General features: G+C 40.3%; 3 protein-coding genes, 3 long non-coding RNA genes, 1 other non-coding gene and 2 pseudogenes across 24 annotated transcripts in view; 6 read left to right on the forward strand and 3 right to left on the reverse strand.

Moving 5' to 3' along the window:
* Positions 1-4,576, forward strand: part of DNAH9 (dynein axonemal heavy chain 9) — a 374,175-nt gene extending 369,599 nt beyond the window's left edge. For both annotated transcript variants that reach the window (XM_005582917.5, XM_065532787.2), the window contains one exon: positions 4,097-4,576. In XM_005582917.5, the coding sequence (XP_005582974.3) occupies positions 4,097-4,324 (228 nt within the window). In that variant the 3' untranslated portion in view covers positions 4,325-4,576. The remainder of the gene's footprint in view (positions 1-4,096) is intronic.
* Positions 1-28,381, reverse strand: part of ZNF18 (zinc finger protein 18) — a 53,114-nt gene extending 24,733 nt beyond the window's left edge. The window contains exons 1-7 of one of the 9 annotated variants that reach the window (XM_074018602.1): positions 28,308-28,381; positions 22,565-23,033; positions 21,070-21,259; positions 20,581-20,669; positions 14,426-14,510; positions 13,610-13,720; positions 7,010-8,321 (exon numbers count right to left, since the gene is read on the reverse strand). In XM_074018602.1, coding sequence (XP_073874703.1) covers positions 7,534-8,321; positions 13,610-13,720; positions 14,426-14,510; positions 20,581-20,669; positions 21,070-21,259; positions 22,565-22,951 — 1,650 coding nt within the window. In that variant the 5' untranslated portion in view covers positions 22,952-23,033; positions 28,308-28,381 and the 3' untranslated portion in view covers positions 7,010-7,533. Of the gene's footprint in view, positions 1-7,009; positions 8,322-13,609; positions 13,721-14,425; positions 14,511-20,580; positions 20,670-21,069; positions 21,260-22,564; positions 23,034-25,006; positions 27,570-28,307 lie in introns of those variants that run through there. The other 8 variants (XM_005582916.4, XM_005582913.4, XM_074018604.1 and 5 more) reach the window with 8 other exon arrangements.
* Positions 27,700-39,196, forward strand: LOC135967945 (uncharacterized). Of its 2 annotated transcripts, none has more exons than XR_010582284.1 (2): positions 27,700-27,790; positions 38,264-39,196. It is a non-coding gene; the product is annotated as an uncharacterized lncRNA (long non-coding RNA). The 2 variants fall into 2 exon arrangements; XR_012425294.1 differs by having other exon boundaries at positions 27,700-27,786.
* A 4,141-nt stretch (positions 39,197-43,337) lies between these two features.
* Positions 43,338-56,551, forward strand: LOC135967947 (uncharacterized). The gene is made up of 4 exons (XR_010582286.2): positions 43,338-43,511; positions 43,603-43,744; positions 44,912-45,034; positions 55,281-56,551. It is a non-coding gene; the product is annotated as an uncharacterized lncRNA (long non-coding RNA).
* Positions 56,552-58,327: 1,776 nt separating this feature from the next.
* MAP2K4 (mitogen-activated protein kinase kinase 4) lies at positions 58,328-179,077 on the forward strand. Of its 8 annotated transcripts, XM_005582927.5 has the most exons (12): positions 58,328-58,502; positions 69,701-69,733; positions 91,950-92,052; positions 118,100-118,274; positions 131,714-131,833; positions 144,175-144,294; positions 146,762-146,813; positions 149,638-149,765; positions 162,096-162,173; positions 165,942-166,090; positions 175,198-175,243; positions 176,494-179,077. In XM_005582927.5, the coding sequence occupies exons 1-12, from the start codon at positions 58,388-58,390 to the stop codon at positions 176,605-176,607; spliced, it is 1,233 nt and encodes a 410-aa protein (XP_005582984.1). In that variant the 5' UTR covers positions 58,328-58,387; the 3' UTR covers positions 176,608-179,077. The 8 variants fall into 8 exon arrangements, with proteins under 8 accessions (XP_005582984.1, XP_005582985.1, XP_073874714.1 ...); XM_005582928.5 differs by lacking the exon at positions 69,701-69,733; XM_074018613.1 differs by lacking the exons at positions 69,701-69,733; positions 118,100-118,274.
* On the reverse strand, positions 73,913-74,052 carry LOC123569628 (U11 spliceosomal RNA). Its single transcript, XR_006693443.1, has one exon. It is a non-coding gene; the product is annotated as a U11 spliceosomal RNA (small nuclear RNA).
* Positions 113,795-113,872, reverse strand: LOC123569675 (small nucleolar RNA U3; annotated as a pseudogene).
* On the forward strand, positions 152,256-156,872 carry LOC102124653 (dynein light chain Tctex-type 1 pseudogene; annotated as a pseudogene).
* A 2,066-nt stretch (positions 179,078-181,143) lies between the features above and the next one.
* Positions 181,144-197,178, forward strand: LOC141408756 (uncharacterized). Its single transcript, XR_012425295.1, has 3 exons — positions 181,144-181,248; positions 192,135-192,251; positions 197,076-197,178. It is a non-coding gene; the product is annotated as an uncharacterized lncRNA (long non-coding RNA).
* Positions 197,179-288,358: the final 91,180 nt, after the last annotated feature.

Below are 288,358 nucleotides of genomic sequence, written 5' to 3' on the forward strand. Positions count from 1 at the left end.
GTGGACATGCTCAAGAGAGTTGAGAAGGCTGTACACTGTAGCTAACCTTGAGGTTCTAGGAAAACAGGGGAGTTAAATCTAAGTTAAATTGCCTGGCTAAGCATTGAAGGTGTGCTCCAACACTTGCACACAGCCACTCAGCCAAGACTTTGTGACTTACTGCTTCCGGGCATTTAAGAAAATCTATCCAATTATTTGGTGACCTCTAAGCTAATAGGGCAGGCCACTTCAGTTGCCATACTTGACAAAGAATATAGACTTTACAGAATCAGTTCCGAAAAGTCACTAAACAAACCCTGAAGAGAGAGAGAATATGATTTGCAGAGTGGCCACATTATTTAAAATGTCCAAGTTTTCAACAAAACAAATTATGACATACAAAGAAACAAAAATGAATGGCCCATACACAAGGAAGAAAGCAATCAACACAAAGTATTCCTGAGGGGGATCAAATACTGGACTTGCTAGACAAATACTTTAAATCGGCTATTTTAAATATGTTCCAATAACCAAAAGAAACCATGTCTAAATAACTGAAGAAAATTGTGTCAACAATGTATTACTGAATAGAGAATACAGAGAGGAAAATTGTATGTTTTTAAAAGAATAAAGTAGAAACTCTGGAGTTGAAAAATATAATACCCAAAATGAAAACTCAATAGAGGAATTCAATAGCAGAATTGAATAGGCAGAAAAATCAGCAAATTTAGAATCAGGTGAATTGAAATTATCCAGTTAGAAGAAAAAAAATGAGAAAATGAAGTGTCTCAGAGACGTGTGGGACACCATCAAGCATACTAACATATGCACAATGACAGTTTAGAAAGGAAAGGAGAGATAAAGGGCCAGAAAGACTATCTGAAGAGATAATGACCCAAAACTGTCCACATTGGAAGAAAAACATTAATTTACATGTCCAAGAAGCTCAGTGAAATTCAAGTAGAACAAACTCTGAGATCCATACCGAGACATATTATAGTCAAATTGGTAAAAGATAAAGACAAGGAGAAAATCTTAAAAGCAACAAAAGTGGCTCATCACTTACAAGGGGTTCTCAGTGAGAGTAATAGCTGACTGCTCATCAGAAACCATGAAAGAGAAGGCAGTAGGATGGCATAGTCAAAATGCTGAAAGAAAAAGACTATCTGCCAAGAATCCTACCTGCAGCAAAACTCTCTTTCAAAAGTGAAGAAAGTTAGATATTCTCAGATTTTTTAAGAAGACAGAGAGAGAAAGAATTCATCACTAGTAAACCAGCCTTATAGGAAATACTAAAGGGAGTCCTTCAGGCAGAAAGGAGAGGACACTAGACAGAAACTCAAGTCCACACAAAGATAGAGAATATGGATAAAGGCAATTACATATGTAAGTATAAAAGATAGTATAAATGCATAATTTGTAATTTTTATTTCTCTTCTATCTAATTTAAAGGACAACTGCATAAGGAAATAATTATAAATCTGTGTTGATATATAGAAATGTATAAAGATGTAATGTAAATGATGAAAACAGCCCAAAGGAGGGAGACGAGACGGAGCTATACAAGATTAGTTTTTGTATACCATTGAAAGTAAGCTGGAATTAGGCCAGGCACAGTGGCTCAGGCGTGTAATCCAAGCACTTTGGGAGGATGAGGTGGTTGGATCACTTGAGGTCAGGAGTTCGAGACCAGCGTGACCAACATGGCAAAGTTAGCCAAGCATGGTGGCACCCACCTGTAGTCTCAGCTACTGGGGAGGCTGAGGCAGAATTGCTTGAACTCAGGAGGCAGAGGTTGCAGTGAGCCGAGATCATGCCATTGCACTCCAGCCTGAGCAACAGAGTGAGACTCCATCTCAAAAAAAAAAAAAGTAAGCTGGAATTAATCTGAAATAGATTGTTATGTACATTAGAATTGTTTGTTTGTTTGTTTTTTTAAGACTGGGTGATTTGCTTTGCCACCCAGGCTAGAGTGCAGTGGCATGAACAGGGCTCACTGCACCTCAACTTCCTGGGCTCAAGCAATCCTCTTGCCTCAGCTCCCAAGTAGCTGGGACTACAGGCATGTGCCACCATGCCTGGCTAACTTTTTTGAATTTTAGTAGAGATGAGTTTTCCCTATGTTGCCCAGGCTGGTCTCCAACTCCTGAGCTCAAGAGATCTTCCTGCCTTGGCCTCCCAGGGTGCTGAGATTACAGGTGTAAGGCACCATACCCAGCCTTGGAATGGTAATTGTAATCCCCAAGGCAATTACTAATAATTTAAAAAATAGTAAACAAGGGAAATTAAAATGATACACTAGCGTATGTCTATTAATACAAGAGAAGACAATAATGGAGAACTAGAGAAATAAAAAAGACATAGACATATGGAAAACAAATAGCAGATTCTACTTAATCAGTGATTACATTAAATGTGAATGGATTAAGCACTACCATTTTAAAAAGGCAGAGATTAGCTAAATGAATTTTAAAAAATAAACCACGAAACCCATCATGATCCAATTATATCATTTCCACAAAAGACACATTTTGGATTGGAAGATACCAATAGGTTAAAAGTAAACAGATGGAAACAGATATGCCATGAAAACAGTAACCAAAAGGCAGCTGAGAGGCTATACTATATCAGACAAAATGGCCTTTATAAGATACAAATTGTTACCGAAAAATAAATAGGATAGAAATTATAGAGAAAAAAAGGACATTTTATGAGAATAAAAAGATCAACCCATCAAGAAGATACAATTGTAAATATGGAGGCACCTAACAAAAGAGCCCCCAAAAAATACAAAACAGAAACTGGCAGAATTAAAGGAAGAAATAAACAATTCAACCATAATAATTGGAGCTGTCAATACCTCCTGCTAATGTGACTGCTAATGATTATAGAGTTTCTTTTTGGGGAGATGAAAATGTTTTAGAATTAGACAGTGATCATGATTATACAACTTTGTCAACATACCGAAAACCAATAAATTATACACTTTAAAAGGATTGGTTTTACAGTATGTGGGAAAAAGAAGAGGTTCTACCTCTGTTCCTTATCCTTGCCATAAACATTCATCTCTGTGGGGCAAGGAGGTCCCCATTGTTTACCTTAATTCTGTTACTCACCATCCCTTACCTCATCAGCCTCTAAAAGAAGTGAAGAGGTACATCCTTCCCTTTAAATAAATTTAACACAAATAAACCAGATTTTGTCCATGGCATAAAGGCCTCAGAGTCACATGGACACAAAGAATCTGTGAAACACTCTGAATCAGCATTTCCCAGAGTACGTTCCATAAAGCACTAGTGCCATGGGAAATGAACAGGTTGCAAAGAGAAAGGTTCTGTGGTCAAATAAGTTTGGGAAACATCAGGTTAAATAAACTGTTTTCTTTATTCCTAGGACTTCTTGTCTTCAGTGTGGTAGTGTATGTTGTAAAATGTCAAGTCCAGAGTATGGTAAGCACCACTTCCCAAATTTATTTGACCAAGGGAGACTTTGGCTCCGCAGAACATTTCTCGGGACTAGTAGGAAAAATTGCTCTGTACAGCTGTATTGAAATAGCTCAGAAAATCATACGGAGGCCTCATCTGGAAAGCTACAGAAGAGTCAGGTCCACATTACACGAGTAAAGATAGAATGTAGCTCTCTCTACTCTAGAGGATAGAGGAGGTTGCATATGAAACAGAAAAGAAACAGAAACAGGACATAACAAAAGCCTTAAAAGCTAAAGCATTTGCTGGCAGAAACTGTGTCTTAGTCATCTTTAAATCCCCAGCACCTAGCCTGACATCTGACAAATATACACATTCGATATGCTTGTGAAATGAATTAATGGAAAAACAAACTAGGGGAGAATCAAGCTCCAAAGGGATTCATTTGTATATGATAAATAATAGCTTTTGGAACTCTGCTTCACCTGATTTAGGCTGAGAAAAATAGAAACGTGTTTCTCCGTATCAGATGCATTCCATCACAGGCTGCTGAGAAAACCTGGAAGGGGGCAGGCATAAAGGCAGCCATGCCAACCCAGTCTTTCCTCCCTTGGATCTGCTGACAAGAGCAAGGCTGGTTGGCTGGGCTCTGGGTCTGATCTCAGGTGTCTCTTCTCATGTTTTATCCTCAGGCTGGGATCATTACAGAGGCAAAGCTGAAGGATCTGACGCCCCCTATGCCTGTGATGTTCATCAAGGCCATTCCTGCAGATAAGCAGGACTGCCGCAGTGTCTATTCCTGTCCTGTGTACAAGACCAGTCAGCGGGGACCCACCTACGTGTGGACTTTCAACCTGAAGACTAAGGAAAACCCATCCAAGTGGGTTCTGGCTGGAGTAGCCTTGCTTCTCCAGATTTAGCTTCCTGCAGAGCCACCGAGAAAATAAAAAGGCTGGGCTTGGAGGCTGCCCAGAGGGACAGGTGGGTAAAGGGTGACCACAGACACTTAGAAAGATAAGAAACCATGAGCACTCACAATTCTGTAGAATTCCTCTAGGGAACTTGGAGAGGTGTGCCTAAAGTGAGGTTGAGCTGGAGGAATATGGGCCCAGGAACCAAAGGAGGATAATTTCATGATGCTAAACCTTTCTTAATAAAATGATTTACTCTTCCACTGTGTCTGGCCTAGGATTTGAGAGCTGCTGAGTCATAAATGATCATGTAGCAACCAAGAGAAATAAGCCACAAACACCTGGGCCCTGACCTTATTACACAACACTCTCCCAGGTGCTCTTTTTCCAGGCCACCCCACGCAGTCCTTGACCAGTGGTACTGGCATCACCCATGAACCAGAATCTCCATTTTAACAATCTCTCTGGAAAATCTGTACGCACACTATAGTTTGAGAATCACTACCCTGGGGCAGGGGTCACCAAAATTTTTCCATAAAGAGCCAGTTCGTGAATACTTTACGATTTACCATGCCTCTGTTTGAACTTTGCAACTTTGCCATGGTAGCCCAACAGCAACCATAAACGATGAGTAAATGAAGGGGTGTGATTGCATTCTAACAAACTTTATTTACAAAAACAAGCAATGGGCCATATTTTGCTGATCCCTGCTGTAGAGGATAAGGGATGTGTACACTGATTATTTATCCTTCATTAATTCATGCATCCACTCAATACATTTTAATCTAACACCTACTATTTGTTGTGGATACAGTGTGAACAAGCAAACAGGAAGTATCTCCATCATCCTTTAGATCATTTAAGAGGAAGCCAAGAAGAAACATTTATTCTAAAGCCTTTTTTTTTTATTTTCCAGATGGAGTCTCGCTCTGTCACCCAGGCTGGAGTGGCACTGGCGCGATCTCAGCTCACTGCAACCTCTGCCTCCCGGGTTCAAGCGATTCTCCTGCCTCAGCCTCCTGACTAGCTGGGATTACAGGCGCCCGCCACCACGCCTGGCTAATTTTTATATTTTTAGTAGAAATGGGGTTCCACCATGTTAGTCAGGCTGATCTCGAACTCCTGACCTCAGGTGATCCGCCCCTCAGCCTCCCAAAGTGCTGGGATTACAGGCGTGAGCCACCGCGCCTGGACATTCTAAAGCTTTACCTCTGTGGAACAAATTTTCACTGGAAGTCCAATGGGTTCCACAGTTTTGATGAGTTTTAAAAAGCTCTATGAGGCAGCTTGTTTGGTAAGAAAAGTATGGGAGGACCCAGTACTCCTTCTGTGACGATTCCCCCTAACCTTGCAGAAACTTAATGTTTTGATTACTGTTTTGAACAGTGGTTCTTAAACTTCAACAGGCATCAGAATCCCCTGGAGGGCTTGTTAAAACAGAGATTGCTGGAACCCACCCTTCAGTATTTCTGAATCAGTAAGTTTAAACAAACTGCCAATGCTGTGGGTCTGGAGGCCACAGTTTGAGAACTGAGGATTTAAAACCTCAAATCCCACCATGCTATAAATCTCTGCTATACAGAATATGGACTCTAATGCTAATTCCTCTATGATTTTCCTGCTTGCTTCCTTGCGGTTCCTGCACCCCCTAAGTGGGGCCTTCTCATCTTCATGATACAAGGGAGTTAATAAATTTTACTCCTGGAAGCCCGGAACTCCAGCTTGGGTGTTGTCCTCCTCTCCCATCAACAAGTAATGCACTTGCAGTTTCCTGACTATAGGCTAATCTGTTTTCAGAGAGATAACTCTGTCCACATTAGCATCATCCTTCCTGAGCCTCACTCATAGTAGTATAGTAAGATCAGGCAGGCCGGACATGGTGGCTCACGTCTGTAATCCCAGCACTTTGGGAGGCCGAGATGGGCAGATCGCAAGGTCAGGAGATCGAGACCATCCTGGCCAACATGGTAAAACCCCGTCTCTACTAATACAAAAATTAGCTGGGTTTGGTGGTGCGTGCCTGTAATCCCAGCTACTCGGGAGGCTGAAGCAGAAGAATTGCTTGAACCAGGGAGTCAGAGGTTGCAGTGAGCCGAGATCGCACCACTGTACCACTGCCCTCCAGCCTGGCAACAGAGCAAGACTCTGTCTTCAAAAAAAAAAAATTCAGGCAAAAAGAAGGAAGTGGAAGATGGTGGGAGGGGGAAGTCTCATTATACAAGCAGGACACTTTGAGGCATGTAACTTGTGGCGACAAGGACAATTGGACAGTTTAGATACATGTGTTAATAAACCGCTAGACAGTATTATAAACTAGATCAATACTATTGATTTCTTCCTAACACTCACAGACAAAATGAGATTAAAACAAAGGTAATTTTAAAGCATAGAACACACTTTGGCAAAAATGATAGCCCATGTGAGATGCCAGGAGGAAGAGAGGTGGCTTGAGGCAAGAGATCAAGTGGAAGGTTGGCTCAGAAAGAGGACACGAAAAACAAACTTAGCTGAGACAAGCCCTGGCCAAGCTCTCATCATCTGAACATCAGCCTAGGACTTTCCTATTACTGTTCTGCTACATCATGAACTGGATAGGTTTATAGGGGCTGACTTTGGAGCTCAACTGCCTAGGGTCTTCTATGAAATCATGTGCTTTGAAATACAGTCAAACACACAGTGAACACTTCAAACAAGTAAGATAGAAAGTGACTCTAAGTTTATTTCAAACAAGGAACGCTTGAAGTGAGTTTTTTGCCCCGATGACAAAGAACGCACGTGAGCTCACTGGCCCTCTATGCTTCTCCTCTTCTCCCCTTCTGGAACAGAAGACCTGCTCTAGAACCCATTGTAAGGGGCTCATCTGAGGTTCTTCCCATAAGCAGTGACTACAGCTAATCCCATTAAATGCTTCCCAGAAAGCACTTCTAAAACTGGATCTCCAGTTTAGACTTTTTCCCCAGTGGGTCCAAAGGAAGGATGAGTGGAAACATGAAGACTATTCTTTCTCCCGAGGCAGAATCAAGAATTTAAGCCATTGTGAAATCCAATCCAAGATATCCTCCAAGTCCAAAGCCATGTCCAGATTCTCGCCTCTCCAATCCATGAAAAGAGGAGATGAACAGAGGTATCCTCTCCGAGACACAGTTCCTCTTGATGGAGCTGAGTATATTTTTAACGGGCTGGGAGACAGAAATGGGGAAAGAGGGTTTGGTTATTGGCTACTTAAAGGGCTTCTTTCCTAAGTGGGATCTTTGATGTTTGTCAAAGCTCGACCTCCAGCTGAAACTCTTCCCACAGTGCGAACATTTATAAGGCTTCTCTCCTGTGTGAACCCTCTGATGTCTATTGAAGTTTGATCTCTGAATGAAACTTTTCTCACAGATGGGACATTTATAGGGTTTCTCGCCCGTGTGGATTTTCTCATGGTGGCGCAATCCTGAGAAGTCACTAAAGCCTTTCCCACAGTAATCACATTTACAGGGCTTCTCTCCTGTGTGAGTTCTCTGATGCTTCACAAAGTCTGAACTCCGCAGAAAGGCTTTTTTGCAGATGGTGCACTGAAAGTATGTCTCTCCGTTGTGAGTTCTTTGGTGAAAAACAAGCTGAGAATTCCTATAAAAGGTCTTCCCACACTCCCTGCAGGTGGGGAGCTTCTGGGCCATGGGGGCCCTTGGCTGCCCCTTCTGGGAGGTCTCTCTCTTCTCCTCAAGCCACATAGTGGACATTTCTCCTGAATGAGGATTAGGCAAATGCTGACCTAGTTGTTTCTCAGAAATCCTTTCTGGAGGAGAGAGCTGCTCCCCTGTTCCCTCATCCTGAATGTTTTGCAAAGCCTCAGGGAGATTCTCTCCTTCTCCAAAGCATCCTGGCTCATCCTCACTGAAGAAGCCCCTCAAGGAAGCCTGAGAAGGAACCTCTCCTGAGGCTTGACAGGAAGCATGCAGGAGCTCCTGGTCCCTGTGATTCTCCAAGTTTAGGTTCTCCTTGTCATTCTCTTGTCTGTCTCCTAAAAGAAGAAAGAAGATTTGAAATGGTTCAAGTGCTGTGCCCTGTTTACTAACTCAATGTCAAAGAGAAGGTCATCATAAAACATTCATTTTTTTTTTTTTTTTTTGAGATGGAGTCTCGCTCTGTCACCCAGGCTGGAGTGCAGTGGTGCGATCTCGGCTCACTGCAAACTCCGTCTCCTGGGTTCATGCCATTCTCCTGCCTCAGCCTCCCGAGTAGCTGGGACTACAGGCACCTACTACCACGCCCGGCTAATTTTTTGTATTTTTAGTAGAGACGGGGTTTCACCGTGTTAGCCAGGATGGTGTTGATCTCCTGACCTCATGATCCACATGCCTCGGCCTCCCAAAGTGCTGGGATTACAGGTGTGAGCCACCGCGCTTGGCCTCTTTTTTTTTTTTTAAGGGCATTAGTAAGTGAGGAAGAAAACTACCATATGCCTGAATGCTCAAACTCACTTCCCCTGTCCTGGGTTCAAGGCTAAATGGTTCGGCTCTGGAGCTGAGGATTTTTAAACGACACAGGAGCGCTCATAAAGTGATCACTCCATAAATAAAGCCACATGTATTTCTTAAGGTCCAGGAAAGGTCCAGTATTATAGGCAACTACTGCTTTTAAAATGATTTTTATCTGATTATGTATAAAAGATAAATATGGTAACTTAAAAATAAAACTCGGGAGAGAAATATATACAGAAGAAAACCAAATCCGCCTCAATCTTACCACCCAGAGATGACAACTATGAGTATACATTTCCTTTCAGTCTTTTTAATTTAATCTATATGTATGTAGGTATATGCTATTTTCTGACATAATTTGTGTCATATTGTACCTATCGTTCCATATCCAGCTATGTAGTATTTAATTGTGAATGGTGGCATTAATCAATGTAATATGGAGTCTCCCTCTCCCATTCATAAGACGCCCAGAATTTGTGAAATGCACGTGTCATTTTACCACAGTTGCAGTGCAGCAAGGTTGTACTATAAAAGTGAATCCCTTGATCTGTGCTTGAATCTAGTATTTACATGTGCTTTATTAAATCACACTAGCAACTGGAAGTTTGTTTTTCTCACCATAACTTGGGTTTTTGGTTATACTACTTAATGATGCATATAGAAAATTTTTATTTTGATGGTAGGATTTTCAACTTTTATACATGATTTTAACTATATAGATCTAAAGATGCCATTTACCTTTCTCTTTCTAAAGATCTCTAACTAAAGATCTTTCTAAAGATCTCTTTCTCTTTCTAAAGATCTCTAACTAAAGATCTAAACATGCCATTTACCTTTCTCTTTCATACATTAGTGTCTTTTCAATTGTCTGCCAGGGATCTAGGCATCTTCTAGAGAGCTAGATCTGAACTTGTGAAGTCAAAAAGCCTTAGAATGTCCCTGAATCTAAAAATAAAATAAAATAAAATAAAAGCCTTAGAATATATTCCTCTCCAATGGCAAAGGTACTTTCTCTTGTCTTTAAAAAAGCCTTTATAAATATCATTTTAAAGAGGTGAGTAATGGCCCATCAAGAAGATGCCATAATAAACACATAATTTGTTCCCCTACCATGAAAATCTAATTTGCTTATTGTGTTTTTGCTACAATAAATAATGCTGTGATCAGCATTTTTCTTCATAAGTTTTTGCCCACATTTCTCATCAATACCTCAAAGGAATTTCTCAAAGTGGAATTACTGTGTCAACAGGCATAAATAGTAAGGCTGTTGACACCTACTGGTAACCCAACTTGCAGAACAACTCTGCCATCCTCTCATATGTGAAATTGGGCAGAGGGGGAAGTAGGTATTCAATACTTAAATATTGAATATTTTTAAACATGCCATTTAGACGGATGAAAAATGGTTTTTCATTGTTTTAAATTTTAATTCTTAAGTTATGAAAGGATGAATCTTTATCACATTCATGAGCTATTTTTCTTTTTTTTTTTTTTTTTTTTTGAGACAGAGTCTCGCTCTGTCACCCAGGCTGGAGTGCAGTGGCCGGATCTCAGCTCACTGCAAGCTCCGCCTCCCGGGTTCACGCCATTCTCCTGCCTCAGCCTCCCGAGTAGCTGGGACTACAGGCGCCTGCCACCTCGCCCGGCTAAGTTTTTGTATTTTTAGTAGAGACGGGGTTTCACTGTGTTAGCCAGGATGGTCTCGATCTCCTGACCTCGTGATCCGCCCGTCTCGGCCTCCCAAAGTGCTGGGATTACAGGCTTGAGCCACCGCGCCCGGCCGAGCTATTTTTCATACTCGAAGACTACTGCCCATATTTTACTGGGAAAGTACATTTTTTCGTATCAACTTTAACTCTTTCTATATTAACAAAAATAAGCATTTATCTGTCATGTTCATGAAAACTGTTTCTTGTTGTTGTTGTTTTTTTGAGATGGAGTTTTGCTTTGTCACCCAGGCTGGAGTGCAGTGGCGTGATCTCGGCTCACGGCAACCTCTGCCTCCCAGGCTCCAGCAATTCTCTTGCCTCAGCCTCCTAAGTAGCTGGGATTACAGGTGCCCACCACCATGCCCGGCTAATTTTTGTAGTGTAGTTAGATGGGGTTTCACCATGTCGGCTAGGCTGGTCTCAAACTCCTGACCTCAAATGATCCGCCTGCCTCAGCCTCCCAAAGTGCTGGGATTACAGGCATGAGCCACCGCGCTGGCCTGATCATGCTAAATTCTTATACAGACCAGCATCTCTTTCTATGCTCCCTTTTCTGTTCCATTGATCTGTGCATCTACTTTTATATCAGCATCACACTATTTTAATGATTTTTACCTTTATAATACAAGACTTAATATTTTCAGATCTAGCATTCATGAAACATTCTTCTTTCAAAACTTTTTTTAAAACTATTCTTGCATGTTATATTTTTCCAGATAACTACTTTAAAAACTTTAATCCTTTGGATTTTGATTAGAAGGGGAAGTAGATGACTTTTTGAGACTGCCCCCTGCTGGCCTGTTTTGACTAGGAGCTGTTCTTCCATACGGTCAACTATAACAGCATATTCACTCTCGACATTGATTTTTGCCCCTGATCTGAGTCCAGATCTGGTAAACTAGCACACTGTTGTATTTTTCAAACCAGGCCTTTCCCATCTGGTTACTGTGACTTCCACAATTATTCCAGGTCTCTTCCCCAGACAGCCGGACTCCCGCACTGACTTCCTGCAGACTTCTTTCCTCCAAGTGTTCCCTTCCTATCTGTTCTACACGTTGCTGCCAGATTCATCGTCCTAAACCTCTTTCCACATATCCTTCGTTTTTTTTTTTTTTTTTTTGAGACGAAGTTTCATTCTTGTTGCCCAGGCTGGAGTGCAATGGTGTGGTCTCGGCTCACTGCAACCTCCGCCTCTCAGGTTCAAGCGAATTCTCCTGCCTCAGCCTCCCAAGTAGCTGGTATTACAGGTGCCCACCACCATGCCCAGCTATAAATATATATACACACACACACATACACACACACACACATATATATGTATATATATATTGCATTTTTAGTAGAGACAGGAACCTATAATAGTTTTTTGTTTTTTTTTTTTGTTGTTTTTTTTGCCTATCAAGGCGGGATGACCCTTATAGACTCCTCACATCTAGTTACAGGCAGTATCTAATGGGACCATGTCAGCAGAGGTGGGATGAGGGAAAAACAAACAAACAAAATGAGTAGGAATATAGTGAGCTATATATCGCAAATAAGATCAGACTACTAGGAGCTATATGGGAAATCTCTGTAGCTTCCATTCAATTCTACTATGAACCCAAAACTGCCCTAAAAAATAGTCTATAAAAAAAATCCTACTGCGACAACCTCCAAAGCAATATTTTCAACCTTCTCTAACTACAACCCACAATAAATTCTACGGACTAAACTGTGATCCCCCAAAATTCTTATATTGAAGCCCTAGCCCCTAATATGATGGTATTTGGAGGTGGGGCCTGGGGCCTCTGGGAAGGATTAGGTCTAGATGAGGTTCTAAGGGTGGAGTCCTCATGATGGGATTAGTTTCCTGTCTCCCCTTCTCCCTCTCTCTCACCTCCCCCTCTCCCAGTCTCTCCCTGCCTCTCCCTGTCTCCTCTCCCCAACCCCCCTCTCTGCTCTGTGATGACACAGCAAGAAAAGCGAGGTCAGCAAACCATGCTAGCACCCTGATCTTGGACTTCCCAGCCTCCAGAAATGTGAGAAATAAATGTTCGTTGTTTAAGCAACTTTATCTATGGTATCTTGTTACAGCAGCCCAAGATAAGGCAGTAATCAATATATTTATATTGAAACACAGTACACACACACATATTTTAAACAAGTATTTCCTGAAATATTACCCACCCCTACATCTGATATTTCCTCTTCAATCTTATTGTTTGTTTTTTTTGTTTTTTTTTTTTTAACGCTGGTTGTAACTCTACCATATGATTTCACAACTCACTAACTGGTTATGCAATGCAGTTTGAAAAATACTGTTCCAGAAGAAATCCTTGTGAAATAGCGTGATAAATATGTTGCATAAAATTAAAATCAAATATCTCAGCTAATGATCGCTCTCTCTGTGGTATACTAGCAAAAGAAAATAATTAATTAGATGCCACTGGGGAGAAAGAATGGCTTGCCCTACCATTCCCATCCTTGGTCCTCTTCTTCCTCTAAGGTGCTGGGATTTACTGTGTATGTAAGTGTGTGTATGTGTGGGGAGGGGGGGAGGTTTCACAGCTAGGTTTTACATCACTTCAGTGTTTTAGAAAAAGTGTAGAAAGCAAAGAATGACTGCCATTTTACAAGAGAACAAGTTCAGATTTCTTCTTCCCTAGTCTTAAATAAATTATTTATATGAAGTATTTGTTGATGTTGCTGTTTTAAAAATGTGAGGTGCACAGGGATTAGATAAAACTTTTTCCTGTTTGTTTTATGTCTAGATACTCTAACTTCTTGCTAGGCTGCTACATAATCCTTTTCAATGAAATTCTACTCTATTTGTATTGGTCTCAATTTGTGTGAATCTTAATTCTTTCTGAGAAAAAAAGCTAAAACAACAGAAAAGATTAAAGGCAACAGGTCTGATGTGTGGTCTTCCTTCCATGGTTAAATGTGTGTCAGCAGCCCTATAGCCAGAGATAAATAGACTCAATCTCAATAGTCGAATCAAACCAATCAGATCATGGCTACTTACAACCAACGTAATAGAATATTCCATCTCCCCCGACCTCCTTCACCATCTCCCCAGTCACCTCCAATTTCATGAGAGGCAGTCAGAAATGATTCCAGACCAATGAACGATTACTCACCTATGCAGGTGGGTCTTGGGACCTTCTCATTGACATGAAGGTACAGTCCTGCCAGCTCTTCCCCATATTCTATTGAATTAGTCAGGTCAGGTTTGGAATGGGAAATGCCTGCTATAGAGAGAAAGATGTATGGTGGGCCTGGATGAATGGGGAAGACTGGGAGCTGAAGCTGTGTCTTTCAAAGGAGTACCCTACGCATTAGAGACAATATGAAGGCTCTGGACGCTTGCAGAAATTCACCTTAGAACAGCGTGTGGAGCTTGTAAGACACCAGTACTCACAGGATGACCTTGACTGATGGTAAAGGCCACGAAAACAAGAGTCTAAGGAGGTGGACAGAAAGGTCTGTAGACTACCTGGCAGGCTGGTGTGAGCATCATGACTGGGATCCCACCAATGGTTGGCTGACAAGTGTGGCTTAGTAGAAAAGAGCGTGGACTCAGAGTCAGCCACAACTAAAGTTCCGTCATGACTCAGCCCACTTATGAGTTACGTGGCAGTGGGTAAGTGTTTGATCTGACACTCACTTTCATCAGGTTTAAAATGAGAATACCATCATCAATTTCATAGATTAAAGAAGTTACTCCGTGCAATGTACCCACAAACAGTTCCTGGCACACTGAATACTTTCAATACAAGGAAGTTCTTACTGTAATTCTGCTATCTCCAACTTGCCCCAGTTCCCAACTGTGTCCCTAATGATTTCCTTCACCTGGCAATTTTACGTTCAGCAGACGTCTCTATGAGTGCATGGAAAATGCCTCACAGTTTTCCAGTCCTTCCACCTCCTTCCATCAGGCTAACCCACGCCCTCACCTCCTGAGACCATTTTCCCATAGGTCTCCAGCATGAGATCCCAGTATTGCTCCTTTTGAGTGGAATCCAGGTGTCTCCACTGTTCCTGGGGAAAAAAAAAAATACAATACCATGACTCCAATGAAGGTGTTTGAACCTGCCTTCCCGGCCTAAAGGAAAGCTGAGAAGAAAGAAACGTGCCATAGGATCATGGCCATCCCAAGACCTGAGAAATCCCAGCAGAGTGGTTCAAGGGACAAAGAGGCCAAAGGGAAAACAACAGTCCCTATATCAGTGTTTCTTTCCTTGGTGAGAAAACATCCAGGCTTTACATTCTGCACTTTTTCAGCTGAATTATTTAAAAGTGGAGAATATAGAGGGCAGGAGCCTTTTCCATACTATTTTTTTTTTTTTTTTAGATGGAATCTTGTTCTGTCGCCCAGGCTGGAGCGCAGTGGAGCGATCTCTGCTCACTGCAACCTCCACCTTCCAGGTTCAAGTGATTCTCTGCCTCAGCTTCCCGAGTAAGCTGGGACTACAGGCACATGCCACCACGCCTGGCTAATTTTTGTATTTTTAATACAGAGGGGGTTTCACTGTCAGGATGGATGGTCTCAATCTCCTGACCTCGTGATCCGCCTGCCTTGGCCTCCTAAAGTGCTGGGATTACAGGTGTGAGCCACCTCGCCCGGCTGGTACTATTTGTTTGTTTGTTTGTTTGTTTTTTAACTCAAGTGCTTGTACTAGAGGTCTTTGAAGAGAAATAGCCTGATAGTCCCACTATTTAATTAAAATCAGGAAATTCAAAAAGTAAAAGAAAGAAGTTAAAAAGGAATCTGTTGGAAAAGCAAGTGCAAATCAGTAAAATGTAGTTAGAGTCAACTGCATTGTAAGCTTTACCCTGAAACAAAGATTGGTATATTCAGAGAAGAGAGAGAGGTTATAACCATACTTGAAATCTCTTATAGTTCTGCATTTAGAGTCTAACATTAAATCAGTTTTCTTGCCAGATAGTGGAAAACTGGTGGGTTCTCTGGAGCAAGCTGTCCCTCCACAATCTCCAAAAGAAGCCCTGCTTTTCCTATGAAACGACAGACTGGAGACTCAAAACTGGGAATACCATACAGTTAGGGTCTGCTTTCGTGAATTCAAATTTCAGTCTTCCACCAAGAAGCTGACTATTACAAACTCAGACTGTATAGCAGAGGGATTAGCAACCCATTTTTTTTGGAGTCAGACATACTGAGTTTTAAGTCCCAACCTTGCCACTTTCTAGCTGTGTGACCTTGAGCAAGTTACTTAACCTTCCAGAGTTTCAGGCCTCACCTAATGATGGCACTGAACTCACAAAAGTGTTGGGAGGTTTGAGATAAATAATGCAAGTGTCACCTAATTTCATAGCACACTGTACTTTTTTTTATTCACAGCATTTATCTGTTTATTAAATATTTATGTGTTTGTACATATGTATATGCACACATGTAAGTATTTGATTAACTGCTGCCTCTACTAGCAACGTAAGCTCCATGAGGAAAGGACTCTGTCCTACTCTTATACCTTCCCAGGTCCCAAGAGCCTGCCCAAAACAGAAGAGCCACTCGATATATGTTGCTGAGGTGAAACAGAGCCCTTAGCAAATAGGTCCTCAGTAGATCATATATATTATTACTATGACATGCAGTCTCCCAGAATCACCCAAAGGGTCTGCAGAGAGAATTAATGGATTCTGCACACTTTCAGAAACCCCAAAGTTGATAGACATGAATAGCCAGGCTTCAGGGAACAGAAATGAGGAGAGGAATTACAAAGTCATCCTCCTACTGTATACAATATACTATTCGGGGAAGGCACTCTCTGATATGGTTTGGCTCTGTGTCCCCACCCAAATCTCATCTTGTAGCTCCCATAATTCCCATGTATTTTGAGAGGGACCTGGTGGGAGATAACTGAATCAGGTGGGCGGTTCTTTCCTGTGCTGTTCTCGTGATAGTGAATAACATAACATCTCATGGCTTTAAAAACCGGAGTTTGCCTGCACGCGCTCTCTCTTTGCCTGCCACCATCCTCGAAAGATGTGACTTGCTCCTCCTTGCCTTCCACCATGATTGTGAGGCCTCCCCAGCCATATGGAATTGTAAGTCCAATTAAACCTCTTTCTTTTGTAAATTGCCCAGTCTCAGGTATGTCTTTATCAGCAGTGTGAAAACGGACTAATACATTCTCAGTCCTAAGTCAAGTCTGCCCCCAGCACATCAAAGAGAAGTGGAAATGGCTCAAGGAGAAAGGAGATACCAAAAAGTGTTTAATTAGCAGGTGCTAAGCCAAACAAACAAACGAAAGAGGGTTTGGACTTTTTTGGGTGGGAAGGAGATAGGAAGCTGAAAAGTGACCTCAATATACCTAATTACATAGTCAACTATTAACTATCACCACATTTTTCATGTGAATTTAAATTTAAAATTTTTTTAATGTTTAAAGTATAAACAGCTAGCAGCTTATTCTGTTAATTTCCTGTGAATGCAGCTATTTTAACAACCTCCTGAAAATAATCACTTGAGCAAACACTTGAGCTGAATACAGGAATTCTCAGTCTTTGTAGTCAGAACACAGGGACCCTGGCTTCAGTGCCAGCAGAGGAAAGGACGTACATGCCAAGCACAGTAGCATCTGCCTGGCTGCCTGGCTTGCTGACACAGGATCTACTCCATGAACACAGTAACGACCAAGAAGAGGACAAGGCAGAAAAGGATACAGCCACCAAAACCCCCAGGGGTCAAAGTCAGCTCATTCAAAAACCAGAGAAGTTGCTTCAGGAGCACTGACAGGGTACCTCCAGCTTAAAGACACAGATTTACACAAGGAACTGCCAAGAAGCTGGGTGCATTCGAATAAAATCTCCTACTGAAGAGGCAAGACACCAATGGCAGCCAGCTTGCCTTTTTCTCATATTTAGAAGAGACGTAAAAACCTAACTTTCTCTCCTGAAAGACAGAAGTGTGGGATTTGATGGGAAAACTCTCTCTATTTTTGTGTGGAACTGGCACCATCTTGTGGGTTTATAAGATATTACAACTGACTTGCACTGAGTTACTTACACGCTGTTCCTTTCCTTTAAGTTTGAAAACAGAGGAAGGTGAGTAAATGCATTGCTGGAGTACTATGTAAGGTTCCAACTGAGTCATGGTTTCTACTAATGAAATAACTACTGTGTACTGGGAGTAATACCATATCATCATTCTGGCATTATTTATGAAGTTCCTCACTTGAGATTAGAGGGAGTGATTAATTTAAAAATTCCTTTTACTTCCAAAGGATTTCATTAAATATCAAAGTCTTCCTGATGCAAATAACTGCTGTTAGTTTGGAGGGGATATTCAGATTGGGTAGGGATGAATTTTGTTCGTTTAACTTAAATGGTTGCTAACTAGTTATCTTCTGAAGGTAGGGAAATACAGACACATGTATATGTAAATACAGTTGTAAAACACAAATTGGTGCTGATGAGCATTTTAAATCTTCTGACTTTAAGTTATTCAGAACAGGTGAGAATACTCTGTACATACTGCAGAAACAATAATCCTCCAAGCCTGGTTGACATATTCCACAGAACACCCAAATCTTTCTCACCAAGCAATGTCTTGCTTCACAATTTGGTTTCTGGACACCTTGAAAGCAGGCAGGAGGGTGCATTTGGTTCACTAAAAAGATATGTCTCTCCCCTGCCACCTCCCCATCCACATTCCCCCAGAGTAAACTATGAAACGGATATTCTCTAGTTTTTGTATCTCTGAGCCTGGAGAGCCGAAGCTCAGACCCTGGTCTGAAACACAGCATTAAGCACCACCTCCTGCAGTCTCTATTTTCATCTCCGCTCTACAGTAGACTGCAAGGCAAGTCCCAGGAGGAGTTCCCTCGATGTTGTAAATGATGTTTTAATGAAGGTATATAGGCTCGTGAAAAAAAAATATTTTTACAAAATTCAACTTTTCAAAATTGTTAACTACATATCAACATAAATCTGTCCCAGCGACTTCTATGTACAGCGAAAATGAAGTATTAGGAATTGCTGAATGTACCTTCTGCCTGAAACAACTAAAAATGGGACAAAATGTGTGAAACAATCGTTTTCAGACACTGCACATTACCCAAGCACAGCAGAACAAGATCCCTGGAAGTGGGAAAACAAATTCAGTGAGCGCTAGTTATCCAAACGTACTGCCTAGACAGAGGATCCAGGCAGCAGCACAGGAAGGGAAACCCAGGCTGAGCCAGGCAGCCTCCCTGAGTTGAGCAGAAGGAGCTCAGAGTCTGGAAATGCCAAGGTGCTTAGAATGGACAGGGCAGAGAAATCAGAGGAGGAAGCTGCACAAAGAGAAAGCTCCAGAGATCTACAGAGCGTACCCCCAAAGTCTGGGAAATAACCACCCAAAAGAATCAGAGGGAACAATCCCCTGAGTTCACACAGTGCTGGAAACAGTTTGTACTCCCACCAGGCAGAGTGGAAAACCTGGTATATGAAGGGGCATCAGATTACTCAGAATACTCAGAAGGGAAGTGCCTTAGCATGGAAAAAATAATACTAGACTAAATGTTTCTCTGGTGCCATATAACCAACCAACCGTGTTCAAATAACTGCATCCCATAGCAAAGTTCAAGAACATTTACAGTAATACAAAAATATACAGCACCCCACCAATGCCTGATACCCAATCAAAGATTACCAGGCATGGGCAACATAGTAAGACACAAAAAAATTTAAAAATTAGCCAAGCATTGTGGCACATGTCTGTAGTTCTAGCTACTCAGGAGGCTGAGGCAGGAGGATGGCTTGAGCCCAGGACGTCAAGGCTGCAGTAAGCTATGACCACACCACTGCACTCCAACGTGGGTGAAAAAGTAAAACCCTGTCTCAAAACAAACAAACAAACAAAAAAGACAAAGATTACCAGGCACACACAGAAGCAGGAAAACACATCTCATAATGAGAATAATCATTTGATCAAAACTGGCCCAGACCCCAATACAGGTAGTAATCAGTAGGTAAGGATATGAATACAAATACAACTATATTCCACATGTTCAAGAAGCTAGAGAAAAAAGTGAACACATTAAGTATAGACATGAAAGATATAATAAAGCCCAAAATCAAACTTCTAGATGTGAAACATTCATCCAAAATGAAAAATATACTGGAAGAGATTAACAGCAAATTAGATGCTGTAAGAAGAAAAGACTAACGAACTTGAAGACATAAAAATAGAAACCGTCCTAAATGAAACACCAAGACTTCAAAAACAGAATGAAAAATATGCTGGATGAGATTAACAGCAGATCAGATACTATAAAAGAAAAGATTAACGAACTTGAAGACATATAGAAATTGTCCAAAATAAAACACCAAGACTTCAAAAACAGAAAAAAAATCAGTAAGCTTGGGACAACTTGAAGAGCTCTGATAATTATCATTATACACATTCCACAGGTATTATTTCCGAAGTCCTTAAAGGAGAGGAGAAATAAGCGAGACAGAAAAAAAAATGCTTTAGAAATAATGGCCAAAAATTTTCCAAGTTTAGTGAAAACCATACACCCACAGATCTAAGAAGCTCAATGAATCCCAATTATATGAAATGTGAAAATGACTCTAAGGCACATCAAAATCAAATTGTTTCAAAAAATGAGAATACATGGGCAGATCATGAGGTCAGGAGATCGAGACCATCCTGGCTAACACGGTGAAACCCCAGCTCTACTAAAAATACAAAAAAATAAATAAATTAGCCAGGCGCAGTAGCAGGCGCCTATAGTCCCAACTACTCGGGAGGCTGAGGCAGGAGAACAGTGTGAACCTGGGAGGCGGAACTTGCAGTGAGTCGTGATTGCGCCACTGCACTCCAGCCTGGGCGACAGAGCAAGACTCTGTCTCAAAAAAAAAAAAAAAAAAAAGAATATACGGAAATAAGCAAATATATATACACTATATGTATAAGAACAAAGATAAGAGTACATTTGGCATGATTCTATTTTTATAAAACTCTAGGAAAAGTAAACTAACATATGGTGACAGAGAGCACATCAGAGGTTTCCTCAGGGTGGGGAATGGGGTGAAGAGGCAGGAGGAAGAGATTATAGAAGGTAAAAAGTTTCCTTTTCACCGTTTTTGTACCTCAGCTCACCTGCGGTGCTGCTGGGAGCAGTGAGGCTCCGAGGTCCTGGTCTCTGATCAGCCTTTCCTCTGGTCGGGCAGGCTGGGAGGCAGCCAGGGCTGAAGTAAGGAGAGGAAGTTTTCGGAATCTGGATGTCTGCCTTAACCACTCCCCAGAGGGCACAGATAACAATCTTCACAAATCAGAACAATACCTGTACTGTCATCTATATTACAAGACTTCTGTTTATCTCTCTGACAAACTCCAACTCCCTCCAACCTTCCAGTCTCACCCGTATTTTCCCCCACCTCCTTCCTCAGAGCCAAAATCCAAACGGTCTGGCCCAGTCATAAAGCAGTTTAAAACAGACGTTGACTGTCCAAGCAAGAGCGGTTTATTTAGGTCTAACCTGTTGGCAAACCTCTCAGGGATACCCCAATCTGAGCAGCAACTCACTTAGGCCTACTAATCCCAATCCCAAAATCTCCCCAAGAGACCACCACACAGCACCATCCTCACCTAGTTCTGCTTCCGTGTCAGATTCCTCTTTCACGATGTGGCTCAGAAGCTCCCCAGGCCCTACCGAAGAATTCTCAAGTCCCAATTCCTGAGGCACCACTTCAAGATGGGGCTCCACTTCCCCCACTTGGCAGCTTGGAGATTCCATCTTCTCTGATAAGATGTCCTGTCCTAGAACCTGGATACTGATCTAGAGACCATATATTAGTAATTACTGAAGAATCCAGAGTAAGGATCTCTAAAAGATACAAAGCTTACCCTCTGCAATAGATCATAAGACAATTTCTAAGGATGTGGAGAAAGAGAAAACCAGCTTTTATTTCTAGTCCAGCAGGAACCAGGGTAAGAAATGTCCCAAAAAGACACCAAAAGCTGAGGCCTGCACCAGGCATGGGAGACCTTGGAGACACGCCACTAAGGTGCCTCTACGGGATATGCCCCACCAATGAAAACTCCGGCAACTTTTGAATAACTTCTCAAACGTTCTAAAGGTGGAATATGCTGGGAGACTTTACCCTCAATCCTCGACAGCTAAAAAGTGTTGAGAGTCAGGGTGTTAGAATTAGGTGAGGTTGAGGGAACCTAGCTGTGGTATAACAAGAAATACAAAGTTAGTCTTTGTCCCCTAAAGCCCTGGTAATTTCCTGAGTGACAGAGGTGGAGGAAGAGCCTTTGTCATTCATAACGAGCCCTTCTCAACCACACCAGAGTTTATGCTAGGCTTCTAGATAGCTTCAGGGCGGGGGGCTGGTTGCCAGAGGAACCAACCTTAAGATTAAAAGGTTGGAACTTTCAGTCTCTCCCCACCCCCCCACTCTCCCCACCCCCCCCCACTCTCCCCACCCCCCCCACTCTCCCCACCCTCCCCACCCCCCCACCCCCCGCTTCTGAGGAGGGGAGGGCAGCTGGAGATACTCAATCACCAATGCAAATGACTACGTCAAGTGTGCCAAAGCAGTGAAGCCTCCATAAAAATCTCTAAACGATGGGGTTCAGGAAGCTTCCAGGTTGGTGACCTCAGGGAGGTACTGGTAACTAACTTAGCATGCCAGGAGAGGCAATGGAAGCTCCATGCCCTTTCCCCCACACCTTGCTCTACGCAGCTCTTCTCTCTGGCTGTTAGTGAGTTGTATCCTTTATAGTAAGTCAGTAACAGGAAGTAAAATCCTTCCCTGAGTTCTGTAAGTCATTCTAACTAAGTATGGAACTTGAAGAGAAGATTGTGGGAATCTAGAATTTATAGCCAATTTGTCAGAAGTTCAGGTGGCCCCTGGGACCTGTGACTGGCATCTGAGAATAGGAGCAGTCTTGGATTGGGCCCTGAACCTCCAGAGTTAGCTTCAGAACCGAACTGCAGGACACGCTACTGGTGTTAGAGAATCAGAGAAGTGAAAAGTCCCACCCATTTGGTGTCGTAAGAAAAAAGACCACACACCTGATAGGACCAGAGAGGAGCCCTGTGTTTCACTCGCCAATCATAATACCCTCTGCTTACCCATTGCCACAGTCTCTGCGGGTCCCCCTTCAAGCTCTCCACAAGGGTCACTGCCTCTTCTCCACTTCCTGGACACTGTTTCCGCACCCACATCTGGATCTCCCCGGGCAGGATGGTCAGAAACTGCTCCAACATGAGGATCTCCAGGATCTGCTCTTTGGTGTGAACCTCTGGCTGCAGCCACTGGAAACAGAGCTTCCGAAGCTGCTTCAGGGTCTCATGAGGCCCAGACATCACCTGGTAACGGAACTGCCTGAAAAGCTGGCGCGCGGTCTCAGGGCTGGAGAGTTCCTCTTGAAGGGCAGCATCTGATTCCGAGAACTGGGAGCCCTCAGCCTTCGCCAGTGACGGCAGCAGGCCTAGGGCCTGCCCCAAGTCAACGGGCATTGTCCAGCCTGGCAAGTCCTCTTAAGTAAAGTGCCTCTGAAGCGGAATTGTCTCCGGAAAGAACTAGGTCTTCACCAGGACACTAAAAAGGGAATGAGATTGAGTGCTATACAGAGGAGGGGGACACATTTTCAGAAAGAACAAATTCATATGCCCTACCCGAGAAGCCTTGGGGTCAACTATGGAGGTTTTGAAATTGTTCAATGGATACACGATTCTATTATGAAAGATTATACACTTGAAGCCACAAAACAAACTACTGATACCGTATCTTTTCCCTGCCCATTTTATAATGTTCTCTCTTGGTCCTCAAATGTCCAGACAAAATGAAGAATAAAATGCACCATATGAAGCATTTTCACTATAGGTTTCCAGGTAAACGGCTCTTCTACAAAACACTTCTACGTCTTCATCTCTATATCTGCATACTAAAAAATAAAGCTGGAAAAAGATATTAATGCCCTAGGAATAAAAGCTAATGCCTAGATGCTTCTGTAATAAATAGGAGGTTAAAGAAAACAAATTAAGTCTTCCCAAAAAGGTGTAATGAAATTTCCAAGACACGTCTTTTGAGTGCCATATTGAAATAGGTCTATTTGAGAATTTATGGAAAAAACCAGTGTCATAACTGACACTTCCAATCTTGGGGTTAAAGAGGGTTAAGAAGGCCGGGTGTGGTGGCTCACGCCTATACTCCCAGCACTTTGGGAGGCCGAGGTGGGCAGATCATGAGGTCAGGAGATTGAGACCATCCTGGTCAACATGGTGAAACCCAGTCTCTACTAAAAAAAAATACAAAAAATTAGCTGGGCATGGTGGTCGGTGCCTGTAGTCTCAGCCACGCAGGAGGCTGAGACAGAAGAATGGCGTGAACCCAGGAGGCGGAGCTTGCAGTGAGCCAAGATTGCACCACTACACTCCAGCCTGGGTGACAGAGAGAGACTCTGTCTCAAAAAAAAAAAAAAGAGGGTTGAGAAGACTACCTTGAGAATACTCCTATGGTGTTGACATAGATAACCACTATTTTATGTGAATGCTATTGAAATTTAGAAGATCACAACTAAGACAGTAGAAAGAGAAATATTAAATGGCAAATAATATTAAGTTATTTTAAAAAGGATCATCCACTATTTCTAGTTAACTTTCTTGCAAGTAATCATAATATGGGATTCTTGGGTAAATCTTTAAATGTTATGAAGAATTTGGTGGTCATCATTTCTCCGTAAGACTAATTACAGCAATTAAAAAAAAAATGCCCCATCACTTGAGGATCTGGCTTAATCAGAGATCAGTGCAATACTCTAGCTTTTTGTAGCTGCTTATTTCTTAAGGTGTGGAAAACAATGTCTTCATCCTTACCGTTTCACCAAAATAATTTATCCGACATTGGAAAATCATTTAAAAACTAAAAAAGAAAAACCAATCTTTTCAAAGTCCCAAGAAAGGAAAGAGCGAGGTCAAAAGAATTGCAGTTGACCTTTGAATAATGCAGGAGATAGGGGTGCCAACCCCCACACAGCAGAAAATCCATATCATTTCTGATTCCCCAAAAGCTGGGCCGCCTATTGACTGATGCCTTAAATAGTTGATTAACATACATTTTGCATGTTACTGTATTTTTGTAAAAAATTAAGTTAGAGAAAATATTATTAAGAAAATTATAACGAAGAGGCCGGGTGTGGTGGCTCACGCCTGTAATCCCAGCACTTTGGGAGGCTGAGGCGGGCGGATCACGAGGTCAGGAGATCGAGACCATCCTGGTCAACACGGTGAAACCCCGTCTCTACTTAAAAAAAAATACAAAAAATTAGCCGGGCGTGGTGGCCAGCGCCTGTAGTCCCAGCTACTTGGGAGGCTGAGGCAGGAGAATGGCGTGAACCCAGGAGGCGGAGCTTGCAGTGAGCTGAGATCGCACCACTGCACTCCAGCCTGGGTGACAGAGTGAGACTCTGTCTCAACAAAAAAAAATAAATAAATAAATAAAGAAAATTATAAGGAAGAGAAACTACATTTCCTATTCACTAAGTGGAAGTGAATCACCATAAAGGTCGTCACCTTCATCAGCTTCACACTGAGTAGCCTGAAGAAGACAAGGAACAGGAGGAGGAGAAGGAAGGTTGGTCTTGTGGTCTCAGGAGTCACAGAGGCCGACGAAAATCCTTGTATAAATGAACCCTTGCAGTTCAACCCTGTGTTGTTTAATTAAGAGTCAACCGTAATCCAATACCAAATGTTTTTTATGTGGTCCTCATTAAATTTATTTTTCACTTAAAAGGAAACCCAGGACCGGGCGCAGTGGCTCACGCCTGTAATCCCAGCGCTTTGGGAGTCCAAGGTGGGTGGATCACTTGAGGTCAGGAGTTCGAGACCAGCCTGACCAACATGGCGAAACCCCGTCTCTATGAAAAATACAAAAATTAGCTGGGCATGGTGGTGCACGCCTGTAATCCCAGCTACGAGGGAGGCTGATTGAGGCAGGAGAATTGCTTAAACCCAGGGATGGATGTTGCAGTGAGCCAAGATCACACCACTGCACTCCAGCCTGGGCCACATAGCGAGACTCCGTCTCAAAAAAAAAAAAAGAAACCCAGGCCAGGCACGGTGGCTCACGCCTGCAATCCCAGCACTCTGGAAGGCCGAGGCAGAGGATCATCTGTGGTCAGAGTTCGAGACCAGCCTGGCCAACATGGTAAAACCCCATCTCTACTAAAAATACAAAAATTAGTCGGGCATGGTGGTGTGCACCTGTAATCCCAGCTACTCAGGAGGCTAAGGCAGGAGAACAGCCTGAACCTGGGAGGCGGAAATTGCAGTAAGTCAAGATCATACCACTGCACTCCAGCCTGGGCTACAGAATGAGACTCCGTCTCAAAAAAAAAAGTCAGTAAAGACAAAAAATCTGAACACTATCAACCGACTTGCTCTAATTGACATTTTCAAAACACTAGACCCAAGAACTGCAGAGTATACATTCATTACAAGCGCAAAAAGAGTATTCATCCAGACTGCATGCATAATTTCAAATGACTGGTATCTTAAAGTTAGCTCTAAAAATATTACACAAAGCGGTATTGCTAAAAAGCCATTAAAGCAATACCAAAAAACACTCAAAAACCCCATATCTGATAGAAAAGGAACACAAGAGAAACAAAAACCAGAAAGGTCAATGGAAAACTTTTATAGAGTTTCCTGGGTTCGAATATATTCTCTGATCATAGTGCAATTCAATGAGATATCAATAACTAGAAAATCCCAATTTACGTAAATTATTAAATAAAGCTCTTAACCCATAGTCAAAGAAAAAAATCACAAAGGAAATTAAAATGTTTTCATACTGAGTGACAATGAAAACTGCCTATCAAACCACCTGGAAAGCAGCTAAAGGATTGCTCAGAGGTAAACCTACAGTTTCAAGTAAAAGCTTAAAAAATGAATAAATATATTTTTTAAAATCCCTTGCTTTGTAAATCCAACCTATTTGGCTCAAGTGTTTCAAATAACAAGTGGCAAAATTTTACACAGCAAGATACCGACCTGTAAACTTACTCCAATTTATCTGTTTCCTAAATTAAGATAGCAGTTTAGATAATATTTAAGAGAAATGACATTTTGGAAAAACTTTAAGTACTTAAATCTTGTGTTAGTAATATTATACTCCCAGGTAGTGTTGTAAGAAAAATGTCTCGATTATTCAACATTAAATTACTTTACAGAGTATTAAAATACTTTAATAGAGAGTTTATATTCCAATGACCTCATGAAGAACTGACCCCATTAGTTATGAAAAAAATTACGGTTATCTGTCATACCTGTTATTAAACCTTTAACAAACAGAATGAATTTTTAAATGTGCATTCTAGGCATAATATACACACGTAGTTACATACATGGTTACATATACAAGTAACCATTTGTTAAGCACCTACTACGTATCGGCTCATTATCAGGCTCGGCTCATGTATTTCTAATTCTCACAATTACCCTGGTGTATAGATCAGGAACCTCTGAGGCTCACAAGTGGCAGCCAGATTAAAACCCAGGAAGCTCTAAAGCCTTTGCTTTGGGGAGAACTGCCAACGCCTGGTGATTTGTGGGGGCGTTTTCTGGTTGTCACAAGCAGCTAGGGGAACTGGTATTTAGTGTTCGAGGCCAGGTCAGCGCTGCTCATCGGATACGTATTCTCCACCATGCGCCCCCCCAAAGAGAGGGAGAGACTCCAGGCATCATCCCATCGGGTTTCCTCTTCCCGAGACTCATTTTCAGCCCTTAGGGGAAGATGGCGGGGAGGAGCCCGTTTTCGGTCCCAGTGCAGAGACCCTCCGGTCCCGCGGGGCGCACAGGCACAGGAACGCATAGCCGGGACGGGGTTCACACATCCCCCCGCACCCAGGGTCCACTCCCAGCCATGGCTGCCCCGGCCCCGCACTCGCCACGTCCCCCGCGCGCTCCCAGACGCATGGGCGCGGGAGCCCGCTGGCCCCTCCGAAGCTCCGGGGGGCCCAGCTGAGTCAGGTGCGGACGCAGATAACGCCAGGCCTGACCCCGAGCGGCCGGAGGCCGGGACCGCCCCGCACGCGCGCTCACCTCGGCCCGCGGCGCCGGCTCCGGGCGCACTTCCGGGAGCTGGGCGGCTGCGCGCGCCTCAGGCGGTAGGCGAGCGACGTGCGGCACCGGGCGGAGCTAGGGGCGGGGCGGGGCTGATACCGAAGTTCCTATTGGCCGTCGGGGACGCCCCGCCCCTCTCTGGCGCCGCGGCCCCAGAGCCTCCGCCGAAACTGCAGTGCGGTTCCCGAGTCAACGCCACCCTCGGTTCCTTTCGTCACTCACTAGTCACTGTTCGTGAGTTCCTTCACTTCTCACCCGTCATTTATTGCGCGCCTATTCTGTGCCAGGCACTCGGCCAAGCACTGCGAGGCCTTCAAAGATCATTTCTTTGTCCTGCCAGTCCCCACACCCAAAGCTGCAACGCTCTGCCAGTATCCCTGATTCTTAACCGGCGCCTTTCTGCTTTCCGTTCTTGCCTCACTTGGCCTCCCTGAGACATTTGATTTGCCCTGACCTTCCTCCTCTGTCTTGATTCTCCCACTCTCACCAGCTCTGCATCGCCTGGGTCCTCTCCCACTTCTCCCCATTCGGTTGGGGCTAGTCCAATGTAGTGCCATCCTCTTTCCACCTACGTCTCTCTCTCAACAAATGTCATCCCTGACTCTTCCCTTCTCCTTCCCTTTCCCACACGCCGACAATGGCTGAATCCTCTGATTTTACCTCATTGTCTCTCAGACACCTCGCCCTCTCTTCTCACTACCCCTCCCTCGGCTCAGTTCCACACCATTTGTAATGGCCAAAGCTTTCTTACCCTTTCCCCAGCGTCCAGTGTTGCTGGTTTCCAGGCCATCCTGTGCTGGGCCACCACAGTCATCTTGTGATACTAAGTTGCATTAATAGAAGTATCATGTCAAAGTTTGGGTGTTCTATCTTGGGCAACTGGCAAAGAGGAGAGTATTCAAAAAAAAAAAGAGCTGCCATGTTCCCCAATAATCTATGGAAATAAAATTAATAATAAATAAATAAAAATTTTAGGCCGGGCGCGGTGGCTCAAGCCTGTAATCCCAGCACTTTGGGAGGCCGAGACGGGCGGATCACCAGGTCAGGAGATCAACACCATCCTGGCTAACACGGTGAAACCCCGTCTCTACTAAAAAATACAAAAAACTAGCCGGGCAAAGTGGCGGGCGCCTGTAGTCCCAGCTACTTGGGAGGCTGAGGCAGGAGAATGGCGTGTACCCGGGAGGCGGAGCTTGCAGTGAGCTGAGATCCGGCCACTGCACTCCAGCCTGGGCGACAGAGCATGACTCCGTCTCAAAAAAAAAAAAAAAAAAAAAAAAAAAAAATTTTAAAAGGAGCTGTCATTATCATAACGTGTCCTATACCTGTCCCATGTTTACAAGAATTAAAGATATCTCCTCCGGAGGAATAAAGCTTGATGCGGGGAAGGGATTACATCTTCATGTACCTGAAAAACTGACCAGTGGAAAAGGGATTCGACATGTTCTCTTTTTTTTTTTTTTTTTTTTTTTTTTGAGACGGAGTCTCACTCTGTCGCCCAGGCTGGAGTGCAGTGGCCGGATCTCAGCTCACTGCAAGCTCTGTCTCCCAGGTTTATGCCATTCTCCTGCCTCAGCCTCCCGAGTAGCTGGGACTACAGGCGCCCGCCACCTCGCCCGGCTAGTTTTTTTGTATTTTGTAGTAGAGACGGGGTTTCACCGTGTTAGCCAGGATGGTCTCGATCTTCTGACCTCGTGATCCGCCCGTCTCGGCCTCCCAAAGTGCTGGGATTACAGGCTTGAGCCACCGCGCCCGGCCCGACATGTTCTCTTAAGTCCCAGGGTCTGAACAAGTTCCTGTGTGTGAAACTGTTTCAGCCTGACATAGGTGGAAGTTTCTAGTCTTTTTTTTTTTTTTTTTTTTTTTTTTTTTTGGTACAGACGGGGTTTCACCATGTTGACCAGGCTGATCTCGAAATCCTGACCCCAGGTGATCCACCCACCTCGGCCTCCCAAAGTGCTGCGATGACAGGCATGAGCCATGGCACCTAGCTGGAAGTTTCTAACATTCATGTGATTGATGGTGCTGCTTTGAGTTCCTGAGGACAGCATGGCTAACAATTTACCAGGCACATTTAGAGGGACACCTTCCTTGGGTGTGGCTTCCAACATCAATGTGCTCTGCTTCTAAGAAAGTCAAGAGACAAGGTGGTTTGAAGGGGAAGATTATATGAGTTTTATCTTCAATGTGTTCGCTTTTAGCTGATCAACACCCAAGGAAGATAACAAGAATTCAAAACCATTAATTGAGTCCTGACTCCTTTGTGAAACTGATGGAAGCTAAAACGTTTCCCAAGAAAAATGCACATACACATCTACAACACTTTGCCCTCAAATTCAGGGAGCTAACACAGCCTTGAAACCCATCCTTGGAACCCACAAACCTCAGGTTGAGAACTCTAATCCTAGTAGATGGTTCCTGATATGAAAATGACACTTTGAAGTTTAATAATTTCTTTATAAACTGGCACCTTAGGAAAAGGCATAAACACTTCTTTCGAAACAGGCTGAACCACCAAAAGGTTTTTTAAAATAGGGAGATATCTACCTCAGCTTAGGAAATAATGAAAAGGTGTCATCTATTTCTATTATTCACTCACTCATTCAATAAATATTTACCAGATGATGTGCCCAGCACTCTTCCAATAGCTATCTAGGCAAGAATGAACTAAACACACGAAGTCCCAGCCCTCCCAGGACTTATATTTTGTAGGGTGAGCTGGACAACAAATAAATACACAAGTAGTAATTATAGGTGTTGTGAAGAAAATTACATTGGGGTAAGGAGGAGAGGTAGTGTTAGACATGGAGTGCAAGTTATATAGGATGGTCAGGGAAGGACTAACAGATAAAACAGCCTTGAATCCAGACCTGAAGTTAATTAAGAAGGAAGTCTTGCGTGTATCTGTGGGAACCTGCAGGCAGAGGAAATTGCAAACGTTTTTATTGTTGTTGTTTGAGACAGAATCTCGCTCTGTTGCCCAATGCAGTGCGAGAATCTCGGCTCACTGCAACCTCCACCTCCAGATTTAAGTGATTCTCCTGCCTCAGCCTCCTGAGTAGCTGGGATTGCAGGTGTATGCCACCATGCCCGGCTACTTTTTGTATTTTTAGTAGAGACGAGGTTTCATCACGTTGGCCAGGCTGGTCTCTAATTCCTGACCTCAGGTGATCCACCTGCCTCAGTCTCCCAAAGTGCTGGGATTACAGGTGTGAGCCACCACGCCCACTCATACATGTTTAAGCCCTGAGACAATGAGTGACAATAAAGAGAAGAGGTATAAAGACCAAGCCCTGGACCACACCAACATAGAGGGTCAGGGTAATAAGAAAAATCTATCAAAGGAGAAAGAGACTGAGGAGCCACTGAGGTAGAAGGAAAACAGAGAGTGGTATCCGGGAAACCAACTACATAAAGTGTTCAAAGAAAGAGAGAATCGCCGGGCACGGTGGCTCATGCCTGTAATCCCAGCACTTTGGGAGGCCGAGGCAGGCGGATCACCTGAGGTCTGGAGTTCGAGACCAGCCTGACCAACATGGAGAAACCCCATCTCTACTGAAAATACAAAATTAGCTGGGCGTGGAGGTGCACACCTATAATATATAAACTGGCACCTTAGGAAAAGGCATAGACACATAATCGCTTGAGCCTGGGAGGGAGAGGTTGCAGTGAGCCTAGATCACACCATTGCACTCTAAGCCTGGGCAACAAGAGCGAAACTCTGTCAGAAAGAAAGAAAGGAAGAAAGAAAGAATCATCAACTAATCAAATGCCATGATCAAATGTAAAATGAGTATTAAGAATTGACTATTTGTTGGAGCAACAGAATAAAATCACTGGTGACCTTGACTAAGAGTGGTTGGAAGTAGAGAAATCCTGAATGGAACAAGTTCAATAAGGAACAGGAAGAGAAGAATTAGAGCAGCAAATATAGACAAGTCATTCAAGAAGTTTTGCTATAAAAAGAAATAGCAAAATGAGACAAATTAGGAGATCTTACAGCATGCTTACACACTGATTAGAATGATCCAGTAGGGAGGAAAAATTTGTATGGAAGGGGAGAAAAAGTGACAATTACTGAAAAATGTTCTTGAGTAGAAATTGATTTTTTAATTACAAGGCTTCTGGGCACTCGCATAATCTAGGCCACATGGAACGCCCACAGAAAACAATCTCCACTGAAGAGGAGCTTAAAGTCAAAAGTTACAAGCCACACCAAAAGCAATTCCTCATACAGAGAAAATGGGGAATGGAGAGGGGTTGATCAAAGGGTACAAAAGTTCCAGTTAAACAAGAGGAGTAAGTTTAGCAATGTATTGCACAGTGTGGTAAACGTAGTTAATAATAATGTATACTTCAGGCTGGGCATGGTGGCTCACGCCTGTAATCCCAACACTTTGGGAGGCCGAGGCAGGCGGATCACAAGGTCAGGAGATCAAGACCATCCTGGCGAACATGGTGAAACCCCGTCTCTACTAAAAATACAAAAAAATTAGCCAGCATGGTAGTGGGTGCCTGTAGTCCCAGCTACGCCGGAGACTGAGGCAGGAGAATGGCATGAACCTGGGAGGCGGAGCTTGCAGTGAGCTGAGATTGCGCCATTGCACTCCAGCCTGGGGGACAGAGAGAGACTCCGTCTCACAACAACAATCAAAAAAAAAACAATAATGTATACTTCAAAATCACGAAAAGAATAGATTTTAAATGTTCTCACCATAAAAAATAAGTAGGTGAGGTGATGAATACGTTAATTAACTTGATTTAAACTTTTACAATGTATACCTACATCAAAACATCACATTATACCCCATAAATATATACAATTATTATTCATCAATTAAAACTAAAACTAAATTTTAAAACACTATTATAAATGACAATCACTACTTACTAAAATAATGAAAGCACGTGCACTCCAAAATTCAGAGATAATAGAGCAATCTGAAAGATATTTTAAAATAAAAATTCTGAGTTGTTCAAAGAGGTTAAAAAAAAGTAAAAGCTGTAGACCAAAAGAACCATGTGGGGAAAAAAAGAAGAAAGAAAGAAAGGATGAAAGATGGAAGGCAGAAAACAAAATAAAACTGCAGGATCAAGTCTATTTCTTACAGACTAAAAGATACTAACTTTTTGGCTGGGCACAGTGGCTCACGCCTATAATCCCAGCACTTTGGGGGCCGAGGTGGGTGGATCATGAGGTCAAGAGATCGAGACCATCCTGGCCAACATGGTGAAACCCCGTTCTCTACTGAAAACACAAAAATTACCTGGGCGTGGTGGTGTGTGCCTGTAGTCCCAGCTACTCAGGAGGCTGAGGCAGGAGAATTGCTTGAACCCGGGAGGCGGAGGTTGTAGTGAGCTGAGATCGCGCCATTGCACTCCAGCCTGGCGACAGCAAGACTCTGTCTCAAAAAAAAAAAAAAAAGATATTAACTTTTTTAATTAGGGGAAAAAATAGTCTAACATTGATAAGAGTCAGACATGGCAAATATCTTTGTTCCCATTGTAGAGATAAAAAAAAAATTTGAGATCCAGAGTGTGTAAATGCCTACTTGAAAGCTGCAGACATTGTTACTGAGGCTGAATTTAAACTCTGCTTTTTCTGACTACAGATCCCATGCTCTGCCCTCTCTCTGCTGCATTTGTCCCTGGATAAAGTAGGGCTCACAGGACAAGCTGTTCAAAGAAATTGTATAAGGTTTGGGCAAACTATCCTGGGAGATACTGTGAGAACTTGAAATAAATATATGGACGAAGTTAAATTGCATGAGATTGTTGTGAGCCGGATCAGCTATTTCAACAAACATTCTCTGGAACCGAGGAGCAGAAAGATTTGGATTGACTCAAGGTGAAAGGAAGCTGGGTATCAGTGGAGCGTATCAGTGTAAGCCGTGTGGAAATGGCTGACCACATGGACAAGGAAGGGAAGGGAGACCAGAACAGAAACCACTCCCCACACCCTCCCTTTGCTGTCAAGATGTAATTTGTATCCTGTTGACTTCAATATAGCAAAGAGTGATTTCATGGCAGAAGGAACCTGAACTGTCTTTTAAGGACTATTGAGAGAACAGAGAATTAAACAAGATGGTAATTGCTTTTCTCTGGTTAGGAGAAATAGTAACACATGTCACGTTTTATGTGGGATGTCTTGGAGGAGATCTTGAAGATGTTCAAGAAGCCAGGTGCAGTGGCTCACGCCTATAATCCCAGCACTTTAGGAGGCCGAGGCGGGTGGATCACAAGGTCAGGTGTTCAAGACCAGCCTGGCCAACAGTGAAACTCCATCTCTACTAAAAATACAAAAAATTAGCCAGGCATGGTGGCGGGTGCCTGTAATCCCAGCTACTCAGGAGGCTGAGGCAGGAGAATCACTTGAACCTGGGAAGGCAGAGGTTGCAGTGAGCCAAGACTGTGCCACTCCACCCCAGCCCAGGTGACAGCATGAGACTCCGTCTCCAAAAAAAAAAAAAATAATAATAATAATAATAATAATAATAAAACTATTCAAGAAGGTTCAGGTGGGGCTGGGAAATGACTTCCTATAGTGCCTACAAGTGACACACAGGGCCACAAACCTGGATTGAGTCCTGGAGTGTATACCTTAAAAAAATATATGGTGGATAAATCCTGATGCGTCTCTCACCAAATGAAATTTTTTCCTGAAGCCATAAAATGTCTTTAGATAAGGTATTCTCTATCTGAGACTTCAGGATTTCAATGACTAACTCCCCTGTATGCAAGTGTTTGCAGGTATGGGCATTTTTCTCAGATGGAATTAAATTTAAAAAGTCATTACATACTTAGGCAGACCCCTTTGAACTTTTAAATCCATGGGCCTGGAGACGTGATAAAGAAGTTAAGCCTCACTGGTATTGAATACAATGGACTGGCCAGCTCCTTGGTTTGCTCGTACGTTGAACAGGCTTCAGTCAGGATATAGAAGGTGCCATAAGGGAACATAAGGAGGCCCACGCCATGCAGCAGTTAAAAGTGAGGTCCTAGGCCGAGTGCGGTGACTCACACCTGTAATCCCAGCACTTTGGGAGGTGGAGGCCGGCGGATCACGAGGTCAAGAGATCAAGACCATTCTGGCCAACATGGTGAAAACCCATCTCTCCTAAAAGTACAAAAAAAATTAGCTGGGCGTGGTGGCGCTCACCTGTAGTCCCAGCTACTCAGGAGGCTGAGGCAGGAGAATTGCTTGAACCTGGGAGGCGGAGGTTGCAGTGAGCCGAGATCGCACCACTGCACTCCAGGCTGGCAACATACCAAGACTCAGTCTCAAAAAAAAAAAAAAAAAAAAAAAGTGAGGTCCTGGGCCAGGTGCAGTGGCTCACACCTGTAATTCCAGCACTCTGGGAGGCCGAGGCAGGCGGATCACAAGGTCAGGAGTTTGAGACCAGCCTGACCAACATGGTGAAACCCCGTCTCTACTAAAAATGGAAAAATTAGCTGGGTGCAGTGGCACACGCCTCTAATCCCAGCTACTTGGGAGGCTGAGGCAGGAGAATCGCTTGAACCCGGGAGATGGAGGTTGCAGTGAGCCGAGATTGCACCACTGCACTCCAGCCTGGGCGACAGAGCGAGACTCTGTCTCAAAAAAGAAAAAAGTGAGGTCCTTACATTGTCACTTATTCAACATATTGAGACATATTCAAGTTAATATGTGCAGGAATCAGTGGATTTATGGATTATATTACCTAGTTTTAACTAAATTAACCCTAGCAAAAGGAATCCTAGTTTTAAGTTTCTTGCAAAATAATCTCAATTTGAAGAGAACAGTAATAATGCAGGCACATGTAAACAGCAACAAAACAGCATAGCTACACTTCTAACTTGAGTCTTTTTGCAGATACGTTGGAAAGTAATGATAATGCCAATGAATCAGATCTAACCAAAGTCAGGCAAAATAATTTCAAATATTAAGAAATCTATTAGAAATGTGCATTTATGGCTGGGCACGGTGACTCGAGCCTGTAATCCCAGTACTTTGGGAGGCTAAGGCGGGCAGATCACCCGAGGTTGGGAGTTTGAGACCAGCCTGACCAACATGGAGAAACCCCGTCTCTACTAAAAATACAAAAATTAGCCGGGTGTGGTGGCACATGCCTATAATCCCAGCTACTTGGGAGGCTGAGGCAGGAGAATCACTTGAACCCGGGAGATGGAGGTTGCAGTGAGCCGAGATCGTGCCATTACACTGTAGCCTGGGCAACAAGAGCAAAACTCCGTCTCAAAAAAAAAAAAAAAGTGCTTTATATCTGTATCACTATACTGAATGGCACCTTAACAAGATGTATATTTATGTGTATGTATTTACACTGAGTGTGTAAATTAGATTTGAAATGTTTAAATATATATTTATACTTACACTAAGTATAAATATGTGTGTCTATATATTTGTACCCATATATAAGTATATATAAATATATATGCATGTATGTGTGATGTATGTATATTTATGCAGGTTATGGATACAGAATTTATATATATACCGATTATATATACAGATAATAAGTATACACAGGTACTAATATATGCATATATATTACACATATAGAACATGAAGAAAATTTAACAAAGCTTAAAGTCATATTCTATCAAGTACTTTATGAAACTTCATCAAATCAAATGAAAACTGGTGGCCTCTTTGGAGGTTCTGATATATGAAAATCAATACACAAAATATTCCATATAAAAAGTTTTGTGCGGCCGGACGTGGTGGCTCACGCCTGTAATCCCAGCACTTTGGGAGGCCAAGGCGGGCGGATCACAAGGTCAGGAGATCGAGACCATCCTGGCTAACACGGTGAAACCCGTCTCTACTAAAAATACAAAAAATTAGCCGGTCGCGGTGGTGGGCACCTGTAGTCCAGCTACTTAGGAGGCTGAGGTAGGAGAATGGTGTGAACCTGGGAGGCGGAGCTTTCAGCGAGCCGAGATTGCGCCACTGCACTCCAGCCTGGGGCACAGAGGGAGACTCCGTCTCAAAAAAAAAAAAAAGTGTTGTGCTTTTCACTTTAAGCCCCGTGGTAAAAATTATGAAAATGCAATGTCTCTTCCAATTAGTTTGTAAGAGCTACTGACTCACATCAGAGACTACGGAAATTAGTAGCCACATTTCATCAAAATTTTTTGCTTAATTAGCAGATGGCATCGAAAAACAAATATCATTTTTAGTATCTGCTGCCAATGATGTACTTTATCCATTTGGAGGTTTGAGAGGTTTCTTTTTTCACTTTTGACAACCATTATAACTAAGTGTCAAAAACAAACTGAATTTAGAACCCAACTTTAAAACTCTCTGTATCACAGAGTATTAAAGATTTGCTCAAATAATGAGGTGTATTATATTTTTGGTGAGAACTTTATTGAATAAATAAGATGTATATTTTAAAATATTATTTTTCCATTTTTACCATAGCCTTTTTAACTTTCAGTTTTGAATATGTTCTATAATGTACAACATGTAGGCAAAATAATACATGTATATATTATTTATGAATAAATTCATACACAAACAGGGGATACATAGTCTCAAAATACTTTTACTAGAAAACAACGATTGATCAAAAAAGTGTAGATCTCCCTGTTCTAGATCTGGGAGCTTCTTAAACTGGGCTACAGATCAGACTCACCTGGAGGGCATGTTAATTCCACATTATTTTGACTTCTTTCCTGAATCAGATTATCTGAGAGGCAGAGTCTGGAAATATGATTTTTTAACAACTTCCAAAGTGCTGTTTTTGGCACTGATTGTGAGTGGCATTCAAATCCGTGTTCATAAATAATTGTCTATTAAATCAAACTTCAGGACACAAACAGATGTTAGTTGCCAAAACTTATGTGGGCAGGAAGGATGATAATACAGGGAGTAATACAATTAACTGGCAATCAAGATGGCTTTGGAAGAAGTTAAAATAGAACAAGGTTTCCGGGCTGATTTTTATCCAGGAATTCCTAACATAGATATCCCCAATATAATAATATATTATAGCCATCTTTATGCATCTCAATCCTCTTATTAGTAAAATGAGACATAACAATGCCACTCAATGCTCAGGACTGTTAAGAGAATTAAATGAGACAATATATGTAAAATATCTAGAACAGTGCCTTGGCACACAGCAAAATCTAGCTGTTATTGAGATATCATAATTTGTATGTATCATCTGTTTTAGGATAGGTGATTCCTAGAAAGAATAGTAATAAAAAAATTATTAGAAGTGAGCATAAATTAACTGGGCACGGTGGTGCATACCTGTGGACCCTGCTACTTGGGAGGCTGAGGTGGGAGGGTCACTTAAGCCTCAGAGGTTGAGGCCACAGTGAGCCATGATCTCACCACCACACTCCAGCCTAGGGGCCAAAGCTCAAAAAAAAAAAGAACTGAGCAAAAATATTACCACACCGGTTTTTTTTTTTTTTTGCCACAGTGTTTCAACAGCATCCAGATATCCCAGAAGAAAGAAGCTGTAATTATCAAACATAAAAGTCTCAACTAAATGAACTTAATTATGTAAATTGTAAGACATTCTGTAATAACGTAATAAATATCATATTTTTATCTCAAAATTAAAACCCAAAGGAATTACGTAACTGTGGCCTCATAGAGATACCTAACGACCACATGAATGTGGTTTTCTCTGTTATGTCAATGTTTACTGTTTTATTTTATTTTGTTTTGTTTTGTTTCTGTCCTTTTAGAGTCCTGTCTGTACCTCTGAGCTTAATCTCTGTTCTGGTAAGATGTCAAGATTCTGGCCTCCTCCACCAAGAAGCGGGCCAGGGTTTCAGCCACAGAGCTTCACCACCAAATGTTGAGACATCATCTCCCAGTGAAGACTCTCTCTATGTTGATTTCCCTTTTGAGCTTCAGTTCCTGCCAGGAAAAGAGTGGCAGCCTTCAGATGCAGATTTGGGAAGGTTCTGAAGTCTTTAGGCTTCTTTATCTCATTAGCCAGGGATCCTTTAAAACTTAGGGCGTTCTATACAGGTAACAATCTTAGAGGGATTGTGGAAGAGGCCTCGTGTCCCCTTAAACCTTCCACCCACCCAGAATTCTTCAGTCCTCCGAAATGTCTCACTTTGACCCCTTGTTAGCTGAATTCTGATTTTTGTACAGTCACTTGATGCTGCCCGTGGCCTCCTTCACTTTCAAATGCCTGACTCGTTGCTGGACTGATGGCCCTGCTGACTTTGGACAGTCAGACTTTGCCCTTGCTGGGTCTGTGACATCTATCTCACCTTGAAAGCCAGGACTCCTGAAAATCCCATCAGTACTGAGCTGTGGGAAGCCTCATCTGTCCCTGCCGCCTGCTGCTGGGGATGGCTAGACGCCTGCCCACGTTGAGATTTTCTCTGCACTCGGTTTTTCAGACTGAACCTTTCTTCCTCTGACAGAAGCTTCCAGGAGCATGTGGTGGCTCCTGAAGTTCTCATGGATCAATTTTAAAAAAGCAAGCTTTTTCTTCCCCTGGAGAAACAGCAAGATTGGTGACTCGTCTGTCACTGCTAATGAGCACAAAGGGTCTGAACACTGGGGAACGCAGAGAGAGAAGATGATTGGAATTAACCAGACACCAGGGTTGAAGAAAAAAATCCTGAATGTAGTGGTGCTCAGAGAACAGAAAGAATAAAGTTAATCAGCAGCAGTGCTCTGCTGTAGAAAGTCTTGAGGAGAGCCACTGCAGAGTGCCTCCGGTTGCCCGTGGAGATATGAAGAAGCAGCAGCATGTAGCCAAAGGCACCAAACAGAAACCCCATCTTGGAAGGGGCTGGTTACCAGGAATTAAGCAAGGAATGCATTCATTTAAGCTTACAGAGTTCTATCCAAGGTCAGTTCTCTTCTCTGAGGCCGATATGGACCCTTCCAACCAGGAATTGGAAACTAGCAGCATGTATTTTCTTTTTCTTTTTTTGAGACGGAGTCCCTCTCTGTGGCCCAGGCTGGAGTGCAGGGACCTGATCTCAGCTCACTGCAAGCTCCGCTTCCCGGGTTTACGCCATTCTCCTGCCTCAGCCTCCCGAGTAGCTGAGACTACAGGCGCCCGCCACCTCACCCGGCTAGTTTTTTGTATTTTTCAGTAGAGACGGGGTTTCACCGTGTTAGCCAGGATGGTCTCGAGCTCCTGACCTCGCGATCTGCCCGTCTCGGCCTCCCAAAGTGCTGGGATTACAGGCTTGAGCCACTGTACTCCGCCAAAGCACGTATTTTCTTTGGCAAGCACAATTTAAAAAATTTACTTGAACTGGAATGCCTTTTAGTCATGCATACAATTTGCAGTGGGTCATAAGTCTGACCATCCATTATTATTACTATTATTATTATTCAGAGATGGAAGGGTCTAGCTATATTGCCCAGGCTGGGCTTGAATTCCTGGGCTCAAGGGATCCTTATGCCTCATCCTGCCAAGTAGCTAGGACTACACGCTCAAGCCACCATGGCCAACTTTGACCATCCCTTTAGATCATATGTCTTTAACATACTTACAGTACCATCTGGACCCTGAAGGCATTTGAGCAAGACTGCACTCAAATATTCTCCAGAAGGCAGAGGAGTTAAGGTTAATGATGCTCACCTCGGAGTCTGAGTTGTAGAGTCTACTGGGGATGCCTGAAGCCTTTGCTGGTCAGAGGGCCTAGGAGCTGACTATCGCAGATTGGGCGGGGTGCTGCCCTTGCTAAATCCCTTATCCCACAGTTCACTTGATACTTATTACCAGTCTGTGGCCTCCACCAGATGGTAGGCGTCTAGGAACTGTTGTTCCCCCCAAGATCCTTATTATTCAGGGAACTCCCAAAAGAGAAATACGAAGGAATTTGGTCAAGGTCAACAGATAAGAATTTAGTCTAAGGCCGGGCATGGTGGCTCACACCTGTAATCCCAGCACTTTGGGAGGCTGAGGCGGGTGGATCTCGAGGTCAGGAGATCGAGACCATCCTGGCTAACATGGTGAAATCCCGTCTCTACTAAAAAATACAAACAATTAGCCGGGCGTGGTGGCGGGTGCCTGTAGTCCCAGCTACTCGGGAGGCTGAGGCAGGAGAATGGTGTGAACCCGGGAACCAGAGCTTGCAGTGAGCCGAGATTGCGCCACAGCACTCCGGCCTGGGCGACAGAGCAAGACTCTGTCTCAAAAGATAAAAATTAAAAAAAAAAAAAATTTAGTCTAGGTCGTAACTATATCCCAAGAACCAAAATTTAGATACCATGGTCCAAAATTCAGAGCATAGCATTTACAGTTGTGACACCCCTGGCCAATTCCTGTCTTATGGGCACAAGCTATACAGATATCAGCCAGTGTTCACTGGAGGAAATGAAGGGAAGAAAGGAACTCAAATATCAAGCCTGTCTGGGAGAAGGAGGCAAGTTTTTAGGGTTATACTCACTTATAAACTGGGATCTCGCCTTTTTTCCAGTGAAGAATCCACTGAATTATCTTAACTTTCCTTCACATACCTGAAAACAGATATATTCGAGGAGACATGGGTTGGTGTAGACAATGTTTTTTTGGTTTTGTTTTTTTTCCCCCATCCTTTTATCCCTACGCGGCTACTTCTAAAACTGCCTGCTTCACTCGGGGTTCCAGGAGGACAGCCTTGGGTTCAGGGCAGCCACGTTCTTTTTCTTCCAAATTGTATCATTTGGACCTCTAGAAAACAGGGTCCTCTGGTCCTCCATGATCAATTTCCACCCATCTCTGTGCCATTCATTCCCGAGCTTTTATTTCTTTCTTTTTTTTTTCTTTTTCTTCTTTCGAGACAGAGTCTTGCTCTGTCACCCAGGCTGGAGTGCAGTGGCATGATCTTGGCTCATTGTAACCTCTGCCTCCCAGATTCAAGCAATTCTCTTGCCTCAGCCTCTCGAGTAGCTGAGATTACAGGCTATGCTCGGCTAATTTTTGTATTCCTAGTGGAGACAAGGTTTCACCATGTTGGCCAGGCTGATGTCGAACTCCTGACCTTAGGTGATCCACCCGCCTTGGCCTCCCAAAGTGCTGGGAGTACAGGCGTGAGCCACTGCGCCCGACCATTCCTGAGCTTTTTTTTCTTTTTCTCTTTTTTTTTTTTTTGAGACGGAGTCTCACTCTGTCGCCCAGTCTGGAGTGCAGTGGCACGATCTCCGCTCACTGCAAGCTCCGCGGCCTCCTGAGTTCATGCCATTCTCCTGCCTCAGCCTCCCGAGAAGCTGGGACTACAGGCGCCCGCCACTGCGCTCGGCTAATTTTTTTTTTTGTATTTAAGTAGAGACGGGGTTTCACCGTGTTAGCCAGGATGGTCTGGATCTCCTGACCTCGTGATCCACCTGCCTCGGCCTCCCAAAGTGCTGGGATTACATGCGTGAGCCAGCGCGCCCAGCCTCCTGAGCTTTTAAATCATGCCTCCTTGCTCCTGCCTGCCTAAGACGTAAAAGAAACAACAAATACCCTAACTTCGCTTCTTGAAAAACCACTTAAAATACACCAAATGATCTATTAACATATATTCCTAGAATTCCAACAGATAGATTTGTGAGATGGTAGAAAAAGTGCCTAAAATATGGCTTATCTATGTAGTATTAGGAGACGGTAGTTTAGAAAAGATTACAGGAACATCACCTTTTCCTTGACTGCACATGTGGCTTGGATTTAACAGACCAAAACAGGGGTGAAAGCTTTATTGTCTTGCCTGTCGAGAATAGACAGTCGGAATAGATAGTCAGAACATCAATAGATAGTCAGAATAGACAGTAATGGAAAGGATAGTTTCACAAGACTTTATTCTCAGGCTTAATTACAAGCAATAAAAACTTATAAGTTAAAAAAAAAAAGGTACTATCAATGAATTTCACTATATAAATATAGTATGAAATGTTTACTAAATGAACAGGATTTTTCATTTATGTATCTTGTAATTCTTCGCTCTTCTAATTGAATCTGAGCCAAGAATAGAAACTCAGTACATTTATTTTCTGGTGCCTTAAAGAGAAAAAAGGAAAAGTTTTGTGTAAGTAAAACAGAATGTATTTATAAGAACAGACTGCTTTTCTTTAAAACAGCTTCCAAAAAATTTGTTTCTGAATCTTTTTTTTTTTCTTTTGTTTTTTTTTTAGATGGAGTCTTGCTTTGTTGCCAGGCTGGAGTACAGTGGCACAATCTTGGCTCACTGAAACCTCCGTCTCTCGGATTCAAGCAATTCTCCTGCCTCAGCCTCCTGAGTAGCTGAGACTATAGGCGCCCGCCACCACGCCCAGCTAGTTTTTTTGTATTTTTAGTAGAGATGGGGTTTTAGCATGTTGGCCAGGATGATCTTGATTTCTTGACCTCATGATCCGCCTGCCTCGACCTCCCAAATGCTTGGATTACAGGCGTGAGCTACTGCGCCTGGCCGGTCTTTGATTTTTTAAACACTTATTATGCCATGAATTCATAGGGAATAGGTTCCAGTAGCCCAGGCTTCTTCCCATTGGTTCTCACAGTGTGCTTCTCTGGGTAGATAGAGCAGGCTGGCACTTCAGTTGAACCCAGGTACTTTTCTCTTTGTCTTCTTTATTTTTCTGATAATTTTTCTTCACTCGTTTCAGGAAGCTATCTTGGCTCTTCATGTGCTTCATGTGCTCAATAGGCACATTAATTCTCTTGGCAAGAATCTTGCCCTTAACTTGTTTGTTTACAACAATGCCAACAGCGTGCTGGGGGACACTGTATACTCTTCCAGTTTCACCATGGTACACTTGAGGGGCATTCCTTGTTGAACAGTACCCATTCCCTTGATGTCTACCATATCGCCTTTCTTTTAGATTCGCATGTCCATGGCCAAAGGAACAACTCCACATTTTCTAAAAGGCCTGGAGAACACACGTCGGGTGCTTCTCCTCTTTCCCTTTGTGTTCATCATTTTGGTGAATTACTGGAAGATGGCGGTTCCCCTGAATCATATTTTTAATGAAACTTTAAAAGAATATAAATGTATGGTAATAAATATTTTCTGTTTCATGTTTATTTAACAACAAAAGAAAGGACATTCATCATTCCTGATTTAGTTACTTTTTTTTTTTTTTTGAGACGGAGTCTCATTCTGTCGCCCAGGCTGGAGTGCATTGGTGTGATCTCAGCTCATTGCAAGCTCTGACTCCCGGGTTCAAGTGATTCTCCTGCCTCAGCCTCCCAAGTAGCTGGGACTACAGACGTCCACCACCACACCCAGGTAATTTTTGTGTTTTTAGTAGAGACGGAGTTTCACCATGTTGGCCAGGATGGTCTCGATCTCCTGACCTCATGATCCGCCTGCCTTGGCCTCCCAAAGTGCTGGGATTACAGGTGTGAGCCACCATGCCCAGCCAAATGTTCTTAATTATTTTATTTTTTTGAGACGGAGTCTAGTTCTGTCACCCAGGCTGGAGTGCAGTGGCACGATCTCGGCTCACTGCCACCTCTGCCTCCCGGGTTCAAGTGATTCTCCTGCCTCAGCCTCCTGAGTAGCTGCAATTACCAGCATGCACCACCACATCCAGCTAATTTTTGTATTTTTAGTAGAGACAGGATTTCACCACATTGGCCAGGGTGGTCTCAAACTCCTGACCTCGTGATCTGCCCACCTCGGCCTCCCAAAGTGCTGGGATTACAAGCATGAGCCACCGCGCCTGGCAGTTACATCTTAATTCATTAATTTTCTTTAGGAATTATGTTCATGACATTTACAGTCCATACACTACCAAGGAATATATAACGTAAAGTGTCTCTCTCAATCCTGTCCACCAATCACCCAATTTCTCTCTCTTGAGACAACCAACATTTTCATTATTTTAAGTATCTTTCCAAATAAATTTACAAGTAACTAAATATTACATATATATTTCTCCTTCTTTAATACAAATAGTAGCAAACCATGGTGTTCTTCATCTGGCTTTTTAAAAATGTAACAATATATATTGACAGTCATCCCATACCACTACAAGAAGAGCTTCCTCTTCTTACAGCTGCGTAGTATTCTCTCCATGTTTATTTAATTGTCCACTAAAGGACATTTAAGTTGATTCTAATATTTTGCTATAAAAATACTATATTCAATAACCTTGGACATATATCATTTTGCAAACATGTGGGAATATCTGTAGGAATACATGTCTAGAAGCATAATTTCTGGGTTAAAGGGTATATACATTTTTAATTTTGATAGCCATTGTTAACTTGCCCCCCATTGAGCTGTGCCAATGTTCATTCCCACCAGCTATGTAGAAGAATGCCAGTTGCCCACACTTTCATCAACATACTGTGTTATTAAACTTTATCTGCTAGATAACTGAGCAATTATATCTCAATGTGGTTTTAATTTACATCTTTTTTTTCTTTCTTTCTTTCTTTTTTTTTTTAGACAAATCTTCTTCTGTGGCCCAGACTGGAGTGCAATGGCATGATCGCAGCTCTTTGCAGCCTTGAGGTCTCGGGCTTAAGTGATCCTCCTGCCTTGGTCTCCCAAAGTGTTAGGATTATAGGCGTGAGTTACCGTGCCTGCCCACATCTTTGCATTTTTAAAGAGACATTTATATTCCTTCTCTGTGAGCCACTTGTTAATTTTCTCAGCCCAATTTTCTATTAGGTTGTTGTACTTTTTCACGTTGATTTGTAGGATTTTTTTTTTTTTTTTTTTTTGAAACAGAGTCTTGCTCTGTCACCAGATTGGTGTGCAGTGGCGCGATCTCGGCTCACTGCAACCTCCCCGCCTCCTGGGTTCAAGTGATTCTCCTGCCTCAGTCCCCCGAGTAGCTGGGACTACAGGCATGTGCCACCGTGCCCGGCTAATTTTTGTGTTTTTAGTAGAGACGGAGTTTCACCGAGTTAGCTGGGATGGTCTCATCTCCTTACATCGTGATCTGCCCACCTCAGCCTCCCAAAGTGCTAGGATTACAGGCGTGAGCCACTGTGCCTGGCCAATTTATAGGAAATTTTTATTAGTGAAGTTAATCCTTTATCCATGTTATAAATTGAAACATATTTTCCCAGTTAGCAGTTTGTCTTTTGACTTTGCTTATTGTGTTTTTTGCCAAGAGAAATTTTTTAGAAATTTCATCTTTTGACTTGTGTCATTCTTAGAAATGATGGACTCATCTCATATCTTAATGATTTCTTATTTTTTCTTTAATACTAAGATTTTTGATCCATTTGGAACTCCTCTAGATTTAAAGTTTGAGCTATGGATTCAAGTTCACTTTTTAGCAAATGTCTACCTTTATTTGAGATCTCACCTTTAATTGTGCTATATTCTCAAAACTATTTGAATCTATTTCTAGTCTTCCTAATTAGTTTTGTCACTCTGTCCATTCATGTGCCAGTTCCACAATTCCACAAAGTTTTAATCATTGTAGATTTAAAATATTTTACTATCCGGCAGAGCTAGATCCCCTTCTCTTCTTTCAGATTTCTTTTTCTTTTTCTTTTTTTTTTTTATCATTTTGTCTTATTATTCCCTATGAAATTTATAATCAGCTAGTCCGTATTTTTTTCAAACTAAGAATGGGAAATCTTTATCCTATAAATTGTGACTAATCCATAAAAGAAGTAATTGTAAGTCATATAAAAAGTAAAAAGCAACTTTGTTTAGGTTTTATAGATAATAACAACATGTTCAAATTCATTCTCTTGAATTAAAGAAGTGACTTGATAAAATTTTACTTAGTAAATATAACAATTTTAGAAAATATATTTCAGATCCATTTTAAGGGTCAACACGTTGAAATTGGGCAATCTTGTCCCAGGAGACATTTGCCAAACTCTGAAGACATTTTTGACGGTCTTGGGTAGGGAGGAGATATTGGTGTTCTTGGCATCTACTGAGTAGGAGCGTAGGATCCTGCTAAGTACCCTCCAATGCATAAGACCCACTCCCCAGACAACTGATCTGGTACAAAAATGTTAACAGTGCGGATGTTGAGAAACCACGATTTAGAGAGAGCAGCAGCAGGATAGTGTTGGTTTGTTGTTTTTGTTTTAACTACAAAGGAGACAAAGATGGAGATGATCTATGAGAAAGAAAAGGTGAGCAAAGGATATAGCAGTGGTAAAGTTCTAGTTCTTTATTGGTAGTATGGTTTGATTTTGTGTCCCCACCTAAATCTCAGGTCAAATTGTAATCCCCACATGTGGAGGGAGGGACCTGGGGGAGGTGACTGGATCATGGGAGTGGTTTCCCTGTGCTGTTCTTATGATAGTGAGTGAGTTCTCACCAGATCTGATGGTTTTATAAATTGTAGTTTTTTTCTGCGCTGACACACACTCACTCTTGCCTGCCACCATGTAAGACACGTCTTTGCTTCTCCTTCACCTTCTGCCCTGATTGTAAGTTTCCTGAGGCCTTCCCAGCCATGTAGAACTGTGAGTTAATTAAACCTCTTTCCTTTCTAAATCACCCAGTCTGGGGCAGTTCTCTATAGCAGCGTGAGAATGGACTAAAACAATGGTATTAGAATGTACCTATGTTTTGTGAGCTACAGGAAGCAGCCTGCCCATTTTTGGCTAAGAAGCAAAACAGAGTCAGGGAGACAATGATTTTGAATGAATGAGTTGAGTTTAGTTAAAGATGATCTTTCTTTGCCCTACTAGGAGCTTGTATCTGAGATACTCATATGTTAGAAAAGTCAGCAGAAAAAAGGTATTTTAAAAATTTTATATTTGGGCCGGGCGCGGTGGCTCAAGCCTGTAATCCCAGCACTTTGGGAGGCCGAGACGGGCGGATCACGAGGTCAGGAGATCGAGACCATCCTGGCTAATATGGTGAAACCCCGTCTCTACTAAAAATACAAAAAACTAGCCGGGCGAGGTGGTGGGCGCCTGTAGTACCAGCTACTTGGGAGGCTGAGGCAGGAGAATGGCGTAAACCCGGGAGGCGGAGCTTGCAGTGAGCTGAGATCCGGCCACTGCACTCCAGCCTGGGCGACAAAGCGAGACTCCGTCTCAAAAAAAAAAAAAAAAAAAAAAAAATTTTATATTTGTCTTTTTTTTTTTTTTTTGAGGCGGAGTTTCACTCTTGTTGCCCAGGCTGGAGTGCAATGGCACGATCTCGGCTCACTGCAACCTCCGCCTCCCAGGTTCAAGCAATTCTCCTGCCTCAGCCTCCCTAGTAGCTGGGATTATAGGCATGTGCCATCAGGCCCAGCTAATTTTGTATTTTTAGTAGAGATGGGGTTTCTCCATGTTGGTCAGGCTGGTCTTGAACTCCCTACCTTAGGCGATCCACCCACCTCGGCCTCCCAAAGTGCTGGGATTACAGGCGTGAGCCACTGCGCCTGGCTTGTCATTTTTATAAGTAAAATATTATATATATATATATATAAAATTATTGCTTCAATGTGTAATACTGGAATTATGTATGAGACTTGCAATCGTAGGTTTATAAGACATTTGTATTTATCCTTTATTCTTTTTTAAATATTGCATTGTGAGTACTGCTTATTAGTATTGTATTACAGGTTTGCATATCCTTTAGATATCAAAATAGTTAAAAGTTTTTCTGTCATTAATGTATTACAAACAAAAGTAAAGTGTTCCTGTAGTATTAATGGGGTATAATTTTCACAGCTATATTCAGAGTTAACAAAGCTCTTAGCATCTTAACATAAAGTAAGTTACATTTTTCCTGTGTCTCTACTTTGTCTTTTTGTAAAATGTAATTTAGGTTTTTTCATTCTTATGAGATTTCTCTCCTGCTCAATTACATTTCTGTGCTGGGTATTCTTTATTTTGCTATTAATTCAAATGTCAGGTAACTTGATTCTTTTCAACATTCTAAAAATGGAGAATTTCCTACGTGTCTAACAATAATTTTTCAGTTATTCTATATTGCTGATAAAGTGCTTCATCAACTACGGACAGAATTTAGTTGCAGATATCTGATGTTTAGAGTAAGCCCACGAACCTGTATGGAACAATTTGGAAAAGAGTAAGGCTTTCTTGAGCTTCGATTGGTTGAATTTGATGTGCTGGGACCAAAAGTGACTGACAGATGGTCACAAGAGTTCATGCTGTGGTAACTCCTCTTGAAATGAACATACGTTTCATTTTTAGTTTATAAAAAATACAATGTCTGCCAATGTCCTATTCATTGGATATCATAGATGAAATGCCTCAAAACATAACATTGTTCACTAGGGTGGCTTCAATAGAAAGGCCAGAGAATAACAAGTGTTGGTGAAATTGCAGAGAAATTGAAATCCTCATACTCTTAGTGGGAATCTAAAATGATGCAGCAACTTTAAAAAGTCTAGCAGTTCCTCAAATGGTTAAACATAGAGGTACCATAAGACTCATCAGTTTCACTCCTACATGGAGTGGAAGATACACAAGAGATCTGAAAATACACATCCACGGGAAAACTTGTACAAATGCTCATTGCAGCATTATCCATAATAGCCAAAAAGTGGAAGTGACCCAAAATGTCCATCAATAGACAAATGGATAAACAAAATGTGATATATCCATACAATATAATCTTATCCAGTCATAAAAAGGAACGAAACACTGATACATGGTACAACATGGATGAACGTTAAAAGCATTATGGTAAGTGAAAGAAGTTAGATACGTATTGTGTGACCACACACTGTATGATTCCCTTTCTATGAAATGTCCATAATTAGCAAATATATAGAGATAGAAAGTAGATTCGTGGTTGCTTAAGGCTAGGGGTCGGGCCAGTTGGAGTCCAATGGGGAGCAACTGCAAAGGGTATAAAGTTTCCTTTGGGGATGATAAAAGTGTCCTAAATTTGATTGTTGTGATGGTTGCATAACTGTGAATGTACAAAAACCACTGAATTATACACTATAAGTAGGTGAATTATATGGTATATGAATTATAGCTTAATAAAACTTAAAAAAAAACAGTGAAACAAAACAGTATTATTAAATTCAAACCCGATATTGTTACCTACTCTCGAAAGCAAAACCAAACCCACAATGCCCTCCCCCAAGTAATCATTAAATTCTACAATCTTGGGTTAGCCAGAGATGCCTGTTGTGGTCTCACATTAGACCACATTTGACACATGCCTTTGCACCGTGAGGCCCTTCCCTGGTTATGCCCTAGGTGATTCCTTTCTTTTAGATACATTTCATTATTTTTATCAGAACCTACCCAGTAAGATTGTATTAGTTGGACAAATTCAGACTTAGTTGTTAGAAGTTATAGTACTTGGTTTGTTATTTTGTTCTAGGGAGTAATACAATTTAGCAAAATGTTTAACTTCTGTGTGACATTTTTCGTTTTGTCATGCTTTTTTTTTTTTTTTTTTTGAGACAGAGTCTCGCTCTGTCGCCCAGGCTGGAGTGCAGTGGCCGGATCTCAGCTCACTGCAAGCTCTGCCTCCCGGGTTCACACCATTCTCCTGCCTCAGCCTCCCGAGTAGCTGGGACTACAGGCGCCCACCATCTTGCCCGGGTAGTTTTTTGTATTTTTTAGTAGAGACGGGGTTTCACCGTGTTAGCCAGGGTGGTCTCAAACTCCTGACCTCGTGATCCGCCCATCTTGGCCTCCCAAAGTGCTAGGATTACAGGCTTGAGCCACAACGCCCGGCCTGTCGTGCTTTTTATATTCCCTAATATTTTATTATAAAAAATTTCAGACATATAGTGGAAAAAATTGTAGTTAATAGCAGTCTATCCACCACCTAGATGTCACCATTAACATTTTATTAAGCTTGTTTTAGCATATCTCTATCCATCTTTCTATCCCTCTATCCTAACATTCAACCATTTTTTCAAAGTAAATTGCAGATATCAGCATTATATCCTCTTAAATACTGCAGGACTCCTATAATTAGCTAGAGTTTTATATTTGTATTTCTTTTTTTTTTTTTTGAGACAGAGTCTTGCTCTGTCACTCAGGCTGGAGTGCGATCTCCGCTCACTGCAACCCCCGGCTCCCGGGTTCAAGCGATTCTCTTGATACTCAGTCTCCTTAGTAGCCAGGACTACAGGCATGTGCCACCATGCCCGGCTAATTTTTGTATCTTTAGTAGAGACAGGGTTTCGCCATGTTGGCCAGGCTGGTCTGAAACACCTGGCCTCAAGTAATCTGCCCACCATGGCCTCCCAAAGTGCTGGGATTACAGGCGTATACCACCACACCCAGCCTGATATTTGTTTATGGGTTTTTCTTTTGATGTAAAATTTACATACAATGAAATGCACAAATCTTTAGCATATATTTGCTGCATTTTGACAGGTGCTTACCGTTGTGTGACCCAAACTCTTATCAAGGTATAGAATATGGCCATTACCCCAGAAAGTTCCGTTTTCCCCTTACCAGTTAATCTCCAAGCTTCCTTCCCTCTATTTTAGTTTGTTTCTTTTTATTTTTTTAAAATTATTTATTATTAGTTAATTAATTTATTTATATATTTATTTTTTGAGATAGAATCTCCCTTTGTCTCCCAGGCTGGAGTGCAGTGGCACGATCTTGGCTCACTGCAACCTCTGACTCCTGGGTTCAAGTGATTCTCCTGCCTCAGCCTCTTGAGTCACTGGGATTACAGGCATGCGCCACCATGTCTGGCTAATTTTTGTCTTTTTAGTAGAGATGGGGTTTTGCCATGTTGCCCAGCTTGGTTTCGAACTCCTGACCTCAGGTGATCTGCCCGCCTTGACCTCCCAAAGTGCTAGAATCACAGGCGTGAGCCACCGTGCCCAGTCCTTTTTTTTTCCCCCCCGCAGTGAGGTTATAGCAATGGAATACAGAATACGTGGACAGGTTGTGGGTGTAGTTCTTGCAGAATAGAATCCCATACTTTCGTAATATGTTCGTATTTGGTGAGACCATGGTATTCACTAGCATAAATGGTAGCATAGTATTCACTTTTGGTAATGCCTTAGAGTGAGATATTTACATTCTTTCACTCATATAAATAATGTTGTCATGAACATTTGCTCATAAATCTTTATTCTGCATGATTATTAATAGTCAAAATTAGTAATATTGGCCAGGCGCGGTGGCTCACGCCCGTAATTCTGGCACTTTGGGAGACCAAGGTGGGTGGATCACTAGAGGCCAGGAGTTCAAGACAAGCCTGGGCAACATGATGAAACTCCATCTCTACTAAAATTACAAAAAATTAGCTGGGCATGGTGATGTGTGCCTGTAGTGCCATCTGCTTGGGACGCTAAGCCATGAGAATAACTTGAACCCGGAGGTGGAGGGTGTAGTGAGCTGAGATTATGCCACTGTACTCCAGCCTGGGTAACAGAGCGAGACTCTGTCTCAAAAAAAAAAAAAAAAAAAAAATAGTAATATATTCTTTTATCTGAACCAGATGAAACTTTGGTTCTTTCATGGTGTGAACTGGTTAAAGTTTCTCACAGGCCCTGTATTTCCAATTAAATGCAATGCTCGAATGACATTCAGAAACCTGCACAGCTTGCAGCTCTCTGCCTGAAGAGGCAACATCCATCACTGGGTGGCCTGGTCCTGAGCCCTTGGCAATTTGAGGGTGGGCGTTTTGCTCAAAGACAATTGCTGAGGCTATATGGAATATCTGGTGACTGTTCTATCCAAATAGAGGTGTCTGACCTTGTTTCTTTCCCAGAGGCTGAAATTGGGGTCCTAAGGTGAAATCCAGTTGTAAATTATTTTTTCTTTATTAGGAATGTGAAGTGTCAAATGTATTCTTGAGGCAGGTGTGGTGGCTCACCCCTTAATCCCAGCACTTTGGGAGGCTGAGGCAGGCGGATCACCTAAAGTCGGGAGTTTGAGACCAACCTGACCAATATGGTGAAACCCCATCTCTACTAAAAATACAAAATTAACCGGGCGTGGTGGCGCATGCCTGTAATCCCAGCTACTTGGGAAGCTGAGGTAGGAGAATCACTTGCACCCAGGAGGCGGAGGTTGCAGTGAGCGGAGATCATGTCATTGTACTCCAGCCTGGGCAACAAGAGCGAAACTCCATCTCAAAAAAAAAAAAAGAATGTATTTTTAATTTAACCATTGACATATGTATCAAAAAGAACAAGCAAGCTAGATTTCTCAACAAAGGTTCTCTAAGCAAGGAATACACAGACATTACTCTTTCTCTGCAGCCTCTTTCAGGATGGGGCACTTTGATATTGCCATACATTCCTCTTAACAATCACCTTAATTTGTTATTTTCATCTACTCTAGTGGGAAGATAAAATCACTACATGGCAGAGCCAGGAGTTGCAGGCACATTTGGGGATTCCTTTAAGGATAACTTGTAAATTTGCTGTTTATTCATATGTGTTGCTTAAATGCCTTCTTGTCTCCCCAATGATTATGCCAGCTACCACTATAATTACTAAAAAGGTTAACTTTTTTAAGCAATTTATTTTTCTGAACTGTGTATTAGTTTGCTAGGGATGTCATAGCAAAGTACCAAGAGAACCAATAAACAACAGAAATGTATTTTCTCACACTTATGGAAGCTGGAAGTACAAGGTGTAGGCAGAGTTGGTGTCTTTTGAGGACGCTCTCTGTGGCTTGTAGACAATCATCTTCTCCTCGCTCTGTGTGTCTGCATCCTAATCTCTTTATAAAGACACCAGTCATATTGGATTAGGTTCCACTCATATAACCTCATTTTACTTTGAGGACCCTATTTCCAAATATAGTCACATTCTGAGATGCTGGGGGTAAGGATACTCCAACATGTAAATTTGGAGAGGGAGCAGAATACAATTTAGTCCATAAGAAATCATAAAACACAAATATGTAAGAGAAATGTGAGCATAAGAAAAAGTTAAAAAGCTCATACATAGCTTCCTCAGTTGGAACAAATCAAAGTGCATTCTTGTTTTTGTCATATGCAGATCTACTTATTGGCTCTTACCTTACTGGTTAACAATACCAACAGCAATGCAAGTATATGTCAGTTTTATCACAAATTCAGAATTAGGTATTATTAGATAAAAAATAGGATTAGTTATATATTTATTGTATTTCTTTTTAAATTCAATTTCCCAATTTCCCTTAATGAATTTGCTAGGTTGAATGTTTTCTCATATATATATATATATATATATATATTATTTTTCCCTATTTCTTAATCCATCTTTTCTAATCATTGGCAACCTGTGTTGATGTTCTGAAAGAAGTATTTTATCATTTATTATACATATGTGTATATAGATATACATTTTATTTTATTTTATTTTATTTTATTTTATTTTATTTTTTTAGAGACAGAGTCTTGCTCTGTCACCCAGGCTGGAGTACAGTGGCACAATCTCGGTTCACTGCAACCTCTGCCTCCCAGGTTCAAGTGATTCTCCTGCCTCAGCCTCCTCCAGTAGCTGGGATTATAGGTGCCCGCCACCACGTCTGGGTAATATTTTTTTTTTCCTGTATTTTTAGTAGAGACAGGGTTTCACTGTGTTGGCCAGGCTGGTCTTGAACTCCTGACCTCAAGTGATCCACTCGCCTTGGCCTCCCAAAGTGCTGGGATTACAAGCTTGAGCCAACACCCCCAGCCTTCTTTTATATTTGTTATTTACAATATTGGATGTGTGTGTGTGTGTGTGTGTGTGTGTGTGTGTTTAAATTAATTTTCTAGTAGTTGCCTAATCTGCAGTGTTGCTTCTAGGATTTCTATTAAAAGAATATATATTAAATTCGTATTAAAGGCCAGTCACAGTGGCTCACACCTGCAATCCTAGCACTTTAGGAGGCTGAGGTGGGTAGATCCCTTGAGGCCAGGAGTTTGAGCCCAGTTTGTGTAGCATGGTGAGATCCCGTCTCTATAAAAATTACAAAAATTAGTTGGGCATGGTACATGCCTGTAGTTTCAGCTTTTCAGGAGGTTGAGGTGGAAGAATCGCTTGAGTCCTGGAGATCTCAGCTGTAGTGAGCTGTGACAGTGCCACTGCACTCTAGCCTGTGTGACAGAGTAAGACTCTGTCTCGAAAATAATAAATAAATAAATATGTATAATTAGAAAAGAGGGCTTATAGCACATTATACGAGACTGTAAATATATCAACTGTGCACATTGAAGACTGGAAGTAAGATTTTCATGGTGTGTTTTTTTTGTTTGTTTTTTGTTTTTTTGAGACAGAGTCTTCCTCTGTTGCCCAGGCTGGAGTGCAGTGGCACGATCTTGGCTCACTGCAGCCTCCACTTCCTGGGTTCAAGCAATTCTCCTGCCTCATCCTCCTGAGTAGTTGGGACTATAGGCATGCGCCACCACGCCCAGCTAATTTTTGTATTTTTTAGTAGAGCCAGGGTTTCACCATGTTGGCCAGGATGGTCTTGATCTCCGACCTCGTGATCCGCCCACCTTGGCCTCCCAAAGTCATAATGCTTATGGGAATGGTAAGACTAAAGTCCCCCAAGCCATTTCTTGGCACCATTCCAGTCCCCAAGGAAGCTGAAAACAGAACTGAGATGTACACACAAGTGACATGTAGATAAGGGAAATTGGAACCCTACTGGCAAGTACTGCAATAAAGGATGAGAAAATTGCTCCAGTAGAACTGGTTGGTATTTGATCATCCTGAATCTAGAGACTGGTGATGACAGGATACTACATTTGAGACATTTGCCAGATGACTATGGGGCTGTTGAAGTCTTCTCCCTGTATGCCAAAGTGGCCAAGCCAAAGGAAATATAAAACTGTTTTCCTGCTGGGGGTATGGAGGAGGCTCCCTATTTTCCTTCATGCATCTTTTCTAATCATTGGCAAGTTGTGTTGATGTTTTGAAAGAAGTATTTTATTTGATTTTTTATACTTATGTCTGCAGGTACTAAAATATAAACTCTAAAGAAAATAAACTTCCTGGATCCCTTCCTTACACCTTATACAAAAATTAACTCAAGATGGATTAAAGACTTAAATGTAAGACCTAAAACCATAAATACCCTAGAAGAAAATCTAGGCAATACCATTGAGGACATAGGCATGGGCAAAGACTTCATGACTAAAACCCCAAAAGCAATGGCAACAAAAACCAAAATAGACAAATGGGATCTAATTAAACTGAAGAGCTTCTGCACAGCAAAAGAAACTATCATCAGAGTGAACAGGCGACCTATAGAATGGGAGAAAAAAATTGCAATTTATCCATCTGACAAAGGGCTAATATCCAGAATCTACAAGGAACTTAAACAAATTTACAAGACACAAACAACCCCATCAAAAAGTGGGCTAAGGATATGAACAGACACTTCTCAAAAGAAGACATTTATGCAGCCAACAGACATATGAAAAAATGCTCATCATTACTGGCCATCAGAGAAATGCAAATCAAAACCACAATGAGATACCATCTCATGCCAGTTAGAATGGTGATCATTAAGAAGTCAGGAAACAACAGATGCTGGCGAGGATGTGGAGAAATAGGAACACTTTTACACTGTTGGTGGGATTGTAAACTAGTTCAACCATTGTGGAAGACAGTGTGGCAATTCCTCAAGGATCTAGAACTAGAAATACCATTTGACCCAGCGATCCCATTACTGGGTGTATACACCCAAAGGATTATAAATCATTCTACTACAAACACACATGCACACGTATGTTTATTGTGGCACTGTTCACAATAGCAAAGAGTTGGAACCAACCCAAATGCTCATCAATGGTAGACTGGATAAAGAAAATATGGCACAGATACACCATGGAATACTATGCAGCCATAAAAAAGGATGAGTTCATGTCCTTTGCAGGGACATGGATGAAGCTGGAAACCATCATTCTCAGCAAACTAACACAAGAACAGAAAACCAAACAATGCACATCCTCACTGATAAGTGGGAGCTGAACAATGAGAACACATGGACACAGGGAGGGGAATATCACACACTGGGGCCTGTGGCAGGGTGGGGGGCTAGGGGAGGGATAGCATTAGGAGAAATACCTAATGTAGATGATGGGTTGATGGGTGCAGCAAACCACCATGGCACGTGTATACCTATGTAACAAACCTGCACATTCTGCACATGTACCCCAGAACTTAAAGTATAATTAAAAAAAAAAAAAGAATAAAGCTACTTTTCAACCTGTGCCTTAAAAAAAGAGAATGCTAGACCCCTTACAGCTTCTCAATTTCTTTGTCATTTATTGTTTCTCTTCCCATCTGCACCATGCAGAAGATGTAGACAGAATATTTAGCCTGCAATCAGCAATATTTTTTTTTTTTTTTGAGACAGGATCTTACTCTGTGACCCAAGCTGGAGTGCGGTGGTGCTATCACAGCTCACACAGCTCACTGCAACCTTGACCTCCACAGGCTCAGGTGGTCCACCTCTGCCTCCTGAGTAGCTGTTGGCCAGGCTGGTGTTGAATTATTAGGCTCTATTGGTCTGCCCGACTCTACCTCCCAGAGTGTTACAGGTGTGAGCCACCATGCGTGACCTGAGCTGAACAACTGGATGGGAATTTTTCTTTTTGGGTTCTTACAAGATTTCCTCTTCAAGGGCCTCACAATTAAGATGCCCCAGGAGCAACAAGAGCTGGGTGGGCTACTGATTTCCACATGAGGATCTGACCATATTTATAAGATCTGGACTTGAAGATACTGGGTAGTCAGCGAGGCCCATGGAGGAGAATTCTGGCAGGCTCTCCACTTAAGTACACCTACCTGCTCTCACCTTCAATTTGTCTTTAATGCCTCTCCACTTGATGTTTATGACTAGTCACTTTTAGGAGCTGAGCATTCAAGATGATGGATGAAGTTGGGTTTAGAACAAGAAGGCAGGGCTATTTTGACCCAGGACACATTTCCAACATGCTGTGAGGAACTCCCAGCATCAAATAAGGTCTGGGTGGAAGAAGTTTTGGGAAAGAAGTTAGGTGTAGATCACACGATGCTTCTAAATGGGAGAAAATGTCCAGCTCCATGGCTTACATTCTTTGGGATGCAGGATAACTGGCTATTCCATTTTAGGCAAGGCTGCCTGGCTAGAAACCCATGTCTTACCATTTCAAGTACATTGTGGTGGGCTCACAAATCCTAACCTCATAGAGAACTTTCTCTTCTTTTAGCTACTGTCTTCCTAAAAATAAAAGTCTCTGTGCAAAGCAGTGGAAGAAACCTCATATTGTTTTTTGGGGTTGTCATTTTATGTAACTTACAATAATGACTATGGCTAGTCTTATACAAGATGTAAAGGATTTGGGGGAGGGAATCCAGTGTGCATTTAGGAGAAGATGGTGATGTAGATAGCATATTTCAGGAGGCTGGGGAGTGTTGAGTACTTAAAGATATGCTTCTCAAGTTTAACGGGCGGTATTATTAAAATGTAGCCTCTAGTTCAGTAGTTTTGGGATGGGTCCATGGATAGCACTTTGGCTAGTTCCCCTTAGGACTCCCCTTTTCCCTCAGAGAAGTGTAGAGGGTTGGGGTATTGGGCTTAAGAGGAGCTCCAGACTGTAACCATAGCTATAGGTAACTCCCCTCTGGAAGTGATGTGTTAGCGACTGGAGAAGAAAGGGATCCCTGGGATCCTTTTCAACTTTACTATTCTGATTTGGGGTTCTGAGATTCCAAGAAAGGGGACTTTTAGGAGTCACAGACTTCCATGGGAATGATAAAAGCTGTGTACCTTCTTTCCCCACAAATGCAGGCCCACCTTTAATTCCGCAAACCACTTTAGGCCCCGCGGGCCCGCAGCCCTGGTGCAAGACAGCTGTCTGCTTCACAGGTCGGGCACCCTTAGCGGGATGGTTCTGCAGCTCAGCATCTGGAGCCGGCCCCGCGTCGGGCTCGGGCGGGGGCGTGTCAGGAGGCGTGTCCTGGGCGTGTCGGAGGCGGGGCCAAGGCGGGAGCAAGCCGCGCCCCTCGGCCGTGCTAGAGGCCGAGCTTGCTGCATTGCAGCCGCCGCGGCGCCGCTCGGCTCCTCACTCCCAACAATGGCGGCTCCGAGCCCGAGCGGCGGCGGCGGCTCCGGGGGCGGCAGCGGCAGCGGCACCCCGGGCCCCGTAGGGTCCCCGGCGCCGGGCCACCCGGCCGTCAGCAGCATGCAGGGTAAGGAACGCGGCCGCGCCGAGACCCCGGCCCCCTAGCGCGGCAACCCGCGTCGTCGCGGCCTGCCCCAGCGGACGCCCCCGGACCCGGCTGAGGAAGCCACGGCAGCCGCCGGCTTCTCCCTCTCTCCCTCCCCGGCTTCCCGCCCCGCTCCCTGCCGCCTCCGGCCCGGCTTGGATCCGGGCTCCGGTCCGCATAGGCCCCGGCCGCGGCCTCTGCCTGCGCTTGGCCCCTGGGCCCTACCGGGCTCCCCGCCGGCCCCCGGGGCCCACCTGGTCCGGGACCGCCCCCGCGGCCACCCCCATCGCCCCCGCCGCTTACCTGGCGCCCGCCCGGCCCCCGTTTCCGGGAACGCGCCGGCTCGGGGCTGCGGCAGGGCGGGAGGGGCGTCGGGCCTGCCTCCTGGTCCCTGACGCCGCTCAGGTAGGCGGTGGAGACAGCGGCCCCGGCCGGCGCCCCTCGGCCCCGCCGCCGCAGTGGGCCCCGCTCAGGGCCATCTTGGCTGTAGCCGGGTACAGCTGGAGCCGGACCACCGAGCTGACCTCGGGCTCCGCGGGCCTCTTGGAACCTGCGTTTTCAAACTTTTGCAGGGTTTCTGTGCGCTGGAGGGGATGGGGGTGGGGGGCGGGTTGCCCAGGCCTGTGCCACCTGTAAGGTAGGTAGGTAGGCTGCCATTGGCCTGGGAGAGGCATTTTGTTCCAGGCCAGGGATTTCTGTGTTAGCATTGCATGCAGGAAGAAAAAAAAAAAAAAAAAAAAAGACTGAATTCGGTTTAAATGGAGAGATGCAGGAAATAGACAGGGGTCAAAGGGATACTGTAGTGTCTGGACATTTGAGGCAGCTCTGCTAATTAATGGCTTTCCCCAGTGGGAATGCTTATTAGCTCTGTATGGCTCTTGACAGGGGGTGTTTTGAAAATACCAGGCTCGAGCCTGTTAGGGACCATTTCCTTAAATTTACTGGGGAATTTTGAGTAGTAATGCTATTTTTAAAACAGGGAATCTCAGAAATCTCTTGACAACTTTAGCAAACTGCTTGTGTTGAATTATTAACAGATTAAGGGTCGGGGTACCCTTGGTAGTCATTGTGACCATGGTTACTTTTTTATTCCATTCTTCTTAAAGGGCTTCTTGTCTTTAGTTAGGTTCAGCAGACATTTATTGAATATTTCATGTTTATAGAGCATGCCGTATTTCAGGAAGAAGAGACAGGATTTTATTTATCTTTACATCCCTGTCACCCTCCCCATGAAATAATTTTAATGTACATAAAAACTAGTGATAGATATATAGACAGGATGATGTCAGAGCTTAGAGGACACTTTCTGTGCAGGCCCTAAGATCATTCATTCAAATTGAATTAGTTATTGGAAGTCCACTGTGTTGCACAGCACATTATACTGATGAAGTATAAGACTGACTTCCTGACTGTACAGCTTTAGAATCTAGGTGGTGGGGGGCGGAAATGAAATGGCAGAATGACAATTTAGAATTGTATTTCTTGTTCCAGATGGGTGACTTATAAAGCTTATGAAAACAAGGTGGTTTGTTTGTTTTATTGGTGGGGAGGCTGACAGTTTGAAATAGCTGGATACTTTTTTTTTTGGTTCAAAAAATATTTATTGAGCATCTGCGTAAAACGCTCATGCTGAGTTTATAGAGAATTGAACAGTCTCTAACTGTCCTCATGGAGGTATCCCCCTGTGAAGATGGGGGAGGGAAGGTTATTTAGCTCAACTTGAAAAATTACTAGTTGGGAAAGTAATAAAGGTAACAAGCTGGGTTTTGTGATAGAAAATAATAGAGGGCAGTCTGCTTGATGAGATGGTCAGAGAAGGCTTGTCTGGAAAGCCTAACTCTCTTTTACCTGAAGAGGGTTCTAGGCAAAGGGAACAGTGTGTATGAAGGTTCGAAAGCAGGGAAGAGCTTGGAGTGTTCTAGGAACTCTTAAGTCAGTGGTTAGGACTTTTTTCTGATGCTCTCCGTTCTCCTCAGCCCTTGTATGTTGATACCCAGTTAACTAAACTTTCTAATAAGCAGAACCCATTTTAGAAGGAAAAAGGACCTAAGACCTCTCTTTGAATTATTGCCGAATTTTCTTTCTTTCTTTTTTTTAATCAATATTGTGTCTAGTCTTGATTGATTCAGGAATGTGTTGTATCTTGTTCTTGAAACTCCTTTCATTAGTCAGAGTGAAGCGCTTGACATTCTCAGGATGTTGTCTAGTACAGTCTGAGTTATAAAGCTTGAACTTAAGCAGCAATTTAGGATCTTTATTTTTGGTTTGTTTTGTTCTGCTAAGAGTCACACCTCCCATACTATACTTCATCTACCAAGGATCTGCTTTCCATCAGACTTCACAGAGTGGGCCTTAGAAGATGTTTGATGTACTCCCTTCTCCCCCAATCTAGTTATACTTGCCACTCAAAAAACTTCCTTCCTGGGTGTTGTTAATGACCATGCTCTTTGGAACAGCAGGATTCAGTTGTGGGACATAAGGAATGTTTCATGCAGTAGACCTTGGCCATCCTCTTACGTGGTAAGCACTGTGGTGGGCACTGGATAACCTTGAATACTTTTTCATGGCTTCATGTTTGTGGCCCAAGAGTGGTCCAGGCTGGGCAGTATTGTTTTCTTAATGTACTGCTTAAGAACCAGAACTCTGGAGTCCTGGGTTTGAATCTCTTGGCCAGGATTTAGGTATGCGTGTTGTGACCAGAGGCAATGAACTTAGCCTTCTGAAGCCTCAGTTTCTCACTTGGAAAGTAGGAATAATGCTTACCTCCCCGGTGGCTTTGAGAATGCATGTAAGCCTGGGACCTGGCATGTAGTAAGGATGCAATACACATTAGCCATCATTGTTAGTAGCGACAATATTGTTATGGTCTCATTAATGTTCCCTTTTATTATTGGTAAATGAGTCCCTAACCTCTCATTATTTACTACACAATTTCTTCAGCTTCATATTACTAGGTCCTGCTGTTCTCTCTAGCCTGTTGATTTCCCCACTTTTTGTTATCGATCTGTCCTGTCAGAGTATCCTAGATGAGATTTTGTTCTACTTCAAACTCCAGATCTTTTTTTTTCTGGATCGGAGGACTCCCAAATGAATTACAATGTGAACGATATGAAAGAGAAGTCTAGCTATCAATTTGCTCTGCTCATTTTTTTCTTAGGGGTTGGGTAGATGGTTGGAATGGGATATATAGTGAATTTGACTTTATAACAGTAATCAACAGACCTAGCTTTAGTTGCAAGTTTATACTAACAGTTGTGGCTTCTAATCTGGCCATTTGTACCACACTGTCCCTTAGGTAATAGGGAATAACTGCTAATTTTGTTATTACTCAATAGATTTGAGTGTTTTCACTCATTCTGACTCATTTTTTTTTTTTTTTCATGTTCATTCACAAACACACCCAACCTTTATAAGTTGAGTGGTTCTTATGCTTTGGTTCTTTGATGACTAAAGCTAACAAAATGTAGATCTGTTTGCCAAGTTAGGTAAGTGGTTTTATAAAAGTGTATTTGGCATTAGGATGAGTTTGCATTTGAGAGAGGAAACAATGCTCAAATGAACTACTCTGAGAAATGTTTTTTTTCTTAATGTTTCATCAATGATTTGTGAATGTAGATAGATTTAATAGGAAAATTTCTTGCATATTAGGGCTTCATTCTGTGGAAAAGTATGATTCTTTAGTCAACCTAAAATATGGAATTGACTTGTAACATTCAAGAACCTTCCTAGCCATGGCTTGGACTTTCTCTTGTGGCAAATCTAAAGCCTTGTGACTTCAGCTGGGTTAGTGTGAATCCTGTAAAGAGAAGATCCCGTTACACCAGGTCATTAATCTTAGAGATGTGTAGCAAATAGTACTAGATAGTATCGTGGTTGGCATGTTAGAGAATAGCATATTCTGATTAATAAAGCTTGCCAGTTAGTTGAGAATTCAACAGCTTCTATAATGAAATTGCACAGGCAGGATGATTCCTTTTCCAGTAGTAGCTGTAGCAGCTAGCGTTCTCATAGCATGTAGTAATGTTTAAGAAACAGAAGGATGTTGAAGTGGAAAGAGCACTGGTCTTAGACCCAGAAAACTATGGTGAAGGTAACTGCTCTGATGTTTACAAATACTGTGATTTTAGGGAAATTACCTAACTTTTCTGAACTCTCTGTTTAGAAATTTCTCATCTGTTAAAATAGGGAGAATGCCTAACCTGTAGGGCCATTTTAAGAATCACATTCTTAATGCACATGAAAGTGGTTTGAAAATTATAAAATATAAGTATATGCGGATTGTTATTAGACAGTATTTGCCTGCTGTAGTTACTAGTCACTTAAAATGTAATAGATTTCAAGATCTCTTAGCTGAGAAATGTCAGTTTTCAATAGATGTTTTCTTACAATGGTTAGAATAGAATCTATAATTCATTAGGAAAAACACTGAGCCATTTGTAAAATCCTTGTTATGAGAAATAGTTACAAAGTATATGTTGTAGGTGCCTCTGATTCTCTTAAAGTGCTGATCTAGGCAGTTTTTTTTCTTCCTCTTCTTAGGTCTTAATATAGGTATATAACAGAAAACTTAGGGACCAGTCCAGTCCTTAGCTACTTACTCTTAGCTGAGCATTTTTATATATCAATTTAAGTAAAAAGATGATAGCTTGATTCTGCTTTAGAAAACACACCCAGTACTTGAAAATGTAATGAAGTATATCTGTTAAGAAAAAGTTTAGGAAGATTTAAAATCAATGTAGTTATTTCTCCTAATAATATTTGAACATAAAATGTATATGAAATGTCCTGCTTTTGATTTTGTCTATTTTTACCAATTATTCTGGTTTCCGAAAACCATGGGAGACCTTTATCTTTAATTTTAAAGAACTGAATTGTGCAGTGAGGAGTTTAAAACCCCAGAACTGCTTGCCTTTCCCAGTGTGTTGCATAACATTTCTTTCACTATTTAACATAACCTCATACAAGTCCACTTCAGCAAATTAATCCCCACTCAAAGCACAGATTGCATTTCTTTTTATGTTCCCTTAAAAATTAGAGCAACCCTAGTATTAAAGTAAAAAAGTGGAGAAACATTTCACCTCACTTTTAGAATGCATATTTTTTCACGTTTTCCTCTAAAATACCTTACTAGCGTAAATGTGTGCTGAAACTTAAGATGGGATATTAGTTAACCCTGTATTTTGAGTTGTTTTCTTTTTTCGTAAATTTTTCTTCTTTCACTAATTTGAGAAGCTGGATTGATGTGAGCCCACAGAGTTTCCTTATTTTTAGGGGTCTGGATATCATAATCCTAACTCCATTCTACGTAATCCAGGTCAGTCTCCTTTGTAGTTTCTAGGAGATGGAGATAGCTCCAATGATACAACCTGAGGAACTTTAATTGAGGCTTAAAAAAGAAAGGGAAACTAACAGTTAACAACTCTCTTTTCACTGTTCTTACCTAATTTGATGCTCACAACCACCCTTTAAAGGTAAGTGGGCACAGTCCCTTTCATAGTTTAGGGGGTAGACATTTATTTGTTCTGGTGGAGGTGGGTTTTAACCACCTGCGTGACTGGTAGCCTTTGCTCCTCTTACTGCTGTACGGCATGGTTCTCTGAGCCTCTTGAAGTCATTTCGGCCATTCAGGTCTGAAGGAAGAATCTTTGCCAGAAATGAGGCAGATTCAGGAATAGAAGAGAGAGATTATTTTAGGTTTCAGTCAGGGGGTGGAAGCTCCAAGCAACCAGCCACCTTTTGAGATGATTTTGGAGCCTTGGTGCTCCAAGAATGGTGCACTTTATGTTACAATGTTCTAAACTTGCTGGAGGGTTTACAGTGGCATTTTGATTCTGGAGACATTTCGATTGGGAATCTCCAAGTAAGTAGAAGACTTTTTAATTACAGGAAACCAGTGCAGATTTGAAAGGTAATACAATCCTTTTAACACTATATATAAAAGGAACTCATTTGGCATAACATTTAACAAATGTTGCCATTCTGGCTAAATTTGTAATCTGGGCAAATTACTATTTTTGCTAGTGGATGTGGGTTAGCTTCTAGCTGTTTCCTCCCAACTCCAGAAAATCTTCAGGTATCTCTTCACACGCTCGGTAAGGTTGGGAGTTTAACGTGTACTTACATTATTAGAAAGTATTCAAGTCATAAGATTGGCCTTGCTTGTAGCTGCACAGTGAAAAGGAGATGATTAGCCAGTGGTTTACCCAACTCAAGGTGGGCCTTTTGAATGAAGAAAACAGTTACATCATATGCAGCTTGGTTCTTTAAGAACAACACATTATTCTCCACCACGGAGAAAGAGGATTAAAATGGACATCACAGCAGCTTTTTCAAGCTATATTGTATTTCATCTTACCCAAAATTGCTCAAACATTGAAAAACGAGGAATCAAGAAAAGTGTTGCCAGACGTATATATCTGAACACACACACCAAATTGTTCAAACGTTTAAAAAAAGAGGAATCAAGCAAAGTGTTACCAGGCATATATATCTGAGATATCTATATGTCAGATGTATATCTATCTGACATGCCTATGTCTATTTATTGCCTGACTTTGCTAAAGAAATCAGTGACATTAAGGAGCTCCCCTGATGATTTTGGCAGTTTCCCTGGTATCTAGTTATGTGCCTGTCGTGGGGAAGCATCCATCTTTTTGGGGTTGTTAGAGTCCTCAGGATGCCAGGCTGTGCCTAGGAAGGGTTGTGGCAGAGGTGTAGAGTGTGGGGTGGGGATCCCCAGGGCTGTTGGGAGTCCTTCCCTTTTAATTCTCTCAAGATGACTGTGAATGAAAGGAGAAAGACTGGTTTTGTATAGGTTAAGCTGGTCTGGTGAGCCCCAAAAGATAGGGAAGGTGCCATAATCATTGCTCCCATGAGGGAGAGAACAGGAATAACAGCGCCTATGATAATAACCTGCTTTAGTCCAGGCTTTTGGTTGGACTTTTTAGATTTATTTTCCCATTTAATCATCACAAAGCTCTTTTGGGTATTATTTTATTTTTCACAAATGAGGAAATTGAGGCTCATATAAGTTAGATACTTGCCCGAAGGAGCATAATTGTAAGTTACTGCCTCAGTATACTGTGCTTCATTAAACAGGCTTGAGAAGGTAATGTGGCATTTAGTTTTGTGGCCAAAGAATAAATAAGGTGGTCATTGCCCAAAAGGAGAGAAAGAGCTGGCATTATGAGGAGGACAAGATCTTGAATTTAAGAAGTGTGGAAGGGATTTGATTAGTATTTTATCAACTCCTGACTGGTGGATAATTCTAACAACCTGGAATTGCCAACCTAGGGTGGCTCCCTTTTGATAAAGTTTCAGAAAGTTGAGGTAAGGAAATCTAAAAGAAATAAACCAGCAGGAAATAAATCTTGGGGAACTTGCTCTGAGTACAGAGAAAATACAAATTTAGGGTAGGTTTAGATAATGCCTTAGATGTTAGAGCCATAGTGATTTACTATGGGTAGCTGCGGTTTAAGGCATATGCCAGAATTTTGAGGTTGGAAGTTTGAAGGTGTCAGACAACTAGACCCTTCATGCATGTGACAGAGGAAAGACTTTGTAGCATGGTCTATGGGCATGACTCAGTAAGACAGCTCTGATTTTCTTTACTTTAGTGTGGGTTCATATTGTAGTTCATAATGCACGTTCAGCAGTACAAAAATCCAGAATATCCAGGGAATCAGAAGCAGCTCCTGAGGAGATAGGAAACCACTTATGTCCTGCCCCACCCCCTCTCTGATTTATATCATCAACCTAGAGGAATGGGAATGGAGATAGCTGCAAAACCCTGTGATGGCCAAATGGCCATTACACAAGCAAAATTAGATTTAGGCACACTGTTTTCAAACCCTTGAGATAATGTTATTTATTTTAAAATGACACAACTAGGGCTCAAGTGAAATGACTTCAGTTTCACAGTTGGAACTAGAACTCTGCTCTCCTAACATGCTCCATTTTGTTTTTTACTTTATCAAATACTGTTTGCTTTTTGTCTTTATAAACCCTTACACATCCTAAACAGCCTCTTACCTCACTGTATGTGGTAAGAACAGTAAATTGCAGGTTTCAAGTTACGGCCACATAAAATATCTTAAATTGAGGTAAGAGGGTGAGAATGAGGGGCAAATGTGGGAATGAGGGTAGGAGAGACCTACAGAGAAAAAACCCCCATGGAGCTTTATTTCTCATATAGGCTTACTAGCATTCTGTCCTATGCATTTTGATACTGATTCATCAATGTGAAGAATTTAAATTCTTAAATAAATATTATTCTTTATATTTATTCTAAGGTTTAATGAAACTTGCCTGGGGCCAGGAAAAATGAAAAAGACTCAAATTTACCCCTACTTGCAATGGGGAAAATATAAATGGAGGATCATGTCAAATTAAGCCCCAGGGTACAGATGGTTCACCCAGATATAAAAAAGTGAGGCACACAAGACTTTTAAAATGTAGCCAATTACTATCAACAAGTTCAATTGATTATCTAGTACTTCCAGAGATAGGACTTAAAGTAAGTGAATAGGAAGTCAGAATTTTGGAGACAAGGGAGACTTCAAAAATTAAACATATTGGCCAGGTGAGATGGCTCATGCCTATTATCCCATCACTTTGGGAGGCCGAGGCAGGAGGATTGTTTGAGACTAGCCTGGGCAACATGTTCGGACTCCATCTCTACAAAAAAAACACAAAAAACAAAAAAACCCAAAAATTAGCCAGACATAGTGGCTTGTACCTGGTGAGATGAGAGGATTGCTTGAACCCAGGAGTTTGAGGCTGCAGTGAGCTGTGATCATGCCACTGCGCTCCAGCATGGGCGACAATAAGACCCTGTCTCTTAAAAAAAAAAAAAAATTGAACATATGTGAGTGAGTACTAATGAATATTATAGCATAACTAAGAACTTGCATTTTGTAAAGTTGAGGATATTGGAAGTTTTCCTCACTTTTCCTTCCCACCATCTTTCTCTTGTACAAGATTGTTGCTTGTCCCCTTTGCTCATCCTTACCCTTTTGAGTATGAGCTGGCGGAGCTATTTGGTACTTTCCCAAATCTGTACTGTAAGCACTAACTTTCTGACTTTTGCAGGTCTTAGACGTTTAGACAGACTAAAAAAGCTTCTTACCTAATTTAATTGATAATGTTAAGAAAGTTATAGAATTGCTAAAGAAAAGGTGAGCCAGTGTGTTCCGGTTAATTTAGCCCTTGCTTGTCAGCGGACTCTGGGCTAGTTACCAAGTATTTTCTTAGTGAGAAATAATGCGGAGAGATGGATGTTTGGATGAGACCCCAGAATTTGTTCACCTGGTCACTTCATAATTAGATACAAAGAACAAGTCTATACTTATGCCTTGAACATTTTAATCCCCTTTCCACCTCCTTTGTAGCTACTTACATAGATTCTGCACTGGTGAGAGAACTTCAGGTTTTGAGAGTTTTTTAGCACTTAAACTGGGGCTTAGCTTCTAATGTGTTAGAGCAGTCATTGGTGATGTTCTGTCATTCTCAGTCACATATACCTTAACATTTTTAATATGCACTTATTAAGCAATGTAACTTTCTTTTTTACACAACCTTACATACAGATCCAATTGATTTCTTTATCATATACCTTACAAATTTGTTTTCTTGCTCCTTTCACCATCCGTTTTACTATTTTGTTCACCTCTTATCTCACCTTTTCACCTCTTTCTTTTTGCTACCTAGTAAGGTATTTTACTTTAAAGTTGTTTGTTTCCCCAGCCTCCTCTCCCGTTGTAGTAGAAGGTGAGTTTTACCTTCCCTTTTCCAATGGGATGCGGGGAAGACTTGCCTGCTACTTCCAGAGGACCCTTTTCTTCCTGAATGTACTCAGTTCATTTTGCGTGGTAGGAGGCCAGCGGCTTTTAGTTACTTAGGCTTATAAGACCCATACATCTCTGTTTTTCTTTGTGAATTCTGTTCCCACTGCACGTTTGGTGGGGCAGCATATTGACCTTCAGTGGTAGAGAGACCGGGGTCAGACCTTCTAGGTTTGCCCTAGTACTTCTTTCCCACGAAGTCTCCATTCTCACTTCTTCCTGCATTGTTGTTTGTGTGATAAGGTAGTCAACAGTGGATTACTTTGGTGGTGCACCAAAGATACTTTCATGTCAAAGTGGCTACATTAGCATTTTTCAGTTTTTGTACTTTATAGATGGTATCTTCTTAGAATCCTAAGAATTTTGATAACTGGATAGGAAAGACTACTTAACTATCCTTCCTTCAGTCCTGGCTCTTTTTTCTGTATGTTTTGATTGAATTTGTTTAAACACAAAGTTATTGTGAGTTTACTTCCTTCATTTTGTTCCCCAAAACAGTAATAAACACAAGCATAGATAGACCACTAACAAAACCAGATATCCACTCACTAAACTAGGGGTGAAAGAATATTTTATGAAGGCTTTTGTTTTAAATGGCTTATTTTACTGGGTGCCTCTTATTAAAAATTATATCTGTATACAATGTGTGCATAAGGTGTAACCAGATCCAACTGGATTTGAAAAATGTGTTTAGGTTTCTAAGGGGAATTCACAGGTTTTCTTCTTATAACTTCTAAAGTATTCGGCTTTCTCATTCCTAGGGACACTATCTTTTTTTCAGGCCTGTTTTAGAAGAATCTCAACCCCTCTTCAGCAGTTCATTGTCTTATTGTTTGAAATTAGCTAATTTACTAGGAAATGTTTTATGTGTGTAAGTTTCACAATTTATGAAGTGCTGAAACTTTTGAATCATAGATGGTAATTAATCATGGGTAACTCTAAATCAGTAATTTAAGTTAGTTAAGTAACTCACATTCTGTATTTGTAGGTTGAAAACATTTAAAAAATGGACAGAACTATCTTAAAGGTTACTGTTAACTTCTAAGGGCTTATATTATTGTTCTTTTTATTAAATATATGTGAAAAATAAAGATTAAGACTGCAACACAATTTAAACTTGATTTCAGTTTCATGGAATATATTACATCTACATCTGACAGAACTAAAGTTTTTAAAGAAAGCTCATGTGTTATTGTTGTCTCTGGTGGGGGTAATGTGATTTGACCTGTTCTTGAATTCGTTTTATTCGAAATTTAATATAAAAATGCAATGTCATGTTCCAATTTTGGTTTGTTTGATTTACAGTAAATGAACTGGAACTTATCTTTTTTACTTTAGGCTTTCAGATAAACTTCTGTGAAAAGGCACAAAGTAAGCTACAAATTTTATGATATTATGCTATTTTTTTTTTTCATATTCATCTTGGTATTGGGAATGTGTCCACTATTGTTTCAGCTAACTAGCCTTGGCAATTTTACATTCAAAGAGCTTCCATTTTTCATTCTTCCAAATATTAAAAAAAATTATATTCTTGATTGTAAATTGTACTTTTTTCACTTGAAATTGAAATAGCAAAATATGTATGAGTATTTAGATGTATATAATATGGAAATATGTATTTAGGTATAGAAAAGTATATATAGGTATTCAGATTTAACCCTAATTTAAATTACAAATCAAAGAGAATTCACTTTTAAGATCGTGGTACAGAAAGTATAGAGCTATTTTCAGAGATCTTATGCTTTAAAATTGAATTATTATAAACCATACATTGAATATATTTGTAATTTTTTTCTTTAAAACAAAACAGTGTTTTTCTGTTGCTTCCCTCACCATCCTTATTCTGTATTAGGACACTAGTCTTCATATAATACAAAATAGACTTTCTATATTAAAAAAAGTTATAAACCTTGCATTTTATTTTATTTCATTGAGACAGGGTCCCACTCTGTTGTCCAGGCTGGAGTGCAGTGATGCAGTCATAGCTCACTGCAGCCTTGACCTCCCTCAAGCGATCCTCCTGTCTCAGCCTCCTGAGTAACGGGGACTACAGTGCATGCCACCATGCCTGACTGACTTTAAACTTTTTTGTAGAGACAGGGTCCCGCTTTGTTGCCTAGGCTAGTTTTGAACTCCTGGGCTCAAGAGATCCTCCTTTCTTGGCCTCTCAAAATGCCAAGATTACCGGTGTGAGCCACTGCACCTGGCCAAAAAGAAAAAGCATTTAAGCTTAAATGTCATCTGTATAAAGTGCAGTTAAAAAAATCTCATCTCAAGGAGACTGCTCTCCAGTTAACATAAAAATATACCAAAATGTGATATAGGTAGTTTTGTCTTCTGCTTATTTATTCATGAACTGGAGAAGAATGATGCTTTGATATGTATCATTCTTGAGTAAATTGATTCAAAGGCAAAAAAAATTAACCTGGAAAAAACTTTTCTATGTTTAAAATTTTTTTGGAATGAGAATGTATAGTTTCCACTGGTTGATCGTTATGATGCCTTTGAAATGTAGTTAGCAAAAATTTATTTCTTGAATGGTTCACCCACAGTATAACTGTAGAGATCAAGCAGTTAGACCCTAGGATAAAAGTTTTTTTAATTGGTTCGTTACTGTTACTCCTCTCTTGCCTTAAATAACGGACTAAAAATAATATATGATTTCCTGCTCATAGTGAACCTTTATATATGATACATATCTATATGTAATGAAGTTACAACTTCTATTTTATGTTTTTAATTTTGACATGTTCACTGTGATAATTTTTAGCTTTGACTTTTAAAAATGTCTACTTAATATTTAGCCAGACAGTGTTTAGCTTTTATTTGTATTTTAACCTAAAATCTAATTAATGAAAAAGACTATCTTGTATTTTTGTTCATTTTGGAAACAGGGTCTCACTGTGTTTCCCAAGTTGGAGCCCAGCCTCGAATTCCTGGGTTCAAGTGATTTTCCCACCTCAGCCTCCCAAGCAGCTGGAACTACAACTGTATGCCACCACAGCCAGCTCATTTAAATTTTTTTTTTGTAGCAATGGAATCTTGCTATGTTGCCCAGGCTGGTCTCGAACTCCTGGCTTTAAGCAGTTGCACTTCGGCCTTCCATAGTGCTGAGATTACAGGCATGAGCTACCACACCTGGCCTGACTTTTTAAAAATTTTAAGTTGTATTCACATTATTGTTCTTTTATTTAAATTAGTGCTATTGTAGATATAAAACAAGAGAAACATTGATTATAGTAAGATTGTATATACAGTGTTTATCAGTAGCTTTGTATGTGGATTACAAATGCCTTTGAATGTTCTAAATGGCTCTGTTTTTGTCGTTATAGAAATGATAGGTTTGCGGTTCGGCCTGCTTTGATACATATGGAAGAATTTAACAATGGAGGCTTGGGACAGCGAAACCTATTAGAACTTAATTATGTGGTGGAGGGGCATATGTATTCCCACTTTGATTATTCACCTTGATTGCCCTCACCGTCTCTTTATACTGTGGCTGCTTTCTCCTCGCTTTTCACATCTCTCTTTTTATTTCTGCCTCTTCCCGTTGGAAGGCTCCTCTTTATTTTCCAGCTTTTGGGATTCAACACAGTTACTTATATACATTCATTCACAAATCACATATTAGACACCTAGAAACCATACAGTAAGCGAGATTCTTGGTACAGAAATGAATACAGTACAGGAATAGGCCCCTGGCCTTAGCAAACTCATAGTGTAGTGGACTAGATTACATAAGGGTTCAACCCCTGATGTTACATACTAATTGATTTTTAGCTGGAACCAGGGTGAGGATGGTGCAGCAGTGGATCTGTCCTGGGCACCTTTGATCCTGCTGTTATCTCATGAGAGAGAATGAGCATAAAGGGTGCTGAGAGTCTTATGATAACTGCTTTCTTGATTGAACACCATGTCTTAGGGATCCAGCAATGGGCCTACCCTACTTTGGAGTTAAGCAGATGTGTCTGTGCTGGCTCAGACCTCAGTGAAAGACTCAAGGGAATGGGAGTGCACACGTCAGGGAGGGGAGCTGGAGACTTGATAGAGATGGCCAGCCCTAAGTTGACAGTGTGTGTTTTTGTACTATCAGTACCTATATTTTAGTATAAGTTCTCAGTTGCTTACATATATTAACACTTCTAAATCTGGTCCTGTGATTTGCATGACTTAAAAAATTAGAAGTGCAAATCTGTAATTTTTGCAGACAATCTGCTGGTTTGCTCTGGAATACAGACATTAAAATGAGTAAAAGTGGTCACTCATTTCTTTAAAATTGGGCTTGGGCTGGGCACGGTGGCTCATGCCTGTAATCCCAGCACTTTGGGAGGCCACAGCAGGCAGATCACCTAAGGTTGGGAGTTCAAGACCAGCCTGACCAACATGGAGAAACCCCGCCTCTACTAAAAATACAAAATTAGCTGGGCGAGGTGACACATGCCTGTAATCCCAGCTACTTGGGAGTCTGAGGCAGGAGAATCGCTTGAACCTGGGAGGCAGAGGTTGCAATGAACTGAGATCGTGCCATGGCACTCCAGCCTGGTCAACAAAAGCGAAACTCTGTCTCAAAATAAATAAATAACTCCATCTCAAAAAAAGAAAATACAAATGAAAGTGAAGACTTGAAATCATCAAAGGACTGATTTCTCCACTGTTGGGCACACTGTATTTCTGGAATCTCCACTTTTATTCTAAGGATATTTCAGAATTGTCAGATAAACTTATGTTTAATTTATTAAAAGGAACTATATGTCATACAGTAGTTGTAGGAAGGTATGGGGCAAAAAGCACAAAATTAGATATTCAAGTCTGATAAGTCTTGAGTACTGGCTTCTTCAAATGCTCAAATCTCTCACAAATAAAAAAGATTTATTGTAAGATGATTCTGATGACTAATGGAAGCTCTGAAGGATTAATTTTTTTCATTGTTTGACTTCACGTAGTTTTTGCTCTTTATATTGCTACTTCACTCTCTTTTAATCACTTTATTACAGTTGCCTGTTACAAGTCAGTGGAGTTTTATTGGAGATGTGTGTGTATGCATTTACATGCACAAATAGAGATTACATATTTAATTTGGGAAACAGATTTCTATAGAAATTCAATAAAAATTCACTCTGCTCCTCACAGTCTTCCTTTTATAGATTATGGTTTATGCTTTTATCTACTCTTCAGTTTATTTTCTAAATATATGTTTATTTTAGATAAAATAAACTTCAAGTTATATTTATTTAAGACCATAGTGTCATGTTTTCTTTAATATTGTTGGATCATTGAATTTTTCTGAAGTCTGAATGTAAGAATACTTTAGGGCAAAAAATATTTTTCCATTCGTAAATGTAGAGTTATAAATGTAGAGGTCATGTCTTAGAAGGTTGATAAATTTATCAGTTATTTGAAGATAATGTTTTTGTACATGTAAAGGTATTTATATAACTTATGACCATAGCTCACTGACTTTAATGAGCTAACCTGTGAACACAGTTGTTTAGAATATGACTTACTTGCTTTATAAAACCAGTTTTTCATTTTTTTTTTTTGAGGAGGGATGAGGATTTGCCTGAAAACATTTTTTTTCACAAGCTACCCAACTACCAAAAAATCGTTCTTCCAAAACCTCCTGATGTTGATTCCTCGTGAAGAGCAACTGAGTTGCCCAACGTGTGCCACTCATGACAGAAGCCCCCTTTTTTAGAAACATAGTTTTTGAGAAGTGCTTTTGTGAATTGAATTTACCTTAGTGTTGTCAGCATTCTAATTTTTTTTTTTCAGATGAGAATTGTGACTCATTAAGGATCCTTGGGCATAGGGATTTTCCCCAGAAAGTGCCTAACCGAATTGTGTGCTAATCAGATTGATAGTAGCTAGGTGTTTGGCAAATACTCTTTTAATAATTTATTTTTCACCCAAAGGTACTTTCAGCTCTTTATCTATCACCATCCTCCCCGCTACCCTCTTTTTTTTTTTTTTTTTTTAACTGTAGTATATTATCAGTTCATGGCTGAAGAGTTCTGGAGCTCCAAGTATTTTGGGTAGCGTTAAGTTTCTGTAGCTTCGCCTTTTACATTTTTGGTGGCCTTAAAAACTTTGTGCTTTTAAAAAATTGTTTAACTTGGAAGTGTTTGCATAGCAACAGGATGTTTATTTAGAAGATTAGATGCTCCAGAGCTATTGTTCTGGATGCCACGAATTGAAATTAGAGTACAGGTGGTGGTGGGTTTTAGTGGCACTGCACATCAGTATATTTGGAGGAAAAAAAGGAGGCATCCTGGAGACTGATTTAAAAGTATCCCTAATTGTTTCTTAAATTGGTAATAATAAAAAGGAAACCATAAAGAGGAAGAAGGATGTTTTGTGAATCTTCCAAGAAATTTGGGAAAGATACAAAGTTTACTGACCCGTTAAGAAGTGTCTGTAAATGATGATGTTTTGACTTTATTGGAGTGGAATAGAGGAAGACAGGAAAAGTAAGGAGTGGAGGGAAGGTTAAGTTTTTCTGCATTTAAAACTAAGAACTTACAAAATTCAGCTGGTTAATTTTCTAATTCCTCATTTTATGTAGCAAAAATCTGCAGCCAGTGACAAAAATTATATCATTTGGAAATTATTAAATTCAACTGAATTTGTTAGCAATCCTAAGAAACAAAATGTCATTTACTGCTCTTGGAGGTTTATACCGTTTATATAAGTTTATATATATATATATAGATAATGAAGTTAGTTGAAAAATGAGACTTTTGTAGGATTAGCCATAAGCCAGACTAACATCTAATATTCATTACTATATATTGTGGGGACCATGATAAATTGTCAATGGGAAGTCCATCTGCTTGGAAAAAAAAGTTTTTATACTAGTTAAAGCCCAGGAACTGTAGAAGTGATACATTCCAGAGTCAGGATTCACCTATTCCTCTCATACTTTATGCTTATACCTTATACTATTCTAAAGGGAATGTTGCTTAGTTGTCTTTGACGTTGGAAATGGTGGGAACTTGAATTTGTCCTGAAAATGCTTTTTGTTGCTAGGAGAAGGAAGGTTTCTAACAGCTATTGCACCTTAAAATAATTTGGGGATGCTTAATGTGTGACATTTTTGATAAGAAAATAATTAAATAGTGACTTTCCCACATTGCAGAAAGTTTTCATTTATATGCCACTTGAACTTTACTACTAGCAACAAAGGGATGTTGACAAAACTTTCAGAATTGAACAGATATGGAGTAGAAATCATATGGAAAGTTTCCAGAGAGTATTCCCAACTGAATCCAGTTAAAGTGGTTTTCAGTTTAGCTCATACATTTAGGGTGATGGTTTTCAGATAAGGTGTAGTAAATATTTGGATTACCACTACATGGTTTTATGAGTTCCGAATCTAGGCAAAAATGTCCAGTTAATAAGATGCACTAAGAAAAACTTGTGACTTCATCTTGTTGTTCATTTTCTCTAGGTAGAAATGCCAAATGAATGTTAATCAGAAAGGAAAATCAAGTGCATACAAACATATTCACTCCCTTTTAGAGAAGCTCTTTTAAGGATAAGGAAAGAGAGGCACAAATGTAACAGTTAACAAATCTGTATCTGTATATGTCTTCAATAGATGGATAAAGATATTACCAATGATAGGAAGCACTGGGATCCTTAAAGATAAATTAAATCTAGAGCCTGCTCTGAAGAAGTGTATGTTCTTTGAGAGATTGAGCATGTATAGGGGCTGTGTGGTAGAAATAATAACTCTGAATGTGTGTCAAACCCTGCTCTAAGCACTTTATGTTAACTCCTTTAATTCTCACGACAACCTTATGAAATAGGTATCATAGTTAGTATAGATGAGGAAACTGAAGCACAGAGAGGTTAAATAAAATTTCCAAAGTCTTACAGCTAATAAGGGGCAGAACTGTATGACCTTTGTCTGGTCACAGTTTACACGTTGTAAACCTTAGTGTTTTACTAATTCTTGAAAGCAGTTGGCACTTACAGGAATGATTTTCTAAATCAAACGGCTTTTGAGGAGTCTTCATTTGCACTAGGTTATGAGATCTGGACCTACCGTTTATATCTTGGTCAGCCGTTTATAAGGCTTATTAAGGTTATCCAGTAGGCCTTACTGAACATTAAAGTAGAAAGATTTGTGTTGCTATGAAGTTAGGAACACCGGATCTGCCACTAGGGAAAAAATGTTTGGCGAAAACCTAAAACTCTGCTGGCCTAGAGAGATAAAAGGAATAAATTGCTCCAGGATTCTCAAATGACTTATGTGCCTGGGTACAGCTGAAGAAGATTAGTAGGAAGGAGACCTGTGAAGTTAGTGGACAAGGTGGCACAGCCGTGAACTCTGTGAGGACACACTGCGTACAGACTGTCGTAAGGACAAACTGACACTTTTAGCAAAATTTTTATGCATCCTCACCCCACTTTCTTTTTGGCAGGGTTAGAAGAAAAAACATTTAATTTTTGAAAACTTTTAATAGTAGAAAATTTCAAACATATACAAAAATAGAGTAGTATAATGAATGCCCATGTACCCATTATATAGCATTAACAATTACCAACGTATAACCAATCTTATTCTTCCTCCCTCCAGCTATCTCTACTGAAATACTTTAAAGCAAATTCTGATTATCATTATTTTATCCATATAAATGTGTTACATGTGTTCTAAGCGATAAGGACTCTTAAGTACATAACCTTGATACAATTATCTTAAATGAACAAAACAATATTACTAGATAGTTACTGAATGTTCACATGTCCCCAAAAACTTTGTTACTGCTTTATTTACAGTTAATTTGTTCTAGTTGAGACCTCAGCAAGGTCTGTGCACACATTGTGTTTGGTTGATATGTCTCTTGAGTTTCTTTAAGTCTATGGTATTTCCCTCTTCTCTCTTTTCCTTACCATTTATTCATTGAAAAAATTGGTTAATTTTTGTAGCATTTTATACATTTCAAATTTGGCTGATTGCATCCTTTTAGTGTTTAACATGTTCCTTCATGCCCTGTTATTTACCTTTAATTGGTAGTTACAGAAACTTGTTCAGATTTTTGGCAAGAACACTTACTTCATAGGCGGTGCTGTGCGCTTCCTGTTGTATCACATCAGGAGGCATATGATTTCTTGTTGGAGCTCTTGTTAAGATAAACCAGTGGGCTTAGGTGCTGCCAGTGTGATCCATATAGTGTAAAGTTCTCCGTCAGCCTTTCTTCTGGTAGTTTTGGCCCATTAACCTTGTCTACATTAATTATTTTCTTAGGAATAGGTTAACTGTCATTTTCAGACATTTGTGGGCTTTGCAGATAGTAGTTGTATCCAGCCAAAAAAAGACAAAATTGTGTTTAGGGCATACCACTGAAAGCAAATTGTAGTTAAGCCTTGATCATCTCTGACTTAACTGTGCCAGTAGTGAAGGATATGAAAGTATATTTATATGCACACATATGATATACAAGTATGTATTGGGATGCTCTGTATTTGGATAGAATGAATACTGGAGACCTGTCCTTTATACCCTGAAACATGAGTTGACCCATTCATTAGGGCTCATTAATCTTTGCAGACAATCAAAAGACATGTCAAGTAATAAGATGTTCTCTGGTGAAGTTGAAGAGCCAGTGGTTAGGCAAGACTAGTCCCACCAAATGAAGATCAATCCCACATCAGAGTCCAGCTTTTAAAATTTGTGTTCAGTGCTTAGAATGCTCAGACCCTTCAGGGCATTGCCTTCCCAATCCTTGGGGATCAGATTGAGTCATCAGAAGCCAGTTTTGTGAGGATTAGAAGAGGATAGGATTTCTCATCCAAGATTGAATAATAAAAATCTGATGACCTACTTGTGTTTTAATTAGTAATTACCTTTTAATGACCAGTATATTGTTGTCCAGTGGTGTCATTCACCCTTTAGCGGTAATACTTTCTTAACCAGCTTTCCTTTTTTCCTACTCCTGTTCCTTCATGTAACTTCAACTAAATTATTAAAGTCTCTCTCATAATGTTCTACAACTAATTTGCTCTTTTGATTTTCTTTTTGGGTCTTTGTAAGGAACAAATTAGAAACATTTCAGTCGAGATTCTCTCATGTACTATATACACATGAAGTAGATAGAATGCAACATATCTTCTTTGAATTCCATTCATGCTCTTAATTATTCTTAATTTAGTCCAGCCTTTTAAAACTTTCAATTTGTAGAATACATTTATGGGCAGCAAATAGTTTTTTATTGTATCCACTAGGAAATAAAAGTGTCATTCACATGTTAATGTTTTTGAAATTGGGAGTTACTTAATGAGGGTCAAAAGAAGCCATTCGGATGGGAAGAGGAGCATAACATTGCTGATTATTACAGTATTACCTTTGTGTGGAAGATGCCTGCTCATTTTCTACCTCTGTTATTTGCTTTTGTAGTGACATAGTTGGATTTTGATTTAAATTTGACTGTGAATTGTTACCTAACATTTCTTAAAAATGATTATATAGTGTAATGCAGCACTGAAATGGAAAGTTGGTGGAGTATACAAAAGATCGCCACATGTCTTCTTATGACTCATGGCAGTTAAAAATGCCACATATCTTTTTCAAAGCCAGAAGATGTCTGACTAATTTTTGTGTCATCAAGTTCTATTGTTAGCATTTTTTCTACTAAAAGCTTCTGGTAACTTTTTCAGAGAACCTGCATAACATCCAGTTATACATATTTTGATTAATGAGGAAAAAAAAGAAACAACAGATTGGACCCATCAGGAAATACGGATAAAACACCCTATTGTGTCTCTTAGTGAAACTGTTTGTCCTCAAGATGTTAAATCAAACATTTGAGCTTCGATTCCTTATTTATTGAAGAAATATTTGAGTTCCTATTAAATGACAGGTGCTGTTACGAGAACTGAGTTGTCAGACTCATTAGAATGTTCTATCAGATTTCCAACGGTCGGAAGTCATGCAGATGGAGGCTGGGCATGGTGGCTCATGCCTGTAATCTTAGCACTTTGGGATGCTGAGGCGGATGGATCACCTCAGGTCAGGAGTTTGAGAGCAGCCTGGCCAACATGGCGAAACCCCGTCTCTACTAAAAATACAAAAATTAGCTGGGTGTGGTGGCGGGCACTGATAGTCCCAGCTACTTGGGAGGCTGAGGCAGGAGAATTACTTGAACCCAGGAGGTGGAGGTTGCAGTGAGCCGAGATTGTGCCATTACACTCCAGCCTGGTTAACAACAACGAAACTCTGTCTCAAAAAAAAAAAAAAAAAAAAAAACCAGAAAAAAAAAAAAGTGCCCTGTAGTGGTAACAGGTTATTTGAAGCCTCTCTAAATGGTCTTAATTAAATTAAAATATAAACAAAATTATGTATATGACTTAATTATTCTTTTGCCTTTCTGGATTCCTAAGGACACATCATGGTGAAAAACAGTTACTACAGGTAAAGTAGTGGTATGAATTGTTTGCTTTGAGGATAAAGTAATTGGTCAGTTGGACAAGGTAGTCAGGCGTGTCCTGGAGGGTGGAGAGAAGTCAGCTTGGAATAAAAAATTCACTGAACCTGGGAAACATGGTGAAACCTCTTCTCTACAAAAAATACAAAGATTAGCTAGGCATGGTGGCCTGTAATCCCAGCTACCCAGGAGGCTGCGGTGGGAGTGTCACTTAAGCTCGAGAGGTGAAAGCCGCAGTGAGACATGATCATGCCGCTGCACTCCAGCCTGGGCAACAGAGTGAGACCTTCTGTCAGAAAACAAACAAACAAACAAACAACTGTGATTCTCTATGGAGTGGAAAGGAAGGAAGGTAGACTCTCTAACTTTCCTGAGCGAGGAGGATGTGGACATACATGCTCTTTCTTTGCTTTTAGAGGATGTTCTTGAAGTCAGGAGTCTGCTAGGTATTTGAAGGACATCTGGCTTGATAATCCTTGATAATATTTTCACATCAGTTTGTAAATCAACTATTGATATATGATGGAGAAAAACATATTCATAAACCATATCTTGCCACTTTATCTCTAATTCACTTGGAATTTGTTTTACTTGTTTTTAGGCTTGTTTATGTATTTGGATAGTTATAAAAACCAATTACCAATATTAATGGAAATAAGGAAATTTTTATTTTATATTTTCAGTATTGACACCTTGGGGTGTTTCTGACACCAAGCAATTCTCCAGTTCTCTGACAACAATCATGTATCCAACAATTGAATTCATTTCTGACACTATTTACCTGGAGTTAGCATCAGATCTCACAAGTTGAAGGACTCAGTGCTTCGAGATTATCCTCACTTAGGAGGCTAGTCACAAGTGGGGTGTTCAGGATACTCATACTCCTGCTTGGATGACTACAGATTTGGGGATTCCCATTATCAAACTTGACCACACCCCCCATCAAGTTTGATAATTTGCTAGAATGTCTTACAGAACTCAGGAAAGAACTTTATTACTGTTACCGGCTTATGATAAAGGTTTGAAGAGCCAAATGGAAGAGATAGGACCTTGTATAGGTCAAGGTATTGGGAGTGAGGGGACAGGGAAATAGCACAGAGGTTCTGTGACCTTTGTGGGCACACTGTCCTTGATTCATTTACCAATCTGGAAGCTCCCCAAACCCTATTGTTAGGGGTTTTTATGGAGGTTTTATTAGGTAGGCATGATTGATTGTATCATTGGCCATTGGTGATTGAACTCAGTCTCTAGTCCTTTTCTCCTTCCTGGGGGTGTGTGTATGGGGGCGTGGCAGCTGAAAGTTTTAACAGGCTACTCGGTTGTTTTTTTCTGGTGACCAGCCCCTATCCTGAAGTTATATAGGGGCCTTCGGAGAATTACCAGACACTTGCACAAACTCGGGTATGGCTGAAAGGGCCACATTTTTGGTAACAAAAGACACTCCTGTGTCACTCAGGAAATTCTAAGGGTTTTAGAATCTCTGTGCCCCAAACCTGAGACAAAGGCAAAATACAATTATATTTTTCATTATACTACAGGTACTTCTGTAGCAAAACTGCCTTGCACACAATTGGCCCACAGCTTTGAATCTATCTGGGAAAAAGAGTGGTAACCCAATAATATGTTGTCTACTGATGGCTGGTTTTTGTGTTGTGAAAAGGATGAACATGTTTTGTTTCCTTGGAGCAAATGGGTACTTACGCTAGGAAGTTGTCTTCATCTTATAGCTTTCTTTATTCTAATCTACTTGCTAATGAAATTCATATAGAATTGAAGTGCAGAAGAGTTAATTACTTAGACTTATGACCAGTCTGACTTTCTTGTATAGTTAATAACATTATTACTTACAATATTATAAACTTGCCAAGAAGGAGAACTCATCTGATTGTTTTGATGTAAGGAAAAAACTCAAACTTTTTTCCTCTGCTTTCACACCATACAACAACAATCAACATAGAAGACTCTGTGACCAAATGTGGGGGATTTTCCCCCACCAGCAAATATGCAATCACTTCTGCAGCAGATACCAGCTGGGTGTCCTCCAGTTCAGTTCTCACACTGTTTACCTGGAGATAGTGTCAGATCCCACAGGTTGAGGGCCCAGTCCCGCAAGACTGCCCCCACTTCAGATACCAGTTGTTAAGTCTGGGCCTTCAGAACTTCTGACCGTCCAGCTCCCAGTTAGGGTTCCCATAACCCTCCTTTGGGGTTAATTAATTTGCTGGTCTTTCTGAAGCTGCTAGGTGCTGCCAGTCATCAGTCAACTCATTAGCATCCAAAAAATACATCACCTTGGAAATTCCAAGAATTTAAGCAGTTGTGTGTCAGGAAATGGGGACAAAACCAAAAATATGTATTTCTCAATACCACATTTGGTAGCTCCTCGATTTGTGTGCTGTTGTGAGTACTTACCTGTCAGCTGAAATATGGATCCCCTTAGCCCTGTGGCCACTCACTAGAGCTCTGTGTCATTGTCCTTGAGTCAAGAACAACCTTATATTTCTTTCATTGTGTTGTACACATTTTTTTTTTTCATATGCACATATAAAAAAGGTTTGGAAGCACTGATTGGAAAAATGTTGACGTTATAGTTATAAAATATGGTTAATGTTTTTATTTCACTTACGGGTGGTGAAAAGTCGTTAAAATAGGGTGGTGATAGGCTGTTGTGGCATTTACCAAGCAGGAAAAGTAAATGTGATGTGAGACCTGTGGGCACTTGGTTCCTTGCTAGGGTTGAAGCAAGCTGTTCTTCAAAGAGTATCTGATATGTGCCTCTGTCTGTACAGTGAGGTCAGACTAGAAGCCACTTTGTGGGCTCTGGGATATAGATGGAAACCAGAACAAGCCTTATGACTTTTCTTGGCATAGCTTTCATAAGTTTGCATATTATATTCCTTGTTCCATTAGTAAGATCGCTACCAAAAAAATAAGCATCAGTTATGTGGATGGTTTTCCAGAAATCCGAGTATCTTGTTCTTGGTACATTGTGAAGCAGTAACTTGAAACTGGGGTGCTCATGAGGAGCTTAGTTAGAATATTGAGTTTGATTAGGAGACAGAGGTTATCAAAGTGGCCTGTGTATTACGAAGTAAGAGACCACTGTTGACTGCTGTACATAGAAAATTTTGTTGGGGTTGATCAGTTTGGGTTTGTGTCTCACTTGTCTTCATGGGATTTCTGTTGATATATTCACAAGTTCGAGGCTTAAAAACACAAATGCCCTTTGGATTTGCCAGAGTTTTAGGCATCCCATGGATTTAAAAATGGTCTGAGCACCTGGATAAAATGCTGAGTACCTTTACTGACTCTTGATATGCTACAAATGTTTCCTCTTCCTGGCTAGAACTCTCAGCACATGTATAGCAATAGTGCTTCTATGTGAATGGAATCAGTGCGGGTATATAGCAGATTAGGCTGTTCTTATTAAGGACTGTGAAGGATGATGGTATAAGAGAACTCTTTAAATGAGCTAGGGACAAATTAAGGATTCAGAGAACTATTAATACATTCTCTTCTCCCTTGAACCAAAGGTGGAGATAACTGGCTGCCTCCTTTTGGGTATCCGTTTGGAACCTTCTCAGAGTGGTTGTGTAATTGTGGAATTCCAACTCTTAGGCTCCCATGAAGTCTACCTGCAAAATCATTGGAACATGGAGTTGGGGTTTAGGGGTTATTTTGGATAAGCTTTTTATATTTTGTTGGTGATTAAAATGTTAAATTTAGCAGCAATTTAAACTACAGTAGGGCCTTCTTGGATTAGTGGCTCCCTGGGTAATTTTTATGGGGTTGTACTAATCATGACTTGGCCAGAGAGATTTTCAGTTTAGCGTGTGGAATTATATATTTGCTTGTTGGTAGTAGACATCTGGCTCAGAGTCTGATAGAAAGTGATACTGTTATTGGCTTTAAGTGATAGCTCAAAGGTGTGGCTGGCTGTAGAATCCCGTAGTGATGGCACTGTGCTTAACTCTTGTGAAATAACGGAGATCAGAGAGGGACTATTACAATCAATGGCGTTGGTGGTTAGCTGAATCAGAGAATGGATGAATCAGTTGTGAGTTTCTGTTAATAGGTTTAAAAGGAATATAGGGTGTTTTGGGAGCTTCATTCCATGAAGCTTCATAAACCCCTTATTTTATTATAACTGAAATGAGTTAAATTTTTCTTTTCCTTGTTAGATAAACAGCTTGAAAGTGAGTTCAGGCTTTTAAGCCTTCAAACTCTCCCTGAAGACCTTTGTTAACCAAACAAGGATCCCATAGTAAGAGGTATTCTACAAGTAGAATGCTGCTTTTGCCTTTGTCTAGTGTTCTAAGAATCTGATAGGAGCTGTTAAGCCTTTTGTTGTCAAAGCAGTACCCTTTCAGGAACTGATAGAGGAATAACATAATCCTTGGTATTCTGGGTTAAATTTTTTTTTTTTCTACCCAAGAAAAGGACTATGAATCTTTTGCCAGAGGCCAGAAATGCTGAGGGTGAATTACTTTGTTTTTTTCCTTGGCAGCAGAGCCTCTGAGGCCCCAGCCTGTCGGATGAGGAAAATGTTGAATATTTAGGCAGCATGGCTGTTAGTAATCTACTTTTACCCTAGTTTAGGACTCGGCCATCGTAAACGTAGACAACTATCATAATTGATAATAAAGCTGGAATTGATACCTAGCTGACTCTGTTACGCATGGTAATGTCTTTACTCCTCACAGTGCCCCTCTGGGTATCCCATTTGGCAGGTATGGCACTGAGGCAGAGAGGTGAAGTCATTTGCCCAAGAGATATTATATAGCTAGTAAGTAGCAGAGTTGAGCTTCAAAACTAGAGCGATTGGCACTGCTAGTCTATATGGCTTTTTCTGGTTTCTAATTTAGTACAATTAGGAAGGATCCTGGTTTAGGATAGGAATAGGATTTTTATGGGAAAGTGGTTTTAAACAAATCTACAAAGAAAGCTGAATTCTTTGTTGCTAATATATTTTGTTGGTTTAAACGCTATCAAACATTTTCCAGTTTTCTTCTCTAATAATTTCTCAATTAGGTTTTAATATGTACTTATAACTAATATCATAGTAGTTTCTACTTTTCATGTCTACTGTTTGCCAACTGTTGTAGCATATTTAAGGTATATTGATCCTTATCACAACAGTACTGCCAAGTAGGGAATTGTTTTTATCCTGGTTTCACAGATGTGTAGTTTACTAGACCACAGAAATATTCCTGTTTTTATTTTTATTAGTGTTTCAGTGTTACTAGTATTTTCAGTGGTGATCATTTGACATCTAGCAAAAGAACTTTCTTCCCTATTCCTACCCTTTAACCTCCTTGTACTACATTTCTTTTCCTTTTTTTTTTTTTTTTGTTTTGTGATAGGATCTCACTATATTGCCCAGGCTGCTTTTGAACTCATGGGCTCAAACAATCCTTTTGCTTTGGCCTCCCAAAATGCTGGGATTATAGGTGTGAGTCACCATGTCTGGCCTCACATTGCTTTTTAATTTTTTGGCAGAATGCCCAATGAAACAGTCTTCGTGGAGGGGTCAGCTGCCTTATCTATTGTTCACCTCCACTGCCTGGCATAGTAACTTGTTTGTAATTGTGGTATTTCTGTACTTGTTGTTGTGTAAAGTATTATATTGGGCTTTCTAAAAATCCATTTTACACACAAAACTATAAAATGTGCTGAAAGTTGCTGTGGGGATATTTACTTGATTTCTTAAATAAACTCAGAACCATCTAGTTTCCAAAATGCTTAGCTGTGTGGATGCGTAACAGTGCTTTAAAGATGAGAGTTCAAAGTTCTGAGTGAGATTTTATGAGTGTTTTAGTAATTGCTCACTCTTAGGTATCAAGGGTTGCCGGCAGGGAGATAGGGGCAATATAATATTAGCTGATAGCAACTCACTTAATATGTGGATATATGGAATACCTGATATTGCGAGTGTAACATCTCTTTTTCTTTCTTTCTCTCTATTTATTTATTTATTTAGATGCAGTTTCACTCTTGTCACCCAGGCTGGAGTGCGATGGCACGATCTGGGCTCTCTGCAACCTCCGCCTCCTGGGTTCAAGTGATTACTACTGCCTCAGCCTCCCGAGTAGCTGGGATTACAGGCATCTGCCACCGCTCCCAGCTAATTTTTGTATTTTTAGTAGAGATGGGGTTTCACCATGTTGGCTTGGCTGGTCTTGAACTCCTGAGCTCAGGTGATCCACCCGCCTCAGCCTCCCAAAGTGCTGGGACTACAGGCATGAGCCACCGCGCCTGACCTAACATGTCTTTTTCTTTTGAGCTTATGAAATGTTAGGTCTCTCATTACCGTAGTAATTTAGGGAGAAAAGAGAAATGAAAGTAAGTTTTTTTCTACCACTTTATTTCTTCATTTCTGAAATTGTTTGACTCTAAAGTTGCACAGTTGGAATTGTGTGTTACTCATTTCACAACCAGTGACTACAGATAATTAAAAAATTATTCCAGGTAATCTTTCTGTTTTGAAAATGAGATAGTGACAGAGAGAGCCAAGGAAGAAATGAGAATTTAAATGACAGCTCCCCTCTCTGCGATGTGATATTCTGAATACTTGCAGGTCAAATACCAATATTCTTAAAGGTATTCTGTGAATGACTTGTGCACTGCAGTTCCAGTTTCCTCTTTTTGGTGTGGTTGGTTCGAGGGAATATCCTGTGGTATCAGTGGGTGTTCCCTAAAAGGGATTGATTCATTGTTGCTTTTTGATTATTCCTTCCTGGCTCCTTTCGCATGTGAGTAGTTGGCTTAAAAGAGCAACTATTTAATTTTTATGATTCTTTTCATTAGTTGAGTGCTGGTTCTGTCTCACCTGAGCTCGCTTATATGTATTTAGTAGGTCTGTTAGGATGACTGGGACTGCTGGGCCTTTTGTTCCACATGGTCTTTCATCAAAGAGAATAGACTGAGCTGCTTCACATTTAAACTCAGGGTAGCTTTCCAGGAGGGTGAAAGTGGAAGCTGCAAGGCCTCATAAAGGGCTTAGATTTGGAAGTCATACAGTATTCCTTCTGCTATAATATTGTGGTTACATCAAGCCCCAGGGCCAGCCCAGATTCAAAAGGTAGAGAAATAGACTTTACCTGTTTATGGAAGGAGGAGCAAGGTCCCTTTGCAGATGGGTATGGACTCAGGGAGCTGTGATTCCTTGGTGGTTATTTTTGTGACAATCTACCAAATAACCCACAGTGAACTCATCACTGCATCTAAAAAGCTATACTCTAGAGGCAGCTATTGTAGGTCCTTCAATGATCTTCATTACCATGAACAATAAAGTACTTTGCTATTACTACAACAGATATTAAACAAGGGCTCTCGAATATGGTGATATCAGTGGTGTTGAAGATATGTGGATTGGCTAAAATGTTGTAGAGATGGTCTCCATTCTTACAGGCTGGGCGGGAGGATTCGAGTGATTCTAGTTCTCTGATTCTGACCATACAGGTAACAGAATCTTGCTTTCCTATGATATAATGAAACAAAACAAGCCCATTAGATGAGGGATGGGGGAGCAGTGAAATGTTGGTAAGAAAAACAATCTACTAATATTTGTAATTTAATAAATATTTGTTGAACTGCTATTTTGTCTGAGGTACTGTTATAGGTGATTTGCAGAGTTCAAAGATAAATCAAGGTAGTTAAAATTTTAAAGCAGAAAATTGTTTACAATTTGATGGAAACAGACTTGAGGATGAGAGAGGATGAGCCCATTGTAAACAGTGTTTCTCCCTGAGGGACAGACTGATGTTTTTGGAAACTAAATAATGCTGATTGTTAGTAAAGGAGCTGACACCAACACCTTTTGCTGTTCTGTAAAAGGTGAAGGAGAGATGCTTTTGGTAACCTAGATTGCAGAGATTCCATAGATTTTGTATTGAGTAGTGAACTCTCAACTGCCCCGTTGGGGTTTTTGGCCAAGATCTAACCAAACTATGCTCAGCTTAGCTGGTTGTGGAAAGCAATGTTAAAAAGGGTTGTACTGCTTGAGAAGTTGGTGGAGGGAGAATGTTTAGGGCTCTTTATCATCTTGTTTTTAAAGCTAAATAAACCTAGAAAGTGTCTTCCCTCCAACTTCAATATTGTGTGAGTCAGTGAGTTGCTCACAGTTAGACAAGGGATATTCCTAGGCCTCAGTGAGTGTGGATACACTTGACCAAATCCCTTTCTTCAGGATTACAGTTCTTAATATTCTGGATGATTCCGTGTTTGGGAGTGCTTTTCTCATGAGAAGTTTGAGGAAGACACTGTGTGCAGATGCTGTGGAAAGCTTGTTTGAATGGTGCTGGCTGTTCTCTTAAGGCAGAGTTTTGAAACCAGAATTTCAAGGATGATTCTGACAGATTGTTCCCTTCAGCCTTGAAGTGACTGAGTGGGGACAGGACTGCTCAATGCCTAGGCCAGCCTCTGGGCCAGCTGCAGTTCTAATTTTCCCAGCATGTTGAACAAATGTTCTTATTTTCCAAACAAGCCATGGCATGAAAAAAGGTAGGCAGTATTGCTTTGAGGGGTAGAACAGTGCCTTGGAAGTGTGATGAGGACAGGTACTGTTTTCCTAAGTCAGGATCCTTGTTTGCAAACAACAAAGATTTACTCCAGCCAATAATCATATAGACTTAAGTTGTCTGAGGCTATCCATGTCAACTTTATTCCCAAATCAATAAACATTTGAAAGTGTTTCTGTATCAGGCACAGATCTAAGGTTTAAGGTATACAGAGAATCCTTCGCAGGAAACCCCTTCTGTATAGATATTTTAGGATGTTTGATGCCTCATTTCTTTCCTGCTATTGTCAAAGGGACGATGTTTATCTGTATTGACTGGTTAGAAATTGATTTATGACAGTCCCACCAAAGGGGTTATTATAATCACAAATTCATAATGTTTTTGATCAGTTATTTTAAACCCTGTTGTACAGATATTTCAATCTTTGTTAGCATCTAAAAATCTTCACAGGTCCTTTATAGTATCACTTCCCTCCTTTCTCCCTGTGAAAGTTGTTTCAGGTTTTTGAAAAAAAAATTCATATTAATGTCCTATTTGCTTGTAATTTTTTGTCATTGAAAGTATCTGAATACATGGTGACAGATTGCCTTTCAGTTTGATTTTTTTGAGGGACCCTTGAAGTAAAGGAGAGAAGGACCCCGCCCCAGTAGAGGCTCTGGTACTTAGAGAAAGTGAGTGGGAGAGAAGATGCCTCCAGATAGCCAGAAATAGCTTCTCCTGAGTATTGTAAAAGCTATTTTTCTACTTTCCTTGAATCTCACCATCGGTTGACATTTTGGGGCCTTCCTTTTCCTCCTCAAAACTGCCTTAGTAGTTTATCTTAAACTGACTAGTATTTGAAGAGTTGGGGTACACAGATGAGACCCAGCGCTGTAGCTGGATCATGTGCCAGTCTCCTTGGCACTTGTTTTAGGCTCTGAGTGATCTTTGCTTGGAAAGCCTTCGAAACTTGCAGAATTATTTAGTGTATTTTGTTAGTAAATGATCAGAATAGAAATTTGGACTTTTTCAAGATAATTGCAGATGTCTCTGAAGTGCAGAATGTGTTTAAATCTAATTTATGTAACTTAAACCACGTTCTGTTAATCATGGTGTACATTTATGAAGTTAATGGCCTTTAAAGCTTTCAATTTAGTTTTTATTTCAATGTGAATGCAATGCTGAAGAAGAATCTCTGTGTATTCAGTATAAATATTTATGTTCAAGAAAACAGCTGAAGTTTTAATTGTTGTAATATATTTTATTGTTTATCTGGTAAGGTTAGCTACTATTCTGTCAAATTGGGCTTTTGAAGAAAGGACCAAGTTTTGTTTTTCTTTCGATAGTTTTCACAATAGTTCTTTGTTCTGTCCTTGTCTTGTATTTTGTCTGAGTCTTATTTTAGTTTTTCTTCACATGGAGATAATGGATGTTGTGCCAGATGGTTTCAAACACAAACTACATGACATATGCTCAGTTTTTGATTTGAGGAGTTTGTAAAGGTTGAGTTTCTTCAAATTATGATAGCAAAGTTCCTTAACTTAATCTTTTCTGTAAACAATTTGCCATATTAAGGTAATTCACAGGTTCAGGTTCCAGAGATTAGGGGCTTAGTATCTTTGGGGACCACCATTCAGCCTACTACAGTCTGCTTTCTGGGCCCCAAATATTCATATCCTTCCCATGCGCAAAATACATTGACCCTACCCCAGCGCCTCCAAAATTTTGACTCATTACAGTATTAACTCAAATGTAAATCTCACCTAAATATTATCAGCTCAAAAATCCTGAGTCCCTTTACCAAAATCATTTAAATCAGGCATGGGTAAAACTGAGTATTACCCAGGGCAAATTCCATTTGGTTTCAAGACCTGGGAGTAATCCTCTGTATTTAAATATTTTCTAAAGAAAAGTTTTCAAGAAGTAAAACAGCATATTTACCAAAAATACCTTTTGTTGTGTATTGTTGAACCTCTCACAGAAAGTTTTTCTACCAGCAATATATCTTAATAGTGATTGTTTTGCCTAGCCATTCTGATCATCATGTTATCATTATGTATATAGAATATAAAACCTTCAAACTTTGCCATTTTCACATGAACAAAAGCTTAAAATGTTTTTGGTGTTAGTGCCTTTTTATATTTTTTCTCTTAATTTGTCTTTACTGCTCATATTCTTATCACTTTTTTTCTGTTTTTCTTGGTTTGTATGATGTCTTTGTATAATTTAGAGCTACTTATTTTTGTATTGTCAGAATTTTCCCAAGGTTTAATTTTTTTAGTTTTGTTTTTTTTGGTAATATACTGAGGGTTTCATTTTGTTTTTAAATACAGTCATATCTGCTGTTTTTCCCAGCGTACCCTTTGCACATGTTGTTTAAATGTCCTTCCTCTACATTATGTGGAAAAGTCATCCTGTACTATCCTTATTTCTGCAAATGGATGTGTCTGGTCTTCACGGGAATTCACATGATCTGGTAGAAAGGAGGCTCATCTTTGAAAGCTCATCTAGGAGCCGTGGCAAGGTGCTCTGTACTCTTGTCTCTTTGCCATCTTCTCCATCCAGTGTGGCTCTGTCAGATTTTCAGATCTCACGTTTACAGTTTGAACCCTCTACTAAATCCTCATCCACTGAGGTCAGAAAGTGTTTGGATTGCAGAGATGTTTTTTGAGTAGTTAGTTAACTGTATAATAAACTCTAGAGAGTGAGTGCAGGAAAAAGTGTCCCTAAGGTGAATGTGAAACCAAGATATGCTGCAAATGCTTAAAAAATTCAATTCTGTTACAAAGTATCCTTATAAGTCCTAAAGAAATGATTCTGTAAGACTTACTGATACAGAAAGAAATGTCAGTGAATAAAGCATTTTACAAAGTAGTTTCATGGTCTGATTTTAACTGTAGTGAAAAAATACATGTCCGTATCTATGTATAGAAAAAATCTGCAACAGAAAGTAAACTGATTATTTTGAGGTACTTGGATTGATAAGTTTATGTAAAATTTTAACCCTATGTATTGTATAGATGTATATGTAACATTTTTAATATATTTGATCTTTTTTTGCATTTTCTGCTCTTCTACAATGGTGGTTTTACTTGGGTAGTAAAAAACGTTGGTACCTCTTCCCTTCCTACCCCAAGGAAACAGCTTCGCGGAAATAATTATTTAGAATACTTGTGTTACTAACTTGAAGTTTACTCTACCATGATGTTTTTAGCAATTTTTCAGATTCTTCACTCTGTTAACAGTTTATATTAATTAAAATGAGGGAAAATGATGTTTATTAAACTGAGGGCGTTAAGTATAACACTGGATAGATGGTAATATTTTTAGAATTTTTCAGTATATCTGCTGAGATCATTGATTTTTATAGTAGTATTTTCATTTGCAAAAGTATTAACTTCCCTGAATAATGGAAACTTGAAGTGATAAGCATTCTATCTATTGTATCATACCTAGTGAATGATTTGTAGTTAGTAACAACTTTAGATTATTTTATTTTTTCTTAGTTCTGAGAAATTCCTCATTGCCTTTCAAAATATTGTCCTATATTAACTGTTTGTTAAAGCAAGTTCTCTTGCCTTTTGGTGTGACTTTCTTATGCCCTCAGAATAGTACCTGTTTTGTAGTACTTGAAACTTTTACTTTTTATTTGTTATTTCTCAGGTAAACGCAAAGCACTGAAGTTGAATTTTGCAAATCCACCTTTCAAATCTACAGCAAGGTTTACTCTGAATCCCAATCCTACAGGAGTTCAAAACCCACACATGTGAGTATTCTTGGTAATCAAATAAAAGGCTCAACTCAAGCAAATATTTTAAAGTTATTGTATTTTATGAATTTTTCCAATTATGAGATGTCAGTGTAATTTCTCTGACTAAACTCTCTGGGAATATTGTTTATTCTTTTCCTTCTGGAGTTCCAGTTAAATTGCAGGTTGCATTTAGGAAATTTAACTGTCTTCTGTCCAACTGTACAAATCTTCACCACTTAGTGACAAAATAGAGCCCCATCTTAATAAGCTAGATTCCTGCAAGATTTCCATGTCATAGTAAATTGAAAGAATTGTGTACATGTGAGTTACAGATATCAGTGGTTATTTGATTTACTGGATTTTTAAATTAAGCAATAGAAATAATATTGTAGCATCTTAGTGAAAATATTATTAGAGCATCTTAGTTAATATAAAACAGTACCTTCAGAACAGTATTTTACATTAGCCTTCAGTTGAATCTAAGTGATGTGAAATATTAAAAAATCTCTTCTTATTTCCCATCCTAACCTATCATGAAAATGAAGGCCAGTGACTGTACTTTTATAACCATGTCCATAAAAATAATTTTGAGCCAGTTTCGATATTGAGAACTATAAAGCAAGTGGTGTAAGGTATGACTAAAAAGCTGACAGATACATTATTTAAAAAAAAATAATAATTTCTCAACAATTTGCATCTAGACCTTATTAAGCTTAAAATACTTTTATTCTTCCCAAAGAGGCACTTCTATTGCTATTTTCTCTTCTTTCAGAATTTGGTATGCATTGTATTTACAAACAGTAACAAATAGGTAGAAGGTAGTGTCTTGCAAAAGAGATGCTTAAAATATTTTAAAAACAGCAATGTCTAGAAGGGAGTGGGGTATGGTATGTATATGTATACTTATACTTTCACTTGTAGCCTTAGAGGGAATGAAAGATATTTTAAATGAGAAGTGTAGTAACAATTTATTTTTCTCAATTATCTATCAATTTTATTAGATTAGTGTTCATAATTTTATACTTCTTGTTAGAGCTCAGCCTAGAGTCCCACCCTTTTTATCTTCTCTGAAACATCAAGTAGGGGCTCTCATGAGGAAGGAAACTTAGTATTTATTAATTAGTCAGAATTTCAGCAGCAAGGAAACAATTCTTAAAAGAACCTCCTTCCTTATTTCTTAGAATTTGTTGTGAAAGCTAGTACAAAACTAATTATTTAACGTAGCTCATTTCTGTTACCGTAGTTACTAGCTGAACCATATGTTTGAAGTCTAAGAAGGAAAGGATGTAGCAGTAATCACCAAACTTACCAGATCTTTCTTTTTCCAAAGCCTTTTTGGACAAGGAGAAAGACAACCTGACTTAAATTAGAACTGGAAAAACATTCATCTATTTGTACTGTCTTCCCTCTGGAGTCTCTTTATGTATGTGGAATTCATGGAGCAAAATTTTTTAAGCAATAGTAAACACAGGGTGGAAAAAAACTTTCTTCCAAAGTTGAGTTCAGGTTTTATTTTTTGTTTTGTTCTTAACTAATGTTTTATAATAAACCTATAGCCAGCTAGGTTTCTCATCCTTTGTTTCTTCTCAGCAAGTATTTAAAGTTTGAAAGGACATGGTGATAGGTATTTTTACCTTATGGTAGAATCTTTAGAGCTTGATTCTGGTAAAAATTTGAGACCCAGACTTTGTTGGAAGTTTTTTATTGTACAGGTCAATTGTTCTGGGTTAGGAATAGGTAACTGCTAGCGTTGTTACTGGTCAGAGATAACAGTTTTATTACTTAGAACAGCATTATCTCCTCTACCTTCCCAGCCCCTTCCAAAAGGTATCCTTTTGTACTGTTCCTCTGAGTTGTTTGCCATCAGCACTAAAAGCCATTGTTAGTTTCTGTTTAGGATGAGTACTTGCAGTTAGAAAAACATAACTTGTAGTTTGTGGGAGTTTTGAAGTAAGATATCTCTTACCATTTATATGTTTTTTTCTCCTAAAATTTCCTTGAACTTTAATAATTACGGATGTGAATATAAAACTTGTTCACGAATTTAGGAAAAGATAAGATGAAATAAGCAACCTAATGAAGTTAAGATATGTCACAGGATCTGGTTTCAGATCTCCTTGGCATTTGATATCTCCTGGATTGCAGGATCCTTTGCAAGATTTAAAAAAAAAAATTGTAAGACAGTGTTCTTTTTTTCTGAGAACCAACAGTTCAAATAAAATTCCAAGAAGTGACAATTGGCTGTGGTAATTTTAGTAAGGCATAAGGTAATATGGAGTGAATGTCAGATTAAAGTGCACGAGGGGAAATCATTTTAGATACCTGCGTGATGAAATGTTTCCCAGAAGAACAAGATTTTACTGCATTTTGAAAGCCAGGCAGGGAAGGTTAAGTCAAGACAAGAGACAGTGGCATTCTGGTGAGCGCATGTGTACAAGAGAAGTTTTGTGAACCATGTGTAGATGTGTTTAATTGTAGCAGAGATGTTATTTATAGATTACCTATTTTTCTCTCTCACTGAAAGCTTTTAGCATGTTTTCTTTATTCTTGATATTCTATAATTATATGAGGATAAGCCTCAAATTGCATCATCTTCCCATGTATCAGATTAACCCTTTTAAAGATTCATGTATCTCTTTTTCTGGGAAAATTGCTGCTGCTTTCCTTTTGGTACATTCCTTCATGTTTTTCCTATCACCTTCTCCTGAAACTTGTGTTACTAGGATGCTGGACTGTCTGTATCCCCTGTATCTTAGACTTTAAAAAAATGTGTTCCGTCTCATTGTTTTCTTACTCTGTATCCTGGGAGATTTTCTTTATTTTCCATCCCCTCTATGGAATCTTGGCAATCAGTTTTTTTCCAAGAGTTGATTGTGGCATTTTCTTAGGATTCTATTCTTAATTTATGGATGCAAAATAGGGAATTAAAAAATTCTTTTCTGTTGTTTGAATTATCAATTTCCTCAAGGGTCAGTTTTTCTGACCCTTTTCTTTCTCATTAGTTTTTTTTCACATCTTATAATTTTTTTTTTTTCATGTCTTGTTCTTGATTGTTTCTTGAATGGGAGCTTTGGTTATGGATCATCACCTGGTGGGCTTGGCTTTACTTTTCTGTGAGTATTTTGAGAGCTAGCTCTTAGGCCAGGAATATTACCAATGCTAGAATTAGTAGAGCCAACATTCACCTTAGGAAGCCTGGTTCTCTCCAGATATGTTTGTTTTCTTTGAAAACATGTCCCCTTTTTATTTTAGGGGAAGAGTAAAGAGGAAAAGTGGAACTGACTAGATTTTCTAGTGTTTTTTTGTTTGTTTGTTTGTTTGTTTTTTAAGTGGCAGAGTCTCACTATATTGCCCAGGCTGGTCTTGAACTCCTAGACTCAAGGGATCCTCCCTCCTCAGCCTCCCAAAGTGCCTGGCCTAGACCTTCCTTACAGAAAGAAGTTTAATTAACTCCGGTTTCTAGGCCTTCATTTCTTCTGACCATGAATTCTCTCTGATCCAGGGTTCTATTGGGACCATGATTTATCTCTCATATTCATTGCATGTCTGCCTCCTACCATCTGTTACAGGTTATAGTTTTTTCTCTCTGTTTATTTTTAAACCTTTTATTATGGAAAATTGCAAAAGTAAAAGTAAAGTGGTAGATGAATCTGTCTTTACTGTCAATCAGCTTTAACAGCTTCAGCAGTTAGTAGCATGGCCATTGTTGTTTTATCTTTTCCTCCAACCCCTTAGTTTTAACCAAATCTCAGATGTTATGAAATCTATAAATATTTTAGTATGCATTTATAAAAGATAAGAGCTGCTTTTTAAAGACATAATCATAGTACCATTGCTACATCTAGAAGAATAAATAATTCTTTAATATCATCAAATAAGCAGATGACCTCATTAGTTTTTTTATTTTTAATAGTTTGAAGTAAGGTCTATACAAGGTCCTGCATTCTATGCAGTTAACTGATCAGTCTTTTAAACTAGAGTTCCTTCTCTTGAAATCAATTAGTTTTTCTTTGTGATACATTTTTATCTACTCTCAGGCATTCGGAAATTTAATTCTTTTAATTTGTTTATTGCTTATTTCCTTAAAAAAAGGATTTTGGGGGGGGGGTTCTTGGAGGATGAGGAGACAACCTGAACAGGAAACCTTGATTTTTAATTATCATTGATTAAAATTATAAATATTTCTGACAGAAAATGCATATTATAATAGAGACTCTTGTACCCACTAACATTTTGCCCCTTGGCTTTTAAAATGAAAGATTAAACTGGATAGCCAAAGAGTACGAAGAAAGAGCAAAGGAAAAATGTGTGGCTACCTTTTAAATTTTCATCAGGTTTGGATTCTACTAGACACTATAAGTCTTTTTGATACTCTAGGGATATTCTTATAAATGTGGCCGACTTGTGTCAAAATCATGTTGTGTATATGAATTTGACAAACAGAAGTAGATATTCTGGTAAACATTCTGTGTTTTCATGATGGTGAGTTATGGTTGAGTGCTCTCAGTGTACTGAATCATTTAGAATGTATTCAGTACAATTGTTATTCTGAAAGAACAGCCCTTTTATCTTCATAACATATCACAATTGTCAAGAAGAAACACTAGCTTAAAAGTTAACACTGGAAATAAATAGTGATGAATGCAGATAACATTTTGGGGCTTAAGCGTTTTGGAACCACACGTTTTAAGTTTAAAGGGTTCTCTTTAGACCAAAAGGATCTCTAGGATCTCCCTTATCTTTGTTTACTGCATTGGAACAGACACTTAGTTGTGCTATAGAACATCTAGGAGTAGTTTAAAGAGGTTTCAAAGTCCCTAGTTAATAACTAATATTCCTCATATTTCTTGATGAGCCTTCTCAGTAGAACTTTATCTTAAAACTTAGTATTTCTTCTTCTGTTGGTTAAATTGTGAGAACTTTGTCTTTTAAACGTTGCTGTCTTAGAATTAATGATGAGGCCGGGCACAGTTGCTCACACCTGCAATCCCAACACTTTGGGAGGCCGAGGCAGGAGGATTGCTTGAGCCCAGAAGTTCGAGACCAGGCTGGGCAACATGGCGAAACCCCATTTCTACAAAAATAGAAAAAATTAGCCATGTGTGATGGCATGCACCTATGGTCCCCCCAGCTACTTGGGAGGCTGAAGTGGGAGGGTCAGTTGAGCCCTGGAGGTTGAGGCTACAGTGTGCCACTGCACTCCAGCCTGTGTAGGAGTAGAGACTCTGTCTCTATTAAAAAATACAATAAAAATTTGTTTTTTAAAAGAAATAGCAATGGGTAGAAATTTAGGAGTCTGGATTTCTATCCTTGCATTGTCGTTATCTTTGTGACCTTGACTTTATCACTTAATTCTGATCTCAATTTAGGCATTGAATTAGAATAGCGGCATACACTATTTTATGTAATGAATTGGGAGGGGAGAGAATTAAACCAGCTTTGCACTACTTTCTTTAAATAAAGTCTCATCTACAAGACTGATAGGCTAAAAAGATAAAGGAGGACCTTCTCTGACTGACGTGTTTGTGAGGTGGGAGAGAGCTTGTAGCGTTGTCTGCCTTCATTCTCCAGAATAGTCCCAGGACATCTCTGGTGAATTTCTAAGTGTGAATACCTCTAATCTACATGAATTTGGAAGGTTTTTTCTATCTCTGAAATTTTTGAAGCAATCATGATACTATGAAATCTCTACATTTCTGTGGTGGAACACTTTTACAAAATAGCAGTAATGGTAGAAGTATTTATGGGTGTGTATTAGTAGATGCTGTTTAATCTCAAATGTGTTAAATACTATGACGTGTGTGTGTGCATGTGTGTGTGTGTGTGTGTGACTGGTTTGGCGCTACTGCTGCGAATCTTTTTTCTTACTGTAGTAAATACACATAAAGTAAAAATTTTTGTCTTAACCATTTTAAGTATACAGTTCGTTGGGATTAATTACGTTCACATTGTTGTGCATTTGTCACCATCATCCATCTCTAGAACTCTTTCCTCTTCTCCAGTTGAACTTCTGTACCCGTTAAGCAGTAAGTCCTTATTCTCCTTCCTCCCAGCCCTGGCACCCACCATTCTACTTTCTGTCTCTGTGAATCTAACTGCTTTTTAGGTACCTCTTATAAGTGGAATCATAACAATATTTATTTTGTGTCTAGCTAATCTCATTCAAAATAATGTCTTCAAGTTTCATTCATATTGCAGAATGTATCTTTCTCCACCCTTTTTAAGGGTGAATAATTATTATTTTATAGTTATGTGTATGCAGCATTTTGTTTAGCCATTTATCTGTTGTTGGACATTTGGGTTGTTTCTACCTTTTGGCTCTAGTAAATAATGATGCTGTGTTTGGGATAATCTTTAAAGCTTAGATCATTGTACTTCTTAAAGTTACGGTTTAGGGATATTCAATCTTATCTTTAGTCCCACATTGTACCTCAGCGTACCTGAAGCTGTGGTACATTTCCGTAAGTCAGCAATTCACTGGAGAAGTGATTCTCTACAGAGGTAGCAGTGGTAATAGAAGTTGGTAGAACTGATTCTCTTTGTGGGCCCTTTCCCCCTTGAGATTCACATTCCGTTCAAGCTGGATGTTTATAGCTGAGGTGGTGGATGCTAATTCTGGAATATATATTTGCATAGATTAATGATACATGCTGTTGACTTGTGTGCTTTTGGTATTATAAATTGTCTTTGTTCTTGAATCAGAGACCGAGGCAGACATTAGAAGATAGCCCTGGGTTTTTAACCAACAGTACTTCCAAGTGCTGTTCCTTGAAGATATAGCTGACTTCTTAGCTGTTGATGAGTGTTCCAACCATTTCTAATCAGGCAGTCATACGTTTTTGAGTTCTGATTTCAATCAGAATATTGTAAGACCTTTTGCCTTTATAGTATGTATATTTCTGGAAACTTTTATCTATTATTAAGGAAATTTTCTATATAAAGGTAACTTTTTTTCAGTGTTTTTTTTTTTTTTTAATCTACAACTGAGTAACAGTATGATTATATTATTGTTCTTGAGCAAATTTGTTTTCCCCAGAGTTAATAACCGCCTCATTTATGGTTCACTGTGAATCTTCTCTGAACGTAATTAAATACATCAGTTGATCACTCAGTTCTTCCCCTCTCCTCCCCCACCTTTTTTTTTTGAGTTAGCTATCTAGCCATACTCTTGCTTTAATCTGGAGTAGTTAAACTTGAGGCCTGCTTCACAGGGCTGTTGCCATTGTTTTGTGAATGCCTGATTCTGATTCTCTGTTTCTGGGATTTTATCTTTTTGTTTTATTTTTCGCGTTCCCACTCTCATTTTGGTAGAGTGTATATTCTAAGTCTTCCTGAGATAATAATTCTTTCTTAGTAGTTTTTAACTATTTCTTAAGCTTTTTGGTGTTTGTGTGCCTGAATATGCCTTTGTCTTTTTTCAGACAGGGTCTTGTTCTGTTTCCCTGGCTGGAGTAAATGGTGCTATCATAGCTTGCTGCAGTCTTGAACAACTGGACTCAAGTGATTCTCCTACCTTAGCCTCCTGAGTAACTGGCACTACAGGCATGTGCCACCATGCCTGGCTCATTTTCGAATTATTTTGTAGAGGACGGGGTCTTGCTATGTTGCCCAGGATGGTCTCGAACTCAAGCTGTCTTCCTTCCTCGGCCTCCCAGAATGCTGGAATTACAGGCATGAACCACTGCTTGGCCTTGAAAATGTCTTTAAATAAATAACCCTCATAATAGATTAGCAGTTTTATTGGGTATAGAATTCTGGGGTAGAAATTTTTTTCCAGAATTGTGTTTGTATTTTGACAGTGTTTTCTGTTTTCCATGGTTACTTTGAAACATTAGATGTGACTTTGATTCAAGAACCTTTGTATGTAACCTCTTTTTTCTTTTGTGATTTATTGTGGGGCTTTTTCTTTTTCCCCAGTGTCTGAAATCTTGATATATTTGCATTCTTCCCCCCGTACACCTCCCCTGTTCCCTTTTCCCAGTCTTCTCCCTCCTTCCCCTCCTCCCCTTACCTTTCTTTTTCCTTGTAGTTTGCTCTCAGTGGACTCTTTCAATCTAGAAACCACTCTTTCATTCTGGGAAAGACAATTTATTATTCTTTTATTCATCTGGGATGTGTGTTCTTCTTACATTGCTATATCGATTCAGTGAAATCCCATCAGACTTTTAAAATATGTATAATGTGACATTTTGATTCTAAAATATGTATGAAAATGGAAAGGACCTAGCCAAAAACAATTTTGTAAAACAGTAAGTTGGAGGACTTAAAACAACCTGATTTCAAGGTTGACTGTAACACAGTCAGCCTACAAGTACAACCTACAAGCTGCAGTAATTAAGGCTTGGTGGAAGGATATTGAGGATAAACAAATAGATCAATGGAATGTAATAGAAAGTCCAGTAGACAAACACACATGTATAGTCAATTTATTTTTGACTTTGATGCTTGTACAGTTCAATGGGAAAAAAAGATAGGCTTTTCATGGTGATGGAACAAACTGGAAAAAGGTTTGAAAAGATAAATCTTAATTTCTACTTCACACCATATGCAAAAATTACCTCAAGATGATTTATTGACCTAAAAGTAAAAGCAAAAACTCTATAAAGCTTCTAAAAGAAAACATGCAAAATATGTTTATTGTCTGGCATGGGCAAAAATTTCTTTGATAGGACAAAGAAACTACTAAAAAATAATAAATTGGATTGTATCGAAATTAAAAATTTCTGCTCATCAAAAGTTTTTAAAGAAAATAAACAGGCAAGGCTAGGCGCGGTGGCTCATGCCTGTAATCCTAGCACTTTGGGAGGCCGAGGTGGGCAGGTCACTTGAGGTCAGGAGTTCAAGACCAGCCTGACCAAAATGCTAAAACCCCATGTCTACTAAAATACAAAATTAGCTGGGCGTGGTATTGCATGGCTGTAACCCCAGCTACTTGGGAGGCTGAGGCGAGAGAATTGCTTGAACCTGGGAGACGGAGGTTGCAGTGAGCAGAGATCGCACCACTGCACTCTATCCTGGGTGACAAGAGCAAAATTCTGTCGAGGCGGGCGGCGGGGAGCAAGGAGGAGGAGAGGGGTAGGGGGAGGGAGAGAGAGAAGAAAACATTCACAATGTATATATATCTGATAAAGGACTTTTGTATGTATAATGAACTACAACTCAAAACAAGCCAGTTTACTTTTTTGTTTTTGAGACAGAATCTCTGTCACCAAAGCTGGAGTGCATCATAGCTTACTGCAACCTTGAACTTCTGGGTTCCAGCGATCCTCCTGCCTCAGCCTCCAGAGTAGCTGGGACTACAGGCACATTCCATCACGCCTGACTCATTTAAAAAATTTTTTTTGTAGAGGTGGGATCTTGCTATGTTGCACAGGCTGGTTTTGAACTCTCCTTAAGTGATCCCCCTGCCTCGGCCTCCCAGAGTGCTAGGACTACTGGCATTGAACCACTGGGCCAGCCCAAACAACCCATTTTAAAAAAATGGTTTAAAGACTCTGATAGACAGTTTACAAAGAAGGTATTGGAATGGATAAGTATGTGAGAAACAGCCGTAAGAACATTAGTAATAAGAGAAGTGCAGACTGAAATAAAAAGGTAATACCACTACACCTCCACCCGAAGGGCTAGAATTTAAAAGACCAGGCAATATCTTGGCAAATATGTGGTGTAAGCAGAATTTTCCTGTATTGTTGAGGAAACAGAAAATGGTACAGCCACGTTAGAAAACTCTTTGCTAGGTTTTTAATAAAATAAATCAGCACCTGCCTCCTGACCCAGCAGTCCTACTTGTTGTTATTTGCCTAAGATGAAAACACTCTCAGAAAGATTTGTAAGTGAATGTTCATGGAAAGTTTATTCGGAATACCCTCCAAATTAGAAAGAACCCAGAGTGTTCAATAATGGAAGAACGAAGAAACAAATTGTGGTATATTATTTAATAAAATACTCTTCCTCAGTAAAGTGGAGAAAATACTGATACCTGCAACCATATTGATGAATCCCTGAAAATGCTAAGCAGAAGAAGCCAGACACAAAAGAGAACATACTGATTCTATCTCTGTGAAATCGAGAGAGGCAGGACTGATCTCTGGTGATTGAAATCAGATCAGTGTTTGCCTCTGGAGGAGATTGACAAGAATGGCACCAGGGAACCAGGGAATTTTCTGGGGTGATGGAATGCTCTATATCTTGCTATATTTTGTGAAATAGAAAGGTGCCTGCATTGGCAAAACTCATTGAGCCACATATGCTTATGTTTTGTGCATCTCACTATATGTAAATGATGCCTCAATTTAAAAAGCAATCCAGAACAATAACAATAATATATATACATATATTATTATTATTATTATTGGGTTTTTTTTGAGACGGAGTCTCGCTCTGTCACCCAGGCTGGAGTGCAATGGTGCGATCTCGGCTCACTGCAACCTCCGCCTACTGGGTTGAAGTGATTCTCCTGCCTCAGCCTCCCAAGTAGCTGGGATTACAGGCCCATACCACTGTGCCTGGCTAGTTTTTTGTATTTTTAGTAGAGACAAGGTTTCGCCATTTTGGCCAGGCTGGTCCTCAGGTGATCCGCCTACCTCAGCCTCCCACAGTGCTGAGATTGCAGGCATAAGCCACTGGGCCTGGCCTAATTTTTGTATTTTTAGTAGAAACGGGGTTTTGCCATGTTGGCCAGGCTTGTCTCACACTCTTGACCTCAGGTGATCTGTCTGACTCGCCTCCCACAGTCTGGGATTACAGGCTTGAGCCGCCGTGCCCAGCCAGTAACAATAAAAATTATATTGATAGTTTTTTTAGTCTCTCTGAACAGTATTTGTGGTTTTCTGTCCTTGTTCTCAAAGCACCTATACATTTCAACAATTTAGATGACCTGATACATATGTGAACACTGTGTTTTTATTGAATTCAGCTTTCATGCCTGTGGAACAATATTGTGATCAATTTTATTTCTGCCCATGTGGTTTCCCTTTTCATGATGTTTGGAAGAACCCTTCTCAAAAATTCAAAAGAGTGAAATTTTTAAGAAGGTTATCAAGTTTCTTTTGAGGATTAATCTAGAGTATCTGTTGCACCACATCAGGTATAGTGTACCCCTAAGTAGCTAGAGTTCCCTAAAATGTGTGGGGACATGTTTTCAGTGTGCTTTAAAAATAACATTTCTTTCTTTTTTTAATACAGAAAAAGTATAAAGAAGAAAGCCAAAATGGCCCATTATCTTATCATCCAGGTAGTTCATGTTACCCTTTAAAAAATCAGTAGTACCTGCTTCTGGTAAGATAATTCAGTTGGTGCAGAAAGTTATAAAACAAAAAATAAGCTTCGTGCCCTTAATATTTATTTCCAAAGATAACCCTATTAAATGTAAAATGCCTTGCACAAAAGCTTATTATATGTCAGAATACATAATAATTTATATAGATCCTTAAAGAATATTTACACACAATAGCAGCTTTTTTCTGCACTTTTTTGTAGCTTGAGTTTTTATTGACTTAATAACTTAGTACGTCTTGAAAATATTTCTGAATTAACCCATACCCTTTTCCTCCTCCTCCTCTTCTTCTTCTTCTTTTTTGTTTTTTGATATTTTCTCACTCTTGCCCAGGCTGGAGTGCTGTGGTGCGATCTCAGCTCCCCGCAACCTCCACCTCCCAGGTTCAACTGATTCTTGTGCCTCAGCCTCCCAAGAAGCTGGGTTATAGGCATGCACTACCACACCTGGCTAATTTTTGTATTTTTTGGTAAAGATGGGGTTTCACCATGTTGGCCAGGCTGGTCTTGAACTCCTGGCCTCAAGTGATCCACCCGCCTCGGCCTCCTGAAGTGCTGGGATTACAGGGGTGAGCCACTGTGCCCCACGCACATATCCTATTCTTAGTTGTATAGTATTCATTTCATTGTATAGGTGTATTATGTTTCCTTATTGATAGCTATTTAGATTATTTTCATTGTTTAATTAAAAACAGTGTTTTAGAGGACAACTTTGTGCTGGTGAAATGTACTTTTAAAAATTAACCAATGTTTACTTCTTTATAGATTGGTAATTTTCAGCCCTTGTCATAGGAGAGACTGGAAGTAGCTGTGTCTTCTCAACCTTGTTACTATTGAGATATTAGATTGGAAAATTCTTTGTTGTGGGAGGCCATCGTCCTGTGCATGGTAGGATGTTTAGTTTAGTGGCGTCCCACTAGATGTCAGTAACACAAGCTCCCTACTAGCTGTGACAGCCAAAATGTCTGCAGACGTTACCAAATGAACCTTGGGGTGCAAATTTGCTTCTTCTTAGGGCCACTGGTACAGAGAGCACTGCGGGTTTACACAGATGAACCTTTTTCCTGACTGAGGAGCTGCAGAAGTCGGATATAAGAGGTGTATTCCTTGGGGTTTGAGTAGATGCCAGAAAAGGGGAATTGGAGAATGGCTGTAGGGATATCTCATAGAGTCCAGGGAGAACATCAAAGCTTTGGGAGCAAGTCATAGTTGCCAGAAACCAAAGCAATCCAGTACGTGTTCTTTCATACATTTAGCAAATGTTTGTTGAATGTCTGCCTTCTGCTAGTTACTATGGTGTGGGCATAGGTATTTCATGTTGAAAAAAGAGATGTGATTGTTACTTCATGAAGCTTGAGATTTAGAGGTAGACAAAGATGTGTGTATGTGTGTGTGTATAAAATTATAATCACCTACATGCTATTAAAGAAAGAGAACCAGGTGCTAATGAGAGAATGAAATATGGGCCTAATTTAGAAGGAGGGTGGTGAAAATGTAGTCAGTGAAGGCTTCTAAACCTGAGTGAATTTTACTAGATTTGGGGGAGGGATTGATGAGTGTTCCAAGTGGAAGGAATAGCATGTATTTGAAATTACCAAGGTGGGAAATATTCAACTTGTCATGGAATGGAAGGAATGGCAGTTCACATGAAAGATGACTGAATGAGAAAGGAAAAACAAATTTAGATTAAAGTTGTAGAGACAGTTAGATATGGAGAGATGGGCCACATAATATAGGGCCTTGTAGATAAAGAACTGGATGACATCCAGAGTGTAGTGGGGAGCTATAAGCAGTTGAGTGATTTACAATCTAAACTGATTATTTACAGTCTAATTATTCTGGCTGCTGTGTGGCATATGTATTGAAAGGAGGTAAGAATATAGTTAGGGAGACCTGATAAAGCTGTGGTAATATAGCTAAAGCATAATAGTCATCTATTATGACTTTAATAATATTAAATTGATGACAGTTGAGGTAGAGAGAGACTGTGAAGAAATTTTGGAAGTAATTAATAAATATTGGTGATAATTTATAGATGGTGACAAGGAGGAAGGTGTTCATAGTGACTTGTAGAATTCTGGCTTGAATTAATGGGTTCAGCTGCGATTACTGTGATGGAGACTACTGGGTATGGAGCATCCATAAATGGGGGTCATAGGGCAAGATTGAGTTTTAGATATACTAAGTTTGAGATACGTGTGACATATTTTATTAGTGATATCAAAACATATATATATATATAGTGTGTGTGTATATATGTATGTGTATGTGTACATGTGTGTCTGTGCTTATGTGCATGTATCACATACTGTGGTGTTGAAAATATGAGTCTGGTGCCAGAGGTGAGGTTGTAGATTGGAGAAAAAAAGTTGAGAATTGCTGGCATATAGATGAAAGGGTTGCCTAGGAATAGAGAGTGAGAATGTATTTTGATGAGAAAATTGGGTCCAGGGCTGAGCCCCAAGAAAATGTAACATTTAGAGGTTGGATAGAAGAGGAGGGACAGGCAAAAATTAAAAGATGCTTGATAATTAGGAAGCAAACTGGTAGTATGTGATGTTATAGAAATCTAGCATTGTTTCAGAGTGCAGTTGGGAAGGAATTATGGTTGGCTATGTCTAATGTTCTGAGAATGCTAGTAAAGCTACCCTCTTGGCAAAAGCTCCCGAGTTATACTTTAAACTACTCTTAATTTCTTACATACTTGGGAAGAGGTTTTAGCTGCCACTGGAAATTGGAGCCTAAACAGGGAAAGGATCTCATGAAAACATGTAGCCTATAGATTTAGGGCAGTTTTGCTTACCTTTTCTTGAAGAAGCATAGCCCAGAAAAACTGTTCTAAGAGTAAACTTTGAGTACAACTGACACAAGATCAGCTCTTAGGAAACAGTCAATAGCAGCGTGATGCAAACATGAATGTTTGTCTTGTTCTCTGTAATGTTACTCTTTTCCGTGGTGATAAAACATTTCTTTGTATTTTATAAATCAGTACTACTTCAAAATACTGCAGACTTATCTAATTTGTCTAATACATTCTGTTCACTAAATATGAATATCAGAATTTGAAATTTTCTATTTACAGTGTTTGAGCCATTCTTCTGGACATTTCATTTTTCAGTTCTTCCTTTTGCCTCATCTTAGATCACAGCAAAGATACTCATTTGTTAGTAGTGCCAGGAAGCAGGCAGTTTCCATGGTAACTGACAGACCGAGTTTACTGTGGAAATTTCCGGAATTAACAGAGCTGCATTGCAGAAGGATGCATAAAGCAGTATTCATCTAGAGATCGTAACAGTACGGACACAGAAGAACAGTTGCAGTGGTGTGCAGGGTATGTCTTACCTTTATTTTCCCGTCTAAGGAAGATTAGTCATATATATGTGTGTGTGTGTGTGTATATATATATATATGCTGAGGAGACAGTAAAACAGCTTGGGGCATTTTAGTATATGCTGGCTTGATAGAGTCAAAGTTGCTTAGGAAAAAGAAGGAAGAAATGATTTGGGAAAGAAGGTATATTTGATAGCATTGGGAAGAAATCAAGATCAGATGATTGAGGGAGAAGAATGTGATAGTGAAATAAGAGGAGAAAACATACTTAAAACTAATTAAATAATAAAAGGTTCTTACAGATAGCGGTTCTAGGCACAAGAAGATATTTATTTATTGAAGGAAAATAGTAGACATTGTCAAGTTTGAGAAATCAAGTTCTCGTGTCCAGGAAGAAGAAATCTGTTAAGATAATTACCTATTACTTGCTGAAAGATAGGTAGATATGAGAGATGTCCAAGATATTAAACAAGGAGGTTTGCTGACATCTTAGTGTACTTACCTCAGTGATGAGAGAATCCTAGGAGGGTTTCTGCCCCTAATTCCACTCCCTGTTGATTGGTGGGGGATTTTCAAGAAAAATTCTGAAATGTATCTTGAGATTAAATTCTGGAAACAAAACTATAGGATTTGGGCAGATAATTGAAGGTGCCTGTCATACAGAGCATAATTATAAATTTGAAAGAGAAAAAGGATATAGAAAATATGATTTAGATTATTTGCATGATAGGTGCAATTTAGGTTGCTAGATATCATTTGGTATCATTTATATCATGTAGTCAGCAAACTACAGCTCATGAACTGAATCCATCCTGTTTGCTTGTATTTGTAAGTAAAGTTTTATTGGAACATAGCCACACCCATCCCCGCAAAGCCTAAAATATTTGCTATCTGGTTCTTTACAGAAAAAGTTTGTAACTCGTGATTTAGATGGTGTACTGGATTTTTCAAGGCTTCTGTGAGATTACCACAAACTTGGTGGCTTAAAACAACAGAAATTTATTCTCTCACAGTTCTAGAGGCCAGAAATCTGAAGGTGTTGGCAGGGCCATGCTTCTCCTGAAGGTTCTAGGGGAGGATCCTTCCTTTCTTTCAGCTTCTGGTACTGCTGCTCTTCTTTGGCTTGTGGCAGCGTAACCATAATCTCTATCGCCTTCTTCCCCAGTGTCTGTCTTGTGTATCTCTATCTTCTCCTTTTCTTTGTTTGGTCTCTTATAAGAACAGTTACTTTATTTAGTGCCCACCTAATCCAGAATCTCTTTTTTGAGATCCTTAATTTCATCTGTAAAGATAGGTTACTTTCTGAGATTCTGGATGGACATATCTTTTGTGTGTGTGTGTGCAGATGGTATTGAAGAACTGGGTTTTGGCTTAAGTCACATTGTATATTAGGGATAGCCAGTTCTTAGTGTTTCCTTTGACCTGCTGGAGAAGATATTAAACCAGGTTTCAAAGGCAAGGTGATAGAGGCATAGTTGAATCATAGAAGATAGCTTTTGTGACACAAACATAACCAGTAGAGTAAAGGGAGTACTAGAAAAGTCACAGGAGAAAGACGACTAAAATATTCTCAGAAAGCTGATGAAGACCAGTGCCTGATGCTTCATATCGTTCTCTTCTTGTCTCTTCATATTTTTCTCCACTTAACTCCCACCTCCAAAAAAACAACAACATGAATTTGAAATTTTAATGAAAAATAGTTGGCACGAAAACAAAAATCACAGTTTTGAGGGATGGCTCATGGCTAAATTATGGCACTGGGAAATATATATATGATTCAAAAGAAATAGACTTAATAAGCAAGTAGAGGAGTGGCAGTGTAGAAAGTATACACCAATGTAAAGACCAGTGAACCTGAGACTTGGCTGTTGTTGAGAGCCTTCTTGTCATTGTGGGAGTATACAAACTGTTGGCCTAGGCAGGAGAGAAGGTCTGTGATATTTTTCCTCTTCTCATATGGGCATATTTGTAAACCATAATAACAGTGGTAGATATCTATCTTTGCATTCCCTGGAAGTCTCATTTACGATATTTGAGTATATTCTGAAATGTTTAAAAAGTGATGAATTCACATGGTGAAGAATCAAATAGTAGGCAAGGGATTCCAGTGTAGGTGCTGGAGCTGCAGAGAAAAGCCACCTAATATTGCCTATATTCTCACCTGCACACTTTGAAATGAAACTTCTGATACAGACTTTATGGAGATGATCATCAGAAGAATTAAACAAATGGTTAAGCCAAATTAGGGTTCACTAAGAGTAAGTAAGCAGTACCAAACTAGCCTAATATACTTTTTTGAGAGTGTTACTAGGACTGTAGAGCAGGAGTTTGGCAGAGACTAGGTGTATCTTGATTTCAACCTTCATGGGCACAGAGGAGGAAGACGAAGCCCAATACAGTATTTTCAGGAAGTTTCTTAGAAGGACAAGAGTGAAGTCCGCGTTTTCTTTCTAATCAAATTCTGTTAGTCTGTGACCATGTATATTCTGAACACCAAATTGGAAGCCATGGGAATGAAAGTTTTTCTTTTCTTCCTTTAGCAAAACATTTGAATTGTCTGCCTAAATAGCTTCATAGAAAGACGCAAATTCCCTTGAATCCAACTACAACTAGACTTTAACTCTTAATTTTTCTGTTAGTATCATGAGTATATGATAACAATATCATAAGGAACTAGAATAAAATCAGGTGTAAAGCATAGATTGGGATTAAATTAAGCTGGTTGATCATAGTTCACATGTACAGGCTAAAATTTAAGCAGTATAAGGTACTCATGAATACCCTAGATTTCAAGTCTTTGTATGATGTAAAATGAATGTGTCTATATATAGAATTTATTTCTATAAAATTGTTTTCCTTTTCTCGTTGACATGTTTAGGTAAGTGTCTCAAAAATAATAAAAGTAAGCTTGAGGATGTTTAATAAGTAGGTGTTCAAAACACAACTCACATAGTAATAGTACTAAGAATTAGCTAACAGATCACAAATGAAAAGTCGTGAGACTCTTGGTTTTTAATTTGCTTTAAGAACTAAATTTCTGACTTTGTAAAAGCAATTTGAGGTTTGTAGTGCAAAATGATATATGAGTAGCAGTGTCCTGCTAAAATATTTGTTAAGAAACATAGATGAAAATATGAAACACTGAAAATTAAGATAACTTAACTCCCTATAGGATCTAATAATGGATTCTAATAGTAACACAGCCAGAATAAGGAAAATTTTTACCTAGGGTTTCTTTTATAGCAGAGGCTTCATCCCTTTTCATGTTTATTTCTTCTCCTGCCCATACTAGTAACTACCAGAAAAAAACTGGGGAGGGATGGGAAGAGGGAGGAGAAATGGATGCTGACGAATTCTTATCTGGGAAGTGTGGTCATTATGAGTAAAGTGTTCTAGGTAGAAGTAGAGAAGGATTGTAGTAACAGTATAGTGCTGCTGTGCTGCCCAGTATAGACTTAAGGATTGTATTTTTCTGTTGCTGTTGTCGGTTCAGAATACAGTATTAGAGACCAAGGAAGTTGGAGAGAGGAGAATTTACCATGGGAGCAATGAGTGCTCTAATTCGTAATATACTAGATCTAGATATCTCAAATCTGCCTTTGAACCATAGGCATGTAATGGGCAAATCCCTATCAGACAAGTAGAGTGCAGCCCAAAGATAATCTTCTTTTTCTTTCTCTCCTTCTCTCAACAGTTTTATCGAGGTATAATTGGCATAGAATAAACTGTATATATTTAAAGCATGTCATTTGCTAGGTTTTGACATATGTGTACATCTGTGATGCCATCACCATAGTCAAGTTAACATATCCATCATTCCCAGAATTTCTTCCTTCTCGTTGTAGTGGGTTTTTTTGTTTTTGTTTTTTGTTTGTTTTTTGAGATGGAGTCTCACATTGTCGCCTGGGCTGAGTCTCACATTGTCGCCTGTGCAGTGGTGTGATCTTGGCTCACTGGGAACCTCCGCCTCCTGGATTCAGGAGATTCTTCTGCCTCAGCCTCCCGAGTAGCTGGGATTACAGGTGCCCACCACCACGCCCAGCTAATTTTTGGTATTTTTAGTAGAGACAGGGTTTCACCATGTTGGCCAAGCTGGTCTCAAACTTCTGACCTCGTGATTCGCCCACCTCGGCCTCCCAAAGTGCGGGGACTACAGGTATAAGCCATTGCGCCTGGCCTCTTGTTACAGTTTTTATGTTTAGACATTTGATTTGGTTATTCTTTCTCTCTTCCACGTCTATATTTAACATACTCTATCCATCCTTTAGTTTTTTAATATATGGAACGTAGTAAATGTTTCATTGTCTTTATTAATTCTAGTATTTTTGTCATTTCTGGGTCAGTTTCAATTGATTGATGTTTTCCTCTTCATTACGGGTCATGTTTTTCTGCTGTTTTGTTTACTGTGGTCATTTTAGGTTGCGTGCTGGAGATTATTGTGTGATGGCTGTTTTTGTATTTTCATGAATGTTTTTGAGTTTTGTTCTTTGGTTAAGTTACTTGGAGATACTTTGATCCTTTCAGGTCTTGCTTTTTAGCTTTCGCAGATGAGACTACTCTAGAGGTAATTTTGCCTCACTAGTAAGGTAAAATCCTTCTAACTACTGTGTTGGATTCCAATCAGGAAGTTTTCCACTCCAATGGTTAAGAATAGGAACTGCCTTGTATGAGCCTGGGTATGATTCCCTCTTAATCCTTTTAGGTGGCTGCTTCTTCAGGCTTGTATACGTTCCTCACAATCATCCACTGATCAAGGAGGGCCCTCTGCATATCTGTGGGGTTCTCTTTCTGTGTAGCTCTCTCTTATCCTGTACTCTGCCATGTGAACTCTGGCTACATTGGTCTCCCTAGATTCCCAGATCCTTGTCCTCAACACAAGGGCACTGCCAGGATCTGCCTAGATCCCCCTCCCTGTATCACAGTTGGTGAACTCTTTAGGCAGTAAGCTGGGGACAATTGTAGGGCTCATCTTACATATTTCCTGTCTTTCAGTGTCTGCTGCCCTTTGTTTCCTGATGATTTCCAGTGTCTTCCAGATTGCCTGTACATTCTGTTTTTTTCAGTTGTTTTAGGTATGAGGGTAAGTCTGTCTCCTGATACTTCATAGTAGGACAAGTGAAGGTGCCACATTGACTCTCACTGTGAGACGGAAACAGGAATTGTGGAACTAGGGAATAATATCTTGAAGACTTTGAGAAAGAGCATCTCCAAACAAGATATCTTGCAGGATTCAAAATAGTTTCTTACAATAGTGACTGACATTCTTAATACAGTGAAAGAAGTCATGGCGTTTATAAAAATGGATTGGAAAAATCTCAAGGAGAAAACAGACTGGATGGATAGGCAGCAAGATTATAGAAAAGGGACAGATAAGGGAAAGACATAGCTAGGGACCTGAAAAGCACTGGTAGAGTGAAATCCCTTTTGATGCAGTTGTGAATATAAATGATACTACACGACAGCAAAAGAATTTGAAGGCAGTCATTGATTTGAAAGCATACCAATTACTGAATTTCTTAAAAATACAAATTCATAAACACAAGGGAAGGTAAACCACAAACTGGGAAAATATTTGCAATGCAGGACAAGGGTTGATGGTGTTAATAGGTAAGGAACTTGTTAGTAGAAGCAGCGATAACAAAACAAACACCTGGGCTAGGAGGGCTCAGGGGTGCTATCTTAGTCAGTTAATCATCAGAAAAAAAGACACGTTTGTTCACCAGATAGCATAAGAATGTTCAACTCTAGCAGTTGAAAAGAATGATCTAACTCTAACACTTTTCAAATTGGCCTGAGGAAAAAGGTGCTGTCGACTAAGTACAGTGGGCACCTTTTGGCTGATAGTACTCCTAAATCAGTGCAGGCTTGGTACGCAGCCATTCCAGTAGTGATACCAATTATTTAATGACTGTGTTAAAATGTGTTAAGTGAAATCTGTGAGCAGTAGGTATAATACGCTATTTTTGCAACCTATTCCCATAGTATAGAAAGATACAAAGTAATATGTACTAAATTGTGAATATTGGTTTTTTTCTGGATTATTATTGATTTTTCCATTTTCCTTTTTATCTTCTACCTTTGTAGCTTTAGGAGGGATTTTAGATTCGGTAATCCGGTTGGAAAAAGCAGTTCAAGTTCTGGTCCTGCTGCTGAATTTGCACAGCAAACACACTGCATCTAATAGAGGGTAGGGGTGAAGGTAGACGACGTGGCTAGAGCTGTCCTAATAACCGTACTTGACTGGCCACTGTATTTCTTTAAAAAAGCAAGGCTACCTGCCTATTTACGAAGTCCCAGGCAGCTTTATTAGACATTGTATAGAAATACAGCTTTTCTCAGTGTCCAGTCTGATTGATGTTCTGGGACATTATGTCACAGTTCTTTGTGTGTTTGTGTGTTTTTTTAATCTGTAGGATTTCAGAAATTTCAGACTAGTAAATTAGTCTGGGTCAATGAAAGGACAACTAAAAAACAATAATTTTAATTCAGTATTAAATTTAGGTTAACAGATACATTTGTCATTTCTAGCCAGAAGATAACAATCAGGAAGGATTTCAGTGCAAATATGTAGGCTTAAAAAAATTAGTTTTCAGATTTTAATCTAACAAGATAAATCTGATATCAAAATATAATTTCTGTACATTGAATTGTACTTTTAATAAGGCCTGTATTATATGAATTCATGCCCTATATTAAGTATTCTATCTATAATCTTGCATGTTTTGAAAAAGTTAGGACCATTCATATTTCACTTCTTTTGAATGTCTGTGACATCTGTGGCAGTTTTTCCGGGTGTATGTGTGTGTGTTTTCTCTAGAACGTGGAACTGCTAAGTCTCTGGGAACCAAGAATTATTAGATGTGGAATAGTAAGGCTCTGAAATCAGGGACACCAGAGTTAAGAATTTTTTTTGTGTGTGTATTTTTTCTGTGTGTGTATTTTGTGTGTGTGTATCTTAATCAGATTGTATTGCCTTATTCATGTGTTTTTTGCGGGGTACTGTGGTATGGACTAGAGAACTTGTAGTGACTCATGAAGAAACCTTGGAATGACACATGAAGGATGATAGGAAAGTCATTCTGAGGCAGGATGCTTTACTGAATTGTTTTCAACCAGGGTATCAGACATCAGGAATGAGTTCAGGAGAATGAAAACGTGTTAGGTGCTCTACAGGTTCAGAGACACTTCTCCAGTAATGAACTCTAGAAATGACCCCTGAAAGTATAGTCTTAAGATTCTATTCAAGGAAATACTTTTGGCCTGTTGTCTAGAACTGCTCTGTGGATTTGGAGACAGTTAGCATCATTGGCCCCCAGCCACTAAATGCTAATTGCACTTCCCTTTGATTGTGATGACCAAACTGCTGCTGATGCTGGAGGTGTCCGGGCACTACCTTCTTTGAGAGTCATTGGGAAATAAAATAATGCTAGGGGCTGTATTAATTAAAAGTAAGTTTGTTTGCATCTAAACAACAACCAGGATAGGAACAAATAGTGGCTTAAACCAGATAATTTATTTCCCTTTTCCATAGAAAAGTCTGGAGATAGGAAGGCTAGGGTTGGTGTAGTGGCTTCATTGTTATTGGAGTCAGTGCTGTTTTCTGCTCCATCATTCTCAGGACATTATTTCACTTCTGCAGGGCATTGAGGGTGGCTGGAGCTCTAGTCATTACCTACATTCCAGGCAACAGCAAGGAGGTTGGAGGAAAAGAACAAGAGTCTTTTTTCCAACTGAGTTAGCTCCTTTTAAGTACTGTGTTCCTATTTTCCACCTCTAACTGCAAGGAATGTTGGTGACTTAGCTCGGGCTGCAAAATACCACACACTAGGTGGCTTAAACAACATAATTTATTTCTCACAATTCTGAAGACTGGAGAGTCCAAGATTAAGGTGCTGGCAAGGTAGGTTTTAACCTGAGGCTTCCTCCCTTGGTTTACAGGTGGCCACCTCTCACTGTGAGCTCAGATGACCTTTTGCACATGTGAGAAGAGAGTGAACTCTGTGGTCTCTCTTCTTGTAAGGACACTAATCCCAGTAGATTAGGGCCCCACCCTTCATTAACCTTCATTGAACCTTCATTATCTTCTTATAGGCCCTGTCTTCAGTACAGTCACGTTTGGGGTTAGGGCCTTAACATGTTGATTTTGAGAGGGAACACAGTTCAGTTGATAGTAGTTGGGAAATGTAGCCTTTTAGCTGGGTGCATTGCTGCCCCAAGTAAACGAGGATCTTGTTAGGGAGGATGAAGAGGAGAATGGATGTTGGGTGACAGCTGATAGTTACTGCCACAGTGGCTGTTGTCTGAGTTTTCCAGGTTGGTAATGAGAACCTTGGGGTTGGAATCCTATGAAGTGTTCATTGGAGGCAGGTAAGGGTGATCTGTATAAAATAATGCACAGAAAATTATGAAGGGAAAGATGAGGGATTTTAGGAATTATCTTTATTTTGGGGAGTATATAGTAGGTGTATATATTTATGGGAGTACATGAGATGTTTTGGTACAGGCATGCAATGTGTAATAATCGCATCATGGGAAATTGGGTATTCATCCCCTCATGCACTTATCCTTTGTGTTACAAACAATCCAATTGTACTAGGAATTATTTTTGATAAAATATAGTCCCCATTCTCAAGAAAGTGATATCCCAAGGAAAAGTCAGGGAACTTTTTTTTTTTCTTTAAGAGTATAATTGTAGGGAAATATTTATCAGCAAATAAGGGCAACTTTGCATCTTTATTGGTTTCTATTTTTCACCAATCTTCTCATGGGGTGTGTTTTCTACTGTTTATGTTCTTTCTTTCCTAGGCCGCTTACATAGTTTAGGACAGAAATTGATTGACTGCAGAGTTTAATGGTAAGGTTCTGGTCTGGTTCCTGTGTCTAGTCACTCCAGTACTGTATCTGCGTATAGCCCTTCTGTGGAAGCCATTGTGGTTGTACCAACTGTTAAAACAATTGCTGTGAAATGGACTCAGTTTTACTGGAAAGATTGCTAGCCCAGTATAAAGATGAATGTATGAACATGGCTTGCTGATGTCATAACCGTGGCATGTTTTTCTGTGTTTTTACAGCACTTTTTCTTTGTAAATGAGAAACTTGGAACTCTGGGTAGGAATCACATTCTCCTCTTTTAACAGCTTTACTGAGATATAATTCACGTTCTGCAGTTCACACATTTAAAGTGTATAGTTCAGTTGCATTTAGTATGTTTACAGAATTGTGCATCTGGTACCTTATTCAATTTTTGGATATTAGCCCAAGTAGATACCCTGTATCACTTAGCTTTCAACCTGTTCATTTTCAAAAAGAAAAAAAGGGACTTTATCCAGGAACTATACAAAAAAACTACAGTGAGCTAAACTAATTAGTCGAGATATTCCATAAATACTAAAATTTGATCTTTAAAGTAATAGAGATAATATTGTAACCATTTTCATTCTGTAATTTCTGTATAGTAATGAAGTATCTTTCATTTCAGTTCTCAAGAATGCTAGCATAAGTATTATATAGCGGTGTAGTCATGAAAGTCATAGTACATCATCTTTACCATATTCTCTTGGTTAGAGGCAAGTCACAGGTCCCACTCACACTCAAAGAGAAGTACCTACACAAAAATATGAACACTAAGAAGGTGGGGATCATGGGGGCTTCCTGGAGCCTGTCTGCCACAGCCCCTCAATTAGCGAACACTTTATAAAATTTTGCTTCCGATTTACAAGTAATCTTAATTAACTTTTTTCCAGCTTCCCTCAGGGGTAGATTGGTGCTGTATATTTCACCAGTAATTAAACTATGCCATTGAGATAGTGTTTATTTGCCAAAGGTTATAGAACAGTAATCATTATACATGGAACTTCTTCATGTTAGAACTTTTTTCAGGCTTAATCGTCTACTTCATGAAAAAGATTACCAAGAAAAGTTTCCTATTTTTGCCTAGACCTGAGTTCCATCCTAAAAGATCAGTTCCGGCTTCATCTTCACCTAAATGGTCACTTATGCTACTGATTTCCAGGCTTCTTGTGACTCTGGATGCTAGAGTATCAAATAATATGGGTGAAAGGATTTTGAACTGAAAAGCACTTGAATGAATGAAAGCTGGTGTTATCACCTAGGATGATTTGAAAGTCTGTTACTTGGAACACTGATATAGTAAATTGTTATTTAGACCAAGTGTATGAATCTTTGAAGTGTAACTTTGAACCTTAATATTAGAACATACGATTATTCTCGGGGTGGGGGTAGATTTTAAAGTTCTAAGTTTTTGGGGAACCTTAAAAGTTGCTACAGAAAACCATTCTACTGATTGGAGAAAACATTCCTAAATTTTGCAAGAAGAAAAATAAATGACCAAGCACATAAACTTTTCCTGTTGGTTTCATAGGATCAGAGTTAAAAAGAAATCTTGATCATTTTGTATGAAACTGAAAAATGTAGTTGATATTTAATGAATTGTTTTCATTGTGTGTGTGGTTGATAGTTTGTTCCTACACATTGGGTTTGGGGGGTGTGTGTGTGTGAGAGAGAGAGAGAGCAAGAGAGAGAAACAGATTGGTTTTACATTTTTCATTGGATTTACTTTTTTATAAAGCATGGTTAGAAATTAATACTTTGATCTCCAGGTTGAGATTTTGGAGATGATTTTTTATTTAATGGAAATATGTAATGAGTGAGCTCTTTTGTCTATGAGCCACTTATTTTTTATCCCATTGCTTTATCGAACCAGGGCTGAAAATTTCAATTTCGAATAGCACATGGCAATTTTCCTCTTAGAGCCAGCTAGCTGTTCAGTTGACTGTTCTCCCACCTCAGCATGGTATTAACAAGAACGGGACAGTATACTAAGGCACTATTTCCCAAACATTACTGGAATCATCTGGGGGTCTTTAAAAATACTGTTTTCTGACTCCTGTCCCTGGATAATTCAGATTTAATTGCTATGGGATGATACCTGGGCATTGAGATTTTTAAAATCTCCCCCAGGTGATTGTAAGGTACAGCCAACTTTGGGAATAGTTGTACTAACTGAAGATCGAGGCACTGGAATAACTAATGTTGGGTAAGATAGGATAAGAACTGTTTCTCAATGACGTTCGCAGCTCTTGGGATTCTCACTTGATGATGCTCTTTGGATAAATCCTTATCCAAGTTTGAATAAGATCTTATATTTAGAAATGAAAACTGATCCACAGAATTAATAAATGGGAATTGTTTAAGTCTTCTTGGGAATTTGTTTTTATGAATCCCATTGAAGCTATGTCTATTGACTACCTAAATCTAGATCATTCTTAATCCAGTGTGTAAAAAACCAGGATGACACAAACGAAAAACTTCAAAAACCTGGAGGTCAGACTATTTTAGTAATTTAGAAAACATTTTTCCCACACATTAATCAGTACTAAAAGAAAAAAGTTAAAACCTATTTAAAATGTGGAAAAATTGCTTCCCAATATTTTAACAGAGAGAGACTGAGAACACACAGCATTGAGTCATCAGGAAAACTGAAGATCTCCCCTGAACAACACTGGGATTTCACTGCAGAGGACTTGAAAGACCTTGGAGAAATTGGACGAGGAGCTTATGGTTCTGTCAACAAAATGGTCCACAAACCAAGTGGGCAAATAATGGCAGTTAAAGTAGGTGATGCCATGATTATTTTTGGTACTTTAATCCATTAGGTGAAATTTCATGGTGCAGTAATACCACTGTTGTTGTGTTCCTACTTTTGTGGTAAATGTGGGTGTTTAAAAACTTGTTTCTCCAACTCCTTTGAGGGTGTTCTGTGTAGAGGTTTCTTACTGGTGGCACATTTTCTATCTCTTTGGAAACATGAGTGTATGAAGTGTGCATGTTGATTGCATTTTGGCATGATGCATTAACATGTTTTAAACTTCAGGCCCTTCTACTGCCAAGGTGAGTTCAGGCTGGGCGGCTGCACCCCTGGGAGCAGGGCAGTGCTGCACTGAGCCAGGCGGGAGCTGGAAGAAGACGCAGCACACTGGGTTGGGCAAGGTGCGGGGCTAGGGCTAACAGCAGTCTTACTGAAGGTTTCCTGGAAACCACGCACATGCTGTTGCCACTAACCTCAACCTTACTCGGTCCTGACCGGCTCGGCTTCTGTTTGTTTATTTCATCTCTACTCAGTACTGCCCTGTTCCCTGGTTTTAAAGTTGTACTGAAATGCATACCTTGTGATAATGTTGTCACATTTTGTCCTGATTGTGAGTGTCGTGCCACTTAATATGTTCATTAAAAAGAAAAAAATGGCCAGAAAAGGAAATTTGATCCATAGACTATACCTGGCAAGCTTAGGCTGGTACCTGTAATGAATTGGTGGTTTCCATTTGACTCCTAGTGGTTTCATGTAATTGTAACTTATTCTTTTGTTTGTTTAGATGTTTAACAAATCTTTGCTGTATGTAAGATAGTTCAGGAAAATCAGCAAGAGCGGGAACAACTTGCAAAAACAAAGGAAAAAAAACCTAGCTGTGGCCATACCCTCTCTGAGCTTAAAATTCCTATGGGAACAAAAATGTTTCAGTTTACAAGAATTGAGAATGGATTTGCATATAGTCCAAGCTAATCATCTTCCTATTAGTGTCCTATTTTGAGAGTTTGTCAGAGTGGTTGATAAGAGTCCTTAGTTTTTTCTTGACATTTGAGAATGAATTTATATTAAAATAAAATGCTTTCTGTGTAGAAGTCTGTTGTGAGCCAAACCTTACTGTAACTATTTTAGTATCCTTCATTGTTGAGCATTTCTTTTTACTGGGTCATATGAAAGTAATGTTAAATTAGTGGTGGGGAAAATTTTTATGATTCTCTCTATGGGTTCTTAACATTGTTTTTGGCTGTATTTTTAAAATGTGGTGAGAACTATAGACTTTTCGTAGGCAGATGTATATATATACAACATTTTACATACAAACCACAGACCTCTGAAGATGCACAGGTGAAGAACTCTGCATTATGTGTTAAAATAAAATGTTTTCTTGGAATATGCAGTGATTTCCGTATTCCTGTCTTGTGCCACTGCAGTATAAGTGGAAAGAATCATTTTATTTAGACTCCTGGATGAGTGTTGTATTGTCCTTTTGTGCTACCTGTGTGTGACATCCAGTTTTAGTTGGCTGGATCTTAAGGGAAAGGTTTCCTATATAGTTAAAGTTGTAAACTTTTCTTTCAGGTACTAGGGAAAGTAATTTAAACAAATTATTTCCTGCTTTTTACAGTTTGTGTTATGTGTGCTTCAACTTTGCTGATGAACATTATAAACTGTTTTAGTAATACGGATTGATTTTAGCCATTGTTAAAGAGGTCATAAAGGTAAAAAGAAGGTACTTCATTTTGACATTTAAAAGTTTTTCTCACTGATTAATTTGATAATATTTTGGGTTGTATAATGCTTACTCAAGTTTTGTAGGAATTCAAGAATGAAAATAGGAAATTGTTGTCCATCATTTGTAATTTTACCTTATCAGTGGCTACTGTGACAGCTTCAGTTGGGATGCTATTAAAAATCCCAGCTGTACAGGAAGAACTTTCAAGGCAGTCATGAGACCTACAAACTGGTTGCTGTCACATGTATACCCACCACATGGTACTACCTAGCTTTGTTTACCATCTCAAATTCTTGAACACGCGTAGCAGTTGGGGATGGGAGAGGATGGCAATACAACACATCAATTAACATATAGATGAGGAGTACCTTTGGATTCCGTGACTTTATTAATACCGAAAGAATAAATGTTTTTGCATTAATATGCATTAAAATTTGATACCAGTTGATGACTGATGTATGCCATCTCTGAATTAAAGAATATATTTATTGTTGGTTTCTTCAAAGAATAGTCTTTGATCACACTTGAGAGAGTTCATTCATTCCTCACTTAGGTACATTGACTGGATTGACAGGCACAAATATACAGAATCAGTATATGATTAAGGAGGAGTTTGATTTGAGACTTTACAGTTGAAGGAACCATGAGACAGTGGTTCACACAGCTGAGAGCTTTCCATTGCTGTTGGTGAAATGAGAAACACACTTGAAGTAACTGTGCTAACATCTTAATATGCACTTTGAGAATAAAGAAGGATTGCTTTATTAGATGCTTTATTAGATGTTAAACTGCAGTATTAGATGTTTACTTTCAGTATCTATAGAAAAGTGAACTGTGATATTAGCTTGATTTTTTTCTTTGTATTATTCCTCATTTTTGGTTTTGAGGAAATCCTCCCCCAAATTTATTTTGCCATATGTAAGAAGTATTTGAAAAAGGTGACTTCTTAGTAACCAGAAATAATTACCCCAAAGACTTAATCTAAAAATCAGTTATGATATAATCAGATTTAGTGAGGTAACATTGTAAGAGTTATACTTAAAACATGTTTTTGATCTTTGGTTTGAGGACAGCCTCCCAGGCTATCAGTGAGTTCCTGCATTAGGACCTAAGATGTGAACATTTTTTATCCATTAGTTTTAATTGCACATGCTTGGGGAAAGGGTCTGCTCTCCTGTGAGTGGGTGTAATTTGTATAGTTGTGCCTGAGTGACTAGTCTTAGGGCTGCCTAGGGCAAAGCCATTGTTGCCTCTGGGGTTTCTTAAAGCTCAGGAGGACAACCTTCAACTCTTACCAGGGATTTACTTCTGACTGTGATCAATATCCTTTACAAATAATATTTATTTAGTGTCCTGTTTTGCACAGTGGTGGGGTAACCACTGAATGAAAACATTATACGTGAATAGTCACTGTCCTCTACATAAAGTAGGTGTTTGCTCCTGGCAGGGTTAAATGTAGCGGGATAAAGCCCAGAGTTCAGACCAAATGTTTGAAGAGGCAATTAGGATTAGGTTTCTGAGCTAGGGTTAGAGAAATTCAGATCTGGGAGAAACACCTAGCATCACTGATCAGAATCAGGATCCCACAGAAAATCTAGGGACACAGGAGAAAAGAGAAAGAGTAAATGAAATGTCACAGCTTAGACCATGGGCTTACAAGCTCAGATGGCTGACAGAGGGAAGAATGATTGTAGGCCTCCGATACCTGACAGTATGTTCTCCACCTGACTCTGCCTGCAGTGTAAAAAATCCTGCATGCCTGGAGTTCCAGCTTCCCTGCTGTTTTCTAGCAGACTCATGTCCAGATTGACTTCTTGAAGGTATGCATGCCCTTTTCATGTTTGTAGAATATGTGTGAAAACCCAAAGGAATGTGGAAAAGTAAGAATGAAAATGAGAGGGAATATAAGGACTGAAGTTCCTGTCACTAAAGATGATGGCAGGCAATGGAATCTGAATTGTTGTGTGAAGGGTTAATACTGTAATAAAGCTGTCATCTCATTGAAGAACTGAATAATATTGAGCAGGTAGGTGGGAATAAGAATGTGTCATGTTAAATTTGTCATTGTGGATCATTATGATGACTTTTCAGTCTTCTGCTTGAGAAATTACCTGGATTAATCAAGAAAAACAGATCTGTTGTTTGAGGGTAGGTGCATAGGCCAGACTAAGTTAGCAATGTGACCTGGTATGCAAGAGTTTCAAGTGTTTTCTTTCTGTTGGAGATCTGCCTAACTTGTCTTGTTCTTTTGAACCTCAACTCTACCCTTTCAACTCTGCTGTTTCATTGATGTGAGTCTTGCTGATCCTGGCCTGTTAACCTCATTTTGATTCCTGCAATCCTGCCTCTCCTTGGTATTTGGATTTTGGCTTTAGTGTCCTTGACCTGGAATTGAGACCCAGCCTAATCCTGATGCTTAATAGTAAGGATGAGAGCCCTCTGCTGACAGTATCAGCAGCCCACAGCTCAGCTGTTCTCTGAGCAGAATGGAACTTTAATTTGCTGGTTGGGTAGGCCTCCCTGGTGTAGATAATACGGCGAGTATGGGAAGTCAGGTATCAGAAAAGTATGGCTTGGCTTGTTTTCCTGCCACTGGAGAGACCATGCCACTTCTGTCAAAAGTTCCATTACCAAATGATTTCAGTGGGGATTATGATGATGAATAATGATTTGAGGAGGTTCATTTTAGTGTTTAAACACTGGTCTTGCATGTTCTGAAAGCACTAGAATGATGCTGGGATGGCCTTCAGTTGGAAAAGTTCCTTTTTGATGGCATAGAGTGCTTTGTTAGGCCATTTTATTCACTTCCAAAGGGCCGCAGTGATCATATTTGATTATCCAAATCACCTGTGGGATGCAGATGCCATGGCTCTTTTGTTTAGAATTGAGACTGTAGTCTAATATGTTGTCGTTTGGTCAGATCGTGTGACTTGACTAAGGCATCTGTGATTGACTGAGCTGTATTCTTTTATGCTTCCTAATATTGCTTAAAAGCTATGGTGGTCATATGAAAAGTGTAAGCAGAGCATTTCCAGGAGGAGGCACATTCAAGAGATGTGGCAGGGCTGTCCTCTTCGCAGCCTTGATTTTGAACTCAGGTTGCTTATTCCCAGTATACATGTATGTTTGTTTTGCTGTCACTCCAAGTTAGTGCTTTTCAGACTGTCAGTTTGTTGAACTAACAGAATTGTATGTGCAACCCAAGAAATAAATCAGTACTGTTTGGGGTTATGTGAGGGTGGGAAGTGGAGACTCTACCTATAGTCATATTGGAAGCCCTTGGGGCACCTGCTCCGAGGAATTAATAGGGGTACAATTAAGACAGTTTGGAAACGGTTGCTCTAGGTGAATTTTAGTCAATCATTATGTGTTTTTGAACATTCTAGAGATCTGGTTTCTGAAACTTTCTACCATTACTTGGTTAACCTGAATGAATTTTGACATTGGACTAAATCCCAGCTTATTTGGTTATCTGGAGAAAAACCTGGTTTTTGTTTGTTTGTTTTGTTTTGTTTTGTTTTGTTTTTGAGACACAGTTTCACTCCATCGCCCAGGCTGGAGTACAGTGGCACAATCTTGGCTCACTGCAACCTCCGCCTCCCGTGTTCAAGCGATTCTCCTGCCTCAGCCTCCCAAGTAGCTGGGACTAAAGGCATGTGCCACCACACCCGGCCAATTTTTGTATTATTAGTAGAGGTGGGGTTTCGCCATGTTGGCTAGGCCGATCTCAAACTCCTGACCTCAGGTGATCTGCCGGCCCCAGCCTCCCAAAGTGCTGGGGATTACAGGCGAGAACCACCATGCCCAGCCAACAACCTGTATTACCATACCTCACTCTGCATGGGTGTCATTTGAACCAGTATTTGATACATTTCCTGCATATTTTCTATCATTCTTTGTCATCTTATGACCATGCCTCTGAAATTTGTTGAATATATCAGATTTCTACTGTTACCTCACTTTATTGTCATAAGTACTGAAGTGATGGTCTGTCATTTATGGTCTTTAGACCCTTAACAATTTCAGTGCTAAGATTGACATTGTTTCTTTAAATGTGGATGACGTAGTTAGGAAGAAGATGATACCACTCTTACCAAGGCATGTCAAACTTGTCCATTAACTTGGTCCTCAGGGCAGCTCTTCCCATAATGTAATATAACACATGCTTTTGGAACTTATCTCTCAGGTGCTCTGATAATACGTAGCAGAAGGTAAGGTAAAAAAAATTAAGTGGATCTCAGTATCCCCAGTGAGAAGAACGGGGCATTACTATTAATTAATTAATGAGGCTGAGATACAACTGAGAGTTTATTAAATTGATTTTAAAAGATTTGAGTGATTTTGCAATTAAGAATTAGCATTGTTTCTTCTGCCCTTAGTAAAACCATATGTGCTTTCATAATTGAAAACAGTTGACTTAACAGACACTTATTTTTTCACAGGAAAGCAAGATTTACATCTGTGATCAGCATTCCAGATATCTTGCTTGCTTCTTTTACTGTTTGTTTTGGTTAATGTTGCCATCTGCTTTGACCTTATTAATGATGACTTTGTGAGAAATCATGGCCATTTTCGTGTGTGATCTATTTAGAAGACTCTGGCTGATAAGGAGGAACTCGTACCACAAATAAGGAAAATAAGAATACCCAAGATTTTCTGCAGCCCAGAGGAAGGTGATAGGATATTGAGGTGCTGCTATGGTTTCTAGGATTTTCCAGTTTTGGTTTCTAGGATTTTCCAACTTTGTATTACAATGGAATTCTGGACATTTTTGCTGGGAAAGCAGCAGATTTGTAGGGATCAGAATAGTAGGGACACTGTAGGAGTGTGATCCTTGCTCTCCTATCCTCTACATCACTGACTTCGGTTGATCTGATGTCAATCATTGACTAGCAGTGGACTCCCCTTCACATTTTATTTATAGACGGTAACCTTAAGAGGGATCTTTAGCAAGGATTACTTAATGAACAATTGAAGGATATGTTTATGGCATAGCAGTATTGGTGTTTGTAGATCACAGAAACTGGATGCATTTTCAAAATATTACCACAGCTGTATTAAGATAATCTTTGTTCTTTTCTTCTTTTGATTTTTAATGCTGAACCTTTGCTATATCACTCTTCATTTTCTATGGAGAGGAGGTCCCATGTGTTGTGTTTGCTCATGTACTAGTTCCAGGATTTCTGCATGGGGGATAAAATACTTACTGATGTCTGCCTGGTACGAAAAGTAGACAACTGTCATAGGGAGCTTTCGATTTGCTTCTTGTCTTGGCTGTGGTGGTTTTAGCCATCATATAATTCGACAGGACAACAACTGGCAATTACTTGACATAAGGAATACAGGTTTTTTTTTTTTTGTTTTTGTTTTTGTTTGAGACGGAGTCTTGCTCTGTCACCCAGGCTGGAGTGCAGTGGCGCAATCTTGGCTTACTGCAAGCTCCATTTCCTGGGTTCATGCCATTTTCCTCCCTCATTCTTCCCAGCAGCTGGGACTGCAGTCACACGCTGCCACACCTGGCTAACTTTTTTGTATTTTTAGTAGAGACAAGGTTTCACCGTGTTAGCCAGGATGGTCTCGATCTCCTGACCTCCTGATCTGCCCACCTTGGCCTCTCAAAGTGCTGGGATTACAAGCGTGAGCCCCTGTGCCCGGCCCGGAATAGAGATTCTTTTGGTAACCTTAGATGACAGTAGGTGCTTTTGTAGGGGAACAAGCCCCCTGCACTGAAGTATGGGCTTTAGCTAACCTAGTTATAGCAGATTCCACGTAGATTGCTGAAGAGTAAATACCTTCTGGTATTCTGATTTTGGTTGGTGGTGAATTGAAAATGATGCTTTCCCTTGCTAATGGCCAAATTACTAGTAGCTTGCACTATTTTATCTTGTGTCGATTTGTTTTAATTGATCCCTGGAATAATCTCTAAAGCCCTATACTGTGTTCTTGTAATGATTGAATTCATCACCTTGCTGAGTTTCATTGTGTCTGAGTCCTAATTTCTGATCCAGGAACTCACCTGTTTTTTACTTTGGACTACTCTACCCATTCCTAACTTCTCTAAGCAGCTACAGGTGTACCTGTGCAGCAGGGAGATCTGTCTCCTGCTCTGCTCTTACTGTCTTTTTATACTGCCCTCTGGGACCCTCAGCTGAGCCATACAAACACCTGACAAGAATTTGTCATGTGAGAATTTAGAGATCTGCCAGGACTGATGGTCATTCCTTTCCACGTCAATTTTCCCATTTCTTATGCCCCTCACAGCTCATTCCTCCATGCGTTGTCTCCATTTCAAAACAAAACAAAAATAGCATCAGTTAGAATTGGTAGCCATTTTGTAAATTTATTTGATTATGATGCTGTTTTCAAGTGTCTGTGGCACCACTGCTTTCTAAAGTTGTTTTCTGGACTCCTCAGTTCTTGATTCCTTACATGTTTGCTGATGATTCATATCCTTTTCGCCTAGAATGTTCAGATCCTAGGAACTGACACCTGTCATGTCCTCTGTGGAACTTCTGTTTTAATGAAGTGCATATATGACTTGTCATCCAATCGATTTTTACTCTTGAGTCTTTTGAGTATATAATGACTTATTTTCCCTTTCTCCATGTAGGAATGGGATCAGGTAACCCAGAGTGCCTCTTCACACACATTGTTCAAGAGATAGCATTTGTTTTCTGTCTAACAGCTTTCTTTCTCTAGCTTGACTTGGCAGGAAGAAAAACTGGGTTGATCTGGAAGAATCAGTAGTTGTCACATCAGGACACAGGCAGTCACAGAATGGGTCATTTCAAGGCAGGCCCTGGTGCTTTGGGATAAGGTGTGTGTGCCTGATTTCTCTAGTAACTGAGATATCTTTGAGCACCCTAACATGGAGATGTAAGGGCTAACTCTGAATCAGGGTGACTGGCAAGGACCACTATCAGAATCAGCCAGGTATTTATTGAGCATCTAGGCACAATGCTACTTGTTGACCTGCTTCTTAGGACCTACAACATGAGCCTTTATTTTGCCTCGTCTGCAACTCCACCCTTAGCCATTGCGTTGTCAGCCTGCCCTCCTTTGCCACATTTGAGTCTTCCTAACCTTACCTCTTAATAGCGATCACTTCATCATCGTGCTCTTTCCCACTATCTCTTCTCCCGGTCTCTTCCCACCCATGAAAACAAATTTAGAAAATGAAGGGAAACAAACAAAAAGTCACCATTTTGATGGGATTGAGGCATAATATCTGAGTAAGAAGGGAATCAATTAGTTTTCCTTGACAGTATCTACTGCCTGTTTCTCTCCATCCTCTTGTTGTTTCTTTTTCTTTGCTCTTCCACTCCAGTCCTTAAGTGAGTTTAGTTTTATTAGTTCCTCTAGTCCCTTTTCATTATAACAATGTGTCATAGTCTGCTTTAAAGTTTTTCATACTTACCGATGTTTTACTGCTAGTCATTCATGCCTGATGAGCACCAACAAATCATATGTGAGAGATGGATTTGGTAGGGTTTGGATACAAGGCTGGAGAATTGTGTCAGTGTGAAGAGAGAGCTTCCCTGGAGATCTCAGTATAAAGTTAGAGGACACCTGGAACAGCACCACTTTTACATAGTTCTTCAGTATCAGTAAAAGGTTATTTATATTTTAAATTCAAGTTGTTAAAAATGGAGGCATTCCACATGAGGCTAAATATTATTCAAGATTTTGATCAATAGATGTTATAAGCTGTCAACATTTAAATATACGAGTGACTTCTAGGTGCCATGTTGCACCAAAAGAAGGAAAGCAACCTTTCAACAACTGGGAATTTGGGACATTTCTATATGATTGGGACTGTTCACCAAGTGGATGTTGCTGTGTTTTGCGATGAGGTGGAGTAGAGGGCAAGGGGATCATTTGTAACTGAAAATTTTTAGCTTGTCCTGTGGGACTTGTTAACTTTCGATTACTGCAGCCTAATCCATACAGAACTCCCAGCAACTAAATCTGTGGCTGATCCAACCAATGGCATGAGTTGGACTGGCAGTTATAGAAAAATTATGTTCTTTGAAATTTTTTTTTTAATTGGACAAGAACCCCATGCATAACGTTAATAGTCTTAACGCCAGATAACTGGGAATGTAATCTTTCCCTGTGTCTCTAAGTGATTCTCAATTGGAGTCGATGTTGGCATTTCTGATGTGTATCTACCTGCTGTTTTTACTGGCATTTACCTGCTTTACTGGGCTTATACTCAACCTTGAATACAGATTTGGACACCAGTTAAAAAAATTAACTTCAAATTTATAAATTTCTTTACTGTAGAAAACTACTTATATATGTAGAGTAGTAATTTTTGTTTTGATTTTCAATGTTTTCTTTATGTTATATTCCAAATAAAGTAAAACTTGAAATAATCTGAAAATACTTCTTATTATTGGGAAAGAGATGTGGATTTTTTTTCAAGAAACACAATTTAATTTGTCCTGGGGGCATGTAATAACTTAATGCTAAGTTAGTAAAGTTGTGTTCAGTAAAAGAGCTCAGTAACCCCATAATGAAAAAGAATGATTTTGAAAATAATATAAAAAACTTAATGTTCTTGAGTTGATTTTCTTAAGTATTGTATGGTTTCCTGTAGTTTTCATTCTACTTTTTACTGGCAGGGAAAAAAGGTTTGCTGAGCTCAAGTAAACAGCCTTATCTAACTTTTAAATTTATATAAATAAATGAAATTTTCCTGTTACTCAAGGTTTTTTAATCAATGGTTGTTGCTTCTGAACATTATGATTATGAGAATTTCAAGTCATATAGTTGGTGTCACCTTTGTACTTCCATTTTTCTGTGCTCTTAGGGACAGCTTTATAAAGGGAAGAGAAGTTTGTTCTTATTGATGTGTTCAATTTTTAGGTAGTTATGCTCCTTTAATGTTAGAAGATCCTGGACTCATTTGATTCAAATGTAGAAGTCTTTCCCGTAGATATAGTTCTGATGGTCGGTTAGAAAAACTTTCTTGGTAGTAGCTTTAGTCTCTAAGTATGCTCTGATTTGAATCGCTGATTGTCATTATGTCTTCTGCTTGAATTATTTATTGCATTATTAAAATCACTAATTTGAAGTTACTGCTATTAGAGGCATGTGTTTGCAGTTAATCCCCTTTTGGGGTCCTTTAGGCCTTTTGAAATAGTTTATTGCTCACATGGTAAATGCTACAGTTCAACCCTAAAACATTAGTATAATTAAGAGTTAGCTGTTATTGCTCAATTCCAAACAATTCAGATGCAATACCAGCAGCTACTTTTCTACCCACTGTCAGATACTTAGACAAAATGTTCAGAGAGTGTGGGGAGGTGCTGATCTATTGAAAAGCACGATCAACTTCATGTTATACTAGTAGGCCATTCAGCTGCTCTATGTTCTATTTTGTACTAGAAGTGACATTAAAGAATATTTACAGTTGAATAGATTTTCCTGCCAGTGATCTCAAAGGTTAGAGCTGTGCTGGGAACTCTCTACATTCTGGTTAATAACAGTTCTGTCAGAGATTGTCTCAGTGTTAGGTATCAGTAAGATGTTGGAACTTCAGTTAGGCCTTTACATCATGTAATCCATATATCCTTTCTGTAGTAACAGTAGGGTTTTTGGACACTGACTTGCTCCCTAAAGTCAGCTCTTGATGATAACTATTGAGGTTTTGACTGTAATATGCTTTCTAATTGAAATATAAATATTTGTACAAATGTATATTTAGCATACCACACAACCAGTTTTGCAAAACAAAAAATAAACTAGTAAAGAAGATACCTTTTAAAATAGTAGTTTATGTGTATTAGTGTATTTCCATTTGCCAATATATTCATACTAGTAAAAATAGAAAAAAATACATTTGTTAACACCTTTTAATAGTGAGAATTAGGTAGAAATCTTCCCCAACCAAAGGGTTATTTGATTTTTCTTCCCTACTTGTCTCTAATTAACAACTCTTCGTCTATTTTAAATTTAGATATATAGGATAATTAAGATTCTTTTATAAATAATTTCTTGAATTAGCATTTTCACAGCTACACTTTTAGAGTTATTTTTTAAAAAACAGATATAAAGGTAAAATATTTACAAAAATTATTACATCATGCTTTGTACAAATACAGATCACATCTATTTTGACTTTTAAAAAATATCCTTTCTGAGCAAACGTGCTGAAGTAGATTTAAAAGTAAGATTAATAATCCATAAACTATGAAAATAATCAAAATGAGAAGGGAAACTTTCCTTAACATTAATAGAATTAGTCTTATTTTGTTTCTATTTTTCATTCTTACTTTAGTCCTTGTTTATCTGAGTATTGATATTTAATATAAAAGTTGTAGATAAATCTTTGTATATAACATAGATGACAGTTAATAAATTTTATTTGCTTATGAAATACTGTAGCTAGCAAGCTGTAAATTTTAAGTAGCAAAATTAAATTTGTTTGGAATATATGGAATTCCTCAAAAATGAAACTGAGAGAACCTACTTCTGTTCCTTAAACAACTGCTTATTCTCATGTCACATGAAATACATCTTTTGTATCTCTTTGTGCCTCTGGCTTTTCTGTAAAACGGGCTCAAGAATTTAATTGACTGCCTTCATCCCTTTCAAGAACATTGACAGATACCTCGAAGTCTTTGGAAGACAAAATGCCACCTTGTGTATTTTTTGATACTAACTTGCCTTGTAAGTAAATACTATGTATTGTACACAGTGGCGTGGTGTGACATTGTGAACTTTTTTATGAGAACAGAAGTTGTTTGCATGCTTTGATGTTAATCTATAATTTTATTATTAATTTTTTATAATTTCTGAACATGATTCTTTCCTCTCTCTCCATTGCAGTGGGAACTGTCCCTCCCAACACCTCTGTGTTCTATACTGTTCCTGAATAAGAGGTGGGAGGTGGGGTACTTAATGTTTTCTGGCAGTCTCTTAGAAATGTGCAAAGAAATTGTTGTGCTGCTTGGTTAGGAATATATCCCTGGTCTGCAGTAGATGGAGGAGCGCTTTATCAGCTTAGGAATAGACAAAAAGAGCCCTCTGTTTCCTCATTTTTAGGTTTTCTTCCACAGGTTTATGCTGCCCTGCATGCTGACTCGTGGGTTGGAGAGTCAGGTAGAACTTTTTGTTTTTAATGTATAGAAAGTGCAGTTAAAGGACAGAGTCCCAGTCTAGGATTTTGGAGACCTGGATTCTTGTCTGTGCACTACTCCTATACTGGTATTCACTTTATCCAGTTCTGGACTATTTCCCATCTTTATGAATGAGGACACTGTGGTATGGGGATGCTAGTGAGTGAAGAGGGATGTTCTTGCATTGAATGCCTAGATTCCATACAATTTTGAAACGGTGATTAAAAGTATGTATAAAGCTACGTATAATTATTCATATGAAGCTGTTACAACTCATTATCATTTTCTTTATATTTGCGTATGGGGGTTAATTTTTACTGCCTAAGAACTTCGTTGCATAACTCCCAACATTGTTAGTAAATGCTCATGGTTAAATTGCCCTGTCTCCTTTAAAGGATTTCTGAGTGCTGTTTGTTAAACTTTCTGTGATAAAAGTAATTCTTGTGAAGTGTAAGGAAAGATGGTAATTTTCATATCTGGTATTTGTGAAGCTTGCTTGGTAATTCTTAGTCTCATGGTAGAGGTTTTTCTCTACCATGAGACTAAAAATTATTGTTTTTTTGACAAAAGTATTTTGGTTTTTTGACGTCTTTTGTCATTCTTTTCCAGAGAATTCGGTCAACAGTGGATGAAAAAGAACAAAAACAACTTCTTATGGATTTGGATGTAGTAATGCGGAGTAGTGATTGCCCATACATCGTTCAGTTTTATGGTGCACTCTTCAGAGAGGTAGGAATAAATTGGGTTTTAGCTGACTAATGAATATCTAATTGGGACAAATGAAGATGGCAGGATTTGATTCTATTCTTAAATGCAATATATTAGTAACAAGTTAATATCTCAGTATCTTAGTATGTAACCATGATAACGTACATATTAACTTCTGACTGTTTTTGGGGTGGTGGGTAAGGGGTGAATCGCATACGTGTGTGTGTGTGTGTGTTTGTGTGTGTATTTTAGTATTTGTGGCTGTCATTTGTAAATCTCATACAAATATTTTATGTTCTTTAAGAACCTGAAAAATCAGCTGACTTCTAAATATCAGCGCTTTTGCTACAGTTTTAGATTTTCATTGGGCCTTGAGCAATGCCCCCCCGCCCAACTTTATATTTTACCTTTTATTCATCTGTCATCAAGTGTATATCTGCATTTAATATAAACACTTATGTGTCCCTGCCCATAATCCTGAAGTATACCCATCAGACATGGAAATGAACAATTACAATGTAAATTATTTTTTTCTAATTCTTTTATCCAGATTTTTGTGTAGAAACTAAAGCTCTTAATTTCTTGGTCTCATAATCCTGTTTCCTCTGGTTATTTTGTGTCCCAACTTGGGTTATCATTTCTGCTTCCAGCTCTCAATCCACTTACTCATTTCCAGTCATCCAGCTGCCTAAAATGTGGAAGTGAGTTTGGGCTAGGAGTAGAACTGGAGCTGTAAATGAAGCAATACATTATGGTGTCCTAGACTGCCATCAAAAATTGTGATACTTAGTAGGACTTGAACTGAACTGCTAAGCATTTCAAATACTGTTTTAAAAAAGTACCTTTCTCATTTTGCAAATGTTAGTATGAATAGCTGGGTTGTTATAAACTGGTAAGAAAAACCCTACTCTCTTTTTGGGATCGGATTATAGAGTGTATCCTTGGGGTTTGTATTGTTACTGGCTTTAAAATTAATATATATTTTTGAAACAGGGCTGAATGTAGCACTGAATAGAAATATATGAAATCTTACAATTGGAAAAGATGTTAGAGGTTAGTTAATTCTAAACCTAATTCTGAAATTTTTATTTGTTTTTCTGTACTCTTACTAGGTAACTAGTAACAACACATTCTACTTCATGAGAGATTCCCATTTCTTTGTTGAATCACTAATTGTTAGTTCTAGATTCATGTAGTTTCTTTCTATTCCTGTCTTTTTACTTTTTAATGATGAGAATATTCATTTTTATGACCAGATATACTGAATTTATTAATTTTCTTCCATCATTTCACATCAGATTCCATTACATCAGTATACAGTCATGTATTCATGTGCATGACTATAACTTGGACCTAAATATTATGTAATGTTATTCTAAATGTTTGGAACTTTCTTCATGTTGCACAAGAATCTTACCATCTCCTCCTCCCTTTATTCCCAAGCTGTGAACTTTTCTTCACAATCATTGAATCATCACACCATATGCAGAACAATAATTAATTAGGGACTAAATTAGATATTCTCTCCTAACTAGATTCTGTGGTTTTTTCAGTGCTGTATTCATTTTCACTATAGACTTTCCCCAGCTCTACCTGAACCCTAAATCACCTCCATAGTGCTGGAATATACCAATTTATTTCACTCGTTCATTTATTTAATCATTCAAGTACCATTTACATACCTAGCCTCGGGCTAGATAGTGTGGGAGTCTGACTATATGAAAAGAAAGCCGAGTAAGTCATATTCGTGATTGACAAAGGTGTGGAAACAAAGCACAGAAGCTTGGAGTAGTGTCTGAGCAATATTCTAATGGTTTTGTTATCATGGATAGCTGAGTCACATTTGGTTTTATGTCTCAGAAGAGTTGAAGGGAGTTGACATATGCAGCTGTAAACACTAACATCTGTTGAATGCTTTGTAGTTTTCACATATATTTTCTTCCCAATAATCTTCGGGATTTGGTGGTATTATCCCCTTTTTTCAGATAGGAAAATGAAATCTAGTGTATTTGACAAAAGTTACACAGCCAACAAGTGGCAGAGATGGGATTCCAGAGACAGAAATCTCGCTGTTCCTTCTATTTTATTACAAGTGGTCCAGAGATGAAGAGATATATATAGATATAGATGCTTTTTAAATAAGATTTTTGATATGATAAGATGCGTGATAAGTTGAAGGCTTAGGAATTACACAGTTAAGCTGTACAAAGACCCGGAATGCCTAAGTAGATGAAACATGAACTTTCCCCCCAAATTAGAATGCAATCTGTAATAGGTACTTTCTGAATAATAAAAGATTAAGTTTCAAGAAAGCAGAAAGTAACAACTTTTACAATAGTATATTTTACAATAAAAATATAGTTTTTCAATAGTTTTACAATAAAAGTGTAGTTTTACAAGAAAAGGGTTACTTTTATTATTTACCTTTAAATAGTGAATAGTAGAAGTGTATTTCCCCAAGTTACAAAGGTTAAAAATATTAAAATGGTCAGGCACGGTGGCTTAAGCCTGTAATCCCAGCACTTTGGGAGGCCAAGGTCGGTGGATCACGAAGCCAGGAGCCCGAGACCAGCCTGGCCAATATGGTGACACCCTGTCTCTATTAAAAATACAAAAATTAGCCAGGCGTGGTGGTGCATGCCTGTAGTCCCAGCTACTCGGGAGGCTGAGGCAGAAGAATCACTTGAACCTGGGAGGTGGAGGTTGCAGTGAGCCAAGATCTCGCCACTGCACTCCAGTCTGGGCAAGAGAGCGAGACTCCATCTCAAAAAAAAAAAATAATATATATATATACACACACACACACACATATATATAAAAGAGATTTAATAAGAGTTTAAAGAAACATTTTTCTTTTGCAGTTGATGAGTTACATGTATCTTTTTTGGTGACATGACCTTCAGTTCCAATAATAGACAAAAAAAAATCTGAGTTCATGAAAGGAAATAGTAGAAATGAATGTATGTAGTCAGGACTTTTTACCTTACCTTACTAGCACTGTGAGAGAGACAGTGCTTTCGATTCCTGTTACTGTGAGACACTCTCCAGGGATTTCATTTCGCCTAACTTATACAACCACTGGACTTCAGCTCTTGGTTTGGTTCAGTCAGCCATCCATCGAGGAGCTTATGAGATGTTCCTTTTCTCATTCTTGCAGCAACTATTTATTTATTTTAATTTAAATGTTATTTAAATTTAAGGGATACAAGTGCAGTTTTTTTATATGGATATATTGAGCAGTGGTACAGTTTGGGTTTTTAGTGTATCTGTCACGCAAACAATGTAAATTGTGCCCATCAAGTAATTTTCGATCATCCACCCTTTTCAACTCCTCCCTCCCTTCTGTGTCTCCAAGGTCTCCAGTTCCGTATTCTGTCCATGCGTGCACATGATTTAGCTCCCATTTATAAGCGAGAACATGTGGTATTTGTCTTTCTGTTTCTAGGTGGTTTCACTAAAAATGGCCTCCAGTGTATCCGTGTTGCCACAAAAAAAAAAAAACAAAAACAAACCATGATTTCATTCTTTTTTTAATGGCTGTCAGTATTCTATTGTGTATGTATGTCACATTTTAAGGACATTTAGGTTGATTGCATGACTTTGCTATTTTACATAGTACTGCAATAAGCATACCAGTGCAGATATCTTTTCGATATAATGATTTATTTTTCTTTGGGTAGATACCCAGTAGTAGGATTGCTGGATCAAATGGTAGTTCCACTGTTTAGAGATTAATCTTGCTGTTGGGTAATATTGAGCTTCTGAAAGTTCCGTCACTTATTCAGAGCAGTGAATAATACTTAATACTGAAGTTGGTAATTCTGTGTTGCCATTGTCTTCAACCATGCATAGTTCTTTCTAGGATGGAACCAAACTCAAAAAAAAGTCCAAAGTACAGCTTGGATTTGGTTTAGATAAGTTATTAGGTCACTCAATTGCACATGTTCCTAAGAGTCATTTTCAGGCTTTGTAGGTAGGTGGAAAAAAGAGCTTGATATTAATTGAATAATGGAAGTAACTGCTAGCCTATATTTTACAAAAAAGACCTAGCATTTATCTTAACAGTGCTGAAACCTAGTATCACTTAAAAATTTTTCTGATGCATAAAATTTGAGAATTTCATAGCAGGTAAACTCTTAAAACATCTTTTGAGGTTGGGCAATAAATTCTAGTGCAGAAAGCACTGTTCTTGAGTAACTTCTAAATGTAGAAGTTCATCAGATTATAGAAGGCAGTGATGCTGGCTAAAGCGAGTTATCTCCCCCTTTTTTATCCTTACTTCAACCCCTCTTCTCCTTTCCCTCTTCTTTCTCCTTGCAAGTTTTAAATGCAGCTTATGGAGGTAAAATTGACATCTGATAAACTTCCCATATGTAAAGTGTACAGTTTGATATGTTTGAACAAACATATACGCCTGTAGAATTATCACCAAAATCAAGGTAATGAATGTACCCATCACTCACAAGTTTCCTTATACCACGTAGGTAATGCCTGCCACCTCTCTGCTGTCCCCATCCTCAGATAACCACTGACCTGCTTTATGCCTTTATAGATTAATTTGTATTTTCTAGATTTTTACATAAATGGGATCTGACAGTATGTACTTCTCTTTTTCAGTTTGTCGTCTTTCATTCAATATAATTATCTTGCATTTATCAGTAGTTTATTTCTTTTTATTGCCGAGTACTATATGTAATGTTCCATTATGCAGACATATCAGTTTGTTACTCATTTACCTGTTGATGGCCTTTTGGATTGTTTTCAGTTTTTGTCTATTACAAATAAAGTTGCTTTGAGCATTTATGTACAATTGTTTGTATAGACATAAGCTTTTATTTTCCTGGGGTAATTACATGGGGGTGGAATGGCTGGATCATATTGCAGGTGTATGTTTAACTTTTTAAAAAATGGACAAACTTTTTTCTTTCTTTTTTTTTTTTTTTTTTTTTGAGACGGAGTCTCGCTCTGTCACCCAGGCTGGAGTGCAGTGGCCGGGTCTCAGCTCACTGCAAGCTCCGCCTCCCGGGTTCACGCCATTCTCCTGCCTCAGCCTCCCGAGTAGCTGGGACTACAGGCGCCTGCCACCTCACCCGGCTAAGTTTTTTTTGTATTTTTAGTAGAGACGGGGTTTCACTGTGTTAGCCAGGATGGTCTCGATCTCCTGACCTTGTGATCCGCCCGTCTCGGCCTCCCAAAGTGCTGGGATTACAGGCTTGAACCACCGCGCCCGGCCTGGACAAACTTTTTTCTAAGGTAGTTGTACCATTTTATGCTTCCATCAGTAGTTTTTGAGAGTTCTGTTTCTTCCATGTCTTTTCCGTCACTTAGTATGATCTGTCGTGTTAATCTTTAGCCATTCTAGTAAATGTATGGTGTAATCTCTTTGTATTTTTAATTTGCATGTTTCTGATGACTAACAGTGTTGAATGTCTTTTCATGTGCTTATTTACCAACTGTATATCTTCTTTGATGAAGATCCTGTTAAAACCTGTTGTACATTTTTATTTAAATTGGGGTTTTTTGTTATTCAGTTTTGGGAGGTTTTTAAAAATATATTTTGAATACAAGTTTATTATCAGACCTATGATTTGCAGATACTGCCTCCTGTCTGTGCTTATCTTTTTATATATATATATATTCTTAACAGTGTTTTTGGAGAGCAAAAGTTTTTAATGTGGGCCATTAAAATTTTTGATATGGGCCAATTTTTAAATTTATCTATTGTACTTTTTATGTTGTATGTAAGAGCTCTTGTCTAACTCAAGCTCACTTAAGATTATTTCTTATGTTTTCTCCTAGCAGTTTTATAGTTTTAGGTATCACATTTATGCTTACCCATTTGGAGTTAGTTTTTATATATATCGAGAGTTATATAGTGATGAGGTTTTTTTTGCATGTGGATATCCTTTGCACCTTTATCAGATATCAGTTGTCCATATAGATGTGGGTCTATTTCTGGACTGCTCTGTTCTGTTGATCTGTTGTTTGTCTGTCTTTGCACTAATCTCACATGGCCTTCGACTACTCCAGCTTTGTAGAAAGTCTTCAGATTTGAGAGTGTTGGTCCTTAAACTTTGTTCTTTGAAAAGTTGTTTCAGCTCTTTCATATCCTTTCTATTTTCATGTGGATTTTAGAATCTTCTTGTCGATTTCTACCAAAAAAGACCTGAAAAAAACCAGCAAAAAAAAAAAAAAAACCACCCGCTGGGATTTTTGATTGGGATTTTGCTAAATTTGTAGGTCTACTGGGGGAGCATTGATATCTTAACAATATTAAGTCTATTGACCCTTTTCTGTGGCATCTCACTTTATTATTTTACATCTTCTTTAATTTTTCTCAGCAATATTTTATGGTTTTTACTGTATGTCTTTCATCTTTTTACTAGAGTTGCCTTTAAGTGTTTATTTGTAATGCTGTAATATATATTCTTAATTTTCTCTTGTGACTAATATGCACAAATATCGTTTGATTTTTTATATTGATCTTGTGTGCAACAGCCTTGCGAAACTCAAATTCCAGTTGCTTTTTTAGCTCCCTTCAGATTTACTACATAGATCATCATTTTGTCTGTGAATAGAGAGTTACTTCTTTCTTCCCCAGTTAGTTCCTTTATTTATTTTTGTCTTGCCTCATTGCACTGGCTAGAACCTTCAGTATGCTGTTGAATAGGTACGGTGAGAGTAGACATCCTTGTGTTTTTTTCTGATCCTAGAGAGAAAGCATTCATATTTTCATCATTAAATATGATATTAGCTGTGGGGTTTTCATAATTTTTTTTTAAATCAAGTTAAAGAAGTCTCCTTTTACTCATAGTATGCTGAGAGATTTTGTCAGGAATGGATGTTAGACTTTTGTCAGATTCTTTTTCCAGATCCTTGAGATGTTTTTGAGATGTATGGTTTGTTGGTTGTTTTAATAATGGTAAGTTATATGGATTGATTTCTGATATTAAGCATAGCTTTTATTTCTGGGAGAAATTCAGTTGGCGTTATGACGTATTCTCTTTTTTATCTGTCATTGGATTCAATTTGCTAAATTACTAACATTTCGCTAATTTGCTAAAATTCATTTAAAATTTTTATATCTGTGAGAGACATTGATGTATAGTTTTCCTATTTTTGTCTGACTTGTATCAGTGTAATGCTAGCCTCGTAGAATGAGTTGGGAAATATTTCCTCTTCCTGAGTTTTTTGGGAGAATTTATATCTAATTGGTATTTTTTTTTTTTGTAAATATTTGATGGAATTTACCAGTGAAGCCACTTGAACTTAGCAATGTCTTTGTGAGAATATTTTTGACTGAATATCCAGTTTCTTTCAAAGATAGAGTTATATTCAAGTTACATATTTCTTGTTGAGTGATCTTTGGTATTTGTTTCTTTGAAGAAATTTATCCCTTTCATCTAAATTATCAAATTTATTGGAATAAAATTATTCATAATATTTCTTTTTTATTATTTTAATATTGGTAGAGTCTGTAGTGTGTTACTTCTGTCTTCCCTGTCCCTCCCTCCCTGCCACTTGTTTCTGATACCGATAATTTATGTCTTCTTTTTTTCTTCCCAATTAGTCCAGCTAGAGGTTTATCAATTTTATTGACCATCTCGATGAACCAGCTAGCTCTCAGTTAAATGATTTTCTTTTCTTATCTTTTTTTTTTAAAGTCAAGGTCTTGCTCTGTGGCCCAGGCTGGAGTGGTGCAGTGGCCTCATCCTAGCTCAACCCAACCTTGAACTCCTGGGCTCAAGGGATCTTCCCACATCAGTCTCCTGAGTAGCTAGGACTACAGGCATGCACTACCACCACCCTGCTAATTAATTTTTTTTTTTTTTTTTTTTGTGGAGGTGGGGTCTCACTTTGTTGATCAGGCTAGACTCAAACTCCTGGCCTCAAGCCTTTCTCCCACCTTGGCCCCCTAAAGCACTGGAATTACAGGCATGAACCATTGCGTCCAGCCTCAGTTACATGATTTTCTCTATTGCTTTTCTATTACTATTATTATTTTTTGATGGGGGGATTCATTCTGATTGTGGTTTCTTACTTTCTTTTACTTATTTTTGCTTGATTTCCTTTTTTTTTCTTTGTTTGTTAAGGTGGTCCATGTTCTTTTTAAACTGTGAAATATTTTAAACATAGACTAAATTACAGAGGAGGAATAGCTACCCAAATCCTATATTGGCATATTTATTCTTTATAAGTCTTTAAATATTATAAATGCACTTAAAGCCCTCATCACATTTCCCTTTCCAAATCTCATCACTACTCTGAGTGTTTCCTTTAACTTGCTTGTTGGTTTAGGTCATCCATATGGGCATTTTCCCCTACATTTTACATAATATTGCTTTCTGTATTTTCACAGTTTAAGTAAATGGAATGCTAAATGCATTCTCTATTATACATTTTATTCAACAGTTTTATTCAACATAGTTTTCAAGATTTATGTAAATATAGATTCATAATATATAGATTTAATTTATTTTATGTAGTATTCTAATGATTAAATACACCCTATTTTGTTTTATTTTTAGAAATAATCCTAACATAGATTGCTTCTAATTTTTTACAATTATAAACAGCACAAAAATGAAGAATTGTTTTGCATGTCTCCTTGACAACTTAGGTTACAGATTATTCAGCGTATGTCCCTGGAAATACAATTGCTAAATTTAATGATACCCATATCTCCAGCTGGAGTACTGACTTACATTTCCACCAAAGTTTCTGTATTGAGAATTGTATTTGGTATCAGTCATTCCTGACTGTTAGTAGCTTATGGTTTCAGTTGTTATGGTTACCTCTTGGTCCACGTTGGCTCCTAGAGTTCAGCTATCTAGAGTTCAGCTATCATGTCCACACGAAGGGGGAAAAAAAAGGGAAGAACGAAAAGGATTTTCCTGGAGTCATGAACCAATGATTTTGTGTTGATACCTCTGTGGCTGCCTTTCTTTACATTTAAAGACCAGGAAATGTAGATTTTAGCTAGGTATATTGTGCAGAGGAAAGGGGGAATGTTTATTGAGTATGCCATCAGCATTTACTGTCACAGATCTTTTACCTGGTCTGTACTAACATTTGATAATAAACGTTTAATTTTTGGCAGTTTGAAGTGGTATCTCACTTTTAAAATTGCATTTCCTTGATTGGTGAGGTTCAGAATTTTTTACATATATTTAGGCTTTTTTTTTTTTAATTGCCTTTGATATAATTCTACTAAGTTTTATCTTTCCCTAATTAATTTAGCATAACTGTTTATTATTCAGGATACTGGTCTTTTGTTTCTTTACATCCAAATAGATGCTTTTGTCTCTCATTTTTAAACTTTTGGTATGTTCTCCTTGTTTATACAGAAGTATTCATTATAATGGGGTTAAATTTAACAGGTCTTATCCTTTGTGATTTGTTGTTTTTATGTGTGTTCTTGAGAAAAATTTTTTTCCGACATAAAAGTCATGGAGAACTCTTAGAAAAAAAAAACTTTTGCTTTTTTGCAAAATCCATTTGGGAGTTTTTGTATATATATTTGTGAATGATTTGATGTCAGAATTTAATTTTTTTCTATATGGAAGGTAAGTTGTCCCAGCGGCATTCATTGAATAATACATTCTTTTACTATGATTTGCTTTAACTTTTGTCATATATCAGATTTCTGTATGTGCATGAACTTTTGCATCTGTTTCTTTGGTATATTTACCTTTTATTTCTGACTGCTTCATAAAAAGTCTTTGTGTAGTAGGTCAGTATCTCTTCTTTAAAATTATCTTAGTTATTCTTGGCTCTACTTTAATATAAGCTTTAGGGTCAGTTTGTTCAGGTCCTTGAAAATTTTGATTAGAATTTAACTGAATTCTTAGATTAATTTGGGAGAATTTGACATGCTTCTCATCTTGAGTCTTCACATTTGTAATCATGGTCTGCCACTCCATTTGTTCAGGTTGTTGTTATGTCCTTTAGTAACATTTTATATTTGTTTTCATAAAGGTTCTGCCTATTTTATTAGATATATTTCCTGGTGACTTAGTTTATATTTTTATTGAGAATGATATCTTTTTAAATTTATTTTCTAATTAGTTATTATTGGTATATGTTATTGGTTATAAATGAATCTTTAGGAACCCTTATGTTACCTTAGTAGTTGAGTTTTTCATCATTCTCTAGCTTTTTTCCCCCAATAAACCCACATTTATTAACTTCTGCATTTCAGACCTGTGGTCATCCTGTTTTCTGCTTGAGCATGACAGTTCATGCTGCTGTCACTACTTTTTCAGACAGCTCAGGGCATTTCATTTTTTAAATTCAGCTCATTACCATTGTCTTGTTCTCTGTATGACCAAAAGGAACTGTCAGAGAGGTAAGAAGGTTACATTAGGTTATGTTCCTTAGAAATCACAAAGAGGTCTCTCTCTCGAGCTCATTGCTCTTTTCTGTCCCCACTTCTCACCTTTATTCTCCCACTCCCATGCCCATCTTTCTCTTTTGTTTGCCCGTATTTCCCTTCCTTCTCCCTTCCATTTGGTAACTATAGTTTTTACCACCTGCCAGGCACTTTAGTTTGTGCTTTGCATATGTTAACTCATTTGCCCTTTATCACAGTCCACTGAGGATGGTGGGGCAGTCTCATTTCATAGATGAGGACGTGAGGAGACCCACGCTTATAAAAGTAGAAAGTAGGAGAGCTTGGATAATGTCAGGCGTTTCAGACTCCTAATGTCATTTTTTTTATTGTTGTTGTTGTTTTCACTTTGCTGTATTATTGAGGTTCGTTCTTTCTACTGTTTTATAAGTGGATGAGGTAAATGTGCTGTATGTCTCTAATAAAAATTTTTAGTAAACCTACTTAGATAGTGTCTCTAAAATAAAGCTATGTCTATTTTGGGTGGAGGGTGTTACTTGATCTTTCACGATAGCCATTCTCACAGGTCTCTCTAAAGAAAAAGAGGTTTACAGAGAAGAAAGACTTAAATGCAGAAATAATCAGTAAAAGTTTACTATGTCCAATATGCTTTACAAAAACATATTATGTATAGCCATGTAGCTAGCTATGTGAATGTTCTAGAAAGTGGTCCTGTTGTAAGAGTGCATTGTAAACATTGATAAAAGAAAAACATTAGGGACACTGGATTCTATTCATGGGTAAGTGTATTATTCTGGGCAAGTAATTTTACTTTTAACAGGCATTAATCTCCTATATAATCCAAGGATAGAATTGATTATATAATCATTATATATTTGAAGGATACGAGATTAGTGGGTAGAAAATCTTTGCTGTATTTATAAATAAGCAACAACATACAGAACTGTTTAAGGTAATTTTTAAAAATCATTTTGATAGTATTTTCATTTTTGTAAGGTACTTTGTAGTTCTTGTTCATCTGTGTGTCCTGTACTTTTATTATAATCATAGTATCTGCTTTTATTTTTTATTTTTTCATGACTCACGCATCTCTCTCATGAACTGTATTCATTTTCAGAAATATTGATTTTAGATAATCTCTTTAATGTTGTAGTATTCCCTTTTGTGAGATAGTTCATCGATTTCTAGTTTTGTTTTTTCTTAGTGTAATTTATGGAGCATTTGTTTCAGTTACATTCCCAGACATAGGATGATTCTGTAAAATGGTATCAACACAGTTATTTCTGTTTTATTGTCAAATTGCTGTCAAATTGGTTTAAAACAATCTATAATGCAAGAAATGTTTGAATGATTCAGTTTAATTATAGCCGGCATCCAGTCATTTAACAAGTATTTATTGAGTCTTTGCTCTGGCAGAGGTTACATTCTAGTGGGGAATATATATGACAAACATAATAAATAAGTAAATTACACTTTACATTAGAGCATGATGATGACTTTACAGAACAGAGCAGGATGGGGGAGTGGCTGGTGGGATGACTTGCGCTTTACATTACTTAAAGTAGGCCTTGCTGAGAAGGTGGCATTTGAACAGGGTCTTGAGGCATGGGATTTACTTTATGTATTTTTGTCTTTTGTGGCTAATTTAAGAAGTTTATGTAGTCTCTTAAGATTACTGTCATCTATTTTCATTGTTAGTAAGAATGAATGGTTTTCTACATATTTCCTATTTTTTTTTCTATTTTGGCAAAATTTGAAATTTTTATAAAAGCACAGAAGTTTTCTGTGTAAGCCTGTCCCTGTCCATACAATTAAAGAGTGGGGAAAATTGGCTTTAACTACATTGTTTGTATTTAAATCTGTTGAAGGCTTTAATAAGAAAACAAATATTATTACTAGTTTGAGATTTGAAATAAGAATAAGATTGCTCCTTTCTTAATATTTACATTTTAAGTAAAGGCAAGGTGATATTTAAGATATGTAAGAATAACAGATATTTGTTATTTTATAGGGTGACTGTTGGATCTGTATGGAACTCATGTCTACCTCGTTTGATAAGTTTTACAAATATGTATATAGTGTATTAGATGATGTTATTCCAGAAGAAATTTTAGGCAAAATCACTTTAGCAGTAAGTACCTAGTCTTTAAATTATTCCTTGTGTATATAGTTATATAGAGATGCTGCTGGAGTTTTGAATACACATATTTGAATGTCACTCACAGTACCTTCCTGAAAATAATTCATAGTGAATAACCAGAGACAAAGTTACTTCTGTGGGGTAGTTAGCACAATAGTAATCATAATGGTCTCGATAAATACTGCCAATGTTCTTTCCCTTTGAATCTCAATGAATCATAACAGACTGTTCTGTAAATAAAACTAGAAAAAGCAATTTTCTGTTCATTTTTTCCTGTTGCTTTAACTATTTTTAAATAGGCTATATTAGCACAGTTATCCCGAAATTAATCAGAATCACAGCCGTCTCCTTGAAGCCCCATAATTGAAGCCCTTGGACAAAGTATGTTTACTATGATTTAAGATTTTGGTTATTCAGTCTAAACTATCTAAAATTTTGACTAGCAGTTTCAGGGACCAGTGTTACTACTAAATTTGGTTAATTCACTTTCACCAGAGGACCAAAAAAGAAAATAGGTACTTTTTTACATATGTGTTTATAGTTTTGAAAGTAAATTGGTTGATCACTTTGTTTCTTGCTCTGAATCTTTAACTCGGCAAATGTATGTACATTTTTTTCCTAAAGGAAAAAGATAATTTACTTTCATAGAGCAAAATTCATAAGATTCTTAGAAACTCCTGAGAATCTGAGCTAATGGCATGTTTTAGGTTAGTTGATATATAAACTAAATCATACAGGAAGTTGTAAAATAGATACTTCGGTTGCATGTAATTTCCCAGCTCTTCCTTACCTGCATACTATCCCTCCAATGTAGTTCACCAAGATATATATACCCTTTCAAATAATTTCATAAAAAGATTTTATGAAAATCATTTTATTTTTAAATTTTATGAAAATAATTGTATTAAATGAAGCTAACTTAGACTAGAAACTTATTCATTATTTAGCTGGGTATATGAAATTTTACAATGATTAGTTTAGCCATCTCTCTCTAATATATTCAACCAGTGTTATCTTGAAACTTGTTACTATTCGTAATAATTATAATAATAGAAAAATGACAATAGCTAATGGTTATTAAATGCTTATTTGCATCAAACTGTTTGTGACATTTAATCTTCATAGCAACTCTCTGTGGTAAATAGTGTTACCCCATCTTTATGGATGATAATCTGAAGCATAGACAGATGAAATAATTAATGTGCTTTGAAGTGTATGCAGTTAGAAGTGGCAAATGATTTAAATCCAGGCAGCCTGATCCCAGAACCCTGCTCTTAACCACTCTATGACAGGATGACCATGAAATTAGAAAACAGAAAATTATTTTATATATTGCAATATAAAGAATATATACCATAGAAAATGATTTATTCCATATTTGCGTTAGTCAAGACTTGGTGATCATTTTATATATACTAAGCACACATGTAAAATTATTTTGTGTTTAGTCTTTTCTTGCTAATTAATAAACCAGCAAACACACAAGCATAGCTATTCACAACAAATTTATGTGTTCTACATTTCTCGTACCTAGCAGCTTGACATCAGCAAAGACTTAATCTTACAGCAAATGGTTGGCCTGTTGTTTAGTTCTCCTTTAGTTTGAGGTTGTGTCTCTCTTCCTTCCCTTCCTGAATAAATGTGTAATATTCTGATCATGATCAGTGACCAGGCAACAGGATAAATTCCCACAGTGGTGAACAGAGTTACGCTAGCTCTTCAAAAATCACCTTGAAGGCTTAGCACCCAATGAGGGTGGATAATTGTGAGGAACTGAGAATTTAGAAAACTTTTTATGTACTATTGGACTTAGAAATTGAAATCGATTTTGCTGCAAGTTATTACTCTTAGTTGAAATGGAACCAACTCAGTGATCGTTGTTGTCCTGTTTTTATTTTTGAACATGTTAGAGGCCAGGCACAATGGTTCATGCCTGTAATCCCAGTAGTTTGAGAGGCTGAGGCAGAAGGATTGCTTGAGCCCAGGAATTTGAGATCAGCCTGGGCAACATAGCTAGAACCCTGTCTCTACTAAAAATTTAAAAAGTTAGCCAGGCATGCATCTGTAGTCCCAGCTACTTGGGAGGCAGTGGTGGGAGCGAGACCCAGTCTCAAAACAAAAAGGAAAAAAAAATACAAGGAAATTTTAGGTTGGAGATACAAAAAAAGATAAAATTTTAAATGAATTATTAAATTATAAGTCTAAGTTACTGGGTGGGTTGGTTGGTTGGTTGGTTGGTTGGTTTGTTTTAGCCATCAGGGAACAGCATATAAAGACAACTAAGCTTTTAGATCTGAAATTATTCAGTATCTTTGGATAACAAGAAATGACAGAATATTGAAATATTAAGCTTAAAGTGTATGCAAAGGACTACATGGGATATTACTTGTTTTCAACTATTATGCTGTTTGAATAAAAAGAAACAAGGTGCTTATTTCATCTCTTCTTTTCTCCCTAGACTGTGAAAGCACTAAACCACTTAAAAGAAAACTTGAAAATTATTCATAGAGGTGGGTATGGATTGGTATTTGCTTAATAGAAATTAACTTTTTTCTCTTAATTGATGAACAGTTACTGAAAATTACAGTGTCACTGTATAAACTTTCCTAAAATATTCATATTTTTAGCAAAAAATGATTTATGTACTCTAAAGCTCATATTATTACTATTTTTTTCTTTAGGATTCAATAAATTTCAGTCTGTCTTAGTATGTTGGACTTAGAAACTAAAATAGATTTTGCTGCACATTGTTATTACTATTAGTTGAAAAATAATTATGCATTTGCCTGATAGATAATTAATGTTTTTCTGCATACAAATAGGGCATCGAAGTGGTCCTGTGGACATTCAGAGAAGAATCTGAGGGATAGTACTGTCAAGCATTTTAAAGGCACGCTATCCCTGTCTGTTGTTTCTTCTTCACATTAGAGGATGTTTCTAAATTGAGACAAATCTTTTAATTGGTATTATAAGTTGAAATTTCTCTAAAGCATGTTGTATTTGTGTAAACAGTGATCTTGCCCTTATTAGATGCATATTCAAATGAAACATTTGATGTAGTTGAAGGCCAAACCTAGAAAAGTAGTAACCCTGTGGGAATCCCGAATTTAATCCAGCAAATAGATGAAATGCTTGCTTTTCTTATTACCGTGCTAGACTCAGGGTAGTGAGGTGCTGGCTTTGAGGAAACACACTGGGTCAGTACCCCTCAGCAAATTTGTAATGGAAAAACCTAAGACAGTACGTGGCAGTGTGTGATTTAGCCTGACAGTAAATAGGAAGAAAAGTAAAAGGTCAAAATCAAGAGAAGTGAAAAATTTCTAATTCTGGGAGACAATTTCTGGTGGTTAAAGAAATTAGTAATTGGGCCATTTTTTTAAGTTATTTTGTTTGTGGTTGACACTAGACCACTGAAATTAGTGAACCTTGAACATCAGTATATTTTATTTAATTTTGTTTGGCTTAATGCTTGTTAGAAATAATATCATTTTTTCTTTTGGCCTAAAATTATGTAGAGTTAGGTCCCTAGACAAAATTCTTTGTTTCTCTTGTAGTTGTTCTTCTTGTCTTGATTTTTTTCCCTTCTTCGTTAGCTGTGTTTTATAATTGTGAGAGTAGCACCTTTGAGACATTTGTTAGTTACCTTAGGGATACTTAGTGACCGCAGTAAAGCACCAAGGTACTGCCTGGGAAGTAGTTGAATAAAATAAAAAATCTTCAGAAGTAACTTTTGTTTTTCTCTTACTAAATAAAGTGATGAGTTTATAGCTGTCTTTTATCAGTTAGGATCAGTTAGCTTTTTTGTTGGAGTCAGTGCTTTTGATTACAAGTAATAGAAAATTCTGATAACTCTCGTTAAACTTCAAGGAAATTCATTATCTGTCATAATAAATCCAAAGATGGGGTGGCTGAAAGCACAATATGACTAGGGGTCATGCTTGTTCTTTTTGCTTCTGTCCTCCTTCATGTGTTAACTCTGTCCTCAGGGTAGTAACAACTAGAGCAGTTCCCACTGTCGTGTCTAGATGTGACTGCCTCTTGAAGAAGAGGTGCTCTCATGCTGTGCAGCTTTGTGGGGAATATGGAAACTTTTCCCACATCTCTTCATACCTTTTCTTGGCTCATTCACTAGAAGTGCCTCATGCCCTTAAACCAGCTACTATCAAGAAGCATGAGACTACCCTTATAAAACTTATACCAGCCAACAGCCAGGATTTGGAGGTGTGGCTGTTGATAAGAAGAGATACCTCAATAAAACACAGGTTCTGTTAGAAGATATGGATGGGGCTGGGCGTGGTGGCTCACACCTGTAATCCCAGCACTTTGGAGACCAAGGCAACTGGATGACTTGAGGTCAGAAGTTTGAGACCAGCCTAGCCAACATGGTGAAGCCTCATCTCTACTAAAAATACAAAAATTAGCCGTATCTGGTGGCGCATACCTGTAATCCCAGCTACTCAGGAGGCTGAAATAGGAGAATTGATAGAACTTGGGAGGCGGAGGTTGCAGTGAGTGGGGATTGCGCCACTGCACTCCAGCCTGGGTAAAAAAGAGTGAGACTGTCTCAAAAAAAAGGAAAAGAAAGTATGGATGGTTAGGAATGGATTTTTGATAGGCCCACAGCTGTTTCAATCATGGTAAGAGATCTTTACTGAATTTTTTTGTGGATCACCTTCTGAGTCACATTTAGATGTTTTCTGCATCCTATATTTTAAAACCTTATTTTTTATTCATTGAGCCAGGGTAGTGACAAGGACGTGGATGAAGGACTGAGCTATGGATAGAGAATTAGTTGGCACATACTGGTAGTGACTTGATTGTCAGTGAGAAAGGGATTTGACATTCCTTATATTTTGACTGTTATGCAATGAATCTGAACTAAATAAATGAATTTTTAAGCCTTTTGAAAACAATCTAATGCCTAAATTTCTTGTGAAATTTTTTTTGATATTCAGTTTTTAAGCACTGGCATTCAGAAAATTGTTTTCCTTTCTCATTTTCAATAGAAGAAAACCATTGTTTTTTCTGTGTTTTACAAATATGAAGATGTTAAGAGAAAAATCAATCCCTGTCTATATCTTATAGATTAATAAGATGTTTGTGAAATGACTTTTGCTGTTACATTTACACAATTATAGTTATTAAAGCTACTTGTTTAAAACATGAGTAATTATTGTATGTGATAAATGAAGATGCTTTACTTCTTATATATCTGAATTTAAGGACTTGACCACTTACGTTGTCTAAGGTTTTTCAATATTTTTGCTTAAAGTGAGGCCTTATGTAACCTAGGAAGAAGCTAATTGTATACTGAATGATATCTATGTCTTGCAGATATCAAACCTTCCAATATTCTTCTGGACAGAAGTGGAAATATTAAACTCTGTGACTTCGGCATCAGTGGACAGCTTGTGGACTCTATTGCCAAGACAAGAGATGCTGGCTGTAGGCCATACATGGCAGTAAGTGTTAAGTCCAGGCCTTCTTGTTTGATAGTCATTGCACAGAGAACCTATGTTCTTTTGTGCTGACCATTAGTCATGCGATTTTACCATGAAACTGCTAGAATATTTCCCTTACCCTTAGGCCCATGCTCAGGTCCTAGCATCTCCATGAAACTTTGCTAAATTATCCCAGTCAGCTCCTGTTTTCACTGTCTTGCTTTATTTCTCTTATTTGGCATTTAGCAGTTGTGGTCTTCTGATTATTGTTTGTTCATTATATTCAATTCAACTCATTAAGCAGATGGTAACTTCTCAGAAAGTTCCTACTATCCCTTAGTGAGACAAATGGGAAGCCTTGGGTTCATAGCAGAATTCACTATGTATTACAGAGTCTGAAGCTGTATGTTTTGAATATTGTCAGTCCCTGTTTTACGGGTAGATGAAGCACACCAACAAATGCAGAAGTCGAGGCCTTCAGTATTTTGCAACCTGGAGCCTCTTTTTCTGCAAAGAGACAGATGTACACTATCCATCCATAGATATCACACTCATCTTACCCCAGTATATTTGCATACAGTGTTCCTACAGCCTTTATTTTGATCTATATTTGAATAAGAATTTAGTGTCTGTGTTTCAGACATTTCCCGAGGTGTTGATGTCTTTCTTTAATGTTGCCATGGTTCTTTGGGGACAAATGTGACACAAGCCAGGCGCGGTGGCTCACACCTGTCATCTCAGCACTTTGGGAGGCCCAGGCAGGAGGATCACAAGGTCAGGAGATCGAGACCATCCTGGCTAACATGGTGAAACCCTGTCTCTACTAAACATACAAAACAAAATTAGCCAGGCATGGTGATGGGCGCCTGTAGTCCCAGCTACTCGGGAGGCTGAGGCAGGAGAATGGCGTAAACCCACAGGGCAGAGCTTGCAGTGAACCGATATTGCGCCTCTGCACTCCAGCCTGGGTGACAGAACGAGACTCCATCTCAACAACAACAACAACAACAACAAAAAATGCGACACATAAGGTTTTATGGTTGTTTCTTGAGGCCTTCCTGCCAGCAGCATTTCTTTCCATCTTTGTAGACTCTTTTCAACTAAAGATAAGCTTATAATTGAATAAAATTTTTCTTTTTCTTTGTTTCCTCCTTGATATATATGTTTTCAAACCTAGTGCTATAAATAATAAAAAAGTAAGAGTCACAGGCTAGATATCATAGGTGTTCTATATTGTTTGTGATATATTGTTTGTGAATAGATAGGCTTAGTGCTACTACAAATTTCAACTTACTGCATTTTTCAGTCCTCTTGGTTTTGTTATATCTTCCCATATCACTTTTTCTTCAGATGAACATGTAAAAGGAGTGTGTGTGTGTGTGTGTGTGTGTGTGGGTAGACACCTAACCTGTGTGGTAAGACCTTCTTTTAAACTTTCGGTTTTGTGGATGTTGACTGGCTGGGCAGATTTCTTGACTCAGTTTGGAAGATCATTTGTTATCGTGATAACTAGGGACAAATGGCATAATAGTTTCAAAGGCAGGAAATAAAAATAATTAGACATGGAGCATTGGGAAATGTGATTTACATATTTATTAAGGATACCCTGAGAATGAACTGAAATTGTTATCTACAGTTTTAGGGCTTGTCTCAATACTAACAGTGACTAAATGTTTTTGTTGTGTGACACTAAGAATTATATTTGATGGAAGCAGGCTTTGAAAACGCAATTGAAGCCCAGATAAAGTAGAATACTTTGAATTCAGCTTTTAAAGAAAGACACAGACTTTCTTTAAAACAGACTTTCTTCATTCTTGTGCAGAGATATGCTTTGCAGGCCCAGGAGATGTAAGACTTCTGTTTTCCTGCTGACCTTCATCTGTGGAACACAAAGGCTGATAAACTCTTCGCCTCTAATCTTTACTGGACCAAACGAAATTCTTCTGTCCATTCTCATCTTTTAAAGCCTATTTAGATAGACAAGAACTTAATGTTAATTTTAAAAGCCTTCAAGTGGTTTAACTTTTCTTCAAATATTGACAAAACATGTTGGAGGTATATCATTTTATTTGAGATTTATAATTGTCTTTAGTCTACAGGACTTAGGATTACTCATTGGATTGTGCAACATAAAAAAATAAATAAAATGTAGAGTTTACACATAAATTTTCCCATAAATGGATTTCCTGTAAACATTTTCCCAACTCCATGCCCTCATATAGGTACACAGTCTTATGTTGCTTAACCATGGGAATATGTTCTGAGAAGTGTGTCGTTAGGCGATTTTGTTGTGCAAAATCATAGAGTGTACATACACAAACCTAGATGGTATAGCCTACTACACACATAGGCTATATGGTATAGCCTATTGCTTCTAGTCTGCAAGCCTATACAGCATGTTACTCTACTAAATACTGAAGGTAGTTATAGCACAACAGTAACTATTTGTGTATCTAAATATAGAAAAGATAGGTCAAAATATGGCAAAAAGGAGGTAGAGGCAACACTCCAGAGGAAAGATGGAAGACTACCAGGCTGCCGAGGAGACTGCTTTTGTCGTTGATGAGTTGAGCAGATTGTAAAAGAGGCTATAGAAAGCGCAATTGGTGGTAACGCTTATCAACACAGCAAAGTGAATCAGTGGACCACAAATGTAGTAGAACAAACTTCAAGCCAACTCACCAAGCTGGGAAAACCACTGAAATATGTTGTGACCTGTGTAATTATGCAAAAGAACGCAGCTGGATTACACACGGCAAGTTCCTGCTTCTGGGACAGCTCTGCTGACAGGAGCTGCACCATGCGATGGGAGAATAAAACCATGTACTGCATCGTCAGTGCCTTTGAACTGGGTATTGGACCTCCTAGTCCAGCCTGTGACCTTCCTCCGGTAGTTCATCTTCTAACACCAGCTATGAATTCAGTGAACTCTTTTCCATTCTTTTTAATTCTGTTTTGTGGCACTCTCAAAATGTAGAGAAAAAAACAAATGACTGCACTGTTACATGAACTGTGCACTAAACTCAGATGAGCATCCCTGTAGGTCACCTGCAGCCTGCGTTGCCACTTGTCACTCTGAATATTTCTTTTCAAAGGTGCTAAAATCTGAAATCTTCTAGTGTGAAACTTGCTATCCTCTCTGAAATGATTCAAATACACTGATTTTCCATACTTTATACTTTTGTTAGAATAAATTATTCAAATCTAAAAAAATATGATATGAAGAATAAATAATGGTTCACTGAGAGAAGGCACTTTTCATGAATGGAGCTTACAGGACTAGAAGTTGCTCTGGATGAGTCAGTCAGTGAGTGGTAAGTGAATTTGCAGGCCTAGGACACTACTGTAGACTTTATAAACACTGTACACTTAGGCTACACATTTATAAAACATTTTTTCTTCAGTAATAAGTTAACCTGAGTGTACTGTAACTTTTTTACTTTATATACTTTTCAATTAACATTTTTAAAACTTTTTTTGTATTAACACTTAGCTTAAAACACACACTTACAGCCATACAAAAATATTTTCTTTCTTTATATCTTTATTCCATAAGGCTATTCTGTTCACTTATTTTTTCTTTTTAAACTTTTTTGTTAAAAACTAAGACATCATTCTAGGCCTATAGATGGGCAGGATCGTTAATATCATTGTCTTCTACATCCACATCTTGCCCCACTGGAAGGTCCTCGGGGGCAGTAACATGCAGGGAGCTGTCATCTCCTTTGTTACCAATGCCTTCTTCATAATACCTCCTTGAAAGACCTGCCAGAGGCTGTTTGATAGTTAACTTTTTTTTTAATAAGTAGAAGGACATCAAGTATAGTGTACTGTGCATAATTGTATGTGCTATACTTTTAAATGACTAGCAGTGCAATAGGTTTGTGTAAAACAGCATCACCACAAGCGTGAGTAATGTGTCGCTGTATGTTATGAGGGCTATGGTGTCATTAGGAGATAGGAATTTTTCAGCTCCATTATAACCTTATGGGACAACCTTTGTATATGTGGTCTGTCGTTGACCAAAATGTTGTTTTGCAGCACGAGACAATTTCTGTATGTGGGTATGGATGTGCCAAACCACCTGAAAGTAAGTTATGTCATGCATTTTATTCTAAACACTTCAGTGCATATCTCCCAAGAAAAAGACCATTCTTCTACATAACCACAATATCTTTACCACACCTAAAAAAACAAACAAGAATGTCATCTTTGAGTATCCCCATTCCAAAAATTCAAAACCCAAAATGCTCCACAATATGAAATGTTACCAGCACCAGTATGACCCAAGTTGAAAATTCAGCTGACCTTATGCGATGGGTCACATTCAAAATGCAGGTGCACCACACCTTGTTTATTCAGTGTTCCCAAGGTATAAAAGACCCTTGTACCTGCTTTAGCTGCAATATATCTTTTCCACACATGCCCAGATTTTCCCCACATAAGCATGCCTACAAAGGGTAATAAAATGGCATGTATGCAGGTCAGATGTGCTAATGACAGATTCCACACTATACCCCACATGGGGTCAAGACCTACCTGCATTACTCATTGTATATTTTTTGTTTGTTTGCTCAGTTTTTGCTCAGTAGCTTAAAGATAATGTTGAAAATGTCAAAGAGGCCTGCAGATACCCCTAGAAAGACAGCAGTTTGTTAAAGGGGAAGTGTTTATTTTTATAGCACAGAAAGTCAAGCTGTTAGAGAAATTGGACAATGGTGTAAGTGCGAAATGTCTTACAGTAAAGTGCGGTGTTGGTATGACCACCATATATGACCTGAAGAAACAGAAGGAGAAACTACTGAAGTTCTGTGCTGAAAGTGATAAACAAAAGTTACCGACAAATAGAAAAACACCACCTATAGCTGAAAATGAAGATCTTGATAATGAATTGAAAGAATGAATCTGTCAGACTTGCAGGGAACACATGCCACTTGATAGTATGCTCATCATGAAATGAGCATCTACCATGATGAACTGAAAACTGAAGGGAACCGTGAAGATTCAACAGGCTGGTTACAGAAATTTAAGAAAAAACATAGCATTCACTTTTTAAAGATTTCTGGTGATAAAGCATCTGCCGATCATGAAGCAGTGGAGAACTTCATTGATGAGTTCGCCTGGGATAGTGATGATGAAAATTCAACATCAGAACAGGTATAATGCTGAGGAAATACCACTGTTTTGGCATGATTGCCCCAGAAAGACACTACAGCTGTTGAGACAGCCCCTGCAGGATTTAAGGATGCCAAGGGCAGAAAAACTGTAACGGGATGTGTTAATGCAGTAGGCACGTATAGGTATAAATCTGTAGGAGGCAGAAGCTTGCATCCTTCCTGTTTGCAAGAAGTGAATGTCTTACCAGTGCATTATTATGCTAATCAAAAGGCCTGGATCACTCGGGATACCTTTTCTGATTGGTTTCATAAATGTTTTGTACCGGTGCCTTATGCTTATTGCAGGGAAGCTGGACTCAAAGAAGACTGAAAGATTTTGTTATCCATTGACAACTGTTCTCCTTATACTGCAACCGAAATTCTCATAAAAAACAATGTTTATGCCATGTACTTTCACCCAAATGTGACTTCATTAATTCAGCCGTGTGACCAGGATGTCCTTATATCAGTGAAGGGTAAATATAAAAACACTTTCTTGAACATCATGCTAGCAGCAGTGAACAGAGGTGTGGGTGTGGGAGGTTTGCAGAAGGCATTTAGCATGAAGGATGTCTCTCATGCTGTTGCCAGGACTTGGCCATCAGTGACGTAAGACGCAGTTGTGCATGCTTGGCATAACCTTTGGCCTGTGACTATTCAGTGGTGGTGGTGGTGATGATGATGATGATGAAGAAGAAGAACAAGGTAGTGACTTGGGATGGATTCCATATATTAAAGTGAGAAAAAAATGATATCTGACCTCCTTTTATATGCAAAAAATACATCTTTCGAGTCTGTCAGTAAACTGAAAGAAGTGGATATCAAGGTAATATTTTTATTACCAAATAATGAAGCTTCAGTTTTTCATTTATTGACCAATGATGAAATAGCTGAAATGGTTCTGAGTCAAGTGATCATGAAGATGACGTTAACACCGAGGAAGAAATGCCCATAGAAAGAGCACACATTCTGCATATCAAAAGAAACTGTCAACAGAGTAAACGGACAACCTACAGAGTGGAAGGAAATACATACAAACTATGCATCTCACAAAGTTCCAATATCCCGCATCTATAATGAACTTAAATTTATAAGAAAGAAAACAACCTCATTAAAAAGTGAGTGAAGGACACGAACAGACACTTTTCAAAAGAAGACATGCATGCATCCAACAAGCATATGAAAAACACAATGTCACTGATCATTAGAGAAATGCAAATCAAAACCACAATGAGACATGTCTCACACCAGTCAGAATGGCTGTTAAAAAAAAGTCGAAACAGCAGATGCTGGTGAGGTTATGGAGAAAAGCGAGTACTTATATACTGTTGGTGGAAATGTAAATTAATTAAACCATTGTGGAAAACAGTGTGGTGATTCCTCAAAAAGCTAAAAACAGAATTGTCATTCAACCCAGCGGTTCCATTACTGAAATTGGGTATTTAACAAAAGGAATAGAAGTCATTCTGTCATAAAGACACACACACACATATGTTCATTGCAGTGCTATTCACAATAGCAAAGACATGGAATCAACCTAAATGCCCATCAGTGGAAGACTGGATAAAGAAAATGTGGTACATATATACTGTGGAATACTCTGCAGCCATAAAAAAGAATGAGAGCATGTCCTTTGTGGTAACATGGATGGAGCTGTAGGCGATCCATTAATATCTAAGGATACTTAGCAAACTAATGCAGGAATAGAACCAAATACCACATGTTCTCACTCGTAAGTGGGAGCTAAATGATGAGAACACATGGACACAAAGAGCAGCAAAACAGACAGTGGGGCCTACTTGAGTGTGGGAGGTGGGAGAGGATCAGAAAAAATAACTGTTGGGTACTAGGCTTAGTAACTGGGTGACCAAATAATCTGTACAACAAACCCCTGTGGCATGAGTTTACCTGTATAACAAACCTGCATGTGTAATCCTGGGCCTAAAATAAAAATTAAAAAAGAATAAAAATTAGGCCGGGTGCGGTGGTGCATGCTTGTAATCCCAGCACTTTGGGAAGCCAAGGTAGGTGGATCACTTGAAGCCAGGAATTCAAGACCAGCCTGGCCAACATGTGAAACCCCATCACTACTAAAAACACAAAAATTAGCCAGGCACAGTGGCACACGCCTGTAATCCCAGCTACTCAGGAGGCTGAGGCATGAGAATTGCTCAAAGCTGGGAGGCAGAAGTTGCAGTGAGCTGAGATTGTGCCACTACACTCCAGCCTGGGCAACAGAGCAAGATTTTATCTCAAAAAACATATATAAATAAAAAGGAAAGAAACTAAAAACTAAAAATAAAAATAAATGGAAACAAGCTCCCTCATCCACCCCTCCCAAAAAAATGCTCTTGATGAAAATGTGTAATGGGCTTTATTAAAGGATTAGAGCAGTATGCATTCATAACACAACAGGAAATCGTGTCAGTTTATAAAGTTGAAGAGAGACTTCTAAGACAAAAACCATTGTTAATGTGTTAGATGACTTGGGAGGAAACATTTACAAAGCCATCTAGCAGAATGCCTCCTCATTACTAAAGGACCTACTTCTGGCCCCTCAGATGCCTCTGATGTTTCTTCTCACCTAAAAAAAAAAAATAAAATACAGTGTCCAGTAGCCTTTTAATCAAAACACAGCATCGTCGTTGGAGGCCGAAAGCCTGCGGCTGTTTGTTGTTGCTGCTGTTTAACAGCTGACGCGGGTATTCTGGCTATGCTGCTGTGCTGCTTAGTTCCCCAGAACTCATTGTTTTTCACTGTATTAATGATACATCGTATTTTTTCCTGTTAAGTATTTATGTATGAACAAGTGTAACATAATGATTTCCTATTAATAGCATGTAAATTCCGAGTCCAGAATGATGGTGATGCCCAGCAACCACAGATTGTCTACCTGGGTGGCTGAGATAGTGACACTTTTGCTTTTTGGTGGTTCAGTGTACACAAACTTTGTTTCATGCACAAATTTATTTAAAATACAGTATAAAATTACCTCCGGGCTATATATATAGGTGTATATGAAAGATAAATTTCACATTTAGACTTGGATCCCATCCCCAAGATATTATGTACATGCAAATATTCCAGCATTTGAAAAAATCCGAAATCGAAACACTCAGGTTCCAGGCATTTTGGATGAGGATTTTGGATGAGGAATACTCATTCCATATTATCTAATACATAGTTCATACTCAGATTTCCCATATGTCAAAAAACTATTTTTTAGCTGTCAATCCAGGGTCACGTTAAGATTCCACATTGATTTTAGTTGTTACATTCTTTATTTTAATATATACTGAGCTTGATCATTCTTTTTGTTTTCTGTGACATTGGTGGTTTTGGAAGTGTTTTCAGAAAGTCTCGCATTCTTATAATATCTGATTGTTCCCTCATGATTAGATTCAGACTACAACTATTTTTAGACATGCATTCTTCATGTAAGAGGAGTGCTTTTTATTGCATAACATTGCAAAGCACATAATGGTTACTATTTGTAATGTTTACAGACATGCCTTTTTTTAAAGCAGTTAAAACAGTTGCAGAATAGAAACTGGTATGTTCCTCTATTCGTTTAGGTCTTCTTGCCATCTCTCAGCAATGTTTAGTAGTTTTCAGTGTGCAGCTTTTGAAGGCCTTTTACATTTATTTCTAAGGAATTCATGGTTTGTGATACTGTGAAAGGAAAATAAAAACTTGGGACCCCGATTTACTATGCCAAAACAAAAAATTCAGCTGAAAGCTGAGTGATGTAAAAAAAAAAAACTGCCTTTCTTTTTGTTCTTAAGCAGATAGCTACAGATAAAGTGTTAAATATCTCCACAGGTAGTTACTCTGTTCACCTTATCTTATTTAAGTGCTGACTTACTAAGGATGAGAGAAATACATAATCGACTATTCCCGTCCTTGCTCCTTTTCTCTTGCAACATACGGATTCAGTAATGTGACTACACCCTCCCTCTTCCCCCTGCTGCCTGCTTTTCCCCTTTAAATATTGAAGCCCTCAAAATCATATTTGGAGAAAGGCACAAACTTCCCTCTCAGGCATGTCCATTGTCCTTGGCAAAATAAACTTTTAAATTGGTTGAGACCTGTGTCCGATTTCTTTTTGCCTTAGAATACTGTTATTGGGAATGGAATTAAAAATATTTTCCAATATGTTGCTATTATTATATAGAAATACAGCTGCTTTGCGTGTGTTAACATTGGATCCTGTGACCTTGCTAGTTTAGTTTTACTATTAGTTTCAGTAGGAATTTTCCGTATCTGTGAATAAAGGTAATGCTTGTTTTCCCCCTTGCCTTTCTCTACTGCCTGGGTCCTCCAATATAATGCTGAATAGTAATAATGATAGTTAACATATTTGCCTTACGCCTAATATTAATTAAAAAGAAAGTGTTCTATGTTTCACCAGTAAGTATGATGTTAACTCTTGCTTATTTTAGATGCCCTTTATGGAAATGAAGATGTTTTCTTCTCTTAGTATGTTGTTACTCCTGTTGTTATTAGTGGGTTTTAAATTTTGTCAGATGCTGATTCTACATTTATTGAGATGATCACATTATTTTCCTCCATTCTATAAATAATGGTGCGTTGCATTGATTTTCAAGTATTAAGCTAGTATCGTATTCTTGAGATAAACTCTACTTGGTTATGATACATTACCTGTTTGTATGTTGCTGGATTAGATTTGCTCCTATTTTGTTACTTTTGTGTCTTTGTGTACAAGGGCTATTATCTTGTAATGACTTCGTCAGGTTTTCAAAAATGGTTATGCTGGCCTCATGAAATGAGTTGGGAAGCATACCCTCTCTCACTTTTTTGAAAAAAAATTTTGTGTAAGACTAGTGTTACTTCTCGCATATTTGAAAAGAGTTCATCAGTGAGCCCATCTGGGTGTGGACTTTTCTTTCTGGGCAGGTTTTTAATAACATTCATTAAGTAACATGGTTTAAAGGTTATTCACACTTTGATATTCTTTTTGGTAGGTTTTCATTTTCACAAAATACTTCTATTTCATCTATTTCTGTAAGAACAGTAGTAATGTCCCCTCTTTCATTCTGATTTTAGTAACTGGAATCTTTTTCTGTGGGTCAGTCTAGCCAAAGTTGTGTCAATTTTATTGATCTTTCCAAAGTACTGTTTTGGTTTTCTTGACTTTTCTCTATTGTTTTTCATTCCTGTTTTACTTGTCTTCACTTTACTTTTTCTTACATTCTTCCTCCTGCTTGCTTTGGCTTTCATTTGTTCTTTTGTTCTAATTCTTTAAGCTATAAAGTAGCTTTGATTTGAGATGTCTTCTCTTCTAATGTATTCATTTTACATTATAAATTTTCTTCTGAGCACTACTTCTGCTATATCCCACAAATTTTGATAAGTTGTAGTTTCATTTTCATTTACTTCAATTTTTTAACTATTTCTTGAGACTTTTTTGATTCATATGTCATTTAGAGGTGTGTTGTTAAGTCTCCAAATATTTGAGGACTTCGCAGATATCTTCCTGCTACTGATTTCTAATTTATTTTTTTTGTGATCTGAGAACATGCCTTGCATGCTTTCCATCTTTTAAAACAAGGTATGTTTTATGCTCCAGAATGTGGTCAGGATTAAGGAATGTTCCATACTAGTTTGGGGAAAATGTTAATTTTGATGTTGTTGGTTGTAGTATTTTTTCTCTTTGTTGAATATCTGGGATTTTAATGTGTACCTTATCAGGCAAATACATATATGTACAACAAAAAAAGTAAATAGCTTACAGTCAATTGTATGCAGCACAGTACTCATGCTCAAAGCAATATACAGAAGTCTTTAAAGTAGTTGGTGCTCACAGGCAGAGAATGTAATACAGTCAACTGTTATGCTTCTGTGGACATTTCTTTCAATAGCAGTTACTCTCAGACTTGGCGAAGGATCCATTGTCAACTCTGTGCCACCGAGACCTTCTCTCTCTCTTCCCTGTCCCTGACACATCATTTAGATGGTCCCTAATTTCAAGGAAATGTAAAGCTGTTCCTTTCACAGAAATTACTAAAAATGATTTCTACTGGACATATGATAGGATAATATATTACTGTCTTGGTAGTGGTTTAATTTGGCTACAAATGACTAACAGACAAATATCTTTACACATATGTGTAGTGATAAATTTAGCTTTATTGTGAAGTATGGGTGGAATAATTGTGATAAATTTAGCTCTTGTTTTGCTTTTGTGTCTCAAATATATTGTGGTATGGCCTCATCCACTGAACAAAGTCTTTTTTTTTTTTTTTTTTTTTATACTTTAAGTTCCAGGGTACATGTGCACAACGTGCAGGTTTGTTACATATGTATACATGTGCCATGTTGGTGTGCTGAACCCATTAACTTGTCATTTACATTAGGTATATCTCCTAATGCTATCCCTCCGCCCTCCCCGCTCCCCACAATAGGCCCCCATGTGCTATGTTCCCCTTCCTGTGTCCAAGTGATCTCATTGCTGAACAAAGTCTTTCAAAAATCAAAGACAGTCTTTTTTGTTTGTTTGTCACTCATTGCCACAAATGTGACCTTGTAATTCTTTTTTTTTTTACATTTTTTTTATTTTTTAATTTTTTTTTTTGAGACGGAGCCTCACTCTGTCGTCTAGGCTGGAGTGCAGTGGCGTGATATCAGCTCACTGCAAGCTCCACCTCCTGGGTTCACGCCATTCTCCTTCCTCAGCCTCCCTAGTAGCTGGGACTACAGGCGCCCGCCACCACCCCCGGCTAGTTTTTTGTATTTTTGGTAGAGACGGGGTTTCACCATGTTAGCCAGGATGGTCTCGATCTCCTGACCTCATGATCCGCCTGCCTTGGCCTCCCAAAGTGCTGGGATTACAGGTGCGAGCCACTGCACCTGGCGACCTTGTAATTGTTTATGTTTTCAAGTTTTCTTCCTTTCTCTCCCTCTTCCCTCAGCTTCAGCTTTGTAAATGCCTTTGAGTCTTTGGGGGGAATAGTTAAATGAATTGCTTGGTGTTCTCTTTATGGAAGTAGCCGTTAAGTTTTTTGTTGCTGTTTTTATGATAATGATGACTTCCTATTACTTCCAGTCTGACCCTAGACATGGATTTCTCTAGGAATATACTGGCATTTTGGCTATCTACCCAGCTGTTGCTTCCATTTGCTTATTCCTTGAGAGTAAGGCAATTAATAACTTAACGCTTGTCTTTATGTTCCAGCCTGAAAGAATAGACCCAAGCGCATCACGACAAGGATATGATGTCCGCTCTGATGTCTGGAGTTTGGGGATCACATTGGTATGTTTATGCTGATTCAACCTTGCCACAGTAGTGTAACAATAAGAAATTTAGAAGTGAAAGAAAACTTAATGAGACTTCCCCCCCCTCATTAAGAACTATAATCACAGATACTATGATTTTAAGTTGCTGGAAAAAAAGTATGTATTTATTTACCTTAAAAATCAAATCAGACTTGATTATTTCCCTTGAAGTTATGTGAAGTGTCTAGAGCCCTTTAATGTTTTAGCTGGATCTCTTGGCCACAGATAATAGGAGTCAACTATTATCTGCAACTGCACTAAGAATTGGAAAAGGAGAAGCCAGCTTACCTGCAGTCAATTCTTTGATGAAGGCACATCGGCTTCTCCCTTTTCAGGCAAGGTGTAGTATGTCCAGTAGTACTGTATATAGTGCGTATATTATACATATTTTTGTATGTAGAAAATAGTTTTACTTGGAATTTTCTATTCACTGAATAGAAAAATTACAAGTGAATGAGCTGAAAGTAATTCAGTTTTTGAGGGACAGTATATTAGTCCATTCTCACACTACTGTAAAGAATTACATGAGACTGGGTAATTTATGAAGAAGAGAGATTTAATTGCCTCACAGCTACGCAGGTCATACAGGAGCAGGGGAGAGAGAAAGCGAAGGGAAAGGTGCCAGACGCTTTTAAACAACCAGGTCTCATGAGAACTCTATCATGAGACAGCACTAGGGGGATTGTGCATTAGAAACCACCCTCATGACCCAGTCACCTCCCACCAGGCCGCTCCTTCAACACGTAGGGATTACAATTCGACATGAAATTTGGGTGGGGACACAGAGCCAAACCATACCAGACAAGAACTACCTAGGTGATAATTCTAAATGAAAGTTCTACCTTAGAACAACACTGAGAAAGACTAATAAGAAAACTACTTAATTTGCAACAAGCAAACGCAATTATATAAACTCTTCCTTCTTACCTATGGACTCTATTGAAATTTTGGTTTCATTTAAAATATCTGTATCAGTTCAGGCTGCTCTAACCAAATGCTGACCTTTGGGCTATAATCTTATCAAGAACAGAAATTTCTCACAGTTTCGGAGGCTGGGAAGTCCAAGATCAAGGCACTGACAGATTTGGTGGCTAGTGAGGGCTTGCTTCCTGATTCATAAAAAGCCATCTTCTTGTTGTGGTCTCACATGGTAGAAGGGACAAGAGAGCTGTCTGGGGTCTTTCTAACAAGGGCACTGATTAGATTCATGAGGATTCCACCCTCGTGACCCCATCACTTCCCAAAGATCCACCACCAAATACCATCGCATTAGGGATTAGGCTTCAACATAGGAATTCGTTGGGGGGTGGGGACACACACACATTCAGTCTCTAGCAGTATCTTTGCTCATTTCCTTTTTACCAAATTTTGTTTTGAAGTCTTAGGTTTGTTTTCTTGTGCTTGCTGTTCTACGAGGACTTGCTGGGTTTTTCTGATTTGGGGTAGCTTCTTTAGCTGCTTCTACATTGAAGGTGAATTTTGTATCCCTAGATGAGGCTGTCCTCTAGGTAGGCAGGCCAATCCTATTCTTTCATTTTCTCCAATTTTCAGTTTTTACTACCTAAGACTCTGTAGCCCAGAAATACACAGGTTCAGAGCAATGAGCTTTTTTTGTAGCTTATTAAATAATCTTCACGTGTTCATTGGTGTTAGATGTTTCTAGGATCTTCTCTGTCATCAGAAACACTTACCCTTGTTAGTTATTCTTGATGAATCATATTGCCAGGCCTAGAGAATTTTTTGTATAGAGAGTTGAAGGCTGACAGCTCACTTCTGCAGAGGACTTTGTTTACTTTACTTTGTGACCAAATATAGGAAATACCTTCTGGAATCTTTTCGCATTGTGAAGCCAACCAGCTAAAGAAGAGATTCTTCTTTAGACAGGAGAGAACATGGATCTTGGGCATCTTTTAGGTTTGGCAGCTGGTCCCAAAGACTGCAGCAAGGCCTAGAGCTTCCAGCTGAGGCAACTATTTGCATATACAGGATATTTACAATTCAGAAATACTTATCTATGACTAAACAATTACGTTTTAAAAGCAAGTATGTACTTTCTTACAGAAAGAAAATTTTGTTTTGTGAAAGGTTTTAACAAAATTTTTTAGCAAGTTTAAGTACTTTTAGCTAAACCTTGTTGTTTGAAAGGTATTCTGTACTTACAGTTGGTTCATAATTTATTTTTCATAAGGATAATCTTATAAAAATTATGAAATGTATGAAATTAATTTCTAAGATCCTAAGTCCTTTATTTTATGATATGCAGCCAATTTTTCTTTCTATTATTAAAACACAGGAAGGAATCTAATGAAGTTATTCCTAATTCTGTGAATAACCAGGAAGGTTTACATCTTGAAAAGCATTTATACTTTTAACAAAAAGAAACCTCAGCTGAAGGAATACATTTTTCTGTGTGTATGCATGAATGCCTGCTTACTTTTGTGCACACATGTGTGTAATTAGAAACAACAGTGGCTGACAGAGGCATCTTGTAGGAAGGAAGCGGAATCAGTGTTCTGAGAGTTCTCTCTCTTCCTGTATGCCATCTTCCTCTGTAATATGTTTGGAGCCTCATCCTCATGTGTCAGTCCCCTGTCAGTGCATGTAAAATGGGATTCATTATGCGATGGTGCAGATTTAGATACGTTTCTTGGAAAAAAACAAAATTTGTAGTGTTTTTTTTTTTTGTTTTGTTTTGTTTTTGAGGCAGAGTCTCGCTCTGTCACCCAGACTGGAGTGCAGTGGCATGATCTCGGCTCACTGCAGGCTCCGCCTCCCAGGTTCATGCCATTTTCCTGTCTCAGTGTCCAGAGTAGCTGGGACTACAGGCGCCCGCCACCACGCCCGGCTAATTTTTTTTTTTTTGTATTTTTTAGTAGAGATGGGGTTTCACTGTGTTAGCCAGGATGATCTCGATCTCCTGACCTCGTGATCCACCCGCCTTGGCCTCCCAAAGTGGTGGGATTACAGGCATGAGCCACCGCGCCCAGCCTAATTTGTAGGTTTTCATTGTTTTTCAGAGCAGAAAGGGAGATAGATGAGAATATGATTCACTGGTTATTAGAGAATATTTTTGACCCTTGATGGGATTGGGACATACGTAAGACTCTTCAGATCTCTTCTGGTGTGGCTTAGAAGTACTGTCCAGAGCCCTTTACTGGGGCTTCAGGGTGCAGGGTTTGACCCTGACTTGATTTCTTCACTACTTGTAAAATTTGGTTATGGTTGAAATTGCAGTAGTTACAGAACAGCTGTAGAGCAGGATTTGCACATTGTTTCCTCCAAGCTCAGATTGGGCTTTTGTTTGTTGGATGTTCTTTTGCCTTAAAAAAGAATCTAACCACTATTCTGGACCAAGACCTTCCTCTAAGATGGCTAAAAGTTGTGTATATTCTATACTAAAATAGTTCTAAAACCAGTCTTCCAGACTTTCTCACAAAGAAGTCAGACCCAGAGGCCGCCCTGGAGCATGCATTGTAGGGACATTGTCTAGGCTTAAGTTTTGTGTTCCTGTGTATTCCAAGTCCTTGAATTTGGTTAATTCAGAATTCTCTATATGATCTTGATTTCTAAATATAACTTCTACTTAGCCTTTATGATTCTAAAGATTCCTCCCCAGACTAACCTGTGTTTAATTCAAGGTTTTACAAGAGTATTGCTTGTAGTTTAGATTTTTTCGTGGCCATTCCAATGGAGAGTAGTAAATAATGCCTGGTGTATTTTGCTCTTTCCTCTTTGTTCTCTTTAGTATGAGTTGGCCACAGGCCGATTTCCTTATCCAAAGTGGAATAGTGTATTTGATCAACTAACACAAGTCGTGAAAGGAGATCCTCCGCAGCTGAGTAATTCTGAGGAAAGGGAATTCTCCCCAAGTTTCATCAACTTTGTCAACTTGTGGTGAGTACCTGGTTTATGAATGGTCGAACATGCATGGTGAGAATAGTGAGATTTACTTGGTCTTAGCAGCACATGGAGGAAGGGGACCCTTGGTCACATCACCGTGCTTTTTAAGCTGGGACTCTGGATCACTGTGGCTGTATGGAAGGTTACAGCTAGCTGGGAGAGGCATCACCTTCTTATTCTGCTACTCAGGTATTGGTGAAAAACAGCCATGAGTGGTGGAGAAGCTGCTGTCTCCAGACTTCCAGTACCCTGGTACAAGAAATACCAGGTTAAACTTCTAGGTGAGACTGATCATCTTACTCTAATGTGGTTCTCACAATGCAGTTGCACCAAAATCACCTGGAAGCATTTACTGAATCAAGACCTTGCCAGATCAGACTTTCAGGGTTGGATCTGTGTTCTGACATAACATAGAAAACAGTTGGGTTTATGTAGTACGGTCACATCCACATGCAAAGTGTAGTTGGTAGAACTATATATCTTTGCTCTCTGAAACCTTACTCCAAGGAAGGTGTGAACCCCACACCTGTTGTTGTTTGTCCACCTTTCTAATAGTTTGTTGTGTATTTGTGTATATGCAGCACCTAAGAATAAACATAGGCATATATGGAAGAAATACAATCATGCTTTATACTGTTTCAGTCTCTATTTTAAATAAAATATTTCTGTGTTATCATTTGAATATTTTGACATTTATTTTGTTTATCCAACATGATTTAAATGTAAGACATGGTATGAACAAAAAGCCTCAGAGCATTTTGTGTATCTTCTGTTTATTCCTGAAAATACCTTTTTGTTTCTCATAATTTTTTCCTGCCAAGAATGCTATTTCTCTCTACTCATTTTAGGTCTTATAGACTTATATTAGGGAACATTGCCCTCCTCTGTATGAAAAATTTAAAAATATTTGTTTGACTATAGCTTTTAAGTCTCTTTCATCTTCTGTAACCAAATTCTACTTTTGTGTTGATTTTTCAGAGGGGAGAGGAATACTTCAAGATTTTCTAGGTAGAAGAAGGACATAAAGATGACTCAAATTGGCTGCTTCCTCCTTTTAAAACACAATCCTTTATTAATTTGCACACAATATGGATAGTTTATAATTGCATAAATGTGATCATTTTATGTATTTCATTTTTATGAAATATTTGCTTAAAAGGATCTGTATAAGTCTTAGAGTATAATATCTAAAATGATCACCTGTGAGCCTTCCATCATGGTTGCTTTCTTTTTAATTCCTTGATATCTTTATTGGTTTTGTTCTGTATGTATTGGTACTTGTACATGTTTATTTCTGTTTCCCTTGATGCCATAGTAGAGTGACAGTTTTAGACATTAGAGTCTCATTGTTTTCCCTGAGTAGGTTCATAGTTCCATGTCATTGCAAATCGTTAACGTCTACATTGAAGGATACTTATGTTTATAATATGCTCATATTAGCTCTCCGTATTTGTCCATTCTTTCTGTCACTCTTTGTCTTGGACATTGCCTGTAATCTCTGACCTGGATCATTCAGATTTCTCATAATCCAATATTGCCTTATTCCAAATTATTCCCCTTTTTATTAGAGTTGAATTTTTTATGATGTATATCTGATCATGTTACTTCTCTGTCTAAAGTATGCATTCTTAACAGGGTGATATTGACCCTAAGGAGGCAAAAATTGATTTTGGAGAAATGAAAATCTTGGATTGTATAATGGTTTTTAGTCCTGCAAAGGGCCATAGAATATAAACAGATATCACTATATCTGTCGTATTTAAATTTCATGATGGGGAGGATAAGTAATGAAAAAAAAATTGAGAAATATTATTCTAGAAACTTCATCTTATCCTTAAAATTAATTAATTTAGGCTTTCAGAACCCATAATGATCTGGACTTAGTTTATTGCTCTGGCCACATTTCTTTTTTTTTTTCTGAGATGGAGTCTCACTCAATTACCCAGGTTGGAGTGTAATGACGTGGTCTCCGCTTACTGCAGCCTCCACCTCCTGGGTTCAAATGATTCTCCTGCCTCAGTCTCCTGAGTACTGCTGGGATTACAGGCACCTGCCACCGCACCCGGCTAATTTTTTGTATTATTGTTACTATTTTTTTTTAGTAGAGACGGTTTTCACCGTGTTGGCCAGGCTGGTCTCGAACTTCTGACCTCGTGATCCGCCCACCTTGACCTCCCAGAGCGCTGGCATTACAGACATGAGCCACTGCACCTGGCTCGCTGTGGCCAGATTTCTTATGACTTCCCTCTTCTTGAATGGTTTTTGCCAAACTGAATTTCTTCAGTTATGTAAATTAAAAGCACATAGAGGATAATATGGGAGAATATTTTCATTACATTTGGGTAAAGGTTTCTGAAACAGAACGTAGAGAAAGATTGATAAAATTGGATTTCATTAAAATTAGGAACTTCCATTGATTAAAAAGACAGCGCTGAATGACATGCCAAGCCACACATTAGGAGTTATTTTTCATACCTATATTCAACAAAGGACTTACACAGAATATGTAAAGAATACTTAAAAATGTAGAACACTTATGAAAAATAACAACCAAAAATAACAAAATACTTGAAAGGCACTTAAAATATTCAAGAGGCCAGTAAACATATTCAGTGTGCTGCCTTCATTCTGCATTATTAGTAATCAGGGGAAATGCAGGTCAAAACTACAATGAAATACCACTATAATCACCAGAATGACCACAGTTTAAAATACTGACAGTAGCAAGTATTGATGAGGATCTGAAGCAACTGAAAGTCTCATACATAACTTGCAGGAGTATAAATTAGTACAGTTCCCGTGAAAAACAAGCAGTAATCCAGTATAGCTGATCTAATATGGTTGATGTATACACCATGGTTCAGCAATTCAGGTTCTAACTATATACCCAACAAAAGTGTGGACATAAATACACTAAAAGACATATATAAGAATGTCCAGAAAAGCAGATTTATAACCTACTATTGGAAACTCTTTGTACGGTAGAACAGATAATAAGTTGTAGCATTATGTATACAGCGGTATATGGCATCGAGAAGATAGAACCGTTGCTTCACTCAGCAACTTCAGTAAATCTCACGACTGATGTTGAGTGAAAGAAGTAAGACAGAAAGCAGCATGTATGGTTCTATTTCTATATGAAAGTTAAAAGCAAACAATATAAGGTATTGGAAGTCAGAATATTGTTACTTTTATTTTAGTTCTGCACTTAGGAGTTGTGTTTTCTGTGTGTCTGCTTCAATTAAAAGTTTTCCTAAGATAAAAAAAAAGGGTAAGACTTATGGTTCAAAAGGAAGACCTTGCCGGCTGAGGTGTCTGAGCCCCCGGCATTAGGAAATGGTTGACTCATGGGTTGATAAAAAGAATTTACAGACAATAGTATAGGTTTGAAAAAGGAAAGTTTATTAGAAAGAAAGCATGCTGCAGAAGAGTGCAGCGGGGCACTGAGCATGCCACAGTGGATTTTTCCTTAGGGGTATTTATGGACCTTAAAGCTTGAGGGTAATTTAGACCATATTATCCATGTAGGTCACAATAAATGATTACATTTGTAGTAATTTTTTCCTTAAAGTTAGCAAGTGTTGCACAGTGAATTTCAACATGGCATTCTGAAGATGTATAGAAATTCTAGTTACTTATAAAGTTTTTTTGGGGAAAAAAATCTGAAACCAATGCCTGCTTTAGATAATAGGGAAGTCTAATTACTTTTTGGTTTTTTTTGTTTTTGTTTTTCATATGGAATCTCGCTCTGTCGCCTAGGTGGGAGTACAGTGGCGCGATCTCAGCTCACTGCAACCTCCACCTCACAGGTTCAAGCTATTCTCCTGCCTCAGCCTCCCAAGTAGCTGGGACTACAGGCACATGCCACCATGCCTGGCTAATTTTTGTATGTTTAATAGAGATGGGGTTTCACCACATTGGCCAGGCTGGTCTTGAACTGCTGACCTCAAGTAATCCACCTGCCTCGGCCTCCCAAAGTCCTGGGATTACAGGCATGAGCCATTGCGCCAGGCTGGGAAGTCTAATTCTAATTTTCCCCAAATGAGGAATTCTGCCTCCAGATTGCCTGTTTGATAGTCATTGGGTGGTTTTTGCTCCCTTCTAAATTCCTCAGATAAGGAGTTTTTGTCTCTGGGGCCTGTTCAATGGTCAACAAGTGATTTTGCTCTCCTCAGATCTCAGCCCACATTTTAAACTGTGACCCAGATTGGAGTGCAGTGGCATGATCGCAGCTTACTGCAACCTCAACTTCCCAGGCTCAGGCGATCCTCCAGTCTCAGCCCCCCAAGTAGCTGGGACTACAGCAGTGTGCCACTATACCTGGCTAATTTCTTTTTTTTTTTTTTTTTTTTTGTGAGACAGAGTCTTGCTCTTGTTGCCCAGGCTGGAGTGCAATGGCACAATCTCGGCTCACCGCAACCTCCACCTCCCGGTTTCAAGCGATTCTCCTGCCTTAGCCTCCAAGTAGCTGAATTACAGGCATGCATCACCACACCTGGCTAATTTTGTATTTTTACTAGAGTTGGGGTTTCTCCATGTTGGTCAGGTTGGTCAGCTCCCGACCTCAGGTGATCCGCCCGCCTCAGCCTCCCAAAGTGCTGGGATTATAGGTGTGAGCCACTGCACCTGGCCCACCTGGCTAATTTCTTAAAACAAATTTTGTAGATACTGTATTTCACTGTATTACCGGGTTGGTCTTAAACTCCTAGGCTTACGCGATCCTCCTGCCTCGGCCTCCTGGAGTATTGGGATTACAGGCATGAGTCACTGTACCTGGCCTGGATAAGCATTTTAAAGTGCCATTTATTTATTTAGGACAGAGTCTGGCTCCATTGCCCAGGCTGGAGTGTAGTGGCGTGATCTTGGCTCACTGCAGCCTTCACCTCCTGGGTTCAAGAGATTGTCCTGCCTCAGCCTCCTGAGTAACTGGGACTACAGGCACGTACCACCACGCCCAGCTAATTTTTGTATTTTTAGTACAGACAGGGTTTCGCCATGTTGGCCAGGCTAGTCTTGAACTCCTGACCTCAGGTGATCCGCCTGCCTCAGCCTCCCAAAGTTCTGGCATTACAGGGATGAACCACCGTGCCCCACCTAAAGTCCCTTATAAAATGTAAAAGAGTTGGTGAGGAATCCATGGAGCTCTGAAATTGACTGAAATTCAGGGAGGGAAATTATGGGAGAGAAGGAAGAGTCAAAGTAAATTATGATAACCCAAGCAAATGTAGATTTGCTGTCTAAATTCATATTGTATATGGTAAAAATACTTAGAGAATTTAATTTTAAGAAAAATTACTTTTCAAAGTCCCTGGTTGGAAAGATACACTCCTCTTGCCCCCAGTTGATGGGCAGAAGCAAAAGCAAATCATTCAGCCTAGGACTAAATGATTCCGAAAAATAAAGTTAAGTGGAATATGTAGTCCACAAAAAAATTTCAACACTCACAAAAGAAATGAGAATCAGAAACAATGGATAGTAGGAATAGATCTGCAGAGACTTCAAATATTGGAATGAAAGGAAACAAAAAATATATAAGTGTAAAGAAAAACAAAGAGACAGCTGAGAAATATAAGCAGGGAACACATTTATAAAGAACCAAATAGAACTTCTAGAAATAAAAAGCATAAATTAAAACAATAGCTGGATTCAACAGATTAGATATCGTTGAAGAGAGATTAATGAGCTAGAAGACAGAGCTGAAGCTCTCCCAGTAGAACTTTTTGAGGTGATGGAAATGGCCTATATTCTGCTCTGTCTAGTGTGGTAGCTGCTAGCATTTGAAATGTGGCTAATGTAACTAAGGAAATACATACTTTATTAGAATTAATTTTGCTAATGGCTACCTTATTAGTCTAAGGGGAGCTAATATAATTATTGATAACAGATGATTAATGTCAGCTGTAATTTAGAAACAGAAGACAGTCAATGTTAATAGTTTAAGATTTCCACCCAAATAGCATCATAGGTTTATACACTGACATAATTTTCTGCTCCAGTAGATGAAATAGAAAAACACAAAACCAGAAAGGTATGGCAGCTTTACAAAGAAGGCAAATATCTGTGTGGGTGAAAAATGCAACAAAAATACTTACAAAATGCTGTGTAGATCTGAAGCCATGGGCTTGCTGTATTCCAGGTCATTTTTCATTCTGGAAAATGAAAAAAATGATTTCAGTTACTTCCTGGGCCACAGCTTTAAGCAAGCTATGGTACTGCACAACAACAAGGCTTTAGATACCGATTTTGCAACCAGAGGACTGGAACTGTAATTATCCTAATACCAACATAGGAGTGGAACTTGAAAGGTCCATTATAGGACCCTGTTCAATACTGGTGGCCCTGTGAAATAGAGGCAACTGTAAAACTGCTCTATATGTGTATCCCTAGCTCCCAGTTCAGTTCATAGTGATCAGTAGGGCACTCAGACATTTGTTGAACAAATGTATGGATATGCGTGGAGGGTAAGCATGTTACTTCAAAATGAGTCTGCAAATCAAAATTCCTAAATACTGAAGGGTAATGCTAAGAAAGCATTTAACAAAATGGAACAGAAACTTACTTTAAGTTGAAATAGATATCTGAAATTGTCTGAAATATGCTGTAAAAGAAAATCAGTATATTTAGGTTGCTCAAGGAAATAAGGGTATAAATTCAATTAAAACTGAGGAAGAAACAAATGAAGCAGTTGGAAATAGAAGCATTGGAAATGGAAAAATTATAGCTGTTGATATGAAAGACACAACAGACTTGATGTACTCTAGACTGGAAATAATCGAAGGCAAAATTAGAGAAATAGAAAATGGAGCTGAGAAGTTCCCCCAGCATGACACAGATTATATGAAAAGCAGTAAAGAATCGGAATAGAATACCAAGTAAGAGGTTCTAAGATGCATGTAATGGAAATAGAGAAGGCAACTCTGAAAGTGGAGAAGCAATATTTACAGAGATCATAGGGGAAAGAAAACATTTGAAAACTGATTTAGTATAGGGTTTCAGATTGAAAATGAAGTCTGTTTATCATGTAGGATAAACAAAGGTAAAAGCTTAAAGGTAAATTTAAATATAAATTTAAAAGGTAAATTTTAATTGATATTGTGCAATTTTGCTTCAATGCATAAATGATGAAAAAGGTATAAACAAAGGTATAAGGTACATAAACTTATACCTTTGTTTCTCATCATTTAGGCATTGAAGCAAAATTATCAAACAATATCAGGAAGAGAAAACAGATTATCTGTTAAGGATTGATAGAACTGACAGCAGATTTGTTCCCAGCCACAATAGTTGCAGGAAAAAGTGGAGTCACAGCACCAGAGTGCTGAGGGAAAATAATTGTCAACCTGGTCCTAAAGTTTTATACTCAGGCACTCAAATATTCACAATAAGGAAGAAATACAGACATTTTTAGGAATGGGAAGACTGTGAGCTTACAATTCATAGACTGTTTTGATCCTTGAATGGTGTGGAGGTTAGGGATGCTGACCGCCTCTTCAGTCAAAAATCTGCATATAACTTTTGATTACCCCAAAACTTGACTACTAACAAATAGCCTACTGTCAACCAGAAGCCTTGCTGATAACATAGTCAATTAACGTAACGTTTTGTATATGTATTATATACTGCATTGTTACAATGAAGTAAGCTAGAGAAAAGAAAATATTATTAAGAAAATCATAAGGAAGAGAAAATACATTATTCAGTAAGTGAAAGTGGATCGTCATAAAGATCTTCATCTTTGTCTTCACATTGAATAGACTGAGGAGGAGGAGGAGTTGGTCTTGCTATCTCGGGTGGCAGAGGCAGAAGAAAAATCCACATATAAGTGGATTTGTACAGTTCAAATCTGTGTTGCTCAAGGGCCAGCTGTACTTGGCCAAGAAGAAGAGTTAACCCAGAAGAAGGATGTCACGAGTTGGATACCTGGAAAGCAGGCTTTTGAGACAGAGATAAGAGTGTAGGACGTTGACTAGGTAGTGATCTTGGGATCAACACTAGCAATGAGAAGGAAACAAGATTGAGCAGAAGAAGCTGAGTTGCAGCGCCGTGTCAGTGAAAGCCTCAGGCAACTCTGGGAATCTGTGAAGCTGGGAGGGCCTTTAGTATTGATCCACCTTGGAATGAGGACCTTGGATTTTTATACACTTTTGTGGCTCAGTCATTAGAGACGGACTGTCCCAGGTGGGCTAAGGTGGCTCTCTTTAGCTGTGGTAATTCTGAAGAGGCCGATAGTAAAGGGTTGTCAGCTGGTAGCATGCCCCACAGTGGAAGAATAAGTCCTTCCTCCTCAAAGAGGGAATCTACATAGTACATTGCAGTATCCATTACAGAAAGTGGGATATGGAAAACAGCAATGAGTTTAGAAAGAGGTGAACTATGTTACCCATATTCATGTTTGATAGTAAAATACTGAGGTTGGAAGGGAATGGTGATTAAGATACGGGCCAAGATAGATGAAGTAAATATAAACAAAATGAAAATACTTTTGGCAGCTTTAATTAGGCAAGGTAGAATTTAAGGAGACAAGGAGAAAATGTCAACAGGGCAGAGATTTGTATATACTGATGTAGTCTTTAGTGAAGTTATATTGTTTTAGACTTTTGGACCAAAGAACATATTGAGATACAGAGTATAAACTTTTTAAAACTTAAGGATAAATTGATAAAAATGTATATGTAATTTATCTCCCAGAATTACTTGATTGCTGGTTTCTCTTGGGTAGTCTCTGCATAAATACCTGTCTACTTTTTTATTTACATTTAGAAAAGCATATATGTACACAAATAATTTTATACTTGTACAACATTTATATATTTAACTAGTGTTGTGTAGCTATGCTATAATTTAGTCAATTTTCAAGAATTAGTATTTTTCTAATTTTTAACTAATCATCCTACACTGACTATCCTAGAGATAAATCTTCAGATTATAGACTGTCACAATTTTTTGTATGTGCTTTACTGTGTTTAGCAGGCTGTCTGCATTGTTACTTTGGATCTGAAGGAAAGAACTATTTCATTCTTTGTAATATTTCATCTGTGAAAAGAAAAATACTTAGGCAAATGAATCTACATTTTAATAATGTTATTTTTCTGTTATTTTAGCCTTACGAAGGATGAATCCAAAAGGCCAAAGTATAAAGAGCTTCTGGTGAGTGTGGGACTGTGGGGATTGTAGGTACATCCTCACACCGGAACTCTCTTAACGTGCTGGTTCACTAAGCAAGCAGTGGGCCTCTCTGTCATAAACAAACATCTCAACTTTATTGAGTTTTTTTTGTTAATGTTTTTAAACAAATATTTGGAAAGAGAAAATTTGTAGTTATAATTTTTCTACTAATACTAGCTAAATTCTCATGGAAAATTTTGGTCTTAACATGTTATAAAAATTACCCCCAGAGAATTCTGACTTTCACTTTAAGAAGCCATTTTCCATTGCATAGTCTATGTGATGCAGCCATAAGAAAAAAATTAGTGAAAAGTTTGTGTTTATTCTGGCCTTATAAAAACTCACACAAATTTACATCATACGGCCTATTCCCATTTCTTTGAAAGTTCTCATTCATCCCATGGAACTTGGGTGTTTTAAGCAGTCTGCTGGGTGTGGCATTGGTAGGGCAGTAGAGAAAGTATTGTGATCTAATAATGTGGGAATATTTTAAGAGAAGATCCATTTGTTTGTCACATTTAACTACTAGCTCTCCAAGGATGTTGTGACAAACTTACGATATTGCAGTCCATCAATGACTGTAAAAACATCCAGTCAGCATACTTAGGCTATAAAAGAAAACTGTTGATAGAGATGGAGTTTAAAAGGTGAAGCAGATGCTGGGGCCCTGGCTCTGGAGAGTACAGGGAAGAAGCTCCTGGGGCAAATTTTTCTTAGGCCTCTTTTGGTCAAAAGGATTACAACCTTTTTGTTAAAAGGTCAAAAGAAGAGGTCAAAAGGATCGCGACCTTTTTGTAAAAAGGTCCTCCTGTTGTATATGGGGGAAATGGAGGTTGAGATTTATACTGGTGTCCCAAGAGGAATAGCGACTGGTATTTACGTCTTAGCTCTTAGATGGTGTGGTGGAGACTCCAGCTATGTTTTGTGCTGAGCAACAACTTAGCTGTCTCCCTCAACAAACACTCCGTGGTACACAGATAAGTTTCCAGACCTCGTTGCCAAGGTGGCACCTTCAAATCATTACCACGTATCCTCTCCAGGCCTGCCCACGCCCATTAGCATATCTGCATGGAATAAAGGCTGTACTCACCTCTCTGAACTTGTGGTGTTGCAGTATTTCACAGCTGTGTGTGGTTGGGAGCCTGGAGTTCTGTGTTCTATAGAAATTGGAAAATGTTCAGTTTGGGCTGTCATACAAACTTTTGACTTTTTTGTTTACAATTTTCTTACAGAAACATCCCTTTATTTTGATGTATGAAGAACGTGCCGTTGAGGTCGCATGCTATGTTTGTAAAATCCTGGATCAAATGCCAGCTACTCCCAGCTCTCCCATGTATGTCGATTGATATCGCTGCTACATCAGACTCTAGAAAAAAGGGCTGAGAGGAAGCAAGACGTAAAGAATTTTCATCCCGTATCACAGTGTTTTTATTGCTCGCCCAGACACCATGTGCAATAAGATTGGTGTTCGTTTCCATCATGTCTGTATACTCCTGTCACCTAGAACGTGCATCCTTGTAATACCTGACTGATCACACGGTGTGAGTGCTGGTCAGAGAGACCTCATCCTGCTCTTTTGTGATGAACATATTCATGAAATGTGGAAGTCAGTACGATCAAGTCGTTGACTGTGATTAGATCACATCTTAAATTCATTTCTAGACTCAAAACCTGGAGATGCAGCTACTGGAATGGTGTTTTGTCAGACGTCCAAATCCTGGAAGGACACGGTGATGGATGTACTATGTCTGAACTTAGAAACTCGGGCTTGAGTGAGAAGAGCTTGCACAGCCAACGAGACACATTGCCTTCTGGAGCTGGGAGACAAAGGAGGAATTTACTTTCTTCACCAAGTGCAATAGATTTACTGATGTGATATTCTGTTGCTTTACAGTTACAGTTGATGTTTGGGGATCGATGTGCTCAGCCAAATTTCCTGTTTGAAATATCATGTTAAATTAGAATGAATTTATCTTTACCAAAAACCATGTTGCGTTCAAAGAGGTGAACATTAAAATATTGAGACAGGACAGAATGTGTTTTCTCCTTTACCAGTCCTACTTTTCATCGGGAAGACTCAGGAGTCTGCCACTTGTCAAAGAAGGTGCTGATCCTAAGAATTTTTCATTCTCAGAATTCGGTGTGCTGCCAACTTGATGTTCCACCTGCCACAAACCACCAGGACTGAAAGAAGAAAACAGTACAGAAGGCAAAGTTTACAGATGTTTTTAATTGTAGTATTTTATCTGGAACAACTTGTAGCAGCTATATATTTCCCCTTGGTCCCAAGCCTGATACTTTAGCCATCATAACTCACTCACAGGGAGAAGTAGCTAGTAGCAATGTGCCTTGATTGATTAGATAAAGATTTCTAGTAGGCAGCAAAAGACCAAATCTCAGTTGTTTGCTTCTTGCCATCACTGGTCCAGGTCTTCAGTTTCTGAATCTCTTTCCCTTCCCCTGTGGTCTATTGTCGCTATGTGACTTTCGCTTAATCCAATATTTTGCCTTTTTTCTATATCAAAAAACCTTTACAGTTAGCAGGGATGTTCCTTACCGAGGATTTTTAGCCCCAAATCTCTCATATGCGCTGGTGTTTAAAAGGCTAAGAATAGTGGGGCCCAGCCGATGTGGTAGGTGATAAAGAGGCATCTTTTCTAGAGACACGTTGGACCAGATGAGGATCTGAAATGGCAGCCTTTACCTTCATCACCTGCTAGAACCTCTCCTAGTCCGCCACCATTTCTTGGCATTGGAATTCTACTGGAAAAAAATACAAAAAGCAAAACAAAATCCTCAGCACTGTTACAAGAGGCCATTTAAGTATCTTGTGCTTCTTCACTTACCCATTAGCCAGGTTCTCATTAGGTTTTGCTTGGGCGTCCCTGGCACTGAACCTTAGGCTTTGTATGACAGTGAAGCAGCACGGTGAGTGGTTCAGGCACACTGGAATATAAAACAGCCATGGCCTGAGATGCAGGTTGATGCCGTTATAGAACCAAATCGTGGCAGGTATTGCCGTGTCTCCTCTCAGAGTGACAGTCATAAATGCTATCAAACAATAAAGGGAGAATGGTGCTGTTTAAAGTCACATCCCTGTAAATTGCAGAATTCGAAAGTGATTATCTCTTTGATCTACTTGCCTCATTTCCCTATCTTCTCCCCCACGGTGTCCTAAACTTTAGACTTCCCACTGTTCTGAAAAGAGACGTTGCTTGATGTCTCCCTTCGACCACAGCAAGCCATCATCCTCCATTGCTCCCGGGAACTCAAAAGGAATCTGTTTCTCTGCTGTCAACTTCCGGTCTGGCTCAGCATAGGGTCACTTTGCCGTTGTGCAAATGGAGATAAAAGCAATTCTGACTGTCCAGGAGCTAATCTGACCGTTCTCTTGTGTGGATGTCCACATAAAAAGGCAATTTTAGTGTATTAATCATAGATTATTATGAACTATAAACTTAAGGGCAAGGAGTTTATTACAATGTATCTTTATTAAAACAAAAGGGTGTATAGTGTTCACAAACTGTGAAAATAGTGTAAGAACTGTACATTGTGAGCTCTGGTTATTTTTCTCTTGTACCATAGAAAAATGTATAAAAATTATCAAAAAGCTAATGTGCAGGGATATTGCCTTATTTGTCTGTAAAAAATGGAGCTCAGTAACATAACTGCTTCTTGGAGCTTTGGAATATTTTATCCTGTATTCTTGTTTGAATTCCTCCTCTATTTAAGATATATACATGGAATCGAAGTGTTTATGTAATAGTTCTATCCTTTTGCCTGCAGGTCAGTTGTAATAAATCTAGGATGTGATGATGACTTTGTAATTTGATTTTCTGAAATCAGACCCTGAGAGGGGAAAATCAAGTAAATTACATTAAATTATCTGTGCAATTCACACCGGGGAAAATGACCTCCTTTTGGAAGTGTTTTATGGCTGCTTTCTTTTTCTTTTTCCTTCCCATGGCTACCCTTTTTGCTTATCCTTCTTGAAACCACAGATGTATCTGTTAAGCACAGCTTTGCTTGAACAGGCATCACAGTCTCTTGAGTTTCTTTGTTGTCCTGACCTGCCCCAGCTTTCTTAATGCTAAAGGAAGTGGGTACAGTTCTTCAACCTGTGTCATGGTGGAGAGGTACAACTTGGAAGGCTATCTGGGCCCCGCGTATGGTTTCCAGTCATGCCCTTGGCTCTTGGTGCTACAGCTGCCAGGTGAGCATTAGATGTCAGGTTACTTACTGGGTTGGAATCACTCACTGTTACCTTAGAAGGGTAGGGAAGATTGTGGGTAAAAGACCTCTGGGAGGTCAAACCTGGGATGTTTATGGATGAGAGGACAATGGAAGTGAACAAAAAACCATGGGAGCCTGGAAACTGTTGGAGAAAAGCACTTAGCAGCTCCAGCACTGTATGTATCTGCTGTACTCTACCTCCTACCAGTGACTGATCGGATAACAGATTCATTGATAATACGGTGATTCAGCACCTTACCCATGTGCCTGCTCCGAACGGAATCTGAGATACTATTACAGAGCCAGATGTGGTATCAAACATTCCCCTGAGAGGGGTGTGAAAGCAGGAATTCTGGCCCCTCCAGCTAAGCCTCAGCTGCTAAGGGAAAGGGTACTCACTGGGTTTCAACACTGGCATGAGAGAGAGACTACACACTCCCGTGTTTCATAGGACACTGCCTTGTATTTGTTCATCTCATTTGATTCCAAATGCAGCCCACTAAAATCAAATGGCTGTATCCCCTTTTAGATGTAAGAAAACCAAGGTCCGGAGAAGTGAAGTTCTGGCCCAAATAACAGTAGGGAGCAGAGCTGAGCTTCAGGTTCAAGGCCATAACACGTACACCAAGAAGTTACGTTAATTTAAAAACACTGCTATTAAAGAAGTGGTGTGGAGTTGAGAAGTAGAAGAATGCATATAGTTGGGAACACTGTGTTCATAAACCTGACCAGGGCCTGCTTTGTTGTTTTGGAAACGAGTTGAAGGCAGAGGTTCTGGGGGCCACAGTGGGGTTACGTACAAAGTGATCCATACATAGGCAGCTGTGTAAATTACCTTTGAATTAACTAGAGGAACTCTAGGTTGTAATTCTTAAGTGCAACACCTGAGAATTCAGTGTCATGGACTGAACGTCTCCCTTAGCATGAGAATCACTGAGAATGAGTAAAGCGCCCTTTCGTTTATTTATTTATTTTTTATTTTTTGAGACAGAGTTTCGCTCTTGTTGCCCAGGCTGGAATGCAATGGCACGATCTTGGCTCTGCAACCTCTGCCTCCCGGGTTCAAGCAATTCTGCCTCAGCCTCCTGAGTAGTTGGGATTACAGGTGCCCACCACCACGCCCGGCTAATTTTTTTTTTCTTTTTTTTCTTTTTTTTTTTGAGATGGAGTCCCGCTCTTGTTGCCCAGGCTGGAGTGCAATGGCATAATTTCAGCACACTGCAACCTCCGCCTCCCAGGTTCAAGCAATTCTCCTGCCTCAGCCTCCCAAGTAGCTGGGATTATAGGCACCTGCCACTACACCAAGCTAATTTTTTTTTTTTTTTGTATTTTTAGTAGAGATGTGGTTTCACCATGTCGGCCAGGCTGGTCTCGAACTCCTGACCTCAGGCGATTCACCTGCCTCGCCCTCCCAAAGTGCTGGGATTACAAAGAGCCAGCATGCTCAGCCTCCCTTTAATTGATTTGATCCAACTGTCTTAGCTGCAGGAGAATAGAGAAAGGACACATAAGGTCTTAAAAGTACCCTTGGGACACTGGTTACTTGTCGTGGCAGTGTGTAGTGATTATGTATCTCCATCTCTTGTGCAGGGCTATATGCACCAGTCACATCCATTGCACCTGGACTTACTGCTTGGGACGTGAGGGACAGATAATCTAAAGGCTTGGTCTTAACTTTACTGGCTTGGTTTCAAATACCTCATTAAGTGGTTGAGAGAAAATGTAATCAGCAGTCATAACTCTTAGGATGAACGGTAAGAACCACGTCATTGAAAATGGACACTAGACAACATCATATAAGGAACACCTGTAGAATGGGAAACAGCTTGTCCTCTGGTAATTTAGTACAGACTGAAGTTATCTTTATTTCTTGTTTCTTCCTATCCGATACGTGAATATCCAGAAATTCTCATCTCAAACCTTGAAATCGTAAGGATAGTGGTTCAGTATCTGCCTTTGATAACATTCTGTTTTGTTTTTCTGATATGCCAAAGTGTATTTATACGTCTTAAATGTAAAATGTAGTCCTGCTAGTTAAAACTTGTTAACCCGTATAGCATATAGTCACAATTCAGTAATTGTTATGCATAACGAATTGAGTTTCTGTCTGCATTTGAAATTTCTATCTACATATGCATTTTGCTAAAGAATAGTGTATTAAGACTTCCAGTTCTTCCTAATTCTTACACAGATTTAATGTGAACACCACTCTTTAAGGTAGATAGGGAGGGTATTTTGTTGCTTCAGTTCTACACATGGGTTAACAGTACTAAATAATTAAGTAATTTGCCTAAGGTATCATCAACAGGGTATATAGAGCTCAGGTCTCTTGATGGCTTATTAGGATTCTTTTTTTGTGTGTGACAGGGTCTTGCTCTGTTGCCCAGGCTGGAGTACAGTGGCACGATCTTGGCTCACTGCAGCCTCCGCCTCCCAGGTTCAAGCAATTCTTCTGCCTTAGCCTCCTAAGTAGCTGGGATTACAGGCACCTACCACCATTCTTGGCTAATTTTTTGTATTTTTAGTAGAGATGGGGTTTCACCATGTTGGCCAGGCTGGTCTCGAACTCCTGGCCTCACATGATCCATTTGCCTTGGCCTCCCAAAGTGCTGGGATTACAGGCATGAGCCACCACACCTGGCTTGTTAGGATTTTTATGAAACTGTGCTTCCTGTTTGACAACGATGAATTACAAGGTTTAAAAGCAAAAGCTTGTTACTTACATATGACTCCCGCCTGCTACATTCTAACCCCTGGAACCATTTTCCTTTGGAAAATTGCCTTTAGCACATGATTAGAAGCAACATTACATGATCGTCTGCTCACTTTTAATCCTAAATGGTATTTCACAGTTTCTTACTTAGTTCCTAAGACTTGATCTCAACCCACTTTTGTCTGTTTGTAGAAAGTAAATTCATCTTCAAATCACGAACAGTAGTTTCATTCAGAAGCAGAAAATGTTAAGAACTCGTTAGGATCGGTTTTTGTTCCTGAAGGTGTCAGGGCCTTTCTTTAAAACATGCTTTCTGATAAGTCCTTTCTCTTTCACCTTCCACTTCTAATTAGGGACCAAGTTCTTTGATTATGTTTCTTAATTTTCTCTAGTTCCTTTTGTTCCTGTTTCCATTGACACTGTATTCATTCGTCACCTCTGGTTTTGCTCCCTTCAGACCCTTCCCCACTTCTGTCCTTAGCCTTTCTTATTTCTCTAATCATGTTCTTCTGTTTAAATTCCTTAATGAATCCCTGGAATACGCAAAATGAAGGCCAAACTCATGGTTTTAGATGTAGTGTTATTTAGTCCTGAACACATAGATAGGACGTATTATCTTCATCTTAAAGATGAGGAAATGGGTTCACTGTGATTGGTAACTTGCCCACTATTTCACAGCCAAGGAGGAATCTAGAAGGATCAAGAATAGGGCATGATAATCAATGAGTGGATAAATAAATTGTGGTGTATATATACCGTGGAATACTACTCAGTCATAAAAAGGAATGAAGTAATGGCATTTGCAGCAACCTGGATAGAATTGGAGACCATTATTCTAAGTGAAGTAACTCAGGAATGGAAAACCAAACATCATATGTTCTCACTCATAAGTGAGAACTAGGCTATGAGGATGCAAAGACATAAGAATGATACAATGGACTTTGGGGACTTGGAGGAAAGGGGAAAGGTTGGGAGAAGGGTGAGGGATAAAAGACTATACACCGGGTACAGTGTACACTGCTTGGGTGATGGGTGCACCAGAATCTCACAGATCACCACTAAAGTACTCATGTAACCAAACACCACCTGTTCCCCAAAAACCTATTGAAATAAAAAATAATAATCTAAAATAATTTCTGTTAAATTTGAAAAAAACAATAGGGCATGAGTCTGAAAAGGTAGACAGTCATACTCATATAGGAAATGGTGCGTTGTGCCAATAATGTTGAACTTTATCTCTTAATTGCTTGTGAGCCATATGGGATTTTAAGCAAGGAGATTGTTTGATCTGATTTGTATTTTAGACAATTCATTTCAGTGACTATGTAGCCTAAAATGGAAGTGGGGAGACTTGGACACGAATTAGAAAACTTGTAATATTTTAGGCAAAAAATGTAAAACGTTAAGAGAGGTAAAGTGGTAGAATTGGGAATGGAGAAGAGAGAATTTTACGAGATACTTTATTGGTTCCCAATCAAAAGTGTGGGGTAAAGAAGCCTGGAATAATTTTTTCTGGTTTGAGTGGTTTAGGTTGTTTTATACCATTTGTTGCACCGTTCATAACCTTTCATGGTTTACCAAATCTGCTTTACTCTTTTATGCCTTCTAGTTGCATAAGCTGGTTCCTTTTGTCGGGGATTCTCTTTTTCTTTCTTTTTCTTTTTTTTTTTTTAACTTGCCTTTTGAAAGCACCTACTCATCTTTTAAGACCTTAGGTTAAATGTCAGACACTTTAGGAACCCTTTCCCAAGTCTATTCTTTGAGCTCTAGAGAACAGAATATGTGTTTCTACATATATTTATGTTACATTTGATCCTGTTGAGTTATGGTCATTCATACATTTTCTTACTTGGTGTTAATTTGAAGCCAGTCTTAGTCATATGTAAGATCCAGTCCTCTAGTCAGCCTAGGCTGTCATATTATGATACTGATTTTCTGTTAGAAAGGCCACATACACCTGATTTTATCACACTTGTTGAAGATGGTATTTTATTCTATTTAGCTTAGATGATTTTCCCCTAGAATGCAAAATAAATTGGATTAATGTATCCATGGCATACTTCTGTTAAATGCAAAGTGAATGTGACTTGTAATTGGGGCTATCCTACCACACAGTCAAAGGTTAGCAATCAAATTTTAGGTATTGTATAAACAAAAGTAGTCAATTATCAGTAGCCATTAAGAAAGTACTAGTGTGTTCCATTTCTGACAGAATGCTAGGTTATATAGCATTAATTATACTCCCAATTGGAGTAACTACATTGGCAATTACAAAATAAAAATATTTATTTTTAAATGCTTTTCTGAGCTGGCACAAAAATAAGGAATCTGTCAAGCTCCCACATAAATAGAAGCAGGGACTCTGAATTCCAACCTGCTTTTTTCTAGAAATCCATTTCCAAATCATGAAGAGTTGCTTCAGTTGAGGACAGAAAAAAGTGTTAAGAATTTGCTAGGATCAACTTTTGTGTCTGAAGATGTCAGGGCCTTTCTGTGAAACTTGCCTAACCAAGTGCCGATAAGTAGGTCTTTCATGCTGAAAGTTTCTTCTGAACCCTGGGAACCTTAAGCTTTGGGGGATATCTAACAGGAAATCCTCCAATTAAGCTGAGACCCCAAAGGGCTCCATACAAAGTGTAAAATAGGAAAATAAATGAATATGCCAATCTGTTGGAGATGAATTGAAACATCTTTGCCTTCATCTTGGCACACGTTGGAGGAAATTTCCAAGAATCCATAACCATATGATGAAAGGTAGGGGTTCAGTTTTATTCTTCTGAATATGGCTAGCCAGTTATCCCAGCACCATGTATTGAATAGGAAGTCCTTTCCCCGTTGCTTATTTTTGTTGACTTCCTTGAATATCAGATGGCTGTAGGTGTGTGGCTTTATTTCTGGGTTCTCTATTCTTTCTCATTTACCCTGTATTTTATACTGAGAGTTTTAAAGTGCTATTCCTGAGTTTAAGTCTTGAATCCATTTGGAATTGATTTTTGTAGACGGTGTGTGGTAGGAATTCAATTTCAATTTTTTCCACGTAATAATCATTTTTTCCAGTTCGATTTGTTAAACAATCAACCTCTCCTTTTCATATTGATCATGCATTCCATATTTATCATATGAAAATATTCCTAACATACATGCTTGTTTAGGCTTTCAGTTTTATTCCATTGGCCAATTTATTCATCCCAGAACAAATACCACACTGTCTTTATTACGGCTTCATAATAAATCCTCATATCTGATCCCCTCTCTCTGCTCTTCTTAACAGGTATCTTGGTTATTCTTGACCCCATTTTCCTCTATATGTATTTTAAAAATAGCTTTATTGAACTCTAATCCACATACCACATAATTCAGCCATTTAATGTGTACAATTTAATAGTTTTTAGTATATTCAAAGATATGTACCACCATTGCTACAGTCAATTTTAGAATGTTTTAATTACCTCAAAAAAGCCTCATACTCTGACAAACTCTCTCTGACTCTAACCTTTCCCCGTCCTAAGTAACCACTAATCTACATTCCCTTTGTAGATTTCCCTGCTCTGGACTTTCACACAAATGGGATTAGATAATATGTGGACTTTTATGGTTGGCTTCTTAATGGATTTTCAGAGTTCATGTAAGGACCATATATTAGTACTTCATTTCTTTTTATGACTACATAATATTCCATTGTATGAATATGCATATGACTAAATAATATTCCATTATATGAATATTCCACATTTTTATCCATTTATTTGTTACTGAACATTTGTGGTGTTGTTTCTACCTTTTGGCTATTATGAATAATGCTGCTATGAATATTCATGTGCGAATTTCAGTGTGGACATATGTTTTCATTTCTTACGAATATTCCTAGGAGTGGATCTTCTGGGCCTTATGTTAACACTATGTGCAACCATGTGAGGAGCTGGCAGACTGTTTTCTAAAGCAGTTGTACCATTTCACATTCTCACTAGCAGTATATGAGGATTTGGGTTTCTTTACTTCTGTTGTTCTCCCTAAGAGTTTCATAGTGTAAAACTATAAAGAGCAAAACTCTTACACTTATTTACTTGACTCATTTTGAGTTACCTTTATATTTGATGTAAAATAAAAGACCAACTTCATTCTTTTGTATGTGGCTATCCAGTTGTTCCTTCTCCACTGAACAGTCTTCGTACTTTTGCTGACAATCGGTAGGCCATAGATGTATGAATTTATTTCTGGACTCTCAAGTTTACTCTACTTGTTGATATATTAGTCCTTGTACTAGTACCACATTGTCTTGATTATCATTGTTTTGCAGTAGGTTTTGAAATTGGGAAGTATTAAGGGAGGAGACCACCCCTCATATTATCTTATGCCCAATTTCTGCCTCTAAAGAAAGAAAAAGTAAAAACTAAAAGGCAGAAATCAAATCCACAAGTAGACAGCCTGGTGCCACACCCTGGGCCTGGTAGTTAAAGATCGACCCCTGACCTAATTGCTTATGTTATCTATAGATTACAGGCATTGTATAGAAAAGCACTGTGAAAATCCCTATCCTGTTTTGTTCTGATCTAATTACTGGTGTATACAGCCCCCAGTCACGTACCCCCTGCTTGCTCAACTGATCATGACCCTCTCACGTGCACCCCCTTAGAGTTGAGAGCCCTTAAAAGGGACAGGAATTGCTCCGGGAGCTCAGCTCTTGAGACAGAAGTCTTGCCGATGCCCCCGGCTGAATAAATCCCTTCCTTTTTTAACTCGGTGTCTGAGGATTTTTGTCTGTGGCTCGTCCTGCTATGGTATGAGTCATCCTCCTTTGTTCTTTTTCAGGATTATTTAGTGTATTAGTTCATCTTATGTTGCTATAAAGAGATACTTGAGGCTGGGTAATTTAGAAAGAAAAGAGAATTGGCAGTAAGTGGAGTAAACTTGAGAGTCCAGAAATAAATTCATACATCTATGGCCTACCGATTGTCAGCAAAAGTACCAAGACTGTTCAGTGGGGAAGGAACAACTGGATAGCCACATACAAATAGAATAGAATAGAATAGAATAGAATAGAATAGAATAGAATAGAAATTGGCTCAAGTTTCTGCAAGCTGAACATAAAGGAAGCACAGTGCCAACATCTGCTTCTAGTGAGGCTTTAAGAAGCTTATAATCCTGGCAGAAGGTAACAGGGAGCAGGGAGCCAGCATGTTCCATGGCAAGAGGAGAGCAAGAAGCAAAGGGGGAAGGTCCCAGACTTTTAAAAATAGCCAGATCTCATGTGAACTCAGAGCAAGATCTCACTTATCACAAAGAAGATGGTGCCATACCATTCATGAGGAATCCACCCCCATTATCCAATACCACCCACTAGGCCCCACCTCCAACATTAGAGATCACATTTCAACATGAAGTTTGCAGGAGGCACACATCCAAATCATGTAATTTTTCCTCCGCTCCCCCTAAATCTCATACCCTTTTCACATTGGAAAATACAATCATCCCTTCCCCAAAGTTCTTCAAAATCTTAACGTATTCTAGCTTCAATTCACTCAAAAGTTCAAAGTCCAAAGTCTCATCTGAAACTCAAGTCAAGTTTCTTCCATCTATGAGCCTGTAAAGTTGAAACCAAATTATTTGCTTCCAAGATACAATAGTGGTATATAGGCATTGAGTAAACATTCCCATTCCAAAAGGGAGAAATTGGCCAAAAGAAGAGGGTTAAAGGCCCCATGCAAGTTTGAAACCCAGCAGGGAAGGCATTAAATCTTAAAGCTCTAGCATAATTCTTAACTCTGTATCTTGCATCCCAGTGCAAGGGGTGGGCTCCCAAGGCCTTAGGTAGCTTCATCCCTGTGGTTTTCCTGGGCACAGCCCGTGTGACTGCTCTCATGGGTTAGAGTTGAGAGCCTGCAGCTTTTCTGGGCTCAGGGTGCAAGCTGCCAGTGGACCTACCATTCTGGGGTCTAGAGGGTGGTGGACCCTTCCCACAGCTCCACTAGTAGGGACTCTGTGTGGGGGCCTCCAACCCCACATTTCCCCTTGGCATTGCCCTGGTAGAGTTTCTCTGTGGGGGCTCCAACCCTGTAGCAGGCTTCTGCCTGGACACCCAGGCTTTTCCATACATCCTCTGAAATCTAGCTGGCAGGTGCCAAGCCAAGATTTCTTTCATTCTTGCATTCTGTGTTTCTGCAGGCTTAACATCACATGGAAGCTTCCAAGGCTTATGGCTTGCATGCTCTGAAGTGGGAGCCCAAGGTGTATCTGAAGTCCTCGGAGCCACAGCTGGAGCTATAGCAGCAGGGTTATGGGGAGCAGCCTCTAGAGGTAGTGCAGAGCAGCAGAGTCCCAGGCCTGACCTTGAAACCATTTTTTCCTCCTAGGCCTTTGGGCCTGTGATGGGGGAGCTGCCTTGAAGATCTCTGAAATGCCTTTGAGACTATTTTCCCATTGTCTTGGATATTAGCAGTTTGCTCCCTTTTAGTCATGCTAATCTCTCTAGCAAGTGGTTACTCCACAGCCTGCTTGGATTCTTTCTCTACCACAAGGTCAGGCTGCAAAATTTCTAAATGTTGATACTCCGCTTCCTTTTTAAATATAAGTTGCAACTTTAAGTCATTCCTTTGCTCCCACATCTGATAACAGATTGCTAGAAACAGCCATACCACTTCCTGAACACTTTGTTGCTTAGAAATTTCTTCTATGATATTCTAAGTCATCACTCTTAATTTCAAATTTCCAAAGATCTCTAAAACGTGAACACAATTCAGCTGAGTTCTTTGCTAGGGCATAACATGGGTAACTCTCATTAATAGGGCATAACTCCAATAACTGGAGTTATTTCCTCATTTCCATCTCATCAGCCTGGACATCACTGTCCAAATTTTTATCAGCATTTTAATCACAATGATTTAACCAGTCTCTAAGAAATTGCAAACTTACCCTCATCTTTCTATCATATTCTCCAAACTCTTCCACCTCTGCCTATTACCAAGTTGCAAAGCCACTTTCACATTTTCAGGTATCTTTGTAGCAATGCCCTACTCCTTGGTGCCAATTATCTGTATTAATTCATTCTTGTGTTTCTATAAATAAATACCTGAAGCTGAGTAATTTATAAAGAAAAGCTTAATAAAACTTCTTTATAAAACTTATAAAGAAAAGTTTAATTTGCTCACAGTTCTGTAGGTTGTAGATGAAGTATAGTATCAGCATCTGCTTCTGGTGAGATCTCAGGAAGCTAACAATCCTGGTGGAAAGTGATGGAGAGGCGGCATGTTGCATGGCAAGAGCAGGAGCAAGAGAGAGAGTGAGTGGGGGAGGTCCCAGACTTTTAAACAACCAGATCTCATGTGAACTCTGAGCAAGAGCACATCTATCACCAAGGGGATAGTTCTAAGCCATTCATGAGGGATCTGCCCCAGGATGTAACACCTCCCACTAGGCCCCACCTCCAACACTGGAGATCTCATTTCAACATATTTGGATGGGACACTCATCATATCCTTCGGCTATTCTAGATAACTTGCAATTTTATACAGATTTTAGGATAAAATTTTCAATTTATACAAAGAAGTCAGCTGAGATTCTTACAGGGCATGTGTTCATTCTGTAGATCAGTTTGGGAGTCAGTTTGTCATTTTAACAATGTTAAGTCTTCCAATCCATAAACATGGGATGTTTTTCCATTTATTTAGTCTTCTTTAATGTCTCTCAACAATATTTTATAGTTTTTAGGGTATAAGATTTGCACTTTTTTGGTTAAATGTATTCCTAAATATTTTATTTTATTTTTTTTTTTTACTTTTTTATTTTATTATTTCATTTTATTTTATTGAGACAGAGTCTTGTTCTCTCACCCAGGCTGGAATGCAGTGGCATGATCTTGGCTCACTGCAGCCTCCATCTCCTAGGCTCAAGCAATTTTTGTGCTTCAGCCTCCCAAGTATCTGGGATTCAGTCATGCACCACCATGCCCGCCTATGTTTTTGCATTTTTAGTAGAGATGGGGTTTCACCATGTTGGCCAGGCTGGTCTCGAACGCCTGGCCTCAAATGATCCTCCCACCTCGATCTCCCAAAATGGTGGGATTACAGGCATGAGACACTGCACCTGGCCTTATTTTATTTTTTGATGCTATTATGAACAGAATTATTAGGTCGGTCCTTCCTTCCTTCCTTCCTTCCTTCTTCCCTCCCTCCCTCCCTCCCTTCCTCACAGTATCACTCTGTCCCCTAGGCTGGAGTACAGTGGCACAATCAGCTCACTGCAGCTTTCTCTTCCCTGGGCTCAAGAGATCCTCCCACCTCAGCCTCCTGAGTAGCTGGGACTATAGGTATGCACCAGCACACCTGACTAATTCTTTTTTTATTTTTTGTAGAGACAGGGTTTTGCCTTGTTGCTCGGGCTGGTCTTGAACTCCTGGCCTCAAGTAATTCTCCATCCTCGGCCTCCCAGAGTGGTGGGATTACAGGTGTGAGCCACTGTGCCTGGCCCAGAATTGTTTTCTTAATTTCATTTTCAGATTACACTGCAAATGTATAGAAATACAATTGATTTTTATATAGATACTATATCTTGCAACCTTGCTGAGTTCATTTATTAATTCTAATATAGTTTTTAAAAAGTAGATTAATTAATATTTTCTATATACAAGATAGTTTACTTCTTCCTTTCCTATCTGGTTTTATTTATTTATTTATTTATTTTTGAGCCAAAGTCTAGCTAGACATAGTCACCCAGACTGGAGTGCATTGGTACCATCTTGGCTCACTGCAACCTCTGCCTCCTGGGTTCAAGTGATTCTCCCACCTCAGCCTCCTGAGTAGCTGGGACTCAAGGTGCACACCACCATGCCCAGCTAATTTTTGTATTTTTTGGTAGAGATGGGGTTTCACCATGTCAGTCAGGCTGTTCTCAAACTCCTGACCTCAAGTGATCTGCCCGCCTTGGCCTTCCAAAGTGCTGAAATTACAGGCATGAGCCATTGCATCTGGCCTTCCTTTCCTATTCAGATGCCTTTTATATATTTTTCTTGCCAAATTTCTCTGAATAAAATCTCTGGTAAATGTTGAACAAAAATGATGAGTGGGTATCCTTTTCTTGTTTCTGATCTAAGGAGTAAAACATTCCGTCTATCATCATTAAGTATGATGTTTGCTGTGGGTTTTCATAGATAGCTGTTTTCTGGGTTGAAGAAACTATTCTTAGTTTTCTTAGTGTGTGTGTTTTTGTTTTTGTTTTTGTTTTTGTTTTGGAGATGGAGTTTTGCTCTTGTTGCCCAGGCTGGAGTGCAGTGGTGTGATCTCGGCTCACCGCAACCTCCGCCTCTCGGGTTCAAGCCATTCTCCTGCCTCAGCCTCCTGAGTAGCTGGGATTACAGTCATGCGCCACCACGCCTGGCTAATTTTGTATTTTTAGTAGAGATGGGGTTTCTCCATGTTGGTCAGGCTGGTCTTGAACTCCTGACCTCAGGTGATCCACCTGCCTTGGCCTCCCAAAGTGCTGGGATTACAGGCGTGCGCCACCATGCCCGGCCATGTTTTTGTTTTTTTAATACCATGAAGGCATGCTGGATTTTGTCAAATGCTTTTTGTGCATCCATTGGCATGATTGTGTGATCTTTATTTATTCTATTGATACGTATGACATTAACTGATTTTCAGATATCGAAATAACTTACATTCCTGGGATAAATCCTAGTTAGTCATGGGGTGTAATTCTTATATGTTGCTGGATTTGATTTGTTAGCATTTTGTCAAAAAATTTTGTGTACTTCCTTTTTTTTTTTTTGAGACAGATTCTCGCTCTGTATCCCAGGCTGGAGTGCAGTGGTGTGATCTCGGCTCACTGCAAGCTCCACCTCCCAGGTTCACGCCATTCTCCTGCCTCCGCCTCCCAAGTAGCTGGGACTACAGGCGCCCGCCACCTTGCCCGGCTAATTTTTTGTATTTTTTTTAGTAGAGACGGGGTTTCACCATGTTAGCCAGGATGGTCTCGATCTTCTGACCTCGTGATCTGCCCGCTTCGGCTCCCAAAGTGCCAGGATTACAGGTGTGAGCCACCACGTCCGGCCATGTATGTATTCTTAAGAGATATATAGTTTTATTTTCTTGTGATGTCTCTGTCTGGTTTTGTCATTTTATTCTAAAATAATTTGGGAAGTGTTTTCTCCTCTTCAATTTTCAGAAAAGTTTGTGAACTAAAGAACTAGCATTAATTCTTATTTAAATATTTGTGGAATTCATAGGTGAAGCCCTCTGGGCCTGATATTTTCTTTGTGAGTAATTTTATAACTACTAACTCAGTCTTTCTACGTGTTACGGGTCTTTTCAGATTGTTTATTTCTTCTTAAATTAATTTTGGTATTTTGTGTCTTCCTGGGATTTTTTTTAAAGTTATCTCATTTTTTGGCATATAATCATTAATTAGTACTCCTTTCTAATCCTTTTTATTGTTGTAGGTTTATAGTCCTATATCCTCTTTCATTCCTGATTCTAGAAATCAGAGTCTTCTGTATTTTTATTGGTGTCAGTTTAGCCAAGTTTGTTAATTTTATTGATGTTTTTCAAGAACAAGTTTTTTGTTTTATTGATTTATCTCCATTGTTTGTCAGTGCTCTGTTTCATTTATTCCTGCCCTGATCTTAATTGTTTCCATACCTTCACTTGCTTTAGGTTCAGTTTGCTCATCTCCTAGGGTCTTAATGTATTAGGTTATTGATTTGAGGTCTTCATATAGGTATTTAGAGCTATAAACTTTTCTCTGTGTATTGCTTCGGCTGTATCCCATAATTGCGCCTTCATTTTTATCATCTTAATGTATTTTATGATTTCCATTTTTATTTCTTCTTTGACCTATTGGTTATTTAGGAGTATGTTATTTTATTTTCACATATTTGTAGGTTTCTCAATTTTTTTCATGTTATCAATTTATAATTTATTTTATTTGTATTCAATGAATATTCCTTGTGTTATTTCTGTCCTTTTACATGTATTAAAATGTTTTATGGCTTTGTATATGGTCTACCCTAGATGATATTTTATGTGCATTTGAGATAAATGTATATTTACTTGTTGAATAACAGACTCTCTTCTTTCTTACAGAAGTTTTGCAGGTTTTCTTAAATAGATGTTTCTTCATTTACTCTTTGCTGTCAGAACCATTTCTAGAGGTTGTTTTATTAAAAAAGTAATTTTTATTCTGACTAACTAAAATTTTGTACACTTTAACCATAACTCTCCATTTCCTCGCATCTCCCCTGACCTCTGTTAAACATTTTCTACTCTACTTCTATGAATTAATTTTTTTAGATTCCATATATAAGTGAGATCATGCAGTATTTGTCTTTCTGTACCTGCCATGTTTCACTTAGCCTAATGTACTTGAGGTTCATCCATGTTGTCCCAAGTGACAGTGTATTATTTTTAAAGGCTGCATAGTATTTCATTGTGTATATCTACCACATCTTTCTTTTATTTCTTTCTTTTCTTTCTTTCTCTTTCTTTTTTCCTTCTTTCTTTCTTTCTCTTTCTCTTTCTCTCTTTTCCTTCCTTCCTTCCTTTCTTCTTTCCTTCCTTCCTTCCTTCCCTCCCTCCCTCCCTTCCCTCCCTCCCTCCCTCCCTCCCTCCCTCCCTCCTTCCTTCCTTCCTTCCTTCCTTCCTTCCTTCCTTCCTTCCTTCCTGCTTGCCTGCCTTCCTTCCTTCCTTCTTTCTTTCTCTCTCTCTCTCTCTCTCTTTCTTTCTTTCTTTTGATGGAGTCTAACTCTGTCACCAAGCTGGAGTGCGGCACTGCTGTCACAGCTCACTGCAACCTCTGACTCCCTTGTTCAAGTGATTCTCCTGTCCCAGCCTCCAGAGTAGCTGGGATTACAGGCATGCACCACCATGCCCAGATGATTTTGTATTTTTAATAGAGACGGGGTTTCACCATGTTGGCCAGGATGGTCTCGATCTCCTGACCTCGTGACCACCTGCCTTGGCCTCCCAAAGTTTTGGGATTACAGGTGTGAGCCACCACACCCAGCCTACTGCATTTTCTTTGTCAATCCATCTGTTCATAGACACTCAGATTGATTACATATTTCGGCTATAATAAATAATTATGTAATGAACTAGGAATTGTAGATATCCCTTTAACACATTGATTTCAGTTCCTTTGGATATATTCACAGAAGTAGAATTGCTGGATTATATGGTAGTTCTATTTTTACTTTTTTTGAGGGACCTCCATACTGTTTTCTATAATGCTTTACTTCAGTTTTTTCTTAATCCTTAAGTCTTTATTTCTCCCTCATTCTTAAAAGATAGTTTTTATTGATACAGGATTTTTGGATGACAGTTTTGTTTCTTTCTTTGAGCACTTTAAATATGTTATCCCACTGCGTTCTGGTGTCCATAGTTTCTGTGAAAACATTAGCTGTTAATCTTATTGGAGTTTCCTTGTAATTGATGACTCCTTTTTTTTTTCTTGCTGCTTTCAAGACTTCTTCCCTTCCTTCTTCCCCCAACCCCTTATTTCTTTTTGGAATTGCAGAATTTTTACCATATCTGTTTCTAGATTTGTTTGTGTTTATCCTGTTTAGTGTTCATTGAGCTTCCTGGATGTGTAGGTTATTGTTTTTCAATAAATTTGGGTAATTTCTTCTCACTATTACTTCGAATAATCTTTCATATTCTTTCTCTCCTCTTCTTGTTACTCCCATTACATAAATGCATGTGATTGATGGTGTCCTACATTTCTCCGAAGCTCTGTTCATATTTTTCATTGTGTTTTTTTCTGTCTTTTTCTGGCTTGCATAATCTGTTTGATCAGTCTTAAGGTTTGCTAATTATTTCTTATGCCAGTTCAAATCTACTGTTGGGCTCCCCTAGTGAATTTTTTAAAATTTCAGTTGTACTTTTCAACTTTATAATTTCCATTTGTTTCTTTTTCATACTTTCTTTTTATTGATCTCTTTTATTTGATGTGACTTTGTCATCATACTTCCTTTACTCCTTTAGTTATATTTTCCTTTGTTCTGTGAACATACTTATAATGACTATTTTGAAATCTTGTTGTGTTAAATCTAATATCTGGTTGTAATCATGGGAAGTTTATGTTGGCTGTTTTTAATTTTATTTTTCTGTTGTATGGTTTATACTTTCTGATTTGTTACATGCCTTGTAAGTTTTTGTTGGAAACTGGACATTTTAGATACTGTAGCAACATCAGCACTCATCCTTCCCCTCTGGGGTTTTTTATTAGCCTGTTTCATTTTTAGCAACTGGTTGGATTAGTTTAGTGAAGTTTACTTCCTTTGTACTATCCCTCCACCACACACAGTGTGTTAAGCCTCTGATGCTGTTCCTGAAAAGGTGCAGCATATGGTGGCATACCCAGCCACCACAGCTCCCTACAGCCTTGAACTTCTGGGCTTAAGTGATCCTCCCACTTTGGCCTCCCAAAATATTCTGGGACCACAGGTGTGAGGTACTGCATCCAGCCCTGCTTTATTTTTTTAATAGGATGATTTATGAAATGAAAAATTTTCTTTTCCATCCATTCTCATGTTAATTTCTCTATATCATCTAAGTTGTTACATTTGTTGGCATATGGATATTAATATTTTTTTTTTCTTTTGAGATAGAGTCTTGCTCTGTCATCCAGGCTAGAGTGCAGTGGCATGATCTTGGCTCACTGCAAGCTCTGCCTCCCAGGTTCACACCATTCTCCTGCCTCAGCCTCCTGAGTAGCTGGGATTACAGGCACATGCCGTCACGCCTGGTTAATTGTATTTTTAGTAGAGACTGGGTTTGACCGTGTTAGCCAGGATGGTCTTGATCTCCTGACCTCGTGATCTGCCTGCCTCAGCCTCCCAAAGTTCTGGGATTACAGGCGTGAGCCACCACACCTGGCCAATACTTTTCTTTTTAATACAATTCATCAGTTCCCTTTTTTCATTAGTGATATTGTTCTCATCTTCTCTTTTTTTCATTGATTAATCTTACCAGAGATTTGTCTACTGAGTTAGTTTTTCTGAAATCACCTTTTGCTTTTCTTTTCTATTTTATTTGTTTCTGCTGTTATTTTTACTACCTCATCATCTACTTTCTTTAGGTTTACAGTGTTGTTATTTTTCTAACTTCTTAACATGGACATTAGATCCAATAATTTTGAACCTTTATTCTTTTTTATTTAAACATGTAAGGCTATACATTTCTAAGAACAGGTATTGATGCATACCATACATTTCAACATATAGTGGTTTCACTATATTTCTGTTTGAGGTTTCCCTCAAATTTCAATTGTGATTAATTTTTTTCTCTAGGTGTTATTTAGCATTATGTTTTAATATTCTCAAAAATATTTTGTTATTAAATTGTCAATTATATTGCAGTCAGAGGTATTAGTACATATAGTACTTATTCGAAATTGAAATTTTTTAAGAATAATAAATGATCATTAAAAAAATATTCTGGCCAGGCACAGTAGCTCATGCCTGTAATCTCAGCACTTTGGGAGGCCAAGGCTGGCAGATCACCTGAGGTCAGGAGTTCAAGACCAGCCTGACCAACTTGGAGAAACACCATCTCTACTAAAAAAAAAAAAAAGAAAATGTTAGCCAGACGTGGTGGCACATGCCTGTAATCCCAGCTACTTGGGAGGATGAGGCAGGAGAATTGCTTGAACCTGGGAGGTGGAGGTTGCAGTGAGCTGAGATTGCGCCATTGCACTCCAGCCTGGGCAACAGGAGCAAAATTCCATCTCAAAAAAAGTTGTTTTTTTTTTCTCAGTGCTTGAGAAAAATGTACATTCTCTAATTGTTAGGTTCAGAACTTTCTATGTGTATTAGATCAAGCTTGTTTACTTTGTCATTCAGATCTTTTATATTTTTGCTGATTTTTGTTTGTTTAATCGCAGAGTAAATTTAAAGAAAATAGAGAGAAGGACAAAGAACTTAAGAGTTGAGCTACCATTCAACACAGCAATCCCACTACTGGGTATATACCCAAAGGAAAATAAATCATCTAACCAAAAGGACACATGGACCTGTGCATTCATTGCAGTACTATTCACAATAGCAAAGACAAGGAATTAACCCAGGTGCCCATCAATGGTGGATTGGATAGAGAAAATGTCATACATATATGCCATGGAATACTACACAGCCATAAAAAGGAATGAAATTATGTCTTTTGCAGCAACATGGATGCAGCTGGAGGCCATTATCCTAAGTGAACTAACACAGAAACAAAATCATATACTTCATGTTCTTACTTATGAGTGGAAGCTAAACCTTGGCTACACATGGATGTAAAGATGGGACTAATAGACGATGGAAATTGCTAGAGCGTGAAGAGAAGAAGTAGGGGAAAGATTGAAAAACTACCTACTGGGTACCACGCTCACTACCTGGATGATGGCTTCAATCACACCCCAAACCTTGTACCACACAGAATACCCATGTACCAAACCTGCACATGTACCCCTGATTCTAAGATAAAAGATGAAAACAATTAATTGTAATAAACTGATTCACTGTTCCATTTATGCCCCATGCCTTGCAACAAGAGGTTTGTAGACTCGAAAGGAAGGAGATATTATAGTTTTGATCTTGTTAAGACAAGGAAGTATCATTGTTTTGGAGGAAATGTGATTCCCTGACATAGCAACATGTCTGTTAATAAGTAGGCCCTGTCATCTCACTGTGTACCCTTTCTTCATAATACTGACCTATATGGAAAGAATAGACTCTTGATAAATATTTTTAAATAAATGAACGAATGAAAAGTAAAAGAAAAACAAAAGGAAATAGAAGGAAGTTATTATTATTAGTAGTAGTAGTAGTAGTATTTTTTGAGACGGAGTCTCACTTTCACCAGGCTGGAGTGCAGTGGTGCAATCTTGGCTCACTGCAACCTCTGCTTCCCGGGTTCAAGCAATTCTCCTTCCTCAGCCTCCTGAGTAGCTGGGATTACAGGTGCCCACTGCCACGCCCAGTTAATTTTTGTATTTTTAGTAGAGACGGGGTTTCATCATGTTGGCCAGGATGGTCTCGATCTCCTGACCTCGTGATGCACCCACCTCGGTCTCCCGAAGTGCTGGGATTACAGGTGTGAGCCACCGCGCCTGGCCAGAAGGAAATTATTAATTGCAGAAATAAATGACGGAGAATCCAATGACAAAATTTAATAGGGAGGATCAATCAAGAAAAAAATGTATTTATCTGGAAGGGGTGATGAAAGGATAAACCATTGGTAAGATTTCTATTTCTATATAAAGAAGGAAAAGGTGCAAACCACACTAGGATTGAATAGGGGTCTGTAACTAGACTTGCTGCAGAGACTAAACAGTGGAATGTTAGGGGAAAAATGTATGCTGATAAACTTGCAAACTTAGTGGAAATTGAAAAAAAAATGAATAGAGAACTATAGTTTACCAAAACTTTTTCAAGGAGAAATAGAAAACATTAGTTCTATAATTATGAAAGTCAATGAAACATAGTTTTAAAATATTAAAAAACATACCATACCTTACTGCTTGGTTTTAGTGATAGTTCTACCAAATATAATAAAACAGATAATTTCAAATTTTGCCAAATTTTTCAGAGAATAGAATAAGAGGAGGACATGCTGTGACTTTTTTTTTTTTTTTTTTTTTTTTGAGACAGAGTCTTGCTCTGTTGCCCAGGCTGGAGTACAGTGGTGCCATCTCGGCTTACTGCAAGCTCTGCCTCCTAGGTTCACGCCATTCTCCTGCCTCAGCCTCCCGAATAGCTGGGACTACAGGCGCCCACCACCATGCCTGGCTAATTTTTTGTTGTTTTAGTAGAGACGGGGTTTCACCGTGTTAGCCAGGATGGTCTTGATCTCCTGACGTCGTGATTTGCCCGCCTCAGCCTCTCAAAGTGCTGGGATTACAGGCGTGAGCCACTGCGCCTGGGCCTGTGAGTCATTTTTTTATGAAATTGAGTAGAACCACAGAAATAAACTCATGCATGCATAAAAAACTTGATTTTTGGCAGAGTGGAAATTCTCTGTAGAGAAAGGTATATTAATGGTTCTGTGCCAGTAAGTCTTTTAAATGGGGGGGAAAAAGTGATCTTAGAGTCCTACCTTTATAACATATATGAATATCAATTACATATAGATTTAGAATGAAAATGTGAATGGCAACATTTTAAAACTTTAGAAGGCAATAGAAAATAATATCTTGAAGTCTTGGGGCACCTAAAATATATATATAAAAAAACTGCTGTGAATCAATAAATGAAATACAAACAAATCAGTAAAAAAAAAAAATGTGTAAAAACATTTATGGGCATTTTTTTTCTTTCTTTAAGACAGAGTTTTGCTCTGTCACCCAGGCTGGAGTGCAGTGGTATGATCTCAGCTCACTGCAACTTCTGCCTCCTGGGTTCAACTGATTCTCCTGCCTCAGCCTCCTGAGTAGCTGGAATTACAGGTATGTGCCACCATGCCTGGCTAATTTTTGTATTTTTAGTAGAGACAGGGTTTCGTCATATTGACCAGGCTGGCCTCAAACCCCCGACCTCAGGAGTGATCTGCCCACCTCAAGAATGATCCGCCTGCCTCAGCCTTACTGGGATTACAAGTGTGAGCCACTGCGCCTGGCCCTTTTATAGACATTTTAACAGGAGACTAATAGCATATGAAAAGATGCTTGTTCTTACTGATATGCAAATTGTAGATACCATTTTCATACTCAACTATTTGAAAATATTTTAAAAGCTGGGCAAAACCAAAGTTGGGAAGGATGTGGAACTGTGAGAACTCTCATCTCCTGTTGTTGGGAGAGTCAACTGATATAAATACTTTGGGGAGAAAATGTTGTAATCTAATAAGTCTGAGAATCATAATACTTTATGATCCAGAAACCTGCCCTAAGTATGTATGCCAGAGAAACTCTTGCCAATATATAGGAAGCATGTACAAATGTCTGTATTGCTTATAAAAACAAAGCCCAGAAATACTAAAATGCCTACTAACAGTGGAATGGATGTATAATTGGACATCTACAAGTGTATAATTGTACATATATTATAGAATATTAACAAACGTATAATTATACATATTTAGCCACATATACATATAGAATGTTGTAAGGAATTAAAAATGAAAGAAATATCCCTCCACACATCAACATACATGAACCTCCAAAGAGTAATGTTGAATATAGGAAGCAGGTCATAGAAGGCTTTTGAGCTATGAATCCATTAATAGAAAGTTCAAAATCAGGTAAAACTAAAATATATTTTATGAATACATTTAAATATATTAAAACTCATAAAAACCAAAAGAATGATTAACTCAAAATACAAGATATTGGTTTTCTCTGGAGAGAAAGGAAGAGAGGGGCATAGATGAGTTTGCCTTTAGAGAGTAATTAGAGTATTAAGTCTGTTTCTTGTTTTTGGTTTGTTTATGTTTTTGAGATGGGGTCTCACTCAGTCACCCAGGCTGGAGTGCAGTGGTACAATCTTGGCTCGCTGCAACCTCTGCCTCCCAGGCTCAAGCAATGCTCCCACCTCAGCCTCCCAAGTGGCTGGAACTATAGGTGTGCCACTACACCCAGCTAATTTTTGTATTTTTAGTAGAGATGGGGTTTCACCACGTTGCCCAGGCTGGCCTTGAACTCCTGGGCTCAAGTAATCCACAGGCCTCAGCCTCCCAAAGTGCTAGGATTACAGATGTGAGCCACCGTGCGTGACTAAGTCTGTTTCTTAAACTGGATGGTGGTAGGTACAGTGATGTTCACTTTATTTGAAAAACCATACATTTATCTTTTACATATGCTTATTTATCTGAAATATTTCACAGTAAAAATTTTTAAAAGATTCTAGAGAGGAGGAGTCTGAGAAGATGGAGGAGTAGGAAGCGCCAGGGATCTGTCTCCCATCTAGACAACAATTGCACTGTCAGAATCTGTAAACAGGCCGGGCCCAGTGGCTGATACCTGTAATCCCAGCATTTCGGGAGGCCGAGGCAGGTAGATCATCTGAGGTCAGGAGTTCAAGACCAGCCTGACCAACATGGTGAAACCCTGTCTCTGCTAAAAATAAAAAATTAGCTGGCATGCTAGTGCACGCCTATAATCTCAACTACTTGGGAGGCTGAGGCAGGAGAATCACTTGAACCCAGGAGGCAGAGGTTGCAGGGAGCCAACATTGCGCCATTGCACTCCAGCTTGAGCAACAAGAGTGAAACTGTCTTAAAAAAAAAAAGAATCTGTAAACAAAACGTTTACATGCACTGGGAAACCAAAAAATTTGTGTGGCTCACTTTATTGCAACATTGGTTTGGCTTTATTGTGGCTGTCTGGAACCAAACCCACAACACCTCTGTGTTTGCCTGTTTGTTTATACACAAGGTTTATACACAAGGTTTATTTATACATAAGGTTTCACTCTGTCACTCAGGCTGGAGTGCAGCCTCCGAGTCGCAATCACGGCCCACTGCAGCCTCGACCTTCTGGGCTCAAGTGATCCTCTCACTTCAGCTTCTCAAGCAGCTGGGACTACAGGCACACACCACCACACCTAACTAATTTTTAAATTTTTTGTAGAGGTGAAGTCTCCCTATGTTGCCCAGGCTGGTCTCAAACTCCTGGGCTCAAGCCATCCTTCCACTTCAGCCTCACAAAGTGCTGGGATTGCAGGAGTGAGCCACCATGCCCGACCTCGCCTGTATATTTAATACCACTGAACTGTACACTTAAAGATAGTCAAGACGGTGAATTTCATGATATGCGTATTTTACCACAATAACAAATTACGAGAAAAAGCTGTTAGAGAACAACAACAACAAAAACAGTAGAGGAAGAACATTGGCAGTTCTACTTATTCTAGATAGGGCGATGACAGGAACAACCTCAGGTCACCACAGAGTAACAGGTAACAATATCTTCTACCCTCTCCTGCTGGTTATAATTTACTGGACTATGGAGAATCATTTGAGCCATTGAGGCTATGACAGGGCTGATGGAAAGCGATGAGTGGACAAATTATTCTTTGTCAAGAATTTGAACTGGGAAGTGCTGAGATAAGCAGGTGGCGGTGGGAACTGAGGCTGAAAGAAAACACGGAAATACGGAGCCCCTGAGTAGGGGTAGCACGACGTATAAGTCACACGTAAGTCAAATTCCAAGGGAACAGAAGCCATTATGTGAGCGGAAGCTACAAGGTGGAGAATGTTCATAGCGAAGAAAGCCCATTCGTGTAGGAATGGAAATGGACAGACTTCAGGCCTGGAGGCATAGAGTGAAATTCCCTCAACCGCCCAGACAACCTTTGCAAAGGCCTTGGGTCTGGGCATCCCTGAAGGTCCAGTCTGAGCCCCGGGGCTACCTGGCCCTGGTTCCTGTTTCCTTCTCCTTGGGACTTCTTCATGGACCAATCCGCGACCTGCTCCCCAGCCAGTAAGGAAAGTTCTCTCTTCCTGACATACTAAGCCCAACTACTGTACAAATAGATTGTTCTTTTCCAAATGTTAAAACTATCTAGAGGGCTCCGGGGCTGGCAGAGATGCAGGGAGCCCACTTCAACTATCTCTCCCATTAACAACAACTAAAGACTCCAGGCAGGATACAAGAGGCCACAGTCCCTGAGGGTGCTGAAAAGTTAACTATAGTGGGTGGACTGGGGAAAGAAGTCAAAAGTTGAAGAAATGGCTATGGTTTGTCAAATCTCATAGAAAGGTACAGTGGAAAGGGTAAATTTTACTGAAGTTAAAAAATTATTTTTAAAAATAGCAAGTGAAAGAGGAAAAAGAATGGGATATGGGTCCAGAAAACCTGGGTTCCACAGGCTCAGCTAATTATTAGTTGCTTATCTTGGTCACTTTACTGAATCTTCAAACCAGAAGGCTCCCCCGAACTACGTGGAGGCAAACAAGCAAAGCAAGGCAAGTCGATTTCTAGGTGGTTTCTTTTTTTTTTTTTTTTTTTGAGACGGAGTCTCGCTGTGTCTCCCAGGCTGGAGTGCAGTGGCCTGATCTCGGCTCACTGCAAGCTCCGTCTAGGCGGTTTCTAATTGTGCTGTTGAAGACAGTGACCTAAGGATACTGCCTTGAGAAGAAGATGCTTCTTCCAGTCCTGATGGATTTTAGAAGCCTGCCTTCTTTCCTGTAGCACTGGGGGCCTGGACAGCATGGATAGCAATGGTTTTTCAAGGGGACCTCGACTGGCTTCTGAAATCCTTTCTGGCCTCAGGAAGTGAGAAGACAGCCAGACAAGTCTCTCCACAGGCAGGTAACCATTCATAACCTCTCCAAGTCAAGGGCCAACACCCCAAAAGCTTCTCCAGCCTTGGCTGTTCATCCGTTTTTACCCCTGAACAGTGACTTGTACTGGAGAGTTGCTTGTTAAGAGTTCACACTCTGGATTTAGACTGCCTAGGTTTCAATCTCGGATCATCATTTCCTGTTGCTACATGAAATCCTATGTCTCAATTTCTTACAGATGAGGATATACACAGTAACTGTCTTATAGTATTTTGGTGAGAATTTAATGAGAAAATGCACCCAAAATACTTACTACAGTGTCTGACGTGTGATGAACGATCAATAAATGAACTCAATTATTAATAACCAATGCATAAAACACAAGGCGTTCATTTCAGTTACATTCGTTTCATTGGCCACTTGGGGGAGCCATATAGCTGGAAAACAAGCAAGTTTCAGGAAAGATTTATTTTAGAAAAGATTTTAGTTGGTGACTATTAAGAGAGGGAGAGTTAAGGGTCATCTAATTCCACTCGCTTACTTTTACATACGAAGAAATAAAGGTTCAGAGAGGAGAAATGATTTGTTCATAGTCATACGAGTAACTGGTAGTGTGAAGGTTGGAGACCGTCTTTCCCAGTTCATTGACAAATTACTTAATAAAAATCAAGTGTAGTTAAATGCCTACTAGGTTCCAAGCACAGCTAAACTTGCTGCCTTTGCTGTGTGTCTGTGTAGAGTTTAAAATAATCCTCTGCCATTCTCAGATTCTCTGCTGATGAACTTGTGTTGTGCTTTTCATTTTGTTGAGGTCTGTGCTTAACAAGTAGCAGGGTAACAGATATGTGCAATACATACCATGACATTTGTTGCCTTGTTGTATATATGGTTCTTACGAAACACAGGCAAACAGGCATTGTTTTCAAGAAACTTACTTATACGTCGAAATAAGGACACACACACGCATACACGTACATACTCGGTTGACGATCTCATTCAATTTCAAAGCTTTCAGTGGCACCTGTAAGAGAATAATTCTCAAATTTATGTTGGCAACCTGGATTTCTCCCCTGAACTTCCAGCTTATTTATCTAACTTCTTATGCAACATTTCCACTTGGAAGCCTATGAGAAATATCTCATGTTCTCGATATTTAAAGCCAAGTTCCTATCTTCTCTCATACTTGGTCCTGCAACAGATTTTCCCATTTCAGGTAATGGCAACTCTGTTATCCATTAACTCAGCCAAAACCTTTGCGTTTTCCTTAAACCTCTGCTTTCTCTCATACTGCACTACATTCAGTATCAAACATTTTGGCTCCAGATTCAAAATAAATCCAGGATCCACCCACTTCTTGTTGCCTCCATCGATCCCACCACCATCTTATGATGGTTATTGCAATCGCCTCTTAATTCGTCTCCTCCGATCTAACCTTGCCTTCCCTGCACAGTGGCAGAGTGAAGCTGTTAAAAATCTTAATAGGGCCGGGCACGGTGGCTCACGCCTGTAATTCCAGCACTTTGGGAGGCTGAGGTGGGCAGATCACAAAGTCAGGAGTTCGAGACCAGCCTGGCCAACATAGTGAAACCCCGTCTCTACTAAAAATACAAAAAAAAAAAAAAAAAAGCCAGGTGTGGTGACGGGCGCCTGTAATCCTAGCTACTTGGGAGGCTGAGGCAAGGAGAATTGCTTGAACCTGGGAGGTGGAGGTTGCACTGAGCCAAGATTTCCCCACTATACTCCAGCCTAGGTGACAGTACGAGACTCTATCTCAAGAAAAAAAAAAAAAAGAAAAAAACATCTTAGATCAGGCAGGCTCCTGCTCAAAAGCCTGCAATGGCATCTGCTACAGTCTGAATGTTTGTGTCTCTCCCAAATTCGGATATTAAAATCCTAATCTCTAACATAATAATATGACTAGGTGGAGGCTTTAATAGGAAATTTCGGTCATAAGAGTGGAGCCCTCATAATGGGATTAGTGCCCTTATCAAAGAGACCTTGGGATGATCCCTGGCCCCTTCTGCTGTGTTAGGACATGGCAAAATGATGGCCATCTATGAGTCAGGACATGTGGCCTGTTTTAGCCTGAAACGTTGCTATGTGATGCATGACTATATTTCTTTTCTTGTCTAGTTGCCTTGGCTAGAACTTCTGGTAAAATATTAAGTAGAAATGGCTAGAGTGGACATCCCTGGAAGGCAGTGGCGTGATCTCGGCTCATGCAACCTCTGCCTCCCAGGTTCAAGCAGTTCTCCCTGCCTCAGCCTCCTGAGAAGCTGGGATTACAGGTGTGTGCCACCACGCCTGACTAATTTTGGTATTTTTTAGTAGAGATGGGTTTTCACCATGTTGGCCAGGCTGGTCTTGAACTCCTGACCTCAGGTGATCCTCCCACTCAGCCTCCCAAAGTTCAGGAATTACAGGTATGAGCCACCACGCCCAGCCAGGAGCTGTGGGTTTTTAGATGCCATTTATTAGCCTGAAGAAGTTTTCTTCTATCCCTAGTTTGTTTAGTATTTTTATCATGAAAGTGTTTGATTTTGTTGTATGCTTTTTCTGTGTTAAAAGAAAAAGCTGTGTCTTCTACACTCACGTTTCTGACACCAAATATGTGAAGTTTTTCCTACACTAAGCAATTCTCCAACTCGCCAGGTACCAACAGGTGTCCTACAATTCAATGATGACACTAATTACTCAAAGTTAGCACAGACCCCACGGGTTAAGGGATCGCCTCCACAAGACGTTCCCCAATTCACATGCCAGTCTGAAGCCCGGATTGTCACTCAGACATCTGACCAACGAGCTAGAAATTGAGAGTTCCCACAATCCCCTCCTCATGTTTAATAATTTTGATAGAACGAGTCACAGACCTAAGGAGGGTGCTTCACTTATGTTTACGGGTTTACTAGAAAGCCTATTCAGGAACAGACAAATGGAAGAAATGCACGGGGTGAGGTCTGTGGGAAGGAGTGTGGAGCTGCTGTGCCTTCTTTATGAAGGCCACCCTCCCACACCTTCCTGTGTTCACTCACCTGGAAGCTTTCCAAACCTCATCATTTAAAGATTTTGTTTTGTTTTGTTTTTTGAGACAGAGTCTCGCTCTGTCGCCCAGGCTGGAGTGCAGTGGCGGGATCTCGGCTCACTGCGAACTCTGCCTCCTGGGTTCAAGTGATTCTCCTTGCCTCAGCCTCCCAAGTAGCTGGGACTATAGGCATGCACCACCATGCCCAGCTAATTTTTGTATTTTTAGTAGAGATGGGGTTTTGCCATGTTGGCCAGGCTGGTCTTGAACTCCTGACCACAGGTGATCTGCCCACCTTAGCCTCCCAAAGTGCTGGGATTACAGGCATGAGCCACTGCACCTCAAGGAGGCATCATGGAGGTTTTCTTACTATTACTTTGGTCTTTTGTGTTACTATTACCACAGCTATGTTTAAAGTATTCATCTTTGCATATTTCACCTACCATGGAATACATGGACTGGGTGCGGTGGTTGACGCCTGTAATCCCAGCACTTGGGAGGCCGAGGTGGGCGGATCACCTCAGGTCAGGAGTTTGAGACCAGCCTGACCAACATGACGAAACCCTGTCTCTACTAAAAATACAAAAATTAGCCAGATGTGGTGGCAGGCACCTTTAATCCCAGCTACTTGGGGGGCTGAGGCAGGAGAATCGCTTCAACCCGGGAGGCGGAGGTTGCAGTGAGCTGAGATCATGCTACTGCATGCCAAGCCTGGGTGACAGAGCAAGCCTCTGTCTCAAAAAAAAAAAAAAAAAAAAAAAAAAAAAAAAAGTTTATATAGAGGCTTCATGACATAGGCATGATTGATTAATTATTGGCCACTGGAGATGAAGTCAAATTTTCACCCCCACTTCCCTCCCTGGAGGCTACAGTTGGAGCTAAAAGTTCCAACCCTCTAATCACATGGTTAGTTCCTCCAGCAACCACCCCGCTCCTCCGAGGGGCTCCTCATTAGCATCAATTCAGGTAGAGTTGAAAGGGGCTTATTATAAATAGCAAAGCTTTATTTTTACTCCTATCACTAAGGAAATTCCAAGGATTTTAGGAGCTCTGTGCCAGGAACAGGAGATGAAGACCAAATATACGTTCCTTATTATATCACAATATCATATGTATCTGTTGAGATAATCATGTGCTTTTGTCCTGTATTTTATTAATGCGATGTATTATCCTAAGTGAATTTGGATGCTATGCCAACCTACATTGTGGGGATAACTCTCCCTGGATCATGGTGTATAGTAATTTTTATACATTGCTAGGTTTGATTTGATAGTACTTTTTGGGAGGCAGATTTTTTTTTTTTTTTTTTTTTTGAGACGGGGTCTTGCTCTGTCACCCAGGCTGGAGTGCAGTGGCACAATCTCCGCTCACTGCAAACTCCGCCTCCCGGGTACATGCCATTCTCCTGCCTCAGCTTCCTGAGTAGCTGGGACTACAGGCGCCCGCCACCATGCCCGGCTAATTTTTTGTATTTTTAGTAGAGACGGGGTTTCACCATGGTCTCGATCTCCTGACCTTGTGATCCGCCCGCCTCAGCCTCCCAAAGTGCTGGGATTACAGGCGTGAGCCACGATGCCCGGCCTGGGAGGGAGATTTTTGTAAGCAATTTATAAGGTACATTGATAGATTGTTTTCTTTTCCTGTCATGCCTTTGTCTGGTTTTGGTATTAGGATAACACTAATCTCATTGAATGAATTGGGAAGTGTTTCCTACTCTTATTTTTTGGAAGAGTATCTGTGTGTGTGTGTGTGTGTGTGTGTGTGTGTGTGTGTATTTGTATTCTTGGGTCTATAACATACAGAACTATAGTATATTTGACAATAACAGTACAAAGGAGATGAGTGATAATGAAACTGTGTTGATATTAATTTTTTAATTATTTGGTTAAATTCACCAGTGAAATAACCTTGTCATAAACTTTTCTTTTTGAGAACTTTTTTTGATTACTAATTCTATCTCTTTATCTATTATAGGTCTACTCATATTTACCATTTCTTCTTGTGTCAGTTTTTATAGCTTGTATCTTTCTAGGAGTTTGTCTATCTCATTGAAATGATCTAATTTGTTGGCATACATTGTTCATCATATTCACCTACAATCCATTTTATTTTGGTAATGTCATTGGTAATGTTGTTTCTTTTATTCCTGACTCTACATGTCTTTTCTCCTTTTTGAAAGTCAGTCTAGTTAAAGGTTTGTCAATTTTGTTGAACTTCTAAAGGGCGAACTTTTGTCTCATTGATTTTTCTCTGCTGTTTTTTGTCTTTATTTGATTTGATTGGGCTCTAGTATTTATTATATCTTCCTATCTGCTTGCTTTGAGTTTGGTTTGATCTTCTTTTTCTATTTCTTAAGGTGGAGGCTTAGGTTATTGATCTGAGATTTTTCTTCTTTACGAATATAGGCATTTACAGTTACAATTTCCCTCTAAGCCTGGCTTTAGTTATGTCACGTAAGTTTTCGTATGTCATGTTTTTGTTTTTATTCACCCTGAACTATTTTCTAATTTGCATGGTTTCTCCTTTGACTCATTAGCCATTTAATAGTGTTGTTTATTTTCCATGTACTTAGGCATTTTCTGTCTCCTTATGTTATTGATGTCTAATTTCATTCCACTGTGTTCAGAAAACATGCTTTATATGATTTCAATTTTCTTACATTTAATGAAGCATGTTTTATGGGCTACCATATGGTCTATCTTGGATAATGTTCTATGGGCATTTGTGAAGAATATGTATTCTGCTGTAGCTGGATGCAGGAGAGTTCTATAGATGTCTAATGAGTCTAGTTGACAGGTTTTTCTTCGTGTGTTTGGGGCTCTGCTAGGTGTTTGGGGCTCTGCAAGGTGCATTGTAGGTTTATAATGGTTATATTTTCCTTTTGGGTGGATGTTTTATTATTGTAAAATATCTTGTTTTATCTCTGGTAACATATTTTTGTTTTAAAGTCTATTTTATCTGTTGTTATGTGGCTACTCCAGCTCTCTCATGGTTGCTATTATATGGTGTGGATTTTTTCATTCTTTTGTAAACTATTTGTATTTTTGAATCTAAAGTATGTCTCCTGTAGTTGGATCGTACAGTTAGATCTTGTTTTTTAAAAATCTAGGCTGTCAGTCTCTATCTTTTGATTGAATTGCTTAATCCATTTTCTAATTATACACTTATTAATATGATTTAATTATGTCTGATATTTTTCTTATTTTTATTTGATACAGGGTCTCACTTTGTCACCCAGACTGGAGTGCAGTGGTACTATCTTGGCTTACTGCAGCCTTGACCTCCTAGGCTCAAGTGATCCTTCTGCCTCAACCCTCAAAGCTGGGACTACAGATGCATGCACCACACATGGCTAATTTTTGTATTTTTTTGTAGTGGCAGGGTTTCACTATGTTGCCCAGGCTGGTCTCAAACTCCTGAGCTCAAGCAATCTGCCCACCTCAGCCTCCCAAAGTGCTAGGAATACAAATGTGAGCCAAAGTGTGAGCCACTGTGCCTGGTCTTATTTTTATTTTTTATTCTTGTGGGTACATAGTAGGTCTATCTGTTTATGGGTTATATGAGATATTTTGATACAAGCATACAGTGCATAATAATCACATCAGGGTAAATGGGTTATCCATTACTTCAAGCATTTATTTCTTGTGTTAGAAACAATCCAATTATATTCCTTTAGTTATTAAAAATGTACATTTAAATTAATTTTGACTATAGTCACCTTATTGTTCTAGCAAATACCAGGTCTTACTTATTCTTTCTATTTTTCATACCCATTAACTGTGTCTGATATTTTGTGTTCTATATGTTTCATGTATTTTTTCTTCTTATTTCTTGTTTACTGTTTTGTTTTTCATTGAGTGAATATTTTCTATTGTAACATGTTAATTTTTAACTGACTTTTAAATCTGTGTTTTTGAGATATTTTCTATATTTTTGAGATATTTTCTTAATGCTTGCTCTCGTGCTACAATATAAATCTTAAATTATCAAAACCTACTTCAGATTTCTGCTCTTTTAATTCCAGTGAGATATAGAAATACTACACCTATAAAGTTCACTACATACTCACTATTTGGTGCTATGTTACATATATTATGTTTATATATGCTACAAACCTATCAAAACATTGTTATAGTTATGATTTTCTATGAAGTATGTCTTTTAGAGAAACTAAGAGAACAGAAAAGAGCAAGTAAATATTTACAAAGTTTATATTAGTCTTTTTATTTAAATTTCTGATTCTCTTCATTTGCCCTTGGATTCAACTGACTATATGGTGCTATTTCCTTACTACAATACAACTTTATTATTACTGTCTCCTTTGTACTGCTATTGTAAAATATATTACATTTCTATGTGTTACAGGCCCAATAATACAAATACGTAGTATTTGTATACTACGTAGACACGTAGACACACAGACATGTGAACACAATGATATGCAATTGTTATTAAGTAGTTAAGAGAAGAAAGAATACGTATACACATATACAGTATTTTATATTTACCTGCATAATTACCTTTAGCAGAGCTTTTTGTTTTCTCTTGTGAATTTGAATAATTATTTTGTGTCATTCACAAGAACCATCTTTACAATTTCTTGTAAGATGGGTCTGCTAGCAATAAATTCTCTCAGTTTTTGTTTATCTTGGAATGCTTTAATCTCTCTCTTGCTTTTGAAACATAGTTTTGCTGGATATAATACTTTTAGTTGACAGTTTCTGTTTTCAGTACTTTGAATATGACCAGCTCACTGCCTTCTGGTCTCTGTTGTTTCTGATAGAAGTCAGCTATTAATCTTATTGGAATTCCTTTGTATGCAAGGAATTATTTTTTTCTCTTGTAGGTTTCCTAATTTTCTCTTTGTCTTTGAACATGTTGACTATTACGTATCTTTGTGTTTATCCCACTTGGAGTTTGGTAAGCTTCTTGTAAGCATATATTAATTTAAAAAAACATATTTGGGAAGTTTTCAGCTATTATATCTTCAAATTTTTTTTCTGGATCTCTCACTCTTTTCTTTCCTTCTGGTACTATCACTAGGCATAATGTGTGGTGTGCATAATGTCTCATATTTTCTCTGAGGTTTTGTTTATTTTTCCCTAGCCTCTTTTTCCCTCTGTTGATTTGATTCTTTCTTCTGACAGCTGAAATCTACAGTTGAGCCCCTCCAGTGAATTTTTCATTTCGGTTTTTCTAGTTTTTAATTCAGAAATTTCCATTTTGTTCTTTATTAAGTTCTATCTTAATTGCTATTTTTGATTTAATGTGACATTGTTATCATATCTTCTTTTAATCATTTAAGCACTGTTTCATTTAGTTATTTGAACATATTAATAGTAGATCCTTTAAAATCTGTATCTACCAAGTCAGCATCTGGACCTTCACTTAAAGGCAGTTTCTGTTGGTTGCTAGGAGTCTTGACTCCGTAAGTGAGCTTGAGTAAGGGCGATCTGAACCAAGTATTTTTGGCCTGCTGTGTCTAGCTTTCAACCTATACATGTGGGCTGGGTGGAGGAAGGGAGCCCCTGATATCTGCTATTATCCTCCTTTAATAGAGTTTGCAAAACATGGAGCTGGAGGAGAGGGATGAGAACATCCTGGGAGAGGCAATATGCTTCTCCCAGAGGGAAACTGTACCCCCGGACTGAGAGCTGGAGGAGAAAGAGCTCTGTTCCTGGTGGCATCTGCCCAGAGTTGAGTTTTTGTCACACTGAGCTGCAGGGGGAGTGGCCTCTAAAGAGCTGAGTCACAGCTAAAATACCAAATTCTCACTGTTTTGCTGATATTTAGCAGATTTTTTCTAAAGAAATGTTTCTCCATTTGTTTTTAGTATTATTTCCGGAGACTTTAGTTGGTCGTTTTATAAATTTCACCCATTATGGTTGTTTCGTTGGGAGGAGGTCCTGTGGAGTTTCTCAGATTGCCATTCCAGAGTAGTTCTTGAGTGCTATTATGTTTATGTGCTGATCTGGCGTCAGGAAATCTTGCTGCATCGTCTCATTCCTTCATTCATTTTCTCATTAATTCAAAAAGCATTCATTAGTTTGATTGCTTTGAGATTTCTAAGTAAATGAGTTCAAAGAATTGCAACTTTTACAATCATTCTGGGCCAGTCATGGTGGCTCATGCCTGTAATCCCAGCACTTTGGGAGGCCGAGGTGGGCAGATCACTTGAGGCCAGGAGTTCAAGACCAGCCTGACCAGCATGGTGAAACCCCATCTCTACTAAAAATATACAAAATAGCTAGGTATGGTAGTACATGCCTATAATCCCAGCTACTTGGGAGGCTGAGACCCAAGAACCCCTGGAATCCAGGAGGCAGAGGTTGCAGTGAGCCGAGATCATGCCATTGCACTTCCGCCTGGGCGACACAGAGAGACCCTGTCTCAAAAAAATAAAAATAAATGAATAAAAAATAATTCTGTCTTCTGGAAGCTGAGATTTTTAAACAATTTAAAAAATTATGTCTTTAAATAATTGCAAGTTTTCTCAATCTTTTCAATCTTTTACTTTTTCTTTTTTTTATTTTAATGAATTACACAAGACCTCCCAAAGCTTAGCAAAAGTAGTGATTACAACAAGTATATCTGCTTTCTCTTCTGTCTTCTAAACTGCCTCCATTATGTGTGTTTGCTATAGGGTTTTTGTAGGTAAGCTTTATCAGTTTAGAAACCTCTGTTTCATAAGACTTTTAAATGAGAATGTATTGACTTATAAAAATGCTTTCCATTGTCTACTAACATAATCTTCTGAGTTTTCTGTGTTACTTTATCTTTGTGAATAAGATTTATAGATGTTCTAATGTCGAATCATCCTCTAATATCCGAGATAAAGTCTGATTATGATGGCTTATTTTAAAATATGTGTTGGATTTTAGTAGTCAATATTTTATTTAGGATTTTCATTTATATTCATAAGTAAAATTGGCCTATAATCCTCTTTCTTTGATGTGCCCCTGTATGGTTTTGCTATCAAAGTTATACTTTTTTCATATGAGTAAGACAGCTTTTCTTCTTTTTCTGTTTTCTTTGTGTGTGTGTGTGTGTGTGTGTGTGTGTGTGTGTGTGTGTGACAACTTGCTTAACATAATGATCAGTTTTTATTTGAAAGTTTGGTAGCAAACCTGTAAAACCTAGACCTGGCTTTTGTGGGTATGAGGTTTAGAGAGAAGTCTTTTTATTACTTTCTAAATTTCTTAAGCATTACTGGTATAAATACATTTTCTATTCATTTGTATTAATTTTTTTTTGCATTTTGTACTTTTAAAATTATTCATTCATTGCTTCTGGGTTTTGACATTTGTTGGTGTTTACTTGTTCATAATGTCCCTTTAAATTATTAAAACGTCAGTTGTATCTATAGTTATTTCTCCACTTATATTCTCTATTGTGTGTCTCTGCATCTTCTTTTTGTCCCTTGATCATTCTTCCCAAAGTTTTATCTTTATGAGCCTTTTCTATAAACCAACTTCTTGTTTTGTTAGTTGTCTATAATTTTCTTTGTCCTATGCCTTGTTGACCTTTACCTTTTTTATTCCCGTTCTCCTTGTTTTTTTAAGGTTTTCAACAATAGTCCATCATTAACACACAGCCAATGAGGTCATCAGAGTCTTTCATACATGGACAGGTTTTGAGATGTGCCCCTTGTTGAAGAAAACCACAGATGTTTTAGAGCACTGAATTCTAAGCATGCTCTAGATGATTTATTCCATTAAGGGCAAATATTTAACGTGCTCATTTTGAATGCATGGTTCACATTCATTTCCCCCCCTCAATGAGGTCAAATGCATCCTAGTACTCCCAATACTATTGGAGATGGCACTGCAGGTGAGGATTCTTTGCCATCCACGATTCTTTCTCCTACTTAAAGTGTGGATCACATTGCAATCACCTGGGAGTTCTTTTTAGCGATGTAGACTACTGGGCCCTAGCCCAGGCCTACTAAATCCACAATCTATATTTTAACATCTTCGGATGAATCATTAGGCATTGAAGTTTGCGAAACACTTGATCTAACACCTTTATTTTGCAGGTGAGAAAACGAAGAGCCTCAGAAGTAAGGAAATTTACTCAAGACTATGTAGAAGAAGGAGGTTTTCATAGCAACATTAGGCGGGGGAAGAGAGGGAAAGAAAGAGAAAGAGAGAAAGGGAGAGTAAGAAAGCCAAGAGACAGATGAATGCAATGGAAAATGAGAAAAATGAGTGAGGAGAAGGCAGATGGGGAGGCAGTCTTCCCCCAGGATACAGTTCATCTGACACCAACTGCTGGGCGTGTTGAGTAGCCGGAAGTTTTATTCACCGTAATAGAAGCTTTTCTCAGTGTCGTTGGTATCAGGCTTGAATGACTGTCAGAAAACACACTCACATTTCAGTAAACCTCAAGTTCTTTTTCTGGCAGTGGAAGCAGCAGTAACAAAGGCTAGGAAATGAAAATATCTGTCCCATGGCTCTTGAGGTGCCAGGTGTCACAGCCCTAGGGCCAACTGTCCCTTTGCAACGTGGCTTCCTTGGACCTCCTACCTGTCTGCAGGCCCGTGCCCTGGGCTGTGGATAGCCTGCTGCCTCAAGGATGCAGTCGTAAATCTGCAGCGACCCTACCCTGTCTGTTCACAGAGCCCCTTTCCAGGAAGATCAGGAATTATTTATTGCAGCTCATAGAATTCTCTGTAAGGTTTTACCCCCAGATGCAGGAGATGCATGTTCTATTTCTGTTTGACATCCCATGTCAGAACTGAGCGCTGGAAGAGGAGTAAGTAATTCAGCATTATACACAGAGAGTAAAGTTATGTGGTTATATATCAACACAAGGCACTGGAAGTCCTTCGAAATCAGGAGAGTATAATTTTAGAATGAACGTAATGAAAATGTCAAAGGAGATCCATTTTTCTCTTCTACCTCTAAGATGTGCTAAAAATAATTGAGACAATTTTCCGAGCGTGGATGCATGCCTTATACTAGAGTTACCACCTGGGGAGGACGCTGAGCTGGGAGAACAGAACTCCAGGTCACCAGTCCTGATCTCTTTGGACTTTCAAGACCTGAATGTCCAGCTGCTCCTCAAATGTCTTCCCAAGACTGTCTTGACAATAGCACCTCAAATTCAACATGTTAGAAACTGAACTCATTATTTTTCCTTCCAGATTTCTTCTTCTTGATTTTATCTTTCCTTTTGTGCAATGCACCAATGCAAGATCTTCTCGGCTTCATATCCAGGTTATTAGCATCACTCAGTTTCCTGTTGCTCCAGCTCCAAGAAGTTGCTATCCTTGACTTCTCGCATTCTGCTACTTCTCCTATCCAAAGGGTGGGTGGTTCCTGTCAATTCTGCTTGAGAGGTCCTCAGATCCATCTTCCCAGTCCGGCTGCAGCTGTTCTAACCCAGGTCATTGTTTTTCACTGTATTATTGTGTACTGTGATGGCCTCTAAAGGTTAGTCTCTGTCCACACCATCCTGAGGTTCATCTTCTGAGAGCATCAATACAGCCTGTTTCTTGCCTCCTTAGAGGCCTCCTCTCTCAGGCAGAATCAAGAACTCACTTAGATACTTGCACACACATTTTTATAACAGCACAAATAGCAATTGCAAAAATGTGGAACCAACCCAAATGCCCATCAATCAACGAGTGGATAAAGAAACTATGGTATATATATGAAGGAATACTACTCAGCCATAAAAAAGGAATTAATTAATGGCATTTGCAGCAACCTGGATGGGATTGGAGACTTTTATTTGAAGTGAAGTAACTCAGGAATGGAAAACCAAACATCGTATGTTCTCATTCATAAGTGGCAGCTAAACTATGAGGAGACAAAGGCATGAGAATGACACGATAGACTTTGGGGACTCACGGCGAAAGGATGGGAAGGGGGTGAGGGATAAAAGATTACAAACTTTGCTTGGTGTATTTGTATAGTGTATACTGCTTGGATGATGGGTGCACCAAAATCTCACAAATTACCACTAAAGAATTTACGCGTGTAACCAAATACCACCTGTTCCCCAGAAACCTATGGAAATTAAATTTTTTTTTTTTTAAAGAACTCAGAAGCATCTCCTGTCTTCCCTGTGAACTGGCCCCACCACCTTCTCCATGCCATCTGTCACCATGCCCCTCCACACAGCTTGGCCACGTCAGCCTGCCTGTTCTTCCTTCATTCACTCACACCTTAGACCTTTGTGTATTCCCATTGCCAAGGCTGGGAATGTCCTTTCCTGCCTCCTACATATCAAAAAAATGACTATTTGAAGACTGCTATTCTTTCCTCCTCAGCTCTCTGGGGATAATGTGTCGTCTGCCTTTTGATGAAATCGCTGGTGGTGGAGTCTGCTAGCACATTCTTCGGAACTAAAAAGTCCTCCAGTCATTTCTTTTAACCACACGATAATTCGTATTTTAGTAATTAATATATCCAGCCCAAGACAATGTTTAAGGAAAAAAAGCCACCCAACTTTATTCAAGGTAAAATGTTTTGTCCCCTCTTTCACCCCAGCTATGCCTATTGTCAAAGTTATAGTGTGTGTGGATGTGTGTATATGTGTATATGTGTGTATGTGCATGTGTGTGTGTATATGTAGGTATGTATGCCTAGGTATGTATGTGTAGGTGTGTATGTGTATTTATGTGTATGTGTTTATGTGTAGGTGTGTGTGTGTCTATGTGTATGCATGCAGGCATGTGTATACTATGTGTGTGCATGCATGTGCATGTGTGCGTGTGTATGTGTGCATGCATGTGTACATGTGTATGTGTGTATACGTGTGCATGTGCATATGTGTGCATGTTCGTGTGTGTGTGTATAGTGTGTGAGTATGTACGTCCATGTCTGCATTGGATCAGATGGGGAGTCGGGAGCAAGTGGGAAGCTTCTTTTCTGTTTCCCATCTTGTGTTTTCCTTCCTCCTGCCCTACCAACAGCTTATTAGTTGAGATTTCTGACCTTCCAGGTCAGAAGGGGGTGGGGGAATGGGGATAGGTGAGGGCTAGGAGAGGTCTAGCAGAACTGGTATTTACATAAACGTGAGTTGACTGCTTCTGGTCACAGCAAGTTAGTAGACGCAAAACTGACTCCATTTGTTGGAGTACATTTGTGGGCTCTTTGGGGTCTGCACTGGGAATATTTGACAAAGTTTCTTATAGTACATGTCATTTCTGTTTTCTGCTGCTGTTCTTAGGAATCCAGGTCTAGCGTTCCACCCCAGGCTGGGGTCCTCATTCTTCCCCAGGCAGATTTCAGGGACAGTACTTGAGTGTTTCTACAAATGTCCACTCTCTCCCATGGCCCATAGCTGATCCATTAGAAACAGTTGTGCATCTTTGCCGCTGATGTGGGTGGACATGTCTACCTCTTCTGGCTCATAGTGACAGCATCTCCTGTTTAGAAACAGGCACCATTATAGGGAGGCTGAAAGTTCCTGAGGACAGTCCATTGTGCTAGCCAAACTCCGGGATGCAAGGGGAGCGCCCTGAATGGTGCCTGTAATTCTTACTAGACTTGGGTGAAGAGAAAATATCCCACCAACAAGGGACCTAACCAGCCCTTCTCAAAGACAATTTCTCCAGCTTTTCCAACTTTAACTCTTTAGATTTTGGGTAGGTCAAGGTGGGCTACGGGCCACAAAATCATTCCATTACTTCCTTTGTAAGTCCTGTAGAGTTGGTCAAAGGGAAAGCCTGTGTTTGCTATTTTGGAGCACCTGCTGAAATTGACCCTGCATTGATGTCTGTCTACACTGTCATTCAAGATTGTGCTCAAGTGTCTCCTTCTTAGAGGGCAGTGAGACTTCTATCCTCCTCAAGGACGAATGATGATAGTGAGGTAGGAGGCGGGACTCAAATCAGGAGGTAGGACCTGACTCTGGAGGTGGGGCTTGGAAACTGGACCAAACTGAGGACTAGCTAAAACAGGGACAGGGTGCAAGCACCTTTTCATAAGACACACCCACCAGTGTGCCATGACAATTTACCCTTGCATGGCAATAATTGAAAGTTACTGTCCCTTTCCAGGGCAACAACCTGATGACCTGAGGTTGCCACCTCTTCTAGAAACGTCTCCATAATCCACCCCGAGTTTGCGTATAACTAAAAGTGAGTATAAAAAGGATTGCAGGCCAGGTGCGGTGGCTTCTGCCTGGAATCCCAGCACTTTGGGAGGTGGAAGCGGGTGGATCACATGAGGTCAGGAGTTTGAGACCAGCCTGGCCAACATGGCGAAACTCCATCTCTACTAAAAATGCAAAAATTAGCTAGGCGTGGTGGCAGGTGCCTGTAATTTCAGCTACTTGAGAGGCTGAGGCAGGAGAATTGGTTGAACCCGGGAGACGGAGGTTGCAGTGAGCAGAGATCGCGCCATTGCACTCCAGCCTGGGTGACAGAGTGAGACTCTGTCTGACACACACACACACACACACACACACACACACACACACACACAAATGTATATATATGACTGCAAAACTGCCTCTGAGCTGCTAACCCCTCACACTGCCTAAGGGGTAGCCCTGATCTGCAAGAACGGTGAAGGAGCTGTGACCCTGCTACCTCAATAAAGCTTCTACCACTGGCTTACTCTTAAATTTTTCCTGAGTGAAGCCAAGAACTCTCCTGGGCTAAGCCCCAATTTGGAGCTTGCTTGCCCTGCATCAGTGGCAGAAACCACGTTACTTTTTCCTAAAAATGCCTGGGAACTGAAGAGGGGTGCCTTTGACCAGCAGAGCTTCAGCCTGTCTTTTAAAAATTATTTGCCAGGCCCGGCGCAGTGGCTCACGCCTGTAATCCCAGCACTTTAGGAGGCTGAGGTGGGCGGATCACGAGGTCAGAAGTTCAAAATCAGGATGACCAATGTGGTGAAACCCTGTCTCTACTAAAAATAAAAAAATTAGCCAGGTGTGGTAGCAGTCGCCTGTAATCCCAACTACTCAGGAGGCTGAGGCAGGAGAATCGCTTGAACCCGTGAGGTAGAGGTTGCAGTGAGCCAAGATCATGCCATTGCACTCGAGCCTGGGTGACAGAGCGAGACTCCATCTTAAAAAAAAAAAAAAACATATATATGATATATATAATATATATATAAAAATATATAATATATATTATGTATATAATATATAATATATAAAAATATATAATATATAATATACATAATATATATTATATATAAAATATATATAATATATTAAAAATATATATAATATATTATGTATATTATATATAAAAATATATAAATATATTATGTATATTTTATATATATATATTTGCCAATATCTAGAAAGATGCACATGTGTAAAGAATACCCACCCAGGAATGATCTGTTCCCACATCTGTGTCCTTCCGGCTTCACTCTGCCTTCTAAGCACTAGCTGTCTCTGAAGGAACAGGTCCGTCGCCCCGGAATATTAGAGCAAGATGGGAGATTTGTTTGGGATCTGAGTCTTATCTTGGTGCAGAGAGAGCCAGAAAAAAGTGACCCAGTTAGTCATTCAAGAAATATTTACACACCAAATATGCCAGGCCCTTGGCTAAGTACTGGGGATTTAATGATTAAAGGAAAATAAAAGGAAATAGTTCCTACCTTCATGGAAGGTGGGAACCCAAATAATGGAAAGGTATTATCATTTGTAATATTTTTCCAGACCGGAGCTAGTTGGTGACCTAGAAGCCAAATCCAGGTCATTGATGTGCATTTTTGTGCATTATTTTAGAATATTCTAAAATAAGCTGCATTGGTTGATGACATTTAATAATTGAGAGATTTTACATAACAAAATCTGTTTTTCTGGCTTCTCCTGAAAATCAGCAGATCTGACAGCCCTGGATTCTGATTTTCTCAGAGCAACAACCTGCTGGAGTTGATTACCAGCTACCTTTGAGAGGAAGCATTCCCGTGCCAGTTTGCCACAGTCCCCACCACTCCCTTTTGTACGTTCCTCAGCCTGCTTCACTCATTTAGATTACCAACCTGCCCCTGTAGAGGTTTGATTTTTGGATCTGGCTCTGATCTAGTAATTTTCAAGTTTTTTTTTTTTTTTTTCAAGAAAATGCCTTTACAAAAAAAGAAAAAGCAAAATTTTATGCAAATCCGAATACATAAAATACTTGAAAGCAGAGCTGCTCTCGTTGAAGGGAAAGAGAGCAGGGAACCTCATCTTCCCTCATGTCCCTGAGGGGAGTCTTGGGGCTCTGAAGTATATATTAATAGTTTGGAATCCCTTGCCCCTTGTTCATACTCTGACCCTGTAGCCATTTGCTGCAACAGTCTATAACCATGAGTAGCAACTAAGTAGACCTTCAGGTTTGCCATGCTCCCTTTGCTACCTGGAGCCCTGTCTAGCTCACACCACCCTCTTTGCTCTGTTGAGCTTAACAACCTGTGTGCCTGGGTCTGAGTGGCCCTGAGGCTGATGTGGTCAATGCAGGACTTGCCAGGAGGCATTTTCACAGGGGGCTTCACTGCTCTTTGTACCTCCTTTAGCATTTCAGCAAACTATTGGATTTCCCTGTGACTTCAGCTCCTGATGAGTTTAAACAAATGAGGTGAGTACGAATCAAATCCTCACCTATAATGAAAACAATTCAAGAGGAGGGCCCTTGGTCTTTATGTATATACAACAGTCCCCAATTTCTTGTTTCCTAAATATTTGCAACTCTCTCTGCCAAAGGGTGAGCCCACAAATGAAGAATGTGAGCTTGGAGGGTAAGAAAATAGTCTTCTTTTGCATTTAAGAGGTTTTGAGACTAGGCCAACATGAGGCCCTGCCTTAGGTTTGGGCTTGGACAGTTCTGCCTCTGTCTTCCTAAAGTCCTATTTTAGAAGTAAAGATTGCTCTTTTTCTTGGTCTGTTCCATACGTGTGTCTTGTCAGCAGGTCAGAGGCCAGGTCAGGAGTCTGCATGTCCTCACTTTCCCCCCAATTTGTCTTAGAGACTGGGGGAATTCAAAATTTGATGACCACTTTGGAAAACAGTTTGGTAGTTTCTTGTAAAGGTAAACATTTTCCTACCTTATGAATAGATTTTTACTCAAGTGAAAAGTAAACATGCCCACTCAAGGGGCTGTACCTCAGTGTTCACAGCAGCTTTTCACATAACTGCCAAAACCTACAATAATATGGGTGTTTATCAGAATGTGAATGGATAAGCAATTGTGGTATATCCATACCACGGAATCCCACTCAGCAGTAAAAATGAACAAGCCTTGAAACATGCGAAAACATGGATGGATGTCAAAGGCATTATGCTAAGGAAAGAAGCCAGATACAAAAGACTAAGTCTTGTGTGATTTACTTCATGTGACATTCTTAAAAAACAAGCAAAGCTGTGGTGACAGCAAGCAAGCAGATAATTAGCCGTCTGGAGTTCAGGCTGGGGGAAGAGGATTGACTATAAAAGGATGTGAGGGAATGTTTTGGGATAAAGTTTTGTGATTTTAGCTTTTTTAATTTAATTTAATTTAATTTTATTTTTTGAGGCGGAGTCTCGCTCTGTAGCCCAGGCTGGAGTGCAGTGGCCGGATCTCAGCTCACTGCAAGCTCCGCCTCCCGGGTTCACGCCATTTTCCTGCCTCAGCCTCCCTTGTAGCTGGGACTATAGGCACTCGCCACCTTGCCCGGCTAGTTTTTTTGTATTTTTGGTAGAGACGGGGTTTCACCGTGTTAGCCAGGATGGTCTCGATCTCCTGACCTCGTGATCCGCCCGTCTCGGCCTCCCAAAGTGCTGGGATTACAGGCTTGAGCCACCGCGCCCGGCCGATTTTAGCTTTTGTATTTAGGTCTGTGGTTTATTATGAGTTAAATTTTGCATATAATGTGGATTAAAGTAGGTTTTTTTCGTTTGTTTTGTTTTGCGTTTTTGTATGTGGATATCTGTTGTTCCAACACATTTGTGAAAATGTTCTCACTTTCCCATCAAATTCTTCTTGCATCCCTCAAAAATCAACTGGTCATATATATGTCTGTGGATTGTAATTATTTTTTAAATGATAGATTTTACTTTAAATTTGCAATGAAAGAATCTGCCTTTCCCTCTAGCTGTAGACCGTGCCTTTGACATCACTGCTTCCTCATAGTAATAACTGGTGTCATAATAGCTAACATTTACCGAGGACCTACCACCTACCTAGCACTGCTCCAAAACTTTTACATCTATTAACTATCATAATGCTCACAACTAGCCTGTGAAATACGTTCTATTATTTCCATTTTACAGAGGAAAGAACTGAAGCTCTGTAACGTGAAGTAATTTGTGCACGTTCCAAAGCTAAAATCACAAAGCTGGGATTTGATCCAGGCAGTCCAACTGTCACGGCCCGGTTAAATTCAGTACTGCAACTGCCTCTCCATCTCTCCCTAGCTCCTGGCATACAGTAAGTGCTCAACAAGTGTTAATGGAGTCAGTAAATATAATAATAATTTATCACAGCAAATTGTGATTATTTACCTGTTTCTCATTGCAGCTTGATGATGGGCTCTTTTGTTACAGAAGGAAATGTACCCTTGACTAATTCGAAAACATTTAGTGAGGCTTAGTAATGTGTTAAACAGTGTGCCAGACGGGAGGAATACAAGGATTAAAACACAGACAAATGATTAAATGAATGAACAAACACGTTGGCTTAACCTGGTAGATTCTGTTCCCAAAAAGGTTGACTTAACTTACAAAACTATCCCTAGGATTTAGATTTGGAGTGGGAACCCCATTGCTTGCTGTAGCTCCAACTTTCTGATCTTCAGTTGGATCATCCATGGCGTGGGGCTAATAAAACCTGCCCTGCATACCTCTTAGGGTTATTGTGAAGTCAAAATAATACTGCCCATAAAAGAATTCAGTAAGCTGTACAGAGCTAAGCAGATGTCAGAGGCTGTTACCTTGACTTTAAACTTGTTCCAGGTGGTGCCAGGCCAAATATGTGATCTACTCATGTGTATGTATTGCAGCCTCTGTCTCAGGGCAGCAGAGCGGATGCAGAGAGCAAATCTACAAATGGTGCACAAGGAACCAGAAGGTAGGAGTTGACTCTGGCCTGGAAAATGATCAACGGATTCTGTGTTGCTCATGGGGGGCACTGACAGTTTATTCTCACATCCTGGCTTGTGGCCTGAATAGAATCTCCACAGATTGGAGTACTGGGTGTAAGCCTGTGTTAGGTGCCTGTGTGCCTGGTCTTGCATGGCAGGGCGGCACAGAGAAAAGCCCTGATGCAGGAGAGTGACAGAGAAGACTGGACAGAGGCCTGAAAGTCCTTTGGATGTTGAGGATGAGCGTTAACCTTGTCAGTATCAGGAAACTGGGGACTTCTCTCTCGATAAGAAAGAACGGAAAAAGAAAATCTCCCTTGGCCGGGCGCGGTGGCTCACGCCTGTAATCCCAGCACTTTGGGAGGCCGAGGCGGGCGGATCACGAGGTCAGGAGATCGAGACCATCCTGGCTAACACGGTGAAACCCCATCTCTACTAAAAAATACAAAAAACTAGCCGGGCGAGGTGGCGGGCGCCTATAGTCCCAGCTACTCGGGAGGCTGAGGCAGGAGAATGGCGTGAACCCGGGAGGCGGAGCTTGCAGTGAGCTGAGATCCGGCCACCGCACTCCAGCCTGGGTGACAGCGCGAGACTCCGTCTCAAAAAAAAAAAAAAAAAAAAAAAAAATACAAAAAATTAGCCGGGCGCGGTGGCGGGCGCCTGTAGTCCCAGCTACTCAGGAGGCTGAGGCAGGAGAATGGCGTAAACCCAGGAGGCGGAGCTTGCAGTGAGCCGAGATCGCGCCACTGCACTCCAGCCTGGGCGACAGAGCGAGACTCCGTCTCAAAAAACAAAAAAAACAAAAAAAACAAAAAAAAAAAAGAAAATCTCCCTTTTTATTCAATTCAATTCAATAAATGTTTATTGAACACCTACTGTATGCCTGGCATTGTATTAAGTGCTGTGGAGTCCCTAAAGATGAACAAGATCCTAACCTTATCCTCTAGGAGCAGGTGTGCCCTCAATAAACCGAGGTACGAAAGGACATAGCTTGTAAAGAAGTCAACCCACTGAAGGTTGCCCTCTGAGCCTCATGGGCTCTCTTGGTTTTGGCTGCATCTGGATTTCCACATAAAGCTCATCTCCTTCCTTGGCCTCCACTTGAAAATTAAACACTCTAAGCAGGCATTGCTGAGTGTCACTGAGTATGTCTGATGCTTTGCTGGAGCTGTGGGATGTGATGGTGGAGGGGGTAACACTCTGAGCTCTTAGGGTTTACCTAAAACATGCCAGTTCTACAGGTTTCTCCCTAATCACCCCTCCCAGCCCCAGCCGTGAGGCTGAACCTCTTCCAGCCTCCACCTAGGCCTCTCCCCGACTCCCGCCATTTTCCTTTGGCAGATTCATTTTCTCCCATAGAAACCTGGGGTTCCAAACAGGACTGGGAGGTTCTTTCTCCTTCTGTAGACCCCTCGTCAATACCAAGTGTCTTTTTTTACCGAGAAACTCATTCTCTGCAAAGGAATGCTAAGAGAAGCACTTGGAAAATATACACAGACATAGGATTTACCAGTTGCTATCGTTGTGTGCCCTCAACTTCACATGTTGAAACCTAAACCCCAATGTGATGGTATTAGGAGGTGTGGCCTTTGGGAGGTATTAGGTCATGAGAGCAGAGCCCTCATGGATGGGGTTAGTGCTTTTATAAAAGAGACCCCAGAGAACTCCCTTGCCTCTTCTGTCATGTGAGGACTCAGTAGGAAACCATCACCCGTGAATCAGGAAACAGGCCCTCACCAGACAATAAATCTGCCAGCAACTTGAGGTTGGACTTCCCAGCCTCCAGAACTGTAAGAAATTTCTATTGTTTATCAGCCACCCAATTTATGCTATTTGGTGATAGCAGCTTGAATGGACTAAGACATTAATTAGTCACTAGTTTTTTTTTGATTGAGGTAAAATATACATAACATAAAATTCAACATTTTACTCATTTTAATGTGTGCAATTCAGTGGCTTTTAGTACATTCACAATGTTGTGCCTCATTGTCAAATTCCAGAACATTTTCCTCACCCCCAAAAGAAACCCTGTACCTATTAGGCATTTACTTCTCATTTACCGCTACCCCAGTGATCAGTAATTATTTGTGTTGACAAAACTCGTTCCATTTACATGGCTATGTGATTTAATTTTCTCACTTGAGACATCAGAAACATCCCTTTCAGTTTAAAAGTCGATTGTTTTTTTCTTGTCTGCAGTGCGATTTTGTAACTTGCCTATACCACAACTAGTGGACATTTTCTTTGATGATCTATTGTTTCCATCTGAGCCCCTTCAATGATCCTTGTTTGCATGTTCTCAGGTTCTGCTACTTAGTTATTTTATGTTATTTTATTTTATTTTATTTTTTTAATCACTCTGTTGCCCAGGCTGGAGTACAGTGATGTGATCATAGCTCACTGCAGCCTCAAACTCCTGGGCTCAATCTATCATCATCCCACCTCAGCCTCCCGAGTAGCTAGGACTACAGGTGTGCACCACCACATCTGGCTAATTTAAAAAAATTGTTTGCAAAGATGAGGCCTCCCTTTGCTGTCTGGGCTGGTCTTGAATTCCTGACCTCAAGTGATCCTCCTGCCTTGGCCTCCCAAAATGCTGGTATTACAGGCATGAGCCACATGCCTGGCTTGCTACTATTAGTTGTTGTTGTTGTTATTTTTCTTTGAGATAGGGTCTTGTTCTGTTGCCCAGGCTGGAGAGCAGTAGTATAATCATGGCTCGCTGTAGTCTTGACCTCCTTGGGCTCAAGTGACCTCCCACCTCAGCCTCCTAAGTAGCTGGGATTACAGGCGTGTATCACCATGCCTTGCTAATTTTTGTATTTTTTGTAGAGATGGAATTTTGTCATGTTTCCCCAGCTGGTCTTTAACTCTTGGCCTCAAGGGATCCTCCTGCCTCAGCCTCCCAAAGTGCTGGGATTACAGGCGGGAGCCACCGCAGTTAGCCCTATACTACCAGTTTTTAAAAGCTGAGTCCCCAAATGAAACTGCTTTGTCAAGGGCATAAGTATTTTTAAATGTAATAGATATTAGAATATTACTTTCCTTAAAGGTTTGTATAGTATTTTTTTTTTTTTTTTGGTATCAATGTCATTTTATTCTCTGTTCAGAAAGGCCTTGCACATGACTCTAGTGTCACACATCCTTCAGTGTCTGCCTTTGTATGGTATCTTCATTTTCACGTATTCGAGGAGGTCTGGGCCCCTAATGAACTTGGAGCCAGGATGAACAAGAAGGGTTTGCCCCCGGGGACCTGTTCCCAATGCTCTGGGCTTTTCTCTATACTCTCCTGGGGCAGATGAGGTTGGCAATGACTGTCTGTTGATTTTCTAATTTTTAGCAAGTTTAACTGTGGTGGTCCTTTCTGTTCTTCTGTAACAGTGACACAGTAGGCTGGCTGGCAGAGGTGTGTTGTTTTTTTTTTTTTCTGTTTCAGACGGAGTCTCGCTCTGTTGCCAGGCTGGAGTGCAGTGGCGCGATCTCGGCTCACTGCAACCTCTGCCTCCTGCGTTCAAGCGATTCTGCTGCCTCAGCCTCCCGAGTAGCTGGGATTACAGGAGCGCCCCACCACGCCCAGCTAATTTTTTTTTTTTTAGTAGAGATGGGGTTTCACCATGCTGGTCAGGATGATCTTGATCTCTTGACTGTGTGATCCGCCCACCTTGGCCTCCCATTTTAAAATTTTTTTTTTATTTTTAGTAAGCATTTTCTTTTAGAGCAGCTTTAGATTTACAGAAAAATTGCGACGATAGTGCAGGGAGTCCCCATATCCCCCACATCCAGTTCCCCCATTATGAACATCTTACACTGGTGTGGTACATGTGTTATAATGAATGAACTGCTATTGATAAATTACTATTAGGCAAGGTCCATCCTCTACTCAGATTTCCTCAGCTTTTATCTATTGTCCCTTTTCTGTTTCCGGTTCCCATCCAGGATACCATATTAGATTGAATTGCCTTGTCCCCTTAGGTTCCTCTTGGCTGTGACAATTTGTCAGATTTTCCTTGCTTCAAATGACTGGCATACAGCACTTTAAAAGATGAGATTTCGGCCGGGCATGGTGGCTTATGCCTGTAATCCCAGCACTTTGGGAGGCCGAGGCGGGCAGATCACCTGAGGTTGGGAGTTCAAGACCAGCCTGACCAATATGGAGAAACCCTGTCTCTACTAAAAATACAAAATTAGCCGGGCGTGGTGGCGCATGCCTGTAATCCCAGCTACTTGGGAGGCTGAGGCAGGAGAATCACTTGAATCCAGGAAGCGGAGGTTGCGGTGAGCCAAGATTGTGCCATTGCACTCTAGCCTGGGCAACAAGAGTGAAACTCCGTCTCAAAAAAAAAAAAAGGAGAGAACATTTCTTCTCTATCATTATAGGCATTATATAAAGACCAGCAATAGGTGAATTCTGCCTGGGATGGTGTGAGAAGACTTCTCGGAAAATGCATGATTTGACCCGGGCCTTAAAGGGTGGCTCTGTAGGCAGAGACGCTGCAGAAAGCTTCTGGGCAGAAGCGATTGTGGGAGTGAAACCACAGCCATGGGAACATGTTGATGCGCTCTGGGAGTGGGAATTAGTGCAGCAGGGCTAGGGCGTGTGGGGGTCCTGAGCAATGCATTTAGTGCAGTAAGTGGGCCGGTCGGGATTGCAGACATGGCTAGTTTAAGAAGAGCTCTCACCTGCTTTCCCTATTTCTTTCTTTTCTTTTCTTTTTCTTTTTTTCAGACGGAGTTTCGCTCTTGTTGCCCAGGCTGGAGTGCAGTGGCATGATCTCTGCTCACTGCAGTCTTTGCCTCCCGGGTTCAAGTGATTCTTCTGCCTCAGCCTCCTGAGTAGCTGGGATTACAGGCACGCACCACCGCGCACAGCTAATTTTTTATTTTTAGTAGAGACGGGGTTTCACCATGTTGGCCAGGCTGGTCTTGAACTCCTGACCTCAAGTGATCTGCCTGCCTCAGCCTCACAAAGTGCTGGGCTTACAAGCATGAGCCACCGCACTCGACCTTCCCTACTTCTTTCTTACCTCTTTTTCTAGCATGACAAAAGAAATAGCTTATCAGAGAAAGAAGAGACCCTGCCCCACACGGCCTGAGCGTGGTGTCTGTTGGAGGGACTTGACACACAGATGCACTCTGATCTTGCCAGTCTCAGGAATCAAGAGTCTCTCTGTATTACTGCAGATGTCTGTAGCCTTTGTGGGGTTAATAAGGGACACCATTTCTAAACTATTTTAGAGATTACTTTACAAAGTCATAAAAATGCACAATTCTACCAGCATTATATTACGGTTGCTAAAAATATCACATGACCATTGGTTAGTTCACAGCAATAGATATCCCACAGACTAATTTAATCATTGGCAGGAGGCCACGCAGTCTCCAGACAGGATCGGAATCAAACTGGGGGCTGCTAAATTTAGAAATATAAATTTGGGTTTGTTTAGAATGATTTGAAAACTGAAAGAACACATAAGCCAGGATGCAAGCATGGTTGTCTGCGCCGAAGGCAGAGTCCTTGTGGCTTTCCTTGATCACCTTACACTTGGGTCTGTCCTGCAGGCCCAACCCTGCTTTCGGCTTTTCATTGGAAATATTAGGTCAGGCAACCATGTCTGAAAGTCAGAGCAGACCTTTGATGTCGTCTGGGCTGGACCTACATTCTTCTTCTGGATATGATGGCATTTTCATTGGCTTACTGTGAGGCCTCTATGACAGATTGATTTTAGAGATGACTGGAACAATTCTCCTATTCCTCTCTTTGACGTTGTGTCAGTGCTACCTACTTTTCCCACCCAGATGTAAGAATGAGTGTCTGCAGAGTCGCCTTGAGATTTCATCCGGGGCCAGGAGGCTAACGAGTCCCGCAGGGAATGACTGAAAGGGAAAGGGGGATAAAGAAAAATTGTGCCCTACATGCTCCTTTTGTTGAATGTTTATTGTGAAGAGGAATTCTTTTTTTTTTTTTTTTTGAGACGGAGTCTCATTCTGTCACCCAGGCTGGAGAGCAGTGGTGCGATCTCGGCTCACTGCAAGCTGCGCCTCCGGGGTTCACACTATTCTCCTGCCTCAGCCTCCTGAGTAGCTGGGACTACAGGCGCCCGCCGCCACGCCCGGCCATTTTTTTGGTATTTTTTAGTAGAGACGGAGTTTCACTGTGTTAGCCAGGATGGTCTCGGTCTCCTGACCTCGTGATCTGCTCACCTTGGCTTCCCAAAGTGCTGGGGTTACAGGCGTGAGACACCGCACCTGGCAGTGAAGAGGACCTCAAGACACAGATGTCCTTAGCCACAGGAACTCTGGGTAGGTGGGGATTCAAGTGGGTAACGGCCAGGTATGGAAAGGGGAGAGAGGCTCACTCATCTTACTATTTGGGATGTGGTCCCTAAAATCACTGAGGAAATCAGCATGGTTGAGTCAAAGGGCTGTTGAGTGCATATCAGCACAACCAACCCGCTTATCCAGTCCCAAGTACTTCTCAGGTAGCCTTCAGGGTATCTGTGGCTCCCCTCTTCCTTGCTCAGGATGCAGGAGGAAGAGCTCTCACCCATTGTCACTACTTCCCATTACATATCCTTCTTGCTGTCCTTCAAACATGCCAAATGCTTCCATATCCAGGCTTTTGTCTTCACACCCTGCCTGGAATGCTTTTCCAGCAGATACTGCCATGAAATTCTCTTCTCTTTATTTAGGGGTCAGTTCAAATGTCACCTCCTCTGAGAGGTCTTCCTGGAAGTCATATCTACAACAGCTCCTTTATAACCCCATTCTCTCTTCCTGCTTTATCTTCTTAGATATAAGCCATTACTCTGTATTATACACACATATATATATACACACACACACATCATATTGTGTATATATATACACATGCACACTATATATATGATGTGATATTGTGTATATATATAAATTAAAATAAATTAAAAATATATATATTTTAGAGATGAAGTCTCCCTCTGTCACCAAGGCTGGAGTGCAGTGGCATGATCTCAGCTCACTGCAGCCTTGAACTATCCGGCTCAAGCAATCCCCTTGCTGGGACCACAGGCACACACTATCATTCTTGGCGAATTTTTAAAATTTTGTTAGAGACGGGGTCTTGCTATGTTGCTTGGGCTAAATATTACACACTTATTTGTTTATTATCTACTTCTTCCACACAAATGCACACTACATAAGAGTGCTCAATAAACAGTTGTTGAATAAATAAATGAGTGAATGAGTGATGATAATGTCCATTCCTTATACTTGGATAAAACTTTACTACAAATATGGCTGTACATTTGCATGCAAATTCAGTCAGGAATTCACATCCTCATTCTTTTAATATGGTGTTTATTTCTCCCTTGGTGTTGTAACCACCCTTGTAAATGTGTAATTACAGACTGAGATACAGGCTCTGAAGGGAGGCTACATAGACTGAGGCCTCCTAGAGAGAGCACCCTTTGAGCTGGGAACTGAACGGCAGTAGTCTATCGACTGCGTGAAGTGCGGGGAAGAACGCTGCAGAGAAAACAGTATACACACCGTAGTTCCTCAATGTTATGGCACATGTTTCTTCAGATCTTCACCTTTCTGACTTTGGAATAGCCTTAGAATCGATATCCATCTCATGATCACTTTTGGTCAGGTGGCAGCCGTGACATATTGTCATTGCTTGGACTCATGAGATCTCTACTGTTGTTGGTGATGGCATGGCTAGACAACTGAAGAGCCATCTGAGGGAGGCTTATCAGTCTCGATTGCCATCTGAAAAACTCCCACTGGTATCTTCTGGTTAGGCCAAGAAAGTGCCAACATCAACAATTTGAGAATGCCTGTCCAGGACTTGGGAAAAAAAAATCTAGAAGGCAGGCCAGGCACAGTGGCTCACACCTGTAATCCCAGCACTTTGGGAGGCCAAGGTGGGCGGATCACCTGAGGTCAGGAGTTCAAGAACAACCTCAACATGGAGAAATCCCGTCTCTACTAAAAATACAAAAATTAGCTGGGCGTGGTGGCGCATGCCTGTAATCCCAGCTACTTGGGAGGCTGAGGCAGAAGAATTGCTTGAACCTAGGAGGTGGAGGTTTCGATGAACCGAGATCAGGCCATTGCACTTCAGTCTGGGCAACAAGAGCGAAACTCAGTCTTCAAAGAAAAGAAAAGAAAAGAAAAATCTAGAAGGCGATAGAGGAGATGGAAACTGAAGATACCGAATCATCAACACTCTTGGAGGTTCAGAGAAAGAAAGCTCTGAGGATGTGAAATAAGACAGACACCGATGCCTCAGAGCTGAAAGCCATTCAGAAGTGCCAGTCTCTCAACGTGAGGAGATTTTAGAAATACCGTAATCAATGAGTTCAGCATGTATTTTCATTTTTATGTAGGCACAAGAGCAATAAATGATTCAGTCCTATGTCTAAGGAAGGCTACACGAACTCTTTTGAGAAGCATAAGATAACAATTCTGAGCATTAATCATTAAGAAAATTTGGTGTCAAAATTTCATTGGCAGAGATTTTTATTTCTTAAAGTTACATAAAGTAACGGTACGTTTAGAATCGGTGAGATCTTGGATTGGATGGAATACAGTAAGATTGGTTTGAAGATCTGAGGGTTGGGTTGGACGGTGCCAGCGCACGTGGGCAAGCGGGTGGTGAGGAGCACCCACGTTGGCGGGAGGAGGCTGATCAGTGGCCCGTCATGGTGTGCCCTGAGAAGGGATAGCTTCTTCGAGATTGAACTAATGGGCTATTTTCTGCAACATCAATGCATTGTCATCTTAATAGCCCTCAGTACAGTTTAAGTGTAAGAATTACTTTGCTACTGACTTTGAGAAGAAACATATGGCAGATAGACACAATACTCACTCTCCAAATCACCCCAAATAAATAGAACAAGGCCAAAGGCACCCCTAGGGATATATACGGAAGAGAAAAGTCAAGGCTGAATTAACATCTACAGGGCGGGAAGAGGAGGTCAGATGTCTGTGGAAATAACTGTTTAGCTCTCCAGGTCATTCAGTATTTGCAAGCCGTAAATGAAATTGTCCAAATTTGTTTTCTCATGAAAATGTCAGCTTGAGAGCTTAAAGTGAGTAATTCTTTTCTTATGGTCTGAAAAAAGAAGCCCATTTTATTTTGTTGCCCTCAAGACGAAAGAGGCTTTTTGTTCTTGTTCCATGTTTCCAGTTTGCTGGTACTTTTCAGATTTGCTTACATAGAGTGATGATATAAATTTTCAGGTGGAAGAAACTAGATGCTGACATGTTTGTTTGGTTTAAGCCAGAGCTGTCATCACCAATCTGCTGGGCCTGGAAGGATGGGGTTCTCGGTTTCCCCTTTGCCTGTTCCCCAGGTGAGATCTGTGACCCACAAATGACTCTTTCTTTGCAAGACATGTTAATAGGATGGTGCATAAAAGGGATACGGCTACATAATTCTTGTTAATAAATGTCCTGTTTAGTTACCTCATGTTAATTAATCTCAAAGCAAAGACAGTTGTCAGATTTTGTTTGGGTTCAAGCCTGAAAATAACTTGTAGCTTTTAAAAAATACCTAGTTTTTCTTTTTCTCTTTCTTCCTCTCCCTCTCGTCCTCCTCTTCTTTTCTTCTTCTCTTCCTCCTCTCTTTCCTCCTTCTCCTCCCCTTCCTCTTCCTCTTCTTCCTCTTCCTTCTTCCTCTCCTCCCCTTCCTCCTCCTCTTCCTCCCCCTACCCTTAATGTTTCTTTTTCAAAGAATAGAGCAGAGACTAATATGTAGTCATTTGGCTTGAGAAGGAATCATTAGCTGTCATAGCTGAAAAGGATGTCAGAGTGCACAGAAACTAGTGGTTTTCAAGCTGCTCTGAGGATCTGAAGGGTTTTAATACCCAATGTATGGGATGCAACTGGAAGGTCTGATGGGTGGGGCTTCCACCCCTCCTCTGATTCAGCCACAGTGCCTTGATTTTCTTTCTGGTTCTACATATGTGATTTCTGTCTCAAGTTTTGCAAGGAGAAGAAAATTTGAACTCTTGGAAAGGTCCGAAAGCTGCTGGTGCAAACCAAACCTCTCACTCACAGATGAGGAAGCTCATGTCCGGTGATGCAAAGTGATTTGCCTAAGATCGCAAAGCTTCTGGGTAAGGGAGTTGGAGCTAGGAGTCCTTTACTTTCCCTGTTGTCTGGGGCTGAGTACAGAGAGGTATTATGCTGAGAAGCAGAGAGAAGATGGAACAAAGAAAGTGTACTGTGTTTCCATCTCTCTGGGATGCAGAGTAAGACAGGTCTCTTGAAACACCTCTTGGGTGACAGAAGATGACATCTGCATGATGATCAACAAGAACAACATTCATGTGTGAATCGCTTCTTTGGCTTCTGGCTGAGATTAAGTGCAATGCACGTGTGACTCCTAGTCCTCCGGTGTCTCTGATGATTGGAGGAAGACTGGTAAGGTCTGCTACAGTCTTCAGAGTCTGTGCTGTGGAACTGTTGTCATGTCCCAGTTTCATTGCTAATACAATTTTTCTTCTATACTCTTTGGTTTATTTTTTGTTATTTTTGGTGGGTTCCTAGGAGTGATTTATAGAAATGTGCACCAAGTCAGCCATATTTCCCAGAAAGATTTAGAGTTGAGTCACACTTTGATTTATTGACCAAGGGAAAGTTTTAAGGTAAATAATTAGACATAAATAAAAACATTCCACGTATTTATTATTTTTATTTTTATTTTTTTGAGATGGAGTCTCGCTCTGTCAAACAGGCTGGAGTGCAGTGGCACGATCTTGGCTCACTGCAACCTCCGCCTCCCGGGTTCAAGTGATTCTCCTGCTTCAGCCTCATGAGTAACTGGGACTACAGGCGCCTGCCACCACACAAGGCTAACTTTGGATTTTTAGTAGAGACAGGGTTTTGCCATGTTGGCCAGGCTGGTTTTGAACTCTTGACCTCAAGTGATCAGCCCACCTCAACCTCCCAAAGTGCTGGGATTACAGGCATGAACCACTGTGCCCGGTCAAGATATTTATTTTTTAAAGCAATACCTTTGTTATTATATTAAAACAGTGAAGATTTTTTTGAGAGGTTATAAAGCATTGTACTAGGAGACTGAAAAACTATCTCTGCTCCTCGCTAGTTATGTGACATTGGGAACGTCACTTACCCTCTCTGTGCTTTGAACTTCCTCATCTGTAAAATGCTAATAATAATAGCACCTCCATATAGAGTTGCTATGAGGATTAAATGTGTTAATACATAAAGCTGCTATAACAATGCCTGGCTTGGGATTGATTCATTGTGCTTTGTTAGTCTGAGTATTGGTATCTCTCAACAATTCAGGGAAATTCTTGACCTGTACTGCTTTAAATGTTTCTACCCCTTCTGACTGTTAGAGACTGAATGTTTAGTCAAAATTAATATGTTGAAACTTAATCCCCAGTGTGAGGGTATTAGGAGAAGAGACTTTTGGGGGCCGATTAGGTCATAAGGACAGTAACCTCATGAATGAGATTAGTGCGCTAATAGAAGAGACCCCTACAGGCCAGGCGTGGTGGTTCACCTGTGATCCCGGCACTTTGGGAGGCTGAGGTGGGCGAATCACCTGAGGTCAGGAGTTAGAGATCAGCCTGGCAAATGTGGTGAAACCCCGTCTCTACTAAAAATACAAAAAATTAGCCGGGCATGGTGGCACTTGCCTGTAGTCCAAGCAACTTGGGAGGCTGAGGCAGGAAAATCACTTGAGCCTGGGAGGTGGAGGTTGCAATGAGCCGAGATCGGGCCACTGCACTTCAGCCTGGGTGACGGAGTGAGACTTCATTTCAAAAAAAGAAAAAAAAAAAAAAAAAAAAAAAAAGACCCCAGATAACTCCCTTGCCTCTTCCATCACGTGAAAATGTGGCAAAAAGACAGTCATCTATACATCAAGAAGTGGGCCCTCCCCAAGAGCCAAACATACCAGTACCTTGATCTTTGACTTTCCAGCCTCCAGAACTATAAGAAATAAATTTCTATTGTTGATAAGCCACCTAGTCTATGACATGTTTGTTATAACAGCTGGAATAGACTAAGATACAATCTATTGACCTCCTCAGGACTCATCTCTTTTGTATTTCTGTTTCTTTGTCTCTGGAGGAACTTCTGAATAATTTTCTTGTTTCCAGCCTTTAAGTTATTACTATTCTGATGCACTCTGTCCAATATGCTTTGAGATCTATTTGTGATGGAGACAACCTGCTGAACACAGCAGTCCATTATCTCCTTCTTTTGTATTAATGATATTATAGTTGGACACCTGAATACTCAGCTAGGTGACATTTCTCAGACACCTTTGCAGTTGGATGTGGCCCGGTAACTAACACTTCAATAGAATGTGACTGGAAGTAATGTGGGCCATGTCAACAGAGCAGGTGCATCTCCTCTATAGCCTTTCTCCTTCTTGCGAGCTAGAATAATGCTATCCTAAAGTTGTCTACAGAACACAGCGAGTCCTTAAACTGCCACTGGTTTGCAATGGGATACGTTGGAAAATGGAAAGAAAAGCACTCAGAAACATGGCAGTAATTCAACGTTGTCACGATACCCAAATGTTGTCATTTTTCTGGTAATTCATTTTATTGCGTTTTTAAAAAGGAATTGCTCAAAGGATTGAAAAATAAAAACTATCTTATCACCTGTGCCTGTGACCAGCTGAGATTAATGTCCTAGGGGATAGTTGAGAAACAAGAAGGAAGGAACTTGCACCCTCAGTGACCACCCAGAGCAGAGCAGTCTGCCTGCTGCGATGTTCACCTCAGACTTTACATGAGAGAGAATTAAACCGCTGGGCGCGGTGGCTCACGCCTGTAATCCCAGCACTTTGGAAGGCCGAGGTGGGCAGATCACCTGAGGTTGGGAGTTCAAGACCAGCCTGACCAATATAGAGAAACTCTGTCTCTACTAAAAATAGAAAATTAGCTGGGTGTGGTGGCACATGCCTGTAATCCCAGCTGCTGGGGAGGCTGAGGCAGGAGAATTGCTTGAACCCAGGAGGCGGAGGTTGTGGTGAGCCGGAGATCGCGGTGAGCTGGAGATCGCGCCACTGCACTCCAGCCTGGGCAACAAGAGCAAAACTCCGTCTCAAAAAATAAAAAAAAGAGAGAATTAAACCATCATCTTCTTTAACCTGTTGAATGATTGTTAGACCTCTTTCTGTGGCAGTCAAACCTTACCTCATCACACATCCATCCCATTTGAAACCCCAGCTCTTACACATTTTATTTCTAGAAATTGTATTTGATTCTTTTAAATAGCTCTTAATCTTTAAAAAGAGATTCTCATTCCTTGATCATATTTGCAAGCCTCTGTTGCTTTTTAATTTTTCAGCAGTTGTTAAAACAAAGTCTTGTTTAAGCACCAAGATACAACAAATATGAACTTTCAAATGGAGGTGCCAAATCTCCACATGCAGATAGTCATCAGGAATTTCTGAGAAACTTGCTCTGAAACACTGAGACTCTCTCAACTGCTTGAAGAATAGAAACCCAATCTCTACTAAAAATACAAGAATTAGCTGAGCATGGTGGTGCATGCCTGTAATCCCAGCTACTTGGGAGGCTGAGATGGGAGAGTCACTTGAACCCAGGAGGCGGAGGTTGCCTCCTTAATCCAAAGGATTAAGAGCATGGACAAGAAAAGATTTTGGTGAAGAAGATTTCTTCAGAAAAATTGATCTTGAGATCTCCCTCCTCTCTTCACCCCAAAGATGATCCTGCACCAAAGTTGATGGGAGGCAAAGTCAGAGCCTGCCCTGGGGACAGCCAATATCTGGGTAGACCTTGACTAACTTAAAAACTAGTTGGAAATATCTTTGTTTTATTTCTCTTTTCTTTAATTGGTTAAGGTTGAAAATTATAAAAAGAGTGCATATTACCACAATCTGGGTGCTGTAAAACAACAAAAATGTATTGTCTCACAGTTCTGAAGGGCAGAAGTCTAAATTCAGGGCATTAGCAAGGCCGGGCTCCTTCTGAAGTCTCTAGGACCCTTCCTTACCCACTTCCAGCTTCTAGTTGCCCCAGGCAGTCCTTGGCTTGTGTCAGCAAACTCCAGTTTTTGCCTGCATCTTCTTGTGGCTGTCTTTCCTCTGTGTCTGTGTCTATAGCATTCTCCTCCCTGTAGGTGTCTGTGTACAAATGTCACTCTTTTTTATTTTATTATTATTATTATTTTTTGACATGGAGTCTCACTTTGCTGCCCAGGGTACAATGCAGTGGCATGATCTCGGCTCACTGCAACCTCCACCTCCTGGGTTTAAGTGATTCTCCCACCTCAGCCTCCCAAGTAGCTGGGATTACAGGCATGTGTTGCCATGCCCGGCTAATTTTTATATTTTTAGTAAAGATGGGGTTTTTGGCATGTTGGCCAGGCTGGTCTTGAACTCCTGACCTCAAGCGATCACCTTGGCCTCCCAAAGTACTGGGATTACAGGCGTGAGCCACGGTGCCTGGCCCAAATGTCACTTTTCTTATAAGGACACCAGTTGTATTAGATTAAAGGCCCATCCTACTCCAGTATGACCACGTCTTAACTAATTATTGCATCTGCAACAACCTCATTTCCAAATAAGGTCACTTTTTTGAGGTGCTGGGAGTTAAGACTTCAACATATATTTTTTTGGAGGGGGGACACAATTCAACTCATAGCATAGGGAGAGAAAGGAAAGGAGTGGGGGTAACAAAAGGTGAGAAGTCCATCTTCTGAGGTTCATCTTCCTAAAACCCCTGTTTCTGCTCTACTCAGTGGTCTGTATCCTTACTTCCTCCATAAACTTTTGGTATAAACTTCCTGCTTCAAAGACTCTTGACCTTCTGAACTTCTACCTAATTCTCTGCTCCATTCCTGGAGACTGCCCTCCACCCTCACCCCTACTTTATGCCTTGGTGGTCATGATGGATCCTGCTCACCATTCCTCCTCAGCGCCCCCCGCCCTCCTCACCTAGGTCTGCTGTGCACACAAGGTCACAGCCCTGACCTTCTTGTACTCCCCAACAGGATACACATCTTGCCTCTTTGGCTTCTTGCCCAGCACACAATGAGCCTCACGTGTCCAGAGATCTTGCCTTAGAGTCCCCTTCCTCCCCGTCCTCGCTGATCCGACCATCTGCCAGAAGCCGAGCTCTAGCCACCTGCTTCAGGACTGCTTTTGTGTCTCAGTGCTGGGAATCCCAGGGCAAACTGCTAGCGTGAGAAAGTTCTCATGTTGGCCCTTGAAATTTCCCCTAGTTTTCCTTTAGGACTAGTATGGCAGTTATATCCATTTGTCAAAATACAGGGATCAGGGCTTGTAAAGGAGGAAAATATAACTGTGGGAGAAACATTTAATATTAGAAAATCTTCATGTGGCGTGTATAAAATTAAATTGAGGCTCAGAGTTCGAACTTCTTTCCCTGATGAATCCTTTGTGTTTCTGTGAATGCACTTGTAAAATACAAGCCCAGTATGTTGGAAAAACAATACCTCAAACCTTTGAGTGAGGTTGACCCAGGAGTACTGAATAGCTTACTTGAGATGGTAGTTTCCCGAGAAGACACCTCCCAGAAGAAGGCTGTGTTAGGATGATGAGAGTTTTGAGCTGAGCATTAGGGAGCTGAGGCAAGTCTTTTCACCATTCTGGATTTTGGTTTCCTCACCTGCAGTAGCACAGGGTAAGTGAGTTCTTTCAGCCTTACTGTTCCAATTATTTTAAAAAATGATCAAAATCTTTTAAAGTTGGGATTACAGGCATGTGCCACCATGCCTGGCTAATTTTCGATTTTTGGGGAACAAAATTCAACTCATAGCATAGGGAGAGAAAGTAAAGGGGTAGGGGGTAACAAAAAAATGAGAAGTACATCTTCTGAGGTCCATCTTCCTAAAACCCTTGTTTCTGTTCTACTCAGTTGGCCTATATCCTTACTTCCTTTAGGACTAGTATAGCATTAAACACATAAAGCCTATTAAATATTTATATCCTGATTCAATACATTTATATTGAATTATACATATCCTCATTCAATACATTTATACACTTTTGTTGTCAGAAAACAATAGTGATCTTTTATTTCTGTAAAAACTCTACCAAAATCTAGTAGACAAATAAATCTACAAATTATTTACAAAAAATTTAAAAACCGTGTGAATCTGGAAAACTTATAGCCCTCAATTAAACTTTCTAAAACTCAGGGTTTCATTTTTTCCCCCAAACACACAAGCCAGTCTAATTTTTTTTTTATCTGAACACATCGTCCAGATACATCTTGATCCATCTCTTTCATGAAGGAATGCAGCCAAAAGTTTCTTCCTCCCTGAAAAGCAATTCTCTAAATCAAGACCAACTTTTTAATGACTCAGAGTCAAAGAGGCATTTTGGATGCTGCAGAAAGCCATTTAGCCATAGGATCACGCTTCTCATTTGCCCTAATGAAGCAGTGGTTTAAGGTTTGGGGAAAGTTCTTTGGAGATTTGGGGAAAGTTCTTTGGAGATGATGTACAACTCTCGCTACAGATGGATCGAGCCATTCAAAGTAGAATTTTGCAACCATATTTTCAGGCGATCACAGAAGTCTCTCATAAAATCAGTTCTTCATTTCTAAATAAGTTATGTTATTTAAAGTACAATCTGCGTGTACATAGACTAATAATAATCTGGCCAGAAATGTGTGCAGCCCGTTTGGGACTCAGGAGTCAGTGGTGGTTTGGAAACAGATTGGGGTTGGCTGGTAGCTATGGACATTCACTGGTGGCACATTTGGTATCCACTTCCTTTCTGCTTCCTCTCCTTTGGAGGAAGGGTCTGCCTGCTTTTTGTGGCTGCCTAGCATTCTGTTTGGAGTTCCAGGGTAAGCCCTGCTTGGAATAAGCACATCTAGGAAAATCCCATATCATTTGGATTAGTCAAACAGGCTGCTATGGTCTAACTGTTTGTGTCCTCCCAAAATTCATGTTGAAATCCTACCCCATAAGGTGATAGGATTAACAGGTGAGAGCTTTGGGAGGTGATGAAATCACAAGGGTAGAGCCCTCATGAATGGGATTAGATCACTCGTTAAAGAGGCCTGAGAGAGACCCCATTGGCCTTCCCGCCATGTAAATGGGCCCTCACCGGACACCACATTTCCTGGACCATTGATCTTGGACTCTTCAGGCTCCAGAACTGACAGCAAGGGATTTCTGTGGTTTAGAAGCTACCCAGTCTATGGTATTTTGCTATAGCACCCCAAATGGACTAAGACACAGCCCATAGCTTTCCTCTGGCTACAGGGATTGGCTCAGAGTTGCTTAGGTAGCATGAAAATCAGGGGCCAGGTGCGGTGGCTCATGCCTGTAATCCCAGCACTTCGGGAGGCCAAGCGGGGGTGGGGGGGATCACGAGGTCAGGAGTTCAAGACCAGCCTGACCAACATGGTGAAACCCCATCTCTACTAAAAATACAAAAATTAGCCAGGCGTGGTGGCGGGCACCTATAATCCCAGCTACTCAGGAGGCTGAGGCAGGAGAATCGCTTGAACCAGGGGGGCGGAGGTTGCAGTGAGCCAAGATGGTACCACTGCACTTTAGCCTGGGTGACAAACAAAAAAAAAGAAAAAAAGAAACTCAGGACCTCTGTGAGAAACGGCTCTCTTTGAGGAATCATAAAGCCCTAGTTTCTGCTGCTGGTAGCTACTACTTTACCATCATGAAGAAGGCAAAGCTGGTATGAGCTACGATGAAAACATGAGCGAATTGCAGAGAACTCTTGTGGTGAGAGCGGGGAAGAGTGGAAGGAGGGAGGAGACAGTGAACATAAACAAATAAATAAATGAGGTGAGCATGCAAATAAATGCATTGGGGTCATATGACGTGTGGTGAAGAGAGGATGTGAGCCTGCCTTTGATGGGCAGGGTAGGGAAACATGTGCCACAGCCCCACTGTGGATGCTAGGGGGATTTCACACAAATGAAGGCATCGGCCATGTGTCTTTGCAGCAGACTTACAGTATGTACATGCCGACGCCTCGGGACTCCGTGGACCTGACTCTCTTGTGTCCTTCCTGGCCTCTGGTGTCATAGATCCTGTGCAGTATCTTGCTCACTTCAGTGGGGTCCAAGTTTAGGTTTTTGCAGTTTCACAAATGGGTGTATGAACAAAAAGAAATAAACACGTTTGTACCTCACCCTGAGACTGTGTCTGCTGAAAGAGAAGGAGACAGATTTTACCTTGGAGCGTCCCTCCTGGCTGACTTGCCAAGGAATGCACTTTGGACTGGAAGAATTTCCACAGCTGTGTGGAGGGTGGTGTTCTGATGGCCAGGCCCCAGATGATGTTGTTGGTCCATGTGGAAGACTTGATCTTTGCGGGGAGGTCAAGGAAACCTAGATAAAATGATGGAAGGTAGGAAGACGAGAGTGGTAGGAGAAATATGAAAAGCATTGGGAGTTTTTCTCCTTGAGCAGAGGCACCTAAAAGCAGACAATGTTTACATAGTAGCTTGATTGTGAGAAAGCCCTTTTTCTGGGCCTCAGTTTGCTCATCTGGGAAATGAAGGAGATTAACACTGTGATCCATACAGCTGCTTTCGGCCCTAAATTCTGTGATTCTAGAAATAATTACGTATATGAAAGATTTTTATGCATAAGCAAGGGTCTGTTTTCCAACTCCATTGCAACAAAAGAGGAAAATATGATATCTGAGGCAGAGCTTCTTGACTTTGAGAATTGTTTTTCTCTAGGAGAAAACAATGGAAGTTTTAAAATGACAGTTTCTTGGAAATTTATAAGGAAATAATACATTGCTATTTTTTTTTCTGGGATGAAATTATCTAAAGAATCCACCCCCTAAAAATGTGACTTTGAATTTGCATGGAAGTTAATATATTAAAATGTAAATGCCAGGTTCTAAGTTCTGAGACCGAGTCTGGCTCTGTCGCCCAAGCTGGAGTAGAGTGGCGGGATCTCAGCTCACTGCAAGCTCCGCCTCCCGGGTTCACGCCATTCTCCTGCCTCAGCCTCCCGAGTAGCTGGGACTACAGGCGCCCACCACCTCGCCCGGCTAGTTTTTTGTATTTTGTTTAGTAGAGACGGGGTTTCACCCTGTTAGCCAGGATGGTCTCGATCTCCTGACCTTGTGATCCGCCCGTCTCGGCCTCCCAAAGTGCTGGGATTACAGGCTTGAGCCACCGCGCCCGGCCAGGTTCTAAGTTCTTAAAAAAAGTTCTGGCATGCCAGCCGGGGAGGTGTGAGGTGACTTCTTTAACAAGTTACTCGTGCATTTTTAGCTATATGAATCCCTCTTAAAGAGGAGACGCTTTCTAAATTGAGCAAGTGCATTTTATAATCCTGAGACGGACACAGAGCAAAATTTGAGAGCATTAGGTTTTAAAAAAAATAATCATTAAAACAATGCTCTAAGTTTAAAAAATGTGGAAGGCAGAGTAACATATCCTCCACCTCCCCAAGATATCCGAGTGCTCATCCCAGGAGTTTGCAAATATGTTAATTTACAGGGCCAAAGAGAGTTTGCAGGTGTGCTTAAAGTAAGGATTTTGAGATGAGATTATCCTGGGTTGCCCAGTGTAATCACAGGAGCTCCGAAAAGATGGAAGAGGGAGGCGGAGAATGAATGTGTGGACAGAAACAGAGCCTGGAGTGATATGATTGGTGGAAGGGGCATTAGCTAAGGAATTCACCAGTCTGCTGGAACCCAGAAAAAGCAACAAAACAAATTATCCCTCAGAGCCCCTGCAGGCAGCATGGCCCCACTGACACCTTGATTTTGGCCCAGTGAACCCATTTCAGACCTTTGACTTCCAGCACTGTAAGATAATAAATGTTTGTTGTTTTAAGCACTACGATTGTGGTCATTTGTTACAACAGATAGGAAATTCATACAAAGAGAGAAGGCAAAATGAATTAATGCAGGAAAAAACACTTAAGAAAAGGAGCGGGAGAGTCAAGATGAACAGGAAACAGAAGGAGCAGGGAGTGTCAAGATGAACAGGAAACAGGAGACACAGAACTGGGCTCCAGAGCGGGCAGGGGTGCTGCCAGGGGCTGCGGACCTGGGCTGTTGATCTCCTGGAAGCAGGTGGAATGTGTGGGGCTGCAGCGGCCAAGAGAGGAAGAAGGTGATGGGCTGCGAGGATAGTCAGAACAACATTCCCTGCCTAGGTGTCCCAGTGATACGGCTTCAATGGCTGGAGGAACACCATGGTTCTTAGTCTCGTGCTGATTTTGATAAAACGACACGGACACATGTGGAGTGGTTTTAAGGAGAGAAAAGTTTATTAGGCAAGAAAGAAGGAAGGAAGAAGAAAGCCGCTCCCCTGTACAGAGACAGAGGGAGGGGAATTCGAACAGAGAGAAAACCTCCTCCCATGCGGTGGAAAAGTGGCTGCTTCTACTCCGATGCTGGTGGAGGTGGTGTCTGATTTGCACAGGGCCCAGGGGATTGGTTTGACCAGGTGCCTCATTTACGTAACCTGGCCCTCCAACCTTAGCCCTTTAAATATGCAAATGCGGGTTGCCATGATGTTCTGAACACATGGCGTTATCTGGAGGTGGCCATGACACTTGGTACACCTGGTGAGGAGGAAAAGACAGGGGGAATTGCCACATTGAGTGAACCCATTTTCTAAATGGCCGGCATTTGCGTATTAAAGCTTGCCTGCCTGACTCTTCAAGCCACCTTTTCTGTTAGAAAAGAGATGGTTTGGGGGTTGTTTTTTTATTACAGGAAAATTTCCACCGAGAACCTTTACTCTTACTAGCTGCCTGAAAATTATTTCTTAAGAACTCCTGTATCACCAGCCTGCATCTCCCTCAAAGCAGAGCCTGAGATAAAGGCTTCTGTGTGAGTGGTTTTTCTGAGAATGAGGGAAATAGTGAGAGAAAGAAGGTGGAAGCGGGGAAGGAAAGCGGTTACCAGTATGCAGCATTGAGATGGTCCCTGCTACAGGTGGCCGGTTCCTGACCAGGGCAGGTGTGCTGCCAGACCTGGTGAGAGTGGCTCTTGGTTTTGTTCTAGACGCTGCCTCCCTGGGCTCTGCTACGCTGTAGATTCATTTCTATTAATGAGTTGCTCCTTCAATATGCAACTCACATTTGGTGACAATTATTTTCATTAAATAACCAGATGAACAACTTCTCTGGGGATCTGAGTAAAGGACAAAGGCCATTTAGGGGAAAGTCTGACCTGAATGGGTCTCGGTGCCCAAGAAGATGAGAAAGCAGGAGAGAAGAATCCAGAGGAAAAAGAGGGATTCACACAGGAGGTAGGTAAATCCCCCCGAATACACTTTTCTAATGTTTTTCTTTTTTCTTTTTTTTTTTTTTTTGAGATGGAGTCTCACTCTTGTAGCCCAGGCTGGAGTGCAGTGGTGTGATCTCGGCTTACTGCAACCTCTGCCTCCCGGGTTCAAGAGATTCTCCTGCCTCCGCTTCCCAAGTAGCTGGGATTATAGGCACATGCCACCACGCCTGGCTAATTTTTGTATTTTTAGTGGAGATGGGGTTTCACCATGTTGGTCAGGCTGGTCTCGAACTCCTGACCTCAAGTAATCCACCTACCTCGGCCTCCCAAAGTCCTGAGATTACTACAGGTGTGAGCCACCATGCCCGGCCTAATGTTTGCTTTTCCTTAGGGACTTCGGTGGCAGCCAGTGAGCTGATGCCTAGACCTGGGTATTGGAACTCTTCAGTGTTACCTTCGTCAGAAGCCTGGCCTTCTCATTCCACCTCACCTCCTCCTAGCTGTGTCCTTTCTGGGGTACAGACATCTTTCAAGAGAGCAGGGAACAATCTGCTGACTTTAGGGAATGCTATTGGCCTCATGATGCTCACTGGTATCACGAGGACCGTTCAAATACTATTTGAATATTGAAACAATATTGAATATCCAAATTTGAGGGCTAGGAATCCCTTTGGTCTCCCAGATCCTTATCACCATTCTGGCATTTTAATAATTTCATCTTAGTCATCTGCTCACTGCTCTCCACTTAATAAGCCATTCACCATAATTTGTGGTTGGCGTTATCTGGACAGGTTGGGGGAATGAGCTGAAATTGTGACTTCTGCCCCCAATTCAATGGTATTTGTTCTGCGGTCTTTCACATTTTGTCTTAGTGATCTCTCAGCATTTTAAAAACACGTGCCCATGAGCATAGGGAAGTCCCCAAAGAAGGGTGGACACTTCCAACTACTCAGCAAGAAGGACCTGTTTCAGATTCCCCCGTGTCTTTCTTGGATTACTATGGTTAGGACCAAGCCTCAGTCTGCAGGGAAAGTGCTAATATCACATGCATTTTACTGACTAATTGGAGAAAGAGGAGGAAGGGAGCCAATGTTCTGAGACTAAAGGGGGTGCAGATCTCCCCATGTGGCCTTGTCCCATCCATAGATAAGGAAATCCAGGATGGGTCCTACATCCAGGAACAAGCCTCACCCAGGAGTGCTTTGATTCCCTTCTTAAAGCCTCATGATGGGGAGTCAGAACTCTTGGAAAGTAGCTCGTCCCACAGGAGGAGACAATATTTCTAGGCTCAAGCCTCAGATGTTTCAGAGCTCCCTGATTTTGTGTCCTATTGAGGTGGAGACAATGCCACAGGTTCACTTGCTTTGTGTTTTCCTTTCCCTGGACACTGGGGAAGACTGTACTTCCAGCCTTCCTAACACATGGGTTGGGAGCACGTGACTAATTCTGGCCAATGTGTGAAGTGGAAGAGACATGTGTCACTTTTGGGCTGAAACGTGGCTGAGTGGGAACGAGGTCTCCAGGCTTTCCCATCTCGTGCAGAGACTCCCACCAACCCCCTCTGGATGTGTAGCGTAAGGGAGAAGTAAATCCTCACTGAGATTTTGAGACTAACTTGTTACCACAGCATAACCTCGCTGATCCTGACTATTAGCAAAGATAGCACATGTAATAGTTTGGACATTTGGAAATTTTCTTTCTCATTGAACTTTCCCGTGTTTTCTTTTCTTTCCTTCTTAATGCATTTAAGTGCTTATTCTATGTTGAGAATATAATGGGAGGAGACAAATAATTACTGAAAGGAAAGACAAAATTGCAAAGTGGGTGATGATTAACTGGAGTTGTTTCATGCTTGGTAGCTTGTGGGGGTATAACTTGGATGGTGGAGTAAATGGAGAGTGACACAGATTTTGGTCAGATAGAGCCGTAGGGAGTGACATTTGGGGCAGGGCGTATTTATGCTGCCAAGATGGCAACTCTGGTCACAGCGGCCTGTTTTCCTTTTAATAGTTTCTACGTTCCTACTCTACATAAAACTCTGTTTAAGTGTGAGCACAGAGCCACAGGTCATATATGGCCAGGACTGGAGAGAGCAGGGGAGGAAGAATTCATTGGCAGACACGGACACAGCACAAATTTGGATTTTGGCATGCGTTTTCCAGCAGTTGCATGAAGGAAACCCTATCTTCCTTTCAAGACATCTCATTTTTGCCTTCCACCTGGACTTGTCCTCAGGGATCTGCTTTCCAGTCCAAAGGGACCGTGTCCTTTGTGTCCCTCTGATGCCTGTGCTAGTTGTTATCTGCCGTGATGTCTATTGCTGTCTTTCCTTTATTTCAGTTCCACCCCTTGCCTGGCCTTCTAAGATGCTCTCCATGCTCCCAGCAGTTCTCTCCCCCATAACTCCCTGGCCATTAACTTGTTTTATTGTCATGGTTTGATGCTGAAAAATTGCTCTTTGCTTTCCAAAATGACAGCTAGCTGATGCGTTTGTCCCATCCCTATCATTGTGGGCGCTTATGTGGATGGCTGATTTCATAGGAATGGGGAGGAATATGGATTCGTTTCTTCCTGTCAAAGTGGGTAAAAATAGACCACAGTCCTTCCCCCAAAGAGGTAGATATTTGAGCCAGTTCTCTATCTGCCTCCCAGCAGGGATTCTCAGTGCTGGCTGCAAAGTCAAACTGCTCACTGGATTTCAACAATACTAATGTACAGCTCCATGTTCGTATAAAGAGATTGGCTTTTTTCCTTTTTGGAGTTGGTATTGGTGTTCATTTAATCATTCATTAATCAACAATCAACAGTGATTGATGAATGATGATGAAGTGATGACTTATGCTATGGACTGTCCTAGGGGCTGGGGATATAGCGATAAGAAAGACAAACCGGCTTCGCCATTCCAGTGGAGGTTACATTCTAGTTGAGGAGTGAGGACAGACACTAAATAAGCCACACAGTAAGTAACCAGAGTAATTTCAGATGGTGACATGTTCTGTGGATGAAGGTAGGGAGTGTAATGGAGGGAGGCTGAGGCGAGTGTGTTGCTCACTTAATATGGATGCTTCTGGAAGGTTTACTGAGGAGGTGACAATGAGGCTGGTATTTGAAAGACAGGAGGTGACCTGTCACGAAATGTCTGGGACAGAGTGGTCAAAGTTGAGGGAACCTGGGGTTCACCTGCCCTCAGACGAGAATTGGTTTGGGATACTTCAGGACCAATAACCAAGGCCAGTGCGCCTTGAGGAAGAAACTGGGGGCAGAAAACCAAGGTAGGGAAATGAAAGAACAGATAGACATAGAGTCAGATCTGCAGGGTGCAGTCTTGCTGGGAGAAATGGTTTGCGTCCATAGCAGTGATTTCTAAAGGTGAAAGCAGGCAGCTTCTCACCACTGGCCAACTACCCACGCATTCTGAGGCGGCCAGGTCTACAGGCAGGTTCCTCTCATGCCCCCCCCCCATCCTTCCCTCCTGTTTCTGGGACCTGTTGGGACCACTGTGCAGGGGGGACAGGTTGCGGTGGCAGTGCTGTGTCCTGCTTTGCCTGTGGCCTGAAGTCCAAGTCTTCTCTTTCTTTAAGAGCAACATGGATCAGGTTGTGTGTTTTCTGGACCTCGATTTCTTTACAGGATGTCGTGGGGATGAAAGAGGGTAGCACTCGTGAGGCTGCCTCCCGCGTCTGGTCATCTGAGACACAGAACACACCTGGGGAATGTTGGTTTCCATTCCTCCCTCTCTGAAATGGCAAAAAAGGACAGAGAAAAGACACGTTATTTTCCCAATGGTTTTGAATGACAGTAACAGAACTCTATATCTCTTATTGAAAACCTATTTTATTGAGGTTCAATTGATATATAAAAAGCTGTACATATATAAGGCGGGGCGCGGTGGCTCATGCTTGTAATCCCAGCACTTTGGGAGGTGAGGCAGGTGGATCACCTGAAGTTAGGAGTTAGAGACCAGCCTGACCAACATGGCAAAACCCCGTCTCTACTAAAATACAAAAATTAGCTGGGCACCTGTAATCTCAGCTACTCGGGAGATTGAGGCAAGAGAATCGCTTGAACCCGGGAGGAGGACATTGCAGTGAGCCGAGATCATGCCACTGCACTCCAGCCTGGGCAACAAGAGAGAAACTGTATCTCAAAAAAAAAAAAAAAATGCTGTATGTATTTAATATATCCAAATTGATGAGTTTAGGGATAAGAATAAAGCACGACTCAAGCCTGTAATCCCAACATTTTGGGAGGCCGAGGCAGGTGGATCATGAGGTCAGGAGATCGAGACCATCATGGCTAACACGGTGATACTCCGTCTCTACTAAAAATACAAAAAATTAGCCGGGCATAGTGGCGGGTGCCTGTAGTCCCAGCTACTCAGGAGACTGAGGTGGGAGAATGGCATGAACCTGGGAGGCGGAGCTTGCAGTGAGCCAAGATGGCGCCACTGCACTCCAGCCTGGGCGACAGAGTGAGACTCCATCTCAAACAAACAAACAAACAAACTAAAAGAATAAAGCATGAAACCATCATCACCATCAAGGCTGTAGACATATTCAACACCTTTCAAAATTTCCTCCGATCCCCATTATCATGATTATTATTGTGGTAAGAACACTTAAGACAGAACTAGTCACTTAACAGATCTAATTATACCATATACTAACTACACTCCCTGTGTTGTGTATTGTGTCTCTTACGTAACTGAACTTTGTACCCGTTGACCGTCTCCCCACTTCTCCCACTCCCCAGCTCCTAGCAACCATCGTTCTACTCTCTGCTTCTATGAGCTGGACTATTTTAGATGTTACATATCAGTGGACTCATGCAGCATATGTCTTACTGAGTGCGGTTTATTTCACTTAGCATAACGTCCTTTGGGTAGATCCATGTTGTTGCAAATAGCAGGATTATCTTCATTTGTAAAGGCTGAGTAATATTCCATTGTGTATATATGCCACATTTTCTTTATTCATTCATCTGCAGAAGAACATTAGGTTGTTTCTGTATCTTGGCTATTGTGAATAACACCACCATAAATCTTGATGAAATCTCATTGAGAAATAAACAACGTGTAACTATGATTGCTTTTAAACCTGAGGAATGGCTGCTGCCCAGACTGAAAGAAAATCAAAAATGCTGTTGTTATCTGACTCCCAAAATAGCCGGCTCCTCCTCACTTAACTCTTACAGTTAATCTCCAGCCCCCAGAGGTGGGCCTCTTACACTTCCTTATCAGGGCACAGAGCATTTCTCAGACGCTCTTTCCATATACGAAGGGCCGTAGTTTTAGCTGCAAGATCTGAGGGAGATGATGTTTACGTCCAGTCTTTATTTAATAAACAAATGTGTTCTAAGCTGCATTTTGCTTTCTACTTCCTGAAGTTAATAACTATATTCACTGCACACTCCTTTCCCAGCAAAAAAATTGTGGGACTTGAATAATGGAGTATTTTCCTGTCTCCAGTTGGATGGCAAGAACTTAAAATTATTTTTAGAAAAGCAGTTGCCCAGAGTGAGTGTAATTCTAACAGGGTTGTCTCCACTCCCTGTTTGTTTTAGCTAGTTCTCACTATGTTTGAATGAGAGCACAGGCCAAACCACAGTCAGCTCCGAATCCCTGTAAAAAACCTCCATTCAGTACCTTCTCCCTAGCTCGGCTGTTGAGGAGTGCTGCAGGTAATACCCCATTTTGATGGTTTCCTGTTGTGTGGTCATTTGCCTATATACATGTCAGTCACATATTGAGATTCTCCAGAGAAACAGAACATCTATATTTATATTTTTATCTATCTATAGATATGTCTCTAACTCTATCTATAGATATGCCTGTATCTACAGATATCTCTATATAAGAGGAGATTTATTATAGAAACTGGCTCACTTGGTTATGGAAGCTGAGGAGTCCCACAGTCTGCCATCGGCAAGCTGGAGAACCAGAGAAGCCAGTGGTGTAATGTTCAGTCTGAGTCTGAAGGCCCGAGAATCGGGTGGTGCAATGGTTTGAGTCCCAGTCCGAGTTCAAAGGCTCGAGAGCCAGGAAGACAGAAGCTGGGTGTCCCAGCAAACATGGCAAGAATTTGCCCTGTCTCTTTGTGATCTATTTGGGCCCTCTGTGGGTTGGACGGGCCCTCAGTGGGTTGGATGGGCCAACAGTGCATTGGATGGGCCCTCAGTGGATTGAGTGGGCCTGCAGTGGGTTGGATGGGCCCTCAATGGGTTGGATGGGCCCTCAGTGGATTGGATGGGCCTACAGTGAAATAGATGGGCCCTCAATGGATTGGAGGGGCTCGCAGTGGATTGGATGGGCCCTCAATGGGCTGGATGGGCCCTTGGTGGGTTGCATGGGCCCACAGTGGGTTGAATGGGCTCTCAGTGGATTGGATGGGCTCTCAGTGGATTGGATGAGCCCTCAGTGGATTGGATGGGCCCTCAGTGGATTGGATGGGCCCTCAGTGGATTGGATGGGCCCTCAGTGGATTGGGTGGGCGATCAGTGGATTGGGTGGGTGCTCAGTGGATTGGATGGGCCCTCAGTGGATTGGATGGGCCCTCAGTGGATTGGATGGGCGCTCAGTGGATTGGGTGGTGCCAACATGTGTGGGTGAGGATGGATCTTCTTTACCCACTCCACTGGTTCAAATGTTAATCTCTTCCAGAATCACCCTCACAAAGACGCTGAGAAATACTGTTTTATCCCTTAGCCCAGTCAAGTTGATCATAAAATTAACCATCACAGTCACGAAATATTGTCCTATACTCAAGTCATAACTTGTCATATAGACAAGTTAACATACATAAGGTACAGTGGTCATAGAATCTGAACACTTCTCTGGCAGTCGTGGTTTTGCTAGTTTCTAACCATGTTGCTCTCACACCTTTAAATGGAACGAGGACCCCACCATACTCACAACTGAATCAACCTCCTGTGACCTTTGTGAGAACTGAAATCTGGGTTTTGCACTCTGAAAAGTCTCTGAATACCAGAGGTTCCTGAGAGTCTTCCTACAGCTCAGGAGTGTGCACAGTTGCCAGGAGGGAGGCTGAGCTCTTGGGGCATTCAAAGTGAGAGGATGTTCCTAACACTTCATTCTAGCAGCTCCAAGGAGCTAGACAGAGAAAAGGAAAAATGAAAAGAGGCACAGGCTTGAGTTGGTGTGAGGCAATGGCAGGGGGAGGCAACAGGGAGGAGAAGTAGCCCTTCCAGCATTTCCTGGACGATAGCGCCTGGTGTGTGGTCTGGCCTCATCACTAGCCTGGCGCCTTCCTTGCCTCTCTTTTAGCCGACATCGGAAGTTGCCGCTTCTCCGTTGCTCAGGGCCAGGTGGCCTGTGAGGCTCGCAAGGCTCTCCAAGAGGGGAACTTGCCTCCCCTCCCCTGATTGACTTCATTCTTGTGTCATCATGTAGAAAATCATTTACACTGAAGTGGAATTTAGCCTGGCTTAACTGCGTGTATCTGGATTTCCGCTTTCGTAGAATATAAAGACAAATTACAGCATCACCATTAATAGTGGCTGGATCCTGGAGACCTCTTGACTTTCCAGGCTCCTCACTTGCTGGTGTGCACTGTGCTAGGGTTATGGTGAGGGTTAAATGTGGCCATGCACCTGTCATTGGTCAGCCCTCAGTGTGGTTCAGAGGGACGTGATAGAAGAATTATGTACTTTCGGAGTTTCAGCCTCTAGTTTATAGATGAGGCCATGAAAATGATTTGTCTATGCTCATACAACTCATTAGTGGCTGGTCCGGGACAAAGCTCCGGTCCCCTGATAGCCACTCAAGGTGCTCTTCTCACTTGTGTGTGGCTGAGAACACAAGGAAAGGAGAACCTGCCTCATCTTTATGTCTGGGGCTAGAGCAGAGTGACATAAACGTAACTGGGTTTATGTGTCCCAAAAGATGAGGGCTGCCAGGTAAAATACGGGATGCCTGGGTCAGCAAAAGCTTTTTGGGATGTACTTACACTAAATATTTATTTGCTGTTTATCTGAAATTCAGACTGAACTGGGCATCCTCCATTTTTATTTTCTAAGTCTGGCAACCTTGTGAGAGATGAAATTTACATTAAAACTATTTAGCAGACCAAACGATGGCTGTGTAGCCTTGTCTAGGGTCTCCACTTAGAGGCAGAATCTCAGTGCTTTCTGAAAGTTCTTAGGAGGTCTGTAGCTACATCTGCAGTGGTGCCAAATCTCCATATGAAACCAGAACAATTCAAACGCTTATTCACAGTCTAGATGTTTGCACCGGGTAGACAAAATATTGAAATGTTTGGCAGAATTGCTCAATTGTCCTTTGGAAGTCTGGCATCTTGCAGCTGCAACCTTGGAGTTCATCCTGTGCTGGGACGGTATCTACAGCCCAGCTCTCTGATCTGTGGTGACCTTGTAGTGTCTCTCCCCTCCTTTCCTAATGAGGCTGGGACATGCTACTAGAATTTTCAAGGATTTAGCTGAAGTCTGGACATGCTTTGCATTTTGTTCATTTTTTGGCCCGAGACTCACATGTATGTACAGTTGTTTTACTTCAGTCTGCTGATAAAGCTCAGACTTCTGCAGACTTCTTTTTCTTAGTTTCTGTTAGGCAGGAAACCCAGAAAGAAATTCAGACTTTTTTTTTTTCGTCCTAAGAGCACAATGAACCGCAATAAATCCTGTGCATATAACAACACTTTGACCTCGTTAAGAAGATGGACGAAGAACAGTGATTTCAAACAGCACTGGAAGCCACTAGCAGCTCAGGGCTCCTTCTGAGGAAGGTGCATTCATTGATTCGGTTATTCATTCATTCAACCGACTTTACTGACCCTGTGTGGCATAGGAGAGAGATGAGCAGCTGGGGAACACAGCAGACAGAAACGCAGACTTGATGGCCAGTAGGCCTGGGTTCTGTTACCTATTAGTTACATAATCTTGGCCAGTTACTTCATGTCTCTGCACCTCCATTTGTTTGTTCATCTGTAAAATAGGATGAATAACAGTTCCTACTTCATAGGGTTGTTCTCAGGATTAAATGAGAATTCATGTAACTGCTTAAGAACAGCATCTGACATTTAGTAAGTACTTATAAATGTTAGCTATTGTGTTGAACGCATAGCTATGGAGATGCTTTGATCTCAGAAAGGGCAGGCTCTTCTCCCTAAAGGTGAAATTCAGAGTGATTGTTTGGCATAGCTGGCTCTGAGTCATGGCTGAGGAGCCTTGTGTTGTGTGTCACAACTAGCTGTCTCATTCCCCTTGCCTAGCAATTGGTCTAGGAATGGCCCTGATCCCTAGTTCTGGCTAATGGGGTATAAATGAACACTTTCTTGCTTTTCTGACCAATAAAGGAAAAAAAAAAAAAAAAACAGAAAAGAAAAAAAAAGTCCCTTTGACCTGGAAGCTGCTTGTGATGCTTGGAGATACAGCAACCATTTTGTGACCTTGAGGTCACAGTCTAAGGACAAAGGTCAATGTGCTAAAGGTGGTAAAAAGAAAGAACCCAGGTCTGTAAGGCTGTATTTGAGTAACTTCACCGGATAGCCTACCTCCAGACCTCTTATTAAGTGATGAAAATTAGCATCTATTTTTTTAAACCACTATAATCACATTTTCCATCATTTGCAGCTAAATGGATTTTTCCTTGGTAAAACCAAATAGGCAAAAAAGCAGTCTCTTTCCTCAAGGAAATCACAGCCAAGTCCAGGCGAAAATGCCATGTATTCTCGTACAATAAAACTAACTGGCAAAGTAAACAAAGTGCTCTGTGCACGCAGAAAAGAAACAATTAGTAGGCGATGGGGGTATCTTATTGGATTATAAAGATACAACTCTATGTGATCCCAAAGTAGGACTTATCACCCATCATCTGGTTCTCAATCAGAATACCCTTCCACAGAAAAAGAGACAAAATTCTCCACCTCAGGGGACAGATGACGATCACTCAACTTTGTGCTTCCCAGGTCAGTGCTGAAACAGCCTCTTCTGTTTCCCTCTTGGTCCCTTCTCTCAGGACACTGACCCTCACTGTGTGGCCTGAATCTTGCTGCTTTATTCTTACACTGTAGTCTAGCATATCTGCTTGCCATCTGTTCCTCCCGCCTACTTCCAGCCTACAGTCCTTGCTGGAAGATTTGTTGCTTGTGGTCTGTGCTTGGTTTGGGTCAAAGACAAAAGGACAAAACGATTTGTAGAGAGGAGAGGAAGAGTCTGGGGGCTAAGGATGTCACAGAAGGCATCCTAGAGGGAGGGATGAGCAGAGAAGTTGGTTGGAGAAGAAGAATCAGAGATGACTCTGGAGTGGTGCAGCGGGGCTGACGGAGTGAAGGTTTTGGATGCTAAGAGTCCAGACTTGATGAGACTAGCAGTAGGGAGGCACTTGAGGTCCTGAAATGAGAATGTAATGATTGCGGAAGGTTCTTTTGGCAGTTGTGGAAAGGCTAGTTTGAAACAGTATTGACTAAGGAATGAAGGAAAGTCTGTCAAAAGATTTGCAGTCGTGAAAGAAAAGGAGACTGGGTGCGGTGGCTCTTGCCTATAATCCCAGCACTTTGGGAAGCCAAGGCCAGTGGATCGCCTGAGCTCAAGAGTTCAAGACAAGCCCAGGAAGCATGGCAAAACTCTATCTCTACAAAAAATACAAAATTTAGCCTGGCATGGTGAGGCACGCCTGTAATCCCAGCTAGTTGGGCAGCTGAGGTGGGAGGATTGCTTGAGTCTGGGAGGTAGAGGTTGCAGTGAGTGGAGATTGCACCACTGCACTCCAGCCTGTGCAACAAAGAAAGATCCCATCTCAAAAAAAAAAAAAAAAAGAAAAAAAAAAAAAGAAAAAGAAAAGAAAAAGGGAAACTCTTCCAAATAATTTCAGAGGCATAATTGACCGTTTAAGTTAGATATGGACACTGCACAAAGGCTCTGAGCTGGGGGCTCCACTTTGCTGTCTACAGCATTAGCCTTGCTAACAGAGTTCACTAACAAGGCTTTGCTGACAACAACTGATTGAAAAGTGAAAACTTCAATCAATTAATGTTTTGGCTACAGATTTTTTTTTCCTTAATTGGGAAGTGGTTTCTGTGTCTAGAGACACAGCCTATGAGAAGACTTGCTGGATTTGCCTGCCTCTGTTAGAAGACAGTCATGGCAAATGAAAAAGTTGGAGGTATTGGGTAGTGCCGCAGTTCATATGAGAATTAAAAAAATTTTTATGACAGTGTTAACTGTGTGTTAAGCCCTGGTTTAAGAGCTTTACACATTTGAACTCATTTAATTATCTGAGAAACTAAGAGGTTGCACATAGCATTACTCCCATTTTACAGATTACATTCTCGTTTCAGGGACTCAGATGACTCCCTACTGCTAGTCCCATCAAGTCTGGACTCTGCTAGCATCCAAAGCCCTCACTCCACCCGAGGAAGCTGAAGCTGAGTGAGGCTAGGGAGATTGTTCAGTATCATACACCTACTAAATGGTGGAGGCAGCATCTGAATCCATGCTATAGAGGCCGTCATCTTTTTTTTTTTTTTTTTTTGAGACGGAGTCTGTCTGTCACCCAGGCTGGAGTGCAGTGGCCTGATCTCGGCTCACTGCAAGCTCCGCCTCCCGGGTTCACGCCATTCTCCTGCCTCAGCCTCCCGAGTAGCTGGGACTACAGGCGCCCGCCACCGCACCCGGCTAATTTTTTGTATTTTTAGTAGAGACGGGGTTTCACAGTGTTAGCCAGGATGGTCTCGATCTCCTGACCTCGTGATCCGCCCGTCTTGTCCTGCCAAAGTGCTGGGATTACAGGTGTGAGCCACCACATCCGGCTGACCATCATCTTAACCACGACACTTGACAGCCTCCCATTTTTTAAGTCACATTGCCCAAGAGTATGACTAAGTCCCTAGGACTTATCATGGCCATGCCAAAGTCTAGATGTTCCCTAGAAATTAAAGGGAGCACTAATAGAAAATGGTCCCTCTTCTTCAACTCATTGCTGGTTCACCACTCATAGGTTTCAACTATGAGCCCTATTGACAAAAAGTGACCCGGGGACCTTATCGAGTACTTACAGCCATGAGAGTGACTTCCAAATCCTAGGACACTGACAGAGCCCATGATGAAGAACCGAGTCACCTCCCTTATAACAAACCAACAATTGAGGGAGAGGCACTAATCCAAAAAGGACAATGTATAACACTTATGAGAATTTTTGAAAATAGTAGAAGGGCATGTGAAAGTCAAATCGATGCTTAAGCCTTTGCATATGGGTGCAAATTATACGTCAGTACAATTAAAAATATCTAATTTGACATTCAAATCATCTTTGAAATTTTTAGACTTAACAGAGGCTGTTTTAGGAGAGATAAGGGAATGGCTTGTAGCTATGAAGGGAAGGGATGGACGCTATTCAGGGTGGAACTTTTGGGCGTGTTGCCAAAGCAAGTCTTACGAAATCTCGTGATATGCCATCTGTAGGAGAAAATCCACAGTGATCACATTTTGATATGAAAGTCATCTCTTGGCCGGGCGTGGTGGCTCATGCTTGTAATCCCACCACTTTGGGAGGCTGAGGCGGGGCAGATCACTTGAGGCCAGCAGTTCAAGACCAGCCTGGCCAACATGGTGAAACGTTGTCTCTACTAAAAATATTTTAAAAATTTAGCTGGGCATGGTGGTGGGCACCTGTAACCCCACCTACTGGGGAGGCTGAGGCAGGAGAATCACTTGAACCCAGGAGGTGGAGGTTGCAGTGAGCCGAGATTGCACCATTGCACTCCAGCCTGGGCGACAAGAGTGAAACACCATCTCGTAAAAAAAACAAAAAAACAAAACCAAAAAGAAAAAAGTCATCTCTTTTAGGTAGATAAATGCAAACTTAATGAGAATAAACGGTAGCAGAAAAAGTTGTTTTTAAGATGGATGAACGCACTGTCATTTCTTTGAAGTGAACTATCAAGTTGCCTGGCTACGAGGAAGGGCATGGGGCACCAAGTTATACTTTAGTTAAAGGACCTTGGAGTCAATGTTCATTGTGACCTGAGCTTGCAGTCTATTGCTAATTTGGGCAGTGAACAAAAGGTTGCAAAGGGTTTTGTTCATAAAACAAACAGCTACATCTTAAACCGACACCTGAAGACTGTATAGATTCTATGATTACCCCTTAAGAAAGAAAAATTGGATGAAAAGAAGATCCAAAATATATGTGGATGGTCAAAAGGACAGAACAAGATAGGGATAGAGAGTCTACCTTAACGTCAGGCTGAAAACACCCAACCCTTCCACGGGGGGCATGTTCAAAATCTGTGAATTCACCCACAGCGGAAATCTTTTCCATTGACTTCCCACAGGCCAATGTAGCAGGTGTGAATACTATTCCACCAACTCAAATTAAAACCAGCATTGAGCCTCCTCTCTCCTGGGGGGACAGAGATTCCATCTCAGATAGAAGTGGGGCTCTCTCATCTCCCCCATTCCCTCTACCATACTTAGGGCCTTCTCCATGTTCCAAAGGCCTAGCACAGAGCAGAGTGTGGGCAAGGCCTCTATGGTTTTTGGTCTGTGCTTATTAACTGCCGAAGTACCTGTTGTTCAAACTGAAGTGGTCCCTTGATGTTTGATAGTTTCACCTGTTTCTCAGCCATGAGAATCTTTGCTGAAACTAGGACTTGAGAGTGTAGGGTTCAGTTCTCCCAACTGCACAACTCAGCCTTTTACGGCAAGGTAGGCTCCCTTCAAGTACCCAAACTAGGTACTCCTGCTGATCATTGATCTGAGCATAACAGGCTGCACTAAAAGACAACATTTTTTTAGAAAGGTAAATGTCACAACTGCCATAGAAACATAAAATTAATATCTATCAAATATTTCAGTTAACCGTTAATGAGAGGAGCAGTAAGATGATTAAAACAGTTCAAAGGAGAACCCAAAGAACGCACACACACACACAGGCAATCAAATACTAAAATCAATTTTCTAATACATGCAAAACTGGTTTCCCATTTGGGTCACTTGTATGTAACTCCAATTCCTTCTCCAAGAGCCCTTCCAGGAGAGGCGCAGTCCTGGCATGATGCAAGACCTTGTGCTGGGTACAGAAGGTGTCCACCTGGTTCTCACTCTACAGAGCCCATTGCCCGATGCTGTCCCTCAGGCAGGAGCCTCCTTCAACACAACGGCCGCTCCCAGAAGGCACCGTGGTAGTAGCTGCTGTGGCCAGCAAGCACTAGACACATTGAACGCCCCTGCATGTTTGCTTATTTTAAAGTCACTTTTTTTTTTTCTGATACTTGCCTACATATGCTGAATCAAAATGTGGGCTTCAGGCAGAAACCCAGCAACTAAGTAATTCTTAATGACTGAAGGTTGTAGTGAAAAATGAGTTGACTCTAATTAATGGGATTAGGTGGTCATCTTAGAGAATAAAGTGGGTCCTGTTGTGTCCGGAATTGGTGGGTTCTCGGTCTCCCTGACTTCTAGAATGAAGCCGCGGACCCTCGCCCTGAGTGTTACAGCTCTTAAAGATGGTGTGTCCAGAGTTTGTTCCTTCTGATGTTTGGACGTGTCCAGAGTTTCTTCCTTCTGGTGGGTCCGCGGTCTCGCTGACTTCCGGAGTGAAGCTGCAGACCTCGGTGAATGTTACAGCTCATAAACGCCGCGCGGACCCAAAGAGTGAGCAACAGCGGCGGGCGCGGTGGCTCATGCCTGTAATCCCAGCACTTTGGGAGGCCGAGGCGGGCGGATCACAAGGCCAGGAGATAGAGACCATCCCGGCTAACATGGTAAAACCCCGTGGCTACTAAAAATACAAAACAATGAGCCGGGCATTGTGGCGGGCGCCTGTAGTCCCAGCTCCTCAGGAGGCTGAGGCAGGAGAATGGCGTGAACCCGGGAGGCGGAGCTTGCAGTGAGCCGAGATCCCGCCACTACACTCCAGCCTGGGGGACAGAGCGAGACTCAGTCTCAAAAAAAAAAAAAAAAAGAGTGAGCAGCAGCAAGATTTACTGTGAAAAACGAGAGAACAAACCTTCCACAGCATTGAAAGGCAGCTGCTGGCTCAGGCGGCCTACTTTTATTCCCTTATTTGGCCCACCCACATCCTGCTGACTGGTCCACTTTACAGAGAGCTGATTGGTCCATTTTACAGAGTGCTAGTTGGTCTATTTTTACAGAGTGCTGATTGGTGCATTTAGAAAGCTTTAGCTACACTCAGAGTGCTGATTGGTGCGTTTACAAACTGAGCTCTGATTGGTGCATTTACAACCCTTTAGCTAGACAGAAAAGTTCTCCAAGTCCCGACTGGAATAGCTAGACGTCGGGGGCTGGTTGGTGCGTTTATTAGCTACACAGAAAAGTTCTCCAAGTCCCCACCCGAGCCAGAAGTCCAGCCGGCTTCACCTCTCAATGTTAAAGAGAGCCTCTGCTGCCAGGTATTTGCAAGGGAGAGGACAGGTTGGAGATTATATCCAGATGATTGTATCAGAGGTGCACCTGGGGTCAGGGGAGGAGTCCTGATATTGGGCATGTTTTATTGAGGTGGTTTAAAGAAGAGACTGGTTTTGATGTGAGGGTACCAGAAATCCTGAACTTTTCATAGAATGGTTTTAGGATTTGCCTTGATGAAAATTTAGAGGAAGAAAAAGATAAAAGGGAACACTCTCTAGAAGTAGTTAGGCATTGGGTCCCTAAATTGGAACCTGATTTTGGTCTGATTTCCTGAAGATTTCATTCTTTCACAGGGGAAACTCAAATGTTACTTTTATCTTCTTAACCTTACGTGGAGCTCCATTCCTCCGGCTTATCAGCTTCCCCTGAAGTTATAGATGGGAGTTTCTTAGGGCATAGTCACACCCCACAGATCCTATAAGCATCTAGGCCACAGACTGTAAATTTTATTTTATTTTTTTGCCTTCCATCTCCCCTGTATCTATTGAGATTATCATGAACATTTTCCCCTTTAACTTTTTACTTATAGTTTTAATTTTGAAAAAATTTTAGATTTACATAGAAATTGTAAAGATAGTTGAAAGAATTCCTGGATACCCCTCACCCAGTTTCGTATGTTTCTGTGGTACATTTGTTAAAACTGAAGAACAGACATGGCTCCATTATTATTAAATTAACTCCAGACTTTATTTGGATTTCAACGTTTTTTCTATTAATGTTTTCTTTCTATTCCAGGATCCAGTTCAGGATACCACATGATATTAAGTTTTCGTGTCTTCCCAGGCTTCTGTGGTGTGTGAGTTTCTCAGAACTTTTTTTTTTTGTTTTTAATGACCTTGAGAGTTTTGAAGAGTACTGGCTGGGCATCCCGTAGACTGTCCCCCAGTCGGAGTTTGTCTGTTTTATTTTTTCTCCTAATTTGATCGGGGTTATGGATATTTGGGAACACAGCCATAGATGGGAAGCGCCCTTCTCATCACATCGTGTCAGAGGGAACCTTGGTCACTTAGTTGAGGTAATGCTGGGGAGGCCTCTCCATTATAAAGTTACTTTTTTGTCTTTTCTTCTCTATTCATTGCAATTGAGCCCCTAGGTGATTTGTGATTTCTAGTTCCATTCTTTAGAATGACTTAGACATTTTTGTTTGTTTGTTTGTTTGCATGAAAATTCCAAATAGTTCACTCATACCACCATCTGGGCCTAAAGTCGTTCTGGAGGTAAAATTTTAAAAACCTTTTAAAAGAACTTTCATGATTTCTTCTGGGTGTGATGGCTCAAGCCTATAATCCCAGGGCTTTGGGAGGCTGGAGCAGGAGGATTGCTTCAGCCCAGGAATTAAGGGTGCAATGAGCTGTGATCATGCCACTGCACTCTAGTCTGGGTGACATAGCGAGACTCTGTCTCTTAAAAAAAAAACACAAAAAAACAAAAAGCAAACTTGTAATGTCATATCTATAAAGGTCTTCTACATCTTCTAAATGTCAGAGTTTTTGGTAATTAAACAATATGATCAATTTCATTGTGATTTTGAAATGTAATAGATGGTGTTTTGCCTAGCATATTTTATTCTTGTATGTATATTTGGTATCTTTTTTCTGGATTTCTAATACAGATGTACATTTTCTTTTCATGAGCAGGCATGCTATTTATGTTGTTTAATTTGTGGAGGAAGTGGTAGGACCTTCCAGATTTATAAGTCTAATGCAGAAATGGGAATTAGTAAGGTGTATGTGTTGCAACAGTGAGGTTTGCTAGAGCAAATAACACTGGAGCCTAGGGGCAGATTCTTGGGTACTTCGGGCAATTCTAGGTGATGGTGGGCCATTAACATAGAAACCTAGGCTTATGCTTACTTCTCTTAGAAGCTCTTTTTGGTAGATATTCTAGTTCGGAAGTATAGAGGCAACATGGAACTCTGGGAGAGATAGAGGACTATTGTCCACCCTCCAGTGCTACTTCTCAGACCTTTTCTGCTAATAGCTACACAAGATTTGGTTATGTCTCCTGCAAAGGGCTTCTGCCCAGCTTGAGATTTACAGCTGTTTTCACCACTATACCGGTAAGATCAGGTATTTTGGGGTATTTGGGCAGGAAAAAACAAACATAGAATGTCAAGTGTGTGTAGGACCTCTAGTTCAAAGCTATCTTCCTTTATCCTCATTTTGTAAAAAAGGATTCCTCTTTTTTTTTTTTTTTTTTACAATTTTACTTTAAGTTCTGGAATACATGTCCAGAAACTGCAGGTTTGTTACACAGGTATACATGTGCCATGGTGGTTTGCTGCACCTATCAACCCGTCATCTGGGTTTTAAGCCCCGCGTACATTAGGTATTTGTCCTAATGCTCTCCCTCCCCCTTGCCCCCCATCCCCCGACAGGCCCCGGTGTGTGATGTTCCCCTCCCTGTGTCCATGTGTTCTCATCGTTCAACTCCCACTTGTAAGTGAGAACATGCCGTGTTTGTTTTCTGTTCTTGTGTTAGTTTGCTGATAATGATGGTTTCTAACTTCATCCATGCCCTTCCTTTCTCCTCATTTTAAGGATATGAGAACTAAGGTTAAGTAAGGGCAAATGGATGTTCTAAGGCCACAGAGAAAATCAGTGGTGAAATTAGGACTTGCACCCAGATTTCTTTACTCCTGGTATAGTGCTGTCTCGTAACGCCACACTGCCCTTGGTTTTGACCTGACAGACCCTGTAGGCCATACACATAGAGAAAAGGCGATGATCAATGTGGTAGAGGTAAAACACTCTAAATCCAGGGAGAGTTCCATAGCATGGGTGCCTCTGGGCTCTGTTGTGGAGATATAATTGCAGCGGGACCTGTCCTAGTCAAACCGCTTATAAAGGTTTGACCCTGCAAATCTCCATCAACTGCGCTTTACAAATCCCCAGGGAAAACAAAGGCATATTTGGAGGAGTTGCTTTATCTCTTCAATCTACTTGTGCAGTAATCCTGAACTTTTAGAGCACAGCCAAGGGCTGGGATACTTGCCAGTCCATATACACAGTGTCCATCTGTAGGGCTAGACTAGAATTCAGGCTAAATGGAGATTCCCTCTTTTGGCTGCTGTGTGCTGTCTCAGACTGTGTATCTTGAAGCAGGATCCACATTCTTGGCAGGTCAGCTGTGAAACGTGTTTGACATTGGTGGAAAAGGGCAGTTCTCAGATCCAGGAGCCTTGCTGCTTGTCTGTCTGCACTCCTGAGGAAACCTTTGGCAGAAGGCAACTTTTTGCGAGTCTGTTTGGCTTTCTCTTTGACACTGATGGAGCAGGGTAAGCTGACTCCAGCCTCAGAAAGGTCCCTTCCCTCCACTTTGTGTAGAACACGTACAAACCCTCCTGTGTGTCTAGTGGGGATGTTCAATGCCCATTTGAAGTCCCTCGTCGCGAGGAGAGAAATGGGAAATGCAAAACGAGTTAAGGTTACGCTATGATGTGATGGGGTGATGAGGATTTAATGAAGGGAAGATCATTTATTCTCTTCTCAACCTCTAGGACCCAGGCCTGTTGATTTGTTTATGCCACTTTCCATCTGTCTGTAGAATCACAGTACAGTGGGACAGATTTTAGACCTCAAATTCCGGGATCCTGGCATTAGGCCCAAAGTCGATCTGGGATGTCCCTCCAGGACCTACTGCTTTAATAATTTCTGACGGACCTCCTGGAGTCATCTTAAACTGTTCCCAAGGTAAATAAACCGACTGCCCTGGAGCGGAAGCATCCCATTCATACAGACACAAACCCAGAGACAACAAACAAAGGTAAGAAAATGCCTTCCCCTGAGACTGCGCCTATACTTGGTAAAATCGATTCCTGGGGACGCTGTGAATGGTACTTCCTCAAATCATGCCCCATGTCCTCTTCCTGCCCTGGCTAAGACAGGTTGACTGACGGGGTACACTGCAGTCTTGAGATATGCAAGAGAGGGTAGAGGCCACATCGCATAAAGCCAAACCACCTGCTTTAGAAAACTCTGTGCACAGGTATTTGATGAAGCAGCTGCCTCTCGTGACAGACATTCAGCCATAACTCAAAGGAGCTGTGCCAACCAGGCGGCTTTAAATCCCTTCCTCCTCCCATGCAAGCAGTGATGGGTACCTGACAAGAGGCTCCCCTACCTTTGGTGGCTTCCAGAAGAAATGCAGTGAGGGTGGGGCAGGGTAGGCAAGGAACATAGGAAAAATGCAGAGAAATGAGATGTTTATAAAATTTGATGTTTATACTTTCCATCTTCAGGTATTTTTTTTTTCCTGATTTCAGACTTTTTTCTGTTTCTAGTTTTATAGATGCAGTTTGCTCTTCACTCTCATTGACATTCCACTCAGAGGCAGTTAGTTTATTTACCTTGAGAACAGAAAACAGTTCTTGTTTTTAGATTTTTTTTTTTGAGCAAATTACAATGATAACAATGGTAATTTCTGGGAAGATTGCAACTATGCAATTTTCAAATTATGAAATTTCCCCTGGTCGGAGGCCTTACTGAGCAGCTTGCTTATTCAGCTAATATTTATACAGAAAAAAAGAAAAATCGACAAGGCTGTGGCTTTAGAAGTTCTGTCATCTCTTATCTGTAGTCTTTTTTTTGTAATTTTTATAAATATAGAAGTTCAAATCTGCACAAATATGTGTTTTCACACTGACATCTTTGAGATTCTTTGATCTTTTCATACCTCTGTGTATATAATATTTGAACACGTGTAAAATCTTGCAAATTAGAGGTGAACCAGATTATCCTGTATTCAAATTTCTGTCATATCTGCAATTTTCATTTGAAATTGCAACTATGAGACAGACTTCAGGGAAAAGTATTAAGATAGTTTCTAAAATATTTGCTTAATATTAATTTTAGAATTTTTAGAAAACACAAGAAAGAAAAATTAAGAAATTAAAAGTCATGATTTTATCATTTACACTTTAACATTTCGGTGTACACAATTCCAGTCTCTCTCTCGTTTTGATATGTATGGATATCTTAAAATAAAATGGAATTTTAAAAAGTATAACTTTAAAAATCCCTTTTACATATTTTATTTTAAACATTTTCTTTTATTATTTTTTTCTATTATATTATCTTAATGGGTATATATCATCCCACCATATAGTTATACCATAATCTATTTAATGAATCTCCTGTTGTTGGAAATTTAGATTATTTTCAATAATTCACCATTACTGGCAGTACTATAATGTTAATCATCGTAGCTATATCTTCGTGCACAGTCATGATTATTTCTTTATGATAAATTCCTGGAAGTAGAGTTGCCAGATCAAAATGTATGCAAAAATTCTAAGACACAAAAAGATTGCCTAAAATATAAATTTATAAATTTATCCTCCCACCACCTATTTGTCAGAAGGCTCATTTCCCTCTATACTTGACAATAACTGATAAATTATTATTTTTTACTCATTTATAAATAAGAAATACTACACTGTTGCCTTATTAAGCACTTATTTGATAACTAGTGATGATACATTTTGTATGTTTACTGTTAATTTCACTTTCATGGTTTTAAATTAGCTTTTCATGTTTTTAAGTTCTTTTGTCTTTGTAAATAGTCAACTTAATTGAATCATCTTATTAGTTGAATAATGTCTTAGTTCTTGCTTTTAGATGTTTCTGAGCAAATTACAATTATAATAATGGTAATTTCTGGGAAGATTACAACTGTGAAATTTTCAAATTATGATAATTCATTCCTCTGTTTTAATGTTTATACTTTTCTTTTTCTTAGTGCATTGGCTGAAACTTCTGTTTGTTCTTTGCTTCAAATCCTTGGAGAATGTCTTGAGCTGGTGTTAATTCCCTGATTAATTCTCTTCAGTACGTAATATGTTACTCATTACCTCCACTGTGTTTTAAAATTTGATGTTTATCTTTTCCATCTCCAGGTATTTTTTTTTCCTGATTTTGGACTTTTTTCTGTTTCTCCTCTAGTTTTATAGAAGCAGTTTGCTCTTCACTTTCACTGAGATTCCACTCAGAGGCAGTTATTTACCTTGGGAACAGAAATTTAAGATGAGACTGGGAATGCGAGACATTTTCCTAAAAGTTTTCTCTTATTTCATGGACTAACACATATTTTTAACTTATTAGTTCTCTTCTTTTGAATTGCTGGATATTTTCATTCTGTTTAGTGATTTTTCTTTGTTTATTCTTTTTTTTTTTCTCTCTTTTCTTTTGAAACAGGCTGGAGTGCAGTGGTGCCATCTTGACTCACTGCAGCTTCTGCCTCCCTGGTTCAAGTGATTCTCCTGTCTCGGTCTCCTGAGTAGCTGGGATTACAGGCACATGGCACCACACCCAGCTAATTTTTGTATTTTTGATAGAAACGGGGTTTCACTGTATTGGCCAGGCTGGTTTTGAACTCCTGACCTCAAGTGATGGACCCGTCTCGGCCTCCCAAAGCACTGGAATTACAGGCGTGAGCCACTGTGCCCGGCCTGTTCATTCTTACAGTAGCAATGTTATGTTTGTCCAAAATGAAGAGTAGAGATGGCCTTTATCAAATACAGAGTGGATGTTTATTCAAACTCTTTAGTCCTGAAGTTGAGAGCCAGCTTGACTGTGTCCCCACTTTCGTTAGTGTGCTCTTGGTGTTAACTGTGAGTTGTAGAGTCTGCATGTTTCTAACTCTTGCTAGTTTTATCAGAGAAGCTGATTAGTATCGATCCTTCATTGGCTGCCCCTGGCTTGCCTGCCCTACTAGCTACCATGGTAACTCAGACTTAGGGGCCGTCTAAAGTGACTCCTGCTTTCAACATTTTCTTTTTGGCTGTCTCTTAAATGTCAAGGTTCTGTGGATGGATTCTACCATTGTCCTCTTTCCCCCTCATTCTCTACACTTTCCATTGTTTCTGTCGCCTTCATACATGGCGTCAACCATCTCCTATGTGCGGAAGACTCCCAAGTCAATTATCTCCAGCCCAGACATTCCTCTTAAATGTAAAACTGGGCATCTCCTTGTGGCTGTCCCTCAGCTGATCAAACAGAGCATGCACAAAAATGATTGCAGAAGAAGCAGTCTTAATCAAGCTTCATTATCCAATTTCTGGGTTGAATAAATTCACCCCATCCTCTCTGTAATTCACAGTGACAATGGCAGCAGAGCTCTGGTGAGCTCTGGTACCACATCTACCCTTCTGTTTCCACCCGTCTGTGCTCCCCAGGAGTGGGTGTGGTTACTCTCAAACTTGGTTATGTAAGTAAACCTGGCACTAAGACTTGTCCTGTAAAATAATGAAATTTGAACAAGAGGAGCGTTGATGCTCTGAAAACCATATTGGAAGCTTTGTAAAGAATTTGATAAAGTGAACGTACTTAGAGAAATGCTGCGAAACTGGTTATGGGTTGGTTAACTCTAAGAGCGAAGGATTAAAACAAACAAACAACAAACCTTTGTTAGAAAAACCCTGAGAACTTTTTTTTTTTAATAATTTATTTTTTTGAGACGGAGTCTCGCTTGGTCGCCCAGGCTGGAGTGCGGTAGCTCGATCTTGGCTCACTGCAAGCTCCGCCTCCGGGGTTCACGCTGTTCTCCTGCCTCAGACTCCCAAGTAGCTGGGACTACAGGTGCCTGCCACCACACCTGGCTAATTTTTTGTATTTTTAGTAGAGACGGGGTTTCACTGTGTTAGCCAGGATGGTCTCCATCTCCTGATCTTGTGATCCACCTGCCTCGGCCTCCCAAAGTGCTGGGATTATAGGCGTGAGCCACCGCGCCTGGCCAAAACCCTGAGAACTTTAAATTTAGATTGCTTTACAAGTATCTATAATTTTCCACTCTACTTCAAAGATATCAAAACTGGGAATTATAGATGATTCTTTAAGGATATTGCTTCTGGGAGAAAGGTGAGGTGGAACTCCCCACTAACTAACTTGCTCAAAGGCCTTGGCCCTGTGTCATGTGATTGGTGATTGATTGATACATTTGAATATTAAGATAAAAGGTTTAAGACATGCATATTCCATTTTCAGAAATTATTCTTTTTGTAATTTTTATTTTTGAGACAGTTTCGCTCTTGTTGCCCAGGCTGGAGTACAGTGGCACGATCTTGGCTCACTGCAACCTCCGTCTCTGGGTTCAAGCAATTCTCCTGCCTCAGCCTCCCAAGTAGCTGGGATTACAGGCACCTGCCACCATGCCTGGCTCATTTTTGCATTTTTAGTAGAGATGGCATTTTACTACGCTGACCAGGCTGGTCTCGAACTCCTGACCTCAGGTGATCTGCCAGCCTCAGCCTCCCAAAGCGCTGGGATTACAGTCGTGAGCCACCTCGCCCAGCCCAATTTTCAGAAATTATTCTCCTATCATTGATCTCTTGGTTAATTATGAGTCCTGATTTATCGAATCAGAGGACTTGTATTATTTGTATCTTTTATTCCAAACATCCTAGCAGAAAGCCAGGATGCAGTCCAAGCTCTAGGAAACTTGAGCTGCTGAGCTGGTGTGCCAATGAGCTAGCTGCAAAGGCTGGCTTGGATCTGTACTGTAATGGCTCTATATAAGTCTCTAACACTCTCTTGCAGTTTTTGCAGACACAGAAGAGGGGGCATCTTTGGGGAAGTTTCCATTTTTAGAGAAGGTTATTGGTAAAGCCTTTTTAGCTAATAGTATTTACACTTTCTACTTCATTAAATGTCCATATTTATCATCATGGTTCCCAAGCATTTGTCGGTTCCTATCGGTAGGGGCAGTAAATTTGGCACGGCTTGGAGAACTACCCTTCATTTTCCCCATTAGCTGTAATCTAAGACAGAATCGTCCATGTGGACACAACTTTATAAAGAGCAAATAGACAACATATTAGAAATATTAAATATGAAATAGTACTAATGTATTGATTGATACAGTGTAAGTGTACCTAACCTGTTTAATCCCTGGCCTGAATTCAGTGGAGTTCAAATGGAAATAGTTTTTTTATTTTTTGTTCTAAAGGATGCCTGCAATCTGACTTCCAGCCTAATTTTTCTGTTTTTTAATTAATCTTGAGCACAGACCATAATTTTCAGGTGATTCTTCACTGTTAAAATTAAATCCATGGGGACAGGTGTGGTGGCTCTTGCCTGTAATCCTAGCACTTTGGGAGGCCAAGGCGGGCAGATCACGAGGTCAGGAGTTCAAGACCAGCCTGACCAGCATGGTGAAACTCTGTCTCTACTAAAAACACAAAAATTAGCTGGGTGTGGTGGCAGGTGCCTGTAGTCCCAGCTACTCAGGAGGCTAAGGAAGGAGAATCACTTGAACCTGGGAGGCAGAGGTTGTAGTGAGCCAAGATGGAGCCACTGCACTCCAGCCTGGTTGACAGAGCAAGACTCCATCTCAAAGGAAAAAAAAAAAAAAAAAAAAAATTAAGTCCAGGGACGTCTGCTCTGGCCATGATGGAGTAACTAGTACTAGATTTATCCTACCAGAAACAACTAAAAAAAAGACAAAATATGTGAAACAAGGGTTTTTGGACAATAGAAATCAGGTAGCAGAGGACAGGGATCAGAACGGGGGAAACAAAAGTGGTGAGCCCTATGACGGCCCCAGGTTACTGCCTGGAGAAAGTCTCCAGGCTGCAGCACAGGAAAAGGAACTCAGGCAGAGCTGATGGTCTCCCTGTGTTGAGAAGACAGAGATGGGAGTGTGGGAACTCAAGGCAGCTGATTATCATAGGGCGTGTATACAAGAGAGGAGAGGGATTTATGGAGAGAAAGCTCCAGAGATCTGCAGAGAGTCCCCCTTGAGACTTAGGTGAGAGCTGAGTAGCTCATGTACGTGAAGAAATGTCCCCAAAGCTGGGGAAAGAACCACCCCAAAGGACTAAAGGAAACAGATTCCTGTGTTCTGGATTTGAGGGTATATTAGAGATACAAAGGAAGATGCGAAAAGACCAGGGGCTCTGGGCATCAGCAGGACATGGATGAGGAACTGGGTTGTGGAGGACTCGTCTTTGGGCAGAGGTCTTGCTCCATTGCCCAGGCTGGAGTGTAGTGGCGTGGTCATGGTTCACCACAGTCTCAATTTCCTGGGCTCAAGTGATTTTTCTAAATAGCTAGGACTATAGGTGCATACCACCATGCCTGGCTTAATGTTTTTAAATTTTTGGTAGAGACAGGGTCTCACTACGTTGCCTAGGCTCGAGTGTCCTTTTTTAAAAGTAGATTTTATTTTTATTTTTATTTATTTATTTATTTTTGAGACGGAGTCTCACTCTGTCACCCAGGCTGGAGTGCAGTGGTGCGATTTCGGCTCACTGCAACCTCTGCCTCCCAGGTTCAAGTGATTCTCCTGCCTCAGCTTCCCAAGTAGCTGGGATTACAGGTGCCCGCCACCACACCTGGCTAATATTTTTTTTGTTGTTGTAGTTTTAGTAGAGACGGGGTTTCACCATGTGGGCTAGGATGGTTTTGAACTCCTGACCTCAAGTGATCTGCCTGCCTCAGCCTCTCAAAGTGCTGGGATTATAGGTGTGAGCCACCGCGCCCAGCCTAAAAGTAGATTTTAAATTGAGGTGCAACATACAAATAGAAATGTGCACAAATCATAATGTGCTCACTGAGTTTTCACTAGCACACTTGTGTAAAACAGATTATAAAATAGAAAGTTCCCAGAAGCTCCATTTGCACCCCTCCCAGTCATTAACACTGCTCCCCCAAAGGCCACTATCACCTCCTACCCCCCATCCATCATCACCACCAAGGCAAACCTTCCTCCTCAGCTGGGCCCATTTACAATCCCCTCTGGAGTTGCTGCTTCTCTGGCTGACACTGCCTGACTTAGTGTTGGGTGGCAGGTATCCAAGTGCTGGCTGTCTTAGGGGTGTGGCTTGAGTTCTTTGGAAGACCCTGTGGGGTCTCCCCACTGCCCAGTTCCCTGATGCAGGCCCTCTGGCTCTGGACTGATGTCCATTCTTCGTCAGCTCCATTATTAAAGTCTGCTCGCCTGGCAGGCAGCCCTCTTGGTGGGGTACCAGAAAGATGGCTCGAGCCCAGTTACATTCCACAGTGTCCGCTCAACCCATGGGAAACTCATGTATCCTGGCCATGCCAGTGGGCCAAAGGCTGCTCCACGACTGCCTCCCATTTCTCCTTTCTCTTGTTATTAAGGCTATGACGGATGGAGATCTCCAACTGGAGAATGGAATGCCGGTGCCAGTCCCCCTTCTTGCAGGCCCCCATCATTACTGTAGGAGATGATCTTGGATAATGCCCTTGGCTTGGCTTTGGGGAAGAGTGAGGAAGGCCACTGCTTATCATTAGGCTGACAACGGCCTGTGCCTAATCCATTCTCCTCCACTCATTCTCCTTTTAAAGGGGGGGCAAGGTAGGGAGTGTCTGTGGAGCAAGGACAGTGGTTTAAGGGTGCCTAGGATTTATTTCACCTTGGTATGGTAAGACATACAGATAGGGAAATGACTGTCTAAAAACAGAAGCTTTTTATACTCACAGATCCCTGGAAGCAGGGGGTACTGGATGCCACGTAGGGCCACACAGGGAAGCACCAGGTGGGTCAGGAGGCAGAGGGAGAGGGGGAAGTGTGGGTAAGAGCCTTTACTGGGGTTTCCACAGAAGGAACAGGTGAGGCAGGGTGAGCAGGGTTACCATTGGCTAGTTTGCATAATTTCAGCAGGCTCTGGGGCATAGGGGCTGTCCCTAGTTGTCTGGGACCTGACCCTGGGGAGGATTAAGGGCAGGTGGAGAGTGGCCCAGAGTGTGAGGGCCCAATAGAGGAGGTGGCTGGGGATGGGGGCTCTGGATTGGTTGGTTCGCATTTGAAAGACATGCGCAAGCTGACTCATTTACTGTATCTAGGAATGAGCTAACCTCGGGAGGGGCGGTCCCAAGGGGGTCAGCAAAGTCCCTAGAAGTCAAAGCACCCTAATGCAGGAAAGAAAAGACACAATTAATAAAGCCAGTCTGATTGCCTCATAGTGAGCTCTGGGGGGCCGGGTGTGGGGGTGGAGGGGTTCCGGTGGTTGCTGGGTCTTTTTAGAATGTATGTTACTTTTTACCTCTTTGTCCTCAGCTTTGGGTGCTGGCTGTTAATTCTGAGACAACAGGAAATATCTCAACATTCTGCTGTGTAGTGATTAGTGAAAAACATTACATTGCATCCTATCTGACGTTCCTATTAGAAATTAAAGCAGCAAATGCTGAAATGGGCTACACTTCTGATTGGGGCTCAGGGTCCAAAGATTCTCTGGTTGCAAGCAATAGAATTCGACTGGTTGGTATCAGCAAAACCACGATCTGCGAAACGTGTGTAGAGTAGCTTAAGGGGAAGGAAAAGTGACCGTCAGGCCTCTGAAAGACAGAGAGCTACTGTTGGCTTCCAGCTGCCACAGCATTTTGTATGCCCAGGAGTCAGGTTCCAGGGAGGGAAGAGGTGTGTGGATGAGGGGATCTTTGATTGACATTCTCATCAAGACTACGTCATAAAGAACGAGGAGTGGTTTCCCAGGAGAAAATAAAGGACTAGTACCAAAAGAAGAGGCTGTGAAATCCGGGTTGGACAAACCAAAAGACGTTCACTACAGGTAGACAGGTGCACATAAAGAGTCCAGATTTAGCTTCGGAAAAGTCGTATTTGAGCTCCTTCTCTGTCACTGATTATTTTGGTCATGATTTTTACGGACTTCTTTGTCCACCTATAATATACAGGGATGTAATACCTACCTTACCCTATTGTTGAGACAAGTAACTATAAATGCTATAAAAATGACAAGCCGCCATATGATTCATACCACATTAGTACAAACTACGTCATTCCTTCTGTTCCTGAATCTCCATCATCTCGTAGATGGTGTGTGTTCTTGTCACTGTGTATGGATTCACTATGAAGGTACTGATTTGATAGTAAAGCATAAAAACTTTAAACGTCCCATGGAAATGCAAACATGTTCTAGTCTAATAAATTTTCAGGCTCTGAATCCCCATATGGAGCCAATTTGACATCCAGTTGTGCATCTAAAGTACTGTTAAAAACCCAACTCTTTATTTACCTAGATTCTCTATTTATCTTGAAATGAAAAGCATTTGCATGGAGAGGACTTCGTGCTTTTCAGCATGCAAAATGTCAAACAGATCTTATCTGACCTGTTGCTGCCCCCGTGCACAGCCCTGAGTGGCTCCAGGATCTGTGTTGACAATATTCCAACGTGTTCAGCTGATGTGCCAAAACCTATTGAAAACCCTAGGCCTGGATTGTGCTAACAGCACCCTTTCAAGTTCTTGAAATCCAGGCACATCCTGGGAGGAAAGAGGCCTGCGAGGTGTCTCACTTCTCTTACAAGAGAGATGGGTGGGAAATGAAACCTCCTGGGATCCAGACAAAGCCTTGGGTGTTGCTGGGGACATGTCCTTTGCTAATGGACAGACAATTTTGTATAGAGACATTCCAGCTTAACCTGGAGCTGTGCTCTCTGCTGGGATGCGGGTCCTTTCCCATGGGGGCCTTTGCTTGAGTGTCTAAGGACTTTCCAGTGAGAAAACTGATTCTGAGTGAGTACAAGGGTCAGGCGCATTCTTCGTTGCCTTTAATAGTTGTTGGAGGAATGAGTAATTCTGAAAGCAGAGCATGTTATTTATATTTATTTCCTAGCCCTATCTCCCCATGGTTGAGGGGTATTGAGGGGAAAGTGTGGATTTCTAATGTGGGTTGTGGATGTGAAATAAATCTCAGTGACCTACAGTCTCAAGGACGGCAAGACACAAATGACATGACTTTGGTGCTGGAGTGAAACAGCCAAACAGTGAAGCAGAGAGAGAGAGAGAGAGAGAGAGAGAGAGAGAGGCTGTTGCAATGATCTGTTTCTGCGGGACCATCTATTCCAAAACAGTGGCTTAACACAACCAGCATTGTATTAGCTCTCATGGTTTTGTGGGGGAGGAATTTGCACAGGCCCTGACTAGGTGATTCTGCTGCCTCAAGTGGTGTCTTCCGGCCACGTGATGGTATCTAGCCAATGCGTGTCTAGGCTAAGATGCCTTCATTTACATCCCTGGCACACTGGCAGGGATGGCTGGAAGGCTTGGCTCAGCTGAGTCCTGCTTCTTCTCTGGGGCCTGTCTGCTTGGCAATGGGAGGATACTCAGCTTCAACCCTGCAGCTCAGAGCTTCAAGAGACCAAGGCAGCAGCTGCCAGTCCTGTTCCAGGCTGAAATGGAGTCGCTTTCACATTCTCTCTTGGTTAGAGTAGTTGCAGGCCAGCCCGGATTCGAAGGCAGAGACAGTAAGCCCAGCTCTTGGGAGAAGGAGGGTGAAAGGATTTATGGTAATCTTTTATTTGCCATACAGGCATTGTCTCTTCTTCTGCAGGCAGTTTAGAGTAGCTACTGCCTGGGGTGGGTTCCTAGGAAAGCACTGTTTTCCCTGAGATGGTAGAGCCTGGTTGTCAAGTATAGACAGTGCCCTAATGAGATAGCTTGCGTGTGCGTGTGACATGGGGCTCCCCTCACACAGTGAGGGAGCGAGAGTGGCCGAAGCAGGTGTTAGCTGACTAGACTTGGGTGTATCACATGGAAACACCCTTTGGGAACTCCCAGATGTACTTGGTGGGTGGGAAGATTGTTGCACCAAAGCTCTCTACACCCTCTGCCTGGACCTTGATGTACAAAAGCAGGTAAAGGCAGCAGAGCCTGCAATATTACTGTTCATGACATACTCCACCAATATATCCTCTCCACCTCACATGCACACCCACAGGCAGATATGGTTTGTGCAAAAGTTGATTATGTGTGTCAAAGATTCACCCCTAGCCTGAAAGTTTCTTGAAGTCCTATCCCTCAGAGGGCAGCAATGCTGTGCAGGCATGGCTCATCAGACCCAAGTCTCACCTCGGTGGTGATATCACCTGGGATGGAGTGAATCCCTCCTGAACACCAAGCTCCTTTTGTTGAGGGCTCACTCCTCAGTATTGCACCTTCCTGTTTAGTTCTCACAGCTCCATTGAACCACAGTATTCAGACTCTCATTTTTACAGATGAAGAAACAGAGGCTGAGAGATGCTAAGTAATGTGCTGAGCTCAGAGAGGGCAGGTGGATCTGAATGTCTGACTGCAATTGTCTTTCCTGAAGGACTCGCTGCACGAGGGGCCCTTCCAGACAACAGCACTGTAAGCCCTCTAAGAGGAGTGTGCTTATTTTTCCTCTGCTGCCAACATGTCCTTTGCCCAAGTTCACAAACGTGGTGATGGCACCCTTTCACTTTCTTTTATTTTTTGTTTGGAGCCAGAGTCTCACTCTACCCCCAAGGCTGGACTGCAGTGGTGCGATCTTGGCTCACTGCAACCTCCGCTGCCTCCTGGGTTCAAGTGATTCTCTTGTCTCAGCCTCCCAAGTAAGCTGGGATTACAGGCACCCTCCACCATGCCCACCTAATTTTTGTATTTTTAGGAGAGACGAGGTTTTGCCATGTTGGCCAGGCTGGTCTCGAACTCTTGACCTCAGGCAGTCCACCCGCCTCGGCCTCCCAAAGTGTTGGGATTACAGGCGGGAGCCACCGCACCCGGCCCCCTTTCACTTTCTTTAGCCAAGAATCTGGTGGGGTTCCTGCAGGACAAATGCTTTCTGCTTGTCATGTTTCCTAGTCTGACACGATCCTGCTGGGTTTCAGCAGGTCTCGTCCATCGGGAGATGATGGTGAAGGAGATCGAAGCCGGGTCCTTTGGTTTCTTGTTCCTTTTGTTTCTAAAACAACCTGACTTAAGTTCTCTCACTGGTGGACTCCCAGGAAAAAAGGTTGGTTTTTCTGGCTTTTGATTGAGATTCTGATCATAGATTCTGCCGCACACGTGGGAGTTGTGACAGGGATGTACCCAACTGCTGTCTGGTGTCTTTGCCCCGCACCAAGATTTCATCCTTATTGTTTGGGGCATTCTCTATTTTTAAAAACTGTCAGCCCTCAGATGGCACATCTATTGCTATTTCTTCAAAATCCATCTGAAGTAGTAGTTTTTAAATGTGTCACTGTGTATTCAGGGTTCGGTATCCTCCAGAAATCAATTGTGAGGAATTCCACCTCCAAATTCTACCTCCAAATAGTTGGAACAGGTTTGAGCTCCAACTATTGCCTGGCAGCGCACATAACTGGGCAGCTGACAGCTAAAGGGTGTCATCAAACCTTCCGCTTTTATCCCACCCTCCCTTCCTCTCTCGCTCGCCTTCTCTTCTTGCCCCTCCACATACCTTACAATACCCACAAAAGTAAAACTCTGCAAATGTTTGGGGTCCTGGTATAAAGTGAGAATGAGCTCCTGTCATGTGCCATCCAAACGACCGAACTCAATCCCCTCTATCTGCCCTGCTTTCAGCTGATTTTTCTTGCTGGTGCGCAGCTGTGAGATTCAGTTTCTCCACTGGAAAGCCTTCCCCATTGCACATGGTGGACAATCCATTGTGTTCACATGCATTCAAGGATCTTCACATTCCCACTCCAGCTTATCTTTCAAGGCTCACCACTCCCACATTAGGAGAAACCAGACTATTCACCTTCTCCACAAATGCTTTCGACCTCTGTGCCTTGCTGGTATTACTTGTCTATCTTGAATACCCTTCTTTACTATATTTCGTTTTCAAAAGCTAACCAGTTTCTCTAAGCCACGTACAACAAATTTTTGTCTTCTCAGAGACACCTTCCTTGAATTTCACAGCCTGAATAAATCTCATATTTCTCTATGTTCTCATAGCATTTTCTAAGTACCTTTTTTATAGGCCTTTTTACATTCTTACACACAGAGGCTGGCATGCTTGGAAATGTTTGCTGAGCTGTGAATCAGTTATTTGTGTGCATGACTAATTAATTACTGATGTTCAGAGACTATGCTCTTGCTTGTCTTTGGGGCCTTTTCTGAAAATCAGCAGTAGGTGCTCAGTAATTGCATAGAGTTGGCCGGGTGTGGTGGCTCACGCCTGTAATCCCAGCACTTTGGGAGGCTGAGGCGGGAGGATCACTTGAGGTGAGGAGTTCGAGACAAGCCTAGCCAACATGGTGAAACCCCGTCTCTACTGAAAATACAAAAAATTAGCCAGGCATGGTGGCGGGTGCCTGTAGTCCCAGCTACTTGGTAGGCTGAGGCAGGAGAATGGCGTGAACCCGGGAGGTGGAGCTTGCAGTGAGCCGAGATCACGCCACTGCACTCCAGCCTGGGCGACAGAGCAAGACTCCTCCTCAAAAATAAATAAATAAATAAATAAATAAATAAATAAATAATTGCATAGAGTTAAATGATACTGGTTAGCACGCATATTTCTTTCCTTCTGGAAATTGATTTAAATTGTCTTAAAATGTTGATAATTTTCAGTCATTTAAAAAAAGAGACAAATTTTTGCTCTTCAAAAGTAGACAATCCCTGGTTTACGTATTTGTTGAGTAACTAGCCTATTAATCTGAGGCACAGATTTTTATTTCAACGTGAGCATGGCATTTACTGCCACTTGGTGGCAGTGTACCCCAATTACAAGACTGTCTAAGTGACTACTAGACCCTGATAAGTGCTAAAATTACAAACCAGAAGTTACGAAGTGACAGTCTGTAACAACTCACATCTAGATTCTATTTTAGTGACAGAGAGTCTAGTACAATACCATAATACTTAAATATATCCTAAAATTGATATCTTTGGGTATGTTACTATTCTCCTGTTGAATATCTCCTAATTATCTTGTACTTACGGATGATGAATAGAGATGTCAATCTTATGAAGAATTGCCAGAAAATTAACCACTGGCAACGTTTTATGAAGGATGCTTCAAATGTTTAAGATAAGGTGTTCGCATATAGCTAGACAGGTTTAACCCCTCACTGTGATTTATGAAATCTGTGCAGGAGGAAGAGTTCTATGTAAACTTTCTACTCCTCCAGAAAGTAGTGCAAATGTAATTCTGAAAGGAACAAGGAACATTCTGGAAAAATCAAAGCCCACAAACCCAGGAAGCATCAGCTCTGGCAGTGTTATCAGCAGGGGCAGCTTGATAGTCTGTGGGAGGAAGCAGAGGTGATTTTGGAAGCTGGGTCTGGATACAAGTCACATTTTCTGAACTCTCATTTGTCCTTGTACGTGCTAGGTCATGTCACTCAGGTTGTAACCAGAAAAGATGAAGCCGTGTTTTACATTTGAGGGGAGTGGTGGAGAGAAGCAGCAGCAGCAAGATCAGGGACCTGGAGAATCATGAAGCTTCTGTTGGATGAGGAACTAGGTCGCTGGGGACTCGTCCTTGGGCAGAGTGCATATTCTTGGTGTCGCCTTTTATGTAAGGTTTTTGCTACTCCAGAGGTAAATGGAGCTGCTTAACGGCGCCTTTATCTGCAAACCTAATTTCAGAGCTAAAGTTGGGAAGCTTGAGTGTCGTGGGAACACTGGGAGTGGCAGTCATTAAGCACTGCAGGGTTACTGAGAGGCTTGTCTTCTTTTTTCAAATGACTCAAGACAAAGTAGGGAAAGAACATGACTGTATGTTTGATGCTTAGAGGAATCTGATTGCACAAAACTTTGTTGATAATCAAAATTTATTTATAATTATATATTATAATTTACATATAACACATTTTATAATTTTATTATAATGATTTACATCTTGTAATTTATTTATAAATAAGGGGACACCTTCATGTGGGGAAAGCTGGCGTGTTGTAAGGATACCATTTACTAAGGCCATATTGTACCGGCTACAAGACCTGCTTCGAGCTCAGCATCATTTAGCACCATTAGCCCGGAATCCTTCTGACTAATAGATCTTGCACTGACAAATGAAATAACAAAACAACACAAACTGCTACTCTTATAGAAGAACCGGTGTGATTACCAGACTCTTATTGGTCCTATTACATAGTGAGTTCACTTAATCCTCCCAATACCTGTATGTGACAATTTTGATGATCTCTGTTGTAAAGATCAATAGCACGAGACTCAGAGAAGTTAAATAACCTGGTTAAGCTCAGACAGCGAATCAGCTGTGAAACTGGGACTCAAATCATTGTTTCTGATCCAACCTTGGTTTTCCCAAGGTGATCAAACTTCGGAGGACAGATGGGCCACAGGAGGAGGCGAGCAAATGTTTCTTGGCACACCAGCCACACTGCACAAGTCCCGGAGATGCCATTCAGATAGGCCATCACTGCGCATGCTCTCTTAGTACCCCTAAATTGGACAGCACCGTGAGCCTGTTTGTTTGATTACCTTCTGATGTCAGGAATAATTCAAGAAGCTACCATTTTTGCATACTATAAATTATATAATCAGAACCACTGTAAATAATTATGTCCACCTCTCTGGAGTGTTGAGGTGTTTCATAGATCAGTATCTTGATTTTATCTACCTGCCCGGCTCCTAGAAACTAAACCATTTGAGATTTTCTTAGCCAGAGTCTACAGTGACATTCCTTGTATATGCAGGCACCAAATAAGAATGAAGTTAATGGTTAATGTGGAATAATTGTTTATTACATGCCAAGTGCTTTCCATACATTGTCTTATTCAACCATCACAATGAGTTTTTATTTAAATCTTTGTCTTATGGACGAGGAAATGGAGTCTTACAGAGGCGAACAGGCTGCTAAATGACAGAGCCAGGGCTTGAACTCATGACTCCACAGCCCATCTCTAGTCAGTACTCTGCTACACTGGTTAATTATGCAATTTTACATCAGGGGATGGAGATAATACTGTCAGAAAGGACTTACTAGCTCAAGGGAAGCTGTCCATCTGGCTTAGAAAGTCCAGCCTAGAAAAATTTTGAACCATACTAAACTGTATAACAATCTATTCCTTACCAGCTGGATGATCGTAAGTACATTATTTAATTTTCCTGTGCCTGTTTTCTCATCTGTAAAGTAGGGATAATAATAGTAACTATTTAATATTACTGCCAGGAATAAATGAGATAATACATGTAAAACACTTAGCAGAATGCCTGGCATAGAGCATTAATAAATGCATTAATAAAATGCTTAATAAACGTTAGCTATCATCAGCAGCAGTGGCATTATCACCGTCATCCTTATTATTAGGTAAAAGCTACTTACATTTTAGCTACTGTGCTCAAGAGGAAGCAAGAAGGTAAACATGATGTTAAGTTGATAAAACCAAGATACAAAGACAGTATCTTTTGAGATTTGACATGTAAACAATGAGCCTCTTCAGGAAACAGAAATGGTTGAAGACCCTAAAGCCCAAAGGGTCCCAAGTACCCTACTTGGGGGAGGTGTCTTTGAGTTCAGTTGCAGAACTTCCTGAGCATTCTGGAAGTTTCTCACCATCGCTGCATTTGGACCAGATGATGTGAGAGTCTCAGGTATTCCTCGCCTAATGGGTGTTTGCTGTTGGAAAGCTCATGTATGCTCCACTTAAAAAGTTGGTTGTGTAAATCCAAGAGCTTTCTCAGAGAGAACAGTATCAGCAGGAGAAGGCTGTCCTCAAGACTGGAGCTCACTCGTTCACTCATTGAATTTATTGAGCATTTTTTCTGTGCGCTACAACTAGAAAGATTAAGAGATGGCCGCATTCCTCAAGGAAGTCACAGACTGGGAAGGGAGAGAAATGTTATTAAATAATTACAAAACAGTGCCATGTCAGCAATGTGCTAAGGAAGATGGTGGGATAAAGCAGGGAGAAGGCCAGGTTTCCTCCTGGGCTTTGGGAAGGCTGGATCTCAACAGTGTACACTCCGAAGGCTTTGACTGTTGTGGGCTACACTGTTACCCCTACAAGTTTCCCCCACCTGCTCCCTCTAGAAGACAGGCTGCCCTTCTCCCCCTAGGTTGCTGCAAGGATAGCCATGCACTCTGCCGAGAGATCCACCCTCAATGCTTTCCTTTCAGGGATCTAAGTGGGGCTGCCTGAAGCTACAGCCTTTGCCAGATCTTCCGGTTCTTGGAAGGGGGCACACATGGTAATTTGGCCAAGTCTGGGCAGGAAGGTAGGCTTCCTAGACCTGGGAAGCAGGAAACTAAGAGCCACGCAAGGTCTCTGCTGTGTCTTAGTTGAGGTAGCAGCATTTTCCACTTAAGGCTGACTCAGATTCTCTCTTAGGCCAAACTGAAGTGTGACTCCTTTAAAAGATGTGAGAGCCCATGGGTGCTTCGGGGAACTGGCTGACATCTAGTTCAGAGAGGAAAGCCCAAACTCCTGCCATGAAAGATTTTGCACACACACTTTCTCTCTCTTTTTTTTTTTTCCTTTTTTTGAGACGGAGTTTTGCTCCCGTTGCCCAGGCTAGAGTGCAACGGCGTGATCTCAGCTAACTGCAATCTCTGCCTCCTGGGTTCAAGCGATTCTCCTGTCTCAGCCTCCTGAGTAGCTGGGATTGCAGGCGCATGCCACCATGCCCGGCTAATTTTTGTATTTTTAGTAGAGACAGGGTTCCACCATGTTGGCCAGGCTGGTCTCAAATTCCTGAGCTCAGGTGATCTGCCCGTCTCGGCCTCCCAAAGTACTGGGATTACAGGCATGAGCCAGTGCGCCTGGCTGCACATTCTCTTTGGTGCATCTTTCCATTCTTTTCTTCCATCAGTTCTCCATGCAGACTGTTTGCACCAGCTACACAGACTTCCAGGTGTCCCCAGGCAAGCTTCACCCTCTCCTGCAATTCCTCTTCCTGGAATGTGTGGCTCATGAACACCCCCGCCTGCTGGACTTCTACTTGACTTCAGAGGTCCAGTCAAGCTACCCAAATGGGTGTTCATCTGGGATGCCTTTTCTGCTCTTCCTGATCTCAAATTATTTGTATTTCTGAACCCAAGATAAAAAAAATTAAAATTGTGTGGAAATACAAATAACAAAAAGTGCATCATCTCAAAAGGGTCCAGTTCAGTGGTATTAAGTACATTCATAATGTACCTAATGGTGGTCTGCAACCATCAGCACCATCCATCTCCAGAGCTTTTTTATCTTCCCAAACTGAAACTCTGTGCCCAGGAAACACTAAGTCTGCATTTGCCCTATTCTCAGGCCCTGGCAACCACCTTCTGCTTTCTGTCTAAGAATTTGACCGCTCTAGATACATCCCATAAGTGGAATCATACAATATTTTTTTGTTTTGTGACTGGTTTGTTTCATTTAGCATAAGGTCCTCAAGGTTCATGCATATTGTAACATGTGTCAGAATTTTCTTCCTTTTTCATTTACATCGCATATATGCCTAGCTACGCAGACTTCCATGGCTCGCCATGTACATATGGCAGAATATTATATATATATGTATCTCATATATATTATATATCCTATTCAGATATATGTGATATGTAATATATGTCATATTGTATCATATATATGATATCTCTATCACATTATATTACATATATATGATATCTCTATCATATATATTACATATATATCATACATATATAAATGGTGGAATTATATATATCATACATATATAAATGGTGGTGGAAATATAGATATATCACATATATAAATGGTGGTGGAATTATATATCATACATATATAAATGGTGGTAGAATTATATATATATCATACATATATAAATGGTGGTGGAATTATATATATATATCACATATATAAATGGTGGTGGAATTATATATGTATCATACCTATATAAATGGTGGTAGAATTATATATATATCATACATATATAAATGGTGGTGGAATTATATATATATCACACATATATAAATGGTGGTGGAATTATATATATATCACACATATATAAATGGTGGTGGAATTATATATATTACATTTACATATAAATGGTGGTGGAATTATTGTTCTATCACACATATATAAATGGTGGTGGAATTATAGATCTATCACACATATATAAATGGTGGTGGAAGTATATATATTACATTTACATATAAATGGTGGAATTATATATATATCACACATATATAAATGGTGGTGGAATTATATATATATCACACATATATAAATGGTGGTGGACTTATATATATTACATTTACATATAAATGGTGGTGGAATTATAGTTCTATCACACATATATAAATGGTGGTGGAAGTATATTACATTTACATATAAATGGTGGAATTATATATATATATCACACATATATAAATGGTGGTGGAATTATATATATATCACACATATATAAATGGTGGTGGAAGTATATATATTCCATTTACATATAAATGGTGGTGGAGTTTAGCCTCTGTGATGAGGTTAGCACAAATGCCATCGATTCAGAGAAAAGTGCAGGTGGTAGAGTAATAGTAAAAATACCTCCCTGCAGGGAGCCCCCAATTGAGAATAGATTTGGTTCTTCTAAGATGGTTAGGCTGTCTGTCTTTTAAAGATGTACGTTTTCTATTCCTGTATGCACTTATTGAATCTCTATTGGGAGTCTCCTGTGTGGTGTACAAGGCATTGTGATGAATATTTAAAAGTGCAATGACTCCATTTTTCATAACTTTTATCATTTATAAATAATGCAATAATAATAATTTGTGCAATATGGCATGTAGAGGAAAACAGTGGCCCAAAGCAGATGTGATTGAGTCCAAGGTGTGCAAACACTGTGACCTTTGCATGCTGAGGAGGGAGAGCCTTTAACTCAGATGCATTCTGGGAAGGCTGCATGGAGGAGGGAACACGTTGTGGTTGGATTCTGAGGAATGCCTTTTTTGAGAGTCTGTACTAGTATATTTCTTTGTTAGACATTTTGATGATTTCTCAGCCAGGACAAGAAAAAAACATGACATTTGACTCAAACTAACTGCTGCTACAACTGGGGTATGGGAGTTGACATTCATCATTTTGACTTTAAAATCTGAGACTTTCTGAGTCCGTTTAGATTTAACGTTTCATTTTCCCAGAATTGTCATGGAGGGAAGGAACAAAGCCACACACTTGCAGTACAGTTGAGAAGAAACAGTTATGGAAAAAGGCTTGCAACATTTCTCTTTTTCTTCATCAAATTTATATCAAAGTATTTTCTTTTGACCAGATTCTCATCTTTGAATCTTAATCCACTAATCTTCAGGGAATTTAAGAAATGAAGGGACTGGTGCTCCAGCAAAGATGTGAGTAGAGAGTTTGCAGCAAAGGCTCAACTTATATAAAAAATGAGAACAGGAGCAAGAAAATTCACATGACACCCATACAGTATGGGTGAGACAGGTGGTGGTGTTTATTTTTTTTTGGGGGGGGGACCATCGGTTAAAGATTCAACGGGAATAAAAAGGAAGTAATTGAGACTAGTTTGCTCACATGATGCCTTGTAGCACAATTTAAATTAAAAATAAGGGAATCTTGGACACATTTCTTTTTCATGAAACAAGGAAACCGCTTCATGAAACAATCTGGAAGCTCAGAACAGTGGGGATATGACTGCTTGGGGAAGGCTCATCAGGCCAATTATTGAGGAGTATAGAAAGATACCAAGGCTGGGTAGACCATAAAGTATGAAAGGAAATGTGTTTTTCTGTTTCTAAGGGCATTTCTCTTATCTTATTCATGACGTCACAGTGCTCGGCTCAGTTCTTCACACAGAGTAGCCGGCTGATTTCTGTTGGAAGAATTCATTCATTCCCTTATTTAATTATTCAACAGATATTTACTGAGCATTTCCTAGGTGCAGGCAGGCAATTTTCTCGGCTCTGGGAATAGAGCAGTATAGAGATACGCTACTATATATGGTCCAGAAAGAATTTACCAGCCCCAAATACTCTCTCTCTTCCTTTGTCTTTAATGTATCTATTCAGAGAGAAGAGAGAGAGAGAGAGTTCTCTATATAAAGAGAATATAGTCTGTCCTATCTTCTGTGCAAACAATTCTTGGTGAAGGCAGTCAATAAACAAAATAAAAAGTATCAGCTGGGTGTATCGTCTAGAGAAAAGAAAGAAATCTGGGACGAAGGATTCTATTACTTTGCTCTGAGATTGCTGAAACAAATTACCACGGACTAGGTAGCTTACACAACAGGAACTTACTATGTCACAGTTCTGAAGTCTAAGATCAAACTCAGCAGGGCCACAGTCCCTCTGAGGCACTGGGAAGGGATCTGTCCCAGGCCTCTCTCCTGGCTTCCGGTGGTTCCTTGTGGCTTGTGACAGCATGACTCTAATCTTCACATGGCATCTTCCCCGTGAGCCCCAATTTCTTCTTTTTATAAGGACACATGTCATGTTGGATTAGGGCCCATCCTAATGACCTCATCTTAATGGGAATATCTGCAGAGATCCCATTTCCAAATATGGTCACCTCCACAGATCCTGGAGATGAGGACTTCAACATTTTTTGGGGAGACGCAATTCCACCCGTGGGAAAGGGTAAGGGGTGGTGGGTTGCAGATTTATAGGGTGGTCAGGTGAAGCCTGATTTGACCATGAACCTGAAGAAATGGAGGGAATGAGCCATGTAGATATCTGAAGAGAGAGCCATTTGGGCAGAGAGTGGGAGAATACTCTGCATGTTCCAGAGAGAGAGATAGAGATAGAGATAGATAGAGAGAGAGAGAGAAAGAGAGCCCAAGGGATTATGAAGTTTTCCCTCTATATGAGATGGAGCCCATGATGGGTTTGAGTAGCAGCGTGTCATAATCTGTTGTACATTTTGAAAGAACCCTTCTGATGGCTCTCTTGTGAATAGACTGAATGGGGTGAGGGCAGAAACGGGGGGCCACTGCAGGAGAGACTTGACAGTGGCCTGGAGCACAGCAATGAGAGGCGATTGGACTTGGGACACATCTTCAAGGAGGAGACAACAGGATTGGGGGGTGGATTGGACATAGGATGTAAAACCAAGAGGTGCCTCAACGACTCTTAGACTTTTGGCTTCTGCAACTGAAAAGGTGGATTTGCTGTGTATTGAAATGGGGAGAATAGGTTTTACTGGGACAGAAATAAGAGCTGAATTTAAGTTATGCAGAGTTGGAGATGAGGTTTGGCATCCAAGTGGAGATAGCAAATAGGTGGTTGGAGATACGAATCCAGCTTTCAGGAAGTCTTCAGTGTAGATGGTTTGGGATTTAATCACCAAGGGAATGAGTGGAGCTGGAGAAGGAACTCCAGGACTGCTCCTTGTGTTCTCCAGCATTTAGAGGCTGGGGAGGTGAAGCAGAACAAGCAAAGGGGACCAAAAGTGCATGGCCAATGGGGTAGGAACAGAACGAAGAAAAGAGAGGATTCCGTGGAGTTAAATGAAGGGAGTGTTTGGAGATGGCGCAGAGAATCTGCGTCATGTACAGTAAGGACTGGATACCGACCATAGGATTTGGCAACATGGAAATAACTGATGACTTTGATATAAGGATTTTTAGGGAGCAAATGGAATGAAAAATAGATCATAGTGCGTTCAAGAGGACCTGGAAAAGAAATTGTCCACATTCAGCATCTCCAACTCCTTTAAAAATTTGCCTTTGGCCAGGCGCGGTGGCTCACGCCGGTAATCCCAGCACTTTGGGAGGCCGAGGTGGGTGGATCACGAGGTCAGGAGATCGAGACCATCCTGGACAACACGGTGAAACCCCGTCTCTACTAAAAATACAAAAAAATTAGCCGGGCGTGGTGGCGGGTACCTATAGTCCCAGCTACTCGGGAGGCTGAGGCAGGAGAATGGCATGAACCCGGGAGGCGGAGCTTGCGGTGAGCCGAGATTGCGCCACTGTGCTCCAGCCTGGGTGACAGAGCAAGACTCCGTCTAAAAAAAAAAAAGAAGAAAGAAAGAAAAAAATTACTTTTACAGGGGAGCAGAGAAATCACTGTTGCTAAAGCTGTATGTAGGGCCAAGGGAGAAGTTCTGTTTTTAATGGATGGTAATACAGCATTTTGTATTCTGATGGAGACAGTGCAGCAGAGTAACGGTTAATGACGGGGAGAGATGGCAGGATTGGTGAAGCCATAACTTTGACCAGGTGAGAAGTTATGGGATCCAGCATCAAGTCCAGGAGCACAGGCAATTAACCCATAGAAACAGGAAGGCAGCAAAGGAAGGAGGTTCCAAAAGGCAGCTTGGTAGAGAGGGTGGTAAGAGCGTATGGAAGGTTTGCTGTTATAACTTCTGTTTCATCAGATAGATTGGAAGTAAGGGCACTTGTGAAGAACGTAGGAAGTTCTTTAAGACTTGAAGACAGAGGTGATGATGTGAAAGAGTTCTCCAGGTGCAGGGAAGAATGACTGGATTTGGGAAATGCAGCTGGATGGCTGAGCAGCTCCAAGCACTTGCTTCAAATTGGTGGTCATTGATTGAAAAATGGACTCGGGCCAGCATGATTGGATAGATTTCTGCAGCCATGTTGAGCTGCACAGGTTCTGGGTCAGAGAAGGCAAAAAGAGTGATAAATGGAGAGAGGAAAAGGAAGGGAGTTGAGGGAAGATACAAGTGATGACAAAGATAGATTCTGGAATCTAAGCTGGGTGAGGGGAAGTGAGGAGGAGAGAAGGGTGAAGGACAGTGAGTGCTGATTGGATAAATGGACTCAGGCCCTGGTGAGATTGAAGGATGCTGCAGTTGGGAGTCATTCAAAAGGACTAGCTGAGAAAGTACGTGGCAGTTATGAGAGAGTCGTTAGGTGCTAGCAATTGGGATGGTGCAGTAGTGGGTACAGTTATTGGTGATAATCAGTTCCAAAGCATGACCATGAAGTAGTGGTTGGGAGAAGGCAGAGGACAATACAATTAGAGGCAAGAACAAGGATTTGGGAGGCCAGGCTTCCAGAAGGATCATTGACTTGGATTTTAAATAACCAGGAATTATGACAGGAGTATTATTAGAGAACCAAGAACTAAATCTTGAAGAAATGAGGAGGAGTCTACTAAAGTCTGTGGGTAACTAAAGCATGGAGGGCTACCCTGTGGTGACATCTGAAGGCATGAACTTTGTAGTCCAGCATGTTGGGGAGGAGAGAGGGATAGTGGTTTGAGAATAGCTGTGAGGAGCAGGGAGGACAAACGCCACCTTCAGGTCCAGTGGCATGAGAAGTGAGAGGAAGAAGCAATAAACACTTCAGAGGTTTTCAGGGAAAACTGTGTCCTTGGGGTGAGCCAGGTTTTAGTCAAATCAGGGTGATGGGAACATTCAGAGGAAGGTTTAGAGTACAGGGAGTCTGCCGATATTGGATGAGTTCAGAGAGGTAAAAACGTGTGAGAGATGTCCAGAGTGACAGTGACAAGGGATGAGCAGAGAACCTTGGGCTTCCCATAGTGACTGGCTTCAACAGGGATACAAGACATCATGGCTTCCAAAGCAGATGAGGCTGCTGGAGTGTCATGGGGCCATGGGAGGGGGGGCTTTTGTCAGGAGCAAGGGGGGCTCTGGTCCCCACCATCTTCACTCTGCTTCTGGCATTTTGCAGCCTAGAGGGGCAATGTCGTATCTGGGACTCTGGAACCCTCCTTGTGTTAAGGCCATGGAAGGAGGTCGCC

Source organism: Macaca fascicularis, chromosome 16 (genome assembly GCF_037993035.2).
Source record: "Macaca fascicularis isolate 582-1 chromosome 16, T2T-MFA8v1.1".
In the NCBI taxonomy this organism is placed as follows: domain Eukaryota; kingdom Metazoa; phylum Chordata; class Mammalia; order Primates; family Cercopithecidae; genus Macaca; species Macaca fascicularis.

Coding starts and splice junctions, on each gene's coding strand:
- MAP2K4 (XM_005582927.5), top strand. CDS start 58,388: ATGGCGGCTCCGAGCCCGAGCGGCGGCGGCGGCTCCGGGGGCGGCAGC. Junction 69,734..91,949: donor CTTCTGTGAAAAGGCACAAA/GTAAGCTACAAA, acceptor GTTATTTCTCAG/GTAAACGCAAAGCACTGAAG. Junction 144,295..146,761: donor TAGGCAAAATCACTTTAGCA/GTAAGTACCTAG, acceptor TTTTCTCCCTAG/ACTGTGAAAGCACTAAACCA.